General features: G+C 38.2%; 10 protein-coding genes and 1 pseudogene across 14 annotated transcripts in view; 4 read left to right on the top strand and 7 right to left on the bottom strand.

The window, feature by feature from the left end:
- The window catches only part of LOC145769053 (uncharacterized), an 11041-nt gene extending 8203 nt beyond the window's left edge, over window positions 1-2838 (bottom strand). The window contains exons 1-2 of the mRNA XM_082580650.1: window positions 2439-2838; window positions 2081-2260 (exon numbers count right to left, since the gene is read on the bottom strand). Coding sequence (XP_082436776.1) covers window positions 2081-2260; window positions 2439-2838 — 580 coding nt within the window. The remainder of the gene's footprint in view (window positions 1-2080; window positions 2261-2438) is intronic.
- A 4753-nt stretch (window positions 2839-7591) lies between these two features.
- LOC145769333 (hepatocyte growth factor-like) lies at window positions 7592-27988 on the bottom strand. The gene is made up of 16 exons (XM_082580942.1): window positions 27859-27988; window positions 25612-25755; window positions 24074-24226; window positions 23247-23425; window positions 21388-21517; window positions 19966-20098; window positions 19468-19692; window positions 18605-18744; window positions 18222-18330; window positions 17785-17882; window positions 17099-17266; window positions 16087-16192; window positions 11524-11657; window positions 11194-11373; window positions 10555-10723; window positions 7592-8768 (listed from the first exon to the last, which is right to left on the bottom strand). The coding sequence occupies exons 1-16, from the start codon at window positions 27917-27919 to the stop codon at window positions 8534-8536; spliced, it is 2364 nt and encodes a 787-aa protein (XP_082437068.1). The 5' UTR covers window positions 27920-27988; the 3' UTR covers window positions 7592-8533.
- Window positions 27989-47455: 19467 nt separating this feature from the next.
- Window positions 47456-49078, top strand: LOC145768177 (14-3-3 protein beta/alpha-1 pseudogene; annotated as a pseudogene).
- Window positions 49062-50901, top strand: LOC145768178 (uncharacterized). Its single transcript, XM_082579654.1, has 3 exons — window positions 49062-49228; window positions 49413-49658; window positions 50426-50901. Exons 1-3 carry the CDS (start codon window positions 49108-49110, stop codon window positions 50671-50673), a joined length of 615 nt encoding a protein of 204 aa, XP_082435780.1. The 5' UTR covers window positions 49062-49107; the 3' UTR covers window positions 50674-50901.
- Window positions 50902-51040: 139 nt separating this feature from the next.
- On the bottom strand, window positions 51041-77810 carry LOC145768176 (protein broad-minded-like). The gene is made up of 29 exons (XM_082579652.1): window positions 77665-77810; window positions 77383-77544; window positions 74994-75198; window positions 74105-74318; window positions 73584-73725; window positions 72859-72980; window positions 71815-71953; window positions 71575-71679; window positions 70973-71055; window positions 70171-70253; window positions 69739-69810; window positions 69144-69240; window positions 68750-68870; window positions 68062-68266; window positions 67264-67431; window positions 66551-66631; window positions 66214-66286; window positions 65705-65838; window positions 65098-65217; window positions 64358-64446; window positions 63519-63629; window positions 63217-63443; window positions 62525-62734; window positions 62015-62209; window positions 59777-59931; window positions 59138-59221; window positions 58863-59021; window positions 51635-51721; window positions 51041-51466 (listed from the first exon to the last, which is right to left on the bottom strand). Exons 1-29 carry the CDS (start codon window positions 77808-77810, stop codon window positions 51353-51355), a joined length of 3903 nt encoding a protein of 1300 aa, XP_082435778.1. The 3' UTR covers window positions 51041-51352.
- An 8291-nt stretch (window positions 77811-86101) lies between these two features.
- Window positions 86102-87408, top strand: LOC145768729 (uncharacterized). The gene is made up of 2 exons (XM_082580309.1): window positions 86102-86539; window positions 87015-87408. Exons 1-2 carry the CDS (start codon window positions 86331-86333, stop codon window positions 87406-87408), a joined length of 603 nt encoding a protein of 200 aa, XP_082436435.1. The 5' UTR covers window positions 86102-86330.
- Window positions 87409-87493: 85 nt separating this feature from the next.
- LOC145768728 (uncharacterized) lies at window positions 87494-91772 on the bottom strand. The gene is made up of 9 exons (XM_082580308.1): window positions 91616-91772; window positions 91077-91323; window positions 90479-90651; window positions 89775-90309; window positions 89328-89514; window positions 88854-89096; window positions 88489-88660; window positions 88198-88346; window positions 87494-87988 (listed from the first exon to the last, which is right to left on the bottom strand). Exons 3-9 carry the CDS (start codon window positions 90547-90549, stop codon window positions 87792-87794), a joined length of 1554 nt encoding a protein of 517 aa, XP_082436434.1. The 5' UTR covers window positions 90550-90651; window positions 91077-91323; window positions 91616-91772; the 3' UTR covers window positions 87494-87791.
- An 18553-nt stretch (window positions 91773-110325) lies between these two features.
- Window positions 110326-137383, bottom strand: LOC145768586 (bromodomain-containing protein 9-like). 2 transcript variants are annotated; one of them, XM_082580114.1, is made up of 2 exons: window positions 135732-137383; window positions 110326-111291 (listed from the first exon to the last, which is right to left on the bottom strand). In XM_082580114.1, the coding sequence occupies exons 1-2, from the start codon at window positions 137381-137383 to the stop codon at window positions 111279-111281; spliced, it is 1665 nt and encodes a 554-aa protein (XP_082436240.1). In that variant the 3' UTR covers window positions 110326-111278. The 2 variants fall into 2 exon arrangements, with proteins under 2 accessions (XP_082436240.1, XP_082436239.1); XM_082580113.1 differs by lacking the exon at window positions 110326-111291 and adding an exon at window positions 128677-128714.
- Window positions 137384-148740: 11357 nt separating this feature from the next.
- LOC145768661 (beta-1,3-N-acetylglucosaminyltransferase radical fringe-like) lies at window positions 148741-165872 on the bottom strand. 4 transcript variants are annotated; one of them, XM_082580218.1, is made up of 9 exons: window positions 165328-165872; window positions 164566-164614; window positions 163194-163236; window positions 161002-161061; window positions 156750-156873; window positions 156566-156679; window positions 154191-154288; window positions 150590-150758; window positions 148741-149944 (listed from the first exon to the last, which is right to left on the bottom strand). In XM_082580218.1, the coding sequence occupies exons 1-9, from the start codon at window positions 165610-165612 to the stop codon at window positions 149789-149791; spliced, it is 1098 nt and encodes a 365-aa protein (XP_082436344.1). In that variant the 5' UTR covers window positions 165613-165872; the 3' UTR covers window positions 148741-149788. The 4 variants fall into 4 exon arrangements, 3 of the variants coding, with proteins under 3 accessions (XP_082436344.1, XP_082436345.1, XP_082436346.1); XR_014288966.1 differs by lacking the exon at window positions 148741-149944 and adding an exon at window positions 152224-152341 and having other exon boundaries at window positions 150644-150758; XM_082580219.1 differs by lacking the exon at window positions 156566-156679.
- A 50923-nt stretch (window positions 165873-216795) lies between these two features.
- Window positions 216796-219915, top strand: LOC145769682 (heme transporter hrg1-A-like). The gene is made up of 3 exons (XM_082581358.1): window positions 216796-217041; window positions 218983-219150; window positions 219359-219915. The coding sequence occupies exons 1-3, from the start codon at window positions 216882-216884 to the stop codon at window positions 219490-219492; spliced, it is 462 nt and encodes a 153-aa protein (XP_082437484.1). The 5' UTR covers window positions 216796-216881; the 3' UTR covers window positions 219493-219915.
- Window positions 219916-230277: 10362 nt separating this feature from the next.
- Window positions 230278-236691, bottom strand: LOC145768736 (THO complex subunit 6 homolog). Its single transcript, XM_082580318.1, has 3 exons — window positions 235602-236691; window positions 235309-235509; window positions 230278-230783 (listed from the first exon to the last, which is right to left on the bottom strand). The coding sequence occupies exons 1-3, from the start codon at window positions 236124-236126 to the stop codon at window positions 230502-230504; spliced, it is 1008 nt and encodes a 335-aa protein (XP_082436444.1). The 5' UTR covers window positions 236127-236691; the 3' UTR covers window positions 230278-230501.
- Window positions 236692-284471: the final 47780 nt, after the last annotated feature.

Raw genomic sequence — 284471 nt, 5'->3', positions numbered from 1 at the left:
TTTAGAACCCTTCTGGTCACCATTAAAATACGGAATAGTTACCAGGATAGCAACAAAGCACGTACCGCATGCAAACGCTTTCAAAATGAAAAAGCTTAATTTATAGATTTAAATGCTTTAACGAATTTTAACTGCACATAGTTGTGTTCATTTGATCTTGAGCAAAAGGTTCCCTTTGGGTGATACGCATTTGAAAAACAATGTTGCAGGGTTAACAAATGCACTCTTAAATAATTTAACGCATGATAAAAGCTTGGTTAATCAGCTCCTCGTGTTTTATTTTAGCTCGTTTCTTCTTTGTCTTTTTTTGCGTTGTCTTCAGCCTACATCATAACTTATAAAATGTATAAAGTAGCACAGCAGCGAAACAACCGACAAAATACAAATAGCTTATCTTTTAATGGAATTGTGTAAAATTTTATTTTTTTAATGCAACACATTGTAGCCTTGTCCCTCAACTTTAGAAAATGCTGCATTAGTAAGACGACACTCTTTTTCTCGAGATAAATTTTCAATACTTCAGGGCCGTTTTAACTAGCCGATGTACATTCTTATTTACATGGCCATTATTTATTAATGAAAGGTAATTTTACAATTCCTTGCTGGAAATGAAACAAACTGTACGATCACGATACTTCCACTCGAAAATGTTCAAAATCTTAAGGTGGACGCTCTATGATTAAAATATCATTTATTTAGCATCTTACTGTGCTGGAATTATGTAGAGTTTTCTTGATTTCTCACGTCATGAGATTACAAGCATATAACTGCATAAATTCAAACAATTTTTAAACTGTGCTTGAAAACCAATATTGAAAAGATGTAAAAAGTAACGAAAAACGACAGTACACAAAGGAACTTTTGCTTTATAATTAATCTTTACGCTTTGTAATTTTGACGTGACGCAAAAACTACAACAGGTTACAATTGCAAAATGTATTAACTGGAATGCAATTTTCATAATGTTGCTCACGCATTACTAGGCTTATAACCAGGGCTCTGAAGTCGGGCGAAAAATGTACGACTGCGACTCTTCGGTTTATAACTGGCCAACGCTTCCATTATCTAATGAAGTTTTTGAGGGCAATACGGAAAACAAGAAACAATATTTTGAATAAAGATTGCAGACAAAGTTTTTATTGATTGTTTTGTATTAAGTCGGAGTTGGAGTAGGCCTTGTTTTTAGACACTCCAAAATCCCTTCGACTCTGACTCCACAGCTCTTTTAAAAACTACCTTAAACTTGAAGTTTATATTTTAATATTAATCATTGAAGTGTAAAGAAGTAATATTTAGGACATATAGGATATTATTTTTTCAGATAGTGATGAGTTGTGAAGTCAAGAAACGAAACATTTATGTATAAAAACGATAGTCTCAAGCAAACAGGATCCATTTAAGCTTTAACTTCTTAAGCATTGTTTATAAATGCTTTCTTTAAGTTACTGCAACTGTACAAACATTTCCTTAAGCTCATACCGTCGTTCAAGAAAAAACAATTTGACGTTTGAGGGGATTCGGCAGATGCGTCCGTTCATGTGCCGCTTTTTCCGGACTAGGAAGTTTAACTTTGACGTCCAAATGTCATAATATTGGCACCTCAACAATAAATCTAAAAGTGCTTTTTTAATAACATTAAGACTTTTAAATGTCACCTTTACGGCGTAAAACTGCAACGAAGCTTTCTTTCTAAAAAAGACCCACTTTCATAACATCCACAATATCCAAACATCTTATCTTTTTATTTTATTACATTATCAACAATATTATTATGCTTTTTTACGATTGTTCTATACAATAAAAATCTTAAGTTGTGTGTTCCAAAGAACCGCACCTTAAACTAAGGTGTAATAAATTGAAAGGATACAAGTTCTGAACAACAAGTAGAGAAGAACCAACGATCACTCTGCATTCTCAGCTACTCAGATAGGCTAATAGACCCTGACGCTTCTATTCCCTGACGCTCCATTTGTACAATATGTACAAAAAATAAGAGTCAAACTTTTTCCAAAAAAAATTATTAAACCCAAAATTATTTTCAATAAAAGAAGTGGAACAAGTCATAAAATCGTCAGCTGACCTTGAGTTGTGATTGAAATCGCCCTTCCACGAACGTCAGTGGATACAATGTCTGGAATCCCACGACGGATGACTTTGATGTGGTAGTTTCGAGTTTTCTGCCCCACATCAAGTGATTGATTGTCTCTTGTCAAATTTGACCTGAACTGGCGATATGAAGTCGAATAAATCCCACTAGAACCTAAATAACACAGATTTTTAATGAAAAATCGGTGTGAACATAATGCTTTGAAAGAGATTTTTATGTTTTATCGATTGACAGAACAGCCAGATTCATAGGATTAAATTGCGTCTCTCTCAAAAATTAGTCAAACTGACGTTTATCTAACGTTCAATGTAGTTTAATTTTTATTGATTACCGGTCATGTTTGTCATGTTGAATGGAGGATTTTGTAAGCTTTTGTAAGCTGCAGTGGTGTTTAGTTCTTTTGCTTCACTTTCAGGGGCTGTCAAACTGATAGATTCTGGTGTACTTGTAGCATCTTTTACAAAACCTTTCATCATTTTTTCATACTTCTTGCTTTTGAACTTTTTCCTTTTGGTGTTTGGAGATGGCTGCACAATTTGATTCTTTTTCAATCCTTTGCTTTGAGGAGTAGATTTATTATGTTTTGAATCAGGAGGTTTTAAAGAACTTTCCCTTAGAAGAATATCATGCTCAGAATCATCACTTTGGCTGCTTGATGGTACTTTCTTTTTTCGTGGAAGAGCTAGCTCCAAAAGTGTTGGAACTTTAGGCTTTTCTTTCGTGTTATTCATGGTCTCAGAGATAAAAAAAAAAAAAAGAAAAAAAAAGAGGAAGAATGACTAATCTAAATTCTGCAGCAGCAAGTAAAAACAAATTTTAATTGTAATCTATGTGTAGATTTGGGTCAATATTTGCATTGCCCTGTGAAATAAATGGTAAATTATGAAATCAAAATCTATTATCCTTGATTCGGCTTAAGCTATACTCCGATATCACGTGCAACAAGTTATACAGGCAGATTTATACGATATCTATATTCTTTTTCAAATAAACTATGTATGAATTGAGTTAAAAAGCAGATGTAAAATTTTTCATTTCAATATTTTACGGTACTAACAACATGCCAATGACTGCAGTGGATCTAAAAAACTTGGAGGGTCATCAAAGTTCCGATAAAGCAAAATTTTTAAGAAAGAATTAACAAAACTAAAACTTGAGGTTCAAAAAAGCAAATTTTTAGTTGGGGTTCCGGGTGGTTGACCCTAGAAAATGTTTAATAAATTTTACATAGTTTTAATCGCTTTTTGTGGCCCAATAAGTTATTATTTAATATTGCACACTTTGTATTTAATCATAATCATCCAAACTAAACGTTTGTAGACGTTTAAGTTTTAGTACAATATTAAAGTTAAATTTAAAACCATTTATTATCACGACAGAAGCACTTCAGCAATTTAGTTTTTTGAAAAGTTTTTGCACAGTCTCCCAGGTAATCCACCGAATGCAAGTAGACCTCCAATCGAGGGAGACTTTGTACACATCATTTACCTATTTATCTTTACAAGAACAACTCGTTGAGAAAGCTATCATTTTGCACAATGACATTCCAACATAAAGAGCTGAACTTTTGTAGGCTATGTGTTTTTCATACTTTTACGCAAAATTTTGAAAACTCTTATGACAGTGCTTCTCATGCCCTTTATCGCAATGGCCAAAAATGAACATATTTATTTGCTAAAATAACTTTCGCGGCCCACTTGTAATTATCTTTGCTCTTTGTTTTTCTACAACTCCCTTCCAATTAATGAGCAGACACATGAGATTTTGCCATCCAATTTCAATCTCTTCGCAGCCGGCGGTCGAACCACTCGGTATGTGACAACTCAGCAAGTGCATTTCGGCTACTGTCTAACTCAACAAATGAGGTTTTCAGCTAGCATCAGACTTGCATGGTCATCGCTTGCTAAACGGAATTCGCTGACTTGTGACATGCCAAGTTTCGGCTTCCCCTGTTGTTATTTGCTCAGTTTTATTATTTGCCAATTTTAGCCACTTGCTGAAATGTTGCTAGCTTAGTTGTCACTTGCTCTACTGCCATTCGCTTAGTTCACAGCCTTGAACTGGTTGAATGAGCAATGTTTTACTTTGAAACCATGCATTATTTTCTCAATTGCTAACAGGATGAGCCTTGCGGTGTGGAACCGTTATTAAGTCGGTAGGCCTACAATGTGATTAAGCTGACGAAGCTACTGAGAAAGTATTGCCAAAACGAAACAATTTAGGCTACATGTTTTTTTTTTCGAATTTGGAGGCACGTGACCAAGTGTTTCCTCCCTGGATCTTCTATACTGGATTACAATTACATTGCAATTTTGTTAATCAGATATTCTAAATTTGATGCATTTCCCCCCATATTAATCAAGAGATCTAAAATCTGTCAAATTTTTTGATGCACGTCTTCAAATCGATGGTTTTTCTGACTCGCAGTTAGTAAAAACAAAAAAAGTTCATATGCAAAAAAGAAATAACGTACAAAACAAAATAAGTGGAATCTCAAACCTGCTACAGAATGCAAATACAAGTTATGAGTAAGCTACAGATCTAAGGCTATGCATCAAAGTTGATAAGAAAAATTGTAAGTAAAATAGTTGAAATTTCGCAATAAAGTCAGCTCAGTAGCCTAGTTTATAGATTTAGATATATCAAGCCATACTGTGTGGTTAAACCGTAGGCTACTCAGTCGTTCATTGATTTGGTCTGCTGGCCTGTATCAATGCAATACATAATCGTTAACTTAAGCAGTATCTGCGAAATTTCGATGCTAAAAAACTGTATCATCTTGTTAAACATTCAAACTTCAAGCTTTTGAGCAATTACGGCATGTAGATTAAAAATAATAACAATCTTGAGCTCTTATTTTTGCTTTATGTGTAGCCAACAAGTGGCCTGGTATTACAAAATGTAGGTTGCTGAAACTGCGATATTGCTTTGCTTGTGATTTTTAAATCATCTGCTTTATTTCTACTTTCTAAACAGTTGAAGCCATAGGCTACTTTGCCGTTTCACTTCTTTTTGTCAAAATTGAAGAATTTAATAATGCTACACCTGCTTGAAGAAAGTGTCAAATTTATATAAATGTTCAGCAAAACTTCAATTTTCGCAATACCAGTCAGCCTCGAATTGTGCTTCGTTCGTAGCCTCAGGCCTTCGCCATTAAGCAGGAATGACAAAAAGCTATGAATTTATCATACGCCATGAAAGAAATATTTTTTTCTTTTGGTAGCCTCCAAAAGTACTTGTGTATAGGCTACTTGCCCGAGCGTCGTAACATTGTACACGGAGATGGTAGGTTCATGAAAGATTCAAGAGCCTCTGATTGTAAGTCCAAAACTTGGCCATATTTTTTACCTTCCAATGCTCTAAAACTAATTTAAACTATGTTGAGAAAATCATCACGAAGCAAACATTCAGTAAACTGCAATGAAAAAATTAAAACATAAATGATCACTTTTTCATTTCTTCAATTTTTTTTTTGTTTATTGGTGAAAAACATCTCTCAGGCCTATATTGAATTTCTTTATTAGTATAAAAATAGGTAAAGAGCGTCCGTAAAGATATTTCTCACTGGAAATACAAACAAATTATAGGCTATTCTCAGCTCTTATTTTACGTAAACAAGTTTGAACAAGTCCCGAAACCTCATCGTGACGTGTGCATAGGCTAAACTTGCGAATCATCTTGATCTCTGAGCCTTTTGAAAAATTCATGGATTTACCAAGGTCGGTAAATAAAATCGCTTCCTTTTTTGTTGTCAACCTTTTAACCCAATAAAACCCCAATTTCTGAAACCATAGGTAGCTTTTGTTTGTAAAAGATGCTGATCAAAAAACACCTATACAGCGGCGACTCGTTCGCAAAGACTCCAGGAGTTATGGCCTCTCCCCATTCCATTGTAAATTAAAACAGTTTAAGTATTATTTGAGCTAAATTAAATTATTGGCCTAATCTAACAATTTTTAGTTTCTTTTACTGTGCTCTTTTTTTTTCGTTACATTGTTTCTTAAAATAACTGTTTGAATCTAGTAGCATGCAACTTTTGATTGTAAAAACGAATTAAGTTAAGAGAAAGTGGAACCGTGCATGCAAAAGAGGTTTGAATCTAACAAAGTATAAAAAAAAAACGCCAGTATGGTTAGTTTCACTCTCCTGTATTTTCGGAACAGCATCTGATAAATCCTTCTTCTATAAAAGAAGATAATTTAGTTTAACGCTTCCTACTGACTTAAGTTAATGCTCGTATTTGTGACTAAGTTTCTGGCAGAACTCGACTGAAACAACTGCCACACATATGTCTTACTAACTTTGACAGTCAAATTTCTAACATTGCAAACAGCTAGTGGTGTAAAATATAAAGAGAATGTGGGCAACTTATTGGATGGTATTACTGCATGACTGCCGCGTGAGAGCGTTTTTATGCGAACACCGCAACTTCAAAAAATATTTTTGCCATGAAAAAAACTTCTTGGCTAGAAAGAATACTTTGGTAATTCAATTTTTTGCTGATCACTGCGTTATACAAGAAAGCAAAATTGCTTTGAACTTTTTTTGTGTTACCCAACCTGGAATCAAATCCAGACTCAAGAGCACTTGAGCCGAAGGCGATAACTTTGGCCACTGAGCTGGTAAACAACTTACATGAAGCATAGGCCTAACTTTTCTTTTGCAACAAAATTTGCCAAATGTTTTGGCCTAACGCATTACTTTCACCGACTTGTACAAAGAAACTATTTATGTTAACTAACGTTTCATTTCTGTAATGGTGGGCTAATTATTAAATCCAGCCTTCTCGAAATGATTCTTCAATTGCCAGAATTAGAGCTCTAGCATGAATATTAAGTGAATTATTGTCATTATACTGCTTTGGCGGCCATCTTGAAAATAACAACTTTCCGGTGCTCTGATTCTCCTAGATTTTTAATATATCATTCTTGATGATAAATACTACAAAAAACAGTTGGGAAACCTTTTGTAAGAATTTTTGGGGTCAAACCATATATTGACCTGACAATTAAGTCTTAGGCATATTGTCTTTCAAACTAAATTCATTGTTTTTATGATCATCAAGCCACCAGTACTCTACTTTGTGTGTTATTTGTGTGGCGCTGCTGGGTTTATCAATGGACTTCACATTTTGGTTTGAACTGGCGTTGACTAAATGACTTAATTGTTACTGTAGTAATGAAGTTACCTATTATTCTGGCTGCTTGAGACAAAAACCTAACAACAGCACGTGTCGTTTATCTCAGAGCGTAGCATAGCAGCGCCACGAAGGCTATCTTTTTCACCTTTAAAAACATGAAGACATCGTTAGATGACATTAGGTTATGGAGCGATCTCAGGCCGCAATGTTGCGCTGCACAAATATCCGGATAGGCCACTAAATTAATGTCATGTACCGAAACGGTTTTCTTCATGTTTCTGCTAGCAGTTTTACTTACTCACTTGAACAAAGTGGAAAGATCGGATACAAACAAGTTGCTTTTCTTTTATTAAATATTGAATATACATCAGTTTACATGTAAAATAATTGTCGTTAATATAAGAAGACATGGTATGGGTGACAACAGTGCAGCACATATAACGTAGTCTGCTGAAATAGGAACACAACGCAATTATCCAACTCCTGCCTATTTGACAAGTTAGAGCTTTTGTTGTGTCTTGAAATGACTTGGAAGTCCAGTTTTGAACTTTCAAGGGTAAAGACAGCACAAAAATCTTTGCTTAACTTACAACCAGAGTTTCCAGGTAATCCAGAAAGATCTAGAAAGGTATTAGTCGGAAGTTCGGACTTTTTAAGACATTAGAATGAAATGTTTGATTTATGGTCAGTCACTTCGCTAATATCACAGGAAAATAAACATTGGTATAAATAACTGTCCAAATTTGCTGGCAGTCGGACACAGCATGTAAAATTACAGTAGACTAATTTATTGTTTTTGTCCGAATTGTAGACCACGACGTTAGTATGTCATAAAAATGCTCATCTTCAAGCAAAAATGATAATTTTTAAAGTGAACGATCAACACAATGCTCCTTTTTTTTACAAGAATATTTTTGTTTGAAGATGAAGATTTATATAACTGATTGAATAGCGAAGGAAAATATATTGTAACCTACTGCTGATGTTAATAATTTTAAAATAATGCAGCAATCTTTTCAGACTCTTCAACAATGTTCTAAAGATCGCAAAAGCCTAAAGACTACAAGTTTCCCTTTTGGTGCATTGCCGAAGTGAGGAAAGCTGTCAGTTTTGTCGTGTTGTTGTTATTCCGACTCAGCAACATCAATTAGAATCGAAGGTCATAAATGGTTTGAAAGGCTTCAAGGTTGATCAGTTGATATAAGCTCGTTTTGAAAAATTAAGATATATCTAAAATGCGGAAAATTTTAAGTTCTCCATCAGCACTGAACCATTTATTAATTTCTCTAGTAATCGTCTTTATCATCGTCGTCATTTTCGGTATAAAGCACACATTGGTAAGGCCTTCCATACACTTCGAGATTAATTACTGATGTGTCAGCGAATGAGCAAGAGGGGATGAAGCATTTTTCTTTTTTCGGTATGAACTCGACAGTGTAGCACCAAGGAAAAGTGTCGTCTTCATCAGGAGTTCTGCAATAGTTTTCTGACAGGCCGGCACGGGCAATCAAATCTTCATCTCTGCAAAATTTGATCTAAATTAGGCTACTTGTACAACAATTAGACTTAAAACTTAATTATGAAAACTGAGTGCATCTTTATAATTTATTCCAACAATTTGTTTCTCAGCTTAGTGGATGCCTTCGTGGGATTAACGTCACTGGTTTTAATAGGCGGATCCGATCTAACATGGGACGAGCTTTAAATTGTTTGGTAATTTCTTACATCAAATGATTAATATCATTCAGGGTGCAATTGTGTTAACGAATTTACAATCTTGTTAAAATCCTTGCTTGTTGTTCAATGAAACGCCTAGTAAACCAACACATTGCCGTTATTATTTTCTGTTTTGTTATAAATGTTATGGCACATTCACTTTATATTGGCCTGTTTAGTATTTGTGACGGTCGTGAGACCACTCGGTATGCGACAACTCAGCAAGTGCTTCAACTCAGCAAGTAGCCTACGTTTCAGCTACTGCCAAGTCAGTAAATGCTTGCTCAACTCGGACTTGCTTGGTCTAAACTGATTTTGCTGACTTGTGACATGCTAAGCTTTGGCTTGCTCAGTTGTTACTTTTTCAACTTCATCCTTTACCAACTTCAGCCACTTGCTGAAATGTTGCTAGCTCAGTTGTCACTTGCTCAACTGTCATGTGTTCAGTTCACAACTGCTGACTTGTTGGAGACTCAGGTACAAATTATATCTAAATAAAAGTTCTGTTTTGTTATAAAGGTTATAGCATCTGGCAGTAGTTTTTTTCTGTTCTACCTTCCTTCTTTATTGTGTCAATTTGCCATTTCAAAATTCAATACTTGCTTTCGTATGACTGTTTGAATGAGAGAGTGCAGACTCGACGACCTCCTACACCATTTTAGGGCTATGGTCTTCCGCACTCTCTCATTGGATGCACTCTTTACGTTTTCGTTGTTGTTTTCTTTCATGTATGTTTTGTTTCGCATCCAAACAAAAATAAATGACCATCCATATTTATTTTATACCAGCCTGCCTACTGTTTGTGACATGTTTAAACTTCAGACAGAAGATTCTTGCTTTAAACTAAAACTCATTCTACTTTTCTTGTGCAGATAAACTATTACACGTTGACACCTCATACCAGATGACTTGGATTTAAGCTTAGATACTGTAAATACTGCTTAGTACTGTTAGATACTGGTTACTGTTAATGTTAGTACTGTTAGATACTGGTTAGATACTGTTAGATACTGTAATTTTAAAGTTTCCGCTTGTGAAAGTATCGATGTCTGCGTATTATTCCATCCACTAGGCACCGCTCGAGCGCTTATCCAACTAGTGTTATTCGAGGGTCTCACCAGCGGATTTTTCTAAGCGGCCGATTAAGCTTAATGTCTGATTAGTTAATCGAGAATTAGTTTTTGCAAAGTTTATCTGTGGATCACTAATCAGTGATTATAATTAGCGGATTGTGATTGGGGCATAAGACAAAAAAAGAGTCTGAGAGATAAGCAACTCCATCGGTTGATTTGCTGTGTCTGTGAATGATTCACTGTTAGTGCAGTATATTACACCTTAAATGCCGTTGTTTTAGTTGCAAGCCAGCAATAACCAATCTTACAACAACCAATTGATTTCCAAAAATGCAGTTAGGCCTACTTTATTTGAAAGATGATAAATGCAAGCTAGTTTATTTTTTCCAGATAAAGAGTTAGAAAAATAGTTTTGATTTGCTTGTTCTTTTCGTATACAATTTGGCTTACAAGCACAATGGCTGGTGATTTTCAAGCAGGATCAAGTGGGGCCTACACAAGTCAAGTAATTTACTTACGTATAGTTGTGAACCGTGGGGGATCTGGATGCCCATTTTTGACAAATTGCTCCTGATACAGTTTTGGCTATTCTACCTCGGTACTCCCTCGGACGATATGGATCTATACAGTCTGGAAGTCTAGGAGGAGTGGTTAACACCGGAATTGTTGTGGGTATCACAAAGAGAGCTGGTTATCAAAAACAAAATTAAATGTAACATCAAATGACATGATATTGACACAAAGAATGAGTTTAGTTTTTCAGAAAGCAATTTTAAAAAGTGAAGTATGCTTATATGTAAGTCTGTTTGCTTGTAAGGTTTAATTTTAAGTAGTAATTTGTACACTTCCACACAATGTTTCTTAATGTTTCTTTCTTAATCTTTTGATGGATTGCAGCAAAATTTTCACTGGCTACCTTTCCTCGACATTTTTGCATCTTTTTTTTACTGCTTTTGTGGTATATTTTCAATGTCTAACGTTGTTTTACAGTTAATAAATATCAAAAAGTATTTAAGCTTAATCTCGAAAGTAGGTCTATGCTGTCACATAAACCTCATAAACGAACAATATACGGTTAGCTGATAGAAAACACCAACAACTTTTAAATACCCCTTAAGATGAAGATCGTTACAAATAAATGCAAGTTTTGTACCTACCTCGGACATAGGGATCTATACAAGTCAAATTACAAAGAACTGTTTCCTTGACGTCTCCGAAACAAGTTCCTTCCCCGTATCCAGCTCCTCCAGAACAAACTCGCACTCTTGTTTTTGTGCCTTCCACCGCACAAGAGGTTGAACACGCAGACCAACTACCCCATGGATTCCAATTTGCATCTAACGTATTTGAACAGCTTTAGCACTTTTAAGAATTTTACAATTTTAAAATAAGTTAACAAGCGGATAAGAAAAGCATTGAATATTTGCCATCATCTTACGACGTTGAAACGATGTAAAGTGGCAACTTTTCTTGGTCGCGTTACTCACTTGAATTACAAACGGTGACGTTGCATCGGGTCCGAGAGTTCTGCGTGTTATGACAAACTGGTCCGGCTCTTTTTCCCTTGGGATTCCGACAGTGATTTTCCACAAAATTAATGGATGGATATTCAGTTGTATTTCTAAATTTGTACAATGCTTTGAATAATTACACTCCTGAAATATTCAAAGCGTTTTGTGATACGAGTAGGCTATAGCTACTTCTATTTTTTACGAGTAATACTTCTCATTATCCAACGCAAAATGTCAGTTTAGTATTTATGACTAGCCAACAGCGTGATTAGCCTTCTTGCTTTATAAAAGTGTACGACGCCTTTGTCACTGCAAACATGGCACGAACAAGAGCTTATCGTATTTGCACAAACAAGTGATGCAATATTGTAGGTACTGTAGGCGATTTATCGAAGTGTAGGAAATGAATCTAAAATCTAGATTAAAGTGGTAGACGTTCTTATTGATGAAACGTTGCAAAGCGTGGTAGGCACTTTAACCCTTAGGCGGTTGGGCTCCTGAAGTCTTTGCTCAGTTTGGGGGGGGCTGTCGATTCTTCTTATGCTTTAGGAGTGATATCTCTGTTATTTTTTAAGGCACGGATTCAAAATTTTGGATTCACTTTGTAAAAGTATTCACGCTGAGCATATTCAAAAATTAAAACTATGTGAATTTTAGAACTGCTCATATACGTTAAAATGTTGAGGTGACTTATGACTGTGATTGCAGCGTGAGTTTACACATTATTTTTTGGTAGAGTAATGAAGAACATGCATTGCAATGTTGTGATTAAATTTTTTTTACATAATTTTACATAAACAGTTAGGATTAACGAGACATGGGCCAAATTAATTACTTTCATCCAGCTGGTGGGAAAATTTTGAATAACAGAATATGAAATATTTCAGAGGATGTGCTGAGAAATGCATTATATCTCTCAATTTATAACTTTTAATCGCTCAAAATTTCAGCTCAATAGAGGTGAATAAAAGTTAGGAAAAGTCAAGAAATCTCGTAGTCGCAGCCTCAGTAGTTTTAGAGATACACTTGTTGATACAAAAAAGTTGAATTGACAGCCCCCCCCCCCCCCAACCTTCAAAGGGTTAACATAGGACAGTTTTCCGTGCGAACCAGCTACCAACATTGCGCCGCGGCGCATTGGTTAAGCAAGGTTTGACAATTTTCCTTATAAACTCAATTGATTACAGTCATTAAGATCCTTCTTGCACTCAGTTCAGTTGCAAAAGAAAAAAGAACATTAGCAGAGGTTGGGAATCGAACCCACACAATCGAAATGACTATTCCCTTACCCTAACCTTAGCCCATTAGGCCACGCTGCTTGTGGCGATACATTCACTTAATTTTCTTTGTATCAAAAATCTTTCGAGTAGATCGGTCAGAATATCACGTGCTGAGTCGCATGACTGAAATCAGCTGATTCGCAAGGAAAACTGTCCCATGTCAAAGGGTAGGCACTTTAACATGCAGATATCCAATCCAGCACGAACCAATCAGAAGCTACGCTGCTCATGACGTCATCAAGGTTGCGTTGAGAAAGAACCAAGGAAAAACGCAAATTCTAGCTAAATTAAGTCATCGCTTTGCCATCGGTTGGCTTGGCGCAGAGGGTTAGGGTGGTGGTAGGCTAGTCATTTCATTGACGTGGGTTTGATTCTCACCACTGCTATAGCTCTTTTTTCTTCTGTAATTACCGAACAAAGTTCAAAGTAATAATCAAGTCTCTGGCAGAATGCTGGAATGGTCACAATTGGACAGACAACGTAACTGGATATCTGCATGTTAAAGTGCCTACCATGTCAAAGTGCCTACCGCAAGGGCGTCAGCGACAGCATAGCTAGCGGCACATTGGAAATCGCAAGCTTCACGATAAAAGAAACTGGGGAACAAAGTGAAAGAAGATTTGCACAAATCCCTTAATGCTTGACTTCCAAACACAGTATGTGTGTGTGAGAGTGCGTATGCGTGTGTGTGTGATTGTGTGTGCACTTTGTGTTGCCAAAATGTAAATATCCGCGAGCAAGTACAACAGTTCCTTAGACAAGACTGCAGTTGCAAGAGTTGCAGTGACGTTCAATACGAATACGGGCAGTTTAAAACTAATGCCAGACGAGGGACAGTGATGGAAAGTTGTCAAATATTAAAACAAAAAATGAATTATTTCAGAAAATTACCTAGGAGAGTTAAGAGTTGCACCTGGGGTTGTAAAAATACATTTTGTGTAAAATACACATGTAAAATACAAGAAAAATACATCGACGAAAAAAATACATGTATGTTTCGTATTAAATTAAAACTTATTAAAAGCTCGCGTCATGCTCCGGCAACAGCGTAATGGCAGGGAGCATCCGCTCGCTACGCGAAGTTCTTGGTCCTTGTAGGTCAGTGCAGTGCCGGTCTTAGGGTTTTTCGGGCCCTGTGCGAAATATGCTTTTGCGGGCCCCAATGACAATAATCCAATTCAGTGGCGTAGCTAGGTACTTTGAAAGGGGAGGGGCGGCAGTAGCGGCGTGATCGCCAAAGACGACAACAGCGGCGGGGGGTCTGGGGGGCCTCCCCCAGAAAATTTTGAAAAATTACTTTGAATTTGGGACATTCTGAGAGCATGTTCAACAAAAATTTAGGTATGAGTATTATTGTGAAATGGTGCTGTCCGGTGGCATAGCAAAAGGATAAGATCATGCTTTCTTTGGCATTTTTCGGAAATAAAGCTGTCTCTACAGTATGTTGAGTCTGGATGCAACCTATTTCGTCCCCTGAAATCGTGTAACAAAATTAAATTTCGACTTATTTCGTCCCCTGAAAAGATCGAGAAATTTTGAAATGTTTGCGGCAACTCCGATCAGCGATTTCGGCTATGTCGTTTTTTTTTCTCGATCTTTTCAGGGTACGAAATATTCAGGCGACGAAATAGGTTGAATTCGTTGAGTCTCCATGCTTTCTTGTTGCGAATTCCTTTGCTGAATTCACTTGTTGAATTTTTCCTTTGAAAATGACAAAATTACTGCATTTTCTGAGTAAATTGCGGGCCCCCTAATTTGCGGGCCCTGTGCGATCGCACGGTTTGCACATCCCAAAGATCGGCACTGGTCAGTGGTTCCCAAACTCATTGTCGCGACCCAAACGAGGATCGCGAGGATGCTTCTGAGGGTCGCGGAATGGTAGGCCTACATAACAACGTATACGAATGAGGACTTTTACACAATCCAACCATTCCAACTGCGGATTTTAGAGCCCTGTATATTCTTTTTTATCAACGTTTAGTGATTGTACTTAATACCTTACTTGCAATCGCCTTATAGTCTTCTACATGTGTAATGTTTATATGTTTATCATCGACTTGGCTGAGGGTGGCTGCTTGACTCGAAGACCGTCATGGTCACTTCGCAGCTTCCCGCTGTGATTTACTTCAAAGATGCAGTGTACATTTGTATTTTTCTTTGTTTCAATTGTGTTTGTTAAGCGTGCTGCATCATTTAATGATTTTGCTGTTATAATATTGCACAACAAAATAAACCAATCAATCAATCAATACAGATATTATATATTGTGATGTCACAGGCGATCTAGGTCACAATTAGATCATTGTTCTATTGCGGACATGTGTAACCGCCCACCACGTTGTTCTGAGTGGCCCGCGTGGTAGGCTACTCAGCATAATGTTAGTTCACTTACATCAAAGCAAGTTTAAGGTTTAGGGGGTTTATGTAGAGCTGAAGCTTTGTGATGTAAGAATGCTGCCTTGCAATTTCGCAATGCGAGGTTAGCACTTAGAAGCTGTATGGAGTTGTACAGTACCTACGAAACTGTACAGTACGTAGCTAGAGATTTGTTGGTGCTAATTGCTAAATAGGTGCTGTTGGATTTGATTTCAGCTTAAGTCTCGTAGGCTACTTGCAAGTAGACATAATTTTCACTGTAAGTAAAAGCATCATCACGGTAAGTAGCCTGGACAAAATTTTCGGTTTATTTAGTTATAAAATACGAAAAATACATGTATTTTACATTTGTATTTTAAGCACAACCAAAAATACAGTATTTTTACAACCCTAGTTGCACCACATTTTAAAACATGTAGGACATCATGTTAAATGGTAAAAGTAATGCTGATAAAAAAAGTGCTGCCAAATGTTTGTTAAATTTCCAGCCCAAATGCTAGTTTTAGAAATTTAAAGAATTTTCACAAAAATTAAAACCAAATTGCCAAAATCTAATATCGCTGGCTAGCTGATAAATTTACCAACGCGTGGATGATTCTTTCTAATAAGTTCCATCTTTCTAATAATCTTACTTTCTAATGAGATATGGCGCTATCCCTGTCAAGTGAGAAGTTTAATATTTCGTCTCTACAATCTTACATAAAAAAAATAAAAATAACCTATTAGACATCTTTACAAGGAATCGTTCTTTGACCAGTTCAGTTTTTTTTTTTTTTTTGCAATTCTAAAAATGTCTAACTATGAAAATAATGCTTTTGTAATGTTTGCATACGTTGAACAATGCAAACACTAGCTAGCTAAGTTGTAGCCCACTAATACCCACGTTGTCGTATCCGTCCAGTTTAAGCATGTCCTTCCGTATTTGTCGACATTTATCGTACCATGGTATGACGATGGGTTCAATCTATCGAAACATTCACCACCTGGATCTACAAAGAGATTTGAAAAGTTTTTTTAAAATCCAGGATTCTGGAATCGGACAAAGAATCGAAAATATTACTGTAAAATAATTAAAACTCCGAATTTTGATTTTTATTGGTTAGACACCGACTTGAGTATTGCAGTACAGTATTTTAAAGTTTACAAATTTTCTTATACAAATGCAAAAATCATTGCAAAAGCAAAAATCATTGCAAAAAAATATCGTTTTGTCCCGACACATGGCAAAATTTTAAATGGAGCTAGTGTAATAAAATTGATATTTTCAGTGAAATATACTGCACATTTTGTTATACAGTGCTCGTTGTTTAAATCACACAGTGTTTTAAAAGATTAAATGCTTTTACAATGACACCATCATCAAACTCCATCAGCATACCATTTAGTTACAGCAAATACGTATTTTTAACATTAAGCTAAACACAACGTTGATATTATTTTGCGTTTGTTCACATCATTGTGACAATATACCTTATAGGCTGCAATTGTACATACAGCAATACAAACAAGCCCCAGCTTGTATGCAAAGAATGCAAGTCTACTGTTTGTGTCTCATCTAGAGCAGGGGTTGTCAAACTTTTTTGCATGCGGCCACGTTGGCACAAAGGAAAGCTTTGGCGGGCCGCACTAGTAACATTTTAAATAGGTTGAATTTTATGCTTAAAATACGCATTTTGTACCCAATATCGCATTATACTATTGGTATAATGCGATATTTATCCAAGAATACCGCAGCAACTAATATAATCAAACTACACTACTGCCAGCTGGTGATGGGCCGCCAGTTGGTGACCCTTGATCAAGCGAATTTTTCACTTAAAAGCCGTTTATTGAACTTATAAGCCTCCTCTTCTTAGTTCGATGTAGTCTGGTCAAATAAGCGTCGTGTTACTCACATAGAGGACATGTTATTCCTGAGTTAAATGGAGCCACCTCGAAAGCATTTCCCACACAATCTCCAAGACCTACGACTCCAACACACCATCTAACTCTTGTCCTGAATCCAATGCCGCACTCTTTAGTGCTGGCACTCCAGGGCTGCCAAACGTGCCACCGATCTGAAACTACAAAACAAGGCACTTGAAATAAAGTTTACTTAGTAAAATAATATAACATTTAAAACTGCACTACGTTAATCTTTGCATTACCAATCGTTTTTCTAGTATCAATTAACATCTCAAAACAATAGCCTATAACTATGGGCAGGAATTCATACAATTCTAATTCTACTTCTATGAATCTCTGATTGTAGGAAAGAAAACAATAAATTTGCTCTGATACTATGCAAAAGCGAGACTGAAAACTAATTGGGTTGCATAACATCATTCCAACTAAATATGTAGACATCAAAGCAAAAACAGAGCAAACTTAAGTCTTTGACTCACCACGTTTTGTGTTACATAAAAATAAAATAAATCATCTAATTGAAGACATTTAAAGTCTAATGCAACCTAGGGATAAATTAACTGAACTCTGCACATAAGCAACCAAGATATTTTTGTTTGTAAAAACTTCATAGCTAAACAATGATAAACTAATGGAAAATGCTTAAACATTATAATAGCAGTTTTGGCCAACTTACACACGCAAATCGGTTCATCCTCACAATGTTCTCCTTCATAGTAGTTTCCGGGACAACTTAGGGTTACGTTGTCCTCGTAAGTAATGCAAAATCGTTTTCTGTAGATATGTTACAATCATTAGGTTAATTTAAGCCCGATTGATACGAAGCTCGGTAGTGAGACTTTTGATTTTGAAGTCGAAAATCAGGTTTAGATCCGGTAGATTTTGCATCCACAATGTTTGGTTAGAATCCGGTGCTTATCAAATTGTGGTTGTTCTAAATTTTTATGGAACTGCATTTAGACCACCCAAAACTGCTGTTCTTCCTGTTCCAGATTTCTAACCACAGTTTGTTTCAATTAAAACTGAACTGTAGCTAAAAATCAGGTTTCAATCCGGTAGATTTTATATCCACAATGTTTAGTTGGGTGCAAAGTAAATTTGTTCAGTACGTACCTTTGTCGCCAACCTGGACCACAGGTCTTGTCACATGCAGACCAAGCTCCCCATTCTGCCCATCCGTACGGCTCCATGCTTGGCAAGGAAGGAATGGGGAGTTTTTTCTCTAGTTTAACAATCATACATTAATACATGTGAAAATAATGTATGGTTAGTTGTTGGTATCATAAGCGGAGCGTTTAAGGGGCACGAGGTACGTAGGCCTACCCCACAGTCATTTTGAAATTGCAGTAATTGTTTATTAAAATAAGTTTTAACAAACTTAGGTTAAAATTGGATAACTAAACTAGGGTGGGGCTGAATGCAAAGCGTCCGAAGACGAGGCTTAGCATATAGAAACACCAACACGACTGATTTGAATATACACACGAACAAGGTACCAGTTTGATTGCAAATAGAAATGTTGCAGTATTCCCAACGATTTGTATTGTTTGTTGTAAAACACCACGGTCTACTCTTCATGTCAGGGTTTCTGCAGAAATTCATTTCCATGTCCGAGCCAGTGAGTAATGATGAAGTCCTGATAAAAAAAAATACATCATCGTGATATACAAATTGTTTGCAACTTCATACTACGAAATATTTTCAAAAATGTACTGAAGTTTTTCTAGCATTTGACGTGGCAATTTAAACTTTATAATAACCTATTGAGTTTAAAAATAACTTTCTGGGCCGCGTAGAAGAACTAGTTGACTTAGGGGCGTAACTGCAATGGAGAAAACCGTTGTCGCCATTGCAAACTAAATAAACTACAATGATTGAACTTTTCATTGCAAATTTTTGACAAGAAACAGCACAAGGGGGATTTTATATTACTTTTCTTTTGACACAAACAGCTAGCTGTACTACTGTACGTTTTGTTTTACGTCATCAGTTTTTTTAATCATTTTCACGTTCCTAATAGAAAACAATCAAAAGCAGCACTTTATTGATGAATTTTGTCATCTAATAATTATGATACGTTGTACCGCAAAAACTTTCGCACAGGAACCATTTCGACTCTTGCTATCTTTAGTATTCATACAGTATGCTTTTCTTTGTTTTATGACTCATCAAAGTGATTGCTTTACACTACAGTGTACGGTTACATCAACAAGCCAAAATCGCTTGTCAAAATTTTATATCATAATTGCTGAGAAGTATGTCACCAAGAACATTTCCTAACAACAATCATGTTTTATTTTGCGCCCACTGCGACAACATGTTAGTTCTTATCTGAGTTCGTTTTTAAGATGTGTCTTACATGGAGTGCTCATGAGGTGTTTGGCTGGACCACATTTGGCATCCTGTTCCGGATTCAGTTACATTCATATTTCCCCGATAGGCCGCACCATAATCTACAATGCTTCGACAAGATTTAGTCTTTTTAACTCCTCGCTTATTTCCACAGTTGAATATTTTGCGTATTTGTCGCTTGTCGCCGCTTGAGAGAGCCCATTCGTTAAGCAAAAATTCTTTTCCTGTGCGACTGAAAATGAATAAGTGAAAGAGCAAGTGTTAGTCAGCTGTAACAAGATTTATCTAAACTTTCCTTCAAAAAAATGAAAGAAATCCAATTACTTGAACAAAATCGAAGACCCAGAGAATAATGATCAATGGGAAGTAGGCCTACTATAAACAAACCAAAAAGTATATTATCACGCTACACCAAATATATGATACTTTAACATTTTGAATTAAATACACATTATAAACTATTTGAATTGCTGCGGTAAACTTTTTGAACAGTATAAAAACCTACTTGTCATAGACAGTAGGGCGACCATGTGCAGAGAATTCGTAAGGTCCAAAATTAGTAACAGAAGAATAATCAAAGCTTGAGTTAGTGATGTCCGTTATGTTTGATTTCAGTTTTAAGGCCATTCGAACTTTATCTAAAAATAAGCCAGTATTACATTAAATCACTTTGCATAGTCTTCTCCCCAGTCGAGTGGTGAGAGTCTCAATACAATTCTCGAAGGCCATCTGCTCGACACCACTAAAAGCATGCACGAAGACTGGCCTGCTCGCCTTTTGCTCCACTTCTAAACTTGCTCTACGCCAATTTAAACCTTTAGTCTGAATACGACAAAATAAACTTTGGAAACGTCATTACACTCCCCATGCACATGACTAGAAAACTGTGTTCAGGAAGCTCGTTAAACGCTGCTATCCCCACAGCAAACCCGCAGCATTAGGCTGAAACAGCTCGCTTGTATTTACAGTTGTAAAATAAACTTTAGAATATTAACATTAAATGATTTACACATCCACCCAGTAGTTCGCTGTAGAATCGCAACGTATCACAAAATCATCGTTTGGTAGTAGGCTATAACTTTTTGGCGTAACTTGTACAATTTATTTATGACATCAAAAGTAGTTACTAGTTCACTTTTTTAACTAATTTTAGTTTAATTCTAATTTTAATTATTTAATTTATTAATTAATTTAATAATGTTTTAAGTAACTTTGATGTAATTCGCTCTGCTAGGCTTTTGTTTGGCATTGAGCACTTGTCATAGTATTAACAGCATTTATTGTTTAGTTTAGTTATGATGTAGTATCATTGCAGTTCTCAGTTGACAATGTAGAGTATTTTCTGCTACGTTTTCTTTTGCAAAGTGCTTTTTTTATATCTTAAATTATTTTAAAGGTTTTCTTGGTAAGCATTCATCTACTTGCAATCATCATCTTGGCGTCCTCGTCGCAGAGTGTGGTGATAATCACTATATCAACGTGTTCAATATGAAGTCTTGAAAGTGAAACAAAAGCTGTATAATTATCCAAAATGGACCAGAACTTTTTACTTTCAACAGTCTTTACGCTTTGAAAGGTCGACACTTAGTTTTAAATGTGACAACAATTGGTCTGATTCAATCGTTACACAAGTCCTACTGTTCCTATAACTTTCAATGTTTTGGAATTCATGCTTATTTGAATTTTTCTTATTTTTACCATTAGGTAGGTTAATGCGGCTTCGTTATATCTTTGACGTCAAATCATAAGTAATATTTTACCGTACAAAATAAGTCTACAATTATTGTTAATAGGTCTACAATTCCCCCTTTCCCCTTGTTGTACTACCACGTTTGGATTTGTATGCAATACCCAACGAATAGGTACAACACTAGCATCAGCATATGAAAGATTTATTTCAATCTATACATCATTACACCCCACTTACCACCACCAATCATATTTCGTCTTTTAAAAGAAATATACTGATCCCGGTCGCTCCTCAAAGATTCCCTGAAGAAACCGAAAGCTGACATGATCGCGCGCAATACTTTTCCCACCGTATTGCAACCACGAATCTGTTTAGGGCAATTACATTATTAGTTTCCTAATGCTGAATTGTGAATCAACTGTGATTAAACTTTGTGAGTTTTGTCACGAGAATATAGAACTGATCATGTTTATGTTAGTCCATACTGCTACGTTTCTTACTAGTGACACAAAAGCTTAGCTAAGTATCATTATCAATATGCTGTTAATGATACTTAAGCTAAGATTTAGGTATAGACTAACGTAAACATGATCAGTTGTATATTCTCGTAAAAATACAGCATAGTTTAGACAGTCCAGAACAATTTTGTTTTGCCAAAATGACAACAACCGTATTCCATCTTATAAAAGGATACTTCAATAGAAACTAAACAAAATCGTTAAAAAATAATAAGTCGATACCAATTCAACCTAATGTAGGCTACGTTTTGAGTCAAAAGGAAACGAAATTGTGTTTCGTTTTGAAATAACTCAATTCTAGCAAACATGAACATTTTTTATGGCTTAAAGTCTCTCTTCTTTGAATAAAATTCTCTATTTAAAGATTGTTGTGCATTTCAATTTCGCGTCGTGTTGACAACAAACCGAAATTGCTTTGACTTACGAAAAAAGCATAAAAAGCTCTTTACTAACAAAACAAAAAACAATTAAGACGAAACGAAACCAATACAAGAGTATTTGGGTTGGAAGCGCAATACTTTGACATATTTCCAAAATGCTCGTTATATCAAATAGCTAGCTCTGACCTTAATAAGATATTTAAAAAAAAAACAACTTTATATTGTATGTCGTAGTTGTAGATTGTTTCGACCGTTTATCAGTAGATAAGCTCAGTTCAGTTGTTTTTTTATTTCTGACCATCATATCAAAACAATACACGTCAACATAGCAAAAGTCAAGAAAAAGGTAGAAGCGACAAAACGCGAACGTTAAAACGTGCTTGTGATCGAAGTAAGTTATTGAGTTGAAAAAAATTTGGCACGGTCGCAACACCTTCAGAAAAAATTAAGGTATAAAGGAAAAATAAAAAATGTTACAAAAAAAATAAACATATATAGGCTATAACTTTATTAGTCTACATAACTTTAGCTGATATATTGAAGATTTGTATGGACAGTTGCTATGAAGATCGGCCATGGTGCGTTATCAAGAGTGCTGATGGTCGTAAGGGGAACACGTCTTGATGCGTTTAGCTCATAGCAAAGAGCAAGGCAGGCAAAGAAAACCCCACAAAGAAATCCTACCACGGGCAAAGCCATTTCAAGCGCAACGCACCAGGCCTTGCACGACTCACAAAATAGATAGGCTATAACTTGACGACATGAAACAATGACAAAAAACAAATAAAACAAACTAGCAAAAAACAACATCATCATCTTGCGGAAATTCAATTAAACCCAGGGAAGTTATGTCTTAAAGATATCAAGCGTGCTTTGATAAAAGTTGCGTTGATAAAGCGATAATTTTAGACCCCTGTCAGCTAAACTCGCCACTTCCACACCGATCCAACGTTGGCTAACGTTGAATTAATGCAAAAATGACAGCTCATCTTAAGTTTCTTTGTAATCATATATTTACTTGTTTATTTGCTACTGTGAGATAATGGTGCCAATTTGTTGACTCTATGGATGGCCTACCATTCTCAATGCTTTACAACAAAACTCTATGTCTTATTGGTATTCTATGTGATGTACTAAAAAGTAGCAAATTAGAATCCAGGCTATCTTCAAAGATATTTATTCACGAGCATCATCTTACAGTGCGAATTGTGTTTTTTCTTCGCCCAAGGAAGTATGTGCAGGCATCTTTCTGTTTAGCATTTGCAAACCTGATAATGCTCGTGTCGCCAACTTTTGCTGGCACAAATTTTACACAAGTCTGAGAAAATATGGAACTAATCGCTCGTTGGATATTTTCCACTTGTTTGGAATTATTCACTGAAACAAAAAATATTACAAAGTCAGCTTATAAAGCCGTGCATGGATTGAAAAATTGAATAAAATTTCCTAGTTGAAAAAAGAAAAAACCGTTGAAAACTCAAATGGCATTAGCAGGAAATATAAAACAAGTCTCTAAGCAATTCAATGAAACTAGCAACAACACAAAAAATAAATTGTTGAGGTATGAAACAAAATATGGCTAATAGATGAAATCTACCACACATGCTCATTTTGTTGTGTAGACCAGCGGTTCACAAAGTGGACGATATAGCCCCTTGTGGAAAAATTTTAAATTGGTGGGTGCAAAAAAGTTAAAAGGTGTAATTGGGATGGTGAACAGGTGAAACCATTTATCAACTATATTCGATGATAAATTTGCTACCTAGGTGTTACCTTACTAAGATTTTGCCAAATTGCGCGAACCTTTGTAAAGGCCACGCATCACATTGAACAGTAAACCACTCAATTTATGTTTGGTCGTGGAATAGCTTTATACATTTTTAAAAGAGGGCGGAGAGTTTGCACCTACGAAGTAAAATTTTAGAAAACGCTGTAGTTTTATCATTCTTTTTGTCGTCATAGCCTATGTATAAAAATTAAACGCACTATTGATTGTTCAAAAATAAACGTTGACGAAACACTTACATAAGGCTTTAGTAAAAAAGTAAGGAATCCAATAAAATCCATCTGGTCCAAGAGAATTATTCCATCGTAAAATGCTAGGTGGTGATGCTTTTGCCAAGCCCTTTTGATAACTTCCAATATCACCATGCTCTTCCAGCATTTGAACTTGTTCACCTAAAGACAATTGACCTTGCGAATCTTCTACTTTGTTGCTTCAGTAGGTATCTTAAGTAACTTTACAGGTAATTTCAAGATAGGCTAAAGAAATGGATCAAAATTAAATATCACGAGCCAAAAAAAGCAGTTCTCAAAAGTTAAGTTTTATTTGTAGTTAAGTTTTATTTGTAGGATAACCTAATTGAAGTTATAAAAATGTGCAATCGTAGAGCACTTCGGGAAAATCGTTAGAGATTGGACCTGATTTGAATAAAACAAATCGGCTTGCATAAAGACGTCAACTACATTTTTAAGATTGAGGTGTACCGTAAAGCAGTTGTTCATTTCTTAGCTGCAAAAACTTGTGCAACGACGTGCCGTGTCAACACCATCTCGGTCACTCTCCTACCCGAAATTCGCTGACAGATCTCTATATTTGTGGTACTAGAAATTAAAATGTTTCTTAAACCATGGGACGGTTCGAAGTTGGCACTGACCCAGACAGCAAAGCAACCATTTTTTACATTGATTCAACGTCTGACGGCATTGAATCAATATAAAAAATGGTTGATTTGCTGTCTGGGGAAAACGTTGGGTCTTGTCCAAAAATTCTTTATACTTGACCGGAAAAAACTTGTTTTCATCATTGCAGCAAAAATTAAATTCTTTCACGTTATAAGAATGGTTCACAGGCAGGCAATGCACTATAAGTTGTATTCATTCAGAGTCTGCTAACAATAAGCTGATTTGCTTTAGTGTTCATTCTTTAATTTGTTTTATTCATTAAACTTAGATCAATGTTGTGCTTTATACACGAATTATAAATTCGTACCAAAAACATTCGACTTTTTAACAATCTTTCAAAAATCTATTCGGTCTTTGAGTTCATAACAATACAAAGGGTTGTAAAGTATAATTCAAAAAATTAAAAGACCTATGCTTCCGTGAACAGGCCAAAACTCTACAACTCAACATTGCTACTGCTCTGCATTGTGAGTCCACGCCGTGGGTTATGCACTTACAGTTATTGAGTTTTCATTCTCGGGTTTTCGTTCCAATATTATCAATCACAAATAAGGTAATTTAATGTAGAAATGGCGAAAAACAACTTCAAAAATTACCCTCATTTAAGCCTGCAAGACAAAGTTATAGGAACGATAACATTAATTTTTGCAGCTTGAGAAAAAATACCGGTACGCATATACCGCTCTATGGGTACAGCAGTTTACTGAAACAAAGTTAAAATCACAGATGGAGGCTTCAAACTTCAACAACTGTGATCAGGTCTTTTGACTGTAAGTGCTCTAAGCTTCTGCAATTATGCAAACTGTTAAAAGTGTTAAATCTCAGATGTTTGAACGGTAAAAATACCACAATCAATTGTGCAGTTTTTTTTAACTTACTTGTGTACATGGTGCTTTTATACCATACATCTTGGCCTGGCGTCATTGGCAAACATTTGCATATTTCACAATCATTTTCATCCAAAATATTTCCTTTAATACAACTGTAGCAATCTGGATGTAATACTGGGCAGTCTTCTTTTCCTGTACAAATATTGCCAGATTATACAAAAACGTGTTAAAGTGTGTTTGTTTTCGTTAGTTAACTCTTTATAACACATACAGAAATGTGTCAAAAGTATGAAGAAATCAGTTCATACCTAAGATAGCGTACTAAAGACGTGACGAATTTTCATGTAAATTTTTTAAATAGCTTAATAGATCTACTCTACAATAGGGGTCCGCTAATAATTTTGGGCACTACCCTAGAAATACTTCTAAATCATCGCGACCCACACATTTCAGGAGAATTAGACCACATAATTCTATGCAACATGCTTAGCAATTGAACATCCATTTTAAAACTACAATTGACAGTAGCAACTTTTTTGTACAAAATTGTATGGAACGTAACACATCAAAGATTTAGAGATATATATTCAATATTAATGGCTCTGTGTTTATAGAACATAACAAGTCCTTTCGAGGTCAACTTGAGAGACGGCAACAAATTAGTGTTTGAAATTTTTAGCAACATCAGCGCTTCAATGCACATTACTGGAAGTTTGCATTGTTGGAATGTCACATTATAGGCTATGTTTGCTATTTTGTAAACTGTGATTTTCTGATGACCAAGAAGTCAACATAATTATCAAAGGTAGTTAAGTTGTAATTTCATTGACACTGACCATTGCCAGTTTTGTGATTTTGTTGTTCTTTTAGTTAGTTTCGATCATTATTGCTGTTTAGGGCTTCAGCAATGGTTTTCAACCGGGGTTCCGCGGAACCCTAAGGTTCCGCCAGTAAGTTTTGGGGTTCCGCAAGTTTACATTCAAATCCGAGAGTCTATTTTATTATTATATGCATATTGTTTAAATATAATCAAATATTGATTAGGTTTGCCACTATTAATAAATTTGCTACACTTTAACACGTTTGCTGCGATCCCGAATTTTCGTTGTTTTCTTGTGGTGCAATTACCTTTAACTTTCTGCTTTCCCGCCAAATTTCGTCGACATGTTTTCTTCGCTTCAAGGAGTTCTTTCAGACAGTTTAATCGTTTGTAGGCCTACACCGGTGGGTCAAATCGCCGTGAACGTGTTAGAGATCATCACATGAGTATTTTGATTTAATTTTATTAATCAAACGATGTTTTTGCATAAGGCAATTAAATTATTGAACAGGGGTTCCTCGAGCTTTTGGAATGTTTCATTGGGTTTCGTTCCACCAAAAAGGTTGAAAACCACTGGGCTACAGTGATTATGTTTCACTGATGGCATATCTGCTAAACGCTTCGACATTAACATTACAAGAATAATTATTTTCTGTATAACAAACAATTTTGCAAACGCGATGAGTATATTTAGAGTAAGTTGATATTAATTTGCGACACAAAGTAGAAAGTGGTGCGACCAGTAGATACGCAAGGAAGGAGGCTTTGAGGTTAACCCTTTTATTGAGCTTGATATTTTTATTGTTTTATTGCACATCATCAATTTATTTTAATGGGTTATCCTCTAATTTTTTTCACCGATACAAGTTATGAATGATTTTTGTAAATTGAGCTCAGTAAGCACGTATTTTTGTTGTGATAGATATAGCAATCCATGGCCAAAAAATTGCCTATGACGGAACAAAAAACTAACTGAAAAGCTGCAATAAAAATTTCCAAATGTTTTTGATTGCTTTAAGCCTAAGGTATGCTTTTGTTGTTTCAAACCTTGAAGCAAAAGTTGGCTATCCAAACATTTTGTAGGCATCAGTTCAACCATTTCTTGGGACAGCTCGCTAACATGGGAAACTGCAGTTTCACGTTGAAACGTTTTTAAAACAAAGTTTAAAACAATTTTTTACTCCCCCTCATGAAAATGTCTTGCCGGTGCGCCACTGCGCGCGACCAATAATTTGCGGACACTTGTTATACCACCTTAACAATAGGAAATGTCAAAACAGACATCTTTTAAGCTTAAACCTAACTAAGTACATTGGCTATAACATAAACTTAAAGCCCTACAGGCAATAAAATATCAGTTGCCATTTTGAGTTTTGCGTTACATTTTATTCTTGTAAAACTGTTTTATGCTTAGGTTCTACGTTTCAATTTAGTTTGCCTAAAAATTTTATTGTCGTATCCACTAAGCTACGTACCTTGAGTTATTACTAGTAATGAACTGACACATAAGAAAGCAAAGATCTTCATAGCAAGCATTCCTGTGAGGACACTTAGTCTTTATCACATCAATGAAAAGTTAACAAAACCACAACCAACAACCTTACACTTGCGAATGGCAGACTAGGTTGGAATAAAAAGTAAGTTTAGATAAACGTTTGTTGTACTGTATTAGTAGTGCGTTGAACACACAATTTCATGCACACGTAATTTCCTATTTATACGTTTTCAACTTCCTGCTTCCTTTTCCCAGAATTTATACCTAGGTTACTTTTTATAAGTAGGCTACAGTAAGCTATTGTGATGACCGTGGGCATTGTAAAAACAATCATGTAAAACAAAACGAACAAATTTTCATAGAGTTAGATCAGGGGTTCTTAACCTGGAGTTTGCAAACTCTCAGGGGTTCACAAGGAAATTTCTAGGGATATTTGGATGGCAGTTAAGTTTTCATATGTTACCATTGTTTAATATCCTATACTAGAAATAATGATATTCCCCAGTACTTACCTGTGTGAGCAAGGATTTTCAACGCTGTTAAACATAAAAAGCAAACTTCTATCACAGCTTAAGATGGAGCATGACTTACGTTTGTGTCTCTTTAATACCACACCTACAACTGAGAAACTTATTTGCAACAAACAGGCAGAGCCTTCGCACTAAAATTCAAGATAAAGTGCTTGAAATAACTTAAATACTTTTACATTCTTTGCAATACCATTACAATTTGTTAGTTATTACTGTTAGTTAATATGCTTACCACTTAATAATGAAGTCTTAATTCAAACAAAAGACCATTAATTTGGTGTCAGCTTATTTGGGGTTCGGGTTGATTCTTTTACGACTCAAGGGGTAGCCTACTTAATGAGAAAAAGGTCCTGGAATAGGATTTGATCCAGGAATATGCATTAAAGTCTGATTGAAGCGTTAATACCGCAAATATTTCCAACACTATTTTTTATTATCCAGAAAATGTATAAAGAAGGAGTTTATCAAACACAGATCAAGACTACAAATAGAAGAAAATTTTTGGGTTGCCGTCTCTCAAATTACTTTATAGTAAACATGGAATAGATTAGCTGTGTTCTAAACCCAGAGCTCATAAAGGGTCCTCTTTTTTCATAAAAAATGAATTGTCCTCCGAGGACACTTGAAAATGCTCAAATGTCCTCTTTTTTGCATTGCTATCATTTTCAACAGTTTTATTTTTATGTGACCTTGGCGAAAGCTAAATAAGGCTAAGCAACGATACCAAAAAATAAAAGTAGCCTATGTTTTCTGTGAGCTGTGGCAGAGGTAGGCTATCCTTGTTTAAGAAAAGTGTTTATTGACTTTGAGGTTGACAATATATTGCTTGTTGTGGATATGGTGGATACATTTATTTCTGTGGCAAACGAAGGCAATGTTACTCGATGACCATGTCAGATGTATTTCTATTGTTCGACTCTTGTGTTGCCTATTTGGATGAATAGACCACTAATTTCATTTTCCGAGTTCACATCCTTTGATTGGATGCTTATTGCTTATGCTATCTTAGCCTACACCAAAGAATAGGATAACACTTTTCAGCAATGATGGCACATTAGAAAATGGACAGAATAGTTCAAATATTGCAGAACTATAGATTTTTTTAATGAATTATTAAAAGTCGAGCAATTCTTCATCTGCAATAAGCTATGGCTCAATATGCAAATTATGTAAAACGCATGTTTTCTGTGCAGAAAATCAAGTCAACAGCAAAATGTTTATTGACTGAATCTGACAAATAAATATGTTAAGTTTTTTATTTGTCACTTTTGCTACATAGGCCCATACCGTAATCCAGTGTTGTACGTTGACGGCGTCAACTTTTTGTTGACGCTGAGACTAGCGCCGTCAATTTATATTTTAGTTGACGGAAGTGATAGCGTCGTCAACTATTTTGCCAATTTTAAGCTTCACGCGCTATGCGTCATTTTTTTTGTTTTTATGGAAAATCTCGTTTCACAATGAGAGTTTCACAATGTATTCTAGCCAGCGCGACTCATCCAAATTACCGACTTTCGCGTTGGTTGGAATGGCTCCTTGGAAATACAAGCGGAAGAAGTTCGCCAAATGGTGATCACTCATATCGTGAGCAGTATCGAGAACGATGGATCAGAGAGAGAAAGTGAAAAATCAATGAATGTTGGAGGTTGAAAATTCTTTATTTCAAGAGCTCTATGCCCTTGAAAAGAGTGATGTTGGTGCAGTGGACCTCGTTAAAAGATTTATATATGCTAAGCCCTCACAGCACGCTTGGAACAGTGATACCTTTCCGAGTAAACGTTTTCAAGGCTTGTTTTTGAAATACAACACACCAATACCATCCAGCGCTGCTGTGGAACGCATGTTTTCACTTGGAAAGGACATTATGCGTCCCAAACGCATCAGATTGTCGGACAAACATTTTGAAATGCTTGTGTTTCTACAAGGAAATAACTAATAAGCTAAGCAGCCAATTACAATACAGTCTCAAAACATAATACCTGCTCTTTACTTATAGCTATATTGTTAGCCTAAACTTGGTTGAAATACTTCCGTTTTGTGAGACCCTGGCTACAATAGCGCTAGAAATTAGCGCTGACGCTGACGCCGTCAATTTAATTCATTGACGCGTACAACACTGCCATAATCATATAAGAAGATGTAAAAATTGTTTAAACGTAAAAATCCACTGTCATTTTACTTGCTTACTAAATATGTCCTTTTTTTGGGTGATGAAAATATGGTAGGCCTAACTTAGATGTCATTGCGAAAATGGTGGACCAAGACTGAATTTTGTTCTGTTATAAAAATCACGATTTCGGTTTTCAACGTTACTTGGCTAGCCATTTTAAAGCTTTGACTTTTGAACGCAACCTCACTTCACGATGCAGTAAAAGAAATTTTAACTCCGATTCCATTTCACCCCATAAATTTTTAAAAATACGGGCAGCCTATTGAGTGCACGACTCTTAACAAAGTTAATAACTGTCACAGCATCTCGCACAGAAGTGTTAATATGCAGTAGCCTACCTTGTGCAAATTGGTATACTTTCTGGGACCTCTAAAATTCGTTACGTGACTCCTTGGGGGGTCGCGACCCCCAGTTTGAGAAGCCCTGGCCTAGTGTATTTTTGAACCCTTGATTTAACATCTAGGCAACTCATGCTTTAAGTTGATTGAAGTAGCCTGTGATGTTGTTTTTATTTGAGATTTAGTGTCGTGGCTGTTGTGTACAGCCCACACAGATTCTGTAGACTTTGCGCTATAACGGTTGTAACATAAGCACAAAACTACCAAAATTGAAATAGGTTATAAATATCAAAATCACACAAAATATACACAAAAGACTAACTGACTACTCAAACTATCATCTGATGAGCCTATTAGCTATTTTGGCTAGAAAATTTTAAGCTCCCCGTAGGGATAGCCTGAGTGCGATATGAAAGTCGTAATGGATTGAATCTTTATCCTCGGACTGGGAAAGCTTCTTTAAGAGCTTAATCCTGACAGTTTCGCATACTTGTAGGGGGAACTGCTGACGCAGGTCCGATTACCGAGATTGTGAGAGTGAAGTTTCCGATTGTTGAAGTGTTGCTGTCGATGAATCATTTTATCCACCAGATGCCGCTGAATAAAGAGCTGTCAATGGTTAGCAGACAATGCAAAATGTTATATGATTGTTTTTGTTATGTTTGTGACTATAGTGTTGGTGGAAAGCACATTTCATAAAATATATTGAAAGGTGGTAAGTAGGTCTGCTAGACAAGATATAAAATCTTTTTTGGTATGCTCATTGGGGAGCAGGACAAGGCCTGGCCTCCCCAAGTATTTTGTGGCAGCTTTAGATCTAACCTTAACAGGATGGTGGTTGGTGAAGGGTTCTGTAAGAGCCTTGTTATTTGCAACTCCAAGAGCTTTGAGAGAGCCACAAAACCACCATACCGACTGTTGCTTCTGTATGCTAAGTAGGATTGTGAAGCATCGCAAGGTCAACAGAAAAACAGCACTGACTTATCGAAGTATATCTTATCCATTCCACCTGTTTCTCACAGTGAAACTTTACCAGTTTAAAGACCATCTTTAGGAGTTTTGTGTTTACAAAATAAAGGTAGTTTAGCTTGATAGGCCTACTAACGAAGTAGGCTACCGGTAACTAACTTACTAAAGTATAATGCCATCAAGGATCCGCTTGTAAGCCTGGAAAAAAAGTTTTATTACCGGTACGGTACTGAATATAAAATTACGTCTAGTGAAGCAATTTGTTAAAGCTTTGGATTTCACAGAAGTTTTTCAAGAAATCAAAACAACATTTCCAAAATTGTGAATATTTGTTGGCCTCCAAGTAACTACAATGTTGCTGTCAAGATTCTTGGAGGAATAAATGTCTGAAATAGAAAGGAAAATATGGCAAGCTTTTCGAGGTGTGGTTGATATTTTTTTCTAACAAACAATAAAAATAAAAATTACAAAGATGTCGTTGAAAGCACTGATCACAAGTTACTAAAAGATAGGATGTCGCATGTCATTTAAACTTAATTTTCTATAGCCTACCGGTACTTTCATTTTGATTTAGTTCAAGAAGCTTTTGGGACTTTAGCGAGAAACATGGTGAGAGATATGATCACGATTTCAAAACTGAACAGAAGATCACTAAGAGTAAAGATCTATTGCCTGAGCAGCATGAGAGGTTGTTGGAATACAGATTTAACACAGTTGACTAGTCTACAGTTGAAATACAGATTGTTGGAAAGTAAAAAGTGTGGATATATCAAAAAGCATTGATAATGCAAAAAAACTAACATGATTTTCGAACTCACCGCCCCAAAAAACGTTAAGGAGCATCAAAAAGTGACTTAAATAAAAATAGTCTAACGTAGTGTAGGCTAAGGCCTAATTAATCACATCTCAGTCCAGCACAGGCAACTTTTTATATGACAAAATTTCTATAAAAGCCTACTTTTTTATATGACGGAATTTCCATGAAAACCTATTTTTTACATTCTTTTACTTCTACTTCGTGATTCCTTTGCAAATTTTTGAAGAAGATGAAGTTGTAATTTTTCCTTTATAATTTCTTGAGTTTAGTTTATCTTTAGGTCCTAAATTTGCACAAATCCAGTTTTAAGATGTGGACCTGGAGTGTAAAAATCTCGCAAACGGTTTTCCGTTGTAAATAATCAATATGTAGCCTATACTAATCATAGTAGGCTAAATAGCTACATGAACTGAATGAAACTTGTTTGTCTGAAAGTATTCAAAGCACTTCCAGATTAGAAGAGAAAGCGTAAGCTATTTGGCAGTGTTGTACGCATCAATGAATTAAATTGACGGCGTCAGCGCGAATTGCCTAAAACCTTTACGGCGTAAAGTACTGCGTAAGCTCTTAAAGAAATTGACGGCGTCAGCGTCAGCGCTAATTTTTAGCGCTATTGTAGCCAGGGTCTCACAAAACGGAAGCATTTCAACCAAGTTCAGGCTAACAATAGCTTTAAATAAAGAACAGGTTTTATGTTTTGAGACTGTATTGTAACTAGCTGCTTTAGCTTATTAGTTATTTCCTTGTAAAAACACAAGCATTTCAAAACGTTTGTCTGACAACCTGCTGCGTTTGGGACGCATCATAGCCGTACGAGCCAGGGGGGCAAGGGGGGCAGCCGCCCCCCTTGTTGTTTCAAAACGTCGCGAATTCGGGCAAAATCTTGAAATTATTAGGGCAAAAATTGCTATATAAAGCGCTACAAAATTGCATAAATTAAGAAAAACTATAAATTAATATCTTTTATCTATCAAACTAAGTACAGCCTCTTATTTGCACAAGAAATGTGCCGCAAAATTTTCATTTGGCACACCCATATTGATATATTGTATTGCATGGTGATCAAACTGCAGTACGAAATGCATTTAACCAACTGCATCATGCCAATTTAGGCAACCACCAAAATATGTCTCTAATACTTTTGTGAAACTGCCCAAATCAAAACGCAAAATTTGCTATATAGCTAATTTTATTAATTTTCACAAATGCATCGTGTTGATTTGGGCAGCTGAAAACATGAAATTATTTGATGAAACTGATTAGTCTGTTTATGCAACTGCCCAAATTAGCGTGAGGCAGTTTCCCCAAAATGAACAAATTTATTAATTTTCCCATTTACATAACTATATCGTTTAGATTTGGGCAACAAAAAAATATGAAATTGCAGTATCTGATCATAGTCTATTTATAAAACTGCCCAAATTGGCATGATGCAGTTGCCTCGGCATCAACATTTACAAAGTCTTTAATTTTTTTCATAATATCCATAAATGCATCATCTTGATTTCGGCAACTACAAAATATGAATTTATATATATAAATCTGGTAAATACTTTTATAAAACAATTCGGGTGGGGAGGTCACAGTACTTTTTCAACCATAAGCGAACATAGCTAAGCAACACCACAACATTTAACAAAAACATGTTATACCTTTTAAAAGTAATGTTAAGATGTTGCTTAGCTTTGTTTGGTTACTTTTATAAAAGGTTCTGCTACTATTCGGCGAGTTCCCTATTCGGCGAGAGCCTTTTTCGGCGAGTTCCCTATTCGGCAATTTTTTGAAAATCCAACGACGCCTTCTGCAAATCCGATGAGTGAATATTATTCAATATTCAGACATTGAATCAATGTAAATACGTACTGCTAGGCTAATTGGGTTCTTTGAATCCTACGTCACCGTGTGTATGCAAACTTAGAATATATCAAGTTTAGTTATTTTTGTCATCAAATTACCTAGCCTAACTATATTTTTAGAAGTAGTGCTGCCAGACCTTTTTATTTTTGTACTAAAATTCGTATCATCAAAACTACTTTAATTGATTGAACAAAGTTTATTTGAACAGAAGTAGTATGTCTGTGTTTTATTACATTTAATCATAATTTCTCTATTGTTATGTACTTTTTTCTGAATCTGCATGGTCCCCCTGAGCCGGTCTCCTGCAATGTTTATTTTTTGAGTCTTTTATGACATCACAACTGAATATTTAAGTGGCGTTGTTTATTATTTGTGGTGTGTAAAACAATATTTGTTACTCCTACTTACCATGCCAAAGTGCAGAAGCATCGAGCAATGCACAAGCAAGGTATCTTCAAAGATGAATTCAGTTATTCTATCTTGATTACTTTGGTAAGAAATTCTAGCTAGCTGGTGATCAGTGGCGTAGCCAGGGGGTGGGTGGGTATTGCAAAGAGCGAGTTTTGCCATTACCAAACATTCAAATATCTCAGCCAGGAATTAACAACAAGAAAACATAGAAAATTGTAGCTTTATTTCTGAAAAATGCCGAAGAAAACATGATCTTATCCTTTTGCTATGCCACCGCACAGTACCATTATACAGGAATATTCATAACCACATTTTTGTTGAAAATACTCTCAGAATGCACCAAATTCAAAGTAATTTTTCAAAATTTTCTGGGGGAAGCCCCCCAGACCCCCCGCTGCTGGATGTCGCCATAACCGAAACACGCTGTCAAAACCCCCCATTTCAAAATTACTGGCTACGCCACTGCTAGTGATCTTGTTATGTTAGTTTTTCATTGTTATCATGCACCGCATACATTATATTTGGGCAATTTCTATAAAAGCGTGCACATTTGGGCAAATTTACGTTCTGCCCCCCCAAAATGGTTTGGTCTCGTACGGCTATGGGACGCATAATGTCCTTTCCAAGTGAAAACATGCGTTCCACAGCAGCGTTGAATGGTATTGGTGTGTTGTATTTCAAAAACAAGCCTTGAAAACGTTTACTCGGAAAGGTATCACTGTTCCAAGCGTGCTGTGAGGGCTTAGCATATATAAATCTTTTAACGAGGTCCATTGTACCAACATCGCTCTTTTTAAGGGCATAGAGCTCTTGAAATAAAGTATCTTCAGGGGCGCCGGAATGATTTTTGACTGGGGGGCAAGATTACGAAAAAAGGGCACTTTTGTTTACTAAAAGGCCAATTTTTTTTCAAGTTTTAAGATAAGATATAGCGATAATGTTAATCTATCAGCTCACTATGTATTGAGTAATGATAGCCTAAGTGTCCGGTATACAAAGAAGGGCATCATGCTATGTTATAATGATGTAACCTACTGTCAAGCCTTAAAGCAGCCTGCGGCCATGGCCACTAAGTAGTGCTTGAATGACAGCCGGTGCTACCTCCTCAATCGGCCAAGTTTGGCCGCCAGTCTTTTCTAACCAATTATTTAATTTCGCAATAGAATGATTGTGGATTAACTGCCGAAAACATGTAGTATCAAAGAGTGACGCAAAATTAGTTCAGCGCGTCATAATCGCCACTGTTGCATTGTGCGGGAATATTTGTTATTGATGGAATATATCCATCTGCGATCACCAGCGCTGTAGCCTAAGTCTTGTTTGTAATTCAAGACGTTTATTTTAACAAAGTCTTAATCCAAAGTGCTAATTTACGTCGGCTGGCAATATTGTCGTTTTTATGTCGATTCGATGTTGTCGGACATTGAATCGTTGTTAAAAAAAAGAACTAGATTAGTTGACATCCGAGGGGAAAATATTTTTTGATCATATTTTGAAAAAATAATGCTTCTTTTAGTAATGTCCTTTACATCATTGAAATACTTATTTTGTTGCCTTGCCGTCATCGTCAACACATGTCGAACGATGTTTTTCGTTGCTAAAAAGAATTCTAGAGTAGTGGCGAACTTTTAAAATCAGCCACATTGGAGACACTCCAGTGGCGTAGCTAGGGAATGTGCTGGAATGTTCCGCCCCGGGCGGATTCAGATTTTTCCGCCCTTCAAGAAAAAGCAGGTAAAAATGAAATGCGTTTTTTTTATCAGATTATAATCAAAATCAAAAATCGTAGTCTGAAAGTGCCGCCCCCAGACGTGCCGCCCGGGGCGGTCCGCCCCCCTCGCCCCGCCCTAGCTAAACCACTGAGGCACTCGTGCGAGTGTCGTTAGATGGTCCCGCAGTACTGGATTACAATCCCAATAAAGCAGTTATTGCGTGGTGCAACGATTCTATTGTAGGACGTCGCCCAGGCCCAGATTTCAACAACGCTAAGTGATCATTTTAGCATTGTTGCAAGTTTAATTCTATTTACTTGTGCCATCGTTATTTTTATTTTGTATTTTGGCCTCCAAGCATGGGCGCCGATCGCTCTGTAAAATTGGTGGGGACATTTACTAGGAAAGGTAGGAAGGGGTGACGAGCAGTAACGATCGGTGAGGGAAAGCAAGGAAAGCAGTGCTTACCTGAGCGAAAACTATGCAAAATATAATGACTGAATTCTAGGTTTAACTTCTTATTATTTTTATCAAGTCTATTTTAACTTGAAAATTACTGTGTTCGTGACTAGAATTACTCGTAACGCTTGTGAGTAGTCTAAGTCCTCACCAAATCGCATGTCTTGCCTATAAATGCCAATTAAGGCAAACGCTTTTTGTCAGAAACCATCACTGAAGCTCCAGGGAAATCAACTTTCAAAATTGCTTACCCTACATTGAAAAACGCCTTCGTTTTATCCAATCCTCAATCGTTTTGCAAAACGACACCAGCTGCTTAGCCAATCAGATGTGTTATCTGGTGTTATGGTTAAAGTTGCTTTCCCAGTGACGTTAATGCGTATCTCATAGCGGCTGCTTTTGGTTTCAGGCGAAACGAATACAACCTCTACGCATGAGTGATTTTCGGGCTTGTAACTATAGGCTACTGAGTACGCTGAAAATAAAGCTGGTTCTCTTACCCAAAAAAAAAACATAGATTCTACAACAAAACATGCAATTCCAAAGGGTACATTAACCAACCAGTACTGAAACAGCACAAGTGTTTTTTAAATTCTTTGGGTCAATAGACTGACATCACAAGTTCAGAGCAAACATACTTGTGTTCTTCAAGAATGGACTAGCTTAATTTATAGGCTAATTATTTGCTCTTTACTAGTGCACCAGTCCAATGCATGTCGTAAATGCTTACAGATGACATTGACAATAAGTTTTTGTGCTCAGTCTAAAAAAGCAGCCAACATTCTAGACTAGTCCCAGTTTGATTGATTGAATCTTTATCCTCGGACTGGGAAAGTCCGAAGATTTTGTTTTGGAAATGCTCTCAGAGCGCACCAAATTGGAAGTGTTTTTCAAATTTTTCTGGGGGAGGCCCCCCAGACCTCCCGCTGGAAGTGTTGCCTTCGGGCTTCACCCGACGGTTACGCCCCTCGTGCCTACTACCTTGCTGCAGCACATTTCCAAGTTGCTTTCCCAATGGTTTAAGCCACCGAACGTCACTGGTGACGAGCGAAGCGAACTAGAAAGAACGGGGGTCTGTTCTGACAAACAAGCAAATACAGTTGGTTCAAGTCTAATGCGATGTATATAGGCCTATATTTTAATTGTCACTGTCAGCATTGGACAGCAGACGTCCAAACACTCGACAACGAGTTTCCGGCGAATTTAAAAAAAAATCCTTGGAGGGGTCATGGAGGTTGATCCAATTCAAAACTGTGTTGTGCACATGGCAGACCATTACATGATTTAGCTGTTTCTGTGTCATGGTAGATCGTAACCAAGTTTTGACACGTCGCAAAGTTGAAACTAACCGTTCAGCTAAACACGAGCTGGCTTGGTGAAATGAGCAAAATTAAGTCGCACAGAAAGTTCCATTTACGGAAACATTTGCAGATCTGCGAATGGTATCTTCTTAAATATCATTCGAAAATCTTCCACCGACTTTCTATTGTACCAGTACTGCTTTCGAAAGAAGCATAGTTCTTCTGCAAGGGACTCTGTGTCATAGAACTCAGGATATATATCTACCACATGCAATTCTAGCTTTCCACTAAAGAGTGCCTCTTGTAGAATTTTGTAGTGCTCAAGATCAGTCGAATTGAAATAGTCAGTAAGATTTTTCTTGCCGCTGTCAATGTCTGCAAAATACTCTGACCGATATTTTGTCTCTGGTGTTTGAAGTTGAGGAGGTTGACCATGGCCATGTTGAAGACGATTTGAGATCTTTTTGGGACGTGACAGATTCAATGACTCAAGCTCAAGCCCCTCAGCATTTACAAAGACACGATGAAATTCTTCTTCACTGCATAGATGGCGGAGTTTAGCACCTTCAAGCATGCCAGCCACAGTCACCGTGCAACCTTGCAAGACTTTGGTAAAACGTTCCAGACACTGAATGCAGACAATGCCAGTAATAACCCAAGCACACTTGACCCATGAGAAAAATATTTCAAAAGCCAACTAGCACTTGTTGCTACATTTGAATCAAATTGACTCAGGGCTACTTCCAAAGCTTCCAATACTGACTTATAATTATCAAGAACTGCTTTTCAGCAGCTGCACGTGTGAGCCATCTTGTTGGACAAATTGGTTTCAGTTTTTATGCAGCCTGAGGCAAAGACTCTTCAGAATAAAGATTCAGGTAGGCTACAGACAGGTGCTTGAATTTCCCAGAAACCTTTACGTTATAAAAATAATTTAAAAAGATGGTGGGGACATATAAAAAGATGGTGGGGACACTTCCCCACTGTCCTATAGGGATCGGCATCCATGCCTCCAAGCAAGCAGATTTGGCCGCCGAGAAGGAGCTCCCGGTAGGCCACGATGGCTGCCGAAAAAAAAAAACAAGTTTTAAGGCCTGTACTGTTTTGCAAAATTTTGTGCGTAAATATTATTTTGAGGCAAAAATGAGAGATTATAGTTAGGCTAAAAGCGAATAGCAGAAATTGTTATATTGCAAAATGTGCAGTAGTTTACATGACATTAAAAGAGCACCATTGCCCCCCCTGCCCCTCCATAGAAAAACTGAGGGCAGGGGGGGCATCCGCCCCCTGCCCCCCCCCCCGCTTCCGGCGCCCCTGAGTATCTTCAACTTCCGCAATGACATTCATTGATTTTTCGATTTCTCTCTCTGATCCCTCGTTCTCGATACTGATCACGATATGATTGATCCCCATTTGGCGAACTTCTTCCGATTATATTCCAGGTAGCTATTCCAACCAACGCAAAAGTCGGTAATTCGGATGAGTCGCGCTGGCCAGAATACATTGTGAAACTCTTATTGTGAAACGAGATTTTCCATCAGAACAAAAAAATGACGCATAGCGCTTGACGCTTAAAATCGGCAAAATAGTTGACGACGCTATCACTTCCGTCAACTAAAAAGAAACAGACGGCGCTAGCCTCAGCTTCAACAAAAAGTTAACGCCGTCAAATTGACGGCGTCAACGTACAACACTGCTATTTGGTTAGTTGGTTTTGAATCTTTATCATCGGCCTGCAAAGATTCATGGTAGTTTTTAATAGCCCACTTGTAGACTAGAGGCTTTTGAGGCTGGGTTGGTTATCAAGATAGACCGAGTAAACTTTCCTGTCAAAATATTGTTGTCCATCCACTAGGTGCCGCTGAATGGAGAGTAGACCTGAAACACGTTGCTCAAGCGCACACTCAAAGAGCCAAACAATGCCGCGTAATCTTGAGTCGGGCACTTTACCACTGAGCTCAGGGCCGGATTTAGCTGATGGAAGGCCCGGGGCACTTTTAAATCGGGCGGCCCCCGTGCAAAAAAAGTTTTGCGCCTATGGCGCGAAAATCCGCCTCTACGTCTACAGTAGCATTAATCCAGTACTGCATAGCATTTATCGGAAACTTCAAAGGCTGAAAGAAAAAAAAAATAACACAAAATTACATTTTTTCCACGTAGGGGTACCCTTTAAAAGTCGGGGGGCCCGGGGCACCTGCAACCTCTGCTCCCCCTAAATCCGGGCCTGACTGAGCTACCGAATATATCATACAGTAAAACGATTTATCAATTAGCCTAAGTTTTTTTCACAAACACATGAGCTTTGAATTCTTTGAAAAACACAAATGATCAAATGATATGAAGAAAGTAGCCTATCTTAGAGAAAGTTGTAAGCAATTAAAATTTGATACGCCCACAGGTCTCTACGAATTGACAATAATTTCTTTTTGTTTTTATTGGTATTGTTTCGCTACGTTTAATTTTGAACTTCCATTTTACAAAATCTTGGTTTGTGGATATTTTTAGCAAAATTTAGTATGTTTTCGAGCTTGCACCGAAATGAAAGATCTTAGTCGTTAAATTTAAAAAAATATTCTGGCAACATTGAATTTAAGACGCCTATTCAAAAAAACACGAACAGTAGGTACCGAAGGCTACGGTACCGTACTAAATTGATTCAGCATTTCAGCTTGATTGTTGATTTATTGTGGTTGACTGCAATTTGTTTTAAAAATAAGTTAAAAACAAAGTTTATAGGCAACAGTGGTGAATTGCTTAACTGATCAGTTAAATTACAGAGAAAAACCAGAAAGTTACACAAAGACCTTCTGATGATCCCCAGTAAGGGTGAAACAGGCTGTAGTAGAGGTTATTAGAAAGGAAGTGGCTATTTTTCCACACTTAATGCCATGGTTACAATCAGGTGTTGCCAGAGTTAGGATTAAAGTTAGGAAGGGTTAGAGTTAGGAATAAGATTAGGGTTTTGATCTTTGCCCAGGACTAAAATAAATTTCCAAAATTCAAGTTTTTGTTTTCAACAGCTTTCAATTTTCTCAAATTAGGGCAGAATTCCTTATCTGGCAAAACTATTGAGGCTATTATTACACTCGGTAGCCACTTTAACAAGTCGAAATTCTGCCACTGCGAATGACTACAATGCAACCGCCAACCAATCAGAGCATATTATAAGAGGCTACCGTCCAATTGTGACCCTTCTAGCACTCATCCAGAGAGTTAATGCTTGTTTTGAACTTTATTTGGTAATTACAGAAGAAAAAGAGCAATAGCAGTGGTGGAAATCGAACCCGCGTCAATGAAATGACTACTTTCTAGCCCTAACCCCTAAGCCAACCAGCTGACAAAAAATCCATCACTTAATTTGCTTTCTATCATCTTCTTTTCGCCGTTTTTTATGTCATTTAAATCGTAGCTTATGATTGGTTGACGGTTTCATTCTAGTCAAGTTTAGTGGCAGAATTTCGACTTGTTAAAGTGGCTACCATTACACTCAGTACTGGGTTTTTTTTTTCGGTCATTTATCGGTCATTGACCGATTTTTTAGCAAAATGTCCGAAAAAAATATAGTCAATTCGGTCAAAATGTCCGAAAAAATACGTACGCGCTCAAATCGATTTCAGTGATTGCAAAGAAGCTTCTTGCGCCACTGTACGATTTCTTGTCAATCGGAAATACAAGACGTAGACTTAGTGTTTAAACGTTGATCCAATGTCTTATTATATGTGATACGCAAATACAAATACAGAAGTCAGTCTTCGAAATTAGCGTGGGCAATCGGCATTTGCCGAGGTGATTGCCGACGCAGATGCGTTAGCGTTGGCAGTAAAAATGCTGAGGCCACAGGAGCGCTTGAAAGGACCAAAAGATTACAAAAAAATAATTTTCTTGGACTACACCACACTCTTACTATTGCTGGATGTTTTATTTGGGTTACTTCCTACTTCGCCGGCGCTTAGACACGTGCCCAGCTGAGAGAATTGAATCTTTCATAAAAATATCATCCTATTTGCATTGATTCAACGATGGTAGACGTCAAATTAGTCTAAGCATCTACTCCTTATCGCGCCTCGCGACTTTGTGTTGCTCGCAGTATCTCAATTGTGCCGAAATTATGTTAGTGTAAACGTAAATCGAGGCAATCTTTTCGCAGGAAGCTATTAATTTGTTACTGGTACCTGGTTGAGCAATTAACGTTATTTTATGATAATTCAACGCCACTAGATGTCGAATTAATGTAAAACAAACGTAAATTTCTTATTGGATACTGTTGTTACGCAATATAACCAGCCGGGAAAATTAAATCGATTTGTGTTGCCTCGAACATTGAATCAACCCAAAATTAACTTACTTTCCCCCCGTCAGTTATATAACGTTTATTACTTAACAGCGTGCGTATCGCGTTGCTCGCTTTATCGCTAGTTTTTGGTATTATTACATCACAATAAATCAAACAGTGCGGTCGTGATAGACTACTCTAGTATTAGGGGCGTGAGACCAGAGGGGGGGGTACCCAAAAAGTGGAAGTGAGAAGTGAAAAAAGGAAGTGAGAAGTTTTGTGATGTGATCAGTGTGCTTTTGTTTTTTCTCACTTCATGCAAGAGCTGGAATGGTCCATGCACAACCAAAGATGAGTTGTTAGCTGTGCTCCAACAACATCCAGACAATACTAAATCAATTGTATGCACTGCACTAGCATTCTTTATTCACACTCATCCTCATGAACGAGCATCTAATCCAGAATTATACCGCCAAAGTAGAATCTCAATTGAAGAAAAGGTGGAAAATTTATGCATACTGTTAGGCGGTTCCTATGGCACAGCAATATCATCTGCTCATGTAGCATTGCCTACCAATGAAGACGCATTGGCAATAATCTCGAACCAACCTGCTCCTATTTCTCTTTTTGAGGCCAATGAACTTTGCGCTACATTATGGTGGAACGAGATACTGTAGTTTGGTATATTGGATACTTCAAGGAGATGCTTTCAGCCAAAGATTATAGTATTGAACATCTTGTAAGAAAGGACTCTGAAAAGAATGTTTACTGGGTACATGCAGAAAAACTAGTTGATGACAAAGTTGATGTAGAACAGATCCTTACAAATGAAAATGGAAAAAGGCTTATTATTACAGGAAAGTGGGACTTTGGTAGAACAAACAAATTATGTTTGAAAAATACCAAAGAAATCGAAGCTCTATTCAACAAAGCAAAACCTACCTTCTAAGTGTATCAATATCATGCACAATTGCTGATCTAAATATCAGTAAATATGAACATAATTCTGATATGCATAAACAATCATTATGGCAACATAGAAATATTGGGACACATTAGAGGTGAATATTCTTCTCAAAACACCTGATATAATCCCCTGCTAATCTCTCAATCTCCCCCCACCAATATAATAAACAAACAAAGAAAGAGTCAAATACAAACCTTTGAATTTCCACATGCATTGGGGAAGAACATTCACCCCTGGGACACAACACTGACTATAGCCTATCCTTGTGCTCAATATACTGTGTACATATATATTATGTGAGTTAATTATGTACTATGTAATGAAGCAAATTTTCAAATTCTCGCATGTATATAATACCATAAATGGCACCATTTGGCCATTTCAAGAGCTTTTTCACTTTTTCTTGCACCAAAATGTTTGCATTTATTCTGACCATCCCACACGAGGGCTTAAAATACTGGAATTGGGATGTGGGGGGCACAGCAAGAAAATTTTTTACAATAATTTTTTTTCGAGGGGTATTTTTTCAGTATTTTTGGAAGAAAATTCAAGTTTTGGCCACTTTCTACATGAGATAGATGATTTTAACCACCAAAAATGGATTCATTGCTGAAAAATGAGTAGGAATACACTTTTAAATCAACTGATTCCCTCAACTGTGTCAGATTTTATATCCAAAATTAATTTTTATGAAAAAAATTCCCTCGCTGGGGTCAAAAATCACATTTTTTGCCCCTAATGAATGGTTTTTCAATATTTTGACCTAAAATTTGGTATACAGCCTAGATTTAGTATATCTATCAAAATAAAATTGGATATACTATTTTTTGGGTACCCCCCCCCTCTGGTCTCATGCCCCTACTAGTATATATTTTGCTTTTCGCTTTACATGTTTTGGTACAATTTTTTCGTAATAAACGTTCACATGCAATTGCCGAGGCAATTTCAACTTTTGCCGTTTGACCTTGACAATGTTTTTGCAAAAATAAAAATATGTTAATTTCGAAGACTGAAAGTAACGTTTGTCTGTTCTAACTTTTCTCAGATAAAACACGACAACGTTTCTCAGCGAAACTTAATGTTGTAGCTAGTCAGGAAGTGCAAATTTTCGTTTGTATCAGCTACTTCAAAGGAAATATTTTCATCAGAAAAAATGACCGAAATAAATAAAAAATGACCGAATTTTTTCAAGTCATTTCGGACAAATGACCGAAAAGTCTCAGCGAAAAAAAAAACCCAGACTCAGTATAAATATAGCCACAGCCCAAGCCTTAAAGCAGCCGGCGGCCATCGCGGACATGGCCGCTAAGTAGTGCTTGAATGACCGCCGGTGCTACCTCCTCAGTCGGCCAGTTTGGCCGCCGATTTCTTCAGCTAATTATTTAATTTCGCAATAAAATGATTGTGGATTGTGCGGAAACATTTGATATTGTATCGAAAATATCCAGCTACGATCACCCGCTATAAGTCTTGTTTGTAATTCCCTGCTTTTATTTTAACAAAGTGTTAATCCGAAGTGCTAATTTACTTTGGCTGGCAATATTGTTGTTTTTATGTTGATTCAATGTTGTCGGAAATCGTTGTTAAAAAGGAGAATTACCCAGACAACAAAATTCGTCATTTTTACCCTGATTTATCCACTGCAAACATAGAATCAATGTAAAAATGACGGATTTTGTTGTCTGGGAAGGTTAGTTGACATCCGAGGGGAAAACACGTGTCTTCAGAGTTGAGAAATGTTTCGGCTGTGGGTTAGTGACTTCACAGTTCACACCCTAAATGGTGACATCATAACGGTATAAATGGTCAGGTTTTATGAAAGGCGGTATGCAGTTGAAACAATTTAGTGTCGTTAGATGGTCCCGCAATACCGGATTACAATCCCGATAAAGCAGTTATTGCGTGTTACAACGATTCTATAGCAGGACGCCCAGACTTCAATAACACTAGTCACTAAGTGATCATTTTGGCATTGTTGCAAGTTTAATTCTATTTACTTGTGCTATCGTTATTTTGGCCTCCAAGCACGCAGATTTGGCCGCCGAGAAGGAGCTCTCGGTAGGCCACGATGGCTGCCGGACAAAAACACGAGTTTTAAGGCCTGCAGCCTATTAGAAAATACTAACTGAACTTGGAGTAATTTGCTCTGCTTGGCATTGAGCACTTTTTGTAGTACTATATATTAGCATTTATTGTTTAGTAGCAGCTGATGTACCGTAGATCTGATCCATTGGCTCAATGGTTTACTGGTCTTGCACTCGACTCAAGATCAAGTGGTGCTGGTTCGACTCTCGATGCGTGTGCTTGAGCAATGCATTTCAGGACTGCTATCCATTCAGTGGCACCTAGTGTATAGAATAATTCCTCGACGACAACTATCGGAAACTCCTCTTTGTTAATCTTTTTGACCAGGCCTGCATCATGGTTCAAAGCCTCTACAAGTATGCGAAACTGCCAGGATAAAGCGAAGAAGTTTTCCCAGTCTGAGGATAAAGATCAAATCAAACAATGATAGACTGTAACCCAACATTAACCACTGACTGGTAAAAACAGTCATGAGATTTGGTTTGGAAGAACAAATGTCATAGAACAAAATAACACTCTGTTGGTGTATTAATTTGTTACGTTTTTCTATAGATAGTAACAAAGTTGTTAGGTCGGAAAAATTTCACAAGACAGCTTTAAGGTTTGGTATCTGGACAATGGACATTCAACTGCCAACATTTCTACACATTTCACTGATGTGAATGCACTGGAAAAAAAGTCTAAATATATAATGTATAAAGCTAAAACCTCAATTGCTAAGGCAACAGGGATCAGTTGTCAGTAGATGTAACAGAAAATATATTTCGCACTTGCTAGTGCATCGTCAGTTTCATAATTTCTTGTGGCTACCATTTATCACTAAACTTCAAAAAACATCATACCTAAAGCATTTTTGGGTCTTAAAACTTAAATTTGGACATACTTTAAGTGATGTTGAATGAAATGGAGTTGAATTTCTTGTTTCTTGATGTGTTTTGATTTGTAAGTAATTTTTCTGCTACGCTTCATTTTGAACTTAATTTTTCATATTAGTGCTTGCGAGTGATGTTTGTAATTGTATTTCACCAACAAAATCAAACAAACTACTCTAAAGACAATATGGAGTTTGCTTGTAAAAATCATAGCTATTGACTTGACATAATTCTTGTTTTATTGCAACTCAGATTCTCCACCCTGTATTATCAAAGCAATTGCTTTTGAAGATTGCCTATATATTGTATATTAGTTTAGTTAATTAAATAACATTATTGTGACATCTTGAGTTGACTTTGCAACAAATGTATACCATCTAGATCCTAGATTTAAAAAAAAGCATGACCCAAAAGTGATTGCCACAGCTAAAACATTTTGTTTCACACTAGATGTTGATTCTTTTTTTATATATATATTATAATACTTTTTCTTTAATGGTTTAATTGTTGATCAAGAGATTTATTACTTTGTCTTGAGACTACCAAATTATATATGTTAGTATAGGTTAGTGTTAGATTCACAAGGCAACATTTCTGACGAATAAATGCCATTTGGTATTATTTGCAAGTAAGCTACATTTTTACTTTGCTTTTTTTTACTTATTATTGTGTTGTTTCTTAATGCATAAATGACTGCATTTTAATAGCACTTAATATACTGTGAAAAATGGTACCTAAATTGCTCTGTCAAGAATATGACATACTACACTTCTACAGTATTCATTAAAGTGAGTTAAAATTGATTTTGCAGAAGTTTCCTGTGTAGGTTTCTGTTTTGTTACAAGTAAAAATTAACCGTGATGTCCTCTCGTGATGCTCTGATTGGAAAAGCGAAAATATCAGAGCATGCACAACGCTATGAAGAAATGATATCTGTGATGAAGAGGGTTGTAGAGGCAGGGGGTGAGTTAAACAATGACGAACGAAATCTACTTTCTACTGCATACAAACATGTGGCTGGTGCACGACGTCAATCTTGGAGAGTGATTTCCAGTGTGGAACAAAAAGCTGAGATGAAGAGAGAATCAAAGGTTCACATTGTGAAGCTGTACCGAGAAAAAATTGAAGCTGAACTTGACAAAGTTTGTATGGAAATCATCCAATTACTTGATAATTTTTTGCTTAAGTCTGCATCTGACACAGACAGTCAAGTGTTTTACAATAAGATGAAAGGTGATTATTATAGATATCTGTGTGAGGTTGCATCCATCCCTGAAAAAAGAAGGAAACTTGTCACAACTGGAAATAAAGCTTACAACACAGCACTGGGCTTATGTGACAAAATGCTGCCTGTGCATCCCATAAGACTTGGTTTGGCTTTGAACTATGCAGTTTTCCTTTATGAAATCAAAAACAGTGAAAGAAAGGCTTGCAGCCTTGCCAAGACAGCGTTTGATGATGCAATTTCTCATGTTGACAGGTTGAAAGAAGATTCATACAAAGATTCTACTTTGATCATGCAGCTGATACGAGATAACCTTACATTGTGGGGATCTGCTATGCAGGCTAAAATTGAACATTCAGACGATGAAGATTCTGTAGAACCCATTACAGAATAGAAAGCAACTTGTACACTGTTATACCATGCCATTTCTCCTTAACGGGAAATGTGTTGAGTTGCAAACATTCATCCAATGAAAATTTTTTATTTGAGAACAAAAAAATGTTTCAAAATAATAATTAATCTGCATGGTGCAGGGAATGTATTGAATCAAATTTACTTGTGTTCTATCTTCATTTTTTTATTGCTCAAAAAGCTACACTCCAACAGTTTAGTTCCATACGAAAATGATCAGTTTAACTAGGAACAGTTTGCAGTGCTAATGACAAACTATCACAGTGGTACCGGTAAATAAAAGTATCAGTGCACCTGTGTCAATGTCAGTGCATTTTCAAACTTACTTTATAGATATGAAGCAACTTCTAATGAATATTTTAAATATATAACTTTTCAAGCAAGGTGCTGTGCATTGTTCTACTTAAATTTGTTATACTGCTTAACATAAATTATTTTGCATAAATTTTTTATTTTAAATAAGCGATTGTCAATTCTGTACCTATTGCATGTTTGTTGTCTGCAGATCATTTTTGATGTTTATGAAGAACACAACACATAGCCTACTGGTGAACTACAATTTAGTAGCGTTTGTTATATATATATATCTTGTATATTTAGTGCTTTCTGAATATCTATACCTTTTATGTTTTTGTATGATACCTATTTTGACGTTTCAATGTGTTTAACTGTTTAGCACTGTACTATTATATCTGACCTGTGAATATTTATATATACGAAAATATTTTAACACTATATCTACTCTTTACTTACTTCCAAGATTATTTTTCATACTGAGCGGTTTGGTATATCATTTTTGTCAGGGTGTGATAAAATTCATAGAATTTGAGAAATGGCTGAACACAATATGAATGACTGGAAGCCACCAAATGAAGCGGAATTGAAGGTTATAGAAGCACGAAGAGAAAGAAATAATCAAATAAGCCGTTTAATGGGAGAATACATGCTCAAAGGTTTTGAACTAGCAAATATCTGTATAAGTAATTGCTGAGAAACAATGCTAACTTTACGTTGAACTTTCCTTTGGTTTCTTGGCGTAAAAACTTACTTTTTAGTGGCCAGAAATACGTTGGCATGTTGTGGTGAGATTGGTGTTACCCATTACAACTTGTGGATAACAGAGCACTTTTCTCAAAGGTTATAGAATGCTGGACCAACTATGTGGAGAGTGCAGCACAATCTTGCTACAAGATAGAAACAATCAATATTACTGTGTTGCCTGCAATGAACTGCAGTCAGAGACATCAAAAGATGACCCTGCTATAAGTGCAGAGGCCGCAGCCGCTTCTGTATTGGAGCAGCACCAGCGTCGACATGCTGATACTCAAGATGACTTTTTAACGAACAGTAGAACTACTATCACGCACACTGCCATTGCGACAGGTAACACATAATGTTATAATCTTTACCTAGCTTAAATAGCGACTGAATATTTAAACCAGCCCTTAAAGCTATAAACGCGACTCTTGGGACTAGGTGTGTCGGTCCCAGCTTACTGTAACAGTGGTTTTCAATCTGGGCTCTGATTAGTGGATTCTTGAATGCGTTGTTTTGAGATAAAGTACCATACTAAAATTCATATACAGTATTTTAAAGAAAACTAAGGATTATAGGCTTGATAAATAATTCTTTGAAATGGGTCCGTGATTACAATAGGGGACCACTTCTTTGGGTGGAACTACTCCGATGTGTCGTTACTCCTGTCAAATATGCTTTTAAAATAGGGGTTCCAGCGTCTTTCCTGAACCAACACCCTTTGCCTTAGAATTGAGTGATTTAACTAAAAAAATGTTGAAAATTTTTTTAAGCGGTGTGACTTCGTCAGACTTATTCGAAACAAGTGTACTGTACAAATAAAAATTCTGAATTTTTTTTTGAAATTGAAAAAAGTGTTGTAAGTTACTGTACAAAAACGAAACTTGAGTACCGGATCCGCTTCTGCCTCTGATATTTTTTAAACTGGTTTTGGCTTTTTTTTTTTTTTTTGGTTTTGGCTTGTGCGGTCCACAGAACTTTAGAAATTGACTTAGTGTTGCGCCGACTCAAACAAGTACGAAAACCTGCTTTAAAATTAACCTTTTGTGGAATTACAATGTAAGCTTGGAAATACTTTTGTTTTGTGCGAACTAAGCTGTTCTTTTATCTTGCAGAAAGAGAACAAACCACACCTGTGCAACAAACATCGCCTGCTGCCCATTGCACAGTTGTTACTCCTCAAACCATGAACTTACCAACAGATAACATTCAATTGATCTCATCTTATATGAGAGTGAAAGCAAAAATTGAAATGCTATCGAACCAGTTGATTCCGTGCGATAAACCAGACGAGATTAAAGCTATATGCGACGCTATAAAGGCTTGTTCAGACTCTGCAATTGCAATTAAAAAGTTGATTTAAATTTATGGGGTTTTATTTCCAGAATATAAAATCGTGTGCTATCTGCTCGTTTTTGTGTGAGGTCTTCAACCATGCTTGTTAGTCATATTTCGAATTTTGGATTTTATTTTCAGAGCAGTGTCATTGCCAGTTTCGTATGGTCTTTTTTTTATTGAAATGATTATTAAAGCTGAGCTGTAATAACTTTGTGAAAAAAATAACTTCATGTAATAACTTTGTATGGGAATATTAGGTTGCTTTATGTTCAGCTATGGTGGAATCTAGGTTTGGATGTTGGTCAAGATAAATAGACGCTATCTGAATAAGCCTTTCTTTTTATAGGTGAGACAAATCCAATGTAGCTATTTGCACAGAAAATACACTCGTGAGGTTTATTGTCGCGTAATCCCATCATTAATGTGATAAATGCAATATCAGAACTTGTGTTGGGAAGAACCAAGTTTCAATCCATTCCTTCTTTTAAACTTCCGTGCATGGAAAACAAATTGAAATTATGACATATTCACAAACTTGAATTTGAGACCACTCATCCCGGAGTGATTACCTTAGCCACAGTGAGATCACTCGGAGACCAATATAATGTTTACACAGGTATGCAAATAAAATCAAATGATTTATTTAAAAAACTACCAAAATACACAGTGCCTACTGTACGAAAAAGTCAATTGCACAGCTAAGATTAGTTGCGAAGAATATTTCTCATGCTGGACAAAACTACAGTTCTGTATTTCCGCTCCAATTCCATCATGTAGGGAATCCATTCGGAAATGACAAATCCATCCAAAGCATTTTCCTGCAAAAATAATGGAGACTGAAGACAAGTTGTGCGGTAAACGATTTCTCCAAACAGCTGGAATTTTAGTTGAAACCGTTCAGACAGGTACACAATATCTTTCATAGGCTGAAACGCCTTTCAATGTGTTGAAGTGTATAGTCTACTTTTTGATAAGGTGAAACTAACTTTGAGAAATACTTGAAGGTCCTGTCTTTGTCTGTGGATCAAGATTTTCTGGCGCAGATGTTTCATTATGCTTACACAAACGTACACCTGAAAAGCAATAAAAACATTTCAAAAAACTAGATCTCTCATTCCTTGACGCTCATGTTATAGCAGTGATTCTTTCCCATGTCGGCGCCGCTATGAACGAATCAACCCTTTGTAGAATGGATAAGATACTGCAATAGCCAACTTTCTCTTCATGAACAAACTATGATTACTGAAAAGGTGGACATCGAACTGTAGGCTACGTAACGTAAGCAATTTATTTTTAGAAGCCTAACAGTAGGCTATAATACACAATTACACATTTAGCATAAATGTTGGTTTATGAATCCTTGCAGTTCAGTAACATGCTTTGTGACACTTGATATTTTCTAGTCTGGTGTTGGATACTAAGCTAGGCTACATGTTAAGAAACATACAATTCTAAGACGGTCACCGTTTTCAGGCTTGGAGGAAGATCTTTTTATTACAAAAATTCAGCAAATATTTTGGATATTTTTACCAAGAATTAAGAGGAACCGTATTTTCGATGAAGCTACATTGCCAGGAAGAGGGTGCGTAGTCGCACAAATATTTTCTGCTTAACCAGTCCAGAATTTGAGGTAGCCTAACACATGCAATTGGTCAGATGAAACGAAATAAAGCGCCTGGTGAAGATAATATCACGCCTGACCTAATTAAAGATGCAGAAGAAACAATTTCATCACCTCTTGCCAATCTGTTTACGGAATGCATTAAAACGACAAATTCCTTTCAACTGGAAGAATGCTATCATCATTCATCATACTTCTTCATAAGAAGGGAGACCAAAAAGACTTGGGAAACTATCGTCCGATAAGTCTTCTTCCAACATTTACAAACTTTTTACCCGAGTAAACATATACAACCAAGCAACCACACGGCATTTAACATAATCCGTTAAAATTGAACATAAATTATAAACTACAAACGTTTTCGGCCATACACATTACACACGTCAGCCCTTATCAAGTAACAAAAAAAATAACTGCTGATCATATCTACAATGAAAATGAATAACTGATCTAAACACTGAATTGAAAAACGAAATGCAAAATGAAACGGCAGAGCATAGGAGAAAGGCACATCACATGGCGTTTAAATTACACGAGGCAAAGACGCATTATATAACGCATCAAGAAAAGACGTTGAGTAAATAAGAAGCGCCTCAGACAAACAACTGTGTATTGAGGCGAGGATTGTATGATTTTATTAGCTAAGCCTCGTGGATTTTAGTGTCGAATTCGGTGGAACATTTACGCATAATTCCAAACGACTCCAAGGATGGTTTGTTATTAGAACATGTTTGGCAATCGAATATGTGATCTTTAATGGCACTTTGCTTGTTCAAATTAGTTAAATCTAAGTGCTCCCTCACTCTCGTGGCCAAATGCCGCGTAGACATACCGATGTATGTACAATTCGCGTCATGCGAACAAGTGAACTTGTACACGACATTTGAACACAAGTAGGAGGGAGTCCCAGATTGGAGCTGAAAATAATAGCCAACTTTAAACGTTTTATACACAGGAACAATATCCACGTTGAACTTCATTTTGATAAAACTTGACATATTACTGACAAAGCGTCTCGATGCTTTACCCACAAAGGGAACTGTAAGAAAGTTTTTCCATTCACGCTCGTCCGCTTGAGAGTGCGTAGAACGTGAAATTTGTTTTTATTAATTTTAATTTCGACATCGAGAAAGGGAATGGTCTGGTTGGCTTTTTCTACCGTGAAAGTTATATTAGGATGTTGCGAGTTGTATGTCCTTCTACCTACAAATCTGGATTAATTAAATGCCTGCTCGAGCGAGCACAAGATATTTGCTCTAATTTTGATAATTTTAATATTGAAGTCAATCGTTTGCGGTTGTCACGATTTCTTTCTATCTCTTACCAGAAAAAAGACTTGGAAAGATTCAATGACGTAGTTTAATGGGTTATAACCGAAAAGCAGTCAATTAAATGTCGAATGGTTCTACTAGTGAGATGATAATCTAACTTCTTGAAGGACTTTAACGAACGGCTTCTCAAATAACTCTAATTTCGAACACAATTTATATCAGCACCAATTCTCATCTACTTGTATTCGATTACTTCAACTCTCAATCAACAATAATTTCTGCACCAACTACCAATCCGCAACTCATAACACAACTCTCATAATAATACAACTCCCATCATCACATAATCAACTCATCTGTTTCTTCAACAAATGATGGCAAATCTGGACGTCTAACTTGCGCCACAATAACATCTCGAGCATTATCATTAGTAGAATTAGATCGCTCACCAATGTCCAGCTTTTGTCTTTCTAATTCAAGTTTTAATTTTTCCAATTCATATTGCGCTCTTCTTTCTTCTGCTTCGCGTTGCGCCCGATTCTCTTCGGCTTCTGCTTCGCGCTGTGCCCGCTTCTCTTCTGCTTCAGCTTCACACTGTGCTCGTTTTTCTTCAGCCTCAGCTTCAAGTTCTGCTTTCCTTATTTCACGAGCAGCTCTTCTATCTTCTCTTTCGTCAGCTTCTCGCTGAGCTTTTTGGTCCATTATCTTGTGATACTCTTCCATCACAAACTGAGACTTCTCATTACCAGTCAGCCCCATTCGTTCAGCCATGCTCCCTAAGTCTTCAATCATCTCATGTTTGACAGTATCCGCCATCTTGACAGCTTGTTGTTAATTTATTGTTCTTTCAATAGATCTTTCGGTATTCTTCGGTTTTTCGGTTAATTCCCATTAAACTACGTCATTGAATCTTTCCAAGTCTTTTTTCTGGTAAGAGATAGAAAGAAATCGTGACATTCTGGGGGCTCGTCCGGGAAGGAGGTGTTTCCGATGTAGGAAGATGGGTCATCTTGCTCGCCGATGCACTGAAGTTGTTGAGGACGATGGAAACTTTCACAGTAAACGTGACAACGGTCTTATTTTATTGCGAACAACTACCCCACATGGTTTTTCAATAAGGTGCTGAGGGGGTTTTTGGATTCACGTTCTACGCACTCTCAAGCGGACGAGCGTGAATGGAAAAACTTTCTTACAGTTCCCTTTGTGGGTAAAGCATCGAGACGCTTTGTCAGTAATATGTCAAGTTTTATCAAAATGAAGTTCAACGTGGATACTGTTCCTGTGTATAAATCGTTCAAAGTTGGCTATTATTTTCAGCTTAAATCTGGGACTCCCTCCTACTTGTGTTCAAATGTCGTGTACAAGTTCGCATGACGCGAATTGTACATACATTAGGGTGGTTCAAAAAAAAACTTTTTTTGTAAATGTTAATGTCTCACCCTAAAATATTGTTACCATTGATGAGAAAATGACATATGTGAATTTTCATTAAGATTGGTTGATATTTAGAGGTTGCTACCGGGGTTCAAAGTTTTGTCGTTTGCCCCCATTTTAACGTTTCGAGAGGATATGATATGATACGGTACAGTAAAAAATACGGTACAGTGCCATGGTATATTGCAAGAAAAATACAGTTTAATAATTACTATATAGTCTGTTTATAAACTCATGTGTCTGTATTAAGAATTATACTAACTGGTGTACATGTACGAATTATGCGACTTTGTATAAGGTAAAGGTGAGTCCCATACTTGAATACAAGCATCGAGGTTCTCATTATACTAAGCCTTCAGCACTAACGAGAGTAGGGTGGCCAGTTCCTTTCTCTCGGCCGCCTTTACTTCAGCAACTACGTCCACCCAATATATTACACCCTGGGTAGAGGTGGGCGGTGTTTGTCAACAACCAGTATAAGCCCGGAGTCAAACCAGGATTGCATAATTGGAAAGCGAGCGCGTCACCGCTGCGACTTTGTATACTTGTGTTTAAAATTCAGAGACTAAATTGGACATTCATGAACAACTTTAGAATACAACAAATAAACTACATGTACAAATGTACATGATGTAAACTAATATACATAGTACATACATACAGGAATTATTGCGCGAGGGTCTTTCTACTGCAGTCTGGATATCGCTGACGGTGATCGGCGACGACACGCAAAAGATACTGTTTTTGTTCTTCGTCACACGTGTGTATTGTGTTGTATTCCGTGATCAACGCCACTCCACGCTCGGCAATGTCATTTACAACCTTCATTTCACTCACAATTGCTCTCGCTCTTTGATACGCGTCATTGGTCTTCCAGTTATCTGGGTCTATCTCCAAAAATGATGAAGACAAATTCAGAACCTTAAAAAATCTGTTTGTATTTGATGTAACAAAATCAATGAATGACCATTTTATTTGAAAACCAAAGAGTTGTTGTATTTGGCCTGCCGTCATATTCACGAGATAGTTCTCGAGACAATATTTCCATGTGTGATGAGTCGTTCGACTGGTCCGGACATTCTACTCTTCAAGCGTTTTCAAATGAAATGGTCATTCATTGCTAAAGATGATGTACAATGTGCGTGAACTGACGACGAGGCTTTAAAGCATGTGACAGACGTAGCAGATGCCATAAGAACCTTCGCTAATGAAAATTGTTAATACAGCAACATTGTGACGACTACAGAGCTCCTTGAGTTGACCATCATATTCTTGGGTAGAGTTCCTCTTCGTGGCATCAAAATCATGGCTCCTGGTGCCTTTCATGGTGGATGGCGAAAGCCACCTATGCACTCAAAGTTGGGATGTACCGAAAACAGTACACGTTGACTAAAAGGGAGGATGTCGCTTTGCGCAATATCTGTGTGTTTGTTATGAGAGTGTACGTGAAAGCTTGGTTTCTCACCCCATCGCCGATTCTTGCACTATCTCAGGATCTCGCATTTCTCAACAACTTGATCAGTACAAGGATATTCATTCAAAGATGGCAAAGGCCGCAGTGAACAAGATGTTGCGTCATTTGTGGTACCTGGGAGAGGAGCTAAACGCGTTGGCATTCTTTGATAATTCTGTATCATCAGACACTAAACGGAAGATGATGACTCCAATAAAGACATGTGACGAAGGAGTACAGCCTAGTAAAGAAGCTGTAATTGGCCACAAAGAAATTGCAGACAAAAGTTTGGAAGATTTTGCTACATCAAATACAAACCGATTTTAAGGCCCTGAATTTGTCTTCATCATTTTTGGAGATAGACCCAGATAACTGGGAAACCAATGACGCGTATCAAAGAGCGAGAGCAATTGTGAGTGAAATGAAGGTTGTAAATGACATTGCCGAGCGTGGAGTGGCGTTGATCACGGAATACAACACATTACACACATGTGACAAAGAACAAAAACAGTATCTTTTGCGCGTCGTCGCTGATCACCGATATCCAGACAGACTGTAGTAGAAAGACCCTCGCGCAATAATTCCTATATGTACGTACTAAACAATAAAAACTATTAATACTACAAAAAGTGCTCAATGCCAAGCAAAAAGCCAAGCACAGCGAATTAAATCAAATATAGTTATTACTCTTTAAACTCTTGACAGCCTGTTTTAATCTAAAAGGAGAACCTTCTGATGATTACCCTTTTAGGGTGAAACAGGCTGTGCCTTTCTCCTATGCTCTGCCGTTTCATTTTGCATTTCGTTTTTCAATTCAGTGTTTAGATCAGTTATTCATTTTCATTGTAGATATGATAAGCAGTTATTTTTTTTTGTTACTTGATAAGGGCTGGCGTGTGTATGGCCGAAAACGTTTGTAGCTTATAGTTTATGTTCAATTTTAATGGATTATGTTAAATGCCGTGTGGTTGCTTGGTTGTATATTAGGGTTGTTCAAAAAAACACTTTTTTGTCACAACACACACACACTTTTTTGTCACAAACACACACAAATTTGTCAAAAACACATACAATGTATATGTTTATGGTTGAAGAAAGTGACCTCTTTACCAAAATTGTTTTACCCGAGTAATTACCAACAGAATTGCTAAAGATTTGGACTACCACCAACCGAGAGAACAAGCAGGTTTTAGGGAAGGGTTTTCAACCATGGACCACTTGCATACTATCAACCAATTAATTGAAAAAACAAACGAATATAACATCCCACTCTGCCTTGGACTAATAGATTATAAAAAAGCGTTTGACTCTGTTGAAACATCAGCTGTCATTTCAGCACTCGAAAAACAGGGAATTGACCAATCATACACTCAACTTCTCAAAAACATTTAGACATCGGCAGCAATATTCTTTTGGACGGAGCGACTATCGAAAAAGTTGATCACTATATATCTCTTGGCCAAAAAAATACAACCAACTCCAATAAAGAAGATGAAATCAAAAGAAGAATATCACTTGGATGGCAAGCCTTCGGAAGAGCAAGTTCGATATTTAAGTCAAAACTGTCTCTTTCTCTCAAAAAACAAGTCTACGATCAATGCATCCTTCCAACCGCTACATATGGTGCAGAAACTTGGAACCTTACAAAGAAATTAACACTTAAACTAAGAACTATGCAGAGAGCACATGAACAAATCATGATGGGTTTAACATGGCGAGATAAAAAGATTGCCGAATGGATCAGAAATCAAACGAAATTAAGAGATATAAAAAGCACAATCAAGAAACTAAAATGGTCCTGGGCAGGTCATATAGCAAGATATCAGGACAATAGATGGACTAAAAAATTAACAACATGGACACCGCGAGAAACCAAAAGAAAGAAAGGAAAACCAAAAGTGAGATGGAGGGACGGCATTGACAAACAATGCAATACAACCAATTGGTACCAACTAGCACATAATCATGTAAATTGGCATGAAAAGGGGAAGGCTTACTCTCTGCAGTGGGCTCTCACTGGCTGAAAATGATGATGATGAACACATGATTAGTTCAAAACAATTTAACCTCAAAACCAACCAGTCCCAGAACGGCTGAAAAGTAATGGTCACCTACCATTCAAAATGTTGGTTAAAAAACCGGTGTACAAGCAATCAAGCATGGCTTTGGCTACGGCATTTTATAATTATTCAGCATCCACACACGCTTTAGGAACAAGTCTTACACCTCTTAGTGGTGCGAGTGCGAACACTCAGGGTTAAGAATCCCTGCTTTAGCCGAAACTATTGAACAGCATCTGGCAAAACTGAAATTGGATGATTTAGTTTCAAAACGTGAACTAATAAGAGTATTAGACAACACTTAAATATACACTGGGCGTATAATTAATTATTTGAAATAGCCTACTGTAGTAAAGCCAGATACTAGCTTCTTACTTGAAAATCAGTTCCCATAGTGACCACTGTGCAGATATAGTGTGTGATCTGTGTCCATGTAAGATAATTCCAAAAGCACTGAGACAACCAATGCTGTGATATCTGGGAAGGAGTATACCCGCTCATGCGAAAAGCTGAATAGACCGATGGCAACTCTGCCTGCAGATTAAATTACGAGCACAGCATTACAAACAAGAATATTATCACAAGAGCAATACTGCAACAATGGTATTAATGTGCAGTATCTGAAGTAGGTTACATTGCGCATGTCCTACCTGCAAAATCAGTTCAAAGTGGTGACCAGAGTAACAATAGAGAGGTGGCATGCCGCTAGAACGCATTTGATCCGATAAATGAACCTACAACAACAAGTATTCTAAATCGCATATTCTTAACTAGAAATCAATTTTTGACGTATTTGGACTAATGTCGGCGGGTGAAGATTTACATTTATTGTAAGTAGATGAAAACCAAGATAGCCAATCTTTGTATTCACCTTTAAAAACATGTCTTTAAGTGCTTTGCCACACAAATTAATACAGTGAAATTAAAATAAGTTTTCACAAGCGACAGTTGATAAATTGAGGGAAGCTTTATGGTCTGACTGAAAAATTCTGGTTGGAAGTTTTATTCTGGTAGTTCGCATACTTGTAAAGGCTTTGAACTACTAACGCAGTATCGATCACCGAGTTTGACAGAATGATGTTTCTACACGCTGTTGCCTGTGAAACAACCCATGGTGCCACTGACTGGAAAAAAGTCCTTGGAACACTGTTCCAGCGCACACATCAAAGATTAAATTATTGTTGTTTAATTTGGGCCTTTTCTTCGCAAAATCGCACACCTATCCAACTGAGCTATCTGTGTGGAGTTTATCAATGAATAAAAGAAAGTCATAAAAAACTGATACTAACGCTGGCGTGAAGTCTCGCCGGCCACACATAACCAGACACAAGAAGTTCTGTGATTTTCGTGAGGAAGGAATTAGTTCTCTCTTTGTTTCCGGCCATGATTAAGAAGATCGTGCTGGCGAACCAGTCATGGCAAGGGTAAGGTTTCGACACCAATTCTGAAACAACAAACGTTAGAAAAAAACGCCCAGCAAACGCCAAGCAGATGTTGTAGGCTGATTTTTTTGTCGTAGGCCTGTCCAGGTTTACGGCCCGTAGTTGAAAATTTAGAATAAGTACACGGGAAGACAAAGAAGCCAACTTTCGTGTCCACCTTTAGGCGTGCCTTAGTGTCCTGCCAAAAACACAGCCGCATGGGCTGATAAAAAAAAAGCAACATAACGAGGCACGGTATAAGTTTACTAAACGCGAAAGGACCGAAAGTACGACCTTTCTATGAAATATATCAGTAGGAGTGACGTGTCGGTAGCAGACAATCGCCATTCGGCGCCACACTCGTCAGTAACCCAATGACACGTACATAGCGCAATTCAATATAAAAACAGAAATAAGGATTGGAGTTTAACTAATATTGTTCGGGCTCATGACAAAAGGAATGAAATTAAAACTGTAAAAGCTGCTGAAATATCACATAAGTTAATAATAATGTATGTTTACTGTTTATATATCTAACGCTGTTATCTGCAATCACAGACGGACAATGAATTGGTCAGAGCGTTTTACAAGACAGATATTTCAAAGCAGCCGTATGGAGGCGCAGATGAGACCAAAGTCCATCCATTCCGTCAACGCTGCAAAGTGCTAAAAGGAATGAAATTTGGTAGTATTTTTTATGAGGGCTTTGGTATGCGCCAACAGGGTGTCAGCTCTACATCCAATAACACAGAGCGACCCACCAAACGGTAACACTAAGCCATCGAGCAGAAAACGCAATGTTATAAATTCCCCTCCTTACGTATATGACATTTTCTACAACCTTCAGAATGAAATATGACCGCTCTAACACTCCTGAGAGGGTCATACGTAGTGTAGTCAGCCGTGCGGAATTTTGACTGTTAGAATCGCGCAAGGGCACCGAGCAGAAAAAAATTAAGGATGTGATCAAAACAGTAACATATATTATTTCTGATAACACCTTTTTATTTCTTATTTGGCAACGCCGCTATTTCTGACGTGATGCAAAGCTTGCAAGTGCCACGTGAAAGGTTTCAGTTTTCAGCTGTATTCCACATTATTTCATTCAAAGGTAAAGCTTTCATTATTTTTTTAAAGCAATCAAGTTGACTAAAATTTTTACTGTAAGCCATTATAGGTTAGTGGCTAGAATATACATAAAAACAGTGATTTTTTTTGCAGCCTAGTGATATTTTAGATGACAAATCATGCCATTTGCATATATCTAAATAAAAGGAGTTACAGTGAAACATTTCAGCAAGTCTACTTACAGTACAGGACCCAGCATTCAATAAAAGGCAAGTTAAATGAGCTTTTAAAGCTGGATAATAATAATAATGCTTGTTTTTATATAGCGCTATATCCATCGCTGAATACGTTGCACCTCAGAGCTTTACAAAGCAGACAGTGTCAATGTAGCCGTATAGAGGCGCAACTGAGTAACATTATTACTCGAATCCATTCCATAGCTCAGTGCCAAGCAGAAATTAGTTAATAATAACTGATGTAAGTTAGTCATGTACTGGTAGCCTAAATGTTGTCCAAAATTTGCTTTTGCGTATGTGAGTTCTATCAAATTTGCCATGCACTTGTGCAAGTATACTGCATTGCTTTCAGATTTTTCTTGCGGTGCGGGCGCAGTGTGACATTTTCAGATTTTTGTGCGGTGCGGGCGCAGTGTGCGGGCAGACATTTGCAGTGCGGTGAGGGCAGCGGATAGATTTTTCCTACCCGCGATATCACTAGTCATATGCTTGTTGATCAGACCCTTTTTTGTCGTATCACGGCTTACGCCCGATGGATGAACAATTGAACATTTACGTTAAGTGGACGAAAAGGCAAGGAAGCCAATCTTCGTGTCCACCTTCAGGCATGCCTGTGTCTTGCAGGAGACACAGTCGCATGCTCTTGAGCGGTGTCGAATCAACGCCTCTTTCGAGTGTCGTACCAAGACCGTAAACAAACCCTTATCCCATCCTTCTCAATAATTAAATGAAACTATTTAACACAGTTTCATTTTGTCATTAAAAAATGTGAAAACAACGTTAATTCAAGCAAAAGTCTTACTGAGTGCATGTGAATATGTTTGTTGTTGAGCCAGGAACTGAGAACAGGATTTGATGACCGCCATTAAATTGTTGACAGCAGCTTCCGTGTTCGACTTCAATGCATTGACCTGTTTCCCATAGCGAACCGACATTTTCACACCGGCTGTGACGACAGGAAGGTTGAGACTGGCAGAATTCTCCTTTGTTGTTTTGGCTGTAAAAAACAGAGTTGTCAATCCGATTGCTTCCCATGCACTGTATGGGAAGAAAAAATATTATCAAGGTGAGTTTTGTTCAATGAAATATACTAGACTTCATATAAAATTGACTACACGTCTACCTTAGTGAACACTGAACAGGCAATATCTAATCTATAGCATTCACAAAATAGACGTATTGGCAGCGCAACGTGACCCTATGCGGTGATTTTATAGTCAGTTAGTTTCTTTACATAATGTTTGCCTTTCCCAACGTAGTTAATTAGTTATTGATTATTCCGCAAACGTTATGCAAAACACAACACTCTTACCCCATCCTGCCTTCTTCTTAAACACTCTCTCCTCTGGCATTCTCTCTTGCGCTAAAACCGCTTTTTCCAACAACTCCGCAACTATCCCGCCGCGTACTGTGCTGGAATGGGAAGACATAGTCTTGATAAATGTAGACCTGAGTTGGTCTAACCACTGTCTGTTCTTGTCCACTGATTTCGTCTTCAACAAAAATCTGCTCAAAGGACTCTCTGTAAAAAAAGTAATAGGCTAATACTAGGTATAGCGGTATGATCAAATTTCAGTGAGATTAAATGTTCGACATTCTATCCACTTCGACTATACAAGCTTTGTTCATCTGTAAATCTTCAACTTAACACTTTGGAACAGTTAATAGAAAATTATTTCTGCAGACCAGAGAATTTTTTCATGAATTTTTTTTTTTTGGTAAACCGAAAATTTAGCTCTACGGTTAGGAGCCGCAGCAGTTAAACCAAAATTAGGCTAAGTATCTTTGCAAAAGATCTTTCACGGTTATTTTTGATAAATTATTTTTTGCAACCACAATGTATACAACAATCATGTCGTTTTGAAGGTTGTTCAATATTCAACTCTTCAAATATCCACTGGTACAACCGTATAACACCTATAGCGCACAGGTTACAGGTATACTGAGAAAGGCTGGAAAAACTGACCACAAAAAAGCTTGCATACAGTTGACGTAATTACGCACCTTTTTTCATGGAAGATTGTACTGGAGCGGTTGGGAGGTAATCTTTGGGAAGAGGGAGCTGGTGGAAGAGTGGCCATGGATACAAGACCTTTCCACGAGATACGTTATGTGGAGGCAAACTAGCCAACGTTCTGGTTGGTAGGTTCCGCTCTTTATCCCCACCGAGTGTCAGTGTGCGAACCAAAAGGTGGTTCCTCTCAATCGAAAGTTGGTCGACGATAATTTCACTGAAAAGTTCAACAATTTTGCGATACAACGATGTCACAAGACGGTTATGCAACGGAGGGCAGGAATACACTTACCCTTCATACGTTTGGTTGCTTTTCTGCTGCTCAAGCAAGACGTTCTGTATGTTGTACTGAGTCTCAAGCAACAGCCAAGAATCAAGATTGCAAGCCATGACAGTGAGAAGACTGTAAGAATGAATTAAAATAGTAATAAATGGGAACATTTAGTACTATCTTGCGGATATTTTTTATTTAAAATCCTAAAGAACAGCAACTTCGCAGAACAATACGCATTCATATGTGACAATAAAAGAAAACTACGAAAGAGCAAAAGTGCTTTCGAAATACTTCAAGGTTACAATATGAGGCATCATAATGAAAATTCGATGTAATTTTGTTCTTGAAGTGCCTTAGCTTTCAAAAATTGTTCTGAATCACGTATCTACGTCATCACATAAATAATACATGCAATCCAAGTTTTTCTTTTTGTATGCTTTATGAATAATGAACGTTTTTGGTCATTGAACAATTTTAAATAAGTTAGTCTGTTTATTTTTAGGTGCACGATTTTTTTCAGTTATCACACTAAGGCTGTTAAAAAACACCATTTTCAAAATTTCAACTTTATCCGAAGAGGTTCGGTGCAGAATAGTAGAACCCGATCTTGAAATTGACATTACACGACGCACATTAAACCATTGCTTAGACTGAGTATTGCGTAAGTTTTTTTAGACAACACCAAACACAAATAATCCAATGGGGGTTGCACTGAAAATCAGAAAAAATATTTTGGTCAACCCTGAGAACAACTTTTGCTTCAAAAATAGATCGGATATGAAACAAATTCGTGCATTCAACTAAAATCACGAGGCATTAACAATGCGACGCCAAGGGCTTTAAGCTTAGTAGCCTACCTCAAACCAAACATCATGGATTGTTCGCAGTTGAACAGTGCGTGGAGTTTCGCGTTGGAATTGATCATAACAAGCCTATCGATAAGATCCTGTGATTTCAGCACGAAAAGAAAATCAATCACTCGCGCAAGTGTAAAAAGTTAGAAATTAGTTATTTAATCTATTGAAATTATAGAGCTTCGGTAGAGAGTTTGTCTTGTTGTGTCATCAGCATCCGAAGCCGAAAAACGAAACCAGATTTAATATATTACGTTTACTTTCACAAACGTTTTAGTGACGTTTTGTTAAAAAATAAATGTAAATATGTTAAATCTGGTTGCAAAAACGTTTTAGTTACGTTTTGTTAAAAAATAACCTAAATATGTTAAATTTATAGACATTAGTAGGCTGCTTTTACAATTTTATGTGGTAATAAATTTGAAAAAAACACAGGCTAAAACGGCGTTCTCGTTATAATATTCAGTACTTATAAAAATTTGCTACACAAAGGTGAAAATACCGGTAGGCTACATGAAATCTGCTTTTACTATAACAGTGCTAAAGAAATGAAGTTTGCTGCTTTGTGTGTATCCAACATGTTTTACATAAACAAAACAATAGATTAGGTAGGCTATATGTTGGTTCAGTACAACAATAAATTCATGATAGATTTCGTCCAGTTGTTGCAAACAAACATTGCGTTACTCTATCGGGATAGGAGTCATACAGAGCATAAAATACTGTACGTGAATAGAACTCACCACAGGAGATTGGGGAACTTCTCTATAGGAATATGAACTCTTGTTAGGTAACACTACCCCAGAAAATATTTCATGCACAGCTGGGTAAGAGCCCAATAGGTTGACCAAGCCAGTGAAGGACTGAGTAATGAAAAGAAAACATTTTTTTATGTTGGTATTTTAGCTCTATCGCGAGAGCAGTGGCCGTCCGGTCATGTCATTGTCTCTCCATTTGGCAGGTATGAGTTCGATTCCAGGTTGGGTCATGGCCGAGGTATTAAAATGGTACAAACTTCTCTTTTGCGTAAAGCAGTCAGAATAAACCGAGAGTAATAATGTAGTAACATCGCAATAGAATCGTAAATTTAAAAAGTGCAGTCGTCTGAGCACCTTTGCAGTTGTTGAGCAACACTAATTGCTGCTCAACAACTAGCTTAATTAACAAATCATAACGATATCATTTAATAATTATTAATAAATCATATCGTTATTATAATTTTAGGCAGCCAGAGTAAGACCGATGGTAAAAATAGGTATGTTTTGTAAATGCTTACATTCTTGATTTAAATCTTTAGTATAAACTACTTTGTTTGACCAATACACACAGAAAAAATTATTAAAACTGAACCTTGTGAACAGATCTGTCGATAGGGTTGAGCGGATAAGGACGGGGCGCCGTCATGCGGATTTCGTCAGTGGCGCATTCGAGGTTGGTCCATACCTCTCCAACGATAGCGCGCAGAAAACCAGCATTTGATAATGCTACAACACGAAACACAACCAACTGAGTACAAATCGAAAGAAGTATTTGTACTACAATAGGCTACTTATAATAACGAGCAATAAGAATAAGCATTCGTTCATTTGGGTGGTGAAAACACTGCGGATATTCCATGGGAAGCACAAGTTTCAAGTGCGGACAGGAGCAAACGATGAAGCATCTACTCGATTGCCCTATTCTAAAAACAACATGCTCTGCATAGGATTTAGCCGAGATCAACGATAGAGCAAGAGCTTGCGTGGTGTTCTGGGCTGCGGGCGTGTGTGGCACACGAAGAAGGACATGATCTTGCCAGCAAATGATTCGATCAACCTAATGTTAAAACTTTAAAAACATGTATCAAAATAGGTACGTACCTGTTATACCAGCAGCGGTGGCAGCCACCTGCGTGACCATGACGCCGTAACCAAACTTCTCACATTTGCTGACCTAGGAAAAAAATTAGGAAATTTCGACGCTTTGAGATCACAAAACTTTAAACTTAAGAAATTACTGAACTTACAAAAAAAGGCCAAATTTATTGGAAAACATTTCGTAAATAAAACAGCGGACTTAATTATACTATGAAAATATTTTAATTACATTGAAGGAAAACATCGTTTCAAACCCCAAACTGTACAGTGTACACGCATATTTACATAGCGAAATTATTGCTATGCAAAACACCACATACCAGAGGGCGGCAACATTTACCTGCAGCTTTTTGGTGTATCGTGAATGCATGTAGGTCACACATTCACCAATGGCTCCAGTTTGTTGCAAAAGCAATAAGCCCTGAAACACGACAGGGATTCAACAAGGTTGATTTCCTGTTACAATTTCAATTCAAACTAGCGCTGTCCGCGTCACATTGATACGACACTCTGTACAAAGTTAGTTCTCACAGCAATAAAAATGAACAAAAGACTAAATTTTGCATTTGAGAGCATTTCAAACAATAAACTTAAAGAGTTAATTTATGAAAGGAAATAATAACGTAGCAAACAGTACAAAGTGGTGGAACTAAACAACTTTGATAAATGGCTTACGTCAATAAAAAAAAGTCATCATATACCGTCATAAAGTTAAAAATACCTTGTGATTTATGGGAAATATCTGAATTCTTTATGTGTGCTTTCCACTACAGTAGAAGTAGCATTTTAATATAGCCACATTCACTTTACCGTTGTCAAATCTTCTTAAACTGCCAGTATTTGGTATATATATTTACTGTACATATGCTTTGTTGAGTTAATTTTTAGACTGTGAAATGATTATAGTACAAAAATGATAACATGGCCATTGTGGATTAAACGAAGATTCAACAACTTCAGTGTTTTGGTTACAACACTGCCCAACATTAAACATGGTGATAGGCTTAAACTTAACGAAGAGAAAATTATGTAATTGCTGCGGTACTACTATACCTTTGGAGTAGCTGCAAAATTAAGCAGATTATCTAGCAAATTTTCTTCCCAAATCTGAATCTTTTGCGAACTTGCTTGTGTCGGAGAACTTTGCTCGTCCACATCATCGTGCTCTATATCGCCCTCCAGCCGTTGCAAAACTTGCACATCGTTACGTCTTTCGTGTGCCTAGTTTAAACATTAAAACAGTGCCCGTCTTTTTGTATAAATTTGTGTTATTATCAAGAATACAACAAATTTACAATTGCGTTACCGTACTGTTTTTATTTGCATTATTTCACTTCTTTTTATTGTGGTTTCGTCTACCCAGTTTTACATTTTTTTGCAATCACTATGGAATAAAGCTTTTTCCACCAGCCTATCCTTCTTCCACTGCATATAAATAAATATCAAATATGTTGTAGTCTGCTGCTAGAAAACGCAAAGGAAAATTTCAAAACACTTGTTTCACGTTTTAAGGCGTCACTTAATACAATTCGCCCAGGGCCCGCACTCTTTCTCACTCTTTTCTAGATAATAACATTCCTTCCACATTTCCGCGCGTTTGAGAACTTAGTAAAAACTGAGCAGCGATAGCAGAACCGATACAGCAAATCAAAGTACAACAACGTAGGTATTCACTTACGTTCACCACGTACGTATTATTTCGCATTACGTATTAATTCACTTCACCACGTACGTATTATTTCGCATTACGTATTAATTCACTTCACCACGTACGTAATCAAACAACGTAGGATCTTACGATAACAAAAGAACATTAAGATCAAAAAGTCATCACTTAAACTTTCTACATACATGTCGCCAAGCAGAAGCTATCCCACTGTGCAGCTGGTAACCAAACAGTAGCAGAAGCCCCTCACATGTGTTGTACATCTGGCGGCATATGAACACGTAGGCGCACGTCACTGGATAGCTTGGAGGGGTTGACGAATTGGTGTTTGGTAATTTTCCCAACAGTGTCTTCTGCGCAAACTCAGCAATCACATGCGCTGCCGACAACCTAAAACATTGATAAAATTTAAATCAACAACGATTAAACGTATTTTTAAATCATAAGGACATTGGAGATAAGAACGCGAAGTGAATAATAAATCCTTTACGAAGCCAGGGCCGAAATGGGATATCAAACTAATCTATTGTCGGCTGCATAGCCGTGGTAAGAGTGCATGGCCTGTGCGATATCCTGATCTGATCAGTTCGACACCGCTCCAGAGCACGCGACTGAGCCTCGGAAATGACATGTGACCTCCAAAATAATTCGAAAAAGCTTATTCAACGTCTCTTTACTGTTTCCAGCTGTCTGTTGGGTTGCAACCGAAATTTTGCAGATTTTTGTGTGATGGCAAATCATAGGCCTGCTCTGAAAGTGAAACGTATAGATATTTTACTACGTAGTTCTAATACAACTATAGCTCGACTACAACTTTTACACAAACAATTACGAGATAAAACAAAATCACTGTCGATCTGCCGTAACACCGACTTTTTATCACTTTGGTGAGATCGCATGAGGAGTTTCCTTCCCGAGCATGTCGAAGCCAAGCAGGCGAGTATCTCAGCCACGTGCAACATCGTCGCCTCACTAGCCCGTGCAGCAGAGTCACCTGAAAGTTGAAGTGAGCAAAGATAAATTTCTTATTGGCTTTCAAAATTCAAACACTCATCTTGTGGTTGTTGAAGCAGACGGCCAAAGCATGACTCTTACTGGGTTGCGGTTAATGAAGGCCAGTCGTGTTTTTTCATCTCTTGTCAACTTAAATATTAGCCGATTAAATACGGGATCATTATTTTCTTTCTGCATTCATACAATGTCTCAATGTGTTAAAAAACGACAACGTTTTACAATGTTTCTGCTTTCGTTTTCGGAAACAAATTACCTAGCCAGGTCTTGATTGGAAGTAACAAGGTTTCCACAACTTCGACACCGACACAAGATTCAACAAAAGCGTCCGACACACAAAGACTACAGACAGCCTGCAGATAAAATGACATAAGTTTAAGTTTACACAGAGGGATCCCACCCATTTAAGTTTGTCCAATGTTTTTTTTTACTATATGAAAAGAAAAAATATAAAAATATTGCAACAGAAACTTTATATTCCACAACTTACACCACACAATACCATTTTAACCTCTTTTCTAACCCTCGGCGGGGGCCTACGTCCGTCTAGAGACAAAGCCATTTTTAGTTTATTGACAGTTTTTCGGCTATTTCAAACAATAGATTACCTTAAAATTACAAATTAGTTAGATTAAAATACTGTTGGGAGATGAGACATGGGGGGAATGAGATATGAAGGTACTAAATATGAGGGGACAACAAAACAACAGACACGAGGGGAATACCTTTGCCGGCTTAATGTAAACTCCACCAATCCTTTACAATATAACCTTTAACAAAGAATAGCACACAAGTTTAATCAGTACATTACTGTAAAATAAAGTAAATGTTGCAAACTGTTTTTATCTCACCTTTCCAACCAAGGCGGCTGGCTCGTAGATTTTGTGACCTGGTTTTGGTTTGTATTTTGCTAAGCTCAGAAGCTGAGAATTGATATGAAACAGTGAAAACAACTAATTAAGTTTTACGAACAATCACCCAACATGCAGAAACTAAACTCAAAGTTCAAAACGTTTAAAAAATTATAGTGCCCACATTCAACTTCCTATTTAGTGCTAAAGTTCGGTTTCACTATAGTATATAATTACTAATTTTAATTTGATTTTATTGAAGAAACATAGTCTACAGCGCAACTTGTAAAACTTTGAATGAATTTCACACAAACTTCACAACAAATACCGTACTTCGTACAATTACAGGATAAAATATTTACAGCTTCCCAGGTAAAAGCAGGATCATTGATCAGACTACCTGTTCGTGAAATGATAACAGGCATTGCTCACCTTGATGCATGACGTAAGAATGTTTTGGATTGTGATTGGTTGAGATGAACCATCAACTGATAGTGGGAAGAGGTCACGCCCACCTGTGAAACAAAATTTACAAATAATCGCAAGGATCATGAACAATAGTAGTAGTCCAGTTTTAATCCGGTGATGTCCCCGTTATTAAGGGTGGCCGCATTCACCTCCAAGTGCCGCAATCGCCTTCACACCCTTCCTCCACAGCGATCTGTCTAACGCGTCCTCTCTTGTCAAGCCCATCTTGCTGCCTTCCTCCTCAACTTGCCTTTTCCACGTTTTCTTAGGTCATCCTTGTTTTCTACGACCCTCCACTTGTAACTCCAGTGCTCTTCTCAAAGCATCATTTTTATCCCTTCTCAAAACATGCCCATACCACCTCACTCCATTCGCTTTCACAAACTTATCAACATTCCCATTCAACTCAAGCAAGTTCATAAGTTCTTCGGTATTCCTTTTGTCCATCAGCTTCACACCACACATTGCTCTCACCATCGCTCTCTCAGTTCTTCTTAAAATCGCAAATTCGTTTTCCTGTAAGCACCATGTCTCACTTCCGTACAGCATTGCAGATTTCACACAACTAGTATAAATTCTTTCTCTCATTTTCAACGGAAATCTTCTACCACACAACAACTCTCAACACTCTCTCAATTTCACCCAACCAAACCTTACTTTTGCAGTCACTGCCGCTTCACAACCACAACTGACATTCAATCGATTATTGAGCGTATATCAAGCTACATTGCCAAACAGATCTAAATCCTAATTGTGATTAAAATACCTGAATAGAGAAGCAGCCTTGTTACAAATGACAAGGAGTGACAGAAGTAGGTGTACTGGATTTCTTTCGGTGAGTAAATCATTCTAAAAGTTAAAATACAATCATTACTTCAATAAAACAGGGGGGATTAATGCGAATTAAAGCATTAGTGTGAATGAAACATAATTTAAGTTCCATAAAAATTTGTGAGTGAATGAATTGCTAGTACAAGAATTATTGTTTAATTTCGATCAAAATTCAAATAAAAGCTGCCTTGCAATTTACGTGTTTGCAGCAACACAAATATACCAACCCAGACAGCAAAATAATCTGCAGACGTTGAATCAATGAATGTAAAAATGACGGATTTTGCTGTCCGGGAAAATAAGTTCAAACGCTTCCGAATCGATTTCTTTGCATACAATTACAAAGCAGGCTTCTTGTGAGTATAAATTTTTCCAGCAGATAAAACCTCGACCGAAAGGTGCTACTTTAAGAAAAAATCTATATTCCTGTGCAGACATGGACGTTTATATTGACACCACATAGCCTAACACACGTTTTTCTTTCGTGTCATTGGAACAAAGTTCCTTATACTTTCCAATAATTGTTTGTTGCTTTACCGTCTCTCTGTTTTATCGAGTGAATGTCGCGGTGAAGATTTCTTTTGCTTCACACTTTCCTCACAAAAGGTTAAACATTGTGAAACAGATTCCGCCACTAATGGTCTGTAAAAAAAAGTATTGTTATTTAGAATAAAAGAATTTGCCTGCAACACATATTCCATAACTTTAAACTTCCTGAAGTTTTTTTTTTTTTTTAGAATCACGTGATCTCGCTTGTTTGGTAAACAATAAGGATACCTGAATTTTTCATCCAATCTTCTTATGACAGTGGCTCTGCTGTAATTGCCATGTAGCCATCTACGAAACCAATGCGCCTTGGTGTCAATCAATGAAAGAAAATGTAAAGCCGAGATCCTCCTCTCGTTATCTCTGTGAGCTTCAATCAAATAAACAAAGTAATTAGAATAAAGATTTAACAACCTGCAAAACAAATGTAAATAGTTTTCTACACATCATTTAAGATAGCGGTCCCCAAACTATTTTCTATCACGGGCAGGTATTAAAATGAAAATGGCCTCGCGGACCGGCGATAGGAAAAACGAAGTTTGACATTTAGGCTATTTTCATAGGTCTAATTTTTTTAGCGGTTAAAACACATTTCAAATTATTAGTAAGCTACATAGGCTAGTACCGATCTTGACTTTTGAAGAGCTGTTAAAACTGTACCAGTAGGCTAATACTGACCGTATTCTTTAACTTTATTTTCTGAAACCATACGTTCGCAGTGCCACCCGAGAGATGACAACATGAGAAGGAGCAAGAGAAAATATTTTGTAAAAATGTAGGCCTACAAAATTTTAATTCAGACTTTAAAGTTTTACGGTAAACATGTTAAAGCAAAAATTTGAAAGATCTCAGGATTTTGAAATATTCTTAATTGCAACGACTTTGATGGCAAGAGCAGTTTGATGAGAACAGTCAAACATTTGATGATAGATATAGATCAGGTAAAGGAAGTCATGACATGCGATGCGACAAAAAAGCAAGGTGGAGTTGAAAAATGCCAAAGAACATCAAATGTTTGGGCAGAGATTGTACCTAATGCAGAAGATCGTGCTCAATGTAAACATTAGAACTGAAATGTCATAGGTCAACCAAGGTCAAAATGAGAACAACACATGGTTTCTATAAAAACCCAAGTTATAAAAGAAAGCTTCAGTGATGTCGAGCAATGTTACGAAAAGACAAGCCTTTGTGTGGACTGCAGAACTTGACGATGTTTACAAGGTCAAACTATTAAAAAAAACATCATGTGCTGAGACAGCAAGTCACAGAACAAACCTGAGTTCAAGTGAACACTAAGCAAAGTTAATGTGCTGTCCACAATTACTTCTAAGAAGCTTTCAGGGTATCGAACCCAGATTAATGGAACTTCTCTTTGAAATTCATTCATCAGACGTATTCTGCAAAAACAAAAAATATATAACTGACATAATTGAATTGCACTATATTATATATACATTAAAAAGCAAAATGTCCGTAATCATGACATCAAAAATACATAAAAGTGACATCACTGGTACAGGGGTAAGTAAATTCAACAAGATAATTACTGTAGCCTAGTGAAAAAAATCTTTTAAATTGAAATCAATTTCCGGTTATATATATTGCAACAACATTAGCCTAAACCAGCGTTCCCAATAGAAAACATTTTTTGATAAATAATGGACATGGACCTATTTATCTTCAGGATAGATAAGGCTTGTTAGAAACTTAACCTTGACAGTGCATTACACAGACGGATAAATACAATTGTTGAAAAGATTCACAATCAATTAGTTTCAGTTCATTGTAAACAAAGTACCGTAGTGAACTAAAATGAAGAATGCTGAAAAAATGTAAAATAAAAACTTGGCACTTTATGATTTAGGCTTTGAAACACTCTTTTTGAAATTTTGTTGCAGTTATTCAACAAATGCATGAAAAGCACTTTAATAAAGTAAACTGTTGATTTAAAGGCATAGGTTTCAACATCTTTCAAAAAGAAAGAAGATAAACTAACGAACCTTTTCAACACTTGCACGACAAGTGGTTCAGTGACATCCAGCGACTCAGAAAGCAGTGGCAAGTGAGAATGTGATTTGAACCACTGGACGAGATGCTCCGTTAAGCACGTGTAAGTTTCTCTGGTTATTTGGCAATTGGACACTGCAATCACATTAAATAACCATAAAATTTATACAAAGCAATCACACATGAATATAGCATTTCAAATCGCTGGTGACAACTCATAGTAAATTTCTATTTTAAGAACCACCACCCAACCCAAGAAATTTGTCAGTTGAGGGAAAAGCTTGTACCATGTGCAGGAAAGCTATACTTTGCTCGAGTTTAATGGCCAACCTAAATGTTAGTCAAATAATATTCATTTGAACAAGTGTTTTCAATGCAATATTGGGACTAATTCTGTCATATGAAATGCTAAAGCTAAGAACTTAACTTACGCTTTGTCGTAATGTTGTAGGTTAGTCATAAAATAGTTTTCAACTGAACAATCCAAATCGTGACAAAACGTCATCGTATTTACCAGCAAACATTTTAGCATGAAAACTGAGGGCAGTGTGAGAAATGTAAGAATCACTGTCGGCCAGTGCATCCATGAGTGATACACGCAGATGCAACCAACTTTCACTAGCCATCACATCTGAAGGAGGAACTTGGCATAACCGAGACAGTGCTTCTCGTCGTACATTGAGAGGTTGCCTTACATCAAGCTCTTGGGCAATACTGTGGAATTGTGCCTACGAAAAAACAATAGATAAAAAATGTCAACATAATTGTATAAGTCGATTTCGGACGTTTCTGTCCCAAAGTACTTTGCGCTGAGTATTTTGTTTGCCATAAATGAGTTCTGTGTTGTAGGAAAACCCCAGACACTTTGGCCTGTGTACTAAGTTGTAGCTTCAGACTGGTTTCGCTCGTAGCTGTAAAGTTTCTTTTATTAAGTCGTTAAATTCTTTTATAGAAGTTTTGTTCGAAGTTAAGTTTTTCTAGTTTAGCTTATTACATTTGAGGTTCTGCAAATTCTCAGATGATCTAAGCCAATATTATTTGTGTGTCTGAATGTGTGGTACAACAGTAATGCTTCCAGAACATATACTGGCTGTCCAAGTGTCCATGATTATGATGTGTTGCAAAGGAGGATCACTCGTCTTCACACCCAGCTGGTTGACGCTGCCTGTTACATGTATTTTATTTTTGCACATATATAAGTGTGCCATTTCCAAATCAAAGTATCAAGTGTTTTTCTGTTTTTTGTTGTTTTTTTTCATTCAGCAGTAGGTTATCAACAAAAAAATGTTCAAAGTATTATAATGTACTTGTATATAGTATAATAGTTTTTGCATACAACAAAATTGAAAGGTAATGCTTAGCACAATTTTGTTTTAAAAAAAAAAAAGTTTTTATTTCACAACCTGACTCATGAAAAAGATTCCTTGATTAAAGGAAGAGCCAAAGGAAGAGCCTCCTTCACTGAAAACCGAACGCATCCGCTTGCTCAATTGACTTTCTGTGTCTTCATCACTTGAAGCACTGTTATGCTCTTCCTCCAGACCACGAAGCAAAGCATTTACAGCTGAAGATGTAGCATTGCACAATTCTTGCGTAACAGAGGAAAAGCTGATCAAAATAATAACAACTTATATAACACACTTCATCCATACTAAGCATGAAAAAGGAAGTTCTCAGCTGCAATACATAATTGACAACAGGCCTGGAAAAAAATAGGGAATCCGGGAATGACATCCCCCGGAAATTTGTCGGTTGCCAGAAAATTTTTACCGTAAGAATCACGTTACTTATAACGTCTTTCATTCACCGTCATCGTCATTTGCTGACACGTTGCAGTTCCGACACTGATTCATATCAATGCGTATTTATGATCTCCAACTTGTACCGTACCTCAGAGCTGAACATGTTCTTAGCTAAATTGCACAAATATATTGCAGTAGTCCGCCCGAAAGCGTCGTAAAAAGCATGGAAATTGGGAAGTGTCATTGAAAAAATTCGAAATGTTTGCAAAGGTACAAAAACATCCATAAATAAAAAAATAAAATAAAGACAAATTAGCGACGAGCTGCTCAAGCACTGGAATAGGCCACCAGTCTTCGAAATTAGCATATTTTTATTTCGGCAGAAATGTAGCCGAGGCCAATCGGCAAAAGTTGAAATTGCCTTGGCAATTGCTGTGAACATTTATTACGAAAAGATTGTCCCAAAACAAGAAGCGAAAAATACACTAGAATAGTCTATCACGACCGCATTGTTTGATTTATAGTGATGCAATAATACCAAAAGTAGCGAGCAACGCGATACGCACGCTGTTACGGTAATTCACGATAACTCACGGGGAGTAAGTTAATTTTGGGTTGATTCAACGTTCGAGTCAGCACAAATCGATTTAATTTTCCAGCGGGTTATGTAGCGTAGCAACAATGCCCAATAGGAAATTTACGTTTGTTTTACATTAATTCGACATCTAGCGACGTTGAATTATCATAAAACAACGTTAATTGCTCAACCAGGTACCGGTAACAAATTAATAGGTCCCTGCGAGAAGATTGCCTCGATTTACGTATAAGCTAACATAATTTTGGCACAATTGGGACACTGCGAGCAACACAAAATCTGTTTGATAAAAAATTTCTATGAATATATTTAATAAAGAATAATAGCATCTTTTCAATAATGATAAAGAACTTGTCAGAATCGGTATCATCAGATGCTGCATCAGCAGGACGAGATAACGGAAAGCGGGGAGCAATAAGGAGTAGATGCTTACAATAATTTGCCATCTACTGGCCAGCATTAAATCAATGCAAATAGGGTGACATTTCTATAAAAGATTCAATTCTCCCAGCTGGGCACGTGTCTAATCGCCGACGAAGTAGGAAGTAACCCAAATAAAACATCTAGCAATAGTAAGATTGAATCAACATCCTAGTCCGGTGTAGTCTAAGAAAATTAGTTTTTTTTTTGTAATCTTGTGGTCCTTACAAGCGCTCGTGTGGCTTCGGCATTTTCATTGCCTACGCTAATGCGCCATTCATGCATCTGCGTCGGCAACACTAATTTTGAAGACTGGGCCACACACACATTTATATGCCTATATCGCTTTTCGTAATTGGTTTTGTCATCCATGCGCATTGCACAATGCACATACTATCAACCCGTTCGAGCATAAAGTGTTGTTATTATCAACTTGTCAAGTACGTAACAAGCGGCTCGTGATGTCGTATTGTTTCATGACATTCACACGGTGGTCGGTGAGTCAGTGGATCTAATTTGTAAGCATGCGGCGACTAATTTATTAAGCCTATTATTGTTCCAATTTATTCCGATCAAAGTGGGCACATCAGGCACAAACAGTGCGCCAACTGCGCCATGCCTGCTTACGAATAAAATACGATGCCAAGACTGTTTAGTGTTTATTGAAACTATGCAGCTACAGATGGCCGTGGCGTCTAAATATTTTTTGCGTGAGGCTGTTCGTCGGAAAACGTGTAAATCGTGTAATTATGACGTCATTATCGTGATTGTAAGCCGCGGAAAATTTTTTTGCTAAAAAACAGATTCCCGGGAAGCTAAACATTTTTTCCAGCCCTGACAAACTGGCCAATCAATAAAGAATAAGTTTCAAAACTATGTGGCCTATCGTTTAAAAAAACGTATGAATAGTCATATGGGTAGTACTGTACCGTACCGGTACCAATTTTGTTTACCAGTCACAAAACCTAAAAACTTAACATGGTAATGGTATTACTGATATAGCATGAACGCTGGATGAATATAAAAAACAAGTACATTTTTGAATCAAGTACGCGTTCAGTAACTGCTTGAACAAGTGTCTCTTGCTGCATAGTCTTGCTCGGCTTGTTAGAAAAACTTGATGTTTCTATCTCTTCATCGACCAAAGAGCCCACTCCACTCTCAATACATCCTCGTATATATTTCACCAACGCATATCTGCATTTGAAACATTACTGTTGAAAAATAAAGCTTGTCTAATACCAAAATCACACATTTACACACACTTTGCTGTCAATCATCTCTTTATAGTACCGCAAAGTATATATATACACTTACTTATGAAAATTTTCATCTGTCTCCTCCAAGTGTAAAATAGCATCTTCTGCAACTTCGACAGATCTAGTTGATCTTTTCAGAGCAGGCTTGATATTTTTCAAAAGTTGGTGAAGCCCAGTCAATATGTCTTCTTCAATGTCAGTCATATTAACAATACAATTGAATTGAGTGCAGCATGCCTAGATTTTATGTCAAAATTCAGGGATAAACTAAAAACTAGTAAATATTACAATAAATGAAGTGTCATGCAGTATATGATAATCTAAAGTTTCTAAGCTTTGTGTTTAGTTCATATTACCATGATTTTTATTTTTTTATATTGTAGTTTGATATCGTTATACCATTTTGATGTGCAAACATCGACATAACAAAACAAAAAAGTTGTTTGATACTATTGATTCTTTTCTTTTAAATATTGATAAATATTACATAGTAGAATTTAAAGATATTGCAGTCAACAAAAGAAATTTATGCTCTTGTAATTCTAGAACTTATATATACACCCCTCATACTCAGTCAAGACACTTTGTTTCAATTAGCCATGAAACAATAAAGTTAAAAGTAAATAGAAATATGTAAAACAATAAACACGACTAGAATTTTGTATCACTTTGATTTTGTAGCACTTTGCATTGACATTTTGAAAAAACGCATTTTAATAAAAAATATTTTTTACAATAACTAAATATTGTTTGCTTGTTTTGATAGTAAACACGAGAAGGACAGCAATTTTTACGTATCTAGATTCTAGAAGGACAGGATATTTTAATTGACACAACATGTAAAACAGCTCAAATTTATTTAAAGCATTAAATCTAATGAACTGTTCTTGTATTTATTTGAGTAGGCTAGCCTATAAGATGCAGAATCTTATACCAAATGCTTACACACTAAGTCGGGGTGACTGGTAAATGATATTCTGATGAAGCTGACTTGTTGCAAGATAACTGACTGCAGGCTACAGCTCACTATACTTGGCGCAAATTTTACTGTTATTTTTGCAAGCAGATATTTCATGCTAAGTCTACATTTTTTATTGCTCTTACTAATCCGATTAATGGTTCCTTAATCTTCGGACTAATGCTTTCATCACAGTATGACTGGCTTATTGACTCAAACTTTGGACATCTGTTGATCTATTTTAGAAAACAGCAAAAGAAGTAATCTTCTTAAGCTGTGATAGGTAGGCTGTTTAACATTGTTAAACAAAAGTAATTGTAAGGCAAGAAGGCAAGATTGTAATGTAAGGCAAGATATTTTTCATGATGAAATCACACTCGGGGTAAACACATTCTGTCGCAATTGGCCTGTCGTGGGACAACTGATTGCAGCCTACCGGTTGACACTTATAGGCCTATCTATTATTTTCAAATGTCAAAGCGCAGCTTGGGAATTTTGCATCATTTTTCTCAGCGTGCATTGGGGATGCTAGCTTACTTATACAACAGTGTGACTTCTACTTGAATAAATACCATATTTCTTCTAAACACTGCTGTTAGTTAATGTTTTTTTGTTTTTTCAGTACATCAAGTGAACACACACACTCAAATACAGGTGTCAGTTTGAAATAACTAGAAAATCCGAACTCAAACAAACAATTTGCCATGCACACATTTTGCATTTTTTTGAAGCACAATTAATTATCTACACACCCATTTCATGCAAACTTTTTTAATTCTTTGTGACCATATAATCAATACCTACAAAACAGCAAAGTTGCCGCACACAAATAGGTTTATACGTTAATTTATTGTTTGCCTCGATAGCTAGACCGATTGGTTAGTGCGTGACTTCTGGAATGAAGAACCTTCAAGATCAAGCGGCGCTGGTTCGACTCTCAGGGTGTGCGCTTGAGCAACGCACGTTAAGGACTGCTCTCCATTTAACAGCATCTAATGGATGGAATAGTTCACCCACCAACAAGACTTCAACAATCAGAAACTTCACTTTGTCAATCTCGGTGACCGGGCCTGTGTCAATGATTCAAAACCTCTACAAGTATGCGAAATTTCCAGGATTAAGCTCTGCAAGCAGCTTTCCCAGTCTGAGGATAAAGATTCAATCAACCAATCAATCAATTTGTTCATACGTTGCCTTCCTCCCAAGGTATTGCTCCTCTCAGGCTCTTAGCAACGTTATGCTGTCAATGTTGCCAGTTGTTTACCAAAAATGCTTGCAGAATCGCTCGGTGTTTTTGGACGAGCAACTGTTGTTCATTGCAAAAAAATGCCGGGCCAAAGCTTCGCTGAATCTAAAAATTTTCTTTAATTGCAATTTAATATTCCCAACTACTGTCAAATTGCAATATATCTGGAAAAATAAATTTTACTGACCAAAAAGAAACTAAATTTATTTTGCATGCTATGCTGCAGTAAATCCATTGGGTTTTCAATCGAAAGCCAAAACACCCAAGAACATACAATATTTCTGGTTAATTTTTGCAGTTTTGCATACTTTTGGAGGCCTTAGACTACTAAAAAAAGCTCGGCCACCGCCCACCGTGATTTGCAAAGTGAAGTTTTTTCTTGTTTGCAAGTGTTCGTTGTACAGTAATATTCGGCCTATTTTTTCTTTTATTAAACAGAAGGTTTGGTGTGGTTACATCTATTTTACGTGTAAGGATAGTTTATATTTAAGTATAAAAATGGTTTGTTTATAAGTTGAATTAAGATTAAGGCTGTCTGACCACAGTCTCTATATTACATATAGTAATATAGAGACTGTGGTCTGACTGCCTGATGAAATTTCTATCTATCCAGTTTATCTAGTTTGGCCAGAGATGGTTTGGCTATCTGACCAGAGCCACTATATACATAGTGACTCTGATCTGACTCCATGAAATAATTTCCACACAATTATTGTTATTCGAATTATAATTTTAACTTATCAGAAGGTGTTCATATAATATTGTAGGTCTATAACACAAATTGAATTTAAACATTACAGAATAGTGAAATTGCAGAACATGGAAACATTAGACTATTACGAATTATTACATTTTAACTAAACAATCAATTTAATGTTTTCTGAGAGCTAAACTGGTCTAACTGAGCTCAGCTTGAGCTGGTCCGATTTGATAGAGCTCTCGTCAAAGGACGAACAAACCATTTTATTGTGTGCGCCCTTTTTCTTATTTAGGCTACTCTACTTCGGGAGCAGGTTTCATGGAAAATTACAGAAGCATTAGGAAATAATATTATAGGTTAACCTAGTTTACTATAGTAAAAGGCAGGAAAACTTACATGATGAAATAATGGATCGCTACATTGGGCCTGTTTTGTTTAACTTCAGCTCGTGTTTAAAATCGCCCTTGTTGCACTGGCAAGTGTTGATTGTAATTGTAGCCCTATTTTTGTACCGTTTTCACATAAAAATTTTTATCTTTTCTAACTAATTTCCAGATTTTGTGGCTGTGCAAATTAAAGATAGTGATATCCCAACACTGTTTTTGCATATTTTAAACCTTTTGGTTTTGCCATCTTTCCCTTTTGCCGTTTTCTACACGTTCGCGCCAGCAATGAAAAAAAAAATAAATAAATTGAATTGTTGTTGAAGGGTTGTGGTTTTTGAATTACTAAGTCCACTAGGTGTCGCTAAGCTGTTCTTGAAATTGCTCAGGGACCATTAGCCCACAACCTCAGGGTTCAACCAGCGCTTAAGCACTGAATTATCGACGTGGAACAAGCTTGTAACTTTTGACTGTGTCCTCTTTTTCTTGCTGTTGCAGTGTCCCAAAGTGTTCATAGTTAGCTTATTGATGTATAGGCCTACCGTTGAAAGTTTGCTAAAAAGTGTTTTTCGTTGTCTGATAGCCACGTCTCGCAAAGAAAGGTCATGCAGAGGTGAAGAACATCAGCAGGGCATGGGATGAAATAAAACAGTTGTCATTTTTGTGTACCGGTACGTCTATGGTTTTCGTTTTCAAGTAGATTCGGGCTAATTTTTTCATGCAGCCTAGCCTAAAGCACTGTTTTTCTAATAATTAATTTTTAAACAATTGATTGATTGGTTTATTTTGTTGTGCAATATTATAATAGCAACATCATTAAATGATGCAACACGCTTAACGAACACAATTGAAACAAAGGAAATAACAAATGTAGGCTTACACTGCATCTTTGAAGTAAGTAAATCACAACGGGAAGCTGCGAAGTGACCATGACGGTCTTCGAGTCCAGCAGCCACCCTCAGCCAAGTGGATGATAAACATTTAATAAACATTACACTAAAATATCTAGCCTACACTTTAACAAAGAGTCAAGACAGAAACAAACTTGCATCCATAATATGTTAACATTTCAAGTTCCGATATTAAGTGTTGATAGTCAACGATTAAAAGCTTAAAGAGTATCGGTCTACATTAGTAAATTACACTGCATTCAACTTTAATATTCTGCAATTAGATAGTTTTTGTAAACTTTTTTAAATGAGTCAAATGATTTTTTTTTATGTCTAGTGGGATTGAGTTCCATATTTTTACTCTACTATAGTTGATGATTCGTTGAAGTCTTGTAGTAGCATACAGAAGAACAATAATTATCATTTTTGATTGAACGTCTAGTTGAGCGATTATGAACGTTTGATGTTTTTTTGGAGTAATTAAAAAAAAAACAGGGTAAAGAATTATGGTTATATTTAAACATTAATTTAGCAATCTCTAGTTTGTAAATGTCTTTTATTTTTAAAACTTTTACCTGCTTGAAGTATGGCGTAACGTGTTCTGACCACAACCCTCCAGCAACTATTTTTATTGCTTTGTTTTGCAACTTTTGTAGTTTCTCGATATATGCTTTGTATGTAGAGCCCCAAATGGCTATTCCATTCATAATGTGTGGGTGTATGAGCGAATAATATAACTGCAGTCTAGCATTGAAAGGAAGAAAGTGTTTAAGTTTCGACAAAATACCAACAGATCTAACAAGTTTAGATCTAAGAGCATCAATGTGAGGTTCGAATGAGAGCTGTTTATCAATTATTATTCCAAGCAGTGACAATCGGTGAGGGAAAGCAAGGAAAGCAGTGCTTACCTTAGCAAAAACTATGCAAAATATAATGACTGAATTCTAGCCTTCTAGGTTTAACTTATTATTTTTATCACGTCTATTTTAACTTGAAAATTACTGTATTTGTGACTAGAATTACTCGTAACGCTTGTGAGTAGTCTAAGTCCTCACCAAACCGCATGTCTTGCCTATAAATGCCAATTGACGCAAACGCTTCTGTCAGGAACAATCACTGAGGCTCCAGGTAAGCAACTATCAAACTTGCTTTCCCAGATTCAAAAATGTCAAAAAACGCCTTCGTTTTATCCAATCCTCACCCGTTTTGCAAAACGTCACCAGCTGCTTAGCCAATCAGATGTGTTATGGTTATGGTCGCCATGTACTTTAGCCTACTGTACTAGCTTTCATAGTCATGCTTTTGCCCTTTTTACAGCGTTGATATAACGTTACTTCGCCAATGAACGTTCAGGTGCGGATGCAATATTTAGTTTGTTAAGCTTCTATACGCAGGAGGCAAACTTATCCAGCTTTTTGTACAAATTGCTTGCGGTTGTAATGTTTAGGCCTAAGTGTTAGTTTTTGTAGTGTAGGCTTAACTGAATATCTGAGAATGAACATTCATGACGAATTAAACATTTAAACAATTATTATTCCATGTCTAACACAGGATTTTGGTCCTGCAACGTTAAAATTAAGATTGTTCATGACTTCTAAACATTAAATGGATGTATGATCACGACATAGGCGAAGCACAATTTGACAGATTTTTATTTTTGATTTGTTTTGGAAATGCTCTCAGAGCGCACCAAATTGGAAGTGTTTTTCAAAAATTTCTGGGGGAGGCCCCCCAGACCCCCCACTGGAAGTGTTGCCTTCGGCAACACGCCTTCGGGCTTCGCCCGACGGTTACGCCCTTCGTGCCTGCTACCTTGCTGCAGCATATTTCCAAGTTGCTTTCCCAACGGTTTAAGCCACCGAACGTCACTGATTCCAAGGTAGGCTATTTAGCGTGGTCAACGGTTTTTAGCTCAACAGCCCTATAGAGAACATGGAATTTATCGAATTTTTTGTAGCCTTTTTTAGGAGGAATTACTAATAGATTGGATTTAGAGGCATTAACGGTCAATTTGTTGGCATTAATCCAACCTTTTACAGCAGCTAATTCAGCATTAAGTTTGGTTTGCAATAAATTTAAGTTATCAGCTTTAACTATGAGACATGTATCGTCCGCAAACAATCTTGGCATTGTCGACATGCTGTTTGGTAGGTCATTTATGTAAATTAAAAACAAGAGTGGACCTAGAGTTGAACCTTGAGGAACACCATACTGGATAGATTGCTGTGTGGAAGTATCTTGATCAATCGCAACATATTGTTTACGGCCATTCAAGTAAGACGAGAGAAGATCGTTTGCAACTCCACGGACACCACAGTAGTCAAGCTTCCGCAAGAGCCGTTTATGGCATACAGTATCAAATGCTTTTTTTAAGTCGAGGAAGGCAACTCCTGTGAAATTATTGTTCTTTATTTGTTTGTAGGTTGTGCTTATTATGTCAAGGGCAGCATGTGTAGTTGAGTGGTTGGAACGAAATCCATATTGTGTGGATAGGAGTGAAGAATTTTTATTAAGAAAGCTGAAAATCCTTTTGTAGATTAGTTTTTCTAATGTTTTTGAAAAACACGATAATAGCGAAATAGGTCGGTAGTTGGTAATTTCTTGTTTACTGCCACACTTATAGACAGGTATCACCTTGGCAATCTTTAGTTTTTCCGGAAATATTCCATATTGAAATGAATAATTAATCAATGCTGCAAGTGGAGGGGCAACAATATTAGAAACAGGTCGAAGAAAATACGGGGAAATGTTATCACAGCCAAAAGCTTTGTTTACATTTAAAGCATGTAGCTCATTGATAACTTCGTTAATATGGGCTGGTTCCAGGTAGATCGAAGTAGGGACACAGTTCCTTAAGTAACTGAGATAACCGTTTTCGTCCCCAGGTTCAACACTTTCAGCTAACTTTTTACCAATGTTACAAAAAAAGTTTGCGTTCAAAATTGGCTACTGTTTTTTAGCTAAAAATTTCAGTTTAAAGGGCTAGGGACATGAAAAAAATTTTTTTCTACAAAAGTGATTTTCTGATTTTATACGTGGTCAATAAGAATGCCTGAAAAAAAAAAGTTTTTTTGAGCTGTATTTGGGGTGCTTTGAGGGCCTTTTATTTTCACTTTCTGATAGTTGACGATCCGACACGCGTCACTGCGTAAAGGCGACTGTTGAGCAATGACGTTTCACCGGGAATTCTCTCGCATCGATGTCAGACAGTGCTTCCACTTTCAAGGATTTTATCCCGAAAAAGGGATTTTTCAACGCTTCGAAGGATAAAAAAGGGAAATGAAGATAGGAAGGATTTTTTAGGGATTTTTAACAATTTTACAAGGAAATTTTGCCTTAAAAAGGGAATTGTTGTTTTTAGCAATATTAAACAAAATTTTATTAATATTTCCATTCAAAAGTTCTAAAAAGGACTGCAATAACGATGATCAGCTGGTTTCCGTCGCCATCAGAAACCCCCTCTCACTCACTCTCTTTCCCATTCTCGCCTTTCCGTCACTTGATTTCTATTCTTGCCATTTTGGGAATTGGACGTGAGTGCAGTGAGTGAGTTAGTTTTCAGGGTACGAAATGAGGGTACCAACTGTTCAGGGTACAAATTAGGTTGCACCCATAATAGAGCTAGCTAGGCTGTGTATACGACATGTATAATTGTACTGTATGGTGTACACAGTCAGACTGAGTCAGTATCATGAATAGGCCTAGTATCCTAAAGTTTTTCATCAGTCTCAGATGATTGTGAAGACACAAAGAGAAAAAAGAGATAGCCTCGCCTTGAAGAGTTAAACAAGTTAGCGCATCAAGGAAAACCGAACTAAACACAAAAATAAATTTGTTAATGGATGGATAATTCGTTACTGCACATTTACTACCTGTATATTTTCAGTGTTAGGGATAGGTTAAAGAGTCCGTGTGGGAAAGATGAGAGTGGTAATTGGTAAATGATGTCCAGGACTCCAGGTGGTAAATATCCCAGAACCGACTAATTGACAAGCGGTTTTTTGGCTGGACAGTGAACAAAGGTAGTAAACCATGTTATTGTAAAATATGTGCTGCTTTTGTGTAGCCTACTGACACTGTTCTAATAAAGCAGTGTTGCTTCGACATACCATTGCTACTGAAAAAAATCAAGCTAACCTTTGTAATTTACTCAGCACTGTATGGTATCAGATTGGGTTTGTCAACTAAATCAGCCATGCTACTGCCCGCAAGGTTTTGTTTTTTGTAGCGCTTTGAATACTGTACCACTTCTTCAATTCACTGATTTTCTGTTCTTTCAGGTTAAAACGTAACTTGGGTGAGATTAAAATAACTTTGAAGTTGTATTGGCACTTTTTTTTAACTTAAATAACGTCAAAAATAACCTCGCCTATGAAGGAAATTTTGAAGGATTTCCAACTGAGAAAAAAGGGATTTTCAGGATAAAAAAGGAAACTGAAGAGGATTTATCAATTGTCAAAAGTGGAAGCACTGATGTCAGATCGCACTGCAGAAATAAGTAATTCGGACAAGCAGCAAGTGAAGTTATTTTGTTTCAATAACGTGGTATGGAGACATTACAAGATTTTAGCAGCGGTTCTGATGAAGAGGCTGAAGTATTTTGTGACTTTGGAAATGAACATCTTCCGATGCAATCTGATCACGACCATGTTCAACCGTACATGTTCGAGCCTTTGGCAAGCAGCTCAGAAGAGGAGATTGAAGTATGTGAAGCAATGGATTCGGATATTGAGCTTCGAACGAACAGCTTAAACTGGTATGTTGTCAGCGTTTGTATTTTTACACACTAAATTTAATTAGCATTACACAATATAGATACCAATTGTAAACAAACATTTGTCTGCGGCCTATAAATGGCTTAAACTGTGGGAAAGGCAATAACTTTTTTGCTGTGTAGCATTGCGCAATATTAGGCTACTCAATTTACTTTGAAGTTATTATATAACATGTGGCCTTCTATAAACATTCCTTTTCATCGATGCGACCATTACGGTAATCATCCCAAGCATTTCTATAAGTAGGCCTACCGGTAGTAGACTGCGTTACCCACCAGGTTTCACTTCTTGGACGACCGCGTTTCCTCTTCCCATCCACCTTTAGATCTAGTGCCTTTCTAAGAAAACTTCCTTACACTGATATCAAAACAGTGTTTATTTTAACACCACAGTACACAAGTGATATGCATGCCGTATGGCTATTGCAATTTGATTTTTTTTTTTATAAAATTACAGGTGCAAGTGCGACAACTGCGATATCCTTCCAACAGTAGCGGAATGCAGGTGTTGCACCGAAATAGAGTGCATTGCCCAAAAAGTAAGAGAAGGACGGGAGACGTATGGCTGCGAAATAAAGTGCATAACAGAGCACCCTGGGTTTCAGGCAGCCTGTCTCAATGTGGATGTGTTAGAAATTGCCTGGCTGCAGTACAAGCAGCAGTATGGAGTTCATGGGGCTCCTGAACATAAGCGCCATAGGCACATTGCATATAGGCAATTAGCCCGTTGGTGTTGGGGGTACCTTGGTCGAAACCTTAGAGTGGTTCTTCCAGCATGCGCCGTGACTTGTATAAGAACCCAATTCTCGCTCCAAAACAATGAGGACGATTTCGTTGGATTTCAACTGTAAATACCTGAAGAACAACCTAAGACTTGATATGGCTTCTTCTGAAGAAGCCATATCAAGTCTTAGGTTATATCGATATTATTGTTTAATACGTAATGTTTCGCCCCCTTAATAAAGTACTTTTACAAGACTCACCAATGTGTGTTATCTAGTTTGATACAAATATGGTGCAATAGGCTACTAACTTATGTTGCATTGTAAGTTACTTTATAGCGGTTAAGTATGTCCGCGATGGTATTAAGCAATAAGTCAAAGAAATGGCAATGGTGAAAAATGAAATCAATGAAAGATAAACTAATACGACCACCAATCCCAAACGAAAGCGAAATATGAAATAATATGCTGTACGGCGTACATTCAAAAAACACAGAAGTACATCTATAAGGTTATGAACTTTCACTGTTATTAACTGGTGCGCTTGTAAGAAAACGCGATATATGATTGTTGACGACACTCTGTTTATCTGGACGCTTGAGATTGTGACATAAAGGAGGAGGGGTTTCCCATGACAACTCCTCTGCAATGTCATTACTAGCATCTTCAACTCTTGAAGTCACTTCAGCTATAAGTTCAGCAACGTAACCTGCAAAGCAAGGGTTATAAAATATATTTCTAGTCAATGTTCATCGCGTAATTTAACCGAAGCAAGCAGCTGCAACTGTCGAAGAATAGCTGGCTGAGTGTTTAGGGACTAGCAAATGCTTATGAGTTTTAGAAACGAATAAACGCACTATTAGGTTGTTTAAGTAGACTTTAGCACATATTTCAATTTTAGAAGACATGTATTCTTACTGAAGGTACATTCTTGCATTATCTTTTTTAGCGTGTGAGAACCTCCTTTGCCTTTTGGAAAGGAAAGAGAAAACTGCAAATTTCCGTCTTTTGTTTTAGCTTGCTCCTTTCTGCTATTTTCATTGTAATGAAGGGCCGCAAGTAACAATCTAAAGTTAAACATAAGCGTTGATTACTGACGATGACAAGCTGTTTTTTAGCAATCTCATTGCATTATAACTCTGTAGGCTTATTACATTCTTAAAAGCCTCTTTAACAATGGTTAGGCAGAATATTTGCTGAATGGCTTACCTGCATTTCATGGCAGCATAACCAAAGTGAAACATTTTGGGTGCAAATTGATTGACAAGACTGTGGTAGGCCTCTATGGAAAACGTCTGCCCTTTCGGGGACAATTTCGTGACATCTTTTCGTAGATTCTTGCTTCCCAACAATCCTGTCAAAGCTTCATAACATTCAGATCCTGAAAATAAAGAGTCTTGCTACTAAACTTCACATGTCAACTTAAAACACTTAAAAGCCAAGTCGAAAATTGCACAAGGTACTTTATCCAACACTGAGCGAATATAAGCAGTTAGCATGCTTTTGAAACAGCCTTCTTTTATGTTACTGCAATCACACTTGAGGTTAATAAAGACAATAAGTACAGAACAAACCTGCTGTGAAGTACTTCCTTTTCGCAAGTGGCAGATGTAAGCACGAAGGAAATAACTCACTGTGTCCAGTGTGGATGTCACATATGTGATTTGGCAGAGAGTCCCATTTAGCTAAAGCTAAATCACCATTTCCATCACTTGTCAAACCACACCAATACAGATGGTTTATAATGCTTTGTCGCCATTTCGAAACAAGCTCAAATCCCTTCTTCTTTTCTACAGCAACAAGTTTTTTCGAAAGACCTTAACCAAAGGAAATTTACAGAATTAGCGAGTTGCCTGCAGTATAAAATGGTTTACGAATGACTAGATCACTAAATGCTCCATTCACATTGCAATAACTAATGCATTTAGCAAGATCTTTTTTGGCACAAACTAAACTACATGAAAAATGAGTAGACTAATAGAGTTAAACTTGTTGTTTAGATCGTTAATCGTTTTATGGTTTTCTTTGCTTCAATGTTTAGCGCTTACCTTTTGCAACATGCCATATATCAAAGTAATGCGTCATTTCTTCATGATCCTCCCTAATCCACTTCTGTATCTGCAGGTGTCTGTCCGTAATCAATGTGCATATGTTGACTCCAGCACTAGAAAGGGTATGGAGACACCTTTTCAATCCCTCTAATTCCATGTGGTAACTTCCCTTGACCTCATTACTCTAAACACACGTCTTACATTAGGTAGAACAGTAGTAACTACTGAGGGAAAACATGTATTCGTTGTATACAATACTCATGTAACTTTTGGGGAGCTTTCCATTACATTTGTGATTTGCGGAAATAGCAAAATTACGACATCAGAATTGTGGGTAACTCCATTCAATATTATATATATTCCTTTGAAAGATGAAAATACAACATAACATAATTCAGGACACGATTTTGTAGCAAGTAGCATCGTAAGAACATGTAAACTTACCTGGACAATTTCCATGCTTAAAATACGGTTTTGCTTCACATCCATCAGAGTATAGCTTCCGTATTTAGCAGAGTGACCCATAGAGTCACATCTTGCATCACCACCACAAATAAGATTAACATCCTTCTTTGCTTCTTGCAGTACATTCTGTTGCTTCATACTCCAGACATGGTTGACAGCAGGTATTAAAAACTTTTTTTGATGTCGAAAAAAGGTACGCTTTTCGTAACACTGAACACCCCAAAAGCGCAAAAAACGTAAAGTTTTTGTAGGTAGTGCTCCACTGAACAAAATAGAGGAACTTAACGAAATATTTCCTTCTGGTATTCCACCCACAAATGGCTGACTAAACCATTTGTAAGACTGACGGCAGTGATGGCAGATTTGTTTAACTGCCAACAGTGTTCCCTTGCATGTACTGGAAGTTGTTGCTCCTGCCTTACCACATAATTGACAGATTAAAAACAAACTCATGAGCATGCTATGGAAAATCACATATTTATTTTCCGGTATTGATTTTTGATTAGCTTCTGATCTGGAAAATACAAAGAAAATATCAATACATGTTTCAAAGTGGATGTAGCTGGACAAATTGAGGCATTCTGCCAATAAAGACCTGACCTACTCCAGCTCAATAGGCAGCTATGAACTCCAGTTAGACATTCCAAGTGTCAACACAAGCCAGAATATTATGCATCACTTACTCATTACATTCGAAAGAAATCATAAGATTCATTGTAATCTTCATCCAAACATTCATGCATGTCTTCTTCATTTTCACTATGGATGGGAGTAGAAGATTGAATAAAATCCATTACCGGTATTACACATTGAGTTGCGGCATCACTACATCTTATCGGTACATTGCATTGGATGCCTAAAACATTGCAGAAATTAAATGTGGCTGATACAGCTAGTCATAAATTATGTTAACTAGTATGTATGTTATGTTAACTAATGTTTACAGTAGTATTATGACTGTGGTATTGTCTCAATGAAGGATTTGCTTTTTTTTATTGTAACACTAACATTAAACTTTGATACTTTTAATGCAATGTTAACTATTAGATGACACTACAATAACTTTAGTGGATCATTGAAAACTTTTAGCACATGTGGATTGTGTAACAATTTACCAGTAGCCTACATACAATATATTTCACTGCAGTACAATAAGTTATTTACAACTTGATGAAGAAGGAAAAAATAATTTATTTTAAACCTTGGGCAGTGTAGCATGATTATGAAATCGACTAACATCGATAGGCTAGCATCTAGTAACCTATTTAACAAGTTTATTACCTATACTTCTGGTATTGGAAACATTAACGGTTTGGGTCATTGCAACTTTGCATTGTGGATTTATAAACATGGCTTCATAAATCATCAAAGGCTGTTCCTGTTCATCAATTGCTTCTTTTGTTATACTAGTAGAGTTTTGACCAGCAATTAACTCTGTTTCCACAGACACCACTTGTTGATCTACAAGGCTGCTACCAATATTTTGGGTTTCTTTCGAATGCACTGTAGTTACTTCATGTTGCAAAAGCTGAAATATTTTTTGGCATCAGTACCACATAAAATACTCTCTAAGTAGACTAATACAGCAGTGCACTTGACATGCCAGTATAGAACTTAACATATGTGTTAATTAAAGAAAAAGTACGGTACTTAAAGGCAGTCTTATGAGTAGAAAAGAAAATTGATCATTAACACCTTTATATGTAGGCTACGAGATAATTTACTAACCTTCACGTAGTATAAACACAAAACCTGAATAGTATGAGAGAATATAACTAGTAGGTTTGCAATTTATAGGCTAGCTATGGTAGCTAATTTACTTGTTGAACTCGGCGCTTTCTGACAGCACTCCTCTCTGTCTTTGCATGTGGTTCAGCCGTAGACGTACAAGCTACGTTTTGCCGCAGGCTAAGAATTGATGGAACTGCACATTTCTTGAGAATCCTTTTACTGAAAGTTTAATTATCTTACAGTTAACTCTCAAGATTATTTAAAAAAAAAAACTTTCTTGTCCTGCTGTAAACCTTATCAAAGATCAACTTTGAAATAACGACATTAGACTAACCCAATTAATGTGTGACAGTGGTAGTCCAGCTTAATAACACTATGGTAGTTTAGTATAGCAATGCAGCAATGAGCACTATTGGAAATGCAGTCTAACCCAGGCTAGGCTGTAGAAACTTACCTGCCTGAAAACCCCAATTGTACTTGTAGACTCGATTCTTCAAATTGGTTCCTACTGTCAAAGTGTACGGAACAAATTTGTGAGCTTGCTTTAGCCTTCCAATACTTTCGGTTTTGTTGAACAAATTTCTGCCATTTTTTAAACAGGTTTGGATCTTTGGGAAACTGATGAACACTTATCCCAGGCTTCGGATTATTGCTGCATCCCCAAACAACACATCTTCCAGGCATTTTTGCTCCAACAAATAACTTTTACAAATGAATTAACAGTTTACTTTGTAGCCTAAACCTCAACTAAGCAAATGAAACGTCGCTTTCAGCTGTCTTAATGCAGTATCTTTATGTTGTCGTGTAATTGTCTTTGCTGTGAAGGTTAGAAATAAAAACAACTGAACTGAACAGTGAAAAACTACAATCGTTCATCAATTCACCGGTGTGACGTAGAAAGGGAATTTCCCGAAGACATTTTCGGAAAGGGGCTACAAAAACCTTATGTGTTGGATTCGTGATTTCAAAAAATAAAAACACACACTTTCAGCTTGTTTTAACCAATTTTGTTGATAGGGGTTGTTCATGATACTATTCCCTACAAGAATAATCCAAAAAACCTCAATCAAAAAAATCATGTCCCTAGCCCTTTAAGTTATTTTGGCAGCCGATTGTAGCATCGAATAGACAGCGATAGACACGTGTTTCGCCCATGAGGCTGGGCTCATCAGTATCGCACCGTATTCTTGCCACTTGAGTAATCGACCGCCGCTTTACCAGTCAGTTTAACTCTTATCTTTGTGGAAAGAAAGAGCCAACAAAACCAGCAGGTGCCAGGGGTAGGTCAATGTGAAGAAAGGCGTTCTTCCCGGCTATCAGCACAAGGCTGATTACTCACTAGCACAGCGAGCTGCAGTGACGCTTCGCTAACCAGAACGGTGTAGCTTCCACGCCATGTAGCTTCCACGCCAGACCAGAACGGTGTAGCTAGTGAGTAATCAGCCTTGTGCTGATAGCCGGGAAGAACGCCTTTCTTCACAATTTCAGTTTAGTTAATTTGTTAGAATATTTCTTATATATAAGCTTAGACTATTTGCTTCGTTGCCTATTAAGAAGTGGGTTTTATACATTTTTTGTTTATTTTTTATGGACACGTAAAGTCCTCCAGTTATCCAAGGTTTTCTTTGTAATTTACTATTTTTACGAGAAATTTTTTTAGTGGAGCGTGGTTATCAATTACATTTTTTATTGCATCAATCAATTCCGAAAATTTGTCATTTAAACCTTCGGGGGACACATTCGAAAGAGAAGACATGAATTTGTGCATGCTTCCAGTTAATTCCTCACAATAAGCAGCTAAGTCGAGATTCCGTTTATCACGGTAGTAGCATGTTGTTCCCGACAATTATTCACCAAATCAAACGTCATATAAAACCGTTATGGTCTACTTAACCTAGCTGGCATCTTACGTCATGGAAATTGCTAGAAAATGTCCAAATATTGCACCATCGGTCGTAAGACCTGATGAAATATTGCATCACTACCTTTGAACACCGGTTTGAATTGCGTGACAATGTCTTTCCTTATGACGTCACAGTACTGCGTACGTGAGTTTGAGATATTGAAAATTATTTTCGTCATTCGTAAAATTGTTGCTTGAAAGTGAGTCGCAAATTTAACTATTTTGCTTATTGCTTGCTAGCTGGACAAATTTTCCGTCTTTTATCCAAGTAATCTGTTCTGTAGTGACAATTTTTAGTGGTGTACGGTGTTGCATCTCGATTTCGACAGCCGCGGGCTAATTTTACAGGAATACACTTTTTGAATAGACGTTTCGAAAGAGTGTTTCTTTTTCGGTCATTACATGCAGATGAACGGATCCGGGAATTTTATGTTACAATTTTCCCACGAAGAATTATGGTTTACCGCTGTGACCACATGTTGAATACTTTGTTGGCACTCTAAAGCCTGAAACAAGGCAAAATACCGGCAAAAGGTCTGTGATGTCATAATTAAGAACACCTGGGGTTACGCGGTGGGTAATACTGTTAGTAAGGATGTGATCAATCGTGGTTGAAGAGTTTTCCATAAGTCTTGTGGGTTTGGTTATTAGTGAGTGAACACCATTACTTTCTAGCATGGTAAGATAACTTTTAGAGAGGGTAGAAGGGTCAGAAACGTTGATGTTAAGATCACCTAGAATGAATTAATATGTTCTCTTTTCATTGTTGAGTTTAGTCAGAGTAGTATCAAGAGCTTCAACAAAACCAGATTGATTTGATCGGGGATGTCGATAAACTGCACCTATTATAAGTTTATATTTAGAATTGTTAAGATCAATGGATATCCATAAGTTTTCACAGTCGTCACTATCGATTTGAAAATTGTTTATGACTTTAAATTTGTAGTCCTTTGAAATATATATTAAAACACCGCCTGCAGAAATACCAGAATTTTCATAGACATAATCGTAGCCCTGTAGCGATATATTAACAAGAGGTTTTTCCTTAATGCGCGTTTCGGTAACACAAATAATATCAGGAGCATTTTCAAAAGTTTCAAGGAATTCATGCAGAGTATCAATACTTTTTTGAATAGACCTAATATGTATATGCAGTGCGAATAGCAGGTTGTTTTGATTATCTCTAAACACAGACGAATTAGGTTCGTAATAATCACACAATCTTATATTTGAAGATAAACAGGATGCAAGCGATTCATTTAAATCGAATTCATTTTCAGGATTATAGGCAGGCCCGGATTTACCAATAGGCTAGGCAGGCTGAAGCCTAGGGCCTTAACGTCCAGGGGCCTCAAAATTCGGTTTTGAAGTTTGTAATTTGCAATTTTGTAATTTTGATGAGTGTACAAAAAGCAATCCAGGTTTTGCACAAAAGCTCTGTTTTTTGCAACGAAAGTCAATGGTGAAACATATAGCAGAGAGTGGCTTGTATATTCCCCTGCAAAAAGACGCGTATATTGCTTTGTTTGTAATCTCTTTCCAAATCATGCATCTTCTTCGGCTTTAGCTTCTGATGGTTTTGATGACTAGCACAACTCTAATCTTATCCAAGCTCATGAAAACTCAGAAAAACAAACAAACGCCATGTTAACCTACCTAACAAGGAAGCGAGGATATATACGCTTACTTCAAAGCTGGAGGAGCAAATAAAAGCAGAACAGCAGTATTTGGTGGCATGTAATGGAAAGAATCACCGCTGTAATTTTTACTCTTGCAGAACGAGGCTTGCCTTTTAGAGAGGAAAATGAACGATTTGGATCTCCAAATAACGGCAGTTATCTTGGTTTTTTAGAACTAGTGGCCAAATTTGATCCATTTTTACTTGCTCATATCAATCGCTATGGAAAGTCAGGATCAGGAAATTCCTCTTATTTGTCAAAAACTATTTGGGAAGAATGATTCAGCTCATGGCCAAAAGAGTCAATTGTGGTTGACGTGACAAAAATCGGGATATTTCAGCTTTTTTGTGAATTCTACTCCCGATATTTCACATAGGCTACCGATCAGTTAACTTTGATTATCAGATACGTGTCTCCTGTAAACGGTTTAACAAGTGAGAGATTTATAACTTTCCTTGAGTTGAAAGACCACTCTGTGGTAGGCGTGGCAGATTTAGTGCATAAATATTTCACTACTGAGCTTCAGCTTGATTTTAATAAATTCCCAGGGCAGTCTTATGACAATACTGCAAACATGGCTGGTAGGTACAACGGTATGCAGCAAAAAAATCCTAGAAAGAAATAAATTTGCAAAATTAATTCCATGCCCAGGTCACTATTTAAATTTGGAAAGCCGCTCAACTGTTGATTGCTGTCTTGATGCAGTGAACTGTTTTGGCATTATCAATGAAATTTACACCTTTTTTCAGCTTCCACAAAGAGGTGGCAGTTCTAAAATCATTTTTGCAACCTCAATCAAAAGTACCAAAACATTTGTCAGATACTAGGTGGGATGCACATGCAAAAGCCACGGAAGCTATTTTGGAAAGTTACAGTGCCATCACCAATGCTCTCAGTCATTTGCACTCCAATGTAGCCTAAGTGAGAAGGGTGATACCAGACTTCATGCTAACAACCTTTGGCAAAAATTGGAATTTGTGTTTATGTTGCATTTTTGGTCCAGAGTGCTAGGTCGTTATCACAGGGTTAGCAAAGCCCTTCAGAAATCTGGATTGTTATTAAGTACTTGTGCCGATTTGTAGGCTACAGTTCAATTGTACAGTCCGAATTATACAGACTTTCTAAGCGAAATTAGAGATGAGTTTGACGAGTTTGAACAGCAAGCAAAAGCAACCTTTCCGAATATTAACTACAGAGCTGTCACTAGAAGACAACGAAATGCACCTGACCCTTTAAGTGAACTCTCTTCAAAGGAAAGGTTTAAAATAAATTCTTTCATCCCTATGCTCGACGCACTTAAAGCCAATTTAAGAAGAAGAGCTAATGTGTACAGTGACATTGCAGAAATGTTCCTCTTTCTTGCTAATCTGAAAGCAACTAAGATAGAAATTGTACGAGGTGTAGAACTTTGAAAGCAAGCGTATCCGAAGATGTTGACCCGAAACCAAGACGGACTATATAGAGGCCATGACAACGCACAATGGGATTGTTAAAACTGGGGGCAGATAGTGACGTCATAGTGCCATTGTCTTCAATGAAATTTCTCTACAGATGCTTCCATTTTGCTGTGCGTTTAGTTCAGGGTAGTCAGGAATTATCTTACTTTAATGAATACCGGTACAGTAGCCTACTTAAGTTAGAACTCTAAACTTGGTAGGAATGCGATTTATCGGTGTCCTATATCAGCATCAGGATGAGATAGATCGATATTGGAAACAGAAATAGCCTACTTTGATTTGTTTTGGTATTTCAAAATATGTTTTTTTTCAATCGTTTTAAAATCTAAGCAGTTTCATTTGGTTGTGCGTTTAAAACGATAGTGAAAAACTGGAGAATCTCAGAACGAAGGCCTAATAAGCTGCAGGACTAAATTTGACCCAACACGTCTGACGCCTACATGAATGAGAGAGTGTCCTACAAGTCAGCAGTTCTTGAAATCACCAGCTGAGTGTATGAAACTGCCATAGAAAACTACTAGACTAGGCTACTAGTTTGAGAATCTCAAATAGGCCTGTCACTGCCAGTTTCTGTTAGATAGAAAACGAATAATTTACTTTTGCCTTTTCCGGAGTGTTTTTTTTTCATCATTTCATTTTGATTTGAAGCAAATTATACTTTTCTTTGCTTCCCCTTAATCCATATTTCGGAAATTTTTGCAATAAACAGATTAAAATCATCAGTCAAAAAGTTTTCCAATCCCCAGTGCTATTGCATGATAAGCTGCTTTTCCGGTTGTAATTCAATGATTGTTTTTAAGTTCATAGATGATTTGATGCGAAACAGCATAGCTTAATTGAATTGCTGGTCGTCATTTGAGCTATTAGGGCGGAGGGTCTACCCTTGAGCAACTCGGTTACTTTACTAGTAATGAGTCAGGATGCACCGTAAGTCCGTAAGTAGCCTACCCGTATTTCGAAATATGTTTGTTTCGAACAGGCTTGATGGATAGGCTATTTAACGTCCTAATACGTCTATATTTGATTCAATCTTATATGTGATTTGTTTTACGTTGTGAAGCATTGTTTGTGATATATTAGTACTCTTGTAAACATGGTTAAGAAGTGCTGTGTCTTTAATTGCAATGGAAATTATAGTAAAGAAAATAAAGTTGCAGTGTTTAGACTGCCTAAAGTAAATGCCAACCGGAACGTGGTAGATGGCTTGCCTCTATCCCAAGGGATAATATTTCCGATTCAAAGTACACCGTCGTTTGTGAACGCCATTGGCCAGAAAACTATCCTACCAGCTACCACTATCAAGTATGGGAAAGTAAGACCTTTGTATCCACCATCTGTGTTTACCTGTGTCCCTTTGAATTTAGTTCCTTCACCACCATTTCTTCCAGAAGTAGTCAAAGGGCGTTAAGTGGAACTCGCAATCAGCCTGTTGATGAATTACCAAGTTTGACAAAAGTGACATTATTGTGAGCTTTGAAAATCTCCTGGCTAATGCTTTTAGTGTCCAGTTTCCTTTTTTAGCAGGTGATGATGTTGTTGTAGCCTATTTCGGGCTCATCAGACGCTTGTTTTTCAATGCAAGGAATTTATGCAAGATTTCGGCATACCCAAGTTTGTGTTAAGAATTGATGACAATCTGAGCTTTGAAGCATTTCATTCTGGAGTAAAATGCTCTACAACGGTGGGCAAACGAGCCGCATGCGGCTCTTCAGCATAAATTTTGTGGCTCTTGTATTGAATCGTAATATTACAAAAAATTAAGATTATACTTTATAAATATATTATCTCGGACTGTCAACCAAGCAGTGGCGTACCTAGGGTATAGCAGGTATGGCTCAAGCCATGGGCGCCACATTGATAGAGGCGCAAAAATCGGTTGGTAGGCTATAAATTAAAATTGTGACTCAGCCTACACTGCCTTCAAAATCTAATTTGCGGCCAATACAACACAAAGATCAAAAAAGAGTCTCTCTTTTACTGTAGCCATTGTTAAACAATGGAATTGTGACTTTGCAAAAGCAACATTGTGCCTCTCCGGGCTCATTTTGAGTTCAGTCAGCAACAATTGGAAGTTTAGTAAAGTCGCTATAAGCAGCGATTAGTTGAAGCTTAGAAGTAGTACCAGAATTTACTTATTCATTTTTACAAGAATTTATAACTTTGTAAAATCAAAACATCGTGCAATCTTGACAAATAAACACTTGGAAGAATTAATTTGCACAGCATTAACAACTTATCGTCCAATTTTCAGAGATTAGTGAGCCAAGTACAAAACTCACATGGATAAGCAATCATTGTGTTTTTATTGCTGTTATGTTATTTTGTGTCAACTGATTTCGCGGCTCGCTGGTGTTTATGGTTTATCCGCGAGCGGCTCTTTCTTTGAACAACTTTGCCCACCCCTGCTCTATAACGTCTCTATCAGCAAGTAAATGTTCCAGATGGTCAAAAATTCAAGAAGCTGTGAGATTCTTTCATTATATGGAATTATCTCATCAACAAAGTATTCTTTTGCAACAGATGAAATCTATGAATTTTATGCCAGCTATAGAAAAGAAATAGCCTACACCGTGGAAACAATCGTTAGGTCCTTCGAATATTTTTCTTTGTCCAGACCAGAAGCTCATACAACCAACTGAGACGGGATTTCAAGTTGCCCAGCAGTAGCCTACTAGAACACTTACAAGACTTACAATTCTCAAGCTTGGGAATTAATTATCATAGACTAGTTAACGTTAATTAGTTTATGAGCTTTTCTGGATATTCATGAATTTTTTTCTTGAGTGTTCTCATTAACACTAAGTTACTATAAGTCGGATTAGCATATTAGTCAAATTATATACTAAAAAAGATGATGCGTATCAGCCTTGTCTCGATATTGACTTGTTTATAAGGCTTAGTGAATGATGCCTTACTTTTTACACATTAACAATTAATCTTTTCACTAAGCGAGTCTACGCTACGAGTAGCTGCGGTGCATTGTTGTTTTTTTTAGATGCTTTTTGCTAGTGATGTTACCACTTTTTTTAAATATCTCAATGTTCCATCGCAATTTAGCTTTCGTTTCAGTGTTATAAATACTAACGTTTAATTGAAGACAATGGCACTATGACGTCACTATCTGCCCCCAGTTTTAACAATCCCAGTGTACGTTGTCATGGCCTCTATACAGTCCGTCTTGCCCGAAACTCATTGATGAACTTCTACATTTTCATTTGTACTTGAGCCAAACACAAAACCAAGGGTTTACCGGTACAGAAGAGCAATCTATTTCCTTGTCTCATGGAGACCTTTATGAAACTAGCGTATGTGCAAGGAAAAGATTAACACTGCCTTTCCTAATGTGGAAGCAATATTAAGACTGTTTCTACGCTTAATGGTCACTAACTGCTCAGGAGAGATCTTTCTCAAGGCTCAAAAGCATTAAAAATAAACTGAGATCGACAATGTCTCAAGAAAGGTTGTCCGCATTGAGCATTCTGTGAATTGAGAGTGACAAACTTACTGTAAAAAGATAGATTTTGATGAACTTTTGCATGATTTTGCTCTGACGAAAGCTAGAAAAAAAATTTGGTAGCCTAGTCTTACTCTATTTGATGGTCGTAACTACTTTTTATGCCCTCGTAAATAAACTTTACAATTATTGTAACGGTTGTTTGATCAAAGAAATTAAAATTGAAAGCAAAACTGCCTTAACCTGTTAAGTGCGTATAACGACAATTGTCGTCCGAGACAGTCGCTCTTGCTGTGCGTAAGACGACAATTGTCGTTTTCGTGATCGCAGCTATTCATGGCTCTTTTAATTTCCCTTTCCTCTATTCGCTTTGTCTAGAAGGAGCAATTATGACGTGTGAAGAAACATAGATGCATTGTTTACACTACAATAACGATTGCAGCCTGACAGAAATCATTAATCCCTAAATCGCTCCATTACAATATTAGGTAGCTTCTGCACTCACCTACAACCGTAGCCTACCAGATGCTGTGTAGCCAATGTAGTACGGTACTAGCTTCTGCACAAAACACAATTGCAAGAATAAAAAGATTTTATTCTAAAGGTTTTTTTTTCTAAAATGGCTTCCTTCCGGTGTATAAAATTCGAACCAGATCATGCGCGTTCAGTCAGTGTGAAGTTATTTTGATGTAACGTTGCAAGCAGTTTCAGAAATATTTTGCTGTGTTCGAAAACATATTTTGTAACATAGTCAACAAAACAATAGGGTTTTGTGTTGCTGCTAATGTTAGAACAAGCGTTCGAAAATGATGCAGTTTGATATTTCCAAACTAAACTTACGTGTACTTTGTTCAGTGTCCTATAAATGCTTAGAAATTATTCTGTTCTGTAAACTAATGTATTTTTTTCTTCATAATAAACAACTAGTTGAATAATTTCACAATGGTGAAAGGTATAATCACTTGAGAGTAATACGATTACACCAGAAAACAATAGTCCAGCCGAAGACTTCTCCGCAATAGTTGATGAAATGGTAAAGCAATAGACGCAAAAGGAAATTGAACAAAAGCGTATTGTGCTGCGTCATGGGGGTTCCCCAATATCCTAGCAAGCAATAATGTGACGAAAAATACTGCGAGTGATCAAATTAAATACGCACAGTAAGGAGAGTTTCGAAAAATTAATTATGCACTTAACGGGTTAACTAAATTTTTATTCTTTTAATTAAAAATTTGCACCCATGAATGTGGAAAATGAAAAGAACGAAGAGTTTAATGCACTCATATTTTTAACATTAAGCAATGACATGTGATGTTGTTTAGAGAGAAATTTTGAGCTCAAAAATAGGGGGGGCCTCACAAATGGAATAGCCTAGGGCCTCTCATGGTCTAAATCCGGCCCTGATTATAGGTGACAGCTTGACTCGTTCGCTTAGAATGTAGAACGCTATTACTATTACAATGCAACAATACAGGCCGCTTGTGAATTTGCGCCATAGAACAGACAAGAGGTATCGCAGTAACAATTGGTAAGATGAGTGAGATAATGAGGGTCTGACACAGTTTTGTATCACAGCTTGATTAAGGTCAATAATTCAATAAGCGTCAGTTTATTGAGGAAGCGAAAATCTACCAGACGTCTGGGATTCTCGATTATTTACAGTGTGACCTCGATCAACCTAGACCAGGCCGACCTCGATCAACCTAGATTAGGTTGACCTCGATCCACCTAGATTAGGTTGACCTCGATCAACCCAGACCAGGTTGACCTGTAATATTCTGTAAATATAATACTGTAACTACAATAGAATATTATACTGTATGATCAAAGTTGGGGCTGATATTGGTAGACTGAAATTGTCTTCTATAATTATGGTTAAAGTCAGATATTATACAACCCTGCCAATGTGCTGATGCATGGAATATTGTAGCCGTATCGTTTGTTGACTCAACAGGTGATCAAGCGCGTTATGTTGTAACTTTATTTTACACGCAACCCAACATGGGGAGCTCCCACACTCGCATGTAAGGCAACGTCAACCAAAAGGTGTGAGGACTAGTCACCCTCTCCCGCAGTTCCAAGTTATATTCACATTTTTTTGAGTAGGCTTACACAACCGTAAACAGAAAATGCCGTAGCCTATAGGCTACAGCGCGGGTCAGAGGCGTGTCGTAGGAGGAAGCGTTTCAAGTCAGCTTTAATGCAAGGGTATTGTTGACAACATCATCAGTAAATAGGAGTGATTCAATTTTCAATGGTAGGCCTACAAGTATTTATATTGTGATAGTGATATTGTGGTATACAGCAAGCTTCTTCAAGAGTGGCGTTGTTACTGAAACGGGAAAGATATCATATCGAGCAGCTTGGGTGAAGCAATAGGTTATAGATGACTTCAACCAGGACCTAGAAGTAGGCCTACTGGTTATTTCCAATGTTTTCGCAAGTCTGTTGTTGCATTGATTTGATTTTTAAAGTGCAGCTTGCTCTGAACTGAGCTAAACAACTTGATCATATTGAAATAATGTGATGTATAACAAGCTTAGGCTACAGTAGGCCTAGCCTAAATAGCCTATATATTTTTTTACTTCTACTCAAAAGCTGTAGGTTAAGTTTGCTTTGACGTGATAACTTCCATTGACTGTTTTTCCGAAATCGCTTCTTAATGTAAAAAGAAAAACTGTAAAAAATTAAACGTAACAAAACATCAAGCTATGATGTAAAATCATAAAATCTTGATGAAATATAACCAAATAATCATAAAATAGCCAAAAAAATCATAATTTTTTTTTGGCTTAAAATCATAAAAAAATAGGAAAATCTTGAGTGGGTCACCTGAAATTTTTACCATGAGGTTCTTTTAAAACATCTCTTCAATGGTCCCTTGAGCGTGATTTACAATACAAAACAAGTTATAGCCAAAAAACCAAAATATACACACATTTTTGTTAAAATTCAGCATTTTTTCTGTCAAATTGTGATCTGTCATAAGTTTTTTGAAAAAAAAAATCTGATGTGTTGCACAAGATATAGTAACACACTAATAATACCGAATGTGAAAGACGTAGGGAGGAACTACGGCAAGAAGAGCAACAAAATTTCAGTATAGTGAATGGTCTATGGAGCAAACTTTCTTCTTAGGACAGATAGAAACATGATGTTTTGGCAGCTTTTGAGCTATATATCATGACTCTACGACCAGTGGTTACCGAGATGGGCAATTTTACCCCCTCGCGCGCATAAATTGGGGAGTTGCCGGCTGGAAAATGGGGGCAACCTCCTGAAGTCAATTTTTAATGAAGTTTTAGGTCATTTGTCGGGATTTAAGAACCCCGTTTTTTTCGATTTAAACAAAAAACTTTTTTCACTTCACCCTATAATGAATAGTTAGGCCTACCAGCAGAGATGGGCAAGATCACCAGTATTGGTGATCTTGAAGATCAAGATCACCAAGAATAGGTGATCTTGAAGATCAAGATCACCAAACTATATGATCTTGAAGATCAAGATCACTTTTTGTGTAGGCTACTTGAAAAAAATGAAGTTTTTGATCAATGATGTTGCAAAAAATAATTACTTTAGCAACTTGGGTAAAGGTATATAGTTGGTATTGCTAACTTTTACTTTTAACTACTCGATCGCTGGCCTAAGAATTTTAATAAGTTAGTGACTGTTGCTATTAGGTCTATCAATTGTTGACGTAGTTTGCGTATAGAATCGCAACGTCACACCCAAGGCTGAGGTTAATTACAGTAGTTCTGAAAAAGTCGCAAAATTTGCAATTAGTTTTATACTTTTTATTTATAATAAATAAATAAAATTAAACTTTAAACTGCACCATTTTTATCAAGTTTTTGTCTGGTTCATGTGGGAGTTTTTATTCGTGTTACTAAGCAGTTTTAACTTTCACTGTATTATGTCAATGTTTATTGCAACATTGACCCATCTGGCAACCTTGATGCTGTTGTCTGCTATCAAAAAAGTTCAGAGGCCTGAGGTCAGACAAACCGCTCCATACTCAGACCCTAAACAAGTCTTGGTCTGGTTGATTTGCTGCAATAAACCACTTTACATGACCAAAGTCGGCGTCCTAGAGTCCAGATTTTTAACACCGCCATTCTAGACTTTTGAAACATCTAAAATTGGGTCAAAGAAAGAAAACATTTCTTTAAAATTCACACATGGAAATTGTGAACAAAGTTAAATCATTTTTTATTTTACGTCAACATAAAGTACACGGTAGTTCACTTCTTCATTACGACCAACACAGAAAACTTTTTCAATTTTGAAATGGCAACACTAACCAGATTAGATGGAGACTTTAAATCAGTGGTTCCCAACCTGGGGTTCGCGGACCCCTTGGGGGTCCGTGAGAAAGCATTTGGGGGTCCGTGATTACCTTGATGAATTTTGGAAAAAAAAAGAAAAGCGATCTTTTTACTTTCATTTCTCTGTTTAAATGCAAATGTGTCAATACTTTTAAAGCGCTCTGTCAAGAAGTAGGGTCAGATTACGAAGTAGCCTACTTTTGTATCATTTTGAGGTGCGTTTGTTATATTCGGAAGAAGTTTTAAAACGACTGCAGCAGCTAAAAAATGAGGTATCAACTCTTTTGAAAGCGAAAGAAAGTCCCCTCTCAAAATTATTTGAGAGTAAAAGTTTTCTATACGGCATGGCCTACTTAGCCGATATTTTGGGTCATATTAAAAATGTTAATCATGGCATTGCATGGCATAATCAAAGACCAGGTGTGATAATAATTGAGGCACCTGAAAAACTGATAGCGTTTTTAGCCAAGTTGCCGGTTTGAAAACGCAGATTGGAAGCAGGTAATTACGCTAACTTTCCAATGTTAGAAGATCTTATTTTGGTGGATGAAACTCAAAGAGAATGTAGGGGAAGGTGGGGATGGTTCGGACACTTTTTTGAAATTTGGCCGTAAAAATTTTTTTAAACTTTTTTGAAGCTTAAATTTTATGTCAACTTATAGCTATGTCTTTCTTGAAAAAAGGGTGCACAGCATAGATTTCTCAACATTTGTTTTCTTATTAATTTTCCTAAAATGCTGACATCACTAAATTGTCCGAACCTACCCCAATGAGAGGGTAGGTTTGGACAAGGTATGGGGCTATGTCGGACAAACCAAAATATGGTTGAAAATAGTCTTGAATAACATGTATTGTACCAATAATATTTACAAAGAAATCTTGTAATTGTTTCATGTTGAAGGAAATAACAAGATATCAAAAAAATTACAGAAGGTCTATAGCCTAGGGGATACCCCGGACACTTAGATATTTATGTCCGCGGTATCCCCATGGTCACGTGCAGCAAACAATGGCGGATTTCTACTAGTACAAAATGCTCTGCTAGAAAACTCTTTTGCTGTAAAGAGCCTGCTATCTACAACGTATATACTACACTAAAGGTTAAAAGCCTTATTGCACAAACTTTTTTATAAAAGCTTACGACGTTCACTGAAAATATTACCTCTTTGAGAAAAAAATCTGAACTTCTAAATTTGAACAACTGAAGTTCTTAAAGCAGTCCTAACGCAGCTGACAACTTTCACCAATGGTGAAAATTGGCGTGCAAACTGTGTGGCGATGTGAAAATTAAACCGGAAGTTGCTTGTCCGGGGTATCCCCTTGTCCGAACCATCCCCACCTTCCCCTACTCTTTTGATCACACTTGGAAACCCTGCAAATCTCATTTCGACGTTATTTTAATTTAGAACACCTGCCGAACGAAGTTGAAACATGGATTCGAAATCCTTTTCTTTTTGACTTGAACAACATCAGCGATGACGATCTCAGTAAAGATGACCTAATTGATTCGAGATTGAAAGAGTTATTACGCATTGAGTTTCATTCAAAAACTGTGGAAGAATTTTGGTGCTCACAACTGCAAACCCATTCTTGGCAAAACAAGCGATTATTGTTTTGTTACCATTCATAACCACTTAACCTTTGCGAGGGAGGATTCTCAGCTCTTGTTACAATAAAAACTAAACATCGAAATCGCCTGGACGTTGAAGATGACATGCGTGTTGCATTGTCAGAAACTCAACCACAGTTCAGTCGTTTAGTTCAGGAAAGGCAACAACAGCCGTCTCATTAAATTTGCTTACGTTGAAAAAGTTTCGGCATGGCACTTTGGGTCACCTTAATATTCAAATACTGCTGACATTTCTTGAACAATTCATTCATTTTTTTATTTGAGCAACTGTTTAACCTGATATTTGCCACAGGAGTCATAGCGGCAATACAATATTACACAGTACAGTAGTTGAGGCAAAATTTAGGTAGGGGTCCGCAGAATTAATAATTTGTCTAAAGGGGTCCGTGACAACTAAAAGATTGGGAACCACTGCTTTAAATCGTCTTTTGTTAGTGGCTTAATGTTAGTAGTTGTTACGGACAATTTTCATATTAAACGTCACATAGAACCGTTGTCTACTAAACCTGACGTCTTACGTCATGGACTGTTGCTAGAAAATAGCAAAGATTAGGCCTACACAGTAGCGCACCCAGCATGGGGCTAAGGGGGCTCAAGCCCCCCCCAAACCCGCCACAAAAAATGAAGTTTTTGACTTTTGTATGTTCCCGATTTATACCTTTGCTTACAGGTTAGACATGAATAAGACACAACAATACAACAGGGCTGAGCATTATAACAATATATATTTTACATATTTACAAATAGTTTTAACAGTGGAACGTTTTCGGCTTAACTTTAAGCCTTCATCAGGAATCTAAAAATAATTAAAAAATGCAATAAATTTCAACTTCTTGAAAGTAAATTTACATTAAGAAAAGGCAACTACATAAATAACTACAAAAAAGTTTGCACCACAGGGAACGTGATACATCAAGTAAATGTTAAGGAGAATGGACGCGCCTCCAGCAAATAATTGTTTGTTTAAATTTGGGTTGTAGCATAACAGTGCTTCCTGAATTTTGGTGTTAAATTGGGATTTGCTCTTGCGTAAAATTTTAAATGAGTCAGCAGAGAATTTTTGATCTGGGCAAAAAGAACACTCCATGATATGGTCTTGGGTGGCACTTTTCTTTAAGTCTCTAAAATTCAGATGCTCCAGTACGCTCGTGGTCATGTGGCACAGAACACAAGGGTCGACTTGCCTTCGCTGAGCACCCCCAACATCGCGAGCTCCCACTCTCGCATGTAAGGCAACGTCGACCAACGGGTGTGAGGACCAGCGACCCTTTACCGCAGTCAAATGTCTGGTGGACACAGGGGCGCCGGAACGATTTTTGACTGGTGGGAGTGGCAGGATTATGAAAAAAGGGCACTTTTGTTTACTGAAAGCCCAATTTTTTTAAAAGCTTTAAGATAAGCTATAGCGATAATGCTCATCTATCAGCTCACAATTGAGTAATGATAGCCTATAAGTGTCGGGTATACAAAGAAGAGCGTCATGCTATGTCATATTGATGTAACCATGGCCACCTGGAGATCCGGCCTGATTTGTCACATTTTGCAGATTTTGATTACAGCTACTGCTAGTGCTTGACTGACATTTTTTGAGGTGTTTTTACTTTTTGCGGTTTTCTAATGACATAAAACTTTTTTGTTGCTTTGGAGAAGCAGTAGCAAATGAGAAAAATTAAGTTAAAAAACGGTAAATCAGACTGTTATTGAAAATTAACAGTCTGACTAAAATCTTCGAAATCAAATTTTCTTTGTTTTTCAACACGTGAGGATGTTAAAACCTATTGTGTCATCTGGGGAAAAGAATAAAGGAAGCGTAAAAATCTAATTTTTAGAAAAATTTATTTAAACGTTCGCCCAAAGTTCGAAAAACCTAGAAATTTCTGCAATATGTGACAAATCAGGCCGTATCTTTAGGTGGCCATGATGTAACCTACTGAGTTAAGGCCTACATAATTTTGTGGCGTGAATATTATTTTAAGCCAAAAATGAAAGATTATAATTAGGCTAAAAGCGAATAGCAGAAATTGTTATATTGCAAAATGTGCAGTAGCTTACATGACCTTAAAAGGGCACCACTACCCCTCCATCCACAGACAACTTGAAGTAGGGACAGTAGAATACCGGGACGACTCACTTTAATGATTTTTCCTACGAAAAGGACAGCTGGAGGGTTACTAAGAAGTTCAAAAATTAACAGAACTGCACAACGTTTTCTTTGCTTTTAGGTAAATTTATTCTCATCAAATGAATTGTTATATTTGGTTAAAATTTTGGGTGCTAAAAAATCTGCAAAACCTCACTACAGCAGTTTGAGGCTACTTACCGTTACCGCTGTTGCGTGAAGTATACCGCTGCATTATCATGACTTGAATACTATTAAATGAACATGATATCACATATTTCCTACGTTTATTTTGGCGATACACACTTTGTACAAACGTGGGCAGGTCATATAAACTGCACCTGAGTATGCGACATATGGCAGTAGACCTCAAGCTGTAGTTGCATCAAATTTTGTCAAAACATTATGACTCTCCAGTAAGTTGTCCATCTTACTTTTGAGTGAGCAATCCCCTACTTCTACCATCCTTAACTTGAAGGTGGGGGAGCATCCCCCCGCTTCCTGCGCCCCTGGGTGGACATACCGATGTACCGTACGTCAATGCTGAATCACACGGACATGTAAAATTATATACGATATTTGAGCAGAAAGACGAAAGCGTCTGGGACTTTAATTGAAAATACGAACTAATTTTGAATGTTTTGTAAGTAGGAAAAATGTCCACATCACATTTATTGTTCACAAAATTAGTGTTTTGTTTCAAACTGTTTTTGCGCTAGTTGTTGTTTTCGCACTTATTTGTGTTGGTAAAAACGGAAAGCTAATTCTATTTTGTCTTACATGACGAAAAAGCCGAGATCTATAGAAGATTCCGAGAGTGGACGTAGGGATGAGAGTGCTGATGGTTCTAATACCATGTGGTTCACTAGGCCAACTTGTAATCTGATTGAGAGAACGAATCCTGATGTATCGGCAACCGGTGCGTTGTGGGCCGTGGCCGGTGAGTGCCTTTAAATATTAATCAAAGGGATGGGCATTAGCCTACTGTCATTATTGTCGCAAATCACTCGGCCAACATTTCTAAATTAGCCCCCCCCTAAATTTTTTCTGGGTGCGCTACTGGGCCTACATCATCGTTAAATCTTGAATTGCACAACCGTTTGCAGCTGCAGCATAACATTACATCATCGTTAAATCTTTAATTACGTGAACAGGTGTTGGCCGGGCTTGAACAGGTGTGAGCCAAACTCGAACAGCTGCTTGAATATCTTATTATTGCTTATGGATTATTATGTCACAGTAACTGCCTACTTGCGTTTGAGATATTGCAATGTATTCTCATTTTAAAATTGTTGCTTGAAGAAGTTGTCGCATAAAATTTAACTGTTATGCTTAGTGCTTGCCAGCTGGACAAAATTTCCGTCTTTTATTAATTATGGTTTACCACTGTGACCAGTAGGCCTAGTTGCCACTAACTACTTTGTACAGTAGGCTACGAGTTCTTAAAAATGCCTCTATCTAGGAAGTAAAATTCAATTTTAAAGTGATCTTGATCTTATTGTTCTTCAAGATCAAGATCACACGAAAAAAAAGTGATCTTAGATCAAGATCATCAAAAAAAAAGTGATCTTCAAGATCAAGATCACGCCCATCTCTGGTTACCAGTAAGCTGTTTTTCTTACCAAACCTTTACAGTAGGCTACATGTAAAGCAACTATACGGGTACGGTAGTTGAATTAACAAACAGAGATTATTTCCGATAAACAGAAGCCCTTCTATTGTCAGACGTAAGTTATTAAAAACCTTCGACTACGGTACTCTTCTTTAGATATTCCTGACTGAACCACAAAAATATTTATTTTTTTGTTTAGGCTAAATCAAATATAGTTATTAGGCTACTCTCAAAATTTTAAACCCTTGACAGCCTGTATCACCCTGAAAGGTTGGTTTTGAATCTTTATCCTTGGACTGACAAAACCTTGGTGGCTCTTGACGCAGGGCCGGTTGCCGAGATTGGCAGAGAAGTTTTCGATTGTTGAAGTGTTGTTGCCGCTGAATGGAGAGCAGTCCTGAAATGCGTTGCTCAAGCGCACACACCGAGAGTCGAACCATCGCCGCGTGATCTTAAGCCCGGCGCATAACCACTGAGCTAACAGGGCGGACTAAAGGGGGATTATCAGAAGGTCCTGAAAAATATTTGTTCATTTATGCAATTGCGAGACGTTGCCATTTGGCAACATTAGGAATTTGGGATGACATATAAACAGCTGAAGGTCCGTAAGTAGCTTTTTATTGTAGCAGTGATACTTCACTTGCTATTCACTTATTAACAAAATTGAGTGCCATCTTTATCACACAAACAAGAAGTCAGTTGATAAACGTTCTCAAGTAGGCTACTTGTATTTGCGACATGAAAACTCGCATCCGAATCATCAGAAAAAAAATATTATAATCTAATATAGGGGAAGGTGGGGTAAAGCGGACCAACGGGGTAAAGTGGAAGCTCGCCTTTTTTTTCTATTAAAGTTTCACTACTGTGCGGATACCATTAAGTTTAGTGAAGCATGACGAAAAGTAGTTGCACACGCCATTATTCAAGGTTTAGAAGACACAAAAAAGCACGGAAATTACTTTTTGCACCCTCTGATCTATTGAAAGGTATGCATGGTAACCTAAATTGTATCTTATGTACATAACGTAGAAGTTTTTTTGAATGATAAAAATGAGCCTCACTATATCACGTACGCATTACGTAGATTCACTCTTGTTGTTGACTAGCCTAAATTTGACCAACAGTTAAATTAGTAGTAATGTAGAGCTGGGGTAAAGTGGACCAGTGGTTGCAGAGCAGTTCAGTTGTTTTTTTTATTTCTGACCATCATATCAAAACAATACACGTCAACATAGCAAAGGTCAAGAAAAAGGTAGAAGCGACAAAACGCGAACGTTAAAACGTGCTTGTAATCGAAGTAAGTTATTGAGTTGAAAAAAATTTGGCACGGTCGCAACACCTTCAGAAAAATTTAAGATAGCTTCCAGATCAGCTTTCCAGACCAGCTTCCAGATCACCGACGCATCAGAAGCAAGACACTATCAATGAAAGTGGAACTAACACTGATATGAATGTTTTTACTGCAACGAAATGTATTCAAAATCATCAGAGAATGATGGGTGGATCCAGTGTTCCAAATGTTTGCGGTGGGCGCATGAAGCCTGCGCTGGTTGCAATGAAGAGGATGACAACATTATCTGTGAACTCTGTTTTTAAAAAAATTTCTTTAAAGTTTAGTTCGTAATGGACTTATGAACTGCAGTTGTGAAGTTTCATCATTTCTTCGCTAATGATGCTAGTTGTAAATAATTTGATTGCGTGAAAAAAAATTACAGAATTTGCTCAAAACTTACAACGGTCCAGTTTACCCCACATATGTGGGGTAAAGTGGACTATTGGAGGTAATTTTAAAATTAAAAAAATGTATATAAAAAAGCTGGCAGTCATCAATAGTGCACTTTAAAAATTGTCGAAATATGTTAGAGTTAACGCTTAAATAAAAAAAGTTAAATTTTTTGGCAAAATCAGTGAACTGTACTGAATTAACCCTTAGGTATTCCACTTTACCCCACCTTCCCCTACACATTATTGTACGTGAAATTTGACAAACTATGATTGTTGAAGCACATTCCAACACAATATTTAGAGTATGTAATTCTTGTGTAACCAGCAGAACATAACCGACATCTCATCTTTTTATCATTGTGGACATGTGAATGCATAGGGGAAGGTGGGGTAAGTTGAGCAACCCCTAGTTCCGGGAAAACGGAAAAGCTAAAACGATTTTTTCCGTCACCAAGTTATTTTACCCAAAATGCCTTTTAAGCCACTGTATCGATCTAAACAACTGGAAGCTTTGTTTAGAAATGGTTGCAGTTTTTTGAGTTTGGGTGCTTAGGAGTGAATATTTGGCAGCGGTGGAAATTTCTTAGCAGTAGAGATAGATGAAATTCGTTTAACCTAACTCGGTTAACCTTTCCGGCAAAATTATTAGTAGAGATAGATGAAATTCGTTTAACCTAACTCGGTTAACCTCTCAGGCTTGAGTTCCATAGCCTCAAGCGATGAAGAGAAAGAAAGTAATAAATCTCCTGATCTAAATTTGGCACTTGGAGATTTTGTTATTGTAAAATTTGAGGGCAAGTCCAAAATCCATTATGTACTATGTGGGGCAAATTGAGGGTTTTGATGATGATGATAGAGACATATATGTAAAGTTCCTGAAAAAATGTGGCGGAAGTTCACGGGATGATAACGAATATTTTACACACAGTAACAAAGCTGTAGATGAGTGTTCCGTGTGCACAAAAGATGTTGTGGCAAAACTACCCACACCGTCAACGGTTGGTGGCACAGAGCGTAGTAAAGAAAAAGTATTTTTTTCATTTGGACTTGACAAGTGGAATGTTGAATAACCATTGTACAGTATTTGTGAAGTGGGGCTACTGACTGTTATTGACATGTTCTTGTCAGCGGATTCTGTTTTCATTAAATGTTACTGCTAAAACAAAGTTGTAATGGCCGGAGAGTATTGTAGCGACTGTATACGTTCCCACGATGTAAACAACATTAATTAAATGCCTGAAAGAAGAAATAAGTAATTTAAATAGGAAACTGAGCAAGTAAAAAGTAACCATCTAGATGGCCCGGCTCTAGCCGCTTTAACATCAGGTGCAAGCCTTAAAGCAGCCGGCGGCCATCGCCGCTAAGTAGTGCTTGAATGACCGCCGGTGTTACCTCCCCAGTCGGCCAAGTTTGGCCGCCGGTTTCTTCTGGCTAATTATTTAATTTTGCAATAAAATGATCGTGGATTAACTGTCGAAAATATCTAGTATCATAGAGTGACGCAGAATTAGGTCAGTGCGTCATAGGGTAGAAGGAGGTGATTTGGCCATTTTTATGTCATAAGTTCTAGTAAAGGTTTCATCCAGATTGATTTCAGCAACGGTTTGAATTTTCACATATACAAGGACTACTATGTTGCCAACATTATTACGTCACCACATGTCATAAATGTGTTTTGTCAGGGATTATAGAACGTCTTCAGAAAGTTAAGGTAAAAAAGTTACAATTTGAGTGACTTTGTCCAAAAAGGATCGTTTAGAAGTAAGTTATATTGAAATTTGGATTGCCTTCCTACAATTTACAGCAAGACTGGTTTCTAACAGAAAATAAAGTAAGACAGTCGTACTTTATTCACCGTTTATGAAAACTTGGTATTTGGCACCAAAGAAGTATTGGGGGTGAATTGGCCTACAAAAATAAAAATTGAAATCTTGCTAACAATTTGGATGTACGCTCACAAATCGATATAAAAGTTTTGATACTGTTTGTAGTATTCGGTATTCATGTGGCTGTAAAAAAAATGTTGCTTTTTTGTCGTTTTTTAAAAAATGGCCAATTCACCCCCTACGCAGCCATAAGTGCTTAGGCTGCCAGTGAGCGATAACATGAAAGCAAGAAGATAATAACTAGTTCAACAAAAGTTTTATAGTTTAAGTATAAGCAATTCTATAACATATCTATGTTTAGACATGCCAAGAACGTACAGAACCAAGCATAAATATCAGCAATATGATAAGAAAAGTCTTGAGGGTGCAATATCAGCAATCAAGGCAGGCGATCAAACGCCAAGTTCAGCAGCAAGAGTATTTGGAATTCCTAAAAAAACATTGGTAAATAGAATGCGTAGGCCAAATGTTTCATGTCCAGGTGGGTCTACCGTGTTCACTGTTCACTTCACATCAAGAACAGCAAATTGTAAGCAGGCTGCAATATCTAGAAAACCATGGATTTCCCTTTACAGTTGATGGTCTTCTTCAACTTGCCTACAAATATGCTGTAAAATTAAATCGAAAAAACGAACTGAATGCAAAGCTCCTTCTCAACTGGATAAGCAACAAAAAGTGTTCCAGAGATTGGTGGTTTTCTTTTAAACGACGACATCCCACTCTTAACATAAGGACACCGGAAGGTTTAAGCATTTCTCGTGCAAACGCTTTCAACAGGCAACAGGTTGCATCATTTTTTGACCAGGTTAAACACATCTACGAAGGAAATCATCTCATTGATTTTCCCCAGCTCATTATTATATAACATAGAGGAGACTGGATTATCGACAGTTCCAAACAATGCCAGAAGAGTTATTGCTACTAAAGGAGCTCGTGTAGTCCAGTCTATTCAAGTTGGAGAAAGAGGGACGCTTACAACAATTATACCTGCAATCAGTGCTTCTGGAGAATGTTTGCCGCCTTTTGTAATACTGAAAGGAAAGAAACCTTCTGATGAGATAGTGGAAGGGTTGTCAAAGCAAGACATCACAGTGGTGTCAACTAAAAGCGCCTACATCGATTCGCAAGTATTCTTGGAATTTTTAGACCACTTTCAGAAATACCGAACAAACATTTATGGAAAGAAGTGCATTCTGGTTTTGGATGGTCACACTTCTCATTTGACAATTGAGGCCATAACGTACGCCATTTCTCACAATATAGAACTAGTTTGCTTGCCACCACATAGTTCACACCGCCTGCAACCTTTAGACACTCATTTCAATAAATCTTTAAAATCTGTCTGGTCGAATTCAGTTACTGAGTTTCTTCGCATCGGTTCTAGTTCTTTGCTGACAAGACGCGATTTCTTTGAGTTGTTCATTCCAGTTTGGGAAGAGATGAAGCAAAAACGTGGCCTCATTGTCAATTCTTTTGCTCATTGCGACCTTTATCCTCTCAACAAGCAAGTTGTGCACGACGAAGAGTTTTCTAAATCCGAATCTTTTGTGTCCATTGATCAAACCTCACCTTCAACAAGTTTTAAAAAGGATGACTCATCTTCTTCGATCAACCACCCACACCATCTTATTCGGTCAATCTTGAAAAATCCTCAAAAGAAAGCTAACCTTACACACACAAAACCACACATGAACTTAAGAAACTTCAAACAAAGGACAAAACCTCCAAAGTTAAGTTAAGTTTCCATCGTACAACACAACTAACAGCAATGCCATTTCCATTGCCATCAACGTGCGTTGGTGAAAACATGAACAGTTTTCAAAAAATAAAACCACAAAAGAAAAAGAGCCGTTTATGCTGCGTGTGTGGAGATGATTATTATGCAGCAAGATCTACAAAAGAAGACTGGCTCAAGTGTCCACACTGTCAGCTTTGGGCATGTGAGATTTGTTTTGGCATCGATTGTTGTTACAATCGCGAAGACGATTAAGGTTGGAGAGGCTGGCGATGCTCCTGTAGATTGTTTTGCTGTGTTATATTTTGTTTGTTACTTGTTTAGTTTCCATTGCGACATTTTATCGCTTTTAGAGTTTGTATGACATTTAAATAATTTAAGGTAACACATTGCAAATTTTTGTTAAATCAGGCAAAACAGTTTGTACTTTGTCAAGTCGATAAAATACGTTGGCCAATTCACCCCCAAAAGTATTTTGGTGGCTGATTTGTTTGTAGAACTTTATTCAACGAATTTAATTCCGAATCATGTTGCTGTTGTTCATAGTACCATATAGTTTGAAAAACAAATTATGTATTTTTTTTTTGAAAATTTCTGCTAAATAATTTGCAGGTGTGCATTTTTAGCCACGATATCTTGAAAATATGGCAAATTCACCCCCTTCTACCCTAATCACCACTGTTGTATTGTGCGGAAACATTTGCTATAGTATGGAATTGGAATATACCCAGCTGTGATCACCAGCTATAAGTCTTGTTTGTAATTCCTGACGTTTATTTTAACTAAGTGTCCAAAGTGCAAATTTACATCTGCTGGCAATATTGTCGTTTTTATGTAGATTCAATGTTGTCGGACATTGAATCGTTGTTAAAAAGGAGAACTACCTAGACAACAAAATTCGTCATTTTTACCCTGATTTAACGAAGTCCTGCAAACGTAAAATCAATGTAAAAATAACGGATCTGTGTTTTCAGTGTCGTGTCTTTTCAAAAACACGTGTCTTCAAAGTTGAGAAATGTTTCCGGTGTGTGTTAGTGACTTCACACCCTCAATTGTGACATCATAACGGTATAAATGGTCAGGTTTTATGAAAGGCGGCATGCAGTTGAAACAATTTAGTGTTGTTAAATGGTCCCGCAATACCGGATTACAATCCTGATAAAGCAGTTATTGCATGGTACAACAATTCTATAGCAGGACAATGCCCAGACTTCAACAATGCTAAGTGATCATTTTGGCATTGTTGCAAGTTTAATTCTATTTACTTGTGCTATCGTTATTTGTATTTTGGCCTCCAAGCAAGCAAATTTGGTCGTCTAGAAGGAGCTCTCGGTAGGCCACGATGGCTGCCGGAAAAAAACACGAGTTTTAAGGCTTGAGGTGCAACCCTTTTCTTCTCTCGCATTACGTCATCGGTCTGCAAGAGATTTTTCCAAAAACTCCTCACTATAGCCCAACATTAAAATACATTGTAGTATTTGTAGTTTATACATTGTATAATTGTAGTTTATACGGTGATATATTGAAAACTGGGGCAACCACCCCCTCCCTAGATACGAAAACGAAAAACATATTCTGAGTGGTAAATCAATGGCTCAGTTGCAATAAAAACATGTATTAACACTAACTCTGTACGGTAACTTAAGAAATTGAAGTTATCTTGATTTCTTATTAATGTAAGCAATCAACGCCTTAATTCATTGTTGCTCAACTTACCCCATAAAAATGGTGGGGTACGTTGAGGAACTTTTACAAAACTATTCAGATCAGATGAAATATAAGAGACAAGAAAAATATTTTTGCTTTGAAGCACATTTTTAAGAAACGTGTTTTATAAAAACCTGCTCAACTTACCCCACCTTCTCCCTACTGGTCATATCTCACATCAGCAGTAAGTATCTTGTTTTAAGATAAAAATACAGTTCTGTGCATTTAAAAAAAACAAACAAACACAGGAGCTAGTTCAAGTATACAATGCTGGTAGGCGTAGCTAGAGACTTGTCATGGTTTTAATTTTCAACAACTGATTCCACCACGTTGTAATATAAATATAACAACATTATCGTGTGAAATTCCTTTAAATCCTTTAAAAAAAACACTCGTGATAACATAATTATTTGAATCAAAATTGAATTGCCCCGTTCGAATTGGGATCATGATATTCTATCGCAGGAACATCTCACCACAGAGCACATCTCTTCGGGACACTATTTGACGCGAATTCTATTATATCTCGCATTGTGCATAGCCTATAATTTTCTTTGCGAGTGTGTAAATTTCATCACACTGTTTGCACTAGATCAGGCAAACGGCAAAAAAAGCAAAAAAATGATGAGAAAAGGACTCAACCATGATAAATTTATAAATATGCCTGAAAATTTCACTCAGTGAAAATTCTGTGGAAAAACTATGGAAAAGTTGAAGCCCAATCGCAGGAGTTAGGTACTTTTTAAAATCAATGGAAGTATTGTAGGGGGTATTTTAAATGTTTAGGCCTGAAAATTTTGTCCGTCTTTTAGGAGGCACTGAAAGGAAACGGAAAAGCACAAAAAATGAATTTGAAAAAAATGGAGTTGGATCCTTTTTTAATTCAAGTATTCAATTGTTCATACACCACAGCAGTGATAAAAAACGGGTTTCATACTATTTCCGATAATTTCATAATTTTTTTCAACTAACAACTGTTTTCATTAGGCCAAATCGTAATAAAAAAAAAAACTGAAAAACAAACTGTAAAATGACGGCTGCTGAAAAATTTATTATATTAGTTTACTGTAGTTATAAATTGATTATGTGAGTTAGAAGTGTGGCCGCATGCTCAGCAAGTGGTAGCAGGGGCGCGGGAAGTAGGGGTGCTCAAGAGGCTGCAGCCCCCTTAGAGCTAATTCAGCCCTCCTGGAATTTTCAATAATTGCTTCTAGGCTATATAAGTAGGCTATATAAAAAACTGTCTGTTTTCTGTAATTTGATTTATGCGATGTATGCGTTTATCCATTATTTATAGGCCTATTACACATCCGTTATATGTAAACTCTGCTGTTGTTTTTAATTTGTTTTGCCAATTATGAAAACTTAAATTACAATATGTTCTGTTTTTATTTAGGTGTTCTCAAAGAAAGAGGAAGATGATCTTGCTGAATATCTTATCCAATGTTCTAAAATGTTTCATGGGTTGAATCGTAAAGGATGTTGCGAGTTAGCTTACCAACATGCTGCAGCAAACTCTAAGTTAATTCCACGTTCATGGGAATCAAATAAAAGTGCTGGACTTGCATGGTTTTACGGCTTCATGAAGCGACTGCATCGCCTTTCTGTGCGGATGCCAGAGGCAACTAGTTTAGCTAGATCTGTCAGCTTTAACTAGCACAACGTTGGTATATTTTTTGACAATATGGAAGAAGTTATGCGACGATATCAAATTCTCCTACAGCAAATTTTTAATTTGGATAAAACCGGCATGACTTCTGTACAGAAGACTGGAAAGGTCATTGCTCAAAAGGGTTTCAAGTAAGGGGGCAGATTACATCTCAAGAGGTGAGCTTGTGACTTTACGTTGCTGTGTCAAAGCTGCTGGTCAGTTTTGGCAACCTGTTTATATCTTTCCCAGAGTAAATTTTAGGGACTACATGTTGAACAGGGCTCCACCAAATGGTTTGGGTCTGGCCGCCCAGTCTGGCTGGATGAACAATGCTTTGTTTCTCCAAACATTTTTGCACTTTGTCAAACATGCATACTTCAAAAGAAAATTTATCATTGCTGGTAATAGATAACTACAGCATCCATTTATCCCTGGAAATTATCAAAGTGGCTCATGACAACGGTGTCTCAATTGTTACTTTCCCATCTCAAGCTGCTAACACAGGTTGCAGCCGTTAGATGTTTCCGTTTATGGCCCTTTGAAGTCATACTATAACCAAGCATGCAATGATTGGATGTTGTCAAATCCTGGAAAGCACGTTACATTATACCAAGTGGCTGAGTTGGGTGGAACAGATATTTATCGGGCTTGCACTCCCATGAACATCATTTCAGGTTGTTCCAAAACTGGTGTCTCGCCTTTAAATCGAAATGTTTTTGATGAAGCAGACTTTTTACCTGGCATGGTCTTTAACCAGCCAAACATTCAAAATGAAGAGGCTGGTGAACTTGAGGATGGACTGCCCAATCATGATATGGAAGGTGGTCCAACTTCCAACATTACACCAGCTGTGTCTGATCCTACTCAATCCAATTAACCAACAGGTTTAAGCCCTCACCAAGTTCGACTACTTCCTCAAAGTGGCCATAGAAGAAAACAAAGCAATCGAAAACATGGAAAGTCTGTTATCATTACAGATGGCCTTTTGGGCAATGAAAACAGTTCTCAGTCTTCAAAAAGACCAAAGGTATCATCAAACACTGCTCAGCTTGAAGACAACAACATCAGTTTGGGTGGACATAATAGTTTAGAAGTTGGGACATTTGTGTTTGTGCATTTCAACAACAGACGGTCTGTGCATTATGTGGCTGAAATTGTAAAACCGTTAGATGATGATGGTTGTATTTTTTAAAAAATTGTAAAAAATACTTTTTTAAAAAGGTTGTAAAAAATACTACTAGGTTGTATTTTTTCGCAGATATCTCAAAGGAAACGGTTTCATTTCACCACAGACTGAGGACAGTCATTCTGTTTCTGCGTCATCAATTGTTTTTGTCCTCCCCCCACCACTTGCAGGAACGACAAAACGAATAGTGGACATTAAAAATTTTTCAATCGATTTTTTAATATTGCTCAATCTATTTCTGCAAACTGTTAGCAATGTGTGAATTTGACAGTGTACTTATTGTATCTTAAAAGTTTGCTCTAAACATCTTTAAAAAGGTCTAACTTATCAGAGTGGTTCAAGGGTCCATACCCGGTGGTTCAAGAGTCCAAACGCGTTTGCACCCTTGAACCACTCTGATCACCGTCAGTGTTGCCAAATATTTTTGTTGATCCTATATATAATAATCATACGTGGTTGAATTTTTCCCACAATATACTGAAGTGATCTGAAAGTGCTGAAATTTCGTCATCATAGAGGGATTAGTTAACCAATTATAGCTTTTAATGTGAAAAAGGGGCTCATCGGTCCATACCTTCCCCTACATACAAAATAACAAGAAAAATAGTAATAAGTTTTCTAGAAACAACAATCAGTTAAATAAATTAATCTTGCAGTTGAAGATTGCAAGACTTGTTGGAAAAATTTGAAAGAAGAGTTTAAAAGGGAAAGAGAAAAGGTCTTGCTGTCACGTTCGGACGATACGGGAAGGAGAAATACGGTGTGAGGCCTTTATGAAGTATTGTGCTTCATGGAACCCTTTTCAAGACAAGAAAGCATGATATTTATGTCTTGTGTTGAAGGCAAAGCATTTTAAAAGTTGCATAGATTACTGGTGATCAAACCACACTTTCACGTGTGCTGCTACTTGAAAAGCCAAAAAGGTTGATTGTCATTTATTTAGCTGATTGTTATACAGTGCATAGCACTTCCTCAATTTTTGTCTTGGACAAAGAATCTTTGCCAAGAACCCTGGCGGCATATGTAGAAAAGGATAACGATGCAGTAACTTTATGCTTTTTTGATGCTAATTTGATGTGCCTAAAGCTAACTTGTTTCTGCAGGTAATGCCATTTTTGTGTCGCTTGTTTTGCCACAAGTAGTTCTATTACAAGATATTAGGTTTGGATTAAGTTCAAGCAATAACGTTGACACTTTAATTTAAAGGCCTCACATGTTTTCAAATTGTCTCAAGTTAATTATTCCGAAGTACCCAATCACAACACTGTTCTATTGTACCACCACCGATGTATGTGATTCTCATCATTTGCAGACAAGCCCTCGGTGTTCATCACTGGAGACCATTGCATGGTAGTGAAGGAGTGGATGCATCGTTCATGAAACAGTTAAATGACAGGGATGTCCTGATTGAATGCCAGGACACAAACATGTCTGAGCCAGCTAGCTCGAAATCAGTGTTCTGACTCAGTGTTCTGTACCTAAATTGGCCGGATGCTTAGCAAGTGTTACTTGCTAAGCATCCGGCTAAGCTAAGCATCCAACTTGCTAAGCATCCAAACTTCTTCGTTACTTGGCTCAACTTCTCCTAATTTATTTTTTATCGTTTCCGTCATTTATTTCAATCCATATAGGGTGAACAGAAAGTCTTTGGACTTTTTTCGATTTATGATGAAACATATTGATTGTCACTTATATGCCTTTTAATATGCTCAATATTGCTAAACTTTCTAAAATTTAGGTTTAAAATATTATTTTTCATCTTTGTTATGTTGTTTATCGACTTGTTTGGTTGTCATATTGCAGTCACTGCAGCATGTTTGTTCAGTGTTCATTGTACTGCAGCAAAGGGTTACAAATATGGACATCCATATTAGAAAGCATCAATTGCAATGAAATACATATGCACATTGCACAACAATTAATGCGTTCTGCCAAGGAAGGTCAGTTTGCCAAGAAAGTTCACCAACGTCGCTCACAAAATACTTAGTTCCATCAATACTTGCTGTTGAAGAGGAAGGGACAAACTCACTTGTCACACTATTGTCATCAAAAGAAACAGTTTCTAAAGATTTATCAGTGACATCTGCAGACATGAATTCTTCATCACAAAATATATCGCAGTCATATGGGTAAATCCCCGAGACTCTAAATCCAGCTGGGATATTGGCAGGTGTCATTGCTTTGGGACAAGCTCGACCTACCAAACCAGGTATTTCGTAGATTGTCAAAGTGCTTCCAGGATTTTCTTTCAGCCACAAATCATGTGCATTGTTATAAACACTAGGGTGTTTCATTTTTTCACCATTTTTGAAATTCAAAATGCCTGGGGTCCCATCTGGTGGTATTTGGGGTAAAAAGTTTACACCCCCAATTTTTTTCCATTATGACGTCATATTGAGGTGGTCCACGAGGTTTACAATTTTTGGGCTTCAAAATCTCGAAATTTGGTCGTATCTCCAGAACCACTCATTATAGATCGACAAAATAAGCTCTTAACCTGATACAGGTTAAGTTAACCTGTATCATTCGTCTAGACTGCAGATTTGCCGATTAGATTTTAAAGAACATTTATCCAATATATGCATTATGCAACAAAAGAGATAAAAAAAACTAATAAAAGTAATTAAACAACAAAAGAGTTAACTATTAACATCGTCACCACTGGAACAATATTTTCCATGATTCATCATCCCAACAGTCATCGCTTGGGTAGTTTATTGGTAGCCTACCACTTAGTGGTGCAGGAACTACATTTTTCTAGAAGGGCTGAAGCCGCCGTAATGTTGTCTGGGGAGCTTGGCTCTTAGACCCCCCCCCCTTATGTGAAAGAACATTTTAAACTGGTAGCAAGTATTTGGTCTCTTCCTGTGTAAAAAAACAACGCCAAAACACACACATTGTGACTTGTAACAACTGAAGAACGGCAATAACAAAGCAGCTGTTCACTGTTCAGGCAATTAAAATGGAAACAACAAATTAGAAAGTGATATGAGAACGACAGTTTGTGGAAATGAGTTTTCACACGCTTCCGCAGATTGCTTTTCGTGTTTTCTCTATGAAGTGTCCAAAATGTTTTGGTGGATATGCATCAACGCAAGAGGAATAAGTCTTTTTGTGTCGTTGAGCTTCTCAACCACGTTTTCAGGCGTCTGAGAGCAGAAAAAGAACAGTCTGATGATGCAGCTGAAACCGAGAAGCAGAGCTCCACGAATTTTCGCGTTTCTTTGAAAAGATCTAGTGTTTAAGGGCATAGTTGCGATAGTATCTCAGCAACCTTTTGAACGGAGTTTGCGATTCTTCCACTTACAACATTGCTAAGCAAGGTAAGTTCTGTTTTTAGGCGATCTTTTCTGATGGCATCGGGTAAGTGGATGTCAGTATCAGGTTTTTCCTCACCGTTTGCACAGCTTAGAGGGGGCCTTCTCTCTGTTGGCTGCTGTAAGATAAAAAACTTACTATCTCGGCCATTTAAGAAAGCCCCACCTAGAATGAGAAAAATTGGAGTAAAACGTGGTAGAACACGAATTCTCACAGACACCCTTAAAAAGTCAGAACTCTCAGCTCCACATGTAAAAAGCAGAAAAGTGAAAAAAGTTTGTCACCATTTACTGTCTGCCGCAGTAAACACACATACTTCAACTGAACTACATACATCATCAGAAGACAAAAATTTCTGCCACGCATCCACTGCCCAAACTGAAGCTCTTTCATGCAATGTTCTTCTTGAAGATTTGAATGAAGGAAACTTTGTTATAGTGCAGTTTCACAATGCAAAAACTGTGCAACATTTTGTTGGTACTGTGATTGCATTTTAACTGAAGGAGATATTACTTTAAAATTTCTGAAACTGTATAGAAAATCTTTTGATGAACGCTTTGTGTTCAGTTGTTCACATTTCCTGACGATGCAGATGAGTTGCTCTTCTTTGCTATGAGCTAAACACATCAAGACGTGTTGCCCTTACGACCATCAGCACTCTTGATAACGCACCATGGCCGATCTTTATAGCAACTGTCCATACAAATCTTAAATATATCAGCTAAAGCTATGTGGGCTAATAAAGCTATAGCCTAAATATATGTTGTTTAATTGTTTTTTGAAACATTTTATTTTTTTATTTTCCCTTTATGTCTTAAATTTTTCTGAAGGTGTTGCGACCGTGCCAAATTTCTTTCAAATCAATAACTTACTTCGGTCTCAAGCACGTTTTTAACGTTCGCGTTTTGTCGCTTCTACCCTTTTCTCAACCTTTGCTATGTTGACGTGTATTGTTTTGATATGATGGTCAGAAATAAAAACAACTGAACTGAGTTTCAATTTACCCATATTACTGACGTGGTTGTTAAACTACCAGCTCCTTTAAATATGAAGGGCACTAAACGTTGCCAAGAAAGGGTTCAATTTGAAATGGATTTGTCTAGCAACAACTTACAGTGAATTGTTGTTGACATGTATGCAATTTGAAATATTATCACTTTTCACGACACTTTATAGTAATTTCTCTTCAGTAAATCATGTAGTTATGTTAAAAAATGAATGAGTTTATTTAAAAAATGCGTTTAAGGTAATTGGTTGTTGAATTTATTACTCTTTTATTTGAAAGAAAGTAAACTTATTTGCTTACAACCACATGTAAATGTTAACCTCATGACGTTTTCCAACTAACCCCAGACATGAGGTTACTTGGAAAATCAATTGTATTATATGTTTGTTTATTTTAAATTTGCATTAAAAGCTGAATTGACTCAATACTTGTTTTTGGTTGTAAGATACAGAATACCATAATGATAATTTAAGCCACTTCAAGTTGTCAGGTTATGCAGCAATTGTTTTAAATTTTACTTCAAAAGAAAAACTTTCCAACTAACCCCAGTCTCAACTTTATCAACAGCATAGATTAAAATTTACAGCAGTTCACTTTGGAAAATGACTAAAAGTGTTATATGGTTGCCAAAAAACAAATTAGTCTGCGAGCAGTGACAAGAATTTTAAATTGGACTTTGTCATACATTTATTTTGAACATTGAATTTCCTGGCAATGTATCTTTTGATCCGTAATTGGGCTTGTCTCTTGCACCAGATTGACTGGGCGTGTAGTTGTTCTCTAATACGTTAAATTGCTTACTCCATTTTTTGCATATTCACCCCAGTCTCCCCTAACTTAAGAGTCAGGCACCTATTAGCAAGCTATGCATCACACTCTCAAAAGGCGCTACAGTACTATAAATGGTGGGGGAGACCGGGAGAGGTTAAATGTATTTTGTTTTGTTGTAAAGTTAAAACAGTTTTATCCTACCTTTGTTAAAACCGTTATCATTTTAGCAATAGGTGGCTTGACGGTAGAACATAAAACGGTTGTCACATGTTATTATCTCTTGACTATTAAGCTAAGTCAAAGCTTCTACAGACTGAAGGACCACCTTTACGGTCAAGTGAAGAACCACCTTTATTGCTTCAAAATTTTATCTTGAATAAAAACAATTGAACAAGTAATCAATTAATTGTCTATATTGAAAGCCTAAGATAGTCCTTCTACACAATATAAATTGGAAGTACACTTGCTTTTGGGTCATTCCATATCAAAACAGCCAATATGAAGATATCTTGTATATGGTACCTCTCAGATTTTGCTGAAAAGTTGTCATACTATGCCTTAGGCTACCAAACAGAAGAATCCTAAGTTTTAGATCAATATCTCAAACGGTTTTCCTATGGCGGCCATTTGAATTTCATGCGCTACCCTCGTTTTTGACTTGGGGGGGTAGCGAATAGCAATTTCAGCCATTTTCAGAGCCCTATAACTTTTATTGTAATTGTGGTAGAAGACTAAAAATTGCTGTGCTAGTTCATCATAAACTATACTACACAATTCAATAGTAACAAACAACATCTCTTGATGCATAAGTGTTAGGTGGGTCATCATAATCCTGTTTTTTTGCCCCGTATAAGTGATTTTTTCAATTTTCAAATGCTTCTACCACCCAAACCAATCAAAATATTTCTCTAAAACCTAATTATTTGTAATATTTGGAAACTTTTCTTCTGCCAACTTGAATTTGGGAGTTGTAGTGCCATTAACAGAGATCTTATGGGGGTCTGAAAACCCTATCAGGCAGAAATGGCCCTTTTTTACCCCTATGTTTAGAGCCCCAAATGACCGTGTGGGCATTTTATGGTCATGCTGAAATTTATACCAGACAAACACATACATTTATTCTTTCATTTCATGAAATAAAATGTTTGAGTATCAAACTCCTTCACTATAAATTTTATGTTTTTAAAATGTAACATTTTGGTCATTTTTGGCAAATAATCTCAAGTCCTTAATGTAGGTTAGAGAAAATTCAACAATGATTTATCATGAAAACAGTGAAAATAAGTAGGTTCTATGCTTAGTGATCATAAACATTGAAATGTTGACATAGTTGACCATTAATTTATGTTCAAAATGATGCTTTCACCTCTTCTCACCCATGAAAAAGTACCCACCTGCAATCAATAAGCTATAGGGTGTGCAACTTTGTAACTTTTTTTTCATAACCAAGGTCTCAACCCATTTTGGGGTTCCTTTTAGGACCAAAAACTATCCCAAAAAATTTTTGGGAAGCCAAGAATCTGGTCCAAACAAGTTATTCATGTTGGTTGACATTGTCATTTCTGCAGGTGTGACTAACTTTCCCAAGTTTTTCAACGATGATTCAGAAGCCGGTTTATATTTTAGCAATGCTTTACGACATTTTTCTTTTTCTTGCACAGACGATAATGCAGAAAACAATACCAAAAATACAAATGGTTCACTAAGATACCACAGATGTTGCATAAGACGGTTTATCATTGCTGCAATGAACTTTGAAAAAGATTCTGGAAGATTATTCTTTTTCTTAAATTGAAGAAGAGTTTTAAGCAGATGGAGATCGTTATATGGAGCATCAAATGGATCAGGTGCTGTTATCCATGCAGGAACATAAAATAATATCAAAAACATGGAAAGAGATCTATGTTCGTTTGCTTCTTCCTCGGTAATTGTATTGAGTTGAACAAACTGAAGAGAATACAGAGCAAGCTTTAACTCACACAGTAATTTGGCTATCCATCGTGCATGGCTCACGGCACCAATGCTTTTGATCACAGGGGCTATCATGTCATGGGGATATGATGTATTCTCTTCAGTTTGTTCAACTCAATATAATTACCGAGGAAGAAGCAAACGAACATAGATCTCTTCTCTTTCTTTCTGATCTATTTTTGGGATAGTTTTTGGTCCTAAAAGGAACCCCAAAATGGGTTGAGACCTTGGTTATGAAAAAAAAGTTACAAAGTGGCACACCCTATTAAGCTATGATGTGGAGATAAAATTGTAGGAAAATGATTAAGTCGTGTTCAAAAATTAAATTGTTTTCAGTTTGCACTATAATTCTGCATTATGTAAAATGCATAGCTCAAATCAGCTCAGTTGAGTTTGAATATCATCTATTGTCTAAGAAACTGTGGAAGTGGTGTCAGAACATTTTCCTAATCTTTTTGATTAAGTTTGTATTTTCGAGCACTGTGTCTGTAGGTTTCTGGTACACATACACAACAAATTATATGTTGGATGGCACCAAACAAGGCATTTGTCTTTGGTCTGGCAGCCACATCAAAATGTTGTTTACACGTTTCATGAATTTTACGAAAACATCCACCATGTTTATCTGAACGTTTAATAATATTTCCAATTAACTAATCATCATCATAGATACAGGCAATGTATATTCCTGGTTGGAACAGACTTGAGATTTTTGATTGATCTGAAAGCAAGCGTTCTTCATCCAAATTTTTGCATCACAGATTTGTTCTGCACTGATGTCAGTGAATATTGAATCTGGTGACAAACATGACTATGGTATTTCTGCTAAATGGCACTTTTTTGCCACTTCGCATGGGAAAAGCCCATGTGACGGAATTGGAGGCACTGTCAAGCGTTTTACAGCACGTGCAAGTCTTCGGGCCCCCAATGCAAACCATATTTTGACACCATTACAAATGTTTGAATGGGCAACAACAAACATCAAAAACATTCAGTTCTTCATTAGTGCAGACGGTGTTAAAAAAAATAAAGAAGAGTATCGTCTTCGTGTGAGCCTCTGGGGCCGAGGGTCTATCCTTTTACCACCCCAGATTCACAATGTTTCCGGACTACCCTGGAAGGCTACTAGAGTGCAGCCAGTCTTTGGTTTCATCATCCATGACACGCAGACCTTCCACTCTGTTAGGTGGCTTGAAGATGGAGCAGTCATTGATGATGTGGTTTGGCAGTTGTTTGGGCTGATAAGAAATGTATGATGTATTAGTATGGTGTTGAATTCATTTTGCAAACCGATCATCATCCATTGCAGTATATTGATTGAGCTAAATTCATCAACGATAGAGTCATGCGTTGAGCAATGTTTTTGCAGAGCTATCGTGTAAGACATCAATGCATAAAGGGATGTGATAATGTTGCACTGTTGGTGCTGACTGCATGACTGTTGGTGCTGACTCGTACTGTGCTCAACTGCTCATTTTTAATAGAATTTATGTTGGTGTGGCTGACAATAATTGAGAATTTTGTTCTTGACAAGGGCGATCTCATAAATTCAATTGTTCTGCTGTCTTGTGCGTTCAGTCAAGCCCAGTTGTGACATATCATGGTCCTTTATGCTTCATTGTATGATTTTATTTTGACATCTCTGGTCAAAGTTCGTTTTCTATTGGTTTTCAGCTGAGGCATGGCTTGTTGCTGGACACAGCTTACTTTATCTGTTTTTGGCTGTTTTGCATTAAAGCTGAGTAAAAGGATCAATTCCCCTGTTATAGTTAAGTAAAAGTGTCGTTTATCCTGTTGTATGTAATAACTAGATAAATAATTAAAATAACTTGCCTCTTCTGGTGACTATTTACTAGGTTACCTCCTGATGTTAAAGATGATAACTAGCTTTTTGTATTTTCAACGTTTTGTTAGTCAGCACGACTGACTTTATCAAGTACTTTAACTTTACCTTCACCTTTTCCTTTGCTCAGAGCTTTTTCTCTATTATTGTAATTGCTAATCCTTTTTTCTGTCTGGTCTGATGTCTTTTCAACGTTTCTTTACGGTGGCCCTAAAGATAGATAAATTTACGTTGTTGGAAAGTAGCCTACTGGTTTTAGGCATTCACTGTATTCAGTTTAACCTGCAGTCATCTTGTTGAGTGTTTTAACTCTGATTCTTGCTGCTTTACTTTATTCATTTTATCAGTATGTTTTTGTGTTGTGCCATCGTTGCTGAACAGGTTGTGTTAATCTGTTTTAGCCACCTTGATAAAGTCAGTCGTGCTGACTGACAAAACGTCGGAAATACAAAAAGCTAGTTCAGTCTTTCAGACATCGGCGAAAAATAGCCGATACAATATATCGGCTACACCTTATATCGGCCGATACATATCGGCTGACCGATATATCGGTCGAGCTCTAGCCATGGGTTAGGGTTGAATTTACAGTTTAAGAAAAGACTTTGTGTAGAATCGTATTTTTAGACAAAATTGATGATGGCAGTGCAAGCCCGATTCAAAAAAAGTTTCGATGTCGTGATTGTCCAGACAAAAAACTCATGTACACCTGGGTCCACAAGTTCCGAGCCCACGGAACAATCTTAAGCTTAAATGCCAAGAGTAACAGAGCTACCCATTCTAGTCGGCCTAAGAGTTCTCGATCCCAGATCAATATTGATGCTGTCAGTGATTCGGTTGGTCACAATCCAAGTAAGTCAATACGGCGCCGCAGCCAAAAACTCGCAATTCCTCGGGAGTCAATTAGAAGGATCTTATTGCAGGATCTGCAATTGTATCCCTATAGAATACAGATTAAGCATAAACTTACCCAAAGGGATAAAGAGATGCGTGTAGTGATGTGTCGATGGTTCTGTGGCAAGGTCGACGAGGACCCACACTATCTGGACGATGTTTGGTTCTCTGATGAGGCTCACTTTCTATTGTCTGGATATGTGAACTCAAAAAACAACATCTTCTGGGGAACAACAATTCCAGAGGACTGTCTGCAAAGGCCACTTCATTCCATCAAGTGCACAGCTTGGGTTGCAATCTCCAAGCATGGAATAATTGGGCCATTTTGGTTTGAAGACGAGAACCAACATTCAGTCACAATCAATACAGAGTGTTATCTAGGGGTTCTTAGGAAGTTTTGGACAGCCTTGGGTAGACGTAGAGGTGTTGTGAGGGATGAACAATGGTTACAACAAGATGGAGCAACTCCCCATACTTTAAATGACTCATTGCAATGGCTGCGAGAACACTTTGGTGATCGTCTCATCAGTAGGAGGTGTGATCCTGAATGGGCCTCACACTCGCCGGACCTCACCCCCCCAGATTTTTATCTGTGGAGTTATCTCAAAGATAATGTCTACAAGGACAATCCCCAGACTATCCCTGAACTGAAGACAACCATCAGTGCCAAAATCAGGACAATTTCTATAGAGGAATGTGCCAGAGTAACGGCACTAAAACGAAGATGGTTTGTCAGAAATCATTGAAACTGGGTAGACATGTCAAGCAAAGCATGAACTTTATGTGTACCAAATATGGATGAAATACAAAAAAGAGTGTGCATTTTATTGATGTTTTCATAGGTGGCATTTTTTTTGGGTCACCCTGGAAGAAAAGTTTGTGTGCTGCAGAGTTGTGATGTGAAAGTTGTTGGCTCAAGCCAAGTATGCCTCCAATACGACAGACATGTGGAGAAAAGTTAGGATACAACCATTTTTTGGCGAACTATTGCAGGGGTTGATATTAACTTTTTTTTCACTAGCCCACCGGACTAGTTGCTCCCCGTTTTCACTAGCCCACACGATTTTTCACTAGTCTGACCAGTTTACTGACTTTTCACTTGTTTGATGACGTATTAAGATAAGTGTTTTGGCTTAGACTGAAACTAACTAAAGTAAAGGCTTCCAGATGTCAGTACGCACAAGAGAGCAACAATACGCACAAAAACACCTTCGCGTTAGACACTTTGTAGTAATGTTGAATCAGCATTTGATCACGATATATCAACAAAAAAACGCTAATTTTGCTAACTGCTGGCGTGCTCACCCAGACAGCAAAATCCGTCATTTCTAGATTGATTCAACGTCTGCAGATGTTGAATCAATGTAACAATGATGGATTTTGCTGTCTGGGCACTACTGCCACGTGTCGTGTCTAGCGAGGTTGCGAGAAAAAAGTAGTCACGTGCTCAGTTGACCGACTTTGCAGCCTTCTTCGTGCAATCTCGCCTCTGGCAAGCAAATTTTTGCAGTATTTCATAGTGACGTCCCCAATCGCCATTTTGTAAACCAAAACTTTTCAAGGTGAATGGTGACACCGGCGAATATTTTCGGGTCTGCTACTATTCGGTGAGTCCGATTCGGTGAGTTCCTAACCTCTAACCCTAAAACGGCATTGGTAATGCTACGGTACCCAATAATTAAAAAAAAAAATTAAAAAAACCACTGAATAGGGATCGGACTCACCAAATCGAACTCACCGAATTGGGCCATTCCGAATATTTTCACTAGCCAAATCGGACTAGTACTGCAACATTTCTACTAGTCTGCGCTGATTTTCACTAGCCATTGGCTAGCGGACTAGCGTTAAGATCAAACCCTGCACTGACTTCTTAAATGAAAAATTCGAGCTTGTTAATTTGGTTCTTGCTATAAAGAAAGTGAATGAGGTACATTCGGGGAAAAATATTGCTGCCTGGCTGGAAGCAGTTCCAGAAGATTATGAAGTTTCCCCACATCAGATTGTGGCAATTGTCACAGACAACGGTGCAAACATTGTAAGCGCTTGTGACAGACTGAAAGAGAAGTTTGGATGGATTCACATTCGTGGGAAGTTAATAAGTAGTATATATAGGGAACGCGACACCAACCACAAGCAGGTATCCTGGGTGCTGTCTTGTAACAGGTTTCGGAAGCTTTTGACTTTGCTTTACTTTACTGAGAATACTAGGGTATGAGATAATGCGGAATGGCCCGTTTCGGTGAGTCCGATTCGAAGAGTCCGATTCGGATAGTTCCCGATTCGGAGACAGCCTTTTTCGGAGAGTTCCCTATTCGGAGATTTTTTGAAAATTATTGGGTAACGTAGCCTAATTATCATTGCCGCTTTTACATCGTTTTAACGTCGCTAAACGTTCAAATCGTGCAGAAAATAATAGAAATAAAATGTTTGAACAATTAAATGAAAATTTGTCGGTATCGTAGCCTAATTATTATTGCCGCTGTTACATCGTTTTAACGTCGCTAAACGTTGAAACTGTGCATAAAATAATAGAAATAAAATGTTTGAACAATTAAATGAAAATTTGTCGGTATTGTAGCCTAATTATCATTGCCGCTTGTTACATCGTTTTAACGTCGCTAAACGTTCAAATCATGCAAAAAAATAGAAATAAAATGTTTGAACAATTAAATGAAAATTCGTCGGTATCGTAGCCTAATTATCATTGCCGCTTTTACATCGTTTTAACGTCGCTAAATGTTGAAACCGTGCAGAAAATAATAGAAATAAAATGTTTGAACAATTAAATGAAAATTCGTCGGTACCGTAGCCTAATTATCATTGCCGCTGTTACATCGTTTTAACATCGCTAAACGTTCAAATCGAGCAGAAAAAAATAGAAATAAAATGTTTGAACAATTAAATGTAAATTCGTCGGTATGGTAGCCTAATTATCATTGCCGCTGTTACATCGTTTTAACGTCGCTAAACGTTCAAATCGTGCAGAAAAAAATAGAAATAAAATGTTTGAACAACTAAATGTAAATTCGTCGGTATTGTAGCCTAATTATCATTCATAAAGTCGAAGCTTTAGATGAGTGGGGTTTAGACCTAACCATTGAGATCTTAAGACTAAAAAGCGAATTAAATTTATTTTTGAACTATTAATGTTTGCTCAGATAAAATTGACATGTATCCTGCGTCGCCTTCTGCATGCAAACTTAGAATATATTATATTAGAATCCTTACCTATTACAAAATTCTAAATCTAACGACGCCTTCTGTTTATTTACAGTAGAGAATTTTGTATTGTATTTCACAATATCGATTCTTTTATAGTTGAAATTCTAGAAGCTTTAGATGAGTGGGGTTTAGACCTAACCACTGAGATCTTAAATCATATTTATGACACCGGAAAGACCCTAGTGATATGGTACTTTCCATCCGCGTTCCATGTTCATAACTTTACCAAAAAAACCGGAGCAACAGAATGCTCACTTCATATCTTTGCTATGTTGACGTGTATTGTTTTTGATATGATGGTCACAAATAAAAACAATTCAACTGAACTGACATGACGAATTTTCATTTAATTGTTCAAACATTTTATTTCTATTTTTTTTCTGCACGACTTAAACGTTTAACGACGTTAAAACGATGTAAAAGCGGCAATGATAATTAGGCTACGGTTCCCGATAATTTTCAAAAAAAAATTCAAAAAATCTCCGAATAGAGAACTCTTCGAAAAAGGCTGTCTCCAAATAGGGAACTCTCCGAATCGGACTCACCGAATAGTAGCAGACCCGAGATAATGAGCTTGAAAAGCTGCTGATCTTTTTGTTTGCAGTTGTTGAACTATACATATATAATAATATAAATCAGTTTGTATCCTCTTCTTGCATCATTGGCCAATTCGACACATCTTTTATATATACATATAGGCGTCGATTTTTTCTTAGAAGAGAGGAATTCTGTGTGGGCCAGAGTTTTCAAACAGACTTCATTGAAGGTGTATGTTCGCAAATTTACAATGGTTAGTCTATCTCAGAAAGACTACGTTTAGCGTCACTGCAACAATTAAGCTTTAGTAGGTTGGATGTTTGCTTTCTTGCGCCTTTGACTTTGCTTCTTGTTTAACTTTTCAATAACAAAATGGCAACATTGCGCGGTGCCCCAAATTATACCCAGCAACAAGTTTGTGAGGAAAGATTTGTAAAATGGATTGTTTCAGTACGTCTTTAGTTTGTATCGGTTATTTTATTGTCATGTTCATTATGATGTCATATTCATATTCCTTCAGCGTTTAACAAAAACGGAAATAATTGTAACGAACACTTCATAAGTGTCATAAAAACAGGGAGGGCTAAACTGATTTTGTCCACCCTCGTTTCATGGCAGGGTGGGCGCCGCCCACCCTATTTTGACGCTTCTGTATATACATTACATATGTATTGTAGGCATAGGCGTCGATTTTTTCTTAGAACAGAGGAATTCTGGGTGGGCGAGAGTTTTCAAACAGATTTCATTGAATGTGTTTGTTCGCAAATTCGCAATAGTTAGTCTTTCTCACAAAGACTGTGCGGCAATTAAGCTTTAATAAGTTTGATGTTTGTTTTCTTGCGCCTTGCGATCTTATGAGCGCTGCTAAACTAAGCCGGAACTGAAGTTTGATGGCGACGTAACGAAAGTGAGACCATTCGGAGAAAAGATCAAATGTGGCTTTCTCCCACCAGGAATTGCCAGCGTGTGGCAGTTGCCGTAGCAACAACTATGCAGTGAGTAGGCCTACCGCATTTCTTTCAACGCAGTGTTGTTGCGGAATTGCTTTGTTCTGTCGGATACCTAGCGAGAGACATAGCGTAAAACAAGAAGTTGCGCTGCAGTTGGTTGGATAATTCAGCGTTTAACCAAAGCGGAAATAATTGTAACAAACACTTCATAAGTGTCAGGAAAACAGGGTGGGCGAAACATATTTTGCCCACCCTCGTTTCACGACCGGGTGGGCGAAACATATTTTGCCCACCCTTGTTTGACGACTGGGTGGGCACCGCCCACCTGGCCCACCCTATTTTGACGCTTATGATTGTAGGTACACCCCTTTTTTTCTTTTAATTTTTGTTTGTACAAGCCTGGGTTTTGCAAGATTAAACAAGACAACCTAGTATCAAAAAAAAAAGAATCTGTTGATGATGTAGCCTTTTTTACGGGTGCGTGGCTTGTGTTGTCGTGTTTCGAACTTATGTTGGATAATTTTGACATCACAGTAAAAACAAATGGTGAAATAATTGTGATGGGAATTAAACATTGATAAAAAAAAGGCAGAGCAAGATATGCTCATTGCTCAATAAATGAAGTAAAATTGGTTTCAAGTAGTCTTGAGGTGAGAAGTACCTTGCAGTGGGCTGTCTCTGTGATAGGTTGGCCACAGTCAATTGCCTTGCGTCACACCGGCCGCATCATATGTTGTGTACAGTACTTGTTTAAATTAGTACCGTACACAATATAAATTCCATAGACAATTTCATACTTTTTGGAGGAACTTTCTCAGCAACATAAAAAACACTTTAGTTTAATAAAAAATAGACAATTTCAATGCAATTCCTGGAGAAACTTTCTAAGCTTAACAGATGCACCTCTTTAGTTCTTAGAATAAGCCATGCATCAAACTTTGCATATTGCAGACCACATGAGCTGGTGAGAATTAAGTGTTAATTACATAATTACAAATTACATATATGTATTACATACATACATATATGCATATATGTATACGTATATATATGTATATGTATGTATACATGTATATATATATTACATACCGGTACATATATATATGATAATTACAAATTCCACTACATGGCACAACTTTGCTTTCCATTCTTAATTACTCATTTTCTTCTGCAAAAAGTACAGACACTGTTTAAAAAAGCTGACATATGTTCTTATCACAAATTAGGCAACAGGTTATTGTAATTTACATCATGTAACGCTATGATGGTTAATAATATGCAGTAAAAAAGGAACGAAATTAGTTCTCTCCGTTTTATTGGACCAATTTGGCTTGGTCCCGATGTGGTCCAATTGAGCGAAGTTGGCTGTATTCATCAAACACCCAATAAAACAAACTTCAATTGAAAATTGGAATAGTATCTAAATCACTTGGTATCATGGCATGGTAGTGCCTGCATGGTCCGGAGTCACAATGTGGGTATCTACTGTCTACCATGCATGTGCCGATTGTGCTGGGCCCACTTCTTTTAGCCAAAAATTTGTGCTCTGACAACAAAGAAGCTGACTTTTGGAAAATTTCAGTTTGTTAGAAACCAAGACCATACAAACAATGAAAAGTTTACTTACTTTGATTGCTTTAGTTTAACTTCCTTTAAAAATGAAACATCAATTCCAAGATCTTTTAAAGTTTCTAGTTCCGTAAAGTTGATATTGACATTATCAGTTGTTGAAAACAAGTGTTCTTTTTCCGAGTTTAAACTTTTCAAATCGTTAGAGTCTCGTATTTTGGCTATTTGTTGAACAGCTTGGTTATGAGCCCCATGAGTCACAGTATCCAGAAGATCTCCCACCAATCGTATCAAAGGTTTGTTGCAATTTGATACAAACTTTTCCATACTTTTGGCAAATAAATATCCAGTGTCATTACCATAAGCTGATGACAAAATATCATTTTCTTCTGTGGTTAAATGAGCAATTTTTGAATCATGTGTAAGAGCAGAAGAACCAAATGGTCCATGGCCAAGATATTCCAATGGAGAAATTTTATTGCATTGGTTTACTTTCGATTCATGCATTGTAACTTTTTCTAAAGTTGTATCCTCAGTTAATGAACTCAAATCTACATCTATTTTCGGATGTTCATTGCCTTCTGGATTAAGAAGATTTAGAGTTGTTTTACCCTCATCATTCATGTGCAAAAATCCAATTCTATTATTTGGACACTTGGTGTAAAGACGCCTCTGTGCAGCTTTCTTGGCTTGAATAGCATCTGGAGCTACAGTATCTTCATTGTCAGCATCAGTAAAACTTATTGCATTCGGATGGGCACGCAGGTCAATTTCTTCACCTTCTGAAACTTGAGTACTTTCCTGAAATGAATCATTAACAACTTCTTCTGATGAAAGGACATATGGACTGGTTGCTGTAGTAACAACAACTTCAAGAATTTCTTCATTAAATATCGACGTGCCAAAAATTTCTGAAAGTTGTTGTTTGGTAAGATCATGCAAAAAAGGTAATGTCCGCTTCATATTTATCAATCGTTCTTTGCTCATAATTTTCGTACCAGCTGCTAAAACCTTTTGAGCAATGTCATGATACACAGTGTCAGGCTTATTATATAAACAACAGTTGTCAATCATAAGTTGAAAATCTTTCTTGAACTCTACAACCTCATAGTATTGATTTGTTATGACTTTATTTCTCATGGTACTAAAGTCCATTGGCACTTTAATGACTAAAGAATAGCCAGGTGCAATAGCATCATTGACAGGCAAAGAAAATATTTCATGAGGATCTTTTCGTTCCAATTGTTTTAATAAATGTTCTAGCAATTGATTTAATGCTCTCCGTTTGACAAAACTTAATGGTGGTCTGGTGCTTTGGTTTTCAGTGTTTGAAAGGTGTTCATCGAAAAATGTTTTGTCTTGTTGTGTATCAGACATGTTGTAACTATCCTCATCAGGATAAATAAGTACCTCTGGAGAAGCATCTTTATCAGGCAGATCAACAGCAGGTTGTTCTTCTTGAGATATAACTAGATGGTCAGTGTCATTACAATATTCTTGATACTCATCACGACGATGCTTTTTTTTTCTTTTCTTGTGTTTATGAGTTGATGAATCATATGTTAATGAAGCAGGAGAATTCGTTGCATGGTCAGAATCATACATAACCTCAGAGCCTAGTTTTAAGACTAGTTTTATTGGAGTCTTTTCAAATTCATTGATCCCATCTGGTTTCCAATGTGACTTATGCTTCTTATGTTTTCTACCCATGTTTTTTGCTTTACTTATACACAGTTCACCGGTATATCGTAGGTTTGAAATGTGAAAACAGCATAAAAAAACACTTTAAGTAGCTAAAAATAGATAAAGCAGATGTGACAATCTGTCATTGATCACTAGGATACACACTACACAGTAATATGAAAAATGCATAACTGGCATCAACATTACAGGAACACAGTCACCAAACTTCTTCAGGTCTGTGTCTCACACAGAGGTGTAAAATATGTTTGACACCCTTAGTTTTTTTAGGAAGTGGCTACATCTAGTTTACAACTGTACATATAGCGGTTCTATACAAACAAATATATTTGCAGTGGCGCTCTGCTTAAAGTGTGCCTGGCTGCCTCCATAATCAACACGACACGTCGCAAAAGGGGATGAGAGCTTCATCAACACCAACAGGACATCATCATCTACCATCTCATCCATTCCATCACCCACCAGGACAAGAAACAATAACTTAAACTGGATATCCAACCTCAATTGTCTTAGGCTACTGTGTAATGGGCAGTCTGACCATAGAAAGAGCTCAACACCTGCTCTCCTGGGCCACATCGAAACGGGCTTTTGCCTGAGGATGAGTTTCTTTTATGTCCGGTTTTCTTTCTCCATCCTATTATTATTACTATGACTGCTCATCTACATCAATATTGGAATTGGCGAATTCAATCCACAACACTTTTCATTTAGGCTGTCATTCATTACTACATTGATGTGCTTCTCTTTGTTTTTGTTTTATTTAAAAATTTTGCTATTTGTTTTTTGGGTTTTGTGGCCGTGCTAACTACTGATATATGGCCTACTACATAATTTTTCATTCAGGCATGCTTTAAACCTTTCAAGGTTTTGCCACCTTTTCCCGTTCATTAACGTGCTGGTAGGTCTATATCGATTTTTGTAATTAGTATCTTTTTCGTCCCGGACGCGTTAATGACGAAAAATAAAATGATTGATTGATTGCCTGCCTGCGTAGTCATACCCACAATCTCCAAAACAATCACCTTTGTTGTTTCACTTTGAAAGTGACTGAGAGTGCGACAGAAGTACTGAGAGTACCATACATACTACCATAGATATCTTACATATAGATATGCAACTCACTCAGCAATCGTGGAATTATCGTCACGCTCGACTGACTTTATGGACACAATCAACAATCAAGGTTGCCAGCTTGGCTAGCGTATCTATGGTAGGCTATTATTGTACGGTTTGGGCTTGGCGAGTGGTGGCTTTTGAGCTCCTTTGAAATATTTTGTTTGGCGTATATTTCAAGTTTTCACAGAATAGCCTACTATGAAAAATCAAGACAATAATCTTTCTTCACGTAGGTTATGCAACTTCTGTTTCATGATCGTTGGAACTATCATTTAAGCTTATTTCCAGTGACTCATTAAAGCTTGTTATGGGCAGTTTACAAACCTGAGATAGAGGGGCGCCGAAACAATTTTAGGACGAGAGTTTTAGGATGAGATATAACGATAATGCTGGGCAACTCGTTCGTTTTCCCGCTATTAGCCATGAAAGTCGAAATGTGAGACAGATGAATAATTGCAATAGCTTGAACAAGAAACGAAAGGTAAATTTCACATTCATAACATCACAATCTGCTGCAAAGTATAAAATGTGTCCACGGGATAATTTGTGTGGGCCTACTGTAGGCTATAGGCCCTATAATTTGGCTAAAAGCGAATAGCAGAAGTTGTTAGCCTATATTGCAAAATTTGCAGTAGCTTACATGACCTGAAAAGGGCACCATTGCCCCCCATCCAGAGAAAATTTGAGGGCAGGGGGCATCCTCCCCCCTGCTGAGACAGCTTCATTAGCATCACGGATCCAACCGCTAAACCAAGACAATTTTAATGTTTGGTACACACCATAACTAGGCTACCAAATGCTATAGCTAGAGATGTAAAAAAACGTTTTTTTTTGTTTTTAAAAAAAACGAGCTTGTTTTTTATCGTTTTTTTTGTTTTTTATTCGTTTTTTTGTTTTTTTTACCTATTTTGACATTAAATGTCACAATATGCAGCAATTAGGGTAAACTCATTGCAATAGCGTCTCTTTCAACAAAGAAACAGTCTCATAACTGGTATAGCTTATTTCAAATCAGACTATATGTCTGGTATAGGCCTATGTTTTTATTGCAATTTTGTAGATCCCAAGTCTCAACACACGAGCCATAAAGATTTCTCATTGTCTCAAATAGTAGTAACAGTGTCCTATGGTTGGCACATCTCAAGCATTGTCTGTAATTTGGTCAATCCAGTTGTTAAATGCAGTACCACACTCATGTACAGTTTCGAAGCCACCTGGGATTTTGGTTAATGGGCATGTTAGGACCAGGTGGTCAGTGTCTTGTTTTTTCTCTACTTAACAAAGGCACTTTTGACCAGCTCTCCACACCTTTTCCAGTACAACGTCAAGAGGTTGTTCCAGTTGATGTGCATTTGGTGCAAACTTGATGAAAATCACACAAGCGGTTCTCGAGTTATAAGTGAAATAACCTTAGCCACTAGGTGGCTTCATAGATAAAAAGCAACAGAAAAATGGCAATATCTCAAGAACCGCTCAACATATTTAGATAATTTATAGCTTTACCCCATGTTTTCTGGGTGGGCTATCTGTTTATGAACATTAAAACAAGTTTTGGTGACTACTTTTTTTAGATAAAAATAAATTAACTTCTTGTCGTTACGCACCAATAAAACCATGATGCGTAACTTTAAAAAAAAAATTTTTTTTTAATTGGGTAGAGGAAAGATTGATGAAAAGTTTGGCAAAAGCAGTGTAGTGCTAAAGTCCCAACTTTTAGCCCAAATCACATTTAAATGTAGTGAAAGATGGAAACATTTTGATGTTTTTTATTTTACCTGAAGAGGTTCAATACTCCTTTGTGATGTCATAGTCATGTTTGTTTTCCCTTAATCACACCTTTGTGCTGTCATAGACATTTTCAAAAGAAGTATGGTTGCACTTAATCCATCCAATTTGAACTAGTTTGCAGGACTTTGAGACTTTAGCACTTTTCTGTTTTTGCTAAACTTTTCATCAATCTGTCCTCTACCCAATAAAAAAAAAAAAAATTAAAGTTACGCATCATGGTTTTATTGGTGCGTAACGACAAGAGATCAATTCTCACTCCTTTTTACTCCAGCGTAGTTCCCTAATAAAATAAGTTTTCATCTTTGATGTTTGTTTTGTATCTTTATCCTGCATTGCGGTAGTCTAATATGGGTAAAACTGTATTCTTGTCAGGAAAAGTATTATGAAGCATTTTATTCACTATGTGAACACTGAGCAGTGCTGAAAAACTCCACTTTAAAGGAAAAATTTCTTCATTCATGGTTGGTAGTTACTGCCAATAGTCAACATGGGTGGTGGGCATTTGAAAGGAACATTTACCTAAACCCTTTCTGACAAATGCACTTACTTTTGACAGTTAAAAATATCAGTGATAAGATCTCTTGCATTATGTCACAAATGATCTGCAGGAAGCATCAATGACAAAGTGTCTAAGACCTTACAACACACGAAAAGAATACTTCTGTTTCAAAATTTATAAAGCATATAGGCTACATCGTTGTTAAGCTATCAGTTAAAAAACATGTTTAAACAAGCTATTGGCAATAGCAATTGGTTAATTCACATTGTAAAAAATTAGCAACTTTTCCAGAAAAATATGAAAAAAAACAAAAAACGCGTGTTTTTTTTGGCCCAAGTTTTTTTTAAAAAAAAACACGTTTTTTTAAAAAAAAACGGTTCGTTTTTTTTGCATTTACATCTCTAGCTATAGCACAGCTTTTGGTAGCCAGCAGTAACTTTCATTTTGGTAACACTCAGTAGATTAATTGAATGAAACTTCAGCTTGTCCTGGAACTACAGCTCCAAAAAAGGTCTTTACCTACTTATCAATGGTTGACAGCCTTGTTGTTAGGCATTGTCGGAAATTTTCAAGCATTTTCAGGGGTTGTCAGGCATTGTAGAGTAGCTACTTTCAGGCATTGTAGATTAGCTACTTTCAGGCATTGTCTAGGATTTCCAGGCATTGTCGATCATTATCAGTGGTTGACGGGGTTGTTATGCATTATAGAACATTTTCAGGCATTGCCAAACATTTTCAGGGGTTGTCAGGCATTGTAGAGTAGCTACTTTCAGGCATTGTTGGGAATTTCCAGGCATTGTCTAGGATTTCCAGGCATTGTCGATCAATATCAGTGGTTGACAGGTTTGGTACCGGTAGTCATTATGGAACATTTTCAGGCATTGTTGAACATTTTCAGAGATTGTCAAACATTTTCAGGGGTCGTCGAGCATTTTCAGGGGTTTTTAGGCATTGTCGGTAATTTCAAGGCATTGTCTAGGATTTCCAGGCATTGTCGATGCTAGACAACCCTTGAAAATGTTCGACAATGCCTGACAAACCCGTCAACCACTAATAATGATCAACAATGCCTGGAAATCCTAGACAATGCCTGGAAATTCCCAACAATGCCTGAAAGTAGCTATTCTACAATGCCTGACAACCCCTGAAAATGCTCGACAATGCCTGAAAATGTTCCATAATGACTACCAAACCTGTCAAACACTGATATTGATCGACAATGCCTGAAAATTCCCAACAAATGTCTGAAAGTAGCTACTCTACAATGCCTGACAACACCTGAAAATGCTCGACAATCCCTGAAAATGTTCCATAATGACTACCAAACCTGTCAAACACTGATATTGATCGACAATGCCTGGAAATCCTAGACAATGCCTGGAAATTCCCTACAAATGTCTGAAAGTAGCTACTCTACAATGCCTGACAACCCCTGAAAATGCTCGACAATCCCTGAAAATGTTCGACAATTCCTGAAAATGTTCCATAATGACTACCAAACCTGTCAAACACTGATATTGATCGACAATGCCTGGAAATCCTAGATAATGCCTTGAAATTACCGACAATGCCTGAAAGTAGCTACTCTACAATGCCTGACACCCTTAAAATGCTCGACAATCCCTGAAAATGTTCGACAATGCCTGAAAATGTTCCATAATGACTACCAAACCTGTCAAACACTGATGTTGATCGACAATGCCTGGAAATCCTATACAATGCCTGGAAATTCCCAACAATGCCTGAAAGTAGCTACTCTACAATGCCTGACAACCCCTGAAAATGCTCGACAACCCCTGAATATGTTCGATAAAGCCTGAAAATGTTCGACAATGCCTCAAAAGCCTGTAAACCACTGATAATGATCGACAATGCTTGGAAATCCTACACAATGCCTAGAAATTCCCAACAATGCCTGAAAGTAGTTAGCCTACTCTACAATAAGTTACCTGAAACCCCTGAAAATGTTCGACAACCCCTGAAGATGCTCCACAACCAGAGGTGGGCAGTAGCGCGCTACTTTTTTGGTAAAAGTAGCGGTAGCGGCGCTACTTTTTAGTTGGAGTAGCGGCTGCAGTAGCGGCGCTATTTTTTTCCAAAGTAGCGGTAGCGGGAGAGGCGCTACTTTTGTTCAGTCGCACTCCCGCTACTTTTTAAATTAAATTGAAAAAAATGCTTGTTTTTTTTGCAATACTGGCGTGGTCAAGCAGCTATATAATCGGCTTGGTTGCAAAGTGTCGGTCTTTTCTAGCTGACGTCAACTTCTTCGGCGAATATCTCCGTGTGATGGAGCCTATCTGCTAGGCTTTAGACATTCTCCAGGGCGAGTCCAAGGCATATTACGGAGTCTTGCTTCCAACTATCACAATTTACGGAAAGAAGTTGACCGAGATCAGTGATCTTGTGACCTGTGAGGAGTTGAAAGTGAAAGTCCTTGAAGGGGTGAAGAAACGATTCAACAATGTGCTTCAACAACATGAAATGCGTTATGGCATCATGTCTTCATCCCTCCTTCAAGACGTCGTGGCTGCAATTTCTGCACTACGTTTCCACGGATGATGCTGACGCACTGCGAGAAAAAGTCAAGACAGATGTAATTCGACTGTTGCGGGAGACATCAAGCCAGGTTGATACCGAGAAGAGTGACACCAACATCAGTCATGACTCCGAGGATGTATTTTTTGGAGTGTTTGCGCCATCCCGTGAAACGTCGGTGCAGAAGGAAGCAGCAATTGTGGACGCCTTTTTTTCGGACAAGAGCAAGTTCTTGAGCTTTTCGAATACCGAGTTAAAACATCTGTTCATTAAATACAACACCCCCATTCCTTCCAGTGCTGCGGTGGAGAGACTTTTCTCTGTTGGAAAAGATGTGCTGGACTTAGGGTCCAAAAAAGCGGGCAGGACTTGGTGACTCTCATTTTGAAATGCTCGTGTTTTTGAAAGTTGCGTAACAATAAATTTCCCTTAACTTAGAATGTGTTTTCTATAACGACGTTAAAATGACAGCGTAAACGAAAGATAACATTCGTTTTCAAGGTCATTTTTGTGTCACTAGAGACTTGAGTGTTTCCTAGTGTCATTTTAGACAAAAGTAGCGGAAGAAGTAGCGGTAGCGCGCGCTACTTTGGCCCGAGTATCGGTAGCGGGTAGCGCGCTACTTTTGTAAATAGGTAGCGGGTAGCGGTAGCGCGCGCTACTTTGGCCCAAGTAGCGGTAGCGGGTAGCGCGCTACTTTAAAAGTAGCGGGTGCCCACCTCTGTCCACAACCCCCCAAAAATCCGACAATGCCTGACAATGGGTATTTAGAGCAGCGTTGCCAGATTTTTTTTAAAAAAAGAGCCCAAAAATGCGCCAAAGCAATTGAAAAGTAGCCCAATTTGCCGTCGCGACGTCGACTGTTGAGCGACAAAGGCGCAAGCTTTCTAGGGGGGTTTTGGGGCATGCCCCCAAGAATCATGAACAAAGCAACATCTTTGTCCATCATGCTGATTGTGTAGATACAAAATGCATACACTATTACACTGCTACAACATACAATAAGTACAATGTTCAATATTGAATCAAGCATTGTTCAATAGAAAAAAAATTAGACCGGACAATGCTATACCGACTTCATACAAATTCCTATTTTCAAATTCAAGATACAAATGGTTCCATAGTAGATGCTAATGCATAGCATAAGCCCGTCAACTCAGATGAACTACCAAGACCCGACAAAATTCTATCATCAATGCTGAAGCTTCATTTTCATAAATAGAGCTGTCATACTTCAGCATTGATGACCGGGATCGAACAGCATTTTTCCAATTGTTGCAGCAAAGTTCTGATCCTTAAAATCGCTGACAAAAGTTGAAGTCCCATACGATTTCGCAGTTTGGTTTTGATTGCAGAAACTCTCGAAAAGGCTCGCTCAACCAATGCATTGCTGATTGGTATATAATACATTGTTAGTGCCAATTGAGCAACTTCTCTAAATTTATACTCCCCTGCAGCATTTTTAAACTCGTACACCATGGTACAAAAAGTACAACAATCTATCATTGTTTTTTCATCATACAAGGAAGACCAGTTTACATCAGTGGCGTATATTCAGGGTGTTCAAGGTGTGCACTGCACACCCCAAGAAATTCAGAAAAAAAGAAAATTTCCATCAGTTGTCGATGTTCTTTACTTTCCTGATATTCTAACATCTTGCTGCATGCTGATTGCTTTCTTTTCAATTGCAAAACTCGTCCCCTTCTAATTTTAATACTCCAACGTTTGAGGTCATTGCCTTTAATTTTTTTTGGTCATTACCTTTAAGCTGGGTGTGCACTAACACCTTGACGAGTGCTATTTAAAATAAACAATTAAGAAAAATGACATCACAAGGCAGCGAAAACAGCAATGGTTTTAGTTCAGCCAGGCTGTGCAATCGCTGATTTGCACACCTTGGCGCGTCATTGGGGGAATCCCAGGCAATAGCAAGTTTTAGCTTGTTGGATTAGAGTTTGAGCTATGGTTTGAGGTGATCAGAGTTGGAAACAAGATAAGATAAAATGTTTTTTATGCACCAAGTGCCAGTAAATTAGGACTAGCTTGTCTAAATCTGCAACAAAGGTTATGGCAACAGCCAATATCATTGATGCACCATTCTAAAATTATTACTTTTGTCAAAAGTGGAAGATTTGACGTTGCGTTTATTGCACATACACATTGTGCTATATCCAGAAATCCAGGTCATGTAGTACATAAGTAGCTGAAATACACCCACTAACTACAATTTTGATACCAATTTGTTTTCTAAGCAACATTATTAACCATCCAGTAGTAACAAGCCAAAAGGGAGGCTAAAAGTATAACTGACCCCACCCCCGTCAATGTTTTGCATGAAATCACAAAGATTTAAACAGGCTTATGGCAATGCTTGTTCAATAACCTTATTTAAGCTGTTTTGGCCTGTCTAACACTAACCTTTCGTTATAGCACTGCATATGTTGGTGGTAAACGCAACGCCAAATCTTCCACTTTTGACAAAAGTAGCAATTTGCTGTTATCATATCTCACAAACCTGACGTGATGGGATAAATCTGAGGTCAGATTCGGATTCAGCACCCCAAAGTTACCCTAAATCAGTTCTCAAAGCCCATGCAAAAAAAAAAAGTTTTTTTTGTTGACCAGTGTTATCGAGTTGCTTTGCTATAGTTTTTTATTTTAACTTTCACCTGTTTGTTTTTAATTCGCTTGTACATTTCTCAAGGTGTTGCAACTGAACTGAAGTATGTGACTTTAGAAATGCAACTTAATGTTTGATATTAAGTCTCATTCAATAGGCGCTTTCAAATAAATATCTATTTTGTATTCTTCTCCATTCCGACAACATTATTTTTGTCAATTCTGTTCATGTTCAGAATTTGTGCTGAAAATGCTCTCAGAACGCACCAAATTCAATGTTAATTTTAAAAATTTTCTGGGGGAGGCCCACCAGACCCCCCGCTGTTGCTTTGCCGTCACTGAACACCCTGTCAAAGTGGTCACGGTACGCCACTGGTTTACATTCAGTAATTTCTCCATTGACATTCAATTTTTCCCACTCTAATTTATAGCTTAGACACCAATGAGTCATTCCATCTTTAATTTAGGGAAAAAAAATATCTGTACACCCATGGTTTCAGAATTTTATGATATATTGTATTCAGATAGAGCTCATCGAGACAACTCTTTTAAAAAAAAAATTAGCGTTCTATGACCTTCGGTTCTCGAGATATGAAGGATTGCAATTTGGCCACACGAGGCTCAAATCTGGTTACGCATGAGTGATTTTTAAGTATATTTCTTATATGGATGGTAGAAAAGTGGAGAAAATTGTTATTTGGGGGTTTTCAGGGGTGCTGAATTCAATAAAAAAAAGGTTCCAAATGGCTCAGAGCAGTAGTTTTGTCTCTACAGTTCTTTTTTACTCCTTCACTTCAACCGGTTGAAATCCGCACGCAGCCACGATGAAAATTTTCGGTTCACATCTCAAAATGAAGATGAAGAGTGCTTCTAACAGGAATAAGAAAAAATTTTCAGTGTATATTTATAAAATGTAAATAATGTACCAATCTTTTATCATTTATGGCCATGTGGAAAATCAGTGTTAAACCATTGTCCAAATTCTTCAGCTGTTTCAACTTAGCCATTCATTCAGTTCTGCTGTGCATCATTGAATAATTCCCCGATCATTATGCCACAATAAATGTATATACAAATACAATTACAACTTACTTCTCATGATTACAAACTAATGTCTGACAAAGGCTGTATAACAGAAAGCATGGATTGGTTTCAAAGAGTTCTTTGTCAAACTGATCAAAAGATAAACACACACTAGAGTACTGTTACTATCCAAAATGCCGGCAAGAGCAGGTGCAAAGCACCTACTTTGCACCCTGGCATGTTTTCGATACATTGGATAAAACATAGCAGTCTTAATGTTCCAAAATTACAGCAAGTACAATAATACAATTTTTATGTTGCATTTAGATGAACAATGAACATTATAATTATGTTACTATAGAGTGCATGTGAAGTCATCAAAAGAACACGGGAATTCAATACCAGTATTTTGTAAATACAAAGAATATAGGCCTAGTGCACCAATGCAAATTTAAAATGCTGCAGTAAGGTGTCCATATAGTACACTACATAATTATAAAGCACCAACAGTGAATTAAAAAAATCCCAATGACATCACCAATAAACTAACATTCTGTCATTTCCTAATGCTTATGATAATGTTGAATTCACAAAAACTGATGTTATTTTATGGTTTTAAAAACATTTTATTGAAACATATTAGATCGAGCAGGGTCACACTACACACAAGGCTTTCTCAAAAAAAGAAGAACTGTACGTATGTCATTTCAGGAGAGCAAAACAGAATTTAACAGATTATGTGAAAACGCCTTGTTGCTAGCCTAATTTTCTGCTTTTGAAATCACCTTGTGCAGTTGTATTGCTTGTGACTGAAATCAAAACTAATCAGTGTCCATATCTTTGTTTAGCTCGCAATTTACATAACAGAATTCAGCAGCAATTTGTTTCAAAACAAAACATAATGCTTAAAACAGTACATGAAGAGTGTTGCACTAGGTTAACACTGGCAGAGTAGTAGGGTTGCATTTGAGAAATTCTGAACATGGCCATAAAAGATTGGTACAATATTTAAGTTTTATAAATATACACTGAAAATTTTTTTTCATTCCTGCTAAAAGCACTCTTTATCTTCATTTTGAGATGTGAACCGACAATTTTCATCGTGGCTGCATGCGCATTTCGACCGGTTGAAGTGAAGGAGTAAAAAATAACTGTATACTATTTTTGTTTGGACGCTTGGTCTTTTTTAGTTTTCCGATTGGCATTTGTTTGGCCTTCATAGTTTAAGTTCTAGCGGTTTTCTACTGTAGATAGTATAATATAGGCTACTTGAGACCTAAGCACAGTAGTTTAAAAGATCATCAAGAAAACGGGTCGGGTGTATACACCGCTGCATAGCGCTTCAAGTCCGCTTTCCTGCAGTGCAGGATAAAGATATAAAATCAAGACACTGGATTCATGGTGCGTTCCAAACCTCATTTTTTGCAAAACAGCTCAAGCAATTATCAGCTAAGGAAGGCTCAGATTGCAAGAAAAGCTATAAAACCTAAGGCAAATTTGCATGGGGGGCATGCCCCCCCAGGATTAGATGTTGGTCACATACATCTGATTAGACCTCAAGCATTTTTGATTTCAAAAATCGTAAAAAAAATGAAACATCCTACTGTATAATCTTCTTGAAATGATAGTTTTTTGAGAATCTAAATTGTCAAAATGTGATCACTGAATCACTCGCAGTTTTATGTTGAAAAAAAAAATCTTTACCTGTTACAGATGCTCTGCGGATTCCCAGCACAATGCCAAAATCTAGTCTATTACTTGTACGGCAATAATAGCACACAAATAGCACGAAATCACACAACGACTGTATTTATCAACTAGTGCTTAGATCATGAACTTACATTGACGATTGTGACTGCTATCAAACATAGCAGATAGGCTTCTAGTCAAATTTGAAGCTTACACGTTAACATGACATGTGCAATTGTGCATGTATTCTAGTGAGTACAATTCACAGGCACAATTGTACATGTCGTAGAACACATTTGATTATCAGGTTTATGGACTTAGTAGAGGCAACATCTCAACACCAGGGTGAAACTTGAATTGAAATGCATTTGGTCATTAGGAGTGTCCAACTGTCCATCTACCAGGATGGCTCATGTAAGGTAAGCATCTGATGGGAGGTGCACTATTACAGACAGGTTGATACATGTAGTGAAGAGGCATACCTCATCGTCCACTACGTCAGAATGGTGTACACAATGGGGGAGCATCTCTTCATTATGAAAGCGCATATCTCGTTGTCTAGGTTATGCATGTACGGGGGAAATGTCATCATGGTAATACATGTAGTAATGGAGGTAGTCTTATCGTCAATGTGGTGTATGGAGTGAGGAGCATTCCCATCGGTCAGGGAGGTTTGTGCAAGTGTGTAATAAACAGAACATCTCATCAGCAGATTGGCACTTATGGTGGGGGCAGATCAAATCGTCAGAGCGGTGCATCTTTATGCTTCTTCCTCGTATTGACGATTGGATACAATGCGCCATTGTTCTCGATCATAAACTTTTCGTATGGCACTTTTATAATTTAATTTTCCATTTAGAGATGTTTGTTGTCCAAATCATTCCTGGTCTGCCTTTGTTTCTTTAACCATTTATCTTCCCTTCTATTAATGAGCTTTGTAAGGATTTTTGCCTCATTGTATGTCCGAAATATTTCAATTTTCTTTTTTGACTATTTGTAACAGAATTTTGCTTAAATTGAATTTGGATAATACTTCATCGTGCATGCAGTAGGGAAATCTTAGCGCCCGGATGCATCTCATCGTCGCATTGTGTGGGCACATCTCATCGTCAGGATGTTTTATCCATTGTGGGCACATCTCATCGTCAGGGTTGTGAGTGTGTTAGGGGGCATATCTCATCACCAGGGTGGAGCATGCAGTGAATAGAAAGAAACCGCGTCGGATCGTGGCTAATGTCAAACGCGGGCCGGAGACCAGCACCAAATGGTGTGATGTTTCCAAATTTATAGCTGAAAGTCGCCTGCATGAATAACATGCACAATTAAAATTTCCATAATAATAAGATTGTACTTTTTTATATATATATATATATATAAAAGTTACGGTATTGATGCACACCTTTCTGCAGTGAAGATTTCCTTGCAATGTTAAAGTTGTCGGCACACTAATGTGTGAACAACTACTGTAAAAAGAAAACTAAAAGATAATTACATTTTCAAATAAAACAACAAACATGATTTGAGAACAGGATTCTCAGATGTGGGCGAATTTCAGAAGTGCAATCGGATACGTTTCCATACGGGTGAAGAATCGATGGTTTTGTGTAGGTTTTTTTTTATAAGAGCAATGACTGAATAGCTCCTGATCACGAAAGATATATTTGTTTGTGAATAAACAGCAAAAAGCCTGAGCAATTGAGCATCAAATCTCGAAAGTATTTAAAAATTTAGCTATACAGTACACATGGGTTATCGCTAACATATACGCCTTAGCAACAATAGAAGCCGCTCTTGGATTGGTATAAAAAGATAGATTAGTACCATCGCTGAAGCAATACCGTTCACAATATTGAAATCTGCAAGCTAAACACATCTGCAGAAGACATAGCAATAAAGTGTTGAACGCATTGAACTATCGCAGCAAGCAACAGCCAGCACGAACCCACCTGCTGAGTAAGATTGACATGTCGCATCGTTATTGATAAATCTTCTGCGTGGCTGTGGAACAATGAGGTCTCTACGAAAGGAACTTTTAAAATTTCCGTCACAAGAAAGCCTAATGCTACGTCATCATACGTAAAGATTGTGTCGCAGAACTGCAAAAATTTACCGTGACTTCGATCACGGAGAAAAACATTAATAAACTAATAAAAATCAGCTATCTATCATTTTCTAAAGCAAAGTACGCTCGTATGGCTTGCATAAGCTAACTATGGAAATGACAGTTGTAGGTCAGTTATTTATCAATAGATTTAAATTTACGATAATATCACTAGATTTAGGATAATATCAATAGATATACGATTATATCAATAGATTTAAATAATTAATCTATTTATCAATAGATTTTAATATACAATAGATTAAAATTACGTTACCGTTTAAGTGAAAAAACCAACGTAGGTCGAACCTTTATCAAAAAAGTGCTCATAATTTTCAGTGTAAGAATATCGATAGTCGACTGTGGTACGCGGTGGACAGCTGTTTTTGCCTGGACCTCGTCAGTACACAGTATACACTGACCACGTGATGTAACAGTAAACAAGACAATTCGCTCACATTAACACGTACTTAAGTGTATGGCTAAAGTAGCGATATTGAATTAATGTCAATTGTATTAAGGGGGCAGTTCTACTTAGAAAAAAAAATGGTATTGGAAATTTATCGTAGATTCCGAATATGCAGTCAGTTTTTACCTATTTGCCCTCATTAGGCTTCAAGCGGAAGGTTTTCTGAACGCACCTCAGTTTAAAATGTGAATAAACATGTGCATTTTTGTGAGAATGTTAGTTGCAAGATGTTTTGTATTTTCCCTTATGTACCTGGTGGCCACTGATATATTTAATTTGTGTACGGTATGTGTAAACTCAGTAGTCAGTATTTTGTTCATTATGTATATTTTAGTTGTTGTGAATGGACATAGAAAAAAAAAGTCACATTTAAAGTCAATGGCATAAATTTACCTAATTCTATTTTTCAAATGCGATTTACTCAAAATCATGTTTTTGTGCACTAAAAATGTTTCTTCTAGAAAACTACTTGTCAGAATTAGCTAAAATTTTTAACAGATGTACAGTAGGCCCTTACAGACATAATGATTATTCAGAGTAATAAATATTTTATTACCAAATCCTGAAGTCAAATTTGCTCTCGATGCATAGCAATTATAAAAAAATTTATATTTAAAAAAATAAAAGAGTTAAAAGAAATCCTCTCTATCAATTTATGGCTAGGATACGGTACCCTACTAGATCACCATGCAGTTTGAAGTCCCTACCTATAGCCATTTTCGAGTTTTTAGGGCTACAATGGAGACAATCGGTTGATTTTATGTACAAATTCAAAATGGTATAAACCCTTAATGGATTGCCCCAGCCTAACAAAGTAGATATTTTTGGATAGCTTGTTTCCTCCTTTTTCCAGCAATATATGGTTTGTGGATGAACTTTTGTGTGTAGATTGTTATTTATGACAAGTATGAAAAATGCGATTCTAAGTAGAACTGCCCCCTTAAGGGAAAATGCATACACACAGTGAAATCCGGTACACTAAAAAAATGGATAATTCATGAGCCATATACTCGGTTTTGTTTCCACTGGTGGAGTGACGAGCTCTTTCCTTGCACCGATGTCTTCACGCTTTTACAAACCCAGAGATTCTTTCCGTCCTATGTGCATCTAAGAGCTGTTGGGGATCAGCTTTTTTTCAATTTTTGTTGCATCATAAAACGGTAATCGAATTCATTTCCGAGAAAATAAAAAAAACGATGACACTAAGGAAACAGTACGCTTAGTGACAAGGGTATAATAATTGGTGTAGTGTGCAATGCACCAGGGCAGTTATGGGGAAAGAAAATCACCCCAATTTGACAGATTTCAATGATTGTTTTGTTTGTGGCATTTTCATACTCCAATTTGAGAATGGAATGAATCAGAAATAACAACAAAAATTAAAAGGTTGTATTGGAAGAAATACCATACAAAAGTCTTACATACTGTAGTACACAATACATGGGCGTCGAAGTAGGGTGGGCCGGGCCTACCCTTCCGTGAGAGTGGGCAACGAGAGGGCAATGAGAGTGGGCAAAATATGTTTCGTCCACCCTGTTTTCATGACACTTCCGAAGTGTTCGTTACGATTATTTCCGTTTTTGTTAAACGCTGAATTATCCAACCAACTGCAATGCAACTTCTTGTTTTGAGCTATGTCTCTCGCTAGGTATCCGACAGAACAAAGCAATTCCGCAACAACGCTGCGTTGAAAAAAATGCGTTTGAGCACGATTTGATATCAAGCCAATACGCTGTAAAATCGCCGAACTCACCTCTCTCGCTCACTTGGGACGTCGCACGTTGAAAACCTGTCTAGAGCAAAAAGTCAAGACAATTAGAATCCGCGTGGCCTAGCTTTTCGTGGTAATCGAAATTGCGCTGACAAGTGTGTCTGTACTTGAAACGCTTAATCGGATGCGGGCATTTATCGCACTCCTCTCTTCTAAAAGCACATGTCGTACGTTTCCTCTATTTACATATTGAATATCGTCGCGGTTACAAACAAAAATCCGCATCTGCAAACCATTTTCGGTACTCACTGCATTGTTGTTGCTACGGCAACTGCCACACGCTGGCATTTCCTGGTGAGAGAAAGCCACGTTTGATATTTTCTCCGAATGGTCTCACTTTCATTACGTCAAAATCGAACTTCAGTTCCGGGTCAGCGTAACAAGGGGAATATGAACATGACATCATAATGAACATGACAATAAAATAACCATGACAACATCCAAAGTGGCTCTCTGTGACCTTTGTGCATTTGCAATGTGTGTATTATTTCGTTGTTTTAGATATGGACAAGGGACAGCTTTGTCTGACGCAAATAAATAACAAATATTAGTGCTTTCGGGTATATGTACGCCTATTTCCAACAGGTCACATTTCTTTCCGTCTTGGTTACGTTTGCTTTTTTGTATAATATCACGCTGCAATGCTGCATCTTGTTTCCATTTCGGAAGTTCTGAATACATTTTCGCCAAATATACAGTAAGTAGCATGATCAATTGAAAAATTATTTTGAATCTGAAAACCTTTTTCTGTTCAGGACTACTTCACAACTGAACTCGTGCTGCGTAATTGAATGACCACATTGTACGTAAGCTTGGCGCGGTACAAAACCGCAATATCCGCACAGTCAGCAGTCACCTGTCCGAACATTTTGCGGCAAATCCGAAGGCGCCACTTTAAAGATAACAGGTCACGAGTCACGCGCTTTTTAGGTCGCAAAGGAAAACATAAAAGAAGTTTGTTTAGTTTAGCAGCGCTCATAAGATCGCAAGGCGCAAGAAAGCAAACATCAAACCTATTAAAGCTTAATTGCTGCAGTGACGCTAAACACCGTCTTTGTGAGAAAGACTAACAATTGCGAATTTGCGAACATACACATTAAATGAAATCTGTTTGAAAACTCTCGCCTACCCAGAATTCCTCTCTTCTAAGAAAAAAAACGACGCCCATGGTTGTACATGAAAACCCAAGGCACAGTTGATAATTACCTCATCCACGGTTCAAGAAACGTGGCCAATGACTTTGTTAAGCAAATAGAAGCTCCCGTCAAGAAGAAGTGGTGGAACCTCCAACAACGGTACCAAGTCTGAAAAGCACCGCTCTCTGAGCATTGAGCAATCATGAATTCGGTTTTCACAGCATCACGTCTTTTCTTTGACAGTGAATCATTATTTGCATGACACTACCCATTGTACATTCACCTTACTGCAACACGTCAGTCGGCCCACTTAAACGCAGGCCTCCGTTAATTAATATTGTTTTTTGCGTTTACTCAGGTTAGAAGAATGCTGACACATATTTGCAGTTGTATTTAAATACACTGCTTCCAAAGTAAGTATGTGGCTAGTCTTCGAGTTTTTATAGGTCGACATTCAGTCTTTTTGCAAAACTTTTATCAGCAGAATATGCGTCGGGCTGTGAAAGACTTTGCCTTGTTTGTGAAAAAGTTTGCGAATGGAAGTGAAGAGAAAAAAGTTTCAGGTATAAACGCGACCGAGGGGAAAAAGTCTAACATATTAGGAGAGTGGAAAAGTGTAGGCTTATGAAAGCTGGCGACTAAATGGTCTACCAACGCAGTAGTTTTGAAAGCCATTTACGATTTTTCGGGGGCCATGGCCGCCGGGAGGCAACTTTCCAAAAGGTACCATTAAAAAATCCCCTTCGAAGTTTGTTTGGTAATTGCAGAAGAAAAAAGAGCTATAGCACTGGTGGGAATCAAACCCACATCAATGAAATGACTATCTGCATCACCGCCCTAACCCTCTGCGCCAAGTCAGCCGATGGAAAACGGATGACTTAATTTAGCTATTATTTGCGTTTTTCTTTTGTTGATCAAAGGGGATTGCTTAATGGTACCTTTTGGAAAGTTGCCGCCGGGAGCTTGAAGGCTTGTAAATGATCCCTACAAAATGTCTTGAATAAACAGAAGCAGCACTGAATCGGGATTTTCGAGAACTTCGGCAACGAACGGTCATTTCCAAAGCGGCGTCTCCAAATCGGCCGCACCGAAAGGTACGATTTCTCACTTCGAAACTACAGTATAAGTTGTAACTTTTACACGCCAAGTCCACAAAACAAACCATCAAAGAAACCAGGATCAAAAGTAATAAAAACGCTACTGCATCAACAAAGTCACTGGTTAGTTGCTAAAGTTAGAACAAATCTACATGTGAAGATCAACTTCAGTATCACGTCACTTACACGCCAGGTGCTAGCTGAAAAAATACAAGAAGACGGTCTACAATCTAGATATCACACAAATCACGACTCGTGCAAGTTAATTGATAGTTCAAATAAGATAATTCAAGCTACAATGCTCATGTTAAGCAAAACTTGTAAATGTTCTAAGAGAAAACAATCTGCAAAACATGCAGGTCGGAGAAATAGACAGTAGACACCTCATAAAGAAAGACTGTTTAAGTGTTTATGGTACACTTAATGGTAAAACAGCATAAGTTCGGTGCAAAACATTATCACTTTTAGGCTAATTTTTACGTAACTGGAGAACTGAAGGTCTTCTACAAACTTGCCAATCAAAAAAAGTTAAAACAAGCATGCGATGTGCAAAAGTGTTGTTGCAAAAGAAATGAGCCAGCTTAAACTATGAGTACAATCTAAAAGACTGAAAAAAACAAAAACAGCAGCCTACGCCCTACAGAGCGTAATTTGTCGATGCTAAGCTGTGAGTAAAGACCGATATTTCGTGCCAGAAAATATTACAAATTACGTAATACGTATGTGTACTGCGTGTGCATTGAAAGAATGCTAGCCACGCCAACTGAAGAGACTAATAATAAAACAATTAGAAAGGAGCACGATGAGTCAGTGAGATTACTCAATGTTAGGCGATCTACGTTTATAATTTATAACCACATTGAACCAACTTTTAACTTTTTTGATTGACTTGTAATAGTTTTTCGTTTCTGTTTCATCCCATAGATAAAAATAACGTCAATAAACTTTTTACTTTAGCACTTTTAACTTCAATAAAGTTACTTTTTTCAAGATTTTGTAGACTACTAGAAATCACCTTCATGACCGCTTCAGCATAACTTATAAAATATTTCGCTACTGAAATACCAGATTATGAAGAAAAGGCCATTTGAGAATAAAGTGAAATTCGCTTCTTTCGGGCATGTTTAAACTGGCTTTGTAGCACCGTTTGTGAAACCTTTTATACAGTGTATGTCTTGCTTATACTATTGTGAAAATGTATGATTGTATGTATGTGCTGTGTGCACTTGTACAGTATTCTATTTATCAAATTGAACCAGTTCAAGCACAAGCCCACAATTAGAGTGTTGAAAACTACAATACACTTCAATCCATGCGAAAATCCTACCACAAGCAAATAAGATATCACCTTCACCAGTAACTCTGTAATCCAGAGCAAAGCTCTGTTCTCAGGACAGATATCAACGCTTGCATACTGATCGCATGGCTTCTCCAATAGCAAGACAAAGCACTGTGGCAGAGACTGATGATAAAACAATGCCAGATAAGTGCATGCTGATAGAGGTTGCAAATTATGTAAAAAGATGACCCACCTTAATACCATCCAAACGGGATTGACGGCCGAGGTATATCAGGTGATCGGGATTGAAACTGTTCAACAACTGAAGCAGCACCTCATGGTTGAGATAGACGTCATCATCAAATCGACACCACCACCTACCATGGATCATTTGGGTAAAATTGCAGAACAAGGAGCCTGCTGTGCATCACCAGTTACGCCATGCTAAATTTAAAAAACAAAGTAGTGGGTATATAACTTATAATTTGATAGGAAATCCTAACCCCAATATTCACATTGCAGCGTAACATTTTTTTACTGGCATTATACTGTAAGTGTAATAGTGCCAAAGACCTCAAGCAAAATGACATTAATAAAATCTATTTGCTGGCAACCAAAGCCCTAGCTTTTAATATACAGAACTAAATCAAATTAAATATCAAATACATATATGTGAATGTGATATAAAAGCTTTGAAACTTATGCTACAGGAAAAGTAGCTAGAAGATTTATAATTTACTGTCCAAAACTCTAGCAATTCAACGTTTTTAACATTTTGCAGAAGTCCAATAGTCTACACATAAATTAAGAATGGTAAAAGTAGGAAATTTTAAAAGCCTAATTATCATTGCCGCTTTTACATCGTTTTAACGTCGCTAAACGTTGAAATAAGACTCTAACCCCTAAACCCAACCCTAACCTCTAACCCAAACCCCTAAAACGGCAATGCGAATTAGGCTATAGTACCCGATAAATTTAAAAAAAATTAAAAAAATTGCCGAATAGGGAACTCGTCGAAAAGAGCTGTCGCCGAATATGGCACTCGCCGAATCGGACTAGCCGAATTGGACTCGCCGAATCGGACTCGCCGAAACGGGCCATTCCGCCTGTCCACGTATGTACAAAGCGTTTAATTGCTAAAATAAATGTATGGAAATACGTGATATCATATTAGTTCAATACTATTCGAGTTATGATAATGCAGTGGTAGACTTCAAGCTACAGTGATAGGTAATATCACTACGCTGCAGTAGTGTAGTAAGGTTCTACCAATGTTCTAGCACCCAAAATTTCCAGCAAAATATAGCATTTTATTTGATGAGAATGAATTCACGGAAGAACAAAGAAAACTTTTTGCAGTTTGGGAACGTTCAAATATTACGTAACGCCTTCGAGGGGGAGGGGGGGGGTTTATGCAAAGCGTTACGTTAGCGTCACATCGGGGGGTTCAAGCAAAACGTTACGTAACGCTTTCGATTACGGAATGGAAGTTTTTTGTGCTGAATTCGTAGTGAAAAAGCGTTACATGGGGGAGGGGGGGATTGAAAAAAGCGTTACGTTGGCGTTACATGGGGGAGGGGGGGGGTCAAAAATTCGGAAAAAAAGCGTTACGTAATATTTGAACGTTCCCTTTTACCAATGTCTGGATTTTGCAGTGACCCTCCAGCTGTCCATATCATAATAAAAATCATTCAAGTGAGTCGTCCAAGTATTCCACTGTCCCTAACTGTTACAAACAATTTTCACCAAATCAAACGTCATATAAAAACCGTTATGGTCTACTTAACCTAGCTGGCATCTTTCCTCATGGAAATTGCTAGAAAATGTCCAAATATTGCACCATCGTTCGTAAGACCTGATGAAACATTGCATCACCACCTTTGAACACCTGTTTGAATTGCGTGACAATGTTTTTCATTATTGCGTCACAGTTACTGTTTACGTGAGTTTGAGATATCGCAAATTATTCTAGTCATTCGTAAGGTTGTTGCTTGAAAGTTGAACGCAAATGTAACTGTTTCGCTTAGTGCTTGCTAGCTGGACAAAGTTTCCGTCTTTTATCTAAGTAGTTTGTATCGTAGTGACAAGTTTTAGTGGTGTAGGGTGTTGCATCCCAATTTCGACAGCCAGGTGGCTAATTTTACAGAAATACAATTTTGAATAGACGGTTTCAAAAGAGTGTTTCTTCGGTCATTACATACAGACGAACGGATGCGGGAATCTTATGTTACAATTTTCCCACGAAGAGATTATGGTTTACCGCTGTGATCACCAACATAAATGTATGACTTTTCTTCATTTACTTTGCGCAGCTGCTAATCTAGCAGATATTTTTTCAGGAATAGGTGAAGACTATTATAGAGCAGAGAAAACAACACGAAGTTCAACATTCAACAGTTAAATTACTTTTCGAAGGTATTTTGTACGTTTCTTTCTGTTAGGACACTCACTTTTTCATAAATCAGCTTGGGTTAAACGTCCAACAGTTAAATCATTTCTCGAAGGTATTTTGTATGTCTCATTCTGTTAGGACACTCACTTTTTGTAAATCAGCTTAGGTTAAACGTCCAACAGTTAAATCATTTCTTGAAGGTGTTTTGTACGTCTCTTTCTGTTAGGACACTCACTTTTTCGTAAATCAGCTTGGGTTAAACGTCCAACAGTTAAATTATTTCTCGAAGGTATTTTGTACGCCTCGTTCTGTTAGGATAGTCACTTTTTCGTAAATCAGCTTGGGTTAAACGTCCAGCAGTTAAATCATTTCTCGAAGGTATTTTGTATGTCTCTTTCTGTTAGGACACTCACTTTTTCGTAAATCAGCTTGGGTTAAACGTCCAACAGTTAAATCATTTCTTGAAGGTGTTTTGTACGTCTCTTTCTGTTAGGATACTCACTTTTTCGTAAATCAGCTTGGGTTGACCTCTACACCAAGATGAGGCATCTTTATAAAAACGATGATCAAGGAAAAGGTAGTTCTTCAAACTTTTCAATTTTGCAGAATAAAATACTTGAAGCATTACTTGGAATAACTCCGGATATGCTTTCCTAGGGTCAATGGACACAAGCGAAGTCTCCAACGGCAATTATTATTTCGGCAAAAGAGCAAAAGAAAGCAATCCTTGACAGGGAGGGCTGGGAGGCGCCCAATATAGTGAGTGTTACACACTCGAAAATTCACTCGCGGCAAACTCGGCGGCAAAGGGGTTGAAATAGTTTTGTTAGCTCTTTGTTATAAAAACATGTCCAATATATTTAGACATTTTCTTCAAATTTTAGCATCTCTTATCTTTCAACATTAGTGGGCAATGGATCACTAATGAGCTTTCAATATATTTTATTTTGGCTTATAATTACAGACTTTCTTGAGTAGCTTGTTTATATATATTTGTTTGTTTGGGTAGCTTGTTTATATTACATACACAATATAACATTTATATTTGTGTATGTAATACATCATGTTAAACCCGCTGAAGTTACTTTGTTTTATTTCTCTATGGTTCAACAAAGCAAACTCTGTACCAAAGCTTTAAACAAAGAAAAATACATTAAGTTGCATACTCTGGACAGTTGTTGTAACATGACATGTTAATTCAATAAACACTATAGGTCCAGGATATGTGATTTGTTTGCTTAAATAGGGCACTTTACAGTTAGCAACTTAGCATGTTCTTTTTGCTCCCACCTTCTCTAACTCTAATTCTTTATATGATACCTAGTTCAAAGACTATCATGGGTAACAAAGTCAAGATCTGCACAGTGCACATTGACAACACACCTATGATGGTACAATGATCAAAGGCTCTGATAAAACAACACTTTTCACAAATAAATGTTAACCTAAAACTACTGCATTAAATATTTTCTCTAGCCTCAATCCGAATTGCCTTTTGGTCACAAAACCATCTGTCTTATAGACGCTAATAAATCATTGGTCTATATTGCTATCGGTCACTACTCACTAAATTTCTTTTCCCCTTTTGTCACATCAGTCATTCTTCTGTCAGGGGAAAAGTTTGAGAGATCAGGTTTCTCACAGCTTGCAACATTATTTGTCAAAAGCAAACTTGGGAAAAATCAGAAGGCGAGTTTTGAAAAAAGTTGCAACAAAAGTTTTGTAAATGAGATTTGTACACAAATTTTTAAATGGTGACTTCTCAGATAGGCTGCATTTCGGATTTATCAAAGTGCGTTGCTGGCATGCTTCTGAAAATTTCGACATTATTGGCAAATGTTGCGAGAACCCTGATTTACTCAACTTTTCCAGCAAAATTTCTTTCAGTCGTGTTACCTCCTGCATTCTGATTGGTCAAAACGCCCAACCAACTGCAGCGTCCTGCAGATAACAAAAACACCAACCATGGTAGTGGTAAAGAAAAAACAGCATGATGACAGTGACTGAAAGTTACCACCTAGATCATAACGTATCGTAAGTTAACAGTTACGTTTTAAGCAAATAAAACAGTTTTGGATTGTATTTAATCAAACATCTTGATCAAGACACTTACTTTTTGTTACTTTCAATGAAAGTATCAAATTCTCTTCCCCATTTGCATGCTTGATTTGTCCTACAAAGATATTGATTAAAAATTAGAATACTAATAAAATAATGCATAATATTAGATGGAGAAATTGAAACTGATACTATACACCTGTCTAATGAAGTTGCGGTTTAAATGTAAGTCAGTCATGAAATAGTGAAGATATGTGTACATTACTTTACAACCATGCACACAAGCTTAAAGTTTGAGTCACATAAAGACCAAAAGCCAGAATAGATCCACCGAATACAGGATCTATTTCTCTTAGAAACGGTGATGAATGATATTGGGTGAATCTGATAAGCAGCAACAACTGTTTGCAACATCAATGAACGCAGCCTAACTTCTTTTTCTGTTGTTCTTGATCATAACTAGAGTTGCGTCAATATTTCTTTTTTAGGCCGATACCAATAATCCTGTATTTTAGTGCTGCAATACATAATAACTACCATACTCATTACTCAAATTGTACAAAGAGGAGCTTCATCAAACATACTGTAAATTTTTACACCGTAACACAATTTTGAAAAAAATGTTGACACCAACAAGATGCTTTCATCACATCACATTATTGTGATTCAGCCTCACATTATAATAACATTAAAAAATGTAGCCTACGCCATAGATAAGGATTCTGCAAATTCAAAAATGTTTCCGAAGGCAAACTTCCTGAACATCATCACTGAGAATAATAAGATTTAATCGAGTAGCCCTAAAATCGAAGGTAATGATAAAGAAAAATAGACAAATCAATGTGAGAAAGCAATAGCTTTACTGCGACTACTATGTATGATACTACTTTTACTATGCATATAAAACTACTAATATACATATCAGGCCTCGAAATTCCGGCGGTCATGACAGACATGACCTCCGGAATGACCTCGAATGTCTGCCGAAGCCGACTCATTGGTCAGTCATAAATGACTGCCGCAAAATTCTTGACAAAAATAGAGCTAATGCAGCAAAAATATATTTTAAATTTGAATTGTTACAATTGTTTGTTTAATGCGAACAAATACGGAGCTGAAGCAATATAGTACAGGCAATTGCTTTAAAGATCACATTAGAGTGGCGTGGTTAACGAGCTGATGGCAAAAGTAGCCATTTTTACATTATTTCAACGCCTTGCCATGTTGCCTTGAAATAAAGTTGTCTGAACTTTTCGGCAGGATATGTACCGGTATTCTAATTTTAACAATGAAGATGATTGCGCTACATTGATCGTTTGTTAAAAAGAAAAGTCACAGAGAAGCAAGTCTCAGCTGGGTTCCGCACGGGCTCAGGCGAATGTGGCGACCTTATTCACGCTGATACTGATAGAAATAGAATTTCTGCACAGAAGAAAGGGTGTTAGACTAACACTATTGAGTCACTAATGCGCATTTGTCTGGACGGTTCTGAGCTGGAAATTTACGACCCCGCGCCGGCAGTAATCGCTTGGCACAACGATTCTATAACGCGAAAACCACGGAATAAGTGATCGTAGTTGCTTTCGTAATAAGGAAATTTGGATTGTTGTTTTCAATTGTGTTTATTGCGTCATTACACGACTGTCATTAACGCACTGATTTATTTGCAAGCAATCTGCTCCAGTATACTTCAGGGTCGGTTAATTAAGCCATGAACCATTGCAGAGTTATTCTGTTGTAGAAAATCTTCTACAAACACGACTACACAATACTGTAGTATGATTTTGTGCAAAATCTTCATGCAAAAAATATGTCCAGTTGAGATATTAAATGTCCGCTGAAAGGGCCAGTCCGGTAGGACATGCTTGACTGTCGAAAAAAACTACAAATTTCGAGGCCTGCATATAAAACACAATTGGTTTTGGTGTGAAATAGCCAAGTCTAATCTTAATTTTGATAAGTGCAAAAAACAATTTTATATTTTTGTTTGCATAAAAAATGAAAATTGAAATTGCTATTGTGACAAATGAAATTACTACTAAATTCAATTAATTTTAGTACAAAATAATCAAATCTCGTGTTATTCATGCATTACGGCATTCACATCTTGCATCATTCATGTCTTGTGTCATTTGTGCCTTGCAGACTAGGGATCAAGTCATTCGAACCGCGGCATGAAGTCGTAGATCAGATTCATTGTCACAAAAAGAATGTTTCTGGCAAAAAAAAAAAAAAAAGATAACTCACCAAGGTCGGTCATTTCCACAGTTGACCACCACCAAATTGGCACCTAGTAATGATGATAGCAGTTAAGCGTTTGATGTACAGCTTGGATATTCAGAATAAAAGCACAAACCTGATGTGTTCAAAAATATAATTCACACAGCAGGAAATACCCTAAAACCAGATTGGTCAAACGAATTTCTACAAGAGGACAAAAGCTTGAGCAACCCTTTGAAAGCTGGCCAAACTTTTTTCAGCATTTTTGCAATGTCCACCATAAAATAAACTGAAACAAACCTAAGATTCACTGTCAAAAAGACAATCGATACAATATGCATGTAACAAGAAAAGGAAAATTGGAAGGCTGTCAACAAGACTCTTGAGACACTTTCTGTATTTACAACAATATTAACAGTATTATATAATCTTGTGAATACCCAGTGACATACCAGTAGCAATGCTAAATATTACATTTCTTTACTCTCAACACCATCAATGAACAAAGTGAAATTCGCAACTTGCCATGAATAATGAACAGCGTCTTCTGCACTGAGTTGTCACAGACTCATTTATATTATAGTCCCTAGCCATTCTTTGCACATTTGTACTTTAAGGTTACTTTATATACTTATACTGATGATCACACAAACAATAAAAGCTACTACTATGACAAAAAGTGCTCAGTGCAAACCAAAAAGCCAAGCAGAACAAAACAGCCTACATCAAAGTTACTTATTATAATATTATCTAACAACCTCTACAGACTGCTTCACACTTGTTTGGGATCATCAAAAGGTCCTTATTCAAATAGAATATTCTATTTAATATGTAATAAGAAGGTCCTTATTCAAATAGAATCTTAGTCCTTATTTAATGAGATTCTATTTGAATAAGGACCTTAGAGATTGATTAGATGATTCCATTAGATTCCTTAGATGATTCCAAACAGGGTCTGCTACTATTCGGTGAGTCCGATTCAGTTAGTCCGATTCGGTGAGTTCCTAACCTCTAACCCTAACCCCAAACCCTAAAACGGCAATGATAATTAGGCTACGGTACCCAATAATTTTAAAAAACATCCCCCGTTAAGGGATCGGACTCACCGAATCGGACTCACCAAAACGGGCCATTCCGTTCCAAACAAGGGTAAAACTGGCCTTAGAGGTTGGAGAATAGCAACTAAATTTAATATACAGATAATCAAATTTTTTTAGAGCATGACTTTTGATGCTGAGTTAAACAAATTTCTTCATGACCACATTTGGCCATGAATCAGTAATTGGACCATGCTGCCCTAAAACCTACTGGTAAAAAGACCACACGCAAAAACACTGATGCAGTTCGCCACAAGAATGCGGTACTTGATGTTTCAACAAGTTATTGCACAATAACTTACCCAGATCCTGTCGCATTGCAACATCTTCTTCATCTGTAATAACATGAACCTAAAAATCCAAAGATCCTGCTTACAAAAAAGTTTATAGTAAGCAAGACATTTATTATGTATGTTCAAAAAATATTCATAAACTTTCCCAAGATGTTTATTTTATTTTTTTGCATTAAATCCCAACAAGTGAAAATGTAGTGTGTGTAAAAAGGGAGTCATTCTTCCTTACGGAGCTTAGGATAAAGGTTGATTGTACAAAGCTGTTCAAAAAGCAGAATAATTCTTTAGTCATGTTACGGTACATCTACCTATACTAAATAGAAACCACCACAATTAGGAGTTAATGATGTTTTTCTTGAGAGTGATAAATTAAATGAAGTGACCCTTTGTTTGTTTAATCATAAAATAAAGCCAAAATGTAGATACTGAATTCATGTTCAATTGTTCAGCAAATGTTTTGAAAACTATAGCCTGTCCTCATCTTCAGTACCGATATTATATATATCTGTTATACATATTCCTTGTCTGGCAACACTAGTGCAGTAAACATAGCCATATTCCATAATAAATTTTAAGGCTTACAGATATTACCTTGAAATGATCAAAGTGGCAAATGACACATTTTTTATATAAAAAAGGTACGTACAGTAAAAACTTCAAAAGTATAGTACTGTGTGATACTACTGTAGCCTAGGCTATTAATTACTGGAAATAGCACACTATTATATCATAATTGCTATATAAAAAATTTAATTTCTGAAAAGTACATACATTTTCTTGTGTATATTTGATCCATGTTTTATTTAGTAAAGCATATCGTGAAAGATGTTTGACTTTTGTGGTCCTCACAGTGATATGAACATCATTCCATGCCACAGGTTGAAATGACTGATTTGAAGCAAAGTGTTGTTTAGCTAACTTTTGATGTGCTTTGTAGATTGCTGACACTTTCTCTGCTGTTCTTTCACTCCATATGCTATGAATGTATGGGTGCAACACATACAGTAACACAATCACCAATATAAGAAATAAATTCCGAACATATTTGATTTTCATTATGATCCACCTTAAAGTTCTTCAAATGATAAACAGAATCATCTTTAAACACTTGAGGACAGGGGCTATTTTTATCTCGTTTAGCTAACCGGATGAGATTAATTTCCAAGAATATTTTCATTTTTACTGTAATTATGTTTCTAAATGGCTTACAGTTTGGTGGTGTCTGCCAATATCAAAATAAAGAATAGCTGACACTTTTGTATATAATGCAGTCGAAATTGGTTAATCACATATCGAATAAAAGCACAAATCACTTTATAGCATAATATATATTGCATTATCCCAAACCATTTTCATTAACTTGTCAAGAAAATTTAATGGTTTAATTAATTAATTAATTTAATAATTTAGCTTGATTTCTTTGGGTTGATAGTTCATTATGTGTATTTTACTTAATGTGTTCTTCTATTTGAATAAGGTCTCACAAGGTAGAAATGTTTTTATCGAATTAGTCTGCAGTTAACTATCTGGAATTGACTTATTTGGATGTAAATAGTCTCACCCTGGATAATGAAAATACATATGAAAATATGCTGAAACTGGACTTTATTCATTAGATTGAAAACAAGCCTTAACAAAAAATAGAATCAATAAATAACAAGTACTTTTACTGTAAAAATAAATTGCTGAGAATCGGTACCAATTGGTAAAGTTTTAGTCAGCACTACATGAAGCTAGTGCTTATTTGGTACTCAGAGCTAATGTGTTCTGCTAGATGTAGGGTTGCCAGAGGTTAATATAAAAAAGAGCCAAAGTTAATGCAAAAAGTAGCCCAAAAGTAGCCCAATCTTTTGGGGGTTCTAAAATGGAGCCCAAATTAGAGCCCAAGCAAAGAGATACCGGTAGGCTATTATATACAAAATTCTTCCAGAGCGCTTGATGATCGGTCCCAAATTATAAGTGTTTTTCCAGTTCTTCACATCTTTCAGAACGATTGGCAACCATGCATTCACTCAACTGTTTGTTAAAATAACTACAAACAAGTAAGGTACCGTACCGCAGTGTTGCCACTCCTAGTGTTTTTCCACTACCGGTAGATCTAGTGTTCTTGGGTTGCATCTAGTGTTCTAGTGTTTTTTTAGCGATTTACCGCTATGTTGGTGTGCATAAGTTTGGACATTGTTTAAAGTAGCCCTCACCTATTGTTGTTTGGCTGCATCAATGTGTTTGTAGTGCTTTTCAAAGTGGACTTGAGTTTTTTGTTTAGTTACACCCAATGATGACCAAATTTGAGATATTTAGCATAAATACTTTAAAAAATACACACAAATGACTGTGAAAAGTGTTCAAAGTAGACTAAAGTAGGTAGCGTAGCCTAGGGCTACCATACGTCCTCTTTTAGGAGGATTTGTCCTCTTTTTTCAAGAAAATTGAATTGTCCTCCGAGGACACTGAAAAATGCTCAAATGTCCTCTTTTTTCACAGTTTGAGTTTTCATGCTTATATTTTCAACGAGATTATATTGCTTGATGACGTTTCAGCGACGGCTTGTAGGCTATTTGTTTTCTAAACATTTTGTATACCAATGTAACATGCTGATAAGAAATTGGTTCATTTTATGAAACTGTTGTTGAACGTTCATTGCCTGGTTCACTGTAAGATATTAAACGACATTTTAAAGGCCATGCTCACACTTTCACAAAAAAATTGTCTTCTACCTACATATGTTTTATATTGATACAAGAACAACGCTTATAGACGTTGACGTTGTTGATTACCAACTCCATTTAGTTCGTTTGTTACGTGAAACAAATGTCTAAAAGTGCAATGTGTATAACACCTAACCTACAGCAAAAGAAATCGTGGCATGGATAGATTACAGCTAGGGGTGTTCAATTTCGATTATTTGAATATTCGAAAATCAAAATTCAATTTGTTTTCGATTTCCGAATTTCGATTTCGAATATCACAACTGTTCACCAAACTGCAAAATGAGATTTTATTGAAAGAAACGACATGAAAATTCGATAGAAAACGCGAAAAAAAGCCATGAAAATTTGCGAAAAAAGAACACAATTAACGTCTACAGCTCCAGGCCCATGTTGGTGTTTATGAACACAAGCGGATCGACATGGTCACCCGTCAGTCGGGATCTCAGCTTCGTGAAGGTCAGGCCAGTTTTTGAAAACGATTGCTCCGCTGTAGCCGAGGTCGCTGGGATCCCAAACACTTCAAGTTCATTTTCACAACGAGCGATTCACTGCAGAGTGCAGAGGTTTCGACTCGAAAGCGACATCGAGTATGTTTGCAAGCGCATAAAGCTAAACGCACGCTCCGTCTACGTAGCAAATTATGTTGTTTTTGGGTGCATTCAACATCTGATGACATTGAATCGACACAAAATGGTAGATTTTTGCTGTCCCAGGCAACAACACCAGTCATTTTTACATTGACTCAGGCGCGGATCTAGAAGTTTTTTTTGGGGGGGGCCAGAAAATTTGAAAATGAATTAAAAAGTAAGAAAAAGATAAAACAGATAGCCTATGAACAATCAGTGGCGTAGCCAGGAATTTGGGGGGTTTTGACGGCGTGTTCGCCAAAGACGACACCCAGCGGCGGGGGGTCTGGGGGACCTCCCCCAGAAAATTTTGAAAAATTACTTTGAATTTGGTGCATTCTGAGAGCATTTTCAACAAAAATATGGATTTGAATATTCCTGTAAAATGGTGCTGTCCGGTGGCATAGCAAAAGGATAAGATCATGTTTTCTTCGGCATTTTTTCGGTAGTAAAGCTAAGCATCTATGTTTTCTTGTTGCTAATTCCTGGCTGAGATGTTTGAATGTTTGGTATTGGCAAAACTCGCTCTTGTAATGCAGTTTCGCTTAAAATTACGTACACTTTGTTTTAGAGACATGGAGACTGAAAGCATCATTCTCAATCTCGTGACGTCACACGCGTGCCAAAGGGGGGGTTGTAAGTCAGCTGTGGGACTAATATCAGCTGTTTAGAAGCATATCAAACCATTCAACAATTTCTCACAAAATTTCGGGGGGGGCCCGGGCCCCTTGGGCCCCCCCCATAAATCCGCGCCTGCATTGACTCAACGTCTGCAGACATTAAATCAAGGTAAAAATGACAGTTTTTGTAGTCTGGTGTTGGATTGTAGCACCGCAACTCGTTCATAGTGATTATTTATCAAGAAGCTGTTGCGGTTTGCATTCAAAAAGTGTTTTCCTGCTGCCGATCGCTAGTTCATCTATTGTTTTATGTATCAATATTCAATACAGCATAAAAAAGTGCCCCCACACAGAAATATGCGTGGGGGCCTGGCACTCACACAGGCCCGTAGCCAGCCGGGGGCCAGGGGGGCCTCGCCCACCCTGAAAAAATTTCGCCCCTCCTTGGCAAAATCTCAACATTCTCAAGCAACAGCTACAGTTATAATGATTTTGCACATTTAAATTTTTTCGCCCCCCCCCCTAAAAAAAAGTTGCCCCCCTTGCTCTGCGGTCTGGCTACGGCCCTGCCCCCACGGCTTAGGCGCCTATGGATTCGGTAAAAAATGGATAAAACTGCGACAAAGCCTAGCCTACACTTTCTGCTATTGCACAACCTAGCTATCTTCATTCTTGAGAGAAATTTGGCATTAAAAATGCCAACCTGGCATCCCTGGTGCAGGACTAGCCGTTGGACCCGCGAGAAAGTGTGATAGACACGTGATCGACGATGCGCATGCGTCGAAGTCTTTTTTCGCTTGCAAAATGCGACAAGACAGATTTCGCGCCACTCGCGTTACTTTCAACCGCGTTCAGCCGAACGGGCTGCTATAATTTCGAATATGTCCGATACGAAAAACGAATTTCGAATATCACCTTAATCGAAATCGAATTGAATCGAAAATCGAAATTGAACACCCCTAATTACAGCTTTGCAAGGAAAGGAACAGCTTTTCAGTTCACGCCGTTTTTAGCGTGAACTAACGGTTATATATGCAGCCTACTGTTTTAGTCATATTTCTTGCAAATAATTTAACAATTTCGTTAAGGCTGACCATTACTTGTTGAAAAAAGTTAAGGCTTGGCTACAGGAGGTCGTGTCTGATTTGTCACATTTTGCAGATTTTTGCGATCATTGCTGTCTGACTGAAATTGTCTAAAAATGAGGTCTTTTTGCTGACTCTTAAAAATATAAAATCATTTGTTGTAAGGAAGCACTAGAGATGAAATGACAAAAATAAATTAAACGTTCAGTCAATCTGTTTTCTTGTTTTTGTTTGATAACTTTTGCCCCTAGGCCTAGGCTATACTGAAATGATCTAAAAACATGTAAAAAATTCTTCAAGAGTAAAATTCTACTTGCTGGCGAAACGTGTCCTCTTTTTAGGCGATGGAAATATGGTAGGCCTAGCGTAGCCTACCTTATAGTAGAGTAGGCTTGCATTTTGTCAGCTTACATTTGATGAGTGTCGAGTTCTTAGACTACACTACCACAGAGATGATTGTGAGTAATACTGCGTTTTTGACAATATATTTGCAAAAACCAAATTTTGGAAAATTTTGTTTGCCCCCCCAAAATGTTTTACTCCCCTACGGCTATGACTTCAGGGCTCTCACTTTCAAGGAAATTCAGTTCTATTTTGAAATTTTAAGGATTTTTAGCACTCACTAACGCCATTGGCTGTCATGTTTGTACATTGTGCATGTAAATGATCGTGTATTTATGATTCTAGTGTTTTTTTTGTGAATCTAGTGTTTTTTTCAGTTAAATCTAGTACTTTTCCATGACAAGAGAGTGGCAACAGTGCCGTACCGGTACCACACCAAGTACGGTAACACAAAAAAATGATTTAATTGCTTTTCGTGATGAGCTAACGCATCAAGAGTGTTCCCCTCAACACTATCAACAGTTTTGATAACCCACCAAGGTCGATCAACGTAGAAACTATCTTTTTTGTCTTTTTTTTTTACTCACAAATTGTTAAAAAAAATTCACTAGCCTTTTTTTTCTCATCTTTCTACATTTGTAAAAACTTTATTAAGGTGTTGCGACCATGCCATAACTGATTGTCCTGCTTTGGCATCATGCACGTTATAGCGTCCGTGTTTTGTCATTTCTACCTTTTTCTAGACCCCTGCTATGTTTGATATATATTGTTTTTCGTTGTGATGGTCAGAAATAAAAACAAACTGGACTGATACCAACTGCATTTTCATGAAGACCTGGATCACTTAAGTTGCCAAGGTTGCCAGATATTAAAGCCTAAACAAGCTTATTTTTGAAAATTGGCATCTTTATACCAAATTGGTAACCCTGCCTGACCGAGGCCTCCAAAAACGCTGCTCCTCAATGAAATAACTACGAATTAGGTAAAAATCTTAAACATGATACAATTTTTACATAAAAAGTTATATAATATTTAAAAAAAAAAGTAGCCCAATTGGGCGCCAGCCAAAAAAGCGCGCCCAACGCGATTTTTTGGCGCCTGGAGAAATCAAAAGCAGCCCAATTGGGCATAAAAGCGCCCAATCTGGCAACCTTAGCTAGATGTACGATCGTGCTTTCCAACGAATGCCACCGATGTCGTCCCCCCGATGTCGTCCCCTGCCGATGTCGTCCATGTTGCCAGATGTTCAACCTTTTTTGTCCATTTAAATGTAAATAAAAATTATGATTGTTTGAAACGAACTTATTCAAATCGAAACGAAATTTTTCCAACGATTTTCTTTTGTTGGTTTTGTTCTTGTACTCTATTGTTAAATTTATCATTATTGTTTTACTCGTTAAAATATTGTTCAACTCGTCATGACTTATACAAAGAAAAATAAAATTGAATTGAAAACAAAAAAAAATCTTTCTTGCCCTGTTCTGGTTCCTCATGAATTTCGCGTTCCTCTTTCGTCTGAAGAACATGGATTTCATGTTCCTGCAATCAACACAGTGGCGTAGCTTAGGGAGGGGGCAGACCGCCCCGGGCGGCACGTCTGGGGGAGGCACTTTCAGACTACGATTTTTGATTTTAATCTGATAAAAAAACGCATTTCATTTTCACGTACTTTTTCTTGAAGGGGTGGCAAAATCTAAATCCGCCCCGGGCGGAACATTCCCAAGCTACGCCACTGAATCAACACGCAATTTCTTTTCATGAACATTTATTTTGACATCGGTAATGTAGCCCACTGCAAATTGGTTAGTTGGTTTTGAATCTTAACCTAGCTGGCATCTTACGTCATGGAAATTGCTAGAAAATGTCCAAATATTGCACCATCGTTCGTAAGACCTTATGAAATATTGCATCAGCCGCTTTGAACACCTGTTTGAATGACTTCATAATTGTCTTTCATTATTGCGTCACAGTACTGCGTACGTGAGTTTGAGATATTGCAAATCATTCTGGTTATTCTTAAAATTGTTTGTTGGAAGTCAGTCGCATATTTAACTGTTTGCTTGGTGCTTACTAGCTGGACAAATTTTCCGTCTTTTATCTAAGTAATTTGTTCTGTAGTGACAAGTTTTAGTGGTGTACGGCGTTGCATCCAATTTCGACAGCCAGGTGGCTAATTTTACAGAAATACAAATTTGAATAGACGTTTTGAAGGAGTGTTTCTTTTTCGGTCATTACATGCAGACGAACGGATTCGGGAATCTTACGTTACAATTTTCCCACGAAGAGATTATGGTTTACCGCTGTGACCATAAAATATAAAAGACGAGTTCTTGTCAGTTGGTAGGTCAAGAAGAAATTAAAGCAAAATAATAAAAGAAGATCTTGTTGGTTGGTAGTCTACAGAAGCAAAAGAAAATTAAAGACATTTCTTCTCAGTTGGTACTGAAGAACTTCAAGTTAAAAATTAAAGGCGTTTCTTTGTTGGTTCTGAAGAAAAAACAACATTGACATTCATTTGAAGAAAAAAGATTAAAGACAATCGATCTGTGCTTGAAGATTCAAGTGAACGAATCCAAGCAAGTTGTGTGGAACTTTAGGACTTTATATACCCCTACAACTACGGTATTGTGCATTTAAATTCTTTTTTTACTATCCAGTTATTATAAATTCTTTTTTGTATTTTTACGGTCTTTGAAGTTAAGTTTTTTATAACTTAATTTTGTGTGTTTGTGTAACTTAATTTTTTTAATTGTTAAATTGAGCCCCAACATTTAATATGTCTACACTCGGTGGCGACAAGGACTCGACCGCCGTCGACTCGACTGAGTTTAAGCCTGATGATGTTCTTTGCGGTCGGGCAGGCCATTCTGGGGAGGGACCCAGTAACAATGAGGCTAAGTCAGTTCGAGAGGCCCGGCATCTTAGAAGGGATATTTTGACTGAAATTGGGGAACTTTCTTTAGCCCTAGGTTCTTTGAGTGATAAGCAGGAACTGTTAATTTTTAGATCTAAGTTCTCTACTTTGGAAGAGGATTTACGGCATTTCCATGCTCTTTTGACTAAAATTTTTAACTCTGCGAATCTTGGCAGAACTTCGTGATAGGGTAGACCCCGAATTTAACTCGTTAAAAAATAACTTTGAACAAAAAGTAAGTGAGTTCTCAGATATGTTGGATGCTGACATACATCCTGAGGATAGCGCCTCAAATGTAAGCACTAGGATGTCTAGGACTTCGTCTCGGATAGTGGCACAAATTAACCTGCAGCTAAGACGAGAGGAGCTCCAGATACGAGCTGAGGCTGAAGCGAGAGCTGCTGAGGCCACCGCGAGAGCTGATGCCATACGAGCTGAGGCCGTACGAGCAGAGGCCGTCGCGAGAGCTGAGGCTGAAGCGAGAGCTGCTGAGGCCACCGCAAGAGCTGCTGAGTTTGCACTCAAAGACGCACAGTTGAGGGCTGAACAACGTAAAGAGGTAGCTTTGGCTGAATATCGATCAGATGTGGGCTCCCGGCGTAGCTCCAAGAAGGGCTCTTCTAGGCATTCCAGAAGTGAACATCAATCACAGTTTAATTTACACAACCTTTTCCAGACGCCTGTTCAATCTGTAAGTGGACCAGTGCAATCCACATGTTTTCCAGCTGTTTCAGGAGGTCTGGGGGCCGCGGCTAAGGGTCTTCCGAAGGCTGTAGAGCCAAGGCCTGCGAATTATAGCCGAACTCCTCCCCCAGAGCGTGCAGGTCACGGGGCCGCCATTAGCAGTAATGCTTTGCCCCCTTCACAGTTTTCTGCGCCGCTAGTTTTTGATCGCCCAGCTACACGTAATTTGCGTGGTTGTGAGAGGCGTATCGCGTCTCCAGATTTTAACGTGTGCGAGGATCGTGATTGGGCTGTGCATGTGACTGAGCCCACTCAGCCCCTTAAGGGATATAGCTTGTCTTCTCCCGCTAAATCGAGTTCTCAACAACAGGATTGCTTTTTTGAATACCGTACCAAAATAGTAGGACGTTTTTCGATAAGGCGGCCTTGATTGGTTACGATGGTAATAATATGCCATTTATCTTCTTTAAAAATCGTGTTACGGCCTTAATGGCAGCTTCGCCCTTTAAAGGAACTCGTTTGACTTTGTTACAAGCAGCTTGTGTTAGAACAGCTGCGCAAACGATTGCTAATTTGGTTTCCGACACTCCTGGCTTGTCAGAAGAAGACAGGATAGAAATGTCGTTAGCTCGCTTGTCCCAGCGTTTTGGGGTTCGTGGAGGTCTTTTCGCCGAACCGGAAATTAGAAAGTATCGCTATGGTAGCAATTTGACTTCGACCTCTTCCAGTGATCTGAAAGAGTTTAAAGATGAATTGTCGCAGTGTCTGCTTTACGCGCAAGCTTATGGTCAGCGTGACAAATTGGAAGGACGTTTTGTTTTGGATTTGGCTAAGCGACTCCCGTTTGACGCTAAGCAGCGTTATCTTGACTTTTTAGGTGATCAGTATGGTGGTACTGATGAGCCTACTTTTCAGAGTTTGTTTGAATTTGTAGTACGGGAGGAAACGCGCAAGTCGACTGATTTTAGTATTATGCTAATGGGCGATTCTGGTGAGTCGCAGCATTTTAAAAAGTTTGGCAAAGGAAAATTGCCTTCATGTCCGGTTAGGCAGACGTCGGTAAAACCCCATGATAATGTGATTTCAGGGAGTTCGCAGTACTCGACTGCTGTTGGCGCACCGCGCGGTGGTGTGGCCAGACGTAGAGACATACCGGCATGTTTTTATTGTTCGTCACGTGGTCAAGTTGAATATCATTTTTTGTCTAATTGTAAAGAATTTTTGCGCTTGACACCTAAAGATCGGAGAGATGTCATTGTGAAAGCTGGCAAATGCTTGAATTGTTTGCGCCAGCATATGGTTAGGGATTACGTTCATGCAAACAACTGTCGTAAGTGTGGCCCTAACAACGATAGGAAACACTATTTTCTTCTGCATGATTTTTATGTGACGTCACGTGATTCTCTGGATTCTGTTGGTAAAGATGATGTTGGTGCCAGAGTTCCTGTGCGTAATGTTAAGATTGGAAATGTTAAAGCAGCCTTTAACCGCATTACTGCTGCTCGTGTTTTCAATCCAATGACTGGCAAATTGAAGTTGGTGTATTGTCAGCATGATCCTGGTTCGCAGTTGACTTTTGTTTCGAGTGATTTGGTCTGCGAACTTGACGTTAAGCCGTATGACCAAGTGTCGTTTAAAATGGATACTCTGGCTGGTCAGAAACCTACTTGTGCTGACCTTGTTAAACTCAACATTCAGTCGTTAGAGACGAATGAACTGTTTTGTGATATAACTTCGGTGGTTAACAATTATGAAGCTTGGGCTTGACAATGTTAAAACTTTACCACATAAGCAGGATTTAAGTAGTTTCCATCATTTTCATGACGTGAATATGTTTCATTTGAATGATTGTAGTACTGTAGATGTACTGATAGGAAACGACAACGCTTATTTGATGTGTGCTAAAGAAGAGCGTGTTGGTGAGAATCGTAGTAAACCACATGCTTTGCTCACTCCTCTCGGTTGGTTGGCTTGTGGTGGTAATTCACCCTTAGATGAAAGCGTTGCTAACGTGTGCAGAGTGCAAACGTCTTCAGAGTCGGATGTCATCTCTAGCTTTCAGCCTAAAATTGAGTCTCGTGATATGGAAATAGCAGACCTGAATAAAGTCATTCAGGATTTGACCTTGCAAAATGAAACCTGTGAATTGTCTCGCAATGATATTTTGGCTAGAGAACTTGTTGAACCGAATATTGAGTTGAAAGATGGTCGATTTGAGATACCTGTACCGTTGAAGGAAGATATTGATTTACCTAACAATTTTGTGTTGGCGTCAGATAGAGTTGCTGCTTTAAGGAAGAAGGCTTTAAAACAACCTGAACTTCGTGATTTCCTTACTGACACCATAAAGGATCTTAAATCAAATGGCTATATTGAGCGTGCTGGTGAAGCAGAAAATGTAAAGGGATTTGAATGGTATTTACCATACTTTGTGATGTCACAATTAAAAAAACGTATTGTTTACGATGGCAAGTCTGAATTTCGAGGAACTTGTGTTAATGATGTAATGTTTTCGGGTCCTGACTTGTTGAACCGTCTGGTAGATGTCTTGGCTAGATTTCGGCTTGAAAGATTTGGTCTCATGGCTGATGTTACCAAATACTTTTTTCACATTTTGGACTCTTCAATTCGTAAGCCCAATTTTATTGAACTGCTTACGTACACAGGCAGTGCTGTTCGGATCGTGAACGAACGCCCTTTGGTACCTTTGAGTGACGACCCTAGGGATTTTACTGTCATCACCCCTGCCTCACTTTTGACCTCATACTTAGACCCATACTGTGCTGTTGGGCAACCACATGATCGTGACCAACTAAGGAGGGACTATCGGTTCAATTTGTCACTTTCTCAGCAGTTTTGGAGTAAATGGATCGATTTTTACTTGCCAGGGCTTCAGGGCCGGAAAAAATGGCTAAAAATGGCCGAGAATTTGGAGCCTGGTCAACTTGTAGTGGTGGGTTCTCTCCAAGACATTGGTAAACGTGGGAAGTATCAACTTGGGAGGGTGCATGAGGTAGTTCCACAAATTAGGAAAGGGAAGCCTGTGGTTTGTAGAGCTAAAGTTGCCGTCTGCAACTATGATGAGAGTACGGGGAAAGTGAAAGTAGACTACGTGTTGAGGGATATTTCGTGCCTCGCCCCCGTAAAGAACACCTAAGTGTTAGGGTTTGAGCCTGGTTTTGTCTGCGGTGGCGGACACTTGTCTGAGCCCAGAACAGTCGGTTATTATCGCAACCATTGTATATAGCGTCTTTTTAGCGTGTACCTATGGTACCAAATTTATGTATCGTCGTGTATTATTCGTATTGTTGTTCATTCTTTGCATGCCCTTTGTATTTACGTGTTAACATAAACGTGAGTGATTCAAACAATTTGTGTATCGTGTGTTTTTATTCATTGGCTCACAATTGTCGTCAATTCTTTTTTAGTTATGCCATGTCAGACTGTCATAACTAGGGGCCGCTATGTTCCCAACAATTTTCACCACATCAAACGTCATATAAAAACCGTTATGGTCTACTTAACCTAGCTGGCATCTTACATCATGGAAATTGCTAGAAAATGTCCAAATATTGCACCATCGTTCGTAAGACCTTATGAAATATTGCATCAGCCGCTTTGAACACCTGTTTGAATGACTTCATAATTGTCTTTCATTATTGCGTCACAGTACTGCGTACGTGAGTTTGAGATATTGCAAATCATTCTGGTTATTCTTAAAATTGTTTGTTGGAAGTCAGTCGCATATTTAACTGTTTGCTTGGTGCTTACTAGCTGGACAAATTTTCCGTCTTTTATCTAAGTAATTTGTTCTGTAGTGACAAGTTTTAGTGGTGTACGGCGTTGCATCCAATTTCGACAGCCAGGTGGCTAATTTTACAGAAATACAAATTTGAATAGACGTTTCGAAGGAGTGTTTCTTTTTCGGTCATTACATGCAGACGAACGGATTCGGGAATCTTACGTTACAATTTTCCCACGAAGAGATTATGGTTTACCGCTGTGACCAGTATGCTAAACCCGCTAAAGCTACTATGTTTTATTTCTCTATGGTTCAACAAAGCAAACTCTCTACCAAAGCTTTATCACGTCCAAAAGTTTTTACCAGAAAACTTTATAGAATTTTTTTTAAATTGCTGAAAAAAAGTAGCCTATTGTTGTGAAATGCAGTGCATAATTTCATTTGTGCAGTTTCTTTCAGTTGAAGAACATTGCAAATTAATTGTTTTACCAGACAGCGCAAAAGACTTGAAAAAAAAACTTTGCGATTTCAAAACAATGTGTGTGAGCCCTGTTTTCCTACCATACCACTATTTTCGTAGGCCACGTTCCATACTCAAAACTACACAGCTGGTATGAGCTACAAATAGCACGCTTGAATCAAAAACGTCAACGTCAAAGTTCGCATTGTGACATCACAGAGATCGGTGTAGTGTATTGAAATGTGATTATTATGTTATGCTTATGACCGGTTACCAGATTATCTTTTGGCAACCCTGGCAAGTATCCCGGAAGGACATTCTGTTGTCAGTAATTAATCAAAGTAGAAGTGCATGTTATTTCTGTATATAATACACCAGTAAACAGACAGAATATGACATTTGGCGACGAGAAAAATATTTAAATCTGTAGCCTATTAGTTCAAGAGGTCCAAGCAGACAGTGAATTGTTCTTATCGTGTTGTCCAAACTACTAGTGAGCATCATGAATGGAGCTGCAGTTACCTGCGAGGTGTCAGCTGTATTACTCTTTGATGTCAATGGTGATGCACAAAACCAGGGGCAACGTTGGAAGCGATGGAAACGGGCGTTTTCATTGTATATCACTGGAAAAGGTGTCACCAGTGATGAACAAAAACAGGCTCTGCTGCTGCACACTGCTGGTGTGGATGTGCAAGAAATTTATTTTTCTTTGGTTCCAGACAATGAAGGTAAAACTCTTCAAGAGACTTTTTGTTGGATGATCATTTTCTTCCTAAGGCTAATGTACCTTTTGAACGCCATGTTTTTAGGCAATTGATGCAAAAACATGATGAGCCGGTGAACAAATTTGTTTGCAGACTGCGACAACAGGCATCTTTGTGTGAATTTGGTGATTCATTGGATACCCAACTTCGTGATCAAGTAATTGATAAATGTCATTCCAATCAATTACGACGAAAGTTTTTGGAAAAAGGAGATGTGCAGTTAAATGATATATTAGCTATTGCTAGAGCACATGAAGCAGTTAATTCACAGGTTAAGATGATGGAAAGAAAATCATTAGAACCAAGCATGCAGCATGAAGTAAATTCAGTTCCTATACAAAGAAAGATTAATATTAAGTCAAAACAGGGAAAAGACACACAAGAGTGTTTTGCATGTGGATTATTTGGTCATTTCAAACTTGACAGGCAGTGCCCTGCAAGAGGGAAGAAGTGCCACAAATGTGGAAATCTGGGACATTTTCAAAAGAAATGCAGATCAAAAGTAAGGAATACAACACAGTTTTATCAACAAAGAAATGCAAAATCTAAAACCTTTTTAAAATCTAATGCCAATCAAATAGATAATTCAGGATTGGGTGAAAATGAATTTGGAGCATCAAGTAATGTCTTTTCAATGAAAAGTTCAACACATGGGCTGTGCAGTGTAAGTTTAAACATTGGTGGTGTGTCAGTGGGAGACATGTTAGTTGATTCCGGTGCATCATGCAACATTGTGAACAAGCAAACTTGGGAATGGCTGAAGACATGTAATATTAATGCAACAACAAGGAAATCTGCTAAAACATTGTACGCGTATGGAAGTAAGAAGCCAATTCCAACATTAGGAACATTTACGGCAAAAGTTGAATCAAAAGTTACACAAAAAGTATGTGTTGCTGACTTTGTGGTAGCAGATACCGATGGACACAGACTATTGGGCAAAGACACCGCAGAGACTTTAGGTTTGTTGCATGTTGGTCCAATACATGTAAATGGTGTTAAATCTGGTGCTAATAATGTTGAACCTCAAGTTGATAATGACATTGTGTCTAAGTATGATGGTTTATTTACTGGTGTTGGCTTGTTAAAAGATTATGAGTTAAAATTGCATATTGATGATTCTCTTAAGCCAGTAGCTCAACCTGTTCGAAGAATACCATTTCCGCTGAGAGAAAAGGTAGATGTGAAGTTAAATGAATTGCTTGATGCTGATATTATAGAAGAAGTCCCAGAAGGATCATCAAGTTGGATCTCTCCATTGGTAGTCATACCTAAGAGTGATGGTGACATTCGCATTTGTGTTGATATGCGACAAGCCAATCAGGCTATAGTTAGAGAGAGACATCCAATTCCCACTGTTGAAGAACTGTTGTATCAACTCAATGGTAGTACTGTTTTCAGTAAGTTGGATTTAAAATGGGGCTTTCATCAAATAATGTTGGATGAAACGAGCCGCCATATTACAACATTTGTTACACATCGAGGTCTATACAGATATAAAAGGCTAATGTTTGGACTGAGTTCTGCTCCTGAAAAATATCAGAAAATTATTTGGGATTTATTGAAGAACTGCGATGGTGTTGCTAACATTGCAGATGACATTGTCATTTATGGAAAAGACAGGACAGAACATGACAGTCGATTACATGTGGTACTGGAAAAGTTGTTAAAATCTGGATTGACTTTGAATAAAACAAAATGTCAGTTTAGAATGTCAAAGCTTACATTTTTTGGACATGACTTGCACCAACAAGGGGTAAGTCCCAGTGCAGAGAAAATTGCAGCTATTCAAAAAGCACAACCTCCAACTTCAGCTAGTGAAGTCAGATCATTCATGGGTCTTGTTCAGTTTTCAGCTAAGTTTATCCCAAATTTAGCAACCATTGCAAGGCCTATACTAGACTTGACCAAAAAGACTGCAAAGTTTCAATGGCATAAAGCACACCAAGATGCATTTTTGAAATTAAAAGCAGCGATCACAAAGGCTGATACATTGGCATATTACCGGAATGACTGTAAGACAAGAATTGTGACAGATGCATCTCCAGTTGGTATAGGTGCTGTGTTGACACAGTTACAAGATGGAATGTGGAGAGTCATTTCTTATGCATCTCGAAGTTTGTCAGATGTGGAAAAGAAGTACAGCCAAACGGAAAAAGAAGCTCTAGGGTTGGTTTGGTCTTGTGAAAGATTCAATTTGTATGTATTTGGAAGACATTTTAAACTTGAAACAGATCATAAGCCCCTGCAATAGGCCTACATTTACACGAAGAAATCAAGACCATCAGCAAGAATAGAACGCTGGGTATTGCGTTTACAATCGTTTGATTTTAGTGTTATCTATCGTCCAGGGAAAACTAACATTGCTGATGCATTGTCAAGGCTAAATAAAGAGCCCTATGAAGAAAGCAGAGATTTAAAAGAACCTTATGATTATGTGAGATCTATTGTTCTTCAAAGTATGCCAGTCGCTTTATCTACAGAAGAACTTGAACAAGAATCAGCTGCTGATCCACAATTGTCAGAAATTAGGGACTATATTCATTCAGGAAATTGGTCCAAGTGTACAGACACAAGCTTTTTGCATGTAAAAAATGAACTGTGTGCATATGGAAACTTGTTGCTCAGAGGGACAAGACTCGTTATACCTGCTACATTGCGTGAAAAAGTGCTCAATTTGGCACACGAGGGTCACCAAGGCATTGTCAAGACAAAGAATCGATTACGCACAAAGGTGTGGTGGCCAAAGATCGATGCTGATGCAGAAAAGATGTGTAAACTTTGTCACGGATGTCAAGTCACCAGCGACTTTTGCAGACCAGAACCAATTGCTCGGGTATTGCCACCAAGTGGGCCTTGGCAAGATTGTGCGGCAGATATTCTTGGTCCATTACCAAGTGGTAAGAACATTTTAGTAGTGGTAGATTACTTTAGTCGTTTTTACGAATCTGCAATCTTGAAATCAATCACAAGCGAAAAATTGATTCAAGCGATTCTGCCCATGTTTTCAAGGTTTGGAGTAGGCTACCTTACTCATTGCGAACTGATAATGGTCCACAATTTGTATCGAATGATTTTGAGAATTTTCTTGAAGAATATGGAGTAATACACCGCAAAACAACACCATTATGGCCTCAAGCAAACGGTGAGGTGGAACGACAAAATCGAACATTGTTAAAGGCAATCAAAGTTGCTCAAGTTGAAAAGAAAGATTGGCGGTATGAGATCAACAAATTTCTAATGGCATATCGTTCAACTCCGCAAGTTTCTACAGGTTCTACTCCTAATATTATATGATGTTTCGCAGAGAAATGAAGTCTAAATTACCTGAACTGTGCCGAGAACCTCAGATCTTTGATGAAGGGATTCGAGACAGAGACTGGAAGGGTAAAATAGACGGTAAACTATATACTGACTTTAAGCGACGTGCTGTCGACTCAGATATTTGGGTTGGAGATGAAGTTTTGGTTAAAAGTCAAAAATCAAATAAACTTTCTGCAAATTTTGATAGCGCTACCCAACAGGTAGTTAGGAAGGAAAGGGGGGAAGTGACAGTACAAAACAATGAAGGGGTTCAATTGACACGAAATTCGTCGTTTTTTAAGAAATTGCACACCAGTGATGAAAATGTAAACTCACCTCCTGCTGACATGACCGTGAACGCTGATTTGAATGAGTCCTCAATACCTGTACGTACTCGTCCGACACGTAATGTCAGTAAACCTGCTCGCTTTAACGATTATGTAACTTGAAGTGACTAGAATGCAGACTTGTATGCCTATGATTCCTTTTGTTCTTTCGTTATAAAGACTAGCTCTGGAACGCATGTCTATTTGTTTAAACGTCATGTCAATTGAGTGGTAATCTATTTAATTGTTCGCCACTACAATTTCAAGATCAAAGTGTGAAAAGTAGAAGCAAACGTATTAGGCTAATCATGATCTTTGGAGTATGGCTATATTCAGTGACGATCGGTGAGGGAAAGCAAGGAAAGCAGTGCTTACCTGAGCGAAAACTATGCAAAATATAATGACTGAATTCTAGGTTTAACTTCTTATTATTTTTATCAAGTCTATTTTAACTTGAAAATTACTGTGTTCGTGACTAGAATTACTCGTAACGCTTGTGAGTAGTCTAAGTCCTCACCAAACCGCATGTCTTGCCTATAAATGCCAATTAACGCAAACGCTTTTGTCAGAAACCATCACTGAAGCTTCAGGAAAATCAACTTTCAAAGTTGCTTACCCTACATTGAAAAACGCCTTCGTTTTATCCAATCCTCAATCGTTTTGCAAAACGACACCAGCTGCTTAGCCAATCAGATGTGTTATCTGGTGTTATGGTTAAAGTTGCTTTCCCAGTGACGTCAATGCGTATCTCATAGCGGCTGCTTTTGGTTTCAGGCGAAAGGAATACAGCCTCTACGCATGAGTGATTTTCGGGCTTGTAACTATAGGCTACTGAGTACGCTGAAAATAAAGCTGGTTCTCTTACCAAAAAAAACATAGATTCTACAATAAAACATGCAATTCCAAAGGGTACATTAACCAACCAGTACTGAAACAGCACAAGTGTTTTTTAAATTCTTTGGGTCAATAGACTGACATCACAAGTTCAGAGCAAACATACTTGTGTTCTTCAAGAATGGACTAGCTTAATTTATAGGCTAATTATTTGCTCTTTACTAGTGCACCAGTCCAATGCATGTCGTAAATGCTTACAGATGACATTGACAATAAGTTTTTGTGCTCAGTCTAAAAAAGCAGCCAACATTCTAGACTAGTCCCAGTTTGATTGATTGATTGAATCTTTATCCTCGGACTGGGAAAGTCCGAAGATTTTGTTTTGGAAATGCTCTCAGAGCGCACCAAATTGGAAGTGTTTTTCAAAATTTTCTGGGGGAGGCCCCCCAGACCCCCCGCTGGAAGTGTTGCCTTCGGCAACACGCCTTCGGGCTTCGCCCGACGGTTACGCCTCCTCGTGCCTACTACCTTGCTGCAGCATATTTCCAAGTTGCTTTCCCAATGGTTTAAGCCACCGAACGTCACTGGCTATATTGCTTTTGACAGTAAATGTTGGTACTTAAAGTTAATCTGTGTATACCATAGATTGCATGAATGATGCTTACGTAAACGAAATCTAATGATGATGCGTCGTTTGGTTCAAGTGCTCATGGTTTTCATCACCTGTTATGATCATTTAATGTAAAATAGGTTTTTATCGAAAGAAGTAATGCCTTTGAAAACTACGTTTTAAACCGAGAAGGAAGGGATGTAGTGTATTGAAATGTGATTATTATGTTATGCTTATGACCGGTTACCAGATTATCTTTTGGCAACCCTGGCAAGTATCCCGGAAGGACATTCTGTTGTCAGTAATTAATCAAAGTAGAAATGCATGTTATTTCTGTATATAATACACCAGTAAACAGACAGAATATGACAATCGGTGAGATTAAAAGAAGTCTCATTGCCGCAGTTTGCAGAAAAATGCTTTGATCATACCTGCTCAGCCAATTCAGCAAAGCTGGTCTTTTTTACATTGTTTCAACGTCTGCAGATGATAAATCAATGTAAAAAGGACCAGTTTTGCTGGCTGAAACATACAGCATAGTGTTACATAACTGTTCCAGACAATTGTTCACCTAATCAAACGTCATATAAAAACCGTTCAAGTCTACTGAATCTTACGTCATGGAAATTCCTAAAACATGTGCCAAAATTGCGCCATCGTTCGTAAGACTGGTGTCAAACCTGTTTAAACCTGTTTCAGTTGAAACCTGTTTAAACATGAAATGTTGCGTCGCGCTAACTGCTGGCGTACGTGCTTTTGAGTTATCACAAATTTTTCTGATTCATTCTTGAAGTTGTTTGTTGGAAGTCGGTCGCACATTTAACTGGTTTATTTGGTGCTTGCTAGCTGGACAAATTCTCCGTCTTTTATCCAAGTAATCTGTATCGTAGTGACAGTTTTTAGAGGTGGAAGGCGTTGCATCTCGATTTCGATAGCCGCGGGCTAATTTTACAGGAATACACTTATTGCATAGACGTTTCAAGGAGTGTTTCCTTTTTGGTCACTACATGCAGACAAACGGATCCGGAAACTTTATGTTACAATTTTCCCACGAAGAGATTATGGTTTACCGCTGTGACCATAAAAAATAAAAGACGAGTCTTGTCAGTTGGTAGGTCAAGAAGAAATTAAAGCAAGAAAAATAAAAGACGATTTTTGTTAGCTGGTAGGCCAAGAAGCACTTGAAGGCATAAAAATAAACGACGTGTTTGTTGTCAGCTAGTGCAGAAGAACTACTTAGAAGTACAAGAAATAATAATATAAGATTTTTTGGTTGGTAGTCTACACTCTTACAGAAGCAAAGAAAAGTAAAGACATTTCTTCTCAGTTTGGTACAGAAGAAAAATAACTTTGACATTCATTGGCAAGAAAGAAGATTAAAAGACAATCCATCTGTGCTTGTAGATTCAAGTGGAAGAATCCAAGCAAGTTTTGTGGACTTTAGGACTTCATACCCGTACAGCTACGGTATCGTGCATTTGAATTCTTTTTTGTATTTTTCGGTCTTTGCAGTTAAGTTTTTTATAACTACTGTAGCCTAATAATTTGTGTGTTTGTGTAACTTAATTTTTTTAATTGTTAATTTAGCCCCAACATTTAATATGTCTACACTCGGTGGCGACAGGGACTCGACCGCCGTAGACTCGACTGAGTTTAAGCCTGATGATAATCTTTGCGGTCGGGCAGGCCATTCTGGGGAGCAGGGGCGGCGCCAGCCAAAAATGAGTGGGGTGGACAAAAATATTTCGAGGTAAAATGCTACCGTACAATATGGTCATTAAGATTACCGATTGCGAAGTGATTCACTGCAGCTCGGTTGTAAAATTTATTGAAAAATAAACAAAGGAAATTGAAAGGGGGCAAAAGCTGGTTTTCCATTGAGCGCACTCTAAATTATGAACAAAAGAATAGAATGGGGCCAAACGCTCCCATACATTTCCTATGCGGTCCATGGAATTGCCGACTACGATCTTGATGTTAGCAAGCTTGTCGTTATTTTATGTCATGGAGCTGCTGCAATGATAGGCGGCCTCATAAAAATTTATTGGGTGGCCCCTTAAACAGAATTTAAAAAAAACTTAGCTATTACCCAATAATACCCATAGCTATAGGTTAAGAATCACTGCACTAAAGTTTTATTTTGCGCTCGCAGGTCAGTCTAAAAGCTTCCACCAATTTTTGAAGATCAGTGTTATCGGCAATGTCTCGCTCACTGCTGATCTGCACCAGATGTTCAAGTCTTTGTGATGACACGGCAGGTCGCAGATAATTGTTTATTGTCTTAACTTTGCTGTGGATACGTTCACAAGACGCCACAGTCATGGGCAAAGTAGCAAAAATTTGAAACAAATCGCTGTACAAATGATTTAAGATCGTTTTGTCCACACAATTTCAAAAGTGAAGGCAAACACAATTAACCACGCGGTCTTGATCAATCCACTTTGGTGCTTTTTAAATTCTAGTTTCCACTTGTGACAATTATAGCTGATCTCAAAAAAGGAAGATCCTATTGCTGCCCAACCTGATTTTCATCGAAATTATAGAATTTGACTAAATATTCAACTTTAGACAAATTTGATGGAGACATGTGCGTGAAATAAAATGCAGCTGCATTTGACATTAATTCACATGCTTGATTCGAGTAACGCTTTTTAAGTTCATTTAGCATTCTGTCAAAGGGTAAAGAAAAATCTCTTCTCAACTTTTCTGTAATGGATTCTGATTCACTCCACGGAAGACTGTTGCAACCTATCAATAATATCTGACCATCTCGGAAATGGTTTGGTGGGTAGCGGCATCGCTTAGCCGGCGTGGTGGTTTCACTGGTTTGATTTCTATCCGCAAACAGCGATGAGTTGAAAACCAATTTGTTAAAATCTTCCTCTGAACGCAGTGAGTCAAATGCTCTTGTCAAGTCGTTGATAGCAGCAACCCCAGTGGTGAGATCCATTTCTTCACTTTTTAAATAATCTGAAGCCTGTTTATTTAACGAAAAGCATTTATGAGGAATAAGACTAGCAGTAACAAATTCAGTTTGCTTGATGCGGAACAACAAACCAGTAGCTACACCATTACCTTTGTTTGACATTTGTTGGAACATTGACAGTAGTGCTGGATATAGGCTACATTAATAACAACATCCAGATCATCTAAACCTGCAGACCATCTAGTAGCCTATCAGATAACGAGTGCAATGTAATTTTTCCAGACATGATTCCCTCCTTTTTCAAATGCTCTTTATACAAAAAATGTCAGTTGGGAGAACAATCCATAAAGTGGTAGATGTTACCAATTGTTTCAAAAATTGTTTTGACTGTCGCTAGTCGCTACGTTTTCAACACTGTGCTCAAGCACAAAATTTAATCGGTGTGCAAAACAATGAAAATATACCGACAGTTTGGCACCCGCTGCAACTAGGTGTTGCTGTACACCTTCATCCTTGCCTGACATGTTGGTGGCCTCATCAAAACCTTTGCCTATTAGGTCTTACAAAGCTTGTGTCTCAGCTGTGATAAAAGCCATCACCTCAAAATGGTAAAATTAGACTACAATCAATCAATACAACAGAGCGATAACAATGAAGATTCTTCATTTCTTCTTATGTCAATGCTGCAAAAGTAATTCATACGTAAGAAGTTGAAATTAATTTATGACGCAGTCACTAGGCCCCCCTAACCCCCTGCATACAACCCCCAAGTTTTCTAATCGGATCTCGACGAATTACAAAATTGACCTTAAATAGGAGTGGGGTGGACATGTCCACCCCAGTCCACCCCGTGGCGCCGCTACTGCTGGGGAGGGACCCAGTAACGATGAGGCTAAGTCAGTTCGAGAGGCCCGGCATCTTAGACGGGATATTTTGACTGAAATTGGGGAACTTTCTTTAGCCCTAGGTTCTTTGAGTGATAAGCAGGAACTGTTAATTTTTAGATCTAAGTTCTCTACTTTAGAAGAGGAATTACGGCACTTCCATGCTCTTTTGACTAAAATCTTTAACTCTGCAATCTTGGCAGAACTTCGTGATAGGGTAGATCCCGAATTTAACTCGTTAAAAAATAACTTTGAACAAAAAGAAAGTGAGTTCTCAGATATGTTGGATGCTGACATACATCCTGAGGATAGCGCCTCAAATGTAAGCACTAGGATGTCTAAGACTTCGTCTCGGATAGTGGCACAAATTAACCTGCAGCTAAGACGAGAGGAGCTCCAGATACAAGCTGAGGCCGAAGCGAGAGCTGCTGAGGCTGCCGCGAGAGCTGAGGCCATTCGAGCTGAGGCTGCCGCGAGAGCTGAGGCCGAAGCGAGAGCTGCTGAGGCTGCCGCGAGAGCTGAGGCCATTCGAGCTGAGGCTGCCACGAGAGCTGAGACTGAAGCGAGAGCAGCTGAGGCAGCCGCGAGAACTGCTGAGTTCGCACTCAAAGACGCTCAGTTGAGGGCTGAACAACGTAAAGAGGTAGTTTTAGCTGAATATCGATCAGAGGTGGGCTCCCGGCGTAGCTCTAAGAAGGGCTCTTCTAGGCATTCCAGAAATGAACATCAATCGCAGTTTAATTTACATAACCTTTTCCAAATGCCCGTTCAACCTGTGAGTGGACCAGGGCAATCCACACGTTTTCCAGCTGTTTCAGGAGGTCTGGGGGCCGCGGCTAAGGGTCTTCCGAATGCTGTAGAGCCAAGGTCTGCGAATTACAACCGAACTCCTCCCCCAGAGCGTACAGGTCACGGGGCCGCCATTAGTAGTAATGCTTTGCCCCCTTCACAGTTTTCTGAGCCGCTAGGTTTTGATCGCCCAGCTACACGTAATTTGCGTGGTTGTGAGAGGCGTATCGCGTCTCCTGATTTTAACGTGTGTGAGGATCGTGATCGGGCTGTGCACGTGACTGAGCCCACTCAGCCCCTTAAGGGATATAGCTTGTCTTCTCCCGCTAAATCGAGTTCTCAACAGCAGGATTGCTTTTTTGAATACCGTACCAAAATAGTAGGACGTTTTTCGATAAGGCGGCCTTGATTGGTTACGATGGTAATAATATGCCATTTATCTTCTTTAAAAATCGTGTTACGGCCTTAATGGCAGCTTCGCCCTTTAAAGGAACTCGTTTGACTTTGTTACAAGCAGCTTGTGTTAGAACAGCTGCGCAAACGATTGCTAATTTGGTTTCCGACACTCCTGGCTTGTCAGAAGAAGACAGGATAGAAATGTCGTTAGCTCGCTTGTCCCAGCGTTTTGGGGTTCGTGGAGGTCTTTTCGCCGAACCGGAAATTAGAAAGTATCGCTATGGTAGCAATTTGACTTCGACCTCTTCCAGTGATCTGAAAGAGTTTAAAGATGAATTGTCGCAGTGTCTGCTTTACGCGCAAGCTTATGGTCAGCGTGACAAATTGGAAGGACGTTTTGTTTTGGATTTGGCTAAGCGACTCCCGTTTGACGCTAAGCAGCGTTATCTTGACTTTTTAGGTGATCAGTATGGTGGCACTGATGAGCCTACTTTTCAGAGTTTGTTTGAATTTGTAGTACGGGAGGAAACGCGTAAGTCGACTGATTTTAGCATTATGCTAATGGGCGATTCTGGTGAGTCGCAGCAATTTAAAAAGTTTGGCAAAGAAAAATTGCCTTCATGTCCGGTTAGGCAGACGTCCGTAAAACCCCATGATGATGTGATGTCAGGGAGTTCGCAGTACTCGACTGTTGTTGGCGCACCGCGCGGTGGTGAAGCCAGACGTAAAAACCTACCGGCATGCATTTGTTGTTCGTCACGTGGTCAAGTTGAATATCATTTTTTGTCTAATTGTAAAGAATTTTTGCGCTTGACACCTAAAGATCGGAGAGATGTCATTGTGAAAGCTGGCAAATGCTTGAATTGTTTGCGCCAGCATATGGTTAGGGATTGCGTTCATGCAAATAACTGTCGTAAGTGTGGGCCTAACAACGATAGGAAACACTATTTTCTTCTGCATGATTTTTATGTGACGTCACGTGATTCTCTGGATTCGGTTGGTAAAGATGATGTTGGTGCCAGAGTTCCTGTGCGTAATGTTAAGATTGGAAATGTTAAAGCAGCTTTTAACCGCGTTACTGCTGCTCGTGTTTTGAATCCAATGACTGGCAAATCGAAGTTGGTGTATTGTCAGCATGATCCTGGTTCGCAGTTGACGTTTGTTTCGAGTGATTTGGTCTGTGAACTTGATCTTAAACCGTACGATAAAGCGTCGTTTAAAATGGATACTCTGGCTGGTCAGAAACCTACTTGTGCTGACCTTGTCAAACTCAACATCCAGTCGTTAGAGACAGATGAACTGTTTTGTGATATAACTTCGGTGGTTAACCCAGCTTGGGCTGACGATGTTAAAACTTTACCGCATAAACAAGATTTAAATGGTTTCCGTCATTTTCATGACGTGAATATGTTTCATTTGAATGATTGTAGTACTGTAGATGTACTGATTGGCAACGACAACGCTTATTTGATGTGTGCAAAAAAAGAGCGTGTTGGTGAAAATCGTAGTGAACCACATGCTTTGCTCACTCCTCTCGGTTGGTTGGCTTGTGGTGGTAAGTCACCCTTAGATGAAAGCGTTGCTAAAGTGTGCAGAGTGCAGACGTCTTCAGAGTCGGATGTCATCTCTGGCTTTCAGCGTAAAATTGAGTCTCGTGATATGGAAATAGCAGACCTGAATAAAGTCATTCAGGATTTGACGTTGCAAAATGAAACCTGTGAATTGTCTCGCAATGATAAGTTGGCTAGAGAACTTGTTGAACCGAATATTGAGTTGAAAGATGGTCGATTTGAGATACCTGTTCCGTTGAAGGAAGATATTGATCTACCTAACAATTTTGTGTTGGCGTCAGATAGAGTTGCTGCTTTAAGGAAGAAGGCTTTAAAACAACCTGAACTTCGTGATTTCCTTACTGACACCATGAAAGATCTTAAATCAAATGGTTATATTGAGCGTACTGGTGAAGCAGGATATGTCAAGGGATTTGAATGGTATTTACCATACTTTGTTACATCACAATTAAAAAAACGCATTGTTTACGATGGCAAGTCTGAATTTCGAGGAACTTGTGTTAATGATGTAATGTTTTTGGGTCCTGACTTGTTAAACCTTCTGGTAGATGTCTTGGCTAGATTTCGGCTTGGTAGATTTGGTCTCATGGCTGATGTGACTAAATGCTTCTTTCAAAAGAAGTTACCCGAGTTGATAGAATCAGCTGAATTTCACAACGCCCTGAGACAGAGAGAGATAAACTGGGAATTTATACCTCCGTATGCTCCGGCGCAAGGTGGCGCCTGGGAGGCAATGGTTAAACAATTTAAAATTGCATTTTTTCACATTTTGGACTCTTCAATTCGTAAGCCCAATTTTATTGAACTGCTTACGTACACAGGCAGTGCCGTTCGGATCGTGAACGAACGCCCTTTGGTACCTTTGAGTGACGACCCTAGGGATTTTACTGTCATCACCCCTGCCTCACTTTTGACCCCATACTTAGACCCATACTGTGCTGTTGGGCAACCACATGATCGTGACCAACTAAGGAGGGATTATCGGTTCAATTTGTCACTTTCTCAGCAGTTTTGGAGTAAGTGGATCGATTTTTACTTGCCAGGTCTTCAGGGCCGGAAAAAATGGCTAAAAATGGCCGAGAATTTGGAGCCTGGTCAACTTGTAGTGGTAGGTTCTCTCCAAGACATTGGTAAACGTGGGAAGTATCAACTTGGGAGGGTGCATGAGGTAGTTCCACAAATTAGGAAAGGGAAGCCTGTGGTTCGTAGAGCCAAAGTTGCCGTCTGCAACTATGATGAGAGTACGGGGAAAGTGAAAGTAGACTATGTGTTGAGGGATATTTCGTGCCTCGCCCCCGTAAAGAACACCTAAGTGTTAGGGTTTGAGCCTGGTTTTGTCTGCGGTGGCCGACACTTGTCTGAGCCCAGAACAGTCGGTTATTATCGCAACCATGGTATACAGCGTCATTTTTTGCGTGTACCTACTACCTATGGTACCAATTTCATGTATCGTCGTGTTTATTCTTATTGCTGTTCATTCTTTGCATGCCCTTTGTATTTGCGTATTAACTTAAACGTGAGTGATTCAAACAATTTGTGTATCATGTGTTTTTATTCATTGGCTCACAATTGTCGTCAATTCTTTTTTAGTTATGCCATGTCAGACTGTCATAACTAGGGGCCGCTATGTTCCAGACAATTGTTCACCTAATCAAACGTCATATAAAAACCGTTCAAGTCTACTGAATCTTACGTCATGGAAATTCCTAAAACATGTGCCAAAATTGCACCATCGTTCGTAAGACTGGTGTCAAACCTGTTTAAACCTGTTTCAGTTGAAACCTGTTTAAACATGAAATGTTGCGTCGCGCTAACTGCTGGCGTACGTGCCTTTGAGTTATCACAAATTTTTCTGATTCATTCTTGAAGTTGTTTGTTGGAAGTCGGTCGCACATTTAACTGGTTTATTTGGTGCTTGCTAGCTGGACAAATTCTCCGTCTTTTATCCAAGTAATCTGTATCGTAGTGACAGTTTTTAGAGGTGGAAGGCGTTGCATCTCGATTTCGATAGCCGCGGGCTAATTTTACAGGAATACACTTATTGAATAGACGTTTCAAGGAGTGTTTCCTTTTTGATCACTACATGCAGACAAACGGATCCGGAAACTTTATGTTACAATTTTCCCACGAAGAGATTATGGTTTACCGCTGTGACCATAAAAAATAAAAGACGAGTCTTGTCAGTTGGTAGGTCAAGAAGAAATTAAAGCAAGAAAAATAAAAGACGATTTTTCTTAGCTGGTAGGCCAAGAAGCACTTGAAGGCATAAAAATAAACGACGTGTTTGTTGTCAGCTAGTGCAGAAGAACTACTTAGAAGTACAAGAAATAATAATATAAGATTTTTTGGTTGGTAGTCTACACTCTTACAGAAGCAAAGAAAAGTAAAGACATTTCTTCTCAGTTTGGTACAGAAGAAAAATAACTTTGACATTCATTGGCAAGAAAGAAGATTAAAAGACAATCCATCTGTGCTTGTAGATTCAAGTGGAAGAATCCAAGCAAGTTTTGTGGACTTTAGGACTTCATACCCGTACAGCTACGGTATCGTGCATTTGAATTCTTTTTTGTATTTTTCGGTCTTTGCAGTTAAGTTTTTTATAACTACTGTAGCCTAATAATTTGTGTGTTTGTGTAACTTAATTTTTTTAATTGTTAATTTAGCCCCAACATTTAATATGTCTACACTCGGTGGCGACAGGGACTCGACCGCCGTAGACTCGACTGAGTTTAAGCCTGATGATAATCTTTGCGGTCGGGCAGGCCATTCTGGGGAGCAGGGGCGGCGCCAGCCAAAAATGAGTGGGGTGGACAAAAATATTTCGAGGTAAAATGCTACCGTACAATATGGTCATTAAGATTACCGATTGCGAAGTGATTCACTGCAGCTCGGTTGTAAAATTTATTGAAAAATAAACAAAGGAAATTGAAAGGGGGCAAAAGCTGGTTTTCCATTGAGCGCACTCTAAATTATGAACAAAAGAATAGAATGGGGCCAAACGCTCCCATACATTTCCTATGCGGTCCATGGAATTGCCGACTACGATCTTGATGTTAGCAAGCTTGTCGTTATTTTATGTCATGGAGCTGCTGCAATGATAGGCGGCCTCATAAAAATTTATTGGGTGGCCCCTTAAACAGAATTTAAAAAAAACTTAGCTATTACCCAATAATACCCATAGCTATAGGTTAAGAATCACTGCACTAAAGTTTTATTTTGCGCTCGCAGGTCAGTCTAAAAGCTTCCACCAATTTTTGAAGATCAGTGTTATCGGCAATGTCTCGCTCACTGCTGATCTGCACCAGATGTTCAAGTCTTTGTGATGACACGGCAGGTCGCAGATAATTGTTTATTGTCTTAACTTTGCTGTGGATACGTTCACAAGACGCCACAGTCATGGGCAAAGTAGCAAAAATTTGAAACAAATCGCTGTACAAATGATTTAAGATCGTTTTGTCCACACAATTTCAAAAGTGAAGGCAAACACAATTAACCACGCGGTCTTGATCAATCCACTTTGGTGCTTTTTAAATTCTAGTTTCCACTTGTGACAATTATAGCTGATCTCAAAAAAGGAAGATCCTATTGCTGCCCAACCTGATTTTCATCGAAATTATAGAATTTGACTAAATATTCAACTTTAGACAAATTTGATGGAGACATGTGCGTGAAATAAAATGCAGCTGCATTTGACATTAATTCACATGCTTGATTCGAGTAACGCTTTTTAAGTTCATTTAGCATTCTGTCAAAGGGTAAAGAAAAATCTCTTCTCAACTTTTCTGTAATGGATTCTGATTCACTCCACGGAAGACTGTTGCAACCTATCAATAATATCTGACCATCTCGGAAATGGTTTGGTGGGTAGCGGCATCGCTTAGCCGGCGTGGTGGTTTCACTGGTTTGATTTCTATCCGCAAACAGCGATGAGTTGAAAACCAATTTGTTAAAATCTTCCTCTGAACGCAGTGAGTCAAATGCTCTTGTCAAGTCGTTGATAGCAGCAACCCCAGTGGTGAGATCCATTTCTTCACTTTTTAAATAATCTGAAGCCTGTTTATTTAACGAAAAGCATTTATGAGGAATAAGACTAGCAGTAACAAATTCAGTTTGCTTGATGCGGAACAACAAACCAGTAGCTACACCATTACCTTTGTTTGACATTTGTTGGAACATTGACAGTAGTGCTGGATATAGGCTACATTAATAACAACATCCAGATCATCTAAACCTGCAGACCATCTAGTAGCCTATCAGATAACGAGTGCAATGTAATTTTTCCAGACATGATTCCCTCCTTTTTCAAATGCTCTTTATACAAAAAATGTCAGTTGGGAGAACAATCCATAAAGTGGTAGATGTTACCAATTGTTTCAAAAATTGTTTTGACTGTCGCTAGTCGCTACGTTTTCAACACTGTGCTCAAGCACAAAATTTAATCGGTGTGCAAAACAATGAAAATATACCGACAGTTTGGCACCCGCTGCAACTAGGTGTTGCTGTACACCTTCATCCTTGCCTGACATGTTGGTGGCCTCATCAAAACCTTTGCCTATTAGGTCTTACAAAGCTTGTGTCTCAGCTGTGATAAAAGCCATCACCTCAAAATGGTAAAATTAGACTACAATCAATCAATACAACAGAGCGATAACAATGAAGATTCTTCATTTCTTCTTATGTCAATGCTGCAAAAGTAATTCATACGTAAGAAGTTGAAATTAATTTATGACGCAGTCACTAGGCCCCCCTAACCCCCTGCATACAACCCCCAAGTTTTCTAATCGGATCTCGACGAATTACAAAATTGACCTTAAATAGGAGTGGGGTGGACATGTCCACCCCAGTCCACCCCGTGGCGCCGCTACTGCTGGGGAGGGACCCAGTAACGATGAGGCTAAGTCAGTTCGAGAGGCCCGGCATCTTAGACGGGATATTTTGACTGAAATTGGGGAACTTTCTTTAGCCCTAGGTTCTTTGAGTGATAAGCAGGAACTGTTAATTTTTAGATCTAAGTTCTCTACTTTAGAAGAGGAATTACGGCACTTCCATGCTCTTTTGACTAAAATCTTTAACTCTGCAATCTTGGCAGAACTTCGTGATAGGGTAGATCCCGAATTTAACTCGTTAAAAAATAACTTTGAACAAAAAGAAAGTGAGTTCTCAGATATGTTGGATGCTGACATACATCCTGAGGATAGCGCCTCAAATGTAAGCACTAGGATGTCTAAGACTTCGTCTCGGATAGTGGCACAAATTAACCTGCAGCTAAGACGAGAGGAGCTCCAGATACAAGCTGAGGCCGAAGCGAGAGCTGCTGAGGCTGCCGCGAGAGCTGAGGCCATTCGAGCTGAGGCTGCCGCGAGAGCTGAGGCCGAAGCGAGAGCTGCTGAGGCTGCCGCGAGAGCTGAGGCCATTCGAGCTGAGGCTGCCACGAGAGCTGAGACTGAAGCGAGAGCAGCTGAGGCAGCCGCGAGAACTGCTGAGTTCGCACTCAAAGACGCTCAGTTGAGGGCTGAACAACGTAAAGAGGTAGTTTTAGCTGAATATCGATCAGAGGTGGGCTCCCGGCGTAGCTCTAAGAAGGGCTCTTCTAGGCATTCCAGAAATGAACATCAATCGCAGTTTAATTTACATAACCTTTTCCAAACGCCCGTTCAACCTGTGAGTGGACCAGGGCAATCCACACGTTTTCCAGCTGTTTCAGGAGGTCTGGGGGCCGCGGCTAAGGGTCTTCCGAATGCTGTAGAGCCAAGGTCTGCGAATTACAACCGAACTCCTCCCCCAGAGCGTACAGGTCACGGGGCCGCCATTAGTAGTAATGCTTTGCCCCCTTCACAGTTTTCTGAGCCGCTAGGTTTTGATCGCCCAGCTACACGTAATTTGCGTGGTTGTGAGAGGCGTATCGCGTCTCCTGATTTTAACGTGTGTGAGGATCGTGATCGGGCTGTGCACGTGACTGAGCCCACTCAGCCCCTTAAGGGATATAGCTTGTCTTCTCCCGCTAAATCGAGTTCTCAACAGCAGGATTGCTTTTTTGAATACCGTACCAAAATAGTAGGACGTTTTTCGATAAGGCGGCCTTGATTGGTTACGATGGTAATAATATGCCATTTATCTTCTTTAAAAATCGTGTTACGGCCTTAATGGCAGCTTCGCCCTTTAAAGGAACTCGTTTGACTTTGTTACAAGCAGCTTGTGTTAGAACAGCTGCGCAAACGATTGCTAATTTGGTTTCCGACACTCCTGGCTTGTCAGAAGAAGACAGGATAGAAATGTCGTTAGCTCGCTTGTCCCAGCGTTTTGGGGTTCGTGGAGGTCTTTTCGCCGAACCGGAAATTAGAAAGTATCGCTATGGTAGCAATTTGACTTCGACCTCTTCCAGTGATCTGAAAGAGTTTAAAGATGAATTGTCGCAGTGTCTGCTTTACGCGCAAGCTTATGGTCAGCGTGACAAATTGGAAGGACGTTTTGTTTTGGATTTGGCTAAGCGACTCCCGTTTGACGCTAAGCAGCGTTATCTTGACTTTTTAGGTGATCAGTATGGTGGCACTGATGAGCCTACTTTTCAGAGTTTGTTTGAATTTGTAGTACGGGAGGAAACGCGTAAGTCGACTGATTTTAGCATTATGCTAATGGGCGATTCTGGTGAGTCGCAGCAATTTAAAAAGTTTGGCAAAGAAAAATTGCCTTCATGTCCGGTTAGGCAGACGTCCGTAAAACCCCATGATGATGTGATGTCAGGGAGTTCGCAGTACTCGACTGTTGTTGGCGCACCGCGCGGTGGTGAAGCCAGACGTAAAAACCTACCGGCATGCATTTGTTGTTCGTCACGTGGTCAAGTTGAATATCATTTTTTGTCTAATTGTAAAGAATTTTTGCGCTTGACACCTAAAGATCGGAGAGATGTCATTGTGAAAGCTGGCAAATGCTTGAATTGTTTGCGCCAGCATATGGTTAGGGATTGCGTTCATGCAAATAACTGTCGTAAGTGTGGGCCTAACAACGATAGGAAACACTATTTTCTTCTGCATGATTTTTATGTGACGTCACGTGATTCTCTGGATTCGGTTGGTAAAGATGATGTTGGTGCCAGAGTTCCTGTGCGTAATGTTAAGATTGGAAATGTTAAAGCAGCTTTTAACCGCGTTACTGCTGCTCGTGTTTTGAATCCAATGACTGGCAAATCGAAGTTGGTGTATTGTCAGCATGATCCTGGTTCGCAGTTGACGTTTGTTTCGAGTGATTTGGTCTGTGAACTTGATCTTAAACCGTACGATAAAGCGTCGTTTAAAATGGATACTCTGGCTGGTCAGAAACCTACTTGTGCTGACCTTGTCAAACTCAACATCCAGTCGTTAGAGACAGATGAACTGTTTTGTGATATAACTTCGGTGGTTAACCCAGCTTGGGCTGACGATGTTAAAACTTTACCGCATAAACAAGATTTAAATGGTTTCCGTCATTTTCATGACGTGAATATGTTTCATTTGAATGATTGTAGTACTGTAGATGTACTGATTGGCAACGACAACGCTTATTTGATGTGTGCAAAAAAAGAGCGTGTTGGTGAAAATCGTAGTGAACCACATGCTTTGCTCACTCCTCTCGGTTGGTTGGCTTGTGGTGGTAAGTCACCCTTAGATGAAAGCGTTGCTAAAGTGTGCAGAGTGCAGACGTCTTCAGAGTCGGATGTCATCTCTGGCTTTCAGCGTAAAATTGAGTCTCGTGATATGGAAATAGCAGACCTGAATAAAGTCATTCAGGATTTGACGTTGCAAAATGAAACCTGTGAATTGTCTCGCAATGATAAGTTGGCTAGAGAACTTGTTGAACCGAATATTGAGTTGAAAGATGGTCGATTTGAGATACCTGTTCCGTTGAAGGAAGATATTGATCTACCTAACAATTTTGTGTTGGCGTCAGATAGAGTTGCTGCTTTAAGGAAGAAGGCTTTAAAACAACCTGAACTTCGTGATTTCCTTACTGACACCATGAAAGATCTTAAATCAAATGGTTATATTGAGCGTACTGGTGAAGCAGGATATGTCAAGGGATTTGAATGGTATTTACCATACTTTGTTACATCACAATTAAAAAAACGCATTGTTTACGATGGCAAGTCTGAATTTCGAGGAACTTGTGTTAATGATGTAATGTTTTTGGGTCCTGACTTGTTAAACCTTCTGGTAGATGTCTTGGCTAGATTTCGGCTTGGTAGATTTGGTCTCATGGCTGATGTGACTAAATGCTTCTTTCAAAAGAAGTTACCCGAGTTGATAGAATCAGCTGAATTTCACAACGCCCTGAGACAGAGAGAGATAAACTGGGAATTTATACCTCCGTATGCTCCGGCGCAAGGTGGCGCCTGGGAGGCAATGGTTAAACAATTTAAAATTGCATTTTTTCACATTTTGGACTCTTCAATTCGTAAGCCCAATTTTATTGAACTGCTTACGTACACAGGCAGTGCCGTTCGGATCGTGAACGAACGCCCTTTGGTACCTTTGAGTGACGACCCTAGGGATTTTACTGTCATCACCCCTGCCTCACTTTTGACCCCATACTTAGACCCATACTGTGCTGTTGGGCAACCACATGATCGTGACCAACTAAGGAGGGATTATCGGTTCAATTTGTCACTTTCTCAGCAGTTTTGGAGTAAGTGGATCGATTTTTACTTGCCAGGTCTTCAGGGCCGGAAAAAATGGCTAAAAATGGCCGAGAATTTGGAGCCTGGTCAACTTGTAGTGGTAGGTTCTCTCCAAGACATTGGTAAACGTGGGAAGTATCAACTTGGGAGGGTGCATGAGGTAGTTCCACAAATTAGGAAAGGGAAGCCTGTGGTTCGTAGAGCCAAAGTTGCCGTCTGCAACTATGATGAGAGTACGGGGAAAGTGAAAGTAGACTATGTGTTGAGGGATATTTCGTGCCTCGCCCCCGTAAAGAACACCTAAGTGTTAGGGTTTGAGCCTGGTTTTGTCTGCGGTGGCCGACACTTGTCTGAGCCCAGAACAGTCGGTTATTATCGCAACCATGGTATACAGCGTCATTTTTTGCGTGTACCTACTACCTATGGTACCAATTTCATGTATCGTCGTGTTTATTCTTATTGCTGTTCATTCTTTGCATGCCCTTTGTATTTGCGTATTAACTTAAACGTGAGTGATTCAAACAATTTGTGTATCATGTGTTTTTATTCATTGGCTCACAATTGTCGTCAATTCTTTTTTAGTTATGCCATGTCAGACTGTCATAACTAGGGGCCGCTATGTTCCAGACAATTGTTCACCTAATCAAACGTCATATAAAAACCGTTCAAGTCTACTGAATCTTACGTCATGGAAATTCCTAAAACATGTGCCAAAATTGCACCATCGTTCGTAAGACTGGTGTCAAACCTGTTTAAACCTGTTTCAGTTGAAACCTGTTTAAACATGAAATGTTGCGTCGCGCTAACTGCTGGCGTACGTGCCTTTGAGTTATCACAAATTTTTCTGATTCATTCTTGAAGTTGTTTGTTGGAAGTCGGTCGCACATTTAACTGGTTTATTTGGTGCTTGCTAGCTGGACAAATTCTCCGTCTTTTATCCAAGTAATCTGTATCGTAGTGACAGTTTTTAGAGGTGGAAGGCGTTGCATCTCGATTTCGATAGCCGCGGGCTAATTTTACAGGAATACACTTATTGAATAGACGTTTCAAGGAGTGTTTCCTTTTTGATCACTACATGCAGACAAACGGATCCGGAAACTTTATGTTACAATTTTCCCACGAAGAGATTATGGTTTACCGCTGTGACCAATAACACAGAACTAGTAAACTCTTTAAAGTTTAGCCAGAATTGTAAACAGTTGTAGGAAGCATCAGTTGTAATGTGCGTTGCAGCCTAGTCAGCACAGACATCTTCCCAACAATTACGCCCATTCACAATAAACCTTTTTTTTAGTAAATTGGTTAAACAAATCAATCGTATAATCGTATCAAAACGTCTGGCAAATAGGTGATTCGATTAACCGATTTCGTCTGTATGTAGAATTCTATTCTCTGGAAGGTGCAGTCGTAAACGAAGTTCCTTTTACCCCGAAGTTAAAGTTCTTTTCGTTGTGATGGAGTTTATAATGTAATACGCCAGCATGCTAGTGTTTTGGTAGTGGGGTTGTCAGTGGTTCAGTGTTCTCATTTTGATGTGTGCGGATTCTGTTCGTCTGAAGCTAGAAGTCAAGCTAATAAATAACGCAGCCTTAAAGGATTTTATCTTGTGGTCAAGTACTATTCTGTCAAACCAGTCGATAAATAAGGCAGTGAAGAAGACTATTGTGTCCTGGTCATTCCTCGCCAGTTCTGCCCAGGAATGTCGCCGTCAGCATGGACGGCTGCATAGGAGCCCGCGTGTTAACTGCCGCGTCCGCTACAAGATCAAAAGAGTACATTCTCTTTGAGTTTCATCCATCAAGATAAGATCTTCTAACATTGGAAAGTTAGAGCAATTACCTGCCTGCTGGTTTTTTTTTTTTGCTAAGACGTTTCGGTTATTTGTACGAAATGACTTGAAAACATTCGGTCAATTTGATTTATTTCGGTCATTTTTAGTCATTTTTGGTCATATATAGTCAATTCACTATATATTTTTTCGGACATTTTGACCAAATTGACTATATTTTTTTCGGACATTTTGCTAAAAAATCGGTCAATGACCGATAAATGACCGAAAAAAAAACCCAGCCTGCCTCCACTCTGCGTTTCCAAACCGGCAACTTGGCTAAAAATGCTTTCAGTTTTTCAGCTGCATCAATTAGGCTATTATCACACCTGGTCCTTGAATGCCACGATTAACATTGTTAATATGACCAAAAATATCGGCTAAGTAGGCCATGCCGTATAGATAGGGATGGGCAAAATAGAATAATTAGCTATTCTAGAATATACTAGAATACTGAAACCGAATATAGAATACAGATATCTATTCTAGAATAATTGATCGTTTTTACCATCAACACATTTTAATGATTTTACAAAAACAATGAACATCACAAAATTGCTTTTTGCAGTGTAACACATTTAGGCTTTTTAAATGTTCACTAGTCAAACGGGATCTCGTCTTGGTGGCAGTTAGTGTTGGACGATATATCGAATTAAAATTTTTGATACAATATCTTTTCAATATCAATATTTATTTCAATTTCGTTCGATGTTTTAACTATCACAGCCCTAACTCGTAATTGTAAACCCTTACAAAAACGTTGCCGAGGCCAAACGGCAAAAGTTGAAATTGTCTCGGCAATTGCTTTGAACGTTTATATATTACGAAAAAAATTGTACCAAAACATGTAAAACAAAAAGCGAAAAATATATTAGAGTAGTTTATCACGACCGCATTGTTTGATTTTTGTTGTGATGTAATAATGCCAAAAGTATCGATAAAGCGAGCAGCGCGATACGCACACTGTTATGGTAATTCATGTTAAAAAACTCACGGGGAGGAAAAGTAAGTTAATTTTGGGTTGATTCAACGTTGGAGTCAGCACAAATCGATTTAATTTTTCCGGCGAGTTATATTGCGTAACAACAAAGCCCAAAAAGAAATTTACGTTTGTTTTACATTAATTCGACATCTAGCGACGTTGAATTATCATAAACTAACGTTAATTGCTCAACCAGGTTACCGGTAACAAATTAATAGGTCCCTGCGAGAAGATTGCCTCGATGTACGTATGCACTAACATAGTTTCGGCACAATTGGGATACTGCGAGCAACACAAAGTCTATTTGAAAAAGAACTAGCTGTCAGAATCGGTATCATCAGATGCTGTATCGGAGGATGAGGTTGTCGCGTCATCACTGGAATCAGACACATCAAGAAGCTCATCGCTTGGCTGTAAATGTACACTGTCTTCGCCGTTTGCAATAAAACGTCTACGTTTTGCGGCTTTCGTGCTTTGATATCCATCCACACGCCTCTTTCGCAGAGCTCCATCAGGGTTTTGACTAAGGAGCAAATCTATGGCTGTGGCATAACAACTGGGAGGAATGTCTAACCCTAACCTTACAAGCGCTCGTGTGGCCTCGGCATTTTTACTGCCGACGCTAATTTCAAAGACTGAGAAACTCTTTTCTTAATTAGAACAAAAATATCGAAAACTATCGAAATATCGAGTATTTTTTTCAAATATCGTACCGTATCGTTTTGTTTTTTTCAATATCGCCCAACACTAGTGGCAGTTAAACCTGCACTTGAAAAACATCTCTCTGAAGAAGCAGATGTGGCAGTTACACAAAAATATTGCGCTTAACAAGAAAGATCTCTTTAATGCGAACAACGAAACTCGTAAGTTTTTCCTATGCCGGATTGCACTAAATCGATAAACAATTCTACTTTCGCTGCAGCAAATTCGTTGCGACCAGACGGAGCGGTACGGAGTCGATCGTTAAAGCGGTTTCAATTATCCGATTTATATGCATTTTGAAACCGGTTAAGCTTCACAACCGGTTATTCGGTATTCTATTTTGCCTATCCCTACGTATAGAAAACTTTTACTCTCAAACAATTTTGAAAGGGGACTTCCTTTTGCTTTCAAAAGAGTTGATACCTTATTTTTTAGCTGCTGCAGTCGTTCTAAAACTTCTCTAGATAACCAACGTACCTCAGAATGATAGGCTACAAAAGTAGCCCACTCCGTAATCTGACCCTACTTCTTGACAGAGCGCTTTAAAAGTACGATGGTTTACAGCTCTGCTTTTGATGAAATTAACGACTTTCACGCAACTCGTTAGAATTTCTTTGAGACTTGCTGGTAAAGTTTTTGCTGCAAAGGCGTACCTGTGCAAGAAGCAATGGGTAGCAACCACGCGAGGAGCAGCAGCATAGATTTATTTTAATGCATAACAGTGTACAGTTTATTCTCGCGGGCTTGAGCTTGACACATTTGCATTTAATGAGAGAAATGAAAGTAAAAAGATCGCTTTTCGTTTTTTTTCTAAAATTCATCAAAGTAATCAAGGACCCCCAAATGCTTTCTCACGGACCCCCAAGGAGTCCGCAAACCCCAGGTTGGGAACCACTGCCATAGAGTATTCTATGCTCTAACCTTAAACCTCGCTGATCGCAGTTTCCGCAAATTCATTTTTCCGCAGTTTCCGCTAACCCTAACCTTCGAGTTTGTTTGCGGAAACTCCGATCAGCGAGTTCGGCTTTGTGCTATTAAACTGCGATCAGCGACTTCGGCTTTTTTTACTTTTTTCTCTCAATCGTTTCAGGGTACGAACTGAGGGTACGAACTGTTCAGGGTACGAACTAGGTTGCACCCAGTGTGAGTACAGTACCCTGAAATAAGTAAATTGTGGATTACTTTGCTCGTAGTACTGTAGATATACGGTAATGGAAGCATTAACATACAGTATAATTGAACTAAGTCGTTATGTTGATGCAGGGATATTAGAACATCGGGATTGCTGACTTAGCAAATTTCGATAAAGCGATGGACACTAGAAGGGTCAGCGCTGTTAACGCCCGAAAATGAAAAAGGCGAAAGCGCGTGTCAATTACGCTGTTGAGAAGTCGCCTTTTCTAGATATCTGTTGTATTTCTGTTTGATTAACTTAGATATAGATACACCACACTTTAATAGATTACACACAGACCACTTTATTGTACTTTCTCTCAGCTAATCTATCTCATGGTTCCAGTCTCGTAACAGTCGCACGTATTACAAAACGATAGTGAAATATAACAATGGTTTCTATGACGAAACACTGCAATATCCCTGCTGGAAGCCAGTCTCGTGACTGTATGACAGAAAAAGAAATCCAGTCGTTGCTTTGCAGCTGTGTAGGCTAAAGTAGAGAATCTAACGATGTAGGATAGTGTGATAGTTTCAGCGTTTTAGTACCAGTACACTGGCAGTTAAGATTCAGTTGGCTAGTTATATAGAACATGGTCAGTTAAGTTTAGTATTGTTACAGACTTCGAAGAATATCGGTAGTTGGCGTTACTTTAAATGTAGGCTACATTTTGTACTTTACACGATTGCTGGACTACTGTCAGTATGTTGATACATTTTAGTACGGCATCGGTTCTGGTAGGTCACAGTTTGAATTGAATAAACAAGAGGCAAGCTTGGAGTCAACATTTTAAACTGTAAAAAGCGTTGTTAAAAGAGGTGTAAGATTTCAACGCTTAAATCTAAAATAGCTACAACAACTGCATGGGACTATTAGGCTATAGGTTCTCGTACGTCGTACCTACTAGTCTGTAAATATTGTCGGATTTTATAATTTAGGAATGCTAAAAGTTTCTATAATCTGTCACAGTGTAAGTTGATTTTAAGTTAATTAAATTATCTGTAAATTTATTCCGTTCATCGCTCATTTTTAAAATGTTGTCGCGATGGTGAACACGTGCTGTGTACCGGGATGTAGCAGTGGCTACAAGTCGAGCAAAGAAGAAGACAAGCCCGCTTTATTTAAATTCCCTGCAGATCCTGATATTCGAAGAAAAGGGGTTGCAGCTATTCCACGCAAAAACTGGACTTTAAGTAAAAATCATAGAGTTTGCGATAAGCATTTTCATGCTAATGACTTTTTCTTTGATAAAAAGAAAAGACGAAAAGTAAAACGAGAAACCACCGAATTAGTTCGAAAACGGCTAAAACCTACTGTAATTCCAAAAGTGTTTCCAGGACTTCCTAAATATTTATCATCAGCTCAAACTATCAAACGATCGTCTGCGTCCACTGCAGCCGGAAGAGCCGAGAAACAAAACGCAAAAATAGAAAAAGAAAATATGGAGTTTTTAGCAGTCGATGAAATCAAAGACTTTTTTGCACTTAAGAATGAACTTCCAAAAGTAATACTGCCTTTTGGATATGTTTTCAAAACTGAAGAAAACCAAATTTCTTTTCACCTGATTGACAATGCTAAGTTGAAAGAAGCCCCAAAATTGCTTGCTTCAGTGCTTGTATTTGACAACCTGACTGTTTCGGCCTTTTCGTGTACTTGGAGAGTCGTGTCCTGCCAACTTCAACCACATTAAACGTCTTTACGCAATTGAAGAACACAAATGTTTAAAAGTTGCCCACACCTTGAAGAAAGTTTCGCTAAATCCCAGCATTGTGTCACGAACATCTCCGCAACATGCTTTGTGTAAATCGCTTTTAAAACAGTTTTAATTTGCAATAGAATACCTAACGTACAGCATTCAATTCCGTTTAACTATTTGTTTTCCGTAGAGAAGATGGTGCATGTGTTTCATGAAACAGTAAAACATATGCTAATTTTCTATTGATTAGCCTAACTCTTATTGGTTACAACTACAAGTAACATGTAAAAAGTACCTGTATGCGTTTGTATACGATGACACCTGCTGCTGATCGCAGAACTAGAATTTGTGCAACTTTTACTGACTGTAAATATTATGTTTAGTCTTGTTTTAATTTAAAAGTTATTACTTTTCAGGTGTATTCAGTGAGCCAACAATCACTGCCTTGGAGTATTATGCGAAAGACAATCCAGACTTTTTGGGGACTGCTCGATTTTTAAAATTTGTACTAGACATTTGGAAAATAATGTCCTTGAAAACGCCGAGCAAATGTGAGTTTGAAAGTGACAGTACGGTTTTAGTTTTTGCTAGTACATATATCTTACGCTTGCAAAGTTCAATCTGCTAGCAGTGGAAATGGTTGATTACCGTAGTTAAAACGTCCACCTCATGTATGGAATGCCCAAAGTTCAATTCTCAGACTAAAAGCTCTGGCATGACAGAAAACGTATCTGTGTTATGATTATACATTATGTTGTGTGTCTGTTTGTTTGACCTCTGCAGTTATTGTTTCATGTAATGACCTGCACAATGTTAAGCACTACCGCTTCCACTAAATTTAGCTTAATTTTGAAGAATAATTTCAAAATGATAAAGTTTAACTGTAAAGTATTAATTTATTGCAAACTCAAAGCCTCAATCATTTGTCTCTTTGTCCTCTTTTGACATGTCTGTTTAAGTGGAAAATATCAGGAGTGGTTGATTATTGTTAATACTTATTATAAGTTGAGTTTCAAGACTTTTATATTTATATATTGTGTAAACAATATTATGTTGCTGTTTTTTGTATGCAGGCTACAGAAAAAGGGATGCCGCTTGCGAGCCTCTTCAACTGACGCAAAGCGAGTCGGACAGCAGGTTCACTTTTCTGAACACGGCTGCCAATATTTTGATATCTTGGAAGCAATCAGGCAAAGCAGGACTAACTAAAGAAACTTTCTTAGCGTGCATTCAAAGTATTCAAGCAATGGTGTCTCTGGCTGAGCATTTAATATTCCACCACGACTTTCTCTACGTTCTCCCTGGAAAGTTTTGCTTCGATCCGATTGAGGGAAGATTTGGGTGGTACCGCCAAGTTAATGGTGGCAATTTTTTCATGTCCATAAATCAACTTTTTCAAGCTGAGAAAAAAATCCGTTGCTTAAGCCTAATCGAAAAAGAGTCCATTTTCAAGAAATCTAACCTTGCTCTTCAAAGTGAAAATACACCGTTACATGAGGACTATGTTGAAATTACGGAAGACAATTGGCTTTTAAAATTTTTTAAAACTGCAACCATAGACGAAATTTCCGAAACTAATTCTTCCATCACATACTACGTGAGTGGATACATTGCCAGAAGTGTATCACGGACAAGGAAATGCACCCCGTGCAAAGATATGTTAGTTCAAGAAAACACTGATCCATCCATAACCGACGAATGCTTAAAAAGTAATCCAAATGAATTACTTGCGATGGCAAATCGTGGCGGATTATCGGTACCAACAGAATACTGTTTTACTCTCTGTAGCTTTGCGAACCAGCTGTATGCCGCAGCAATAGCAGATGAGCTCATTCGGAAAAAGCTGCTTGCTACCAGCAATCAGCGAGGTTCATTTGTTGCAGCTGCTGCCAAATTTGCGAAGGACTCAGAGTCTTAAAATGTTTTATTTTCGCAAACATGTACTTCAGGCCATAACAATTTCGATTTAATTTTAAGAGTCTCATTTAATTGCTTTGCGAAAAATGAACTGACACGGTTGAATCGTGTGGAAATTGAACCACCAGCAAAAATGTCTCGTACTATTCGCAAACTGAACTCCAAAAGTGCTAAATAAACTAAATGAAAATTACCCCATTTTGTGTTTCAATTCAACGCTGTTTATCTATTTGCTGTTTAAATTAATATTCTTTTATATTTATGCACTTTTGCATTAACATTCATTTCTGTGATGTTTAAATTGCTGAATTTAATGTTGTATACTGCTTTATTAATTTTGTTTTATCTGGTGTGAGACTTGAACCAGTGCCATTCAATCATGATCTTGAAAAGCAAGCGTTAAACCAGCCAGTCACTAAATGTATGTTGAGGAACATTTATTCTTCCTTAAATGCACTGCAACATAGTCTGATGCAGTAACCCTCCTATTGTCCACTTCAAAACAGAGTCAGCAATCCCGTTGTTCTAGATATCCCTGTGTTGATGCCTCCTTGATTTTACAAGGAAATTTTTGCTACTTTCTGTCTTCTTCTTTCGTTTGAGACTAGATCAAATCAAAGTTCAGGGCAGGTGGTGAAGGGAGAGCCAGCTGAGTGTAGCTTCGTCCAGCGTTGCTATACCATGCGTTCCATTTGGTGCCTTGTAGATGGGGCATTCGAGAACGACATGGTCAGCGGTTTGTTCCTCCGCGCCGCATTCACAGGCCGATGAGGGAGCCAGAGTGCAAGATGGCCAAGTCATCAGCATATGCATATTTGTCAGATGTTGTTGATGGTAGGTCGTGCATATAGACGTTGAAGAGGAGGGGAGCCAAGACTGATCCCTGTGGGACACCGTTTTTGAGTCGCCGCAGTCTACTTGGTTTTCCGCTTCCGGTGGTAAGGGTAAAACTCCTGTTGTGGATGAGTTCCATGATCATTTTGACCATGTGCCTGTCAGAGAGTAAGCGGAGTAGCTTGTAGACTAGGCCACGGTGCCAAACAGTGTCATAGGCTGCTGTTAGGTCGATAAAAACAGCCCCTGCTTTCTTTTTTACCGAGAAACTCTCCTCAATATCCTGAGTTAGTATTGTGACTTGGTCTACAGTTGACCTCTCGTGTAGGAAACCAGCTTGTTCTTTGGGAAGCAGTGGGTCAATTGTTGGTTCGACACGGGCGTAGATCAGTCTCTCAAGGATCTTGAAAGGGATGCATAGCAAGGAAATGGGGGCGATAGCTCTTTGCATCGTCTAGTGGTTTGTTTGGCTTAGGGATCGCGACGACCAGAGATTTTCTCCATACTTTAGGAATCTTGAGGCGGCGCAGGGAGAACGACAGGAAATCGCATAACCAGGACTTTAGAGCATAACCAGCGTGCATGATAAGCTCTGGACATATCTTATCTGGATCAGGGGCCTTACCAGGTTTTAGGTGCTTGAGGGCAGCATTGAGTTCGCTCCGTGAAAAGGAGCTAGAAATGCTCTCCTGGTCGAGTGTATTGAATCTTCCAAAGCTTTGTCACTTCTTTGGTAACAAACCGGTCGGAGGTACGATCACACGGCTTATATGTCCCATTTTTTATTACCTGCGATGCGATCTTATTAGCAGGAATGGGACATTGTCGGTATGATTGTCTTGATCGTCCCGTAAGGTTATTGAGTGTGCTCCACGCTGTACGGCTTGAGTGCGAGAGATCGATAGATTGGATGGTCTCTGTCCAGCAATCTTTTCTTTTTGCATCAAGTCTTTCCAGAAGAGCCTTGGCGGCTGAGGGTGTTGTTTGACCATCTGAAGAGCTAACAAAAGATTGGTAGAGGCGCTTGCACTCTGCATCCCAGCACGGAGTGTAGTTACTTCTACGATCGCGAGGGATGGCTTGTTTGGCACATGTTAAGATGGTGTTGCAAAAGTCCTGGTAGGCCTCGTCCACTTTGTGACTGTTAGGTGGAAATCATTTGTGAACTTATTGGTAAGGAGGCTAAAGCGATTCCAGTCAGCTTTACGGAAGTTCCACCGCTTGACTGGTTCGCTCGGAATTGGTGTCTTAAGCGGTATTGCGGTAATGAGAGACGATTGGTGCTGGGACCGAGGGAACCTCTGTAGCACACGTCTGTCCGGAAGCTGATTGTCGTTGCCAGTGCTAGCAAAAGCCATGTCTGGGTTTGTTTCAGTGCCCCATCGCCCGGATGTGAAGCTGGCTTCGTCTTTGGGGTTGTACAGTGGGGCATAGTTGTTATTTGATGCCCAGTTAGCCAGACACGCACCAGAAGGACTGGTGATGCGGTATCCCCAGTCGACGTGCTGGCAATTAAAATCGCTAGCATAGAGGCAGGGGTGGGGGTACGCTGGGATTGCCGTCGGAGTGAATGGCGAGGGAGGTGGCTTATAGATGTTTACGATTTTGTAGCCGTTGACGTCCACACTTAGCCATTCAATCTCTGAGTCTGAAGGGGATTGTTCAACCAGTCTCCAGTTCAGCTTCTCGTAGACAAATGTGGCTAAGCCGTGTGTCCTGCTTAGGATTGACCCAGCTAGTGAGTAATTTGGGATCACTTGCCTGTCTGCGCTGTGGCAGTGGGTTTCCTGGAGGATGATGAAATTGATGATAAGGACCTTTTGTTGTTGAGCTACTCTTTGTACGACATCGATTTTAGCAGTCGTAAGGCCTTCAATGTTAAGCTGTAAGATGTTGGGACTTCTGGCTTCTTTCTTCGTTCTCTGGGGCCGAGGGTTTATCCTTTTACCACCCCAGAGACGCCCTGATGTGTCTCTGTTTGTTGTCATTAGCCTGTTTTGTGCAGTTACCAGGACTCACCGCGAGGAGGTTGACAAGATGAGTCCCAACTTGCTCAGCTGTGATATGTTGGTTTTAAATCACAGTCATAACATTTCAGGAAGATAATCAAATTTATTTGTCGACCGGATAATGGTGTTATTAAAATAACCAAACTGCTAGTTAGGCCTGCAGGTGGAGTCGGAAGACGTCGTTACCGTTTTAATTATTCCATGGATAGTTTCTACGTAGAGCCTTAGCGTAGGCTACCGGTAGGCCTACTTAAAATAGCAAGAGTCAACAATACAAGCCTAAATCAAACCTAAAGTAAGCCTTTGAATTTCTTCCAGAACTGTGTATCATTTCGTCACTGTAATCTGTAGATAACTTTGCTGATATCAGAGAAGCCTGCTAGGTTAAAGGCTATCGTCGATTTAAAATCAGTTGCTGGTAGCCTACTTAATTACCATGCATTTATTTAAGACTACCCTACTACATTGGTTACACAGCATCTGGTTTGGTTGATTAGAAATGACCAAACACTGGGTAGCGTACTTCCAGGCCTCTGCTTTAAAATCTTAATAAACTTATGCAAGCTAAGCTATTTAGTAGGGATGTGCCGATTACAGAATTTTTGCCGATTCCGATGCCGATTTTTAAATATTTGCCGATTTCGACGCCGATTCTTTGGTTAAATGATTAAAGCTGCTTTTAGTTGGCGCTTTACAAGTGGTTGCGATTTTGTTACAAGTTGCTGCCTTTGAAGTGTCTAAAAGCGTTCACTTTGTTGCCTGCTCTAGACAGCGTGATTTTTTACGGTACCGTAGTTCTTTACTTCTTGCGCGCTACAAAGTGTTATACGCGTTTTATTTGTCGCGGAAATCAGTCAAAAGAGAAAAATCGCCATCGCTCACAGAGTGCAAAATAAACGTAGCTTAACGCAGTGTGCAAAATATTATCTTGTGCGGTTTGCAGTATTTTTCTCGCAGAATTCAAGAAGGTGCCAGAAACAAGAAGAAAAAAAGACCAGAGTGTAAAAGAAAATGAACGCAGCGGTATTGAATACACAAAAACCTTTAAAAAAGTAACACACTAGCCTTGCATTCAAAGTGTATCAATAGACGAAAAAAGAAAAAGATTTTGTGAAGAAATTACTATTGTTTTCGAACGTAGAGTTGCAGACAATCTTGTTGCTTAGCAAACACGTGAAGATTACCGGGTAGCTGGTTTGATTACGTTTGCGCAATCACATGATTGTTTGTTGAACGCATTAAGCGTGATAGGCCTATACTTGGAAATTACTTCTCTCTGCTTAGTAAATTAACATTAAGCAACTTTCAGTGACTACGAATTTTACAACGATTAAACAATAATTACAAAGAACATTTCCGCTTTTTAATATTCAAAATTAAAGGCACGTAAATTAAAATGCAATATCATCAACTTTTCTCCAGTTGCTGCAGTAAGTCTGGTCCGTTGAGGCGTAAAAATGTTGCCACCTGTGCTAAAAATTCGTTCGCTTTCGATCGACTATGGTGGTGACGAAAGCAATTTATTTGCAATTTTTAACAATGATGGATTTATGTAGCCAGTGCGGGGATGACGAAATAAATTAAGATTTCCTTTCCGTTACATAACTTAAAGCAGGTGATTGATACAGGAGAAAATAATCGCACAAGAACATAATAAATTGACGTCTACAATGTTTAAAAACAATAACAACTTCTAACTGTACACGATGTCATTTCTCTTTTTGCTGCGTTAAAAATGTCTGCATTAAAGGTATAATGGTATATTCTACAGATCAAAGAAAACTCCCTAATTTTGCCGAATGCCGACTAGAGCTGGGACAGCATTTGGCTGTGACATAGTCCGTTTCATGGGTTGAACAAACAATCGAGGGATTATTGCGCAAACGAGGTAATCTTTTTTCACGTGTTTACTAAGTGACAAGATTAATTCACTGCAATTCAGCGTCTGAAAAGATATAACTTGTAACTTCACACGTTGTTTTCCATTGACGCCCTTTGTTTTTTTCTAAAGCGTTTTGAATCTTTCAGACAGTTGCTCTCATTTTCTTAGCAGTTTATACTCCCTCGCTTTTTCTCTTCTTGCTTTTAGCGCCTCGCATACTGCAAGCTAATAACTATTACGTAATAATCTATTTCTCCTTTAACTTCTAACCGTTGTGTAATCATTCAACTTTTATATTTTATCTGGTCTGATTTTCTCTTTGAACGTTTTTCGTCATTTTAAAGAAAGAAAGTATTTTGATCTCGTGCCTACTAAACAAGAGTTTACAAAATGGCGGACAGTCGTCATAATTTAGACTACCGCTCTCTGAATGCTAGTTGAGGCTGATGCGGTTGTTCAAAGAAGCCGTTCTTTGATCGGTATTTCCACGCGCTCGCGCTACTTTTGATATAGGAAACTTTGATAAAGAATCGGCAATTTTTTCCGATGCCAAATCCGATGCCGATTCTCCAAAAATTGCCGATACCTGCCGATTCCGATTAATCGGCACATCCTTACTATTTAGTGTAGAGGCTACTGCAAAGTCAACTAAGCCCTCAGTTCACCAGTACCGGTAGGCTACGAAAAGTTAAACTGTTTGGCGAGACGTAGCCTAAATAATACAGCATTTAATAAAAAGCTAGTGTGCTCGGACGAACATTTTTAAGCTGCATAATTAAGCTTACCTAGTGGAGCCTAGTGCTTAACAACATTTCAACCCAATCTACTTTTATCGAATGCTTTTAAATCTGCTTCACGCAACTCTAAGAGATGTAAGATGTGAAGTAGCCTGGGCTACTCTGCTGAAATTTTGCCGGTCACATGACAATTTCCTGTTACTTGATTGGATAGAGGAATATGTTAGGTTTTAGAAAATTATTCTTGCGCAGATTGGAATATGTTAGGTTTTACACACCAATTATCTCGTAAACCATACCGTACTACATTGGAGCACAATTTTTTGTCAGGAGATGCATGAAGTCTTTAAACGTAGAAAAATGCAAAAAAGTCATTTTTGACAAAATGGCGGATATTAGGTCTACCAAAATCACGGGAGAACTAGACTACTACCACTGAAAGTATAAATTTCCTTGTAGACTACAAAATTGTATGAAGCTCATCACATCACAGAGTATGTATATGGTTGTATTTAATTTTGCTAAAAAAATTATATTGATAGTAAGTTTGAACTGTTTTGCGACCCACAGTGGATGGTCGTCGTCGTCTGAGCTTCTGGGGCCGAGGGTCTATCCTTTTACCACCCCAGATTCACGATGTTCCCGGACTACACTGGAAGGCTGCTAGAGAGCAGCCAGTCTTTAGTTTCATCATCCATGACGCGCAGACCTTCCACTCCGTTAGGTGGCTTGAAGATGGTACAGTCATTGATGATGTGGTCTGCGGTCTGTTCCTCGGCACCACATTCACAGGAGGAGGAAGAAGCCATTCCCCATTGGTGCATGGTTGAGCGGAAAAGCCCGACGCCCGTACGGAGACGGTTGAGGCGCACCCATGCCTGTCTCTGTAGTGTCAGGCCGATGGGGCGTGTGTCGGCGTCGGGGATGAATGAATGGAGTCTGGTGGTGCTTGACCTCCATTCAGAATGCCATTTATGGTCCGCCCAAGTAGCCGCAGAGATGTCTTGTTCGTCAGCTTCGTTGATCAGAAGCCGAGCGGCTGGCACGAATGGGTGTCTTGATTTCAGTCGGCGGGGGTGCCCGTTTGGAAAGGCAGAGATCTTGTGGTGGAGAAGATGATTAGGCTCCAGTGCCCGTCGACCGAGGGACAGAGTGGCTTCTTCGCGACGAAGCTCAGCAGGTTGGATGCCAGCGAGAATGGGGAGATTGTCCAATGGTGTGGGACGCAGGCATCCGGTCACTGTGCGCAGGGCGCTGTTTATGGCAGTGTCGATGTTGTGGCAGTAAGCACTGCGGCACCAGACAGGTGCACAGTACTCTGCTGAAGAGTAGACAAGGGCTAAGGCTGCTATTCGCAAAGTGTCAGCCCTCGCCCCCCAGCTAGAGCCTGCCAGGCGCTTCAGTAATGCAGCGCGGGACGTCAGTTTCTTGCGCAGTGACACCAAATGGTGGCGGTATGTGAGCGATCTGTCTAATGTCACCCCAAGATACCTTGGCTCGGGGCAGAAGGACAGAGGTTTTCCGTTGTTGTGGACATGTAGCTCACGATCAGCTTCCCGATTGTGTAGGTGGAAAGCTGCCGCCACAGTTTTGGTTTCGCTGAGTTTCAGTCGCCAGTTCTGGAGATAAGCTGAGATGGTTTGCATGTCCTGGCTCAAGGTGTCTTCTAGATTTTCCCACGACTTTGTGGAGTGGAGAATTGCCAGATCGTCCGCATAAGCGTATTTTGCGGAGACCGTGGTTGGCAGGTCGTGGGTGTAGATGTTGAAAAGAAGTGGAGCCAGGACCGATCCCTGTGGGACGCCGTTTTTCAGGCGTCTCAGTCTGCTTCGCCGTGAGTTGCCGGTGGTGTGGTTGAAGCTTCGATTCCTGACAAGTTCCATGATCATATGGACCATATGTCGGTCAGGAAGCAGGCGAAGCAGCTTGTAAGTAAGGCCGCGATGCCATACAGTATCGTAGGCAGCTGTGAGATCTAGAAAGACAGCGCCGGCCTTCTTTTTTGCCTCAAAGCAGTCCTCGATGTCCTGGGTCAACAGTGTGACCTGATCTACAGTGGATTTTCCGCGCCGAAACCCAGCTTGCTCTTTTGGAAGGAGCGGGTCGATGATTGGGTTGACGCGGGCATAGATCAGTCTTTCGAGGATCTTGAAAGGAACACAGAGGAGGGATATCGAACGATAGCTCTTTGGGTCCTCTGGTGGCTTGTGAGGCTTAGGGATCGCAACTACTAAAGCTCTTCTCCAGATTTTTGGGATTGTGAGGTGGTGCAGGCAGGAAGAGAGGAATCTACATAACCAGGACTTTAGGGCATGGCCAGCATGGAGCACAAGCTCAGGGCAGATCTTATCGGGCCCTGGAGACTTGTGTGGTTTCACTAGGCGGAGGGCGGTGGCGAATTCCTCTGGAGTGAAGTCTCCAGAGATTGTTTCTTCTGGTGGTGTTTCCACTCGCCATAGGGCAGATACTTCCTTGGCAACAAGGCGGGATGTCTTGCGGTCCTTTGTCTTGTACACCCCGTTCTGCACTAGCTGGGAAGCGATGGCATTAGCAGAAACGGGGCACTGACGAGGAGAGTTTGCTGAGCGCCCAGTGAGGTTGTTGATGATGCTCCATGCTTTGCGGCTTGAGTGTGAGAAGTCGATGGTTTGGACAGCTTCGTTCCACCGCTCAAGCTTCTTTGTGTCCAGCCGCTCAAGTAGTCTGGTGGCGGCGGTGTTAGAAGCAGCACCACTTGTGGCGGCTAGGTATGAGCGGTAGAGAGCTTCACACTCAGAGTCCCAGCATGGTTTATAGCTGGTTCGATGACCACGTGGTATTGTGGCCTTTGCCGCAGTTATTATGGCATTGCAGAAGTCCTGGTATGCCTCGTCTGCGTTGCATGTTTCAGTCGGTGGTAACTTTGCAGCAGACTCATTGGTCAGGAGGCTGTATTGATTCCAATCGGCTTTTTTGAAGTTCCATCGCTTCACCGGTGAACTCGGGACAGGAGCCACAAGTTTTGGGGCGATGATGAGGGACGGCCGGTGTTGGGACCGCGGGAACTTCTCAAGCACACGTCTGTCTGGAAGAGAGCTGTCGACACTCGCGAAGGCCAAGTCAGGGTTTGTCCCTGTTCCCCAGCGGCCGGAGTGAAAACTGGCTGGTTCCTTTGGATTGAATAGGAGGGCAAGATGGTTTGTAGAGGCCCAGTCAGCCAGCAATTCTCCGTCGCTGCTTGTGTTGTTGTAGCCCCAGTCGATGTGCTGGCAGTTGAAGTCGCCAGCGTAGAGACTGGGGGAGGGGAACGTTGGAAGGGATGATGGCAACATTCGCGAGGGTGGGGGCTTGTAGATGTTGACGATGTTGTAGTCTGAGATACATATGCACAGTGCACACCCACTCAATCTCGGCATCAGTTGGAGATTGGTCGACAAACGTCCACTTAAGGCTCTCATGCACAAACGTGGCAATGCCGTGCTTCCTGCTTAAGGTAGACCCGGCTAGCGTGTAGTTGGGAATGGCTAGCCTATCTGCAGAAGTGCAGTGGGTCTCCTGGAGGAGGATGACGAGTGCCCGGTTGGTATGGGCAAGCTGCTCCACAACTTTGGTCTTGCTTGTTGTGTAGCCTTCTATGTTGAGCTGCAGAATGGTGGGGCGTCTGAACTTATCAATTGCCCCTTGCAGCTGTGCCGTCCGGGTGGAGGCTCTTTGTTGACAAATTTCGTTTCTCATCTGGTTGAAAGCAGATGGTACTCACAGGATGGGGCACGAGGAGCCATTTGTCGTCCATCCCTGTAACGATTGAAGTGGATGGTCTCGCGACCCAAATTTGGGCCATGACCCACTATTTGCGGACCCCTGACCTATATCATAATTTTGTCTAAAAGCAAAAAAATAAACAGTGCAAACAGGTGACAAAAGCAATACGTGCTTCAGATAATCTTATCATTGTAAAATAAAACGAATTCTTACTGTTAATTTTGCGGAAAAATAAAGTTTTGTGAAAAGTGTCGATTTCGGCACCAGCGGCCGTTGGAGGTATACTTATTTTTCAGCCGTTCTAGTGTTAATTGAAGTGTTGTTGTCTGTGACCTTTTTCAAGTTCAAATACTGCACAGTATAAATTGAATATTTTTATGCACTTCAAAATGTTATTTCATTTTGGTCCCATGCAAGCTAGGTATATCCGTTACTATCAGAGCGTCATTAAATTTTTCTTGTCTGTAGCTGTAACTAAATTAAAAACCAGGAACTGCAGCAGAACTTTTTTTGACAATGCAATAACACAACTGTAGTAACAACAGTCTTTTAAAAGTAACTTGGAGTGTAGAAGACCTTGAAGAATATGTCTCATGAAACTGCATCACATGCAGTTCTTCATTGTAGAATTGGTTACTCTATTTTTGGAATACTGATTGGAGCTGCTGTTGTTCTTGCTCTGTTAGTGGGATGGGAATTGGATTCTAATCATCGGTTTGCATCAGTAGCATATGCTGGATTTTCAGGTGTAAGACAATTATCCTGTGATACTTTTAAAGTACCGTATACATACTATATACTGTAAATATCATTGCTGGACCAAATCATTTTATCGTTTATTGAATTTGTGAGAGTAGGTAGGCTACTAGCGTAATTATATAATAATTTCAGATACAACAGATTGTTTATTAAATCCTCATTCTTCAGTCATTTAATTGGCTACTTATTAAAAACTAATTCAAATATTGCAACACCAACAGAGAGTTGCTTACAATGAAACATAGTGATCTATATCAGAGGTGGGCAAACTACAGCTCGCGGGCCGCATGCGGCCCGAGATAACTTTCTGTGCGGCCCACAAAAGCCTGAAGCAATTATATAAAAAAATAATCCTAAAATTGCTTGAAACCTTTAATTACCACAATGGCTTAATTAACTTCATATATTTCATCTTGATAAAGATAAATTATAGTCTTTTTGTCGCATTGTAGTGGTTTGCTTCCCCAGCCACATTGTGATCTTGCATGAATGCATGGCTATTATTAGTGTCAAAGCAGCCATTGTTAAACAACCCATTTCGTCACAGTCAAAATTTCTGATTTCATCCTGTCGCATCATGAGACTTCCTTTTTCGTTTTAGTCTTGGATCAAGGCCAAGACTCTTGGTGTTAGTAGAGAAAAGCGGCAATTGCGACAGTTTTTCTGATTATGTTAATTCGCTCACAGATGTATTCTGTTTAATTCGCTTAAAGTGCGTCTGGCAAAGTGTTATCTTGATTTGGGTTGTATTCAAATACGGAATGGCCCGTTTCGGTGAGTCCGATCCCTTAACGGGGGATTTTTTCAAAATTTTTTTAGTTATTGGGTACCGTAGCCTAATTATCATTGCCGTTTTAGGGTTAGGGGTTTGGGGTTAGGAACTCACTGAATCAGACTCACCGAATCGGACTCACCGAATAGTAGCAGACCCATTCAAATAAATACTTGAGACAAACATTTTTTATATCTTTTATGTAACACAGCTGGTATATAAAATCTCTGTTTCTTTTGTCACTTTAAAAATAAATAAAAGCTTGTGTTTTAACTAATTTAGACTTGATGTTTTGGCTTGTAATCTTAATTATACTATACTGCGGCCCTCGAACAAATTCAAATTCTGAGTACGGCCCTCGAAATATAAAGTTTGCCCACACCTGATCTATATACATTATACACTATCATGGCCTTGACAACATGCGAACTGGAGGGCAATGTAATTTTGATTTTGTGATTTGAATTAAATTTAAGGTAAATTTACTTTGTATCTCTTTGAAATGATTGTTTTGATAATTCAAATTACCACAGTGTGATTACTGAGTTTCAAAACACTGCAAAACTCGTTATTACGTTAAAAAAATGACAATTTTTTTCCTTTTACCGGTGTTGTCAGATTTTTTTTGGATTTCCAGCACAAATGCCAAAATCTACTCTGTTATTTGAATGGCACCAACAGCACAAAAGTAACTCAAATAAACACAAAAACTATGTTTATTAATTAATACTCAATTTATCAACTTCTATTAGGGATTTTGGCTACTAACAGATCGGTCTTTAATCAAATTTTAAGCTGCACGTTGTGTATAAAGGTCGACATGCAAAAATACAATTTAACTTCAAATAAGAGTGATTAGATCGTGGAAATATCAAACTTTGGTTAACTTAAGGTTATAAATTTTTTAAACAAAGATTAAATTAATCTTTTTCTGTATATTTTTCTTTGTTTATATACCTGTTCTGTATTAATGCAGAGCAGTGCTATGTCTAATCTTAAAATGGTAGTTTTGTGTGTTTTTGCTAAAAGGTTAGATAGAGTACTCCACATATTAATTACAAGTATCCAATGTCTAAGATAGATATACTGTATGAAGATGATATAGATTTTTTCATGTGCTAAAATGCTAAATTATACTGCTTTTGCTGTTGTTCAGGTGCTATAGCTGGATGGAATTTAATCTTGCATATCATGCATCTTCAAGACTTGTGGAGAACATGGTTGAAAGGCTTACGATTTTTTCATGTATCTGGTAGCATTTTTGCTTGCATCTCTATTTTATCATGCATAGTATTTTTGATTGTAGCAGCTATCAAACATGAGGGTAAGTATTATGTCTTTTTGTTAAGTTATTGAGATGTAAGTACTAAGTATCTGCTCATCAATAAAATTCTCTGCTATGATTGATACTTTTTGTCAAGATGATAACATTTAGGCTACTGATAGAAACTTTATTTACGTTTTGAACAGAAGGATGGCAAAGGTATTTTTTATCTATTACTGTTCAATGATCACCTCAATGTATTTTACAGATATCACCGTGGACAGTTTTTATATCACAGCAATAGTATCTGCTTGGTGTGCCATATGGTCCGTCTTATTGATTTGGCATTCCAAAAAGTACAAAAATGAATTTGCTGATTTAAGTCCATTATTAGACTTCTAGCCTTCAGGGAAAGGTATTTTTCAAAGAAGTATATTAATTCCAGCGGTGGCCAAACTTATGTTGCCTTTACACATCACAGATACTGTTGGGGTCCTTGAGAATGCTATTTCCTCACATTAAACAAAAGTTTACAATACTTACAAATATTGCGATTTTAAGTATGTTACAGCAGAAAAAGATGCCCCTGGAGATATGTTGTTGAAACAATTAGCAGTAGTTGGCTGACTTTCAACGACACAATCTTGCATGCTCTAACAGCACCACACTAAACATCCAAAAGGATTGCAAGCAACGGTTTGAATTGGAATTGTGCTTCGTCATCACAGCGCAACATTCACATCTCCGCCAAACCCTTTGTTTTCCTAAGCCTTTTCTTGATGTTGCATGGAACATGACTTACTATCCATTTTTGGGTTTTGTATCTAGAGCAGGGGTGTGCAACCTTTATTACAGCAGGGCCAGATATAAATAACTGGGTGAAACCGCGGGCCGCACGTTTATTTAACATATGATTTTTAGTAGTTGCAGGCACAAAAAAAGTATTTTTTTTTTGTTATTCATGTTATTCTTATGGCATTATTAGGGATTATGTCGGCTGCATAGCCGAGTGGTGAGAGCCATGGGACGGCAATCGAAAGGGCGCCGATTTGACACCGCTCAAGAGCATGCGGCTGTGTCTCTGGCAGGACACTTAAAGGCATGCCTGAAGGTGGTCACGAAGATTGGCTTCCTCGCCTTCCCGTCCACTTAATATAAATCTTCAACCACCAGGTGTAAACCTGGATACGACAAACAAACAAAGGGATTATCTCCTTGCAGAAATGATAAGTTAAGACGCATAAATTTCTGAAGAAAATTGCTATTGGAATTTATTGTCACACTGCGTCTTTAAGCGAGTTCTGTGAGAAGTTTGCAGCTGGCTCCTTTTCCCGACGGCTTTTTCCAAATTTACTTTAATGGAAGTACTCGCAATTCAAGTTCATTTTCCAAGTGTTTGTCTGTCAGAACCGATCGATAGGGAGATTTTATGACGCCCATTTTAGAAAACAATTGTTTGCACAAATACGTTGAGCCAAACAGAGCCATTTTCGAAACCATGGATTTTTTCAAATGTAGAAAGTCATCTTAGTTGAGATGCTTTCAGTAAAAATCGTCAGGGTTCATTTCTAAATACTTTGCTTTCAAATCCGTTTTCTCTTGAAGATCAATCAGTTCAAGTTATATTTGCTGAAATTACTGGTACTTTGTCAATGTCTGTGTTGAATGGCGAAGCGAATATACCAAACAAATGTTCATGAGATTTGAAATTTTTGAAACGGGCCAAAAATTCATACAACAATTTTTCAAGGTGGTCTGCAAATTCAGTTTTCTTCTCAGGATGCATTCCGTAGTCTCTCAAAGTTGGAAAGTGGAAAGGATTTCCTGTCTGTACGTGAGCTTTCCAAAGTCGTAATTTGTTCATAATGCCTTTTATGTGACCATACATTTTTACATTCCAAATAATTAAATACAATGTATTAGCGGTGGCCGGTGGGAGATTTCTAAAATGGTTAACAGAAGGTGCAAAAGCTGCAATAACCCACTCCACAATGAATTGTTCACACGTACCAGACTAAACTAAAATATAAACACGTTTCGCGGGCCGCACACAATTCAAAATTGGCACATCTTTGCGGGCCGCACAATTTTTCTTCACGGGCCGCATTTGGCCCGCGGGCCGCACGTTGCACACCCCTGAATTCTAGAGCATTTTTTGATATATTGTAATTACCAAAAATCATTAAATTCCGATTTGACTTCATCCAGGGTAAGTTACTTTTAGTTACAACTTGTTTCTGTATTTGACTTCTAATTTTCATCACAGTAAGGCAAACCGGGGCGTGTTGTCACAGGTTTGGGGTTTTTCGATTTGTGCTTTTGCTATATGCAATGCAAGTGATTTGGTTATATCATTCGTACACTGTCCACTTACACTTCCTTTTGCCACTAGTTAAACTTTTTAACCGCAAAAGGATTTCAAGAAAATCAAATTTTTGTAAAAAAAAAAATTGTGACAACACGCCCCTGCACGGGGCGTGTTGTCACAAGATTACAACTGTTCTTTTGCACGTTTGCAGTAACTTAAAACCTGCTAACCAGTGCCGCATCAAGTCCATGTGGAGCCCCCGCCCAAATTCTAGTAAAAAGGGCCCTCTTAAAATTGTGTTAATAATATTTATGGTTTGAAATCCTAAAATGTACTTTTTAACACTTTGGCGTTACGTTTTCACTAAAGGTAATAGAAAAATCCGTAAATTAAACAAGGCTTGTGTTGATGGGGGTGAAGTCCCCAGTTTTTGAAATTGTTTGGAATGTTTCAATGAAATTTATTAATATTCTTGTATTAAACTTGTACGTCGGGGCGTGTTGTCACAGCTGTGACAACTAGCCCCGACGTATGCAGTCAGACAAAAGTTTTAATGGTGGCTAGAAAAGGCACGCTATTAACTTCAAAACTGTCAGCTAAACTCCTAACATAATAAGCTATAAAACTGATTTCATACTTGCGGTCAGACTGCTCTTACGAAAGCGTCACACAACACAATTTTGAAAAGTTAGTGAAATTTACATCGATGACCAAATTTTTGATAATAATTTAATTTAAGCTAAACCTGCTGTCTTTTCTTGACTTTGCTGACCTCAAAATGAAGATGACTCTTAACGAAGCACGTGCTACAAATATACACTCGAAGCAGTCAGTGCAAGTACAAAACAAATTGCTGTGACAACACGCCCCTTGTGACAACACGCCCCGGTTTGCCTTATTTTGTCGAGTAAGAGTACTTTTTGCGTAGTCATACTTATATTATATCTATAAAACGATCTCACTAAATTGAGAATTCAAAACGCACGCGATCGCTCCAATGTAAACGATCGCAACGCCCAGTAGATATTAACCACGCAACTTCCATAGCGCATTGCCTTACGACAGAGGTTCTCATACTGTTCGTTGCAACCCCCTGATGCGTCGTCTGAAATTTTAAAGGTCGCACAAAAACTTAGTTACGGTACCCAACAAAACAATTCTGGGCTGAGGAGTGGAGTTGGGCGAAATACTGTACACTTACAGTATTTCCGTATGCGATTTTGCCATGACTGTGATTGCAACGAGATGTTGACCACAAATAAAAAGAATGAGGGATTCTTTGTAGAGTTAGCAAGAATTTTATTGATTTTTGATTAAATTTACAGAAAAACATTAAATTGGCTTATTTATAGATCATTGATTGTTAGTTCTGAGTCCACATATAACATGGCCTTGCATTTATGTCATCAATTGTTTCCAGTGTGTCACGAGTTGAGCAAATATTTCCAAGTGCGTCACACAGTTGGAGAGCCGCTGCCTTATGGCATAAGAACGCATTTTGCCAATACTGACATAGCATGTTTATTTTCAATAACTGTTAAAAATTAAAGAAAAAGTATCACTCAAATTAAATCACTTGGACTCGTTCTATCAATGAATGGTGTGGTCTAGCCATCCTCAAATAGAAAAATGCACGTGTCTGTCATTCCCTAGTCATCCTAAACTATTTGAATGATTTGTAACTCCCATATCTAGTAACAAAAAATCTCGTAACAACAAAGGTAGATACACCCCCGGTAAAGCAATCTTTACCCAAATTGTTCCATCTATTCATGCCAAACGTGGTCAGTGAGTAAGGTACATGTTGATATATTGGATGTTGCCCCTTTGCATCTGCAACACACGAACTGGTGTGTGTATTGTCACGTGTCATTCAAGTGTCCTTGTTGCGCAATCTGTGTTACGTTTCGTTCTGTCAGTTCAGTTGCTATTTGTCTCGCCAGGTGAACGTTGTTTTAGCCCGCATCAAACCCAATAAATCCCTGATTGTGTCTTTCAATAAATAGAGACGACAGCAATCAACAGTACAAGATAAAATATATGAAACGATATTAGTTTTGCATTAAGGTATATGGTTCAGAGTGTACATTACGAATTGTGTTATTTCTGTTTAGACTAGCATCTCACTGTCTAGTTCTCATTTAAACAATTTTGAGTTTTAGCCAAGCTACCTAGAGCATTTAATTTCTAATCTGAAGCTTTGATGAATCCGACGCTTATCGCATGTGGCAAATTGGCAAACTTCACAAATTAGAAAGCTCGTTTGGCTACGCTGAAATTTAAGCGCTGTCCCAAAACATGCTTCACCAAGCAAGAAAGCGGCATACCGTACGTTAAATAATGGAGCTGCTTGACACATTATTTAAGTGCATGTTGAAAGTATTATGGAAATTCTCATGTTTATTTCATATTCATTATTGTTTCGTGGTGATTTGTAGCCAGTGGTGCCGAAGTTAGTTGAGGATTGGGGGGGATAAATCAACATATTATCAAATTTTAGACGATTTTGAACATTGGGGGGATGCATATTTTTATAACTTACACAATTTTAGTGGTACCGGTATTACGTTTATTAAACAATAACCGGACCTTGGCAAATTAGCTGCTAACAGCATAATATACAGATAAGAAATCATGGAGATAAAAGTGCTACCAGTGCTCTTGTGAATGACTGCTGCAAGATTAAGAAACAAGCAAAGAAAAATTGATACCTTCAGCGGGATTCGAACCTATGACCTTGCAATGAATACTTAGTTTAAAAAAAAACAAAAAAACAGAAGTTATACTTTTCTTCTTGTCCTCTCCTTCACTAGAATCACTACACTTAGTGCACTATAGGACAAAGTCACTAGTCAGGAGACTGAAAACAATCGAAGCTACACAAGAACATCTGCAAATTTATGACAAAAATAATAACTTTCAAACACATCACAAGAACTTGTTACAACCGAACATATTGCGTCTTACTGTAGTGAGCATTAAAAACTCATGAGCAATGTCATTTATGTTGATGTCATTAAGAATATTTTGGTGAATGTTGCAAACAATGCTAGCATTCAACCTTTCCTGTCCCAAAGTATTTTTCAGCCAGGTTTTCAGTCTACGAAGATTGGAAAACGACCTCCCACAAGCAGCAGAGCTTAGGCCTACCGAGCAAACTAAGAGGATCTTAATCAGCTGGAGTATTTGAGAATAGAGAGGTTTTTCCAACTCGGACAATGCCTGGTAAGCTTTTTTAGCATCGTACAGAGATTTTGCTCCTGTTGACTTTTTGAATGAATCAATTTGATAACTCATCGATTGTCTATTTAGCTCTAGATAATTTTTGACCATTTCAGGAACTAAGCCGGTCTTGAAAATTTTTGCAAGTTCGTTATACTTTGCCCAATCGGAATTCAGACTACTTACTTACCATTATTCTATTATTACAATATGGGTTGGGAATAAGTTGTCGCAATCTGTGGCATAAAAACGATGTTAGGAAGTGAATTATTGTTATTAATCGCTTAATGCTGATGTAAAGCCGCGATTTACTTACTTGGGATACTTGATACTTCAATCTTGAAAAAATAAGTCATCGTAATAATTACTTAGTCAATTATCATTCTGTATAATACCTCATGAAGGCAAGTTGGCCATGGTGGCCAACGTACCCACCCACGAAATGGGCTAACTTCCCTGCATGGCAGCCGAATTGTAAAAACTAAAATTTATGTCAAACTATCGAGCTTGTAACAACGGTTTCACCGTCAAAGTGAGCCTTACAACTACCCTAGCGCTGCACTCACTAAATAATAGCCTTTATATAAAAAAAAACTCATTCGACATCTAAAAAATTCTAAAATCCAAAAAGTTTAAAAATCATAATTTTTCATACAAAAATTGTGCTCATGTTTATAGTGCTTGCTAGAGCCTCCCAACCTGGTGATAAAGTAGTTTCAACAGCATTTTCTTGATATGCGTATGATACGTCACAATAACTATTGTACTTAAAAAAATATTTAGAGTGGGCCAACTTACCTGAGTCTCCCCTACCTTCAATGAAGGTCTTTCATTGTCTAGCGTCAAATCCAAGACAATTTAGAACTGTGATCACTGATCAATAAAAGAAACACAACAGCAATTCGAGATGCTTGCAAACAACTCAATCGAAGTACAGCTTCATAACAAATAATTTTTTCTAAATTATTGGGGGGATGCTGCCAAAATATTGGGGGGATATATCCCCCCTACTTCGGCACCACTGTTTGTAGCCTACAGTGTTATAGGCCAATCTACTACTGTATTTTAAAATAGCCTACCCATCATCACGCAAAAGTTACAACTAAAGTTGTCAAGTGAATCGATTGCAACTTGGCCGGTTCAACGTCCATCATTCTACTACTGTAATGTATTGTTGCAGTTTTTTTTTTATCGCTGATGTTGTTGGCCACAAATTCTGTAAAAGCAACTTTACAAGGTTTTCAACCCACCATTGACAAAAGACAAGATGACGAATATTGCTTATCGTGTGGCGGAGTTAATAACTCGTTAGTGAATGCACATGGTTTTTGTATTAGAATGCTTAGACTATTTCTCATTGTAAATGGGCCAACTTACGAATTTTTTTTTCAATAATTGCCGCTCTTGCCAAATGTGAGATTGCTTTGTGCAGAGTCAGGCTACTGAATGTGGACTCGTGGAATTTTGTATCCTATCATTTTTTGTATTTTTAGTGAGCCTGCTTATGTGCTTAATAAATACGTAGCAACGTATTAAAGAACTTTGCTTTTGTGCATCTGATTAGACTTGTTCTTATAACATAGCGAAAGGCTCCCAAAGCGTCCTGTATCCAACTAGTAGGCCTACATTTGAATAAGGATGCCTACAGACAATTCTGAGAACGGAAAGGGCAATGTGTGAGGTAAAAACGAGGGAGCAAACGACTGAGGAACTGATTGAATCTTTATCCTCGGACGGAGAAAGCTTCTTTGATAACTTAATCCGAGCAGTTTCGCGTACTGGTAAATCTTGCTTACGCAGGTTCGATTACCGGTAGCGAGTTTGACAAGAGTGAAATTACCTATTGTTGTTGTCCTGATAAGGCCGATGATTTACACTAAAAAAGGACGACAATCTGCGGCCACTCACCAAAATCTTGAAGCGATAAAGCATATGTTGAAACTCCAAAAGACAAGAGCCCTACTTTACAAAGAAACGTAAAAACCAAGCGACGCTGGGTCAGCCCTCCATTAAGCGTAAGGGAGCGTTCAAATATTACGTAACGCTGTTTTTCCGAATTTTTGACCCCCCTCTCTCATGTGACGCCAACGTAACGTTTTTGTCAACCCCCCTCCCCCACGTGACGCTTTTCCATTACAAAGCCCGTTTTGGCAGTTTATATCAAAATTATGACGTGGAAACACGTGCTGATAAAATATCTTGGTTTGTATGCACCTAAAGCTTACGTTTGAGAATTTAGCTATATTCTTTTTTTGGATTAAAACGTTATGTAGCCTACCTACTGAAAACGTTTAGTAGCCCACCGTTCAAAATGTTTCGATCCAAACCTTTCATTGTTTGGTTATGTATTGAAAGAAACATCACAAAAGCGCAAAAGAAACCGCAAGGAAAGCTAAACATCTTCGAATGGGGTCAGTAGCGTAGCCAGGAATTTTGAAAGGTGGGGATGGGGTCTGGGGGGCCTCTTCCAGAAAATTTTGAAAAATTACTTTGAATTTGGTGCATTCTGAGAGCATTTTCAACAAAAATGTGGATATGAATATTCCTGTAAAATGGTGTTGTCCGGTGGCATAGCAAAAGGATAAGATCATGTTTTCTTCGGCATTTTTCAAAAATAAAGCTAAGTCTCTATGTTTTCTTGTTGCTAATTCCTGGCTGAGATGTTTGAATGTTTGGTATTGGCAAAACTCGCTCTTTTAATGCAATTTTGTTTAAAATTAGGCAATTTTTTTTACTGAAAGCATCATTCTCAATATCGTGACGTTACACGCGTGCCAAAGGGGGGGGGGGGTTGTAACCCCCCCCCTTTGGCTACGCCACTGAATGGGGTCATCAATGCTTCAAAAAATTTTCTATATATTGGAGCAGTACTCTCGCTTGTGTGGTTCGAACTGATGCATAGGCTAATTGTCTTCTTCAGACTCGCACGTATGAATGTCTTCTACCTGTTGAGAGGTTTGTGTCAAAGTCGTTTGGTTCTTAAATGAGCATGTGTAGGCCTAGGCTATGTAACAGTCATAGGTACACCTACATACCTGTTCATGTATCACCATGTGTCGCTTTTTTGCTGCTTGACTCGGAAAGTATGCACAAATGAACTACCGTAGCCTACCGTACTCGTAAGCGTTACGTAACGTTTTGCTTGAACCCCCTCCCCCCCGATGTGACGCTAACGTAACGCTTTTCATAAACCCCCCCCTCCCCCTCGATAGCGTTACGTAGCCTAATATTTGAACGGTCCCTAATCAAGCGATGAAATATTTTATTTTACTTCAACAAACGAAAACTTCAAACCAGTGACCTAACCTGCGTCAGTGGTTCAAAGCCTCTAGAAGCACCGGTAGGGCCTACCCTATACGAAGCTGTCAGGATTAAACTTTTAAAGAGGCTTCTCAGATTCATACAATCAGACCAGAGGTGACGAACCCGCGGGCCGCATGCGGCCAGTCAAAAAATTTTGTGCAGCCCGCAAAACAATTTGATAATTGCTCATGCATTAAAGACAAAAGGCATCTCAAAGCTGTTTTATGCCTTCACTGGTACACCTTTCCTTTGCTATTTTCTTGCCCTGAACTCTGCCTAAAAAAAAGTCGTTACAGGTCGAGGCTGACAGATGAAAATCGTAGTAGGCCTATGCAGTTGAGAGTTGCCACATCGTCTGTTCGACATTGTCGGCACGTTGCCACATTGTCGGCAGCAGTGGCCGAGTGGTTAGCGCGTTGGGCTCGCAGTCGAGAGCCTGCATGTTCGACTCCAGCCACCCGCACTTGCTGTTGTTTCTCTGGGCAAGAAACTTTACGATAACTGCCTCTACCTAGTGATCGATTTCGAGTAATGGGTAGTACCAAATTTAAGTCATAAGTAAAGTAGACAACAGGAAACAGACATTGCCGTCGGCTGCAGCGTGGGTCAGGTGTACGTCGGAAGGCGTATACCGATGCATAGCGCTCAAGTCCGCTTTCCCGCAATGCAGGATAAAGATAATAAACAAACAAACCTAATATTGAACGCTTAGTCAAGCAAAAAACTTTCCAAAAATCCCACTAAGCAAAAAAATTCAATGCTTTAATGTTATTTTTTAATATTTTATGCTTCAATGCTGCATTAGATAGCTTCAGCTGTATGATTCGCATGGGCTTTTGTTTGTTGTTTGAAAAAGAAATTTCATTACCGGTACCGTAATTGATTTGTTGTTTCGGAGCATAGCCTAATGGTCAAAACATTTAGTCAACTTGAGCAATAAGGATAGAGTCAAAAAAAGAAGAAATTATACTCATATGAAAGCAAACGCTTCGAAAATTAAACTGTCTTCATTATCAGTGTAAGTAGGCCTACTGTTGCTCTATCCTTTTTGCTCAAGTTGATTTGTTTTTATTCTTTACTGTTGTATGTTTCGATTCTGCGTAAGATAATTTCAACTGTGTGGGTTTTATTACTTTCATCTGCCGTTTGTTACTTTTCATAAAACAGAATAATATCTTGAGTCGCTTCTAAAAGATTTCATAGTAGGCTAGGTTACGATTAAAAAGTTGTGAGGCCCGATAAGTCACGTGTAATTGACAGAGTGGCCCGCGACCACAAAAAGGTTCGTCACCCCTGGTCTAGACAGTGGACGTCAGGCCTGACAAAGCTTATAACGCATTTTTTCTTCATAAATACTAAATTATCGGGGTTGTTTGTAATGGCAGCAGTGGCCGAGTGGTTAGCGCGTTGGGCTCACAGTCGAGAGCCTGCATGTTCGACTCCAGCCACCCGCACTTGCTGTTGTTTCTCTGGGCAAGAAACTTTACGACAATTGCCTCTACCCAGTGATCGATTTCGAGTAATGGGTAGTACCAAATTTAAGTCATAAGTAGAGGAGACAACCGGAAACAGACAGTGCAGTCGGCTGCAGCGTGGGTCAGGTGTACGTCGGAAGGCGTACTATAATAAAGATAATAAAACAAAAAATAAAAAAACAGATCTTCTCACTTTCTCTGTCATTGGCATCAACAATGGTTAAAATTCGTAGACACTGACAGATTAAATTAAAGTAGACTAAAAATGCGATACCGTACTGTCTCTTAGGCAGCACCTTGACTGGTTAACCGCAAGGTTGTTCGGTGCTGCCCGACCTTTCTGTTGCTAGGTATATTTTGATTTTTATGTAATTGTGTTTCTTTTTCTCGACTCGCAGTAAAAAGGCAAATAAAACAAACATCTTTCTCTGATGCCAATGACAGAAAAATGAAGACGTTACCGTAATGCAAACTACTAGGCGAAGCTGATTATTTAGGATGATGTTTAGAACCTTGCCGACAAATAGATATGCTGTAAAAACTGTGCAGTGGTATTTGGTACAGGATAAGTGAAAACCAAAACGCAGCTTTTTCAGACAAGTAACTCCACATAACTAATAGGTTTGCAATGTCAGCCTCGGTGACAGGGTCACCGATTCAAAGCATGCGAATGAACCTCTCAATACCAAGAAAAAACGTTTTCTCAAAATCGGTGTTCGCCAACAAAGTTTCGGAATGTGGGGGAAGAGATTTGCTCCACAAAATTAACATTAAAAAGTGCAGTGGGAGGCTGCTGTCAGACAAATTTAATTCGGATGAATAAAGTCTTTCTGGTAGAAAATGAAATCACCAAATACCAAAATGACGGACGGTATTTCATACAAAACGTGTTTATTTTGGCAGCACTGAAAGCGTTTTTCCGCAAGAACATTCACAATAGAATATTAGTTGCATGATCTCCAACCTTGGGTAGGCTATATATCATAAGCTACCGCGGGCCCACAACGTGCAGCGTTTGTTACCATACTGCAAAGTGTTGTTGTCAACATCTAGCCAATGTTTTATAAAACATATTGTGACCTGAAACGTCCATTTTTTTAAATTCAGGCAATTGACAGAGATGTGCCAAGATAGCCTAAATTGGTAAAAATATTTATATCTGGACTGGTTCCTGTGACAGCCATGGGCAATTCTAGCCGAGACGTATTGTTAACCGATTTAAATGAAAGACTAAAAATATTTTTAATTGTGCATGGAACAACTGTCTTGCTTTGCCCATTGACGTGCCAACGATGAACGTTGGGTTGATTGCCACCAGCGATGATTTCATCGTTCAAAAACTTGATGGTATTTGCTGACAACTCTGTGTTGAAAGTAGACGGACTCTGCATGAAGAAATAGTAAAAGTATTAAACCACAGTAGATGCATGCAATACTCAAATCCTGTATTCAATAAATTACACACTCTCGCATCCATAAAAGATTGCCTTTACAAGTAGTATAGCCAGAAAAGTGCAGTGTTACAAGCCTCATTAAAACCGGTGTGGAGTCGCGTAAGATTATTCAGCAAAGAGATATGTATCAGAGCGTATGCGTTGTGTCACCAAAATGCAAGTATTAGTGAGCTTTTGTTCAGTTCGTTACATGTTGCGCAGTGTACCAATGTTTACAAACCTAAAAATGCGGTAACATTTGGTTTGTAGTCAATCTCTGTTTTTAAAACATTTTTTTTAGAAAAAAGGTGGTGAGAAACAGTAAATTTGTTGAGTAAAACCATCCATCACTAAATTTGTTGAGTAAACCATCCATCACTGAATTTCGTGATCCATGGTTAATAGAGTGGTTCAAAAAAATACAAGTTTCGCGGAATCTTCCTCCACAAGGCTAAAAATGTGCCATTTCCCATAGAAGTGCCCTTGCAAAAAATTAGAGTGATTGGAGATCATTTGAAGGTCAATCAGATTTTCACTTTTTTACCACATTCTGCCTATGTCAAACCCTATCACACACAGGCCGATATTGTGTGCAAGAATTACAGAGGGAGGAATGCCCCCTATTATCTCGAAAACCACAACAGAGAATGAGCTAGACGTATATATGATGTAGAATTAAAGTTTGTGTGTATGTAAACAGCATTTATTAACTTAACACCCAACAAAGCAAAAATCTTATTTCCATACTAAACTATCGGCAATTCGGCAACTACCATTATTATTGAAAAATGTTCACTCGAAACCGGCAGTAGTCTCATCAGTCATCACCCATCGGCCATCACCAATCATTTTCATAGGTTAAATAAGTTTAAACATAATACAATTTTTTATTTATCACAAAGAGACATTCATCAATATCACGACAAATGAATTAAAATACAATGTTAGCGTCAAGGACTGTGATGTTAAATCAGATATGACATTCGGCCACTGTTTTCATCACAGTCTCACTTCCCGCTTTGTTGAGGTTAAGGGTTGCTTTGGTTGGCATCGGAAACCTTTTCCTGTGGGTGCTTACTAATTGCAGTAGTTAAACTGTTCAGAGTCTCATTTTTGGTTAGAGCTGAATTGTAGGACTGAATTAGTGCAATTCCTCGCTCGGCTGTGTCATTAACCACTTTCAGGAGACTGACACTGGCTTTAAATAAAAGGTATGCTGGGTCTGATGCCCAGAGGTATGGGCATGGGGGAATTGGCAATGCTCCTGCTTCTTTGTTACCATTTGTGCACAGCAGATCAAATAGCTTTAGTGACCGACTTGTTATAAATGATTCTATTAGAGATTGATGGTCGAATCCTGTCCCATCCAACCGCTTCAGAATTTTTGGATGTGGTGGTCGTGCCAAGTTTGTCACCATTGCTGTTTTGGTTATCATCAACACGATCATCAAACAGAGCAAGATGCTCAGAAAAATACTACAAGTGACGATGATGGAGGGCCTTCAGAGCTGCTTTCTTGATATGACATATTGGGTAGTGGTAAAGGAGGTCGAGAACTTTCAAGTCGTTGTTGGGAGCTCTTGTAGCTAATGGAGCCTCGTGCCAGTACCGTGCATAAACGAGAGCCACAAAGAGACAAAACTGGGATAAACCAGCGATCTCTTTAATGGTAAGTTTGAACTGGTCCCGGACAAGGCCTATGAGAGGCCGAGAGGGGGGTACGGAGGGTACGGCGTACCCTTGAGGGCCCAGGCCTGTGATTGTTGGGGGCCCCGAAATTGTGACTTTATAGTTTATGCGCAAAAATGTTTGGTTAAAACCATCCTAAACAACTAAATTCAAGCATAAAAGTTGTTATTCGTTAGTCCTTGGGGGCCCGTAATTTAGAAAAAGGCCCAAAGTGGTGATTCAATGCTTTATGTGCAAATATGTTCTGTTAAAAGCACCCTAAATTAAATCATAAATGTTGGTTATTTTCCTGTCCGGGGGGCATAGTGTAGCAAAAGCAGGGTTGAAAAAAAAACTGCTTTTTTTAAAAAGTCCTTGTGTTTTTAGGCTTTTTCGTTTTTTAAAAACTATTTGAAAAAGGTAGTTTCAAACTTATTCCACTTCAAAATGAATTTCGGAGTTGGAGCATGAGCCGGAGTCAATACTTTCGGAGGAGGAGCGGAGCCGTCATCAAAAAAAGTGGCTTTGTTCACTTAAAGTTGCTAGGCATGTGGTGAATGCAAAAGTTAATGAAGAAAGGTTATTGGTCAGATGATTAATTTGATTATGTTGTAACAAGATGTTATGCTTGAGCCTTGGTACAGAGCTTGTCTTGTTGTACCAGATACATATAACACTCAGTAATGTTAACAGATTTAACATTTTTTATTATACACATAGAAAAAAAACAAGAAAAAACTACTAAATCCAACGTTTTCGACACGACATTGTGTCATCAGGAATAAGTATAGGCTACATTTAAGAGAAATATGTCAAACTCTGCAATAAAGTGCTGTATGGCGTGCAATATGCCTAAGCAAACATCACTCGTTTTACCCTAGAAAAAGGGGGCTCGGAGTGAGAAGGGGGCCCTGAATGACTCTTTGTACCCCTAGTGAAAATTTCTCTCAGAGGCCCTGGTCCCGGAACAAAAATATCTTTAGGGAGTAGATGGCCTTTGCCATCCACCTTGCACTGTGCATTACAAGTTTTGCCTTTGAATATCTTTGAACAGAAGAATATTGAAAAATAAGGTGTTTTAAGCATCCTGTGGTAAAAAAGTGAAAATCTGATTGACCATCAAACGACATCCAATCACTTTAATTTTTTGCAAGGGCACTTCTATGAGCAAATGGCACATTTTAAGCCTTGTGGAGGAAGATTCTGAGAAATTTGTAATTTTTTGAACCACTCTAATGGTTAAACACGCCATGCCCTGTCAAAAAGTACACTGGTCGCATCATCCAATCAAGCCATCATCCATTACAAATTAGAGAGCTTGTTTTAGAGATGACATTGCAAACTTGAACTCTACAGGTCAGGGGTCAGCAAACTTTTTTTGCGTTTGTGAACAGCTTTTCACGCATGACAATTTCTTGAGCTGCCACAAAACTAGCAGCACTGGTGTGGTATGAGGCTTTTATCCATTTATTAAAAGCTTTCTTACTCTGTTTCGCTTTTCGTATCAGTTCCAATACTGCTTTCTTTCGCTCATCTCATAACCTATAAGGGTACTTTGCAGCAAATGCTCTAAGCCTGTTTAGAAAATGTCTTTGGATATCTAATTTTTTTTCAGATGTGCCCCGTTAAGCATACAGGCATGCCAAAATCATTTGCATTAAGTGCAAAGTTATGTTCAAGTTCTCATGTCAATTGTCAATGCTACGTTTAATCGTCTGTTTGGGCAAAAACAATTTCTTTCTTTTTTATTTGTGCATGGCTACAGATAAAAAAGGCATGTTGATAGTGCTAAAGGTTTTTAACTGACCGCCGGCCAGATAAACTAAAAACTTGAATGAAAAAAATAAAAATGTGGCTGCGTAGCCGAGTGGGGAGAATGTCTGTGGGACGTTTGAAAGGACGTGCGCTCAACACCTCTATAGAGCACACTGCTGTGTTTCAGCAAAGACACTTAATGGCAAGCCAAAATAAGGGGAACAGCTGACTTGAAAATTATATGTCATTTCGCTGCTCCTGTCCCCTGTTGTATCGCATCTGTGATCGCAGTTTACTGTATATTATCGCACTGGGCACAAATGAAAACATGATTATTGTCAACAAAAAAATCTAATATATTCTGACAGAGTATCACTCAGTGAGGGCCTATTGATGCACCATCTTGCACAACTAGTAAACAATGGTTTGATAGTGTTTTATATCTTATTATAATAATAATCAATCATTTGCAAATTTAAATTCCAAGTTTTGTCAAATCTAGGAGTCGCTTCAGAGTCCTGAGCAAAATCTGAGTCACAGATGGCGACCCCTCCTTTAGGCTACTTCTTTTAAATTCTTTGTTACACCTTATTCTTAGTTACACCACTTGCATTCATTATACAATGGAAGAAGAAAAGTAAAGCATGCAATGACATACAAGTTATGAAAGCTAAACTCACAATAAAATGTCATACTGTACATATACAGTAGGAATTGTTACTCAATAAAAAAAACATTACATTAGAAAATTTGCAGAAGGTATCCAAATAAGGGTCTGCTACTATTCGGTGAGTCCGATTCGGTGAGTTCCTAACCTCTAACCCCTAACCCTGAAACGGCAATGATAATTAGGCTACGGTACCCAATAATTTAAAAAAAAAATTGAAAAAATTCCCCGTTAAGGGATCGGACTTACCGAATCGGACACACCGAAACGGGCCATTCCGTCCGAATAACTACTCATGAAAATTTCTACTATTGTTATGTGATATTACCTCTACCAGCAAACAACTTATATATATAATTATTATTATATAATTATTATATATCTTACCTCATCAGTTAATGGAGAAATAAGGTTCCTTGATCGAAGGTGCCACAGTGATGAACGAGGACCACCACCACAAGCCATCCATTGTCCATTTGAGTCCACAGCAACAGAAGACACCCATTTTCCAACTTTAGGTCGAGACAACTCTTTCTGTTTGTATGGCTCCAATGAACCAATGCAGTCATTTGACCTTATATCCCAAACCTGAAAAGTCAAACAAGGATTAACTTATGAATGCAAAGTGCAAGAAGAATTATCTAATCATCTTTGCAAGTAACAGAGTAATGCATCCATACCTTTACACTTCCATCCTCTGATGCTGAAACAAGGTTGTTCATAGCAATGTCAATATCGTGGATGTAAGCATCATGTCCATTGAAGCCTTCAGTTGGTAAACCAGTGTTCAAGTCCCACACCATCAAAGTACAGTCATCCCCACCAGCAAACAGCTGATTATCTTTAGTATTGTATGACAAGCAATTATAGCTTTCAATACAATTAGAAACCTTTGACAGCTCTGATTCTCGGCTTAAAGTGCAAAATTTTTTTGGTTTGTTATTTATAATATCATTCCACTTCCACCCCACAATTGGGCCATGTCCAGCACTCATCAAACACTTTGAGGTTGTTACCAAAGCATAAATTGGCCCAGCGTGTGCTTTGAAAACACAGACTGCCGTTTTAGGGCTTTGTGATGAAAGAGCATTTGCAATATCAAATACAGAAATATATCCATAGTTGTTACCAACAGCTAAGTACTTTCCACAAGGTGACAATGCAGATCCATAGATGGTGACATGCAGCAAATGACGTTTATCCATTATCAAATGCAAAAGAGTAACATGCAAGTACTAATCGATTCTGATCAAATTAAGATGTGTTGGTATTTTAGAGCATATCAACAAAAGTTATAGCCTATCTGGTTGAATTAACTTTACATAAGCAGTCTTCGAAATTAGCATATTTCTACTTCGGCAAAAACGTTGCCGAGGCCAAACGGCAAAAGTTGAAATTGCCTCGGCAATTGCTGTGAACGTTTATTATGAAAAAATTGTAGGCTACAACATGTAAAACGAGAAGCGAAAAATGTAATAGAGTAGTCTATCAAGACCACATTGTTTGATTTGTTGTGATGTAATAATACCAAAAATAGCGATAAAGCGAGCAACGCGATACGCACGCTGTTACGATAATTCATGTTAAATAACTCACCGGGGGGGGGAAGAAGTATGTTAATTTTGGGTTGATTCAACGTTCGAGTCAGCACAAATCGATTTAATTATCCTGACCGGTTGTATTGCTTAACAAAAATGCCCAATAAGAAATTAACATTTGTTTTACATTAATTCGACATCTAGCAACGTTGAATTATCATAAAATAGCGTTAATTGCTCAACCGGCAACAAATTAATAGGTCCCTGCGAGAAGATTGCCTCGATTTACGTTTACACTAACATAATTTCGGCACAATTGGACTACTGCGAGCAACACAAATACTGTTTGATAAAGAACATATATATGCCATGTGTATTAGGGCAGGTCGATTTTAAAATTTGACATGGAATAAAGTACCGGTAGTTGCCAATAAGTGAAAAACATCTTTCGCAAGTAAAAAAAATAATTAAAGTGCAACGATCGCTTGCGGAAATACGATTAAGTTCTTAAAAGTTTCTCCCCGCGTTTTCTTTGAAAAGCGCGAATATGTAGCGCCGTTAGCGGAAGTCATCATAACAGCCGCAAACGCGCGATGACTTTCTCCATACTTTATAGATGATGTAGGCCTACCTAATCACAGTAAGTTAGCGGAATTTTATAAGAATAGGAGACCTGAACAGTGTAAAAGTTGTTGTTTAGCTCGAATGGAAATTAAGCACTTGATTCAGTGATAGACTGTAGGCCTAGTGCTTGTTATAAGCCTGACGCGTCTCTACATACTTAGGCTAGGCTATTCATTAGATTGAGTAGCCTAATCAGCTTATCATTACATCATTGGAGATCTGCTTCTTATGAATATAATAGATCGTTTTGAGCAATGATTTGACAAGCCAGTGAATCAGTTGATCAAAATAAAGTTTTTTTTTTAATCTTAACTAATTTCAGCTAGTCTGTGATAAACTTTCTTGTTTACAAACTCTTATTGAAACATGCCAAAAGAAAATCCGCGTTTAACATGACAAAGTGAACAGCATCGTGGAGGAGGCCCTTGCGAGCTTGCCAAAACAGAGCCTAGCACTTTAAACAACTAATTCAATATTATTACCACCTTAACAATGCTAAAATTAAAAGAAATATTTGGGGTAGGCTATTGTTTTGCGCATCAGCGAGGATTTAATTAGTATCTGGCGGGCAGTAAGCTAAATCATCGCCTACGTTCGATTTCTGACAAAGCGATCAACAGAAAAATTAAAGATTTATTGAAATTGGTTAAGAATATAAACTGCATACAAGCAAAAGGCCGAGCAAAAGCTAATTTGGGCATGTATTTGTTCGCTGGAAGTTGTGGCATGCAGGGTTACTAGAGTCAACTGCAAGCTCTTGGATTGCAAGAACGAGCACATTCTCTGTGTATTCTCTGCAAATGCCAAAATTCCATTGGAAGAAAAAGGCTTATCTGAAGGATCAAACGCTAAAAATTGGTCCTAAAGGTATCTTTCAAATGTTATTGGTTGATCGATCAGCAGTTTCAAAAGCACAAAATAATGAAAAACGGCTAAAAAAAACTTCCCCATGACTTCCACGAGGAGGAAGGCGACATACCTGGACCATCAGAATTACCCGAATGGATAAGTAGCTCAAACACGTTAAGTTCGGCGTCAGACAAGGTAAGCACGATTTATTTAGTCGATTGAAAGTGATAGGCTACATATGCATTGGTACCACAATGAAAAAATCAACACGTGCATCATATTGATGTTATTTAATAGTTATAGCTCAGTGCACAATGAGTATAAGTAACCTAAAAATTTATATACCGAAACTATTTTATCTTTGTTTGCCATAAATCCCTGATGTTTGAATGTTTATAATTTAGGCCGGTAACATTTGATTTGTATCACAGATTTATTATTACCGTAAGTTACTTTTTTTTAATGTCATCATGTTTTATTTTACAGTAGAACAAGCAAGAGTGCCGGCCTGCGAATACAGCATCGTAAAATTTCCTTTTTTTCCTTTTAGAGCTTGTGAGGAGTGACTGTATCATCGTCATCGCTTGGCAATGCATTATTACATGACATAAAACATCTTTTGAGACCGGAAATTGATCTCCGTCACATTATTATGAATAAGCCCAAATTGGATCGAGCCAAAGCAAAAACCAAAGTTATCGGTGAAAAATTACAGACAGCAGCAAAATCTGGACTGTTTTTTTCTTGGCGTAGATAGTAAAAATTGTAGCAGTCGCTAACTTATTTTTGTATTTTTCTAGCGAGCACAGGGCAGCAAAAAAGATTCCATTAGTCAACTGGAATGCAAACGAGTGGCAAGAGTTAGTAAATATCAGCGATCTTGAAAGCCCAAACCCACCACTGACACAGAAAGTTTCAAATTAGGACCTTCAATCATTCGTTGACAACGCTCGGAAACTGAACATTTCTGGTGTAGGCTACCTCACATTCGCAAAGTGTGGAGAGATGCGTAAAACTGGTTCCGGAAACTTCGCAAGTTTCCTACGGTTTCGAAAATCGTCACAAAACAATTGTTGCCAAAGCTCTCAGTAGAAATATGCGCCGGCCGTTTCCGTCTTAAGGTCATTATAGTCACTCCTACGACGAATTGCAGTCCGAGCTGTGGTTTAGCTAACCAACTTTCACTTACTGTAGTTCGCGTATACTGAATATTTGTTTCATTTTTATTAATTTTTTACTTCGAAGAGTACGCCTGAACATAAAGTTTTCATTTTGAGTTCCCGAAGGATTGAGTCAAAGCAGTTTAAACGAAAAATAAGCAGCCATTTTCGAAGTTGGTTTTGCGCCATCTAGCGGTAATGCACTTTTCTTTCAAAAATCGAAAAAAATTCAAATCAATTTCCGCAAGCCGTTTCTCATCCGGTATGGCTGATATTTCACAGAAGTGAGTTTTTCAGCTAAATCTAACTACCGGTACATTATTCACTTTAATATTCCAAAAAAAGTATAAAATCGACCTGCCCTAATGTGTATTGTGTGTATAGAAATAATGCTAAGCTAAAAAAAATTGGAAGTGGCTGCATTTACGGCGCCGTAAATTACAGCCGTTATAGGTTATTTCTGGTAGTTTCACATAGCCTACTTGTAGAGGCTTTTGATATAGGTCGGTTATTGAGATTGGCAGAATACAGTTTTCTGAATGTTGGATTGCAGATTTGCAGGGAAATTATTTCATTCATTAGGTGCCACTGAGCGGTAACGCCTAGAACATCACACAACTAAGGCGAAAGAGAAAATTGAATTGAGTCCTGCCTTTGTCATGAGTTACCAAGGGGGGTGGGGGGGACTTGTATACCTGGGACTGGTATAAGTCCGGAATGGCCCGTTTCGGTGAGTCCAATTCGGTGAGTCCGATTCGGTGAGTCTGATCCCTTAATGGGGAATTTTTTTTTTAAATTATCGGGTACCGTAGCCTAATTATCATTGCCGTTTTAGGGTTAGGGGGTTGGGGTTAGGGATTAGAGGTTAGGAACTCACCGAATCAGACTCACCGAATCGGACTCACCGAATAGTAGCAGACCCATATAAGTCCCCCCACCCCCATTGGTAACTCATGACAAAGACAGGACTTACGGTAATTCAATTTTCTCTTTCGCCTTAGTTGTGTGATGTTCTAGGTTTTTCCGTTGAAAAAAGGGCCAAACTGGGTAAAAAACAGCCAAATTGTTCAATAACGTTTTTATTTATTTGTTAATATTTATTTGTATATGTTAATGTTTTTCTCTGTAGTTCTATGTGTACTGGACCAGAGTACAATATAATAATAATACATTCTACAAGAACAATTCCAAGTTCAACCATTTTGTGTTCATCATTTTTGCTGCTTTAAGTCTTAACAACTTTGAGCGCAGTTTGTTCTTTTAATGGAACTCTCCTGTCTCCTCATATGTTTTTCGGTTTTTTCATGCCTTATTAAGTTATTGTGCTTTGGTGTGATTGCATTGTGGCATAACTTGTAATATGCATCTTCTGAACCATCACTCGCCTTCTTCAACCAAACAAATGTCTTTTCCCAGTAACTATTGTACTTCCGCCCTTTATCATAACTGCTCTTCCACTTTGCAGAATGCCACAGTCATAAATTGAATTAGCTTATAGTGTACTAGCTAGTTAGCTTGTGGTACAAAACTACAAAAACTTGGGTCCCACAAATTGTAATATGCACCTTCTGTGGGACCGTGAAATTCAAATAATTTGTGGGACCGCAACAACTGAATTGAACGAATCTTGTGTTAGGGAGATAACAATTGCCAGATAACTTTTTGATAAAATACACCAAGAATTGTCTAAAAAATCGTAACAATTTTCAGTCTTAATTTCCGAAAGACATTTATTTAAATAGCTAGTTTGATAGTATGTGCCAACTCCTTTCAAAAAGAGCCAAATATTGAAAACAAAGGAGCAAGGGGCCAAGCAAATTTTTTTGCGCCAACTGCCTCTAAAAAGGGCTAATCTGGCAACCCTGACTCTGAAATGCATTGCTCAACTCGCAAATCGGTAGGCACTTCAACATTACCCACTCGTCGAAGAGTGCCTGCTTTTCAGTGTGAAATTGCTTTGTGTTTTAGTCACAATTTTCCTTATAAACTCCATTGATTGCAGTCATTAAGATCCTTCTTGCACTCAGTTCAGTTGCAGAAGAAAAAAATAGTATTAGCAGAGGGTGGGAATCGAACCCACGAAATCGAAATTACTACTCCTCTGCCCTAACCATTAGGCAACAATGGTTGTGGCGAAACATTCAGTTAAATTTTTTTGTATCAAATTTTTTCGATCAGAACATCACGTGTCGAGTCACATGACTGAAATCAGCTGAATCGCGAGTACGCTTTTTCGACGAGTGGGTGAAGTTAAAGTGCCTACTAGAGATGCAGCAAACCCAAAATTTTTATCCGCACACCGCACCGCAACTGACTCATCTATCCGCGCACCGCACTTTATCTGGAACTTTGACACTGCACCGCACATTACAAAATTTAAAAAAAATATTTTAACGCGTTATTTTTTAGAAAGTCATATGTAGCAAAAAGCACCCATGGCATATAACTGGTAACCTACCAGTACAGTTGTGCACTAATTGGCTAGGCTAACCAGATCGTAGCCTATTCTCTTATCAGCAATGCATCTAAGTTCTAAGACATAATACAAACTAAGACAAATAGAATGTTCCTGGATCCAGTATCAGGACTTTTGAACACTTTTTGTAAGCAATAGTGCAATTTTAATGTCGGCAGTGGGTATTTGACCGGCGCCGGTCTTTGAATCTGAAACACTATTTGACCGGTCATGACATCACTATATAGGCATTTTTTTCTTTTTCTCTTTCAAAGCAAAAGACGAGAAGAGTGCCTATATAACTTCTAAATTCATCACCTATGTTCATCTGACTCTGTGGCGCGTAGGATACGTATCGGGCTGGTGCTTCAGGGGGAATGAGTTCGATACTACGCGGAAGCGTTCTTTTTTTTTAATTTCTAACTAAATTTTGACCCGAGGTGACTCAATCGTTAGGCTTCTGCATTTTTGTGGTCAATTTTTAATCTGAGTAGCCTACAGCCCAATTTTTTATGTCTTTTCAAATATGAGTAATAAAGTTAGAGTTTTTTAATTTTCTTGAATTCAAGAATTTCTCTGGATAATTTTCCGTTCGTCATAAGAGGATGTGACCGTGTTTGCCAAACGACGCAAAATGTAATGACGAGCGGAAAATTATGACAAACGGAAAAATACCCAGAGAAATTCTCAAATTCCAGAAAATTAAAAACTCTAACTTTATTACTACATTTTATTTTTTAATTTTCTTGAATTTAAGAATTTCTCTGGATAATTTTCCGTTTGTTATAAGAGTATGTGACCGTGTTTGCCAAACAACGCAAAAATGTAATGCATTGTTCAGCAAACACGGTCACATCCTCATATGACGAACGGAAAATTATCCAGAGAAATTCTCAAATTTCAGAAAATTAAAAACTCTAAGTTTATTACTCATAGTTGAAAAGACATGAAAAATTGGGCTGTAGGCTACTCAAATTAAAAATTAACCACAAAAATGCAGAAGCCTAACGATTGAGTCAATTCGGGTCAAAATTTAGTTAAAAATGAAAGAACGCTTCCGCGTAGTATCGAACTCATTCCCTCTGAAGCACCAGCCGGAGACTTATCCTACGCGCCACCAAATCCGTTGAACATAACTGACAAACTTAGAACTTATATAGGCACTCTTCTCGTCTTTTGCTTTGAAAGAGAAATAGAAAAAAATGCCTATATAGTGATGTCATGACCGGTCAAATAGTGTTTCAGATTCAAAGAACGGCGCTGGTCAAATAGCCACTGCCTTTAATGTCAGTGGCTATATGAACTACACACACAAGAGTAAAACTAAGTATAGCATGAACTGGGTGGCGACGATGTCGTCCCCTGCCGATGTCGTACCCCCGATGTCGTACCCTCATACATCGGGACGCGCAATAATTTACGCAGCCAAAAAAAGCTTCATATGCGGCGCGCTGTTGGATTTCAGCTTGAGCGTCAATGCCCATGTCGTCTCCGGTGAGTGATCTTGAATCACGCTGCCGAACAGACTTCAAAATGCGGCGGGCTGTTGCATTTCAGCTCGAGCGTCAATGCTCATGTCGTTCCCAGTGAGTGATTATTATGAATAACGTTGCCGAAAAGTCTTCATTAACGCTGCCGAAAAGTCTTCATATTCGCTGAGGCGTAGGCCACAAAAGCAGAATTAATAGCCATGTAGGCCACAAAAGCAGAAAATAGGCTATTACATTTGAAATATTTTTTATAGTGTTTGTTACGTTATTCTTTCAGTTTGGTACAACTTGTGGGATTAGTTGATGAACAAACAAATTATATTTAATTTCAAAAATAAAAATTAATTTCTAGGCTAATTTTTTTTTCAAATGTCCGCTAGACAGGGTTAATTATTTTGTTGCTGACGAGTGCACAGTTTTGCACAACCGAGTGAACAGTTTGTTTATTTATTATTATTTCTTTAAAATAACATAACCTACGGACACGGTAGCCCACTGCTACGAGTAGCGGATCTATGCAAAATGGCGCCCATGGCAAAGTTTAAATGTGCGCCCTTTTTAACAATTTAAGTTAAATATTGCATACAAGTCATTTATGAACAAATCGTGAAGAAAATAAATCAATGTAGCCTATTATTGCCGTTTTATAATGTTCAAAGGCAGTCACGTGAGATTGTTTCGTCATGCAAATTTTGTTCTCTCTGCAGAGCTAATCAATTTGATAGAATGCTGCGCTATTGTGCCTTTCCAAGTTATTTCCAACATAAAAACTAGCAAACACGCTTATTACTTTTTTATCTGACGCTGTGTGTCTAGCCTACTACCAAGTGAATTATTGGACATAATCGGACATAAGTTTGTCTGCTTGACTTTTCAGCTTCTGCTGCTTGCAAGTTTCGTCTCTTTCGCCCTTCAGCCCCACTTTCCTTTTTCTATGTATCAGGGTCTAAAAGGGCAAGTAAAAGTTAAAAAAATCCTTGGTCGACAATTATAATATCAGGCTATAGCCTAGGCATACGCAAAATGTTTTCGTAGTACTTTACGTAGGCCTGGCCAACTTAAAAATCATCTCAATGAATAGAGCACTGTGTTGATGCAACCGGCAGTGACCGACCTGTAGATAGGGGTATTTTTGTCGGATAACTGTGGATAAAAATAAAACGACCCAAGTCCGGCAGATTTTTTCAAAAACTAATATTAATTAATATAATTTGTCGCCGACGTTTGTTGGCATGTCGGCGGGTTTTGTGACCGTTGGGTTATAGCCTATGCTAACTAACTAGACTAGAGATTGAAGAAACTGATAGCGAATCAATCCCAACATTGGTGTGTACTACAGACGAAATCGGTTAATCGAATCACCTATTTGCCAGACGTTTTGATACGATTGATTCGTTTAACCAATTTCCTAAAAAAAAGGGTTTATTGTGAATGGGCGTAATTGTTGGGAAGATGTCTGTGCTGACTAGGCTGCAACGCACATTACAACTGATGCTTCCTACAACTGTTTACAATTCTGGTTAAACTTTAAAGAGTTTATTAGTTCTGTGTTACATAACACTATGCTGTATGTTCCAGCCAGCAAAACTGGTCCTTTTTACATTGATTTATCATCTGCAGACGTTGAAACAATGTAAAAAAGACCAGCTTTGCTGACTTGGCTGAGCAGGTATGATCAAAGCATTTTTCTGCAAACTGCGGCAATCGGACTTTTTTTAATCTCACCGATCTCTGTGATGTCACAACGCGAACTTTGACGTTGACGTTTTTGATTCAAGCGTGCTATTTTTAGCTCCTACCAGCTGTGTAGTTTTGAGTATGGAACGTGGCCTACGAAAATAGTGGTATGGCAGAAAAACACGGCTCACACTCATTGTTTTGAAATCACAAAGCTTTTTTTTCAAGTCTTTTGCGCTGTCTGGTAAAATAATTAATCTACAATGTTCTTCAACTGAACAAAACTGCACAAATGAAATTATGCACTGCATTTCACAACAGTAGGCTACTTTTTTTCAGCAATTTAAAAAAGATTCTCCAAAGTTTTCTGGTAAAAACTTTTGGACATACTTTCCAACACTTCCCTCTTAAGCCGAAATAATTAGTCCATGTCCATTCCTTGGAAGGCCAGTCGCTGACGGATGACATCAAAAGCATTTAAACTTCTTTAGTGTAATTATTCCTTTTGTGTGCTCTTCTGTTTTAATGAAGCCCAACTGTGCGAAAATTGGTTCTTTGTAGTGCGATGTCTAGCACATAAGATTATGGCCTGGGATTACAGACACTTGTCTTTGTTTTGAGTGCATGCCTCTGTCTCACCTTTGCTTCATTTCGCCTTTGAACATTGCAGACAATAATGCGAAGCAAAAAAGAGACATTCTTTTTTCGCTAGTGGGTATCATCATCATAATCCATCGTCGGTTTGTTCCCCACTAGTGGGGGTGGCCTATTGTTTCCGCGCAGCAATTGTCTTAATCCCTTTTCTCCATTTCACCCTGTCCCTTGTATCTTCCTCCTTCAGTCCGACTTTTTTAAACTCATCCTTCACTTGTTGTTTCCACGTTCTTCTTGGACGACCGCGTTTCCTCTTCCCATCCACCTTTAGATCTAGTGCCTTTCTAAGAAAACTTCCTTCCTCCCTCCTTATCACATGTCCATACCATCTTACTCCATTTGCCCTTGCCAGTTGGTCTATAGTCTCTCTCATCTCTAGCATATCCAACAATTCTTCAGTCCTTTTTTCCCTTCTCGTTTTCACCTCACACATTGCTCTCACCATTGACCTTTCCGTTCTTCTCAGGATTGCCAGTTCACTCTCTCTCAATACCCATGTCTCGCTACCATATAGCATTGCAGGCCGCACACAGCTCCGATATACTTTTCCTTTCATCCTTAGTGAAAATTTTCTGCCATACAACATTTCCCCACATTCCCTGAACTTTGCCCAGCCCAATCTTGCCCTTGTTGTCACCGCTGCTTCACATCCACCACTTCCATTTATCCGATCACCCAGATAACAGAAGTCTGTCACTGTTTCGATGCCATGGCAGAACTCATCATCATGGCCTTCCACTTCATTCCTTCCTTTACTGCATTTCCCACAAACAAAACACTTCGCCAATCTTGTTGCGGCTTGTTGGGTATAATTATACGATTAAATGAATGAAGTATGCAAACTAGAAGCAAATCCTGATGCTGTTATCCGACTTATTCTTTTAAGCGGTATGCGCTTAACCGATGTTTTTACTTAACATCAGATTGGATTTGGTTTGGGATTTCAGGTTTTGATTCAAATAAACGATTGATACGTTTAAGCAGTATACTATTAACCGATTTCGTCTGTACTAGGCTACGAATTGCGTTCATTTTATCCGTTTGACAACTTGAGGAAGTTAGGTAAAAGTACGGTACCGTATATTTATAAAGCACAGCTTGTGAAGTTGTCAATGAACCTCAAAACTTCAGACTGCTTAGTGCTAGGCAGCGTCAGCACAGCACGTAAAAGAAATCATACCTAGCATAATTCTTGGTCTCAAAATTTCACATAATGATGCTTATAGGCTCAATAATACCGTACTTCAATGCTAATTTCTTCCTAGAACAGACTGAGTGGTCTGGTCAGGCCAAATTGAAGTCATACAACAGATTAGATTTATAAATTCTTATAAAAATGAATAAGTAAGTTCTGGAGCTACTTCTAAGCTTCAACTAATCGCTGCATGGCGACTTTACTAAACTTCCAATTTTTAAATGGCAAAATCGTCATTTCCGTAGGGTGGCAAATGACTAGGTCGTCTCGTTGTCTCCCTGTCGGTATGGGAACTCGTGTAACTTTTGCATTGTGTATATTTTTGCATATTTCAAACATGTACTGTACTATGTTCCTGACAAACAAACCATTGATTGATTCCAATTGTTGCTGACTGAACGCAAAGTGAGCCAGGAGAGGCACAATGTTGCTTTTCCAACGTCCATTGTTTAACAATGGCTACAGTAAAAGAGTGACCTTTTTTGATCTTTGATGGGCGCAAATTAAATTTTGAAGAAAGTATAAGTCACAAATTTTATTTTTTACCAACCGATTTTTGCGCCCATGGCTCGAGCCATGCCTGCCATACTCTTAGGTAGGCTACGCCACTCCAGTGCTACGGCCTAGGGGAACAAAGTCGTAAAAATGTGGCTCGTAATTCTGTTCACTTCCGTTTAATTGTGTGTCTGAAAATATGTTATCAATGGAAAATTACCATCACAGAAATGAAGAAGAGCAAATTCTAAAGTTAGTTTGCAGTCATTATGTGCTTATCTTGACCTAGCCTATAGCATACATTTTAAGCTAATACCGGTTCGCTTACAACAATTAGCTTTGTTTTCTAAGTAGGCTAGTCCTATGTTGGCTTGCGAACAAGGCGGACTATATAGAAAGCAGTATAGATTACATAGAAAACAAATGCGAACCATCGATGCAGTACAGTAACGTGGCATCTTTTTTTAAAATTATTGATAAGCAGAAGCGCTATGTTCTTTGCTTGGATTCGCTATCGTGCAATAGGCCAAATGCAAAAGAGTAATGCTTTGAATGATGATCAAGACATAAAATAGCCCAGTCAAGCCTACTTAGGCTACTTTTCTGAGCGTGCAGTATTTTCTGTGAAGCTAAACCACAAATCAAACATCTAAATGAACTAAATTTCTCAAGCCAAATAAAGTTTTTTATTGTATGAAAACAGAATTCTTTATCTATACAGAAAAATTATGTTACCTATATAATTGTGCTTGGTGTTGGTCTACATTTAGGTAAGTTAAAAAGCATATTAATTTAGGCTTGAAAGATTAATTATTATTGTTGTTCCAATGAGCAAATTGTTGTCAATCAAATGGGCATCCAGGTGTTGAGTGCCTCTTGAGATAGGAATACTGTCATGTGGTTGGTTGTCCGGCTTTTTGGAAATCGCATTGCGTAGCCAAGACAATTGTTAAAAGGTTTTGTTATGAATATAGCTTGCCAGTTGACACTTGGCTGCGTCATTGGTAACAAAACGTAAGTTAGTGAAAGGTTTTAGCTAAGTTATAGGCTATGTAACAATTCACTAATATTTCCTGCATACTCAACCTTTCAAAATTCTAATTTACATCATCATCGGTTAATAAACATATCGAATCAAGATTGCAGCCCCTTCATTACAAATGATCACGAACCGCCGCTGCTGTTAGCCTACGGTACTTTAAAATGTTATAATAGTGCACCATTTCACATCGAGATAACTAATTGGTTTCATTTCGCAAATGATCCATTGCAAAGGATCAACTTTTCTTCCAAAACAAAACAAACACTTATGTGCCAAATCAACGAGGAAAATGAGTTAATTGGAGATCAATATTACAGGAAACCAGGCTGGAGTAGGCTAATCCTCGGAGAGACCATTATTTAAAAGTAATAGTTAAGCACATCTCTAATCTACATTACCAGATAACGTAGGACCACACTTGTTGCATGTCATAGTTAATGTTTTTTTTAGCTGTTTCTGTGTTTTTTGTCTTAGGTTAGATATGTTTATTTTCGCCCTTTGTTGCGTTTATTTATTGTCCGCCCCGTTAGCTCAGTGGTTATGCGCCGGCTCAAGATCACGCGGCGCAAGCTCGACGCTCGGGATGTGCGCTTGAGCAACGCATTTCAGGACTGCTCTCAATTCAGCGGCACCTAGTGAATGGAATAATTTCTCGGCAACAACACTTCAACAATCGGAAAACTTCACTCTGTCAATCTCGGTGACCGGCCCTGCGTCAAGAGCCACTGCAAGTACGCATAACTACCAGGAATAACCAATCAAGGCTTTGTCAGTCCGAGAATAAAGATTCAAAACCAACCAATTTGCAGTGGGCTACGTTACCGATGTCAAAATAAATGTTCATGAAAAGAAATTGCGTGTTGATTCAGTGGCGTAGCTTGGGAATGTTCCGCCCGGGGCGGATTTAGATTTTGCCACCCCTTCAAGAAAAAGTATGTGAAAATGAAATGCGTTTTTTTTATCAGATTAAAATCAAAAATCGTAGTCTGAAAGTGCCTCCCCCAGACGTGCCGTCCGGGGCGGTCTGCCCCCTCCCTAAGCTACTGTGTTGATTGCAGGAACATGAAATCCATGTTCTTGGGACGAAAGAGCAATGCGAAATTCATGAGGAATCAGAACAGGGCAAGAAAGATTTTTTTTGTTTTCAATTCAATTTTATTTTTCTTTGTACAAGTCATGATGAGTTGAACAATATTGTAACGAGTAAAACAGTAATGATAAATTTAACAATAGAGTACAGGAACAAAACCAACAAAAGAAAAAGGTTGGAAAAATTTCGTTTCGATTTGAATAAGTTCGTTTTAAACAACCATAATTTTTACCTACATTTAAATGGACAAAAAGGTTGAACATCTGGCAACAGGGACGACATCGACATGGGACGACATCGGCAGGGGACGACATCGGTGGCATTCGCATGAACTCACTGGGCTAACTGTTATAGTAACTAATGCGATAGTTGCGCTAGGCCTATAGCCTGGTAACTGGGAGCTGAGCTTATCAGCTAGGCCAGTGGTTCTCAAACTTTTTTTTGTTGCGACGCCTCTAGAAAGATTTTTGGACTTACGATGCACCAGCAAATAAAAGTAAATGAAGAAACTTATGGTTAAAGTTTTATTTATTGATACAGCAACAAAAAGCGATGCATATTATTTAATGTGACGTGTGGGCTTGTTTGTTTTTACAAAGTTAATTGAATCTTGGGAGAATTTTTGAAATTGCCACCCGCATTTCTCTTTCACTGTTTATTCGTGATCGATATTTGGTTTTATCACCGCCAAGGCAGAAAATTTTGCTTCACATAAATAGGCTACGACGTAGCAAATGGGATAATAATTCGCACTGCTTTCATTCACCAAACCTGGATAACCGTCATTCATTGAATCCACAAATTTTCCGGATTTCCTACTACGAAAGGATCACGAATCCATTCGAAGTTTGAAAAATTTTCCGGGAAGTATTTTGCAAATTTCTACTCGAGCTTGGACAAATATAAATAAATATGCTTCGCAAACTTGAAGGAAAAAAAGCGCACTTGTAAGATGTAACCTCAACTCTTCACTGTTTTCAAACTGAAATAACACCAGGAAAAAGGATTCAGAGTTTCCAATTTTATTTTGAAGGATAGACATCCAATACTACGTTAGGGTATCAGCACTCAGCAGTGGCAATTTTTTTAGTCAATTGCAGTGTAATCGGCTAAGTGCATGGAACACATGTGTCCCAGCGGTCCTCAAAGGGTTAACCTCATTTTTATAACTTAATCTTAAACTGAGTTCAGCCAAAAAACGGAACTATTCTGCGACGCACTTGGAAAAGTGAAACGACGCACCAGGGCGTCGCGACGCACAGTTTGAGAACTACTGAGCTAGGCTATTAACCAAAAACATTCGTACAGCTTCCCTGACAAGCCAGCCCCAAAATCCTGTCAAGTGTCAACTGCAAGCCATTTGCAATTTGCATTTGCACTAGAGATGCAGCAAACCCAAAATTTTTATCTGCACACCGCACCGCAACTGACTCATCTATCCGCGCACCGCAATTTATCTGGAACTTTGACACTACACCGCACACCGCAAATTACAAAATTTTTAAAAAATATTTTAATGCGTTACTTTTTAGAAAGTCAATTGTAGCAAAAAGCACCCATGGCATATAACTGGTAACCTACCAGTACAGTTGTGCACTAATTGGCTAGGCTAACCAAATCATATTCTCTTATCAGCAATGCATCTAAGTTTTAAGACATAATACAAACTAAGACAAATAGAATGTTCCTGGATCCAGTATCAGGACTTTTGAACACTTTTTGTAAGCAATAATGCAATTTTAATGTCAGTGGCTATATGAACTACACACACAAGAGTAAAACTTATAGCCTGAACTCACTGGGCTAACTGTTATAGTAACTAATGCGGTAGTTGCGCTAAGCCTATAGCCTGGTAACTGGGAGCTGAGCTTATCAGCTAGGCTATTAACCAAAAGCATTCGTACAGCTTCCCTGACAAGCCAGCCCCAAAACCCTGTCAACTGCAAGCCATTTGCAATTTTCCATAGCTTTCTAGCTTAGATTAGAGTTTCCGAAGGAAAAAAAACTGATCCGTGTTCCCAATTTAAATTTGAAGTTTCATGACTGATTTTCTTGAAAAGTTGAAAGTTTACATTTACAAAACTTTAATTTCTTGAAAGTTTACGCGGCAAGCGGCGCGGCTTTGTCATTTCATCCTTCCACGCGGCGTGGCACACGGCAAAAAAGTCAAAAGCGGCCGCGTACGCGGCGCGGCTTGCATCACTAATTTGCACAGCTTTCCAGCTTAGGGTTTCCGAAGGAAAAAAAACTGATCCGTGTTTCCAATTTAAATTTGAAGTTTCATAACTGATTTTCTTGAAAAGTTTACGTTTACGAAAGTTTAATTTCTTGAAAGTTTACGGGGCAAGCGGCGCGGCTTTGTTATTTCAACCTTCGGCGCGGCACGCGGCGAAAAAGTCAAAAGCGGCCGCGTACGCGGCTTGCATCACTACTATACATTAAGTAAACTTTCTGAAATGTTTCTCTGTATCTCCTTCTATTCTGATACATGCATATCAGTGGCGGCTGGTGCTGTTTGTGAGCAGTGGGGCTACAAAGACTTCCCCAGAAAATTTTGAAAAATTGAATTAAATTTGGTGCGTTCTGAGCATGTTTTTACCTTAAATTTTGAAATTTAAATGAATTCAGTCTTGGTTGAAAAATTGATGCATTCCTAAGCTGTATTTAAAAAAAACTAACAGTAGGCTATTGCTTTGGAGACAAACTTTACTAGTATTCAGTGATGTACGGATTGTACGCGCATACAAAATATATTGACGCCGTCAGTGAAAACGCAAATGTTTGAAAATCCATACGCCGTATTCGTCAACATAACTTGTAAAAAAAGTTGGCGGCGTCAGCGCATACACTAGCGTAAACTAATGTTGTTTGCTAGGTGCCAAACATTCACACGGTATAAACCACTCGAAACAAACAAGTTTTATTTTGAATTTCCACGAAGAAACACAAGCATCTGAAAGTGTTCATCTGATATTTTGCTGTGTTTTGGTTCCAATATGTCTTTGCCCATTGAAAACATTCTTTCAACTGCAGCCCTGGAAGGTATTGGCGTGTTGTAGCGAAAAAAATAAAAATGCATTAAAAAGTATGCGTTGCCGCTATGCGCTAAAAAATTGCGAAAACTTTACGGCGTAGCCTCTAGCGCAAACTATCTAAAAAAATGTGGCCGCAAGCGTTAGCATAAACAAAAAGTGTACGCCGCAAGTATGCGGCGTAGAATTTGCGGCGTACGTACATCTCTGCTAGTATTGAACTTAGTCTTGACTAGCCTAGCCGTTGCATACAAGGTTCAAGTGATTTTGAGATGCCCTAGCACTTCCTATAACCTGTTGAATACCCTAACTCTACAGCTAACACTTCTAAGTTACATTCATGGCTCATCGCTACTCTGCGAAACAAAAACTAACTTTAAAATGTGTGTAAAGTTATTCGGTTAGATGGGGCTGTTTTCCATGCAGCCCAAACAGATTCAAAAATTGCTGTAAAATACCAAAAGAGGCGGAGTTTCAAGGATAATTTTTAGCCAAACAGAGCGCTTGAAATCCAGAATCTGGGGCTGCAAAGCAGTTTGCCCAAAATCGGTGTTGCCAAACGAAGCTTTTAATATTTTAATTTTCGATTCGCAATTGCTAAGTGAAAAAAGTAACTGGGTCGGACAAACACAGAGGAAAACATATTTTCCCTCTTCTCTTTTTTTCAAGTGGGGCTGCAGCCCTGCAGCCCCATGGCACGAGCCGCCACTGATGCATATGACATCCTTCTTTTCTTTGATGCTTTTATCCAAGAAATCACTTGGCTACATTATAACAGCAATTATAACTTAAACTGGATCTCAAACCTCAATCGTCTTGGGCTGTTGTGTGATGTGCAGTTTGACCATAGAAAGAGCTCAACACCTGCTCTCCTGGCCCCTGGGCCACATGGAAGCGGGCTTTTGCCTGAGGATGGGTTTCTTTTATGTCCGGTTTTCTTTCTCCATTCTATTATTGTTATTATGACTACTCATCCACATGAATATCGGATTTGGCAAATTCAATCCACAACACTTTTCATTAGGCTGTCATTCATTACTACATGTATGCTTCTCTTTGTTTTGTTTTCTGCGATTGGTTTTTTGGGTTTTGTGACCGTGCTAACTATTGATATATAGCCTGCTGTATGATTTTCCATTCAGGCACGTTTTAAACCTTTCAAGATTTTGCCACCTTTTTCCGTTCATTAACGTGCTGGTAGGTCTATATCAATTTTTGTAGTTAAATAGTATCGTTTTTGTCCCGGACGCAATAATGACGAAAAATAAAATGTTTGATTGATTGATCACTCTTTTCATAAGCAACAGGTTTATTCTTTCCACTAATGCATTTGCATCATACCCTAGAAACTTTGGTGTAGATTGGTATGCAACCGAACGTTTTCATATAAGCTGATAAACAACTTCTGATAAAGAAAATCTTGAAGTTTCGAATAAGAAGAAACGGTCAAGTTAATTTATTTTGTTTCAATTGCGCCACATATAAACAAACAAGCACAATAATACACAAAGATATACACATAGGCCTATTCTATATACTCATCAGCAAGATGCATGCAAGTTCGAGTTCACTATCGACAGTGTTGGGCGCGATAACTCATTTTTCAGTTAAGCGATAACGATAATCGATAAACGAAAAATGCCTAAAGCGATAACGATAAACGATAAATCAAAAAAAAGTTAAGCGATAACGATAAACGATAAATTATCGCCGATAATGTCCGATAACGATAATTTTTTTTCTCGATTAGCGCTGCCCCATCCCATGCAGCACGAACTGTTTTCATTAACATGACGAAAAATCGAACATAATATACTGTAAAGGGACAAAACTTTTTGTAAGTTATGCATGAATAGAATCGCAACAGCGGCAGTAGGTATCAATCTTCAACCTCTTGAATCTTGATCCAGAATCAAACCACTGAGGTAACCGCCGTGCTTATAATTATACCTTCAGTTACCAGTTGGATGCTTTTATCAATTGAGTTACACTGCCGCTTACGTGCAGTAGGCAAAATAATTAAATCAAATGAAAATACCATAAAAAATTCCAAACTTTGTATTTTGCTTTCTACGGGCTGTTTACAGCAAAGTCAGCAATAATTGAAAAAATTCTAAAAAACGCAAAATGCTTAAAAATTTATCAGTAATCTTAAGCGTTATTGGTAGTAAAAATATGCATACTGTGAAATCCATCAAGCTTGTCAAATTAGTCGTGTTTGTTCAAGAACAATAACATAATTATCGTAATTTACTGATAATCTCAGATAAATTTTTCTGTTTTCTTTGTGAACACCATCAAGCAATGGCAGAACGCTGAGTTGTTGCAATAAGAATTACAATATAGGCACTGCATTATTAGTGGGAATAAAAATATTTGATTGAGCGTTGGCTATGTCGCATAGGTAAATCATCGTCGTATTCAGGCTTACGCCCGGTGGTTGAAGATTTAGATTAAGTGGACGGGAAGGCAAGGAAGCCAATCTTCATGTCCACCTTCAGGCATGCCTTTAAGTGTCCTGCCCTTTCGATTGCCGTTCCAGCGCTCTCACCACTCGGCTATGCAGCATAGGTAAATGAAAATACTGTATTTAGCATAATTTTACCACGCAACTCGATACGCAACTGTTTGCTCATGAGCGGTGTCGAACCGGCACCCTTTCGATTGCCGTTCCAGCGCTCTCACCACTCGTCTATGCAGCATAGGTAAATGAGAAAGGTTATACTGTATTTAGCATAATTTTACCACGCAACTAGAACTCGATGCGCCTATTGTCATGCAAAAAGTACTACAAGATGCAAAAAGTGTGATGTCGGTCTGCATGTCAAATGCTTCAAGCAATATCATATTCTGCAATGACTTGTTTCAGTGATGGTGGCGCGAAAGACCATGTTTCCGATGTAAAAGCGGCCTCGTATTGCGACACTTTCATAAACCACTTGCCAATTTTTTTCGCTTCGCTTCAAAGGAATCTGTACCGCCTGTGCGCTTACATTTTAATTGTAAAATTCACTCGCGATTGCCGATTGCAGCAAAACAGCAAGAGGCTTGTTGCATGGATTTGCAACTCTAAAAATTATTGTGTTGTCAGGGCCGTCGCTGCAGGAGGCGTGCCCCTCCCATGACAACGACCTGTGCACACACACTTCAGGCACTGAAGAAGAACTGGTTTTAATTTTAGTTTCATTAACTAGGTGGCTAGTAAAAATATTACTTTTCATTGTCTTTCCACTTGTGTGTTGATCCGAAATAAAATTTATCGGCGATTAATTATCGGCGATAATCAAATATTGCCTTTGGCGATAACGATAAACGATAACTGAAAAAATAATTAAGCGATAACGATAAGCGATAAAAAGTTATCGCCGATAATTATCGCCGATAAATTATCGCCGATAATGCCCATCACTGTCTATCGACCTATGTAGTGTGGTTCCATTCAGTGGCGCCGCCAGACCTTCAACATTGGGGGGGCAAAATATTAACAGTGCAAGACAGTAGCATAGTCAAAAATTTTGAAAGGGGGGGTGTTGACAGCCGGCGGGCGAAGCCCGAAGGCGTGTTTGCCGAAGGCGACACTTAGCGGTGGGGGGTCTGGGGGGCCTCCCCCAGAAAATTTTAAAAAATTACTTTCAATTTGGTGCATTCTGAGAGCATTTTCAACAAAATTGTGGGTATGAATATTTCTGTAAAATGGTGCTGTCCGGTGGCATAGCAAAAGGATAAGATCATGTTTTCTTTGGCATTTTTCGGAAATAAAGCTAATTGTCTCTATGTTTTCTTGTTGCTAATTCCAGACTGAGGTATTTGAATGTTTGGTATTGGCAAAACTCGCTCTTTTAATGCAGTTTGGTTTAAAATTAGGCAAACTTTGTTTTAGAGACATAGGTTGATTGCTTTTTTTTTGCGAGATTATTACAGTTTTATTATTTATCAATTTTCTCCTTGGTTGATTCAAAAAACGATCTTATTCCGGTAAGTCACTAACTTTTATGCTCTGAAGTCAACCCAAAGTTTAGAAAGTGTAACGTCATAGAGGTCATACATCTTGATGAGTGTCAAACAAAAAGCTTTGAAACAATGAAGTTACTTTAGGCTATTTTTGATATATTCAAGTTTTGTATAACGAATGGCTGGTTAGATGTTAATCTAGATCGAACAAGCGATCTCAGCAGTTGCAGATGGCTTGCATCCTTGCACAGTTTGAAGAGAAATTACATCATAGGCTAAAACTTTTCTTGTAAGCAATGTATTAACATCCGTAAATTCAATTTGAAAGGTTGAAACCCCCGAACCTCCCTCCCTTGGCTACGCCACTGGTGCAAGACATGCAAGACAGTGGTATAGGTCTATATTATTTAATTTCTCTTGTTTTTTACCAGGGCTGGAAAAAATGTTTAGCTTCCCGGGAATCTGTTTTTTAGAGAAAAAATTTCCCGCGGCTTACAATCACGATAATGAGAACCTTATATTTTGCTGATCTCCGAAGCTGACGTAAACCTTAAAAGTCATGTCGACATATTCTTGATGCCCCCCTTATCGAAAATTGTTCTTTGTAATACCGCTTTGAAGGAGGATTACGACTATGAACACAAGAATAAATTTTAAACTTCATTTTGAATTGAAAAGACATGACGTAATGTCTTCCAACCTTAGTTATATATTTTTTCATTACATAACGTCTTGTAGGAATAAATTGAAAATCAGTATGATCACTCAAAATGAAAGCAATGGGACCACGAATCCTCACTAAACCAATCAATCAATGGTCTTGTTGCACTGAAGATGACAACCTTATATTTTACTGATCTCCGGAGCTGACGTAAACCTTAAGGCATAGATCTGTTGACTCAATGCAAACCCTTTGAAGGTTGGGGGGGGGCCTGTCAATTCAACTTTTTTGTATCAACAGTTGTATCTCTAAAACTACTGAGGCTGCGACTACGAGATTTCTTGACTTTTCCTAACTTTTATTCACCTTTATTGAGCTGAAATTTTGAGCGAATAAAGGTTATAAATTGAAAGATATAAGGCATTTCTCAGCACATCCTCTGAAATATTTCATATTCTATTGTGAAACATTTTCCCACCAGCTGGATGAAAGTAATTAATTTGGCCCATGTCTCGTTAATTCTAACTGTTTCACAGCGTGAAGGGCACAGGGGCGGATCCAGAGGGGGGCGATTGGGGCGATCGCCCCCCCCTAAAACCTAAGAAAGTAGCTTTATTCTTCATTTATATGTAGGCTATAGGCTACGATTTGGAAAACGACATATCGAGAGCAATGCTGAATAAGTCTTTCGCCATGTTCAAAGATTAGGTTAGTTAGGCTAAGGTAGGCTATAATAATAACATAGTATTGAGGGCTCCAACTCGTGTCCGAGCATTGGTTTGTCTTCAAATCGAATTTGGCTTTGGATGGTGATGTCGTAGGCTATGTGGCTTTGGAGGCCCAGTCTATGATGGAAAAGACGTGGGCAAAAGGCACATTGTATGGAGGATGGAGGGCGTGGTAGTTTTAGTTTTTCTTTTCTAATCTTTCGTTTTTCTTGGACATTTTGTATCTTGTTTTCTTTTTTGAAAATTTCCGTGCCTTCCCTGGTTCTTTTTCTCCAGAGCAATCTGTCACTAACATTGTATACCTAATAATAACATAGTAGCCTATAAGCAGTGCTATTTTCGTAAAAAAAAGCACAGGGTACCGTACACTGTCAGATTTGCCAAAATGAAAAATAATACACAACTCGCAAAATAGGCTACTAAGCTTTGTTCTACCATAACATGAATTATCAACATCAAAATTGGACGAGAGGTACAAAATTGTTTATTTTTGGAAATTCAGAGGGTATACTATTCGAAAAAGCAGAGAGTATACTGAGGGTATACTATTCGAAAAAGCAGAGAGTATACTGTGTATACCGGCGTATACCCTCGAATACAGCACTGAGTATAAGGCTATTATTTCGTCACATTAGTCTAATTACCGAACGAAATTACTAAAATTTAAAAAAGTTTCTAAACTTTTTGCCGGCACTAGAGCATAGCCGCAACTTTGGCGGTCAGACGTGAAACTAAAACCATTGGAATTCTTACATACGTTTTGACTTGAAGAAGTGTAATTATGCGAGGTTAATTTGTAAGCTTATTTTTGTAGAGCATTTAATATGATATCTCTCTTTTAGTCTTAAAGAAGCTGAGGATTGAGGAGCGACACCATAATGAAACTATATTGCAGTAGGCTATTACATGCTTTAAAAGTTGTCAGCAACATTAAACGACGCAGATCGCAAGAAACCTTGGATTTTTATATAAAAGAGTGACAGGTTGTGTTTCGAAAGAACCGTTAGAGCATGGTTGTGATGCCAGTTTTGTTAGCACTGAAACTGAACTGACTGGGGAATGTTCTGCTGCCGTCGCTAATGTCAGTGATAGGCCTACCAATAAGACTTCCATTATTCGACAGAATGACGTAGGATGCCACATTGATTCGATTTCTAATATTGATGACTTAACAAAATGCGAGTTTCTAAAGAAACCCTGGAGACCTTCACATGATTTTAATCTGCCATTTTCTACTCGTCATAAAAAAGGAAAGGAAGAAAAAAGATACTGGAACCAGTCTTACTTGGATAAATTTCCATGGTTGGTTTATTCTGATGCCAAAAAAGGACTATTTTGTAAATATTGCAGCTTATTTGTTATTGGCCGCGTGTTGAAGGTTCTCACAAGCACGTAGGCCTACCCCTTCAAAAACTTGTTACAAAGCCTTTGACTGTTTTTGCGAAGCTTCTTGAAAAAGATGGCGATTTAACAACTCACGAGAAACAGCAGTAGCCTACCATAGAGATGCAGTGGAAGGGGGGTAAAGATTTTCTGAAGACCTTCCACACACCAAGACAACACATTGCGAACCAGTTATAACAACCTCAATGTCTATAGCCTATCAATATTATGCTGTGACATTGCGAAGATAGAATTAATTACCTGTTATTATCTTTCGGTGGCCAATTTTTAAATTGCTGTGGAACAATCAAGAGTGAAACCATCAATCTCAACTATAGGCCTAAATACGGCTAGGTTGTTCAGGCTTTAAGTTCAACTTGACATGGCAAGGGCACATCAGCCCTTTATCCCTTCCTTTTTGTTTAACAACAGCATTGTTGAGTTTTTTTTTTTAAGTTATAGAATTTCTTATAATTAGTGTTCGAAGTGCTCTCAGAACGCACCAAATTCAACCTAAATTTTCTAGGGGAGACCTCCCGTCGTTGTTCGTGCCAGGCTGATCACTTGTCTGAATGTCAATGACATCGCCCCCCCTAACGTTAATACCTGGATCCGCCCCTGGAAGGGCATTGGCTGTATGTAAAATAATGTAAAAAAAATTAATCACAGCATTACTGTGCATGTTCTTCATTACTCTACCAAAAAATAATGTGTAAACTCACGCTACAAATTACACTCATAAGTGACCTCAACATTTCAACGTATATCTCTAAAATTCACATAGTTTTAATTTTCGGATATGCTCAGCGTGAATAATTTTACAAAGTGAATCCCAAATTTTGAAACCGTGCCAAATAACAGAGATATCACTCCTAAAGCATAAGAAGAATTGACAGCCCCTCCCCCCAAACTGAGCAAGACTCCAGGAGCCCAACCTTCTAAGGGTTAAAAGTCATGTCGACTTATTCTTGATGCCCCCCTTATCGAAAATTGTTCTTTGTAGTACCGCTTTGAAGGTGGATTACGACTATGAACAAAAGAATAAATTTTAAACTTCATATTTGTATTGAAAATACATGACGTAATGTCTTCCAACCTTATCACATTTTTTTTATTACGTAATATTTACCACCACCAAACCACTTTTGATGATCGAATTTGTTAATTTATCATTCGGTAAAATGTTTAGATGATGTCACGTCATTACGCCGATTTGAGATATAATTTCATTCCTGACGTCGTATGGATGAAAAACTTTTACAAGTTTTATACTCTGCTGAGATTAAAGAAGAAACATAAATGATAAACATTGGAGAAATTGAGTCTCCTTTACAACTTAATAATCGAACTACTCAAAACTACTGAAACAAAACGTTTTGTTTAAGTGAAAGAATCACTGCAAGCAACCAATGTCAAAATGCGCGCGGAAGAAGTCATGGGAGTGTGAGGTATCAAAAATTTAACAGGTTGTTATTTTTCTACATCAATGTGACGTTAGTTAAAACTTTAAAAAGTCTATATCTTTGCTTCTGTAGAAAATCTTTTTATCTACTGTACAATTTAGTCATCAAGGTTTTCCATACTTTTTTTTAAAGAGAGAGCTTTTACCTCCCCCCCCCCCCCCCCCCCCTTGCAACTTGAGTTGACTTACTTGAGGTTGGGATCCAAATATTAAAAAAAATAATATTAATATATTAATAAAAATAAAAAAAATTTAAAAGATGATGCCCAAAACATTGGGGGGGGGGGGGCAGCTACCCCGCCTGCCCCCCCTGCCAGCGCCACTGGTTCCATTTCAATTGGTATTTTTTCAAATTTTTAGACTTTACGGCGATCACTCACTCTGATTGCTGAGTTTCTTTCACCTTTTGTAGATTGCACAGAATTATGCCGCTAGAATGAGAGAAGTGTTTGGACTCATTTTCGAATTAGAACAGCAATTACAAAATGTGCTATTGTAATTTTAGGATGCAACCTAATTCGTACCATGAACACAGGGATATCTAGAGAAGGGAATACGAATGCTTTTAATACGTCTGACAATAGAAGGGCGTTTGTTTATCGTAAATAATCTGTGTTTATCATAAAGTGACAATTGGCACCGATAGTAGTTTAATAAATCTTGTTATAACAACCTGCATTGCGCTATTAGCATCAAGCTTGGACACTCACTACATGCTCATGGTTACTTGTTAATTCAACTACTCGTACAGTTGCTTCACATCTCGCCTACTGCAAAGGCTTTGTTAAGTAACTTTTCAACTGGTTGGTTGGTTTGGTTTGTTTTGAATCTTTATCCTCGGACTGACAAAGCCTTGATAGGTTATTCCTGGTAGTTTCGCATACTTGTAGAGGCTCTTGACGCAGGGCCGGTTACCGAGATTGACAGAGTGAAGTTTTCCGATTGTTGAAGTGTTGTTGCCGAGAAATTATTCCATTCACTAGGTGCCACTGAATGGAGAGCAGTCCTGAAATGCGTTGCTCAAGCGCACACTCTGAGAATCGAACCAGCGCCGCGTGATCTTGAGCCGGGTGCGTAAGCACTGAGCTATCGGGGCGGACTGTCGACAAGTCGACTTGTCAACGACTTGTCAACGAAACTTGTCAACGAAAGTCGACTTGTCAACGAAAGTCGACTTGCGGACTGTCAACTGTCGACAAGTATTCTTTAAATATGCTCTATGTAACGTTTACTAACTTTCTTTGGTAGTTGACTGTACCAGCTGCACTGCAAAACTTTCTGCAATTTTGAAAACAACGGCATGTTTCACGTGCTACAAACTACCGCCCTGCGGCCCTGGTAGTGTCATAAGAATAAGGCAATCGCTGTGAGCCTTCACATCCCCTTGTCTAGATATCTCTGTATGAACAATTCGTACCGTCAGTTCGTACTTTGAAAAGATCTAGAAAAAAAATTAAAAATAGCCGCATATCGCAGTTTCCGCAATCATTTTAAAATTTTCCGCAAACAAACAAAAACTCTTAGGATCAGTACCGCGAATTTTAAAATGTTTGCGGAAAAACGGAAACTGCGATCAACGACTTCGGCTTTGTTCTATTTTTCTCTCTCTATCTTTTCAGTTTGTTTGTTTGCGGAAACACCCTAACCCCAACTCTTTTAAAATGTTTTCGGAAACTCCGATCAACCCTAACCCTTTTAAAATGTTTGCGGAAACTGCGATCAGCGACTTCGGCAAACTCTTAGGATCATTACCAGAAATTTTAAAATGTTTGCGGAAAAACGGAAACTGCGATCAGCGATGTTCTATTTTTTTCTCTTGATCTTTTCAGTTTGTTTATTTGCGGATACCGACACCTAACCGATACTTCGATACCCTAACCCTTTTAAAATGTTTGCGGAAACTGCGATCAGCAACTTCGGCTTTTTTAATTTTTTCTTTAGATCTTTTCAAGGTACGAACTGACGGTATGAATTGTTCATGGTACGAATTAGGTTGCACCCGTAATTTTAATACGCACAACAATGCCATCAAATTATTACATAGGCCTAACTATTAAAATATCTTTCTACTAAAAATAATAATAACTGTTTAAGTTAACAAATACGATTTTTAGAGGTGCTTAAAAAAACGGTTGCGTTGCAGATACACACATGGACTATGTGACGTAGTAAGTATCATACGCGAAGTTGTTTTGTCTTTTTCTAGATTGTTGTTTTACCTTTTTCTAGACATCTACTATGTTTGGCATATATTGTTTTTTGGGTGCTCTTGCACAAGACGCCCTGTTGGCCAAGTGGACAAAATGATGACGTCAAAAACGTCACACACATTGGAATATACTGTTATGAAAGAGGAAGTGCGGGGTGGCAATGCAATGAAACACACCAGAAGGAAATTGTCTCCCATTTATTGATTTGTTGTTCAATTTAAACAAATATGCAATCGGTGAAAAGCACAAGCATAGATCTAACCAAAAAAGTTAATACCAAGTCCCACTATGCTACTAGCTCCATCTGGTGGCCACCTAAACTTGACCAAATTCAAACCATAACGAAAACATCATTTTAAATGATAAACAATCTAAATCAAATCCAATTAAAAGAACATGTTACTGTTTATTGAAGGGCTAACTTTCATTTTTATATGTTATTGAATATGCGCGCAATCGTTGTTCGAAGACAGCCCCCCAACGAAGCCTTTGCCCAATGTATTTCAATGGCGAATCGATCGTCTTTCAGTTCATGCCCTGCGTGTTCACGATAATTAATTGTCTTCCATTTATTCATTTCTTGCTCAATTTCAACAGATTTGCTATCGTTGAAAAGCACAAGCATAGATCTAACCAACTAAGTTAATATCAAGTCCCAAAAAACTACTAGCTCCATCTAGTGGCCACCTAAACTTGACCAAATGCAAACCATCACCGAAACTTCATTTTAAATGATAAACAATCTAAATCAAATCCAATTAAAAGAACATGTCACTGTTTATTGAAGGGCTAACCTTCATTTTTATATCTTATTTAATATATGAGCAATCGTTGTTCGAAGACAGCCCCCCCAACGAAGCTTTTGCCCAATGCATTTCAATGGCGAATCGATCGTTTTTCAGTTCACGCCCTGCGTGATCACGATAATTAATTGTCTCCCATTTATTCATTTCTTGCTCAATTTTAACAGATTTGCTACCGTTGAAAAGCACAAGCATAGATCTAACCAACTAAGTTAACATTAAGTCCCAAAAAACTACTAGCTCCATCTAGTGGCCACCTAAACTTGACCAAATTCAAACCATCATCAAAAGTTTATTTGCAATGATAAAAACATTAAACAACAGCCAATTAAAAGAACATGTTACTGTTTATTGAAGGGCTAACTTTCATTTTTATATCTTTTTTGATATGCGAGCAATCGTTGTTCGAAAACAGCCCCCCAACGAAGCTTTTGCCCAATGCATTTCAATGGCGAATCGATCGTCTTTCAGTTCACGCCCTGCGTGATCACGATAATTAATTGTCTACCTGGTCACAGCGGTAAACCATAATCTCTTCTTGGGAAAATTTTAACATAAAGTTCCCGAATCCGTTCGTCTGTATATAATGACCGAAGAAACACACACTTGAACTTCTTTTCAAACAGTGTATTTCTGTAAAATTAGCCCACGGCTACCGAAAACGAGGGGGTGCAACGCCTTACACCACTGAAAAACTGTCACTACAGAACAGATTACTTGGATAAAAGACGGAACCTTTGTCCAGCTAGCAAGCACTAAGCCAACAGTTAAAAGTGCGGCCAACTTTCAAACAATCATTTTACGAATGACCAGAATAGATAGCAATATCTCAAATTCACGTATGCAGTACTGTGACGCAATAATGAAAGACAATTATGAAGTCATTCCAACAGGTGTTTAAAGCTGATGTAATATTTCCTGTTTAAACAGGCCCAAACAGGCCCAAACAGGTTTGACACAATTCTTATGAACGCTGGTGCAATTTTGGCTCATGTTTTAGGAATTTCCATGACGTAATATTCAGTAGACTTGAACGGTTTTTATATGACGTTTGATTTGGTGAAAATTGTCGGGAACATAGCGGCCCCTAGTTATGACAGTCTGACATGGCATAACTAAAAAAGAATTGACGACAATTGTGAGCCAATGAATAAAAACACATGATACACAAATTGTTTGAATCACTCACGTTTAAGTTAATACGCAAATACAAAGGGCATGCAAAGAATGAACAGCAATAAGAATAAACACGACGATACATGAAATTGGTACCATAGGTACACGCTAAAATGACGCTATATACAATTGTTGCGATAATAACCGACTGTTCTGGGCTCAGACAAGTATCGGCCACCGCAGACAAAACCAGGCTCAAACCCTAACACTTAGGTGTTCTTTACGGGGGCGAGGCACGAAATATCCCTCAACACGTAGTCTACTTTTACTTTCCCCGTACTCTCATCATAGTTGCAGACGGCAACTTTGGCTCTACGAACCACAGGCTTCCCTTTCCTAATTTGTGGAACTACCTCATGCACCCTCCCAAGTTGATACTTCCCACGTTTACCAATGTCTTGGAGAGAACCTACCACTACAAGTTGACCAGGCTCCAAATTCTCGGCCATTTTTAGCCATTTTTTCCGGCCCTGAAGACCTGGCAAGTAAAAATCGATCCATTTACTCCAAAACTGCTGAGAAAGTGACAAATTAAACCGATAATCCCTTCTTAATTGGTCACGATCATGTGGTTGCCCAACAGCACAGTATGGGTCTAAGTATGGGGTCAAAAGTGAGGCAGGGGTGATGACAGTAAAATCCCTAGGGTCGTCACTCAAAGGTACCAAAGGGCGTTCGTTCACGATCCGAACGGCACTGCCTGTGTACGTAAGCAGTTCAATAAAATTGGGCTTACGAATTGAAGAGTCCAAAATGTGAAAAAATGCAATTTTAAATTGTTTAACCATTGCCTCCCAGGCGCCACCTTGCGCCGGAGCATACGGAGGTATAAATTCCCAGTTTATCTCCCTCTGTCTCAGGGCGTTGTGAAATTCAGCTGATTCTATCAACTCGGGTAACTTCTTAGATGCTGCCTGAAAGGTACTTCCATTATCGGAATAGATAGCATTAACCTGCCCACGTAAATCTGTAAACCTTGTAAAGGCAAGTAAAAAATCACTCAGCGACAATGACGTAACCAGCTCAACATGAATAGCGCGAGATGCCATACATGTGAATAAGAGTCCCCAAGCTTTTTTGTGACTCCTACCTTCAACAAAGGTCAATGGTCCAAGATAGTCTAAGCCGCAATCAAAAAAGGGTTTCCTATGGGCAGTTGTGCGAGACAAAGGTAAATCAGACATGAGCTGCCTTATAGGCCGAGCTTTCTCAATCGCACATACACCACAATCATTAAGATACCTCTTCACGGAAGCATTACCATTAGCGATCCAAAACTTCTGTCGCGTAGACAACAAAGTGTGCTGTACTCCACAGTGCGCATTTCGATTATGATGCGACAGTACAACAAGCCTAGTGAAGGGGTGTTTCGAAGGCAAAACAATCGGATGCTTTGCTTCTAGAGAAATCTCGGGAGAATTACTTAAGCGCCCTTCAATGCGGATTACACCAGCATCATCTACACAAGGTCTGTACTTTTTAAGTGAACGCAATCCTTTCAAGCGTTCCTTCTCACGTTGCGAAGCGCCAACACTACCCCGCTTTATCACTTCCTCAAGTGCATCCGGCGATCGTTTGGTCATTAAATGTAACACATCGCCATACACGCTTTTCTGAACAAACTTCACAGTTAAGTCTAAGGCTCTATCAAGATAAGAGGCGTCCAGTTTTGGCTTCATAAAGCTACGCTTTTTCGTTTTACAGCACAAAAATTCAACAAAAGCAACCAAATAAGCAATTCTCTTTTTCATAACATACAAAGAAGGTGCGGCCTCGATCAATCTGTGAAGGCCACCCTGTCCAACGTCAAGCGACCCCTCTTCGTCACGAAGATATAGGCTATGGACAGGTACTGGAGTGGGGTTTTCTACAGATGGAATTTCTTCACACTGATAGAGAAGACTAGAACCATTTAACCACAACTCTCGAAACTCTTTCTTTGTAATAAGATTTGGCCTTGTGCCAACATCAGCTGGGTTCATATCGGTAGGGCAAAAACGCCAATCCTGGGCTCCAGACAACAATAAAATATGCTCAACTCGACGCGTAATAAACTTATTCAAACGTAAATCAGGGTTCTTAACCCACTGCAACACAGTCCGAGAATCACACCAAAAATACTTACTGCAGTCGGGCATCTTCAATGCCTCGTAGGCCTGCTTCACGAGTCTTGCTGTATTCAAAGCGGCAACAAGCTCTTTCCTAGCTATCGGCCAAGAAAACTGATTTTTTACAACAATGGTAGATTTACCCAGAACGAAAGACACACTCGGAACTCCGTTAACCAGTCTACGTAAGTAAACAACAGAAGAGAAAGCTTGATTCGAAGCATCACTAAACCCATGCAATTGATATGAGACAATATCATCCGGACTGCACACACCAGAGTTTGCAAAATACCATCTCGGTAACGAAAAATCTTTAAGCAGGTCCAAAGAGCGAAGCCACGACTCCCACTCTTTAACAAAGCTATCAGGGACCTCGGTGTCCCAATCAAACTTGTCTATCGCCAATTGCTGAAGTATAAGGCGTGCTTTTAGAAAAAATGGCGCTCCAAAGCCTAGCGGATCAAAATTTTGTCCAAGCTGACTGAGCATACTTCGGCGCGTGTGTTTAGCTAAGGGCTTTAAGGAACATGCGATACGCATCTCGTCAGACTCGGTTTGCCACACACAACCCAATGTCTTCGCTGATGGCAAAGTCATATTTTCAGTCTGAAAGTCAATGTCACGAATCAAAGGTGAAAGCATCTCATTATCCAAATTTGACAAGACAATCATAGCCTCCTTGTTAGCACTCCACTTAACAAGTTTAAACCCACGGCTATCAAACAAAGCAATTGATTCATGAGTGATTTGCTGAGCTTCCTCTAAGCTATCAGCCGAAAATATAAAATCATCCATGTACATATTATTTGCAATATTGCAGAGAGTCAATTCACCAGCACTGCTGGGATTCTGCTCGATCATTTTCTTTATAGCCAAGCAAGCGATATACGGGCTACTCTTTATTCCCCAAGGGTGTACACAAAAACGAAATGGTACCATCCTACCATTTTCAAGGTCATCATCTTCAAACCACAATATACGAAACAAATCCCTTTGCGACTCAGGTAACATTATTTGAAAGAAGCATTTAGTCACATCAGCCATGAGACCAAATCTACCAAGCCGAAATCTAGCCAAGACATCTACCAGAGGGTTTAACAAGTCAGGACCTAAAAACATTACATCATTAACACAAGTTCCTCGAAATTCAGACTTGCCATCGTAAACAATGCGCTTTTTTAATTGTGACGTCACAAAGTACGGTAAATACCATTCAAATCCCTTGACATTTCCTGCTTCACCCGCGCGCTCAATATAGCCATTAGATTTAAGATCTTTCATGGTGTCAGTAAGGAAATCACGAAGTTCAGGTTGTTTTAAAGCTTTCTTTCTTAAAGCAGCAGCTCTATCTGACGCCAACACAAAATTGTTAGGTAGATCAATATCTTCCTTCAACGGAACAGGTATCTCAAATCGACCATCTTTCAACTCAATATTCGGTTCGACAAGTTCTCTAGCCAAAATATCATTGCGAGACAATTCACAGGTTTCATTTTGCAAAGTCAAATCCTGAATGACTTTATTCAGGTCTGCTATTTCCATATCGCGAGACTCAATTTTACGCTGAAAGCCAGAGATGACATCCGACTCTGAAGACGTCTGCACTCTGCACACTTTAGCAACGCTTTCAACTAAGGGTGACTTACCACCACAAGCCAACCAACCGAGAGGAGTGAGCAAAGCATGCGGTTCACTACGATTGTCACCAACACGCTCTTCTTTTGCACACATCAAATAAGCGTTGTCGTTGCCAATCAGTACATCTACAGTACTACAATCATTCAAATGAAACATATTCACGTCATGAAAATGACGGAAACCATTTAAATCTTGTTTATGGGGTAAAGTTTTAACATCGTCAGCCCAAGCTGGGTTAACCACCGAGGTTATATCACAAAACAGTTCATCAGTCTCTAACGACTGGATGTTGAGTTTAACAAGGTCAGCACAAGTAGGTTTCTGACCAGCCAGAGTATCCATTTTAAACGACGCTTTATCATACGGTTTAAGACCAAGTTCGCACACCAAGTCACTCGAAACAAAGGTCAACTGCGAACCAGGATCATGCTGACAATACACCAACTTCGATTTGCCAGTCATTGGATTCAAAACACGAGCAGCAGTAACGCGGTTAAAGGCTGCTTTAACATTTCCAATCTTAACATTACGCACAGGAACTCTGGCACCAGCCTCATCTTTACCGACCAAATCCAGAGAATCACGTGACGTCACATAAAAATCATGCAGAAGAAAATAGTGTTTCCTATCGTTGGTGGGTCCACACTTACGACAGTTATTTGCATGATTACAGTCTCTAACCATATGCTGGCGCAAACAACTCAAGCATTTGCCAGCTTTCACAATGACATCTCTCCGATCTTTAGGTGTCAAGCGCAAAAATTCTTTACAATTAGACAAAAAATGATATTCAACTTGACCACGTGACGAACAACAAAAACATGCCGGTAGGTCTTTACGTCTAGCCTCACCACCGCGCGGTGCGCCAACAGCAGTCGAGTACTGCCCCGCACAACAACGTGTCGTTGGCCCAACGTTGGACCATCGGAAACGTCCCGTGGGCCCTCCGTTGGTTTCCGACGTTGGCGCGTAAGATATTTGGCCAGCGGTCCAACGTGGGCGAATCGTCAGTCACAAAAATCGGTTGGCTAAACGTCGATCCCACGGTGGCGCACTGGTGGCCAACCCTTTCCCAACCATTTGCCACCTGCGACTAACCTGACGACCAAACACTTCCGTTGGTTCAACGTGGGATCCACGACGCATTTTACAACTAACCTCACTGTGGCGAAAAAGAGTTGTTTAATCGTAGAACCAACGTTGGTGCACTGGTGGCCAACCTGACGACCAAACGCTTTCGTTGGGTCGACGTGGGATCCACGACGTAATTTACAACTATCCTCACTGTGGCAAAAAGAGTTGTTTAATCGTAGAACCAACGTTGGTGCACTGTTGCACAACCTATTACCAAACGCTTTCGTTGGGTCGACGTGGAATCAATGACGCAATTTACAATCATCTCCTCTGTGGCGAAAACGATTTGGTTACTCGTGGGCCTAGCGTTGGCCATCCATTTGGTAATCTACGATCAAACGCTCACATTCTACTTTGACAAAGGATAGACAGAACGACCTTACCAAACCGAAAAAGTTTCTAAACTTTGACCACATGGTGGCGTGTAGTTAACTCACTTTTTTCGAGTTCATCTGTGCTGATAATGATGACCACGAAGACGTGGGATCAAGGCCTCAATTCGCAGTAAACCTTATCACCTATCATTCCACTCGGTACAACATTGCTAGAAAAGGCATTCATACAAGCAAAAAGTAGGACAGATGGCAGTTAAGTTTGTTTTTATTTCTAACCATCACAGCAAAAACAAAAAACATGCTAAATATAACAGCGGTCCAGAAAAGGGCATAAGAGGCAAATTGAAATCAAATTTCCTGTCTTCCTCTTCTCAAACGCCCACTATCCCAATCTCTTGCGTATTTCAACCAGTCTGAAATAGCGGCATCGATATTTGAATTTGTTGCTGTAGACAAGTTGTGGGTTCTTCGTACTCCATCTAAAAATAATAATGTCATTCGGATAATTTGCAAATAGCTGGTCCAAACCAATATGTCTTGTGGAAAAGGTCGGTTGCTGAAGCCACGTAACAAGCAACTTTTTCCCGTAAAGTAATGAACTAATTGCACTGAAAAAAGCTCTGAAAGCATCTTCCATGCTTGATAAACTCAGAGTTACGTTGATTACAACAGTCTGGAAAAGAAAATGGGAATTATCCTGCTACAAATAAACTTTGAAATCATTTCTTCAACGTTTTTGCGAATTACTTCTGTTACAAATACAAAATTGTGATTTTTTTCGTCACTGTAATTAAAACCTTTTTCATGCAATATTGCATTAAATCTCCTCACCCTGGATCATTTCGAGAAGGCTTAATTTTCGAAACGAACGCTTAAAATCTCTTCCAGTCATGTTGAACTCTCTTGCCAATGTATTCGTCATGACATGGCTCATGAGCCTCTGAACAGTGCTGAAGACATCTTTTCCTCCAATGCATCCAAAGAACATAACCTGTAAAATATTATAATTTTAGATGTTGCCTATTTTAAACAAGACGATCTTAACAACTACAAAAACAGACAAAATGGCCTTCTGCAGCTGGAACTTGATATTTTAGAAGTAACTCACCAACTGTTTTCTTATATCTTTATCTTCTAGAAATGTTTCTATGTTCTGCACAGCACATCATCCTGGCTGTTGAGTGGAAGCACAAGATCACTAGAAGGCTCGCTTAGACACTGCTGATGATCATCTTGTGCTTTCACCAGAGAATCAACTAACATGTGGGTCTTGGCTTGCTGCATTTTTTGTACCTCGATGCCAGTCAATGCTTTTGTCGCAAACCTGAAATACATTTTACTGTAACTGAATGGTGTTTTTTTGCTAAATTTTAAAATAAAACTGAAAGCACTCAATAAAGAGTCATAACGGCACTGGTGAGGCCCAAAAGGCCGAAACAGAGGCTTATTCACTAAAAACTGAGAGTTTGTTGAAAAAGAAACATTAGGTAAAGGGGTAAAAGTAAAGGTGGTTCCATTCTCGATTCTAAGATATGGGCAATATTGAGAAGAAAAGGTTCACATTAGGCTAACCCTTTAACTGCCACCCTTTCGTTGATGCATTGTTCAGAATTTAGCTTGAGCAAGGCTTTGATTTTGCACTGCGGTATTTTGAGAACGGTAATTGCCAGAAAAAAAATCAAAACATTACAGTTGTTGCATTTTCAACAGTCTTTTACAATATGTTTACAAATTTTGTGTATTTCGTTTAAAAAGATGCCTCAAATGACTAAAATTTCTGACAAACTACAAAAATTTTGTGTTTTTTGACTTTTTTGTTTCCGTTTAGATATGTAAAAAAAAACATTTAAACTGCGGTAAACGTCACCGCTAAACGTCAGGCAAGTGTCAAGCTTTGCAGGCGACGTTGTCATGATAATGTTTATGTGTTATGCGAAGAAAGAGCCGCATAAACTTCACTTTGCACAAAAAAATAAAAATTTTCTGTAACTGATTGAAAATTGAAGAAAAAGTTCAAATACAAACCAAGTATTTTTTTTTCAACTTTTAGACAATACAAGGTTCCTCTTTCTAAGAAAGTAAGACCCATGCAGTTTGGAAAACAAACACCAGAGTAATGGTGATTGCAAAAAGTGATTATTTTTTAGGGCTTGGGCTCTTTAAAGAGCCCGTGACAGTTAAACGGTTAAACCTTTGGCACTGACGAGACTTCGGCCGCCTTCCATGCAGAAACTACGCCCACCCAATTTATTGCACCCAAGGTGTAAGTTAGCGGTGTTTTTCAACAACCAGATCGAACAAGGATTGCATCATTGGAGAGCGCACACCTTATCCGTTACGCCACCCCACCGCCATTAGGTATAAAGGTTTTTTACAAAATAAGTTTAGGGAACTAGCAACATATGACAGCTTAACTCACTAAAGAAAGTAATGCAATAGATTTTTAGATTTACCTTTAATTTCAAATCTTCACAGAGATATCCTCATCAATGACATTTACATCTTGCAAAACATCTGTTTGGAGACCTGAAAAACAATTGAAAATTTTTAAAGCTTCAACATTTAATATAGTAGGATGCATCAATAAAATAAATTATATTTCTTGAAAACAGCTTATAAACAGGAATAATAGAAAGACTATGTTGCGATGGATTGAAACATAACTGACAAACTTTGAGAAAAAATATTCGAAGTCTGAGTCTCTTGGCTTTTATTTATTACGGCTAGAAATCTCACCAAATTTACTGGAAAAATCAGTTTTTTCCATTACTTCGTTTTGAATGACTGGGGCCAGATACAGCGTTGTTGCGACAAATCTTCAGAATGCTGGCGCATTTGCATTCTTGCATTGCGGCGTAGGCTATTGTAGGCTACGTGATGACAATAGTTTGTGTAGTTTCTCTTTAGGCATCATTAATTATGAAATTTTACTTTTTTAAAAACACAACTATACGAACAAAAACCTATTTTTAAAACAGGTATCAGTGTTACCGGCCACGTGAAAAATAATTCGACATACCAACATTGAAGAGATGTCAAATTCATTGGTTGCTCAATTCGTGGGCGTCGTTATAATAGCCATGGTTCAAAATTAGCTTATTTTTACTCCAGCAAAATCATTGCCGGCGTAAAATTACGAAATGGCGTCCTCAATTGCTGAAGTAAAAACTTTGAATACGTTTATTTGCCATAATTTAAACCGCAATTTTAAAGTTAATGATTTCCTATCGATTCTACAACTTTATGCCCTTGTCAAGCAATAAGCACAGCTCACGAGACAAAATAACTACATTTTAGAAAATAGTATTCACTGCTCAAGAGTGCAAAAAGAACTGTTTTAGGCGATCAATTTTTTGACTTTTGTGTGTAAAATCGTTCTTAATAATACGTAACATTCCATGATCGTTGCATTCAACCTCAAACTTCAGCGACCGCATAAAATAATGATGTAAGGTTGGCTAGGTAATGATAATGGTAATAGACGTCGCTAATGCAGGCAACTGATTACACAAGAAAAACAACTTTAACAGAATAAAAACACAGAAAAATGAAGTAAAAATACTCGAAAAGTCGAAAGCGAGACACCCACCATCAACGGCAATATTAAATCTTCATCGTAACAGTAACTTGCATTACCATTTTCAAATTGTGTGACGTTTTCAGCACGAAAATCGAACAAGCAAATGTTGAGAACGTCAAAGGGGTAATATTTATAATTGCGACCAAAGCCATAAAACATCTTATTTTGTATCATTTTTCAATTCAATTCTCACACATTACGAGTATCTTTGCTTGAAGAACGTCATGGGTAGTCTTCATCGCATATTTTACTGACCTAGTTTTGTTTAAATTCAATGGTTTTGATCTTACTAGCCACCGCTCACGCAGGAGTTATAGTTTTTCCTTCGCTCTACTGGACACGCTTTTTCACCCAGTTAAGCAATTGCTGGCGAACATCAGCCCTTTTTTGCAAAAGGTTGATTTGCTGATTGGGTTTCTGTATGCAACACGAGTTCAAAATTTGCGTCCGCACTATTTTTGCCGACGCAATTCATACTTTGTCAGATTACTTCAGCATTTACCTCGACAATTGCCGACACCAAATTCGAAGGTTGAATAGCATCATGCAGGCGCGGATCCATGGGGGGGGCCCAAGGGGCCCGGGCTTCCCCCGAAATTTTTTTGAAAAATTGTTGAATGGTTTGATATGCTTCTAAACAGCTTATTTCCCACAGCGGGCTTACAACCCCCTTTTGGCACGCGTGTGACGTCACGATATTGAGAATGATGCTTTCAGTCTCTCTCTACTGTATGTCTCTAAACCAAAGTTTGCCTAATTTTAAGCGAAACTGCATTAAAAGAGCGAGTTTTGCCAATACCAAACATTCAAACATCTCAGCCAGGAATTAGCAATAAGAAAACGGTTATAGGCAAATTGTTCGTAAGCAATTGTTCGTAAAGCAATTGTTCGTAAGCAATTGTTCGTAAAACAATTGTTCGTAAGCAATTGTTCGTAAAACAATTGTTCGTAAACTGTTTTTCGTAAAATGAAATCCGTAAAACAATTCTTCGTAAAGCATTTCTGCGTGTACATCAAATTTTAACTGCATGCACGAAAAAATGCTTTAGGAAGAATTGTTTTACGAAGAATTAATTTTACGAACAATTGCTTTACGAACAATTGCTTACGAACAATTTGTCGGACACCCAAGAAAACATAGAGATCAATTAGCTTTATTACCGAAAAAATACCGAAGAAAACATGATCTTATCCTTTTGCTATGCCACCGGACAGCACCATTTTACAGGAATACTTATACCCATATTTTTGTTGAAAATGCTCTCAGAATGCACCAAAGTAATTTTTCAAAATTTTCTGGGGGAGGCCCCCCAGACCCCCCGCCGCTAGGTGTCGTCTTCGGCGAACACGCCGTCAGGTTTCGCCCGCCGGCCGTCAAAACCCCCAAATTCCTGGCTACGCCACTGATTGTTCATATCTGTTTTATCTTTTTCTTACTTTTTAATTCATTTTCAAATTTTCTGGCCCCCCCCCCAAAATAAAATCCTAGATCCGCGTCTGGCATCATGGACAGAAAGCCAAACGCTGCCGTGCAAGATCAGGCTCGAACAGGATTGTCATATTGGCGTTTTTTGAATTGTTTTAACATTTGAAATAGAAGTGTAAAAAACTCTGTTTTACCAATTCGCAGTGATTAATTATAAAACATCAGGTTTGAAAAGCCCGCATTCTGATAATGCTTTTCATTATCCTATTACATTTTGAGCTAGCTGATTTTGTCAACAGCATGATTTCTATCATTTTTCAATTTTTGCTACCGAAGTTTTTTAAACTTCTATTTAGAATGATAAAAAAATTCCAAAAATGCAAAAAATATGTCAAAAGGCCAAACTGAAAAAGAAAAAATGCATTAAAAAAAACGCCAAATTTCTCAAACTTGGCATTAAAAACTCCAATATGACAATCTTGTTGAGCCTCATCTTGCACGGCAGCTTTTAGCTTCCTGTCCGTGATGTTATAATAGCAACGTCCAGGTTTTTTTTTAAGGTTTGGTTTGGGCGACCGCTAAGTAGCTTTAAGAGACCGCAAGTGTTTCATTTAAATATCAAAAAATAGCCATATTTGCTTAAGACATAGCGAGAAACAACCATTACTTTTCTACTGTAGTTGCAAGTCCAAATTTTGGGAAACCGCTGGAGAAATTTGGGGGACCTTTTCGGTTCCCCAAAACACCTCAAAAAAAAACACTGGCGACGTCCATGTTCATTCAACGCTTAAACTTAACAGTGATGTACAGAAGAGGTCAGCGACCACAAGTTTGCGATGCATTTGCTGCCGGGCCACAAAAAATAAATTATCTCGTAATAGACGTTTTGGATTTAATCACATTTAATTTACACGCAATCCATCGTTTGTTCAATTTCAGACCATGCTTGTGCTTGGAGTAAAAAAAGATTGTCAAAATTTGATGTAGCCCATTCCTTACAACTCGAGCAAGTTTTCATCGACCTGAAAACTCAAAACAATTTACTTTAAAATGTAAAAATGACCTTATTGACCTAACAAAAACTTGACCAAATAATTTAGTGTATTTTTGAGATTTTATGTGAAAACTAATCGATTTGGTTAATTATATCTTAGCCTACCACAATTGCAAAATTGCGATACAACACAGCAGTCTGAGCCACAAAACTGGCGATATAAAACAAAACAAATAAACCCTACAAAAAAAACGCACCGCGCGAGCTTGCTACAAAAAGTTGACTTCCTTGAAAACACAGTAGATTATCTATGTAGTATTATCGAAACTAACTTAAAAATCACTACCCTGCACAGTGCACACCCAGGTCTCGCAGTGGCGTAGCCAGAAAAAGAATTAGGGGGGCCAAATATTTGATGAATTCAAGAGAACGACAAAGTGTTTGATTTGAGACATTGCCACCTGATGTGCAGTGGCGTATTCCGGTGGGTTGAGCAAGGGAAGCAATAAAAGTGGTGGGGGGTTAAAGCGTGTCTCAGGCACGCGTATTCTAGGGGGGTCCGGGGGCATGCTTCCCAGAAAATTTTTGCAAACTTACACTCAAATAATGGATTATAGCGCTTTCTGGAAACACTTTTAGGGTAATATTTGTATGAAATTTATTAGCAGATAAACAGCTATTAACTTATTAAAGGTAACTCTTACACACAAACGGGCAAAAACTGCGGCTAAAGTTAGAGAACACCAAAAACTCAGCTACACAAAAACCCAACAGAGCAAGCGATTCTGAAATTGCTTCCATGGATTAGTTAAAAAAAGCGTAAATCGCGCAAACTTTGCGCGATTTGCAAAATTTATTGGTGTCTTTCTGTGTCTAAAAAAACAAGTCCTGGGGGGTGTTAATAGCCAGACGTCTTGGAAAACGATATAAATTTTATTATATTTTCAACAAAGGGCTCAACTTCTGAATCCAAACTTTGAAAATTTGGGGGGTGCATGGCCCCTTTCGCCCCCCTTGGCTACGCCAATGCCCAGGTGTGTCCTAAAATCTAACTTTATGAATAATTATATATTGCATTTAATAGTACTACATCGGACTAATTGAATCATCTAATGCTTTATCAAAAATGCTAACAACAATGGTACTCACCAATGCTTTTCCATGCGAATCCAGTCTCTGGACTTTGCTGAAAATTGAATGAGGCTGTTCTCGAGGCATTTAATTAAATAATATGTGTTCTACTGGTGCAAATTAAGCTAAACTATCACCAGATGTATACAGTGACAATCTGCTTTTATTTCGACGTTTCGTCAATCAGACACGATTGACTTCTTCAGGGGGCTAGACCAGGTAGTGACTACCTGTCTAGCATGGCAAAACACAGGATCATGTTGCTGAAATCAACTAAACATGCAAAAAGAAAATTCAGCATCTAGACAAAAAATTATCGCGCGCAAAGTTTGAAATAACTTAGAAGAAGGCAACAGGAGAGAAGAGTGAACGGCATGAGTCATCATGATGAATCGAGTTTTGTACGCACTACTGCACAGTTTTACAATCAGCATGAAACCAATTTAAACAACGTAAAATAAGATCTTACAATAGTTTTTTGTAGATCGCAGGAAAAGAGATGCCATCATTGCGATTCATCACATGAGGCTTTTGATTGATGAACCAACTTTCAGAACACATTCGCTTTTTATAAGATCTCGTTTGGTTTGGCCAACATAAATTAAATTGCAATCATCACAAGAAACTTGGTACACCAAACTTGAGATTTCGCTGTCTTTTAAAGACGGCAAAAAATTTACTTACTGTCAAGAAAGGTTTCAAAGCGACTTTTACACCAATTTTATTTAAGATACGCCGAATTTTTTCAGAAACTCCCCATAAGGCAGTGCTTCTCAACTCCTGGGTCCCGACCCAAAACTGGTTCGCCGTTTCATTTGGCTGGGTCGCTGTAAGATGTGATGATAAAAAATAATGTCTCTTGAGCAAAGTTAAAACTGCCTACCACTAATTTAGTTTTCGTAATTTCTGCTATTCTACGCTGCGGGTTTCACTCGATGATTTTGCCACACGCATTTTGCGGTGAAGTGTACACAACAGCAGGGAATGGGATGGGATGGAATGGAAGATGGAATGGAATGGAAGACAGATTTTGGGATGAAAGATGGAAAATGTCAAGGATGGAAAGGAATGGAAGATCTTGATGATGGGATGGAAGACAATCTTCCATCATTCCATCCCAATTCCATCATTAACTTTCTAACGCTTTATCAAGACATGCATTTTATTACACCAATTGTCTGCGATGCTTCTCAAGTATTTTCGTTAGGTACTTTGTTATCTTCTCCAACGTACAGGGCCGGATTTAGCTGATGGGGGGCCTGGGGCACTTTCAGATCGGGGGCCCCCGTGCAAAAAAAAATTTTTCGCGCCGTAGGCGCGAAAAACCACCTCTACAACTACAGTAGCATTAATCCGATACTGCTCTACACAGCACTTTGCAGAAACTTCAAAGGCTGAAAGAATAAAATAATAATAACACAAAATCACATTTTGTCCACGTAGGGGGGCCCTTCAAAAGTTGGGGGCCCGGCGCACCTGCACTCTCTGCCCCCACCCCCCTAAATCAGGGCCTGCCAACGTAGACTACTATAACAGTTTCTTTAACTTTGCTAGGTGTTGTTTCTTTCTGTATTTATAGAATCAATCTACGTTTCTAGTTATAACACCAAATGGTACGTAATCTTTAGGAAAATACTGCTGTTAAATTTTTAGCTTAAATTTAGCCTATGGTTTTTAGGTTTATTTGTGGCATATTCAACGCGGAGATCACAAAATGTGAAGATGGAAGATGGAATGGAAGATGGAAGAGATTTCTGAGATGGAATGGAAGATGGAATGGAAGATTTCTAAGATGGAATGGAGATGGAATGGAAGAAAATCTCAGGATGGAAGATGGAAAAAACGTCTTCCATTCCATTCCATTCCCTGCACAACAGTAGCCTACAGTAACACTAGACTAGGGAATTGTAACAATTAGTTGCTTCAAAAACCACCCCAAACAAATACAATTAATTGCTAAACTTGGACAATTAATTGTTTTAAACCTTATCAAATGAAAAATTAATGCATTTCCCACATCCTCTTCAAAGAAGGAAAAAGGTGCGCAAGGAGGTGAATGAATTTTTAATAAACAAGAAGTATAGCTTGGTAGAAAAGTTTGCTGATCAAAAGTGGCTTTTGTTTGTGGTGTATCTTTCTGATATATTTTCGCAGCTGATTATCTTGAATAAATCTTTGCAAGGACCAAACATAATGTTGGTCGATGTATTTGAAAAACCGATTGCTTTTACAGAAAAGCTGAATTTGTGGAAGAAGATCGTGTCCCAGAAAACAGCATCATTTAGGCTACTGTTTTGAAACAGTTACTGCAAGACGGAGTTTGGCTTTGACGATGTTCAGCTTGTCATAGAAAGGCATTTGGGCTCATTGATGCGATAATTTGATTTGATTATATCCCTAAAAATGCAAAGGATTTGCCTTGGAATGGGTGCGCAATCCATTTGCTATTGATGTAGATACCCTACAGGAAGGCTACCTATGCATTTTTGAGTTTCAAGAGGAGTTTATTGACATTCAGTGCGACAGTGTATTGATGAACTATTTTAAGAAAGAAACCATTGGTCAATTTTGGACAAAAGTTACAAATGAAAAAACTGTTGTTGGCACGCCCGCAGTGGTGCCGAAGTTAGTGGAGGATTGGGGGGATAAATCAAAATTTTATCAAAGTTTAGACGATTTTGAACATTGGGGGGATGCATACCTTTATACACAATTTTAGTGGTTCTGGTATTAAGTTTATTAAACAATCACCGGACCTCGGTAAATTAGCTGCTAACAGCCTAATAATAATATACAGACAAGAAATCGTGGAGATAAAAGCGCTACCTGTGCTCTTGTGAATGACTGCTGCAAGATTAAGAAACAAGCAAAGAAAAATTGGTACCTCCAGCGGGATTCGAACCTATGAACTTACAATGAACACTTAGTTTTTCCAAAAAAAACAGAAGTTATACTTTTCTTCTTGCGCTCTCCTTCACTAGAATCACTACACTAAGTGCACTATAGGACAAAGTCACTAGTAGTCAGGAGATTGAAAACAATCGAAGCTACAGAAGAACATCTGCAAATTTATGACAAAAATGCTAACTTTCAAACACATCACAAGAACTTGTTACAACCGAATTGCGTCTTACGGTAGTGCACATTGAAAATACATTAGCACTGTCATTTATGCTGATGTCATTTAAAATATTTTGGTGAATGTTGCAAACAATGCTAGCATTTAACATTTCATGTCCCAAAGTATTTCTCAGCCAGGTTTTCAATCTACGAAGATTGGAAAATGACCTCTCACAAGCAGCAGAGTTACCAGGCAAAAAGAGGATCTTAATCAGCTGGAGTATTAAATTTGAGAATAAAGAGAGGTTTTTCCAACTCGGACAATGCCTGGTAAGCTTTTTTAGCATCGTAGCCTACAGAGATTTTGCTCCTGTTGCCTTGCTGAATGAATCAGTTTGATAACTCATCAATTGTCTATTCAGCTCTGGATAATTTTTGACCATTTCAGGAACTATAAGCGGTCTTGAAAATTCGTGCAAGTTCTTTATACTTTGCAGAATCGGAATTCAGGCTACTTTCAAACCGCTCTGTCAGTTCAGAGATAACTCTATCCATGAACTGATTGTAAAGTATTTTATAACTTAATGCAGTTGAGTGTCTGCAGGAGCTGCCATCGAGCCTCCACCCAATCTTTCAGAGACTCTTCTTTGCCGTGGTGCTTGCAAAGGCGTGATAAAATTAGTAGCAAATTTTTTCCGGAAGTGAAACTGCATTTTTGTAATTGTTCTCAAACTCCAAATCACAATATTTCTCTCGAGTGATTTTCAGGGTCTGAAACAGCTCTTCACAAGAGTCAAGGTCGAGCTTTTCTCCTTGCAGCGTGATACTAAATTGCTCTATAAGTGCCAAAGGCTACAAAATCAGCACAAGTCCCAAATATGTTTCTGCAGTTTCTTCATTACTGCAGTGCCGTGGCCAGTGGCCTGGTCCAACTCGTCCTTAATACCTTCAATGAAGGTCCTTCATTGTCTAGCGTCAAATCTAAGACAATTTAGAACTGTGATCAAACATCAATAAAAGAAAAGCAACAGCAATTTGAGATGCGTGCAAACAACTAAATCGAAGTACAACTTCATAGCAACTATTTTTTTTCTGAATTATTAGGGGGGATGCTGTCAAAATATTGGGGGGATATATCCTCCTATCCCCCTTACTTTGGCACCACTGCACGCACGCAGTAAAAGCTCTCCAGCCATTTGTTACTACCTGCCTGTGTGAGAGAGGGGGTTTTCTGCGCTTACTAGACCAGGAGCCCGCGACCTTCACTCTAGGTGAAAAAGTTACCAATTTCTATTCATACAGCGATGTCCGGTGGTATGTGGGTACTCATAATCTGGAAGTTTGCCGGGCCGCCGGTGGTGGGTATGGGAATGGGGGGCAATTTTCATGGCCCAAAAAATGCGCTAGGTTAGCTGAAAAAGTGACCGCTTGAAACTTAGTTGGTTGTACAGTAAATTGTTTCTACATGATTGTCTGGTATGTGACAGACATTTTCGGTGGTGGGGGGGCTCTGACAGACAAGTTTTATACCCTCTAAAAAATTTGCGCTAGGTCAGCTGAAAAAGTTACCAAATAAAACCAACTGATTATTAATCTGTGGGTGTCACGCTTCACAAAAATATATGTGACAGACAAATTTGATGGTGGGTGTCCCCTAACAGACGACCTAAAGTAGGTGGCCCCCCTAACTTGAGCTAGGTCAGCTGAAATAGATACCGGATAAAACCAATTGAAAATTAATGTATGAGTGTTAAGCTTCACAAAAATGTATCTGACAGACAAATTTGATGGTGGGTGTCCCCTGACAGACGACCTAAAGTAATATGGCAATCACCCAAACTTGCGGTGGTGTATGTATGGAATGAAGCGATGGCAGTGCGCTCAATGTATTTCATGAAAATGTTAGCCACGACCGGGGAAATGCAAGAACCCATCGGCGTACCATAAATTTGACCATAAAGAACGTTATTATAACAAAATACAATGGACTCAAAACACAATTTCAAAGCTTCTGTGACGTCATTCATAGAAAGTTTAGTCTGCAAACATTCTTTGAGAGGGACGGAAGTAAATCAAAAGAAACAAAGCAATTATTGCAATCAATAGAGGTGTTTTTGATTAATTGTACAAACTCAAAAGAATTTTTTACGGTGTATTCTTGGTTCAACAATGGCGATAAAATGTCAATTAAAAACTTCGATAAATTATAAGTAGGCGAACCGATAAAGGACACGATAGGTCGAAGAGGGGTGTGGTTTTTATGAATTTTGGGCAATCTATAAATTTTCGGAGTTACACTCTTATTACACTTAAGACGATGATAAACTGGCATAGTGATTTTTCATTTAGTTGCAAATCGCCAAACTAATTTGTTTACAGATTTTTCAATAGATGCAATAGGATTAGGTTGACGTCTTAAAATTTTGTATGTAGTATTGTCATTTAAAAGTTCAGAGTTTGTTATGATACTCAGAACTGTCCATAATTACCGTAGCGTTCCCTTTATCGGCTTTTATTATTTTGATGGAGCTGTCAAATTTCTGTTCTTTTAAAGCTGTCATTTCTTCTGGAAGAAGATTGGGTGGAGGGGGTCTTGCCGAATTCAGAATTTGAGTAATCTTTGATCTGACCGTTGCAACACCAGCTGCGTCATTCACACCTCTGTAATCTGTATCCTTTCTCTGTTGCTGCTACAATATCCAATTTCGGAATCAATTTGGGCTAAATGGCAAAATTGTGACCCTTTTTCAACACTTTGACTTGACGTTTAGTGATTTCTTTCTGGCTTAGATTTTTCACCCATCGGTTTGTCAACTATGATGTGTCATTTCTTTCTGAGAGCTGTGATTATCGTAAAGCAGCTAACTTTTTTTCATGAATATCTTTTGTTTTATTGTTTGTCCTTTATCGGTTCGCCTACTTATAATTTATTGAAATTTTTAATTGACATTTCATCGCCGTTGTTCTTCTCTCGTGTTGTCGCTATATGTCAGGGCATCCGTTGGTTAGTCACTGCCTGGTGTCGTCGTCGATAGAATCTAGGCCTTCCATACCATGAGGTGGTCTGAATAGCCGGCAATCCTTGATAATGTGGGCTGCCGTCTGCATTTCACCACACTCACAAGCAGCACTTTCTGCCAAGCCCCAGCGCAACATGTCTGCACCATAGCGTCCAACACCAGTGAGCAAACGGTTACGCCTTGATGAGGCAAGTCTAGAGAGGCCATGTCCCAGCTGGTTTTCGGACGGGGATCTAAGTACTTGGCGAAGTGGCGATGTGCTGCTTGACCATTGTTCACACCACGCCGCGTGGCACCACTGTTTGCTAGGATTTCCACCAGAGGCTGCCAGAAGGTCTTGTGCAGCGCGTACAAATGGCTTTCTTGATTTTAGCCGCTGCTTTGGTGGATATCTCAGCGTGGTTTTCGCCATTGTCATTGTTGAACCTGAATTTGTTGAATCGCTATTGTTGAACCAAGGATACACCGTAAAAAAATCTTTTGAGTTTGTACGATTAATCAAAAACACCTCTGTTGATTACAATAATTGCTTTGTTTCTTTTGATGTTGTGAGCTTATTTACTTACGTTCCTCTCAAAGAATGTTTGCAGATTATCTCTCAATTACTTTCGCAAGATAAGTCTTCACACGAACGCACTAAACTTTCTATGAATGACGTCATAGAAGCTTTGATAATGTGTTTTGAGTCCATTGCATTTTGTTATAATAACGTTCTTAATCGCCAAATTTATGGTACGCCGATAGGTTCTTGCATTTTCCCGGTCGTGGCTAACATTTTCATGAAATACACTCAGCGCACTGCCATCGCTTCATTCCATACACCCAGGCCCGGATTTAGGAGGGGAGCAGAGGGGGCAGTTGCCCCTGGCCCACCGACTTTTGAAGGGCTCCCCTATGTGGAAAAAATGTGATTTTGTGTTATTTTTTTCCTTTTGGCCTTTAAAGTTTCTGCAAAATGCTGTGCGGTACTGGACTGATGCTACTGTCGACGTAGAGATGGGTTTTCGCGCCGTAGGCGCAAAAAATGTTTTGCACGGGGCCCCCCCAATCTAAAAGTGCCCCGGGCCCCCCATCAGCTAAATCCGGCCCTGCATACACCACCGCAAGTTTGGGTGAGATATGTAGATGACACTTTTTACATTATAAAAAGTCTGCGGTCAACCAATTCCATCAACATTTGAACAGCATATCTTCTTCAATTCAATTCGCAACAAAACATGAAAAAACAACTTCATACCATTTTTAGACGTCTTAGTTATTCCTCACTATACCACAAACACTTTGACTACTACGATTTTCGAAAAACCCACACACACTGACAGATATTTAAATTTTAATTCACACCACCCCAAACATCAAAAACTTACTGCAGCTAAAACTTTGTATGACAGCATTGACACACATGTCGCAGTTTCGCATGAACGTTCACGACAGAACAAAGCATACACA

The sequence above is a fragment of the Aplidium turbinatum genome, chromosome 4, assembly GCF_918807975.1.
Source record: "Aplidium turbinatum chromosome 4, kaAplTurb1.1, whole genome shotgun sequence".
NCBI lineage: Eukaryota > Metazoa > Chordata > Ascidiacea > Aplousobranchia > Polyclinidae > Aplidium > Aplidium turbinatum.
This window is presented reverse-complemented; position numbering and strand designations above follow the sequence as displayed.

Excerpts from the sequence above, each read along its gene's own strand:
- LOC145769333 (XM_082580942.1), bottom strand. The coding sequence starts at position 27,919 with ATGCTTGCTATGAAGATCTTTGCTTTCTTATGTGTCAGTTCATTACTA. Across the intron at positions 25,756-27,858 it reads ATTACTAGTAATAACTCAAG|GAAAAGAAGACTGCCCAGTA; the intron begins GTACGTAGCTTA and ends ATATTTGTACAG. Across the intron at positions 23,426-24,073 it reads CTTTTTTACTAAAGCCTTAT|TGAATAATTCCAAACAAGTG; the intron begins GTAAGTGTTTCG and ends TTTTTGTTTCAG.
- LOC145768178 (XM_082579654.1), top strand. The coding sequence starts at position 49,108 with ATGGCTGAACACAATATGAATGACTGGAAGCCACCAAATGAAGCGGAA. Across the intron at positions 49,229-49,412 it reads GGGAGAATACATGCTCAAAG|GTTATAGAATGCTGGACCAA; the intron begins GTTTTGAACTAG and ends CTTTTCTCAAAG. Across the intron at positions 49,659-50,425 it reads GCACACTGCCATTGCGACAG|AAAGAGAACAAACCACACCT; the intron begins GTAACACATAAT and ends TTTATCTTGCAG.
- LOC145768176 (XM_082579652.1), bottom strand. The coding sequence starts at position 77,810 with ATGACTGACATTGAAGAAGACATATTGACTGGGCTTCACCAACTTTTG. Across the intron at positions 66,632-67,263 it reads ATTTTGCAGCTACTCCAAAG|GGCTTATTGCTTTTGCAACA; the intron begins GTATAGTAGTAC and ends GTCGTGTTTCAG. Across the intron at positions 62,735-63,216 it reads ACAATCTTCCATGAAAAAAG|AGAGTCCTTTGAGCAGATTT; the intron begins GTGCGTAATTAC and ends CTTTTTTTACAG.
- LOC145768729 (XM_082580309.1), top strand. The coding sequence starts at position 86,331 with ATGGAGACATTACAAGATTTTAGCAGCGGTTCTGATGAAGAGGCTGAA. Across the intron at positions 86,540-87,014 it reads CGAACGAACAGCTTAAACTG|GTGCAAGTGCGACAACTGCG; the intron begins GTATGTTGTCAG and ends ATAAAATTACAG.
- LOC145768728 (XM_082580308.1), bottom strand. The coding sequence starts at position 90,549 with ATGAAGAAGACATGCATGAATGTTTGGATGAAGATTACAATGAATCTT. Across the intron at positions 88,661-88,853 it reads AAGGAAGTACTTCACAGCAG|GATCTGAATGTTATGAAGCT; the intron begins GTTTGTTCTGTA and ends CTTTATTTTCAG. Across the intron at positions 88,347-88,488 it reads TATGCTGCCATGAAATGCAG|ATTGTTACTTGCGGCCCTTC; the intron begins GTAAGCCATTCA and ends GTTTAACTTTAG.
- LOC145768586 (XM_082580113.1), bottom strand. The coding sequence starts at position 137,383 with ATGGGTAGAAAACATAAGAAGCATAAGTCACATTGGAAACCAGATGGG. Across the intron at positions 128,715-135,731 it reads GTTAAACTAAAGCAATCAAA|GGCCACCGTAAAGAAACGTT; the intron begins GTAAGTAAACTT and ends ATCTATCTTTAG.
- LOC145768661 (XM_082580218.1), bottom strand. The coding sequence starts at position 165,612 with ATGAAAATCAAATATGTTCGGAATTTATTTCTTATATTGGTGATTGTG. Across the intron at positions 161,062-163,193 it reads TGTGGAAATGACCGACCTTG|GACAAATCAAGCATGCAAAT; the intron begins GTGAGTTATCTT and ends ATATCTTTGTAG. Across the intron at positions 154,289-156,565 it reads TTACAGAGTTACTGGTGAAG|ACTTGGTACCGTTGTTGGAG; the intron begins GTGATATCTTAT and ends GGTGCTTTTCAG.
- LOC145769682 (XM_082581358.1), top strand. The coding sequence starts at position 216,882 with ATGTCTCATGAAACTGCATCACATGCAGTTCTTCATTGTAGAATTGGT. Across the intron at positions 217,042-218,982 it reads AGCATATGCTGGATTTTCAG|GTGCTATAGCTGGATGGAAT; the intron begins GTGTAAGACAAT and ends GCTGTTGTTCAG. Across the intron at positions 219,151-219,358 it reads AGCAGCTATCAAACATGAGG|ATATCACCGTGGACAGTTTT; the intron begins GTAAGTATTATG and ends TGTATTTTACAG.
- LOC145768736 (XM_082580318.1), bottom strand. The coding sequence starts at position 236,126 with ATGGATAAACGTCATTTGCTGCATGTCACCATCTATGGATCTGCATTG. Across the intron at positions 235,510-235,601 it reads CAGAGGATGGAAGTGTAAAG|GTTTGGGATATAAGGTCAAA; the intron begins GTATGGATGCAT and ends TTGACTTTTCAG. Across the intron at positions 230,784-235,308 it reads TTTCTCCATTAACTGATGAG|AGTCCGTCTACTTTCAACAC; the intron begins GTAAGATATATA and ends TTCTTCATGCAG.